This window comes from Halichoerus grypus, chromosome 5 (assembly GCF_964656455.1).
Source record: "Halichoerus grypus chromosome 5, mHalGry1.hap1.1, whole genome shotgun sequence".
Taxonomy (NCBI): Eukaryota; Metazoa; Chordata; class Mammalia; order Carnivora; family Phocidae; genus Halichoerus; species Halichoerus grypus.
This window is the reverse complement of record NC_135716.1, coordinates 6,962,313-7,250,670: the sequence shown is the minus strand read 5'-3', so window position 1 is coordinate 7,250,670 and position 288,358 is coordinate 6,962,313. Positions and strand designations below refer to the sequence as shown.

At 43.7% G+C, this 288,358-nt stretch overlaps 1 protein-coding gene, 1 long non-coding RNA gene and 1 other non-coding gene across 4 annotated transcripts; 2 read left to right on the top strand and 1 right to left on the bottom strand.

The window, feature by feature from the left end:
* Positions 1-56,365: 56,365 nt before the first annotated feature.
* Positions 56,366-240,232, top strand: KHDRBS3 (KH RNA binding domain containing, signal transduction associated 3). Of its 2 annotated transcripts, none has more exons than XM_036067876.2 (9): positions 56,366-56,532; positions 126,195-126,313; positions 146,156-146,272; positions 152,381-152,527; positions 164,328-164,467; positions 180,491-180,686; positions 205,502-205,584; positions 238,200-238,258; positions 240,130-240,232. In XM_036067876.2, exons 1-9 carry the CDS (start codon positions 56,445-56,447, stop codon positions 240,219-240,221), a joined length of 1,041 nt encoding a protein of 346 aa, XP_035923769.1. In that variant the 5' UTR covers positions 56,366-56,444; the 3' UTR covers positions 240,222-240,232. The 2 variants fall into 2 exon arrangements, with proteins under 2 accessions (XP_035923769.1, XP_035923770.1); XM_036067877.2 differs by lacking the exon at positions 56,366-56,532 and adding an exon at positions 57,528-57,549.
* Positions 57,553-60,805, top strand: LOC144381812 (uncharacterized). Its single transcript, XR_013447652.1, has 2 exons — positions 57,553-57,680; positions 60,640-60,805. It is a non-coding gene; the product is annotated as an uncharacterized LOC144381812 (long non-coding RNA).
* Positions 178,168-178,272, bottom strand: LOC118520140 (U6 spliceosomal RNA). The gene has a single exon (XR_004909559.1). It is a non-coding gene; the product is annotated as a U6 spliceosomal RNA (small nuclear RNA).
* Positions 240,233-288,358: the final 48,126 nt, after the last annotated feature.

The following is a 288,358-nucleotide window of genomic DNA, read 5'->3' as shown; positions in this document are numbered from 1 at the left end:
CTGTAAGACCCAGTTCTCTGGAGGCTGTGGGAACCCAGAGGAAGAAATGTTCTTGGAAGGCTGCCTTGTGGAAAGGACCTTTGAGCTAATTCATGAAAAGGGCCAGAATTCATCCAGGTGAAATTGGGCAGATATTCTCCAGACAAAGGGGAAAGCACATGCAAGGACCTAGGGTATGTGAGGGAATAAATATGTGCAGGGTACTATGAAATATTTGATGAGGCAGAGTCAGGACTGAAAGAGGGAACATGCAATCCATCCATTTCAAAATTCTTGCTCTATTTTTTTTTAATGAGGCAGCACAATATAGTTTAGTTGCTCTAAGTGCCCATGTTTTAGACCCAAGGAATGTTTGTGTTTAAATCTCAACCCCAAAGCTTCTTAGCTTTGGATCTCATGGCATCTCATTTCCTCACCTATAACACGGGGATAACGAAGTTCCTGCCTCAGAGTTGGGGTAAGAATTGAATGAATTAATACAGAACTCTTAGAACGAGGTGGTCTTTGTCATCCTCATCACCACCATCATTTGGCTCATTCATTTGTTTGGCATACTTGTCATGTCCCAGGGTCATGTGATGCCGGATGGAGTTGTGGGGGCAAGTCCTGCTCTTCCCACTCAAAAGTAAAGCCAAGGCTAGTGAGGGGAGGGAGCACTTTCAGCCTGTCACTTGGAGTAATGCAAAACGGCCCCACATGTCCTTTTCTGATGACAGCAAACAAGGCCACTGCTGAAAGACAAGGACTTCCATTAACAAGGAGCACAAAGGAGCTGGGCATATTAACGTTTGACTTTGCAGAAGGAGAGACAAGGGCACGGAGTGGGTCTCCGAGGCAGATACGGCTCAGTGGAGAGTGGCTCCCCAGGGGCCTCCCACAGCAGGTGACCCTGGAGCCGGCAGGAAGGACCCAAATAGTAATGATCTCAACATTATCAGCATTGCTATTTTTTTTATTTTATTTTTTTTAAAGATTTTATTTATTTACTTAACAGAGAGAGAGACAACAAGAGAGAAAACACAAGAAGGGGGAATGGGAGAAGGAGAAGCAGGCTCTCTGCGGAGCAGGGAGCCCGATGCGGGACTCGATCCCAGGACACTGGGATCATGACCTGAGCCGAAGGCAGATGCTTAACGACTAAGCCACCCAGGCGCCCCAGCATTGCTATTTTTAACAATCGGGTCCTAACTTACATTTCTAGGAGGTTTTACTTTCTTTTTTTTTTTTTTTTTTTATTTTATTTTTTTTTTTATTAAATTTTTTTATTGTTATGTTAATCCCCATACATTACATCATTAGTTTTAGATATAGTGTTCCATGATTCATTGTTTGTGCATAACACCCAGTGCTCCATGCAGAACGTGCCCTCCTCAATACCCATCACCAGGCTAACCCATCCTCCCAACCCCCTCCCCTCTAGAACCCTCAGTTTGTTTTTCAGAGTCCATCGTCTCTCATGGTTCTTCTCCCCCTCCGATTTCCCCCCCTTCATTCTTCCCCTCCTGCTACATTCTTCTTCTTCTTTTTTTCTTTCTTAACATATATTGCATTATTTGTTTCAGAGGTACAGATCTGAGATTCAACAGTCCTGCACAATTCACAGCGCTTACCAGAACACATACCCTCCCCAGTGTCCATCACCCAGTCACCCCATCCCTCCCACCCCACCCCCCACTCCAGCAACCCTCAGTTTGTTTCCTGAGATTAAGAATTCCTCATATCAGTGAGGTCATATGATACATGTCTTTCTCTGTTTGACTTATTTCGCTCAGCATAATACCCTCCAGTTCCATCCACGTCGTTGCAAATGGCAAGATCTCATTCCTTTTGATGGCTGCATAATATTCCATTGTATATATATACCACATCTTCTTTATCCATTCATCTGTTGATGGTCATCGTGGCTCTTTCCACAGTTTGGCTATTGTGGACATTGCTGCTATAAACATCGGGGTGCACGTAGCCTTTCGGGTCCCTACTTTTGTATCTTTGGGGTAAATACCCAGGAGTGCAATTGCTGGATCATATGGTAGCTCTATTTTCAACTTTTTGAGGAACCTCCATACTGTTTTCCAGAGTGGCTGCACCAGCTTGCATTCCCACCAACAGTGTAGGAGGGTTCCCCTTTCTCCGCATCCCCGCCAACATCTGTCCTTTCCTGACTTGTTAATTTTAGCCATTCTGACTGGTGTGAGGTGGTATCTCATTGAGGTTTTGATTTGGATTTCCCTGATGCCGAGCGATATTGAACACTTTTTCATGTGTCTGTTGGCCATTTGGATGTCTTCTTTGGAAAAATGTCTGTTCATGTCTTCTGCCCATTTCTTGATTGGATTCTTTGTTCTTTTGGTGTTGAGTTTGATGAGTTCTTTATAGATTTTGGATACTAGCCCTTTATCTGATATGTCATTTGCAAATATCTTCTCCCATTCTGTCAGTTGTCTTTTGGTTTTGTTGACTGTTTCCTTTGCTTTGCAAAAGCTTTTTATCTTGATGAAGTCCCAATAGTTCATTTTTGCCCTTGCTTCCCTTGCCTTTGGCGATGTTTCTAGGAAGAAGTTGCTGCGGCTGAGGTCGAAGAGGTTGCTGCCTGTGTTCTCCTTTAGGATTTTGATGGACTCCTGTCTCACATTGAGGTCTTTCAACCATTTGGAGTCTATTTTTGTGTGTGGTGTAAGGAAATGGTCCAGTTTCATTCTTCTGCATGTGGCTGTCCAATTTTCCCAACACCATTTGTTGAAGAGACTGTCTTTTTTCCATTGGACATTCTTTCCTGCTTTGTCAAAGATTAGTTGACCATAGAGTTGAGGGTCCATTTCTGGGCTCTCTATTCTGTTCCATTGATCTATGTGTCTGTTTTTGTGCCAGTACCATACTGTCTTGATGATGACAGCTTTGTAGTAGAGCTGGAAGTCTGGAATTGTGATGCCGCCAGCTTTGCTTTTCTTTTTCAACATTCCTCTGGCTATGCGGGGTCTTTTCTGGTTCCATACAAATTTTAGGATTATTTGTTCCATTTCTTTGAAGAAAGTGGATGGTATTTTGATGGGGATTGCATTAAATGTGTAGATTGCTCTAGGTAGGATTGACATCTTCACAATATTTGTTCTTCCAATCCATGAGCATGGAACGTTTTTCCATTTCTTTGTGTCTTCCTCAATTTCTTTCATGAGTATTTTATAGTTTTCTGAGTACAGATCCTTTGCCTCTTTGGTTAGATTTATTCCTAGGTATCTTATGGTTTTGGGTGCAATTGTAAATGGGATCGACTCCTTAATTTCTCTCTCTTCTGACTTGTTGTTGGTGTATAGGAATGCCACTGACTTCTGTGCATTGATTTTATATCCTGCCACTTGACTGAATTCCTGTATGAGTTCTAGCAGTTTTGGGGTGGAGTCTTTGGGATTTTCCACATAAAGTATCATATCATCTGCAAAGAGTGAGAGTTTGACTTCTTCTTTGCCAATTTGGATGCCTTTGATTTCTTTTTGTTGTCTGATTGCTGTGGCTAGGACTTCCAATACTATGTTGAATAGCAGTGGTGATAGTGGACATCCCTGCCGCGTTCCTGACCTTAAGGGGAAAGCTCTCAGTTTTTCCCCATTGAGAATGATATTCGCTGTAGGTTTTTCATAGATGGCTTTTATGATATTGAGGTATGTACCCTCTATGCCTATACTCTGAAGAGTTTTGATCAAGAAAGGATGCTGTACTTTGTCAAATGCTTTTTCTGCATCTATTGAGAGGATCATGTGATTCTTGTTTTTTCTTTTGTTAATGTATTGTATCACGTTAATTGATTTGCGGATGTTGAACCAACCTTGCAGCCCAGGGATAAATCCGACTTGGTTGTGGTGAATAATCCTTTTAATGTACTGTTGGATCCTATTGGCTAGTATTTTGGTGAGAATTTTTGCATCCATGTTCATCAGGGATATTGGTCTGTAATTCTCCTTTTTGATGGGGTCTTTGTCTGGTTTTGGGATCAAGGTAATGCTGGCCTCATAAAATGAGTTTGGAAGTTTTCCTTCCATTTCTATTTTTTGGAACAGTTTCAGAAGGATAGGTATTAATTCTTCTTGAAATGTTTGGTAGAATTCCCCTGGGAAGCCATCTGGCCCTGGGCTTTTGTGTTTTGGGAGATTTTTGATGACTGCTTCTATTTCCTTAGTGGTTATAGGTCTGTTCAGGTGTTCTATTTCTTCCTGGTTCAGTTTTGGTAGTTGATACATCTCTAGGAATGCATCCATTACTTCCAGGTTATCTAATTTGTTGGCATAGAGTTGCTCATAATATGTTCTTATAATTGTTTGTATTTCTTTGGTGTTGGTTGTGCTTTCTCCTCTTTCATTCATGATTTTGTTGATTTGGGTCATTTCTCTTTTCTTTTTGATAAGTCTGGCCAGGGGCTTATCAATCTTGTTAATTCTTTCAAAGAACCAGCTCCTAGTTTTGTTGATCTGTTCTACTGTTCTTTTGGTTTCTATTTCATTGATTTCTGCTCTGATCTTTATTATTTCTCTTCTCCTGCTGGGTTTAGGCTTTATTTGCTGTTCTTTCTCCAGCTCCTTTAGGTGTAGGGTTAGGTTGTGTACTTGAGACCTTTCTTGTTTCTTGAGAAAGGCTTGTATTGCTATATACTTTCCTCTTAGGACTGCCTTTGCTGTATCCCAAAGATTTTGAATAGTTGTGTTTTCATTTTCATTGGTTTCCATGAATTTTTTTAATTCTTCTTTAATTTCCTGGTTGACCCATTCATTCTTCAGTAGGATGCTCTTTAGCCTCCATGTATTTGAGTTCTTTCTGACTTTCCTCTTGTGATTGAGTTCTAGTTTCAAAGCATTGTGGTCTGAAAATAGGCAGGGGATGATCCCAATCTTCTGGTACCGGTTGAGACCTGATTTATGACCTAGGATGTGATCTATTCTGGAGAATGTTCCATGGGCACTAGAGAAGAATGTGTATTTCGTTGCTTTGGGATGGAATGTTCTGAATATGTCTGTGAAGTCCATTTGGTCCAGTGTGTCATTTAAAGTCTTTATTTCCTTGTTGATCTTTTGCTTAGACGATCTGTCCATTTCAGTGAGGGGGGTGTTAAAGTCCCCCACTATTATTGTATTGTTGTCGATGTGTTTCTTTGCTTTTGTTATTAATTGCCTTATATAATTGGCTGCTCCCATGTTAGGGGCATAGATATTTACAATTGTTAGATCTTCTTGTTGGATAGACCCTTTAAGTAGGATATAGTGTCCTTCCTCATCTCTTATTACAGTCTTTGGTTTAAAATCTAATTTGTCTGATATAAGGATTGCCACCCCAGCTTTCTTTTGGTGTCCATTAGCATGGTAAATGGTTTTCCACCCCTTCACTTTCAATCTGGGGGTGTCTTTGGGTCTAAAATGAGTCTCTTGCAGACAGCATATCGATGGGTCTTGTTTTTGTATCCAATCTGATAGCCTGTGTCTTTTGATTGCGTCATGTAGCCCATTTACATTCAGGGTTACTATTGAAAGATAGGAATTTAGTGCCATTGTATTGCCTGTAAGGTGACTGTTACTGTATATTGTCTGTGTTCCTTTCTGGTCTATGTTGCTTTTAGGCTCTCTCTTTGCTTAGAGGACCCCTTTCAATATTTCTTGTAGGGCTGGTTTCGTGTTTACAAATTCCTTTAGTTTTTGTTTGTCCTGGAAGCTTTTTATCTGTCCTTCCATTTTCAATGACAGCGTAGCTGGATATAGTATTCTTGGCTGCATATTTTTCTCATTTAGTGCTCTGAATATATCATGCCAGTCCTCTCTGGCCTTCCAGGTCTCTGTGGATAAGTTTGTTGCCAGTCTAGTTTCTACCATTGTAGGTTACAGATCTCTTCTCCCGAGCTGGTTTCAGGACTTTCTTTGTCTCTGAGACTCGTAAGTTTTACTATTAGATGTCAGGGTGTTGACCTATTTTTATTGATTTTGAGAGGGGTTCTCTGTGCCTCCTGGATTTTGATGCCTGTTTCCTTCCCCAAATTAGGGAAGTTCTCGCTATAATTTGTTCCAATATACCTTCTGCCCCTCTTTCTCTTTCTTCTTCTTCCTGGATCCCAATTATTCTAATGTTGTTTCATCTTATGCTATCGCTTATCTCTCACATTCTGCCCTCGTGATCCAGTAGTTGTTTATCTCTCTTTTTCTCAGCGTCTTTATTTTCCATCATTTGGTCTTCTGTATCACTGATTCTCTCTTCTGCCTCATTTATCCTAGCAGTTAGCGCCCCCATATTTGATTGCACCTCATTAATAGCCTTTTTGATTTCTACTTGGTTCGATTTTAGTTCTTTTACTTCTCCAGAAAGGGTTTCTCTAATAACTTCCATGTTTTTTTCAAGCCCAGCTAGTATCTTTAAAGTGATGATTCTGAACTCTAGATCTGACATCGTACTAATGTCCGTATTGAGTAGGTCCCTGGCAGTCGGTACTACCTCTTGTTCTTTTTGTTGAGGTGATTTTTTCCGTCTTGTCATTTTGTGCAGAGGAGAATAGATTAATGAGAGAACAAAATGCTAGCAGGGTAACAACGTCCCCAGAAAATATACTCTAAACAAATCAGAAAAGACCTGAAGCAGTGGGAAAAGAAAGGGAAAGAGAGAAAAAGAAAAGGAAAGAAAAAAAGAAAAAAGAAAAAGATAAAGATAAAAACAAACAAAAGCAGAACAAAACAAAACAAAACAAAAACAGAATGTGATCAAATATGATCAGGCTGGATTATAGATCAGTGCCACACACTAGATTTTGGGTGTATTTTGGTCTGTTAAAAGAAAGTCCCTCCCAAAATTTTAAAGAAAGAAAAACTTATATATGTACAAAAATAAGGGTTGATATGATGAAGGGATGGAATATGACTGTAAAGATGGAAATTATAAAAAATTTTAAAAAAGGATTTGATAAGTTGTTTGAAAAAAGAAAGAAGAGGATTAAAAAAAAAAAAAAGAAAGAAAAAAGGGAGAGAATGTGATCAGGCAGGGGAGTAGAAAAAAACCATACACTAGAGATTTAGAGTATATTTTGATCTGTTAGAAGAAACTATCTCAAGATTTTAAAGAGAGAACAACTTATATATATATGCCCAAAATATGGGTAACTACTATGAAGGGATAGAATATGACTTTAAAAATGAAAAATAAAAATGTTTTTTTTTAAAAAAGGGATTGATAAGATGTTGGTTGAAAAAGGGAAAAAGAAAAATTCAAAAAAAAAGAAAAAAGGAAAAAAGAAAAAAAGACAGTTAAAAAAAATAATTAACTTTGAAAGACTAAAGAATCATGGTAAAAAAGCCATGAATTCTATGTGCAGTATTCCCCTAGCGCTGGAGTTCTGCCGTTCTCATTGATCGGTAAACTTGGTCTTGGCTGGCTGTTCTCGCTGATCTTCTGGGGGAGGGGCCTGTTGCCGTGGTTCCCAAATGTCTTTGCCGGAGGCAAAATTGCCCCGCCCTTGCCCGTCCCGGCTGAGTAATCTGCTCGGGTTTGCTCTCTGGAGCTTTTGTTCCCTGCAAGCTTTCCGTACAGCTTTGGGGGCGGAGAGTGAAAATGGCAGCCTCCCAGTCTCCGCCCCGGCGGAGCCGAGAACTCGGGATCCCGCTCCTCAGTGCGCCCCCAGAGAAAAGCAGTCAGTCACTCCCGTCTCCCCGGTCTCCGGCCACACTCCGCGCTCACCCGGCCTGTGACCGCGCCTTTCTATCCAGCACCCGACCCCGGGTGGAGTCTCCAAACCCAGCAGATCCCCGCGGTGCGCTCCCGCACCTCTCCTCCCGGGGGAAGAAGGTGAGTCTCCCCGGATCTGCCGCTTGTTGGGTCCCTGCTGGAGGAGCTGTGGCCCGACTGTGCCGCGGATCACGGTTTATGGCAACCCCGAGCTGAGAGCCCGCGCCTGGGCTCCGTCTCTGCAGCCGGCTTCCCCGCTCCGATACCTGGGAGCTCTGCCGCACTCAGGCACCCCCGGTCTCTCTGTGACCCCGAGGGTCCTGAGACCACACTGTCCCGCGAGGGTTCCACCCCCCACTTCGCCACCAGAGTGACGTCCCTCAGCGGAGCTGACTTCTAAAAGTTCCGATTTTGTGCTTCGTGGCTCTATCACTTGCCAGAAGCGGCCGTCGGAGGCCCCTCCCCCGCCGTCTATCCTCCCGAATATCGCCTCGGATTCACTTCTCCGCACGTCCTACCTTCCAGAAAGTGGTCGCTTTTCTGTTCAGAGAGTTGTTACTATTCTTTTCTTCGATCTCCTGTTGAGTTTGTAGGTGTTCAGAATGGTTTGATCCCTATCCAGCTGAATTCCTGAGAGGAGACGAAATCCAGGTCTCCTACTCCTCCGCCATCTTGCTCCGCCCCCTAGGAGGTTTTACTTTCAATGGGCACTTATGTTCATTAGTTTCTTTAAAGCTCACCATACCCTTGTGAGTGAGTAGAAGCTGGGCTTATTTCTCCTATCTTGATTTGCAAACTGAGGACCAGTTACATGACCTACTAAGTGCTAGGGCTAGAATCATAATCCAGACTCCACACGTCAGGTAAAGATCCTTTTACTAGAAATATATCCCTGCCGCATGATTGCTCTTGAAGTACAGATAAGAACCAGACTGTTTCCTGTTCCACTTAAGGAGGAGACTTCACAGTCCAGACTTCTATAGCCTAAGCACCCTCCACTAGGGGAGCTGTGGAGCGGGGGGGGGGGGGGGAAGAAGTCCCATATCCCACCCATTGGTTCCCAGAATTTGGAATTTGATGTATCAGTAAAATTTTGGAGAATATTTTGAAGACAGAGATAGGGTGGCCAATTTTGTGTTTTGTAAATTGAGAACATAAAAAAAAAGTTAAAAAATTCTTCCATAAAGTATCACAGAGAGAGGATATTTCAGCATTCCCTCAAAAGCCGCCCAAAGTGGAAAGAACTTAACATCAGATGAAGGACATTCCCTGCAAAACACACAAGGGGAGGGCCTTAGAAAAATGCACAGCCCATTCAGGACAGCTGTGAACGACTGTACGGGTTGTGCACTGCACAACTTCAGGGTTGGCATTACCATTCACAAGAACTATTCTGATGTGGCCCTTATTCTCATTTCCCTACAGACTAGCAGAAATTTTTGCAGGAGGTAAAATGGCAGATAAGAGTCCCTTCCAGCATGTCGTTTCTGTAATTCTCAATGTTCAAAAAGGACATATAAAAACTATCTGGTCCAGATACTTCAAGGTGTGCTTTGAGGATCAAATGGAATCCACTAAGTCTTCTCAAGGACCACTTAAGCTACGCAGAACAATGTTTTAATTCCCTTTTATGTAGTAGTCTTCCATGCAAACATTTGTCAAAGAAAGTGTTTTGCAGGGAACAAAAGTTGGGAAGCCTCTGGTCTATTCCATGTACCTAATTTTACAGAGTAAAACAAAGTCCCTGAGAGATCCTGTGACTTCTTAAAGAACATGTGGTCTGTTAATGGTAAAACCTGTTTGGCAAGTGGCTGGAAAGATGGGGACCACCTTTGGGCTTGGAAGCTGACAGATCAGTCTCTACCCTCCCTACACCCATCTCAACTCCACAGACACTCAGGGAGTCGACGTGTACTCCTGGATGCTTCTTTACACATCTTTTCAAGTTAAAAAAAAAAATAATAATTTTGACCCCAAAACAGACCCTATTTAGACTCAGCCTTAAGTTCAAGTCACAAACATTTATCTATTCCTTACTCTGTAGCCTGCCCTGTGCTAGGTAGTAGGGCCTCACTCACTTAGAGTTTCCAGGTAATCAGAGATGGACTTGTTCCTCAGGATTATCTCTTGAATCCTTAGGAGAAGTTCCCTGGAATCCTATGTTACCATAGCATTGAAGGCCTATGTAATGACCTCCCTGTATCTATGACCTTTGCCCTATAACTTGTGGCTCCCTCCCGTTCTCAAGATGGGCACATCCATGTGACTTACTCTGACCATTGGGATGTTGGAAAACTATGCAAGCGAAGGCTGGCTTTCTGGAGGGATGTGAGAAAAATGAAGAGAGTTGGATCATTTTATTTGAGGACCTTCTAGATCAGGTTGCACAGGACAAGTAATTGCTTGGAACATAACATACTAAAAGATGATTGTTGTTTATCTGAAACTCAAATATAAGTGAGTGGCCAGTAGTTTTATTTTCTAAAACTGGCTACTCTATCCTAAATCAACAGCTTCCAGAGATGTGTCAGCTGACTGCAGACACATGAGTGAGCCCAGCCAAGATGAGCCAAACCTGGCTGGATTAGCAGAACTGATCCAAGCTGATCCACAGGCTCGTGAGAAACATAAATGTCCGTTGTTTTAAGCCACAGAGTTGTGGGGTGGGGTGGGATTATTTTGCAGCATTAGGATGGATACACCCGCATAGCACCTTAGAAAAAGTCCTCTGCTGATACAATCAGCTGCAACGGAAGAGAACCATCAAAAAATCCTGTGTGGGCAGAAACAAAACTTGCCTTATAAACAGCCTCTTGATAATTGTGGATTTTCTGAAAATCTTACAGTCTACTGTAGTTCGTGTTACCGTTGCTAGCACACTGAGATGTGTGATCAACAGGAGGTGTGTTAATAGTTCACATGTCTTATGGGGGGGGTATAGCTCAGTGGTAGAGCATTTGACTGCACATGGCTTGTGGGCTCATGAATGTGTGTGTGAGCTCCCACAGATACACATATCCAGACCTTGAGAGGCGCTGGCTGTTTACGTGAGTGGTCACTATTGGTCTCTGAGATACACTTTTGAGAGCTGAATGGCCAACCATTCCAGTAAGCCATGATAACAAAGGTAGGGCTATGCTTTAGACCTTGATGGTTTCTGAAACCTGGGGCAGGGGGGCTGATGGACTAGGAGAGGCTCCCAGGTAACTTCAGACAGAATGAAGTCACCATGATCTGGTCTGTCTACCTTTCGTCTTTCTCTTCTTTTTTTTTTTTGTTTGACTTTTTTCTTAGTATCACAAGAAACATGAGTACGTTTTCATTGGGAAAATTTCCAGTAATTCTAAAATACATAGCAAAGGGCAAGAAAGTCCTTCAAAGCCTGTCCCCTCCCCGATGGGACAGATTTAACCTAGCATTGCATGTGCTTGCCATCCTTCTCCTAGCCCTCAAACTTGCACAGGAGATAACAACATAATCGTGGTTCTGCAAATTGCTGTTTTCTCTTAAAATAAGTCTTAGCCATAGTTCGGTGCAGTGCCTGATTGCACAGATGCAGGGTCCCCCCGCCCCAACCCCACACAGGCCACGGATTGTAGAACCACTTCCCTTTTAATGGGCAGTTAGGTTGTTTCCACTTTTCAATGTTAAAAATAAATTCTAGTTAATATCCCAGAATTCACGTACTTGTGCCCAAGAATGATTCTCTATCGAGAATGTTTTCAGAGAAGCAGACCTTGAGCCAAGGGTACATTTTAAAGTTTGATGGCTATTGTCAAATTTTCTTCTAAAAAGTCTTAACCAATTCTTCCCCCATCAACAGTGCCTGAATATGTGTATCTCCATACGTCTTTCCAGCCCAAGATTATCAATCTTTAATCTTTGCCGAACTGAGAGGTGAAAAATGTTAACTTATTTCCATTTGAGTGTCTTTAGTAATTAGAGAAGTTGAGTATTTTTCCATGTGTTTCTGGCTGTATGTGTTTCTTTTATGACTCTGCCTATTTTTCTATTGTACCTCTTGGTTTTCTAAATGATTAAATAAAAGATATTTCTATATTCTGAATGTTCATGAAAATATTTACAGTAATCTATTGAAGCAATTTAATTGTCTTCAACTTTATTCATTGTGGAATTTGTCAAATATAAGTTATCTTTTACTTTTTAAAAACAATTTTAAATTTAAAATAGTTTTATATTTACAGAAAAATTGTGAAGATAATACAGAAAGTTCCCATATACCCTACATTCAATTTCCCTACTACTAATGCATTACATTTAGTAATAGTACATTTGTTGTAATTAAACCAATGTTGTTACATACATTATCATTAACTGGAGTCTGTGCTTTATTTAGATTTCCTTAGTTTTTTTTGCAACTGTATCAATAATAATTTTATCTGTGTGTGTGTTTATTTTTTTTAAGTTTTTATTTTAATTCCAGTTAGTTAACATACAGTGTTATATTAGTTTCAGGTGTATGATATAGTGATTCAACAACTCCACACATCACTCAGTGCTCACCATGGACAAGTGCATTCCTTAATCCCCATTGCCTATTTAACCCATCCCCCACCAACCATTGTCTGTTGTCTATATTTAAGAGTCTGTTTCTTGAATTGTCTCTCTCTCATTTTTTTCCTTTACTTGTTTGTTTCTTAAATTCCACATATGAGTGAAATCATATGGTATTTTTCTTTCTCTGACTGACTTATTTCACTTATCATAATATTCTCTAGCTCCATCCATGTCGTTACAAATGGCAAGATTTCATTCTTTTTGATGGCTGAGTAATATTCCATTGTGTATATATACCACATCTTCTTTATCCATTCTTCTGTTGATGGACACTTGAGCTGCTTCTATAATATGGTTGTTGTAAATAATGTTGCTATAAACGTAGGGGTGCACGAATCCTTTTGAATTAGTGTTCCTGTATTCTTTAGGTAAAGACCCAGTAGTGTGATTGCTGGATCATAAGGTAGCTCTATTTTCAACTTTTTGAGGACCCTTCACACTGTTTTCCATAGTGGCTTCATGAGTTTGCATTCCCACCAACAGTGCATGAGGGTTCCTTTTGCTCCACATCCTTGCCAACTCCTGTTGTTTCTTGTGTTGTTGATGTTAGCCATTCTGAGAGGTGTGAGGTGGTATTGCATTGTAGCTTTGATTTGCATTTCCCTGATGACTAGTGATGTTGAGCATTTTTCCATGTGTCTGTTGGCCATTTTGATGTCTTCTTTGGAGAAATGTCCATTCATCTCTTCTGCTCATTTTTTAATTGGATTATTTGTTTTTTGGGTGTTGAGTTTTATAAGTTCTTTATATAGTTTAGATACTAACCCTTTATCAAATATGTCATTTGCAAATATTTTCTCCCATTCAACAGGTTGCCTTTTAGTTTTTCTGGTTGTTTCCTTTGTTGTGAAGAAGCTTTTCATTTTGATGATGTCCCAATGGTTTATTTTTGCCTTTGTGTTCCTTGCCTCAGGAGACATATCTAGAAAGAAGTTAGTTGCTATGGCCTATGTCAAAGAAGTTACTGCCTGTATTCTCTTCTAGGATTTGTATGGTTTCAGGTCTCACATTTAGGTCTTTCATCCATTTTGAATTTATTTTTGTGTATGGTATAAGGAAGTGGTCCAGTTTCATTCTTTTGCATGTTGCTGTCCAGTTTTCTCCACACCATTTGTTGAAGAGACTGTCTTTTTCCCATTGGATATTCCTTCCTGCTTTGTCAAAGATTAATTGACCATATAATTGTGGTTTTGACCTAATGAAATTTTACTCTTCTAGGATCCCACCCAGGATACAGTGAGTCATCATGTCTCCTTAGGCTCCTCTCGGCTGTGACAGCTTCTTGGATGATCCTTGTTTTTAATGACCATGACAGTTTTTGTTTTTTGTGTTTTTTTAAAGATTTATTTATTTATTTATTTATTTCACAGAGAGAGACACAGTGAGAGAGGGAACACAAGCAGGGGCAGAGGGAGAGGGAGAAGCAGGCTTCCCGCAGAGCAGGGAGCCCGATGCGGGGCTCGATCCCAGGAGCCTGGGATCATGACCTGAGCTGAAGGCAGCCGCTTAACCGACTGAGCCACCCAGGTGCCGCTGACCATGACAGTTTTGATGAATACTGATCAGGTATTTTGTAGGATGTCCTTTGACTTGATTTTCCCCATGATTAGATTTTGGTTATGGGTTTCTTGAAAGAAATACTACAGAGGAAAAGTGCCATTTTTATCATATTATATCAAGGGTACATACTATCAACATGACATCACTTTTAATGTTAACCTTGATCTTCTGGCTGATATACTGTTTGTCAGGTTTCTCCACTGTGAAGTTACTCTTTTCCCCACCTTTCCATATTGTACTTTTAAGAAGAAAGTCACTTAAGGAGTGATGCACTGTGCTCTATTTCCTGGAGGGCAGAGTATCTATGTAAGTTATTTAGAATTCTTCTGCACTGAAGGATTGTCTATTCTCCCCCACTTATTTATTTATTCAACAATGTCTTTTTATCAGTATGACCCATGAATATTTATTTTACAATTTGGGTTATAATCCAAGGGTACTTTAATTTTTTGCTTGAATTGTCCCAGCTTTGGCCATTGGGAGTTCTTTCAGTTGGCTCCTGTGTCCTTTTGATAGATTTCCCTCCATCATTGTGACTTTAAAAAAAAATACTTTATAGTATTATAGGGTTTGTCTGGTATGTTTCATGCTCCAGTCTTAGAATCAACTATTTCTAGAAGGAATCTTGGTTCCTTTTATTGGACAATGGTATTACCAACCAACATTGGGATAGTAGGTATGCTTGTTGGTATTGTCCATTTTTTTGGGATTTTAACCACTCTAATAGGTTCATAGTAGTATCTGACTATTGATTGAATTTGTAATTCTCTAATGATAAATGATATCCACTATTTTTCCACACGTTTATTTGCCTTCAGTTTATCTTCTTTACTGAAGTGTACCCAGGTCTTTTGCCCTTTTAAAAAATTGTGGTAAAATATATGTAACATAAAATTTACCATTTTAACCATTTTTAAGTGAATATTCACATTCTTGTGCAACTGTTACCAATAGCCATCTCCAAAACCTTTTTCATCTTCCAAACTAAAACTCTATACCCGTTTAAAAATAATTCCCCAATCCCCCCTTCCCACAGCCTCTGGTAGCCATCAATCTACTTTCTGTCTCTATGAATTTGACTATTTTAGAACCTCATATAAGTGGAACCATAAAATATCTGTCCTTTTATGTCTAGCTTTTTTCACTTAGCATAATTTCTTTAAGGTTAATACGTATTGTAATGTATGTCAGAATTTCCTTCCTTTTAAAGGTTGAAATATTTCATTGCAGGGCGCCTGGGTGGCTCAGTTGGTTAAGCGACTGCCTTCAGCTCAGGTCATGATCCTGGAGTCCCGGGATCGAGTCCCGCATCGGGCTCCCTGCTCGGCAGGGAGTCTGCTTCTCCCTCTGACCCTCCCCCCTCTCATGCTCTCTCTCTATCGCATTCTCTCTCAAATGAATAAATAAAATCTTTAAAAAAAAAAAAAAAGAAATATTTCATTGCATGTATATATTAGTTTTTTTGTTCGTTTGTTTTAATCTACTTATCCATTAATGGGCATTTGGATTGCTTCCACCTTTTGGCTATTGCAGATAATGCTGCTATAAACATGGGTGTGTAAATATCTCTTTAAGTCTCTGCTTTCAATATTTTGGGGTATACACACAGAAGTGGAATTGCTGGATCATATAGTAATTCTAGGTTTAATATTTTGAGGAGCCACCATACTGTTTTTCATAGTGGCTGTACCATTTTACATGCTCACCACAGTGCACAGGGGTTCTAATGGCTCCAACATCCTCTCTGATACTTGGTATTTTCCATTTGTTAATGGTACCCCCCCTAACAGGTGTGAGATGGCATATCATTATGGTTTTGATTTACATGTCTCTAATGATTAATGATGTGTATCATCATTTTATGTGCTTGTTGGCCATTTGTATACCTTCTTTGGAGGAATGTCTTCTCGAGTCCTTTGCTCATTTTTTAATTGGGTTGTTTGTTCTTTAGATTTTGAGTTATTTGTTCATTTATTAAGTTGTTTGTTTTTGTATTGTTGAGCTAGGATTTTTTGTATGTTTTGGTTATAAGTCTTTTATAGATATGTGTTTTATAAGTATTTTCTTTCAGTCTGTGGTTTGGCTTTTCAAAATCTTAACAGTATCTTTCAGAGTGAAGTAAATGTAGATTCTCTCCCATACTTTATTCTAGAAGTTTTATAGTTTTTTATTTACATTTAGATCCATTTTGAGTTCATTTTTATGAAAGATATAAGGCCTGTATTTATGTTGTTGTTGTTATTATTATTATTTTGCATATAAATATCCATTTTTTCCCAGCACCATTTTTTGGAAAAATTATACCCTCTCCATTGAATTTCCTTTGCTCCTTTGTCAAAGATCATTAACTATATTTGTGCTGGTCCATTTCTGGATTCTATTCTGCTCTGTTGACTAACGTGTCTATCCTTTCACCAATACCCTGCTGTTTGATTACTGTAGCTTAGGAGTTTGTCTTGAAATTGGATATTGTTAGTCCTCCATCTTTGTTCTTTTTCTTCAGTATTGTGTTGACTAGTTTGGTCTTTTGCTTTTCCATGTAAACTTTAGAATCATTTTGTTGATATCTACAAAATATCTTACTGAGATTTGTATTATTTTGCATTGATCTACAGAACAAGTTGTAAAGAATTGACATCTTAACATTGAGTTAACATATTAATATTGACCCTTCCAACCTGCAAACATGGACTAGCTCTCCATTTATTTAGATCTTTGATTTCTTTCATCACTGTTCTGTAGTTCTCCACATACAGATCTTATACATACAGATCTTATACATAAGTAATTCATTCTCTGGTTGCTACTACAAATACTAATTTTTCAATTATAAATTCCCATTGTTCAATGTCAGTTTATAGGAAAACAATTCACTCTTTATATTCATCTGTATCCTGCAACCTTGCTATAATCACGTATTATTTCCAGAATAAGGAATTTTTTGGCTATTTTTAAGATTTTCAACATCAGGGTTGCCTGGGTGGCTCAGTCAGTTAAGCATCTGCCTTTGGCTCAGGTCATGATCTCAGAGTCCTGGGATTGAGCCCTGTGCCAGGTTCCCTGCTCAGTGGGGAGTCAGCTTCTCCCTCTCCTTCTGCCCCTCCCCCCCAACATGTGCTCTCCCTCTCTTTCTCAAATAAATAAAGTTTTTTTTTTAAAGATTTTCTACATCAACAAACATGTCATCTGTGAACAAAGTCAGTTTTATTTCTTCCTTCTCAATCTGTATACCTTTTATTTCCTTTTTTCCCCTGTTTTTTGTCTTATTATACTAGCCAGGACTTCCAGTGTGATGCTGAATAGGAATGGTAAGAGAGGCCATCTTGCCTTGTTCCTGATCTGGAGAAAAAGCACCTAGTTTCACACTATGAAGTAGGATTTTAGCTGTAGGGTATTTTACAGCTGCTCACTATCAAGTTGAGGAAGTTCCCTTTTATTCCTAGATTGCTGAGAGTTTTTATCATGAATCGGTATTGTCAAAAGCTTTTCTGCATAAGTTAACATAGTCATATGGGCTTTCATCTATAACCTGTTGATATGGTGGTTTACACTGATTGTTTTTGAAATGTAAAACCAGCCTTATATCCCTGAAAGAAATCCCACTTGGTCATGGTGTATAATTCTGTTTATACATGATTGGATTTGATTTGCTAATATGTTGTTGAAGATTTTTATGTCTATGTTCATGGGAGGTATTGAGCTATAACTTCCTTTTGTTATAATGTCTTAAACTGTTTTTGGTGTTAGGATAATTTTGGCCTCATAGAATGAATTACGAGTGTTCTCTCTGCTTCTATTTTCTGAAAGAGATTATGGACAACTGCTATCATTTGTTCCTTAAATGTTTGTAGAATTCACGAGTGAAACCAGAGAAATGAATGATCTCACAGCACTATTTTCACTACATCAAACAATTTTTTTATAAGTTTGATTCTCAATTTGATTTAGTTCAAAATATTTTTAAATTTCCCTTCCGATTTAGAGGAGAACTCAAGGTGAAGGCATTCTGGGTCAAGGACACAGCAAGGAGGAGTGAGAGAACATGCCAAGTTTGTGGGATGAAGATTAATTCTGTATGACAGTTACAGAATATAGAAGGAGTGCCCAACAACAGAAAAGACAAGAGGTAAGAAAGTCAGATCATGAACACCCTCACATGTCATGCTAAAGAGTTCAGATTTTATCTTAGAAGTAATGGAGTAAAATGCTCTACTTATTAGTGCTGAGCCCAGATACTGTACTTTAATCAAAATGCTTTGTTTTTATCTGGAATTTTTGCTACCCAGCATCTATCTAATCAGTATGGCTTACAAGAGCCAATCTCCACAATAACCTCATGTCAGGAAAATGTGGAATGCTAGTCCCTCCCCTGCACTGCAGCCTGAACAAAGGAAATAAGAGGAGTCTATTCTTCATTTCCCAGATTAGAGTAGGTTACTTAGCAGTACACTCTCAGGGTACTCCAGAATGTATTCCTTATATAGCATGAATTGTAATTTTAAATAAATAAATACAATTGCAATTTACTGTCTGTCTCCCCCTCTGAGGGTTTGGATGAGGGTGCAGTGGATTCCCTGACCTTTCCTCCCTAGCACTTCCAATGACTGAGCAAGATTCTAATCACCTGTATTAAATCCCTTCCTGCTTAGAACACCTGAAAGGCTTTATCTTTTTCTGAAACACACCCCAACTGCTTCAGTATGTGCCACAAGGATGGATCCAAGGAACAGGACATCTGATATGGGTTATATCTGAAGGTAGTAATGGCCTCATCTTGGGTGGAAAATCGAATGTTGGGAGTGCTTGGCAAATATTGGCTGTTTGACAAGGCATTACAAAAACAAGATGTACTCAGGGGACCATTAGCTGGTTTATAAGCAAAAATAAAAGAGAATAGAGAGAGTCCAGATATGTGGGACCTTGCAGGATCAGAAAAACCTGACTGATTCTAGATTCCAGATGGTAGAAAATAAGATTTAGAAAGCCTTTTACACTAAAGAAGCAAGCAAGTAAACAAACAAAGCTTGCAACAAAGATAAGATTAAGAATGTGGTTTTCTCACTTAATCCCAACAGTCTCATGTACCATGAAGTTAAGAGAGAAAGGCATAGGGGTGAAGAAACAACAACAACAATAAAATGAAGTAGATTTGAAAAATATGTTCAGGAGAGATTTTTGGGTATTGTTATTGGCTCATGGAACTGACAGGAAGCAAAAAGATCAGAAGTCTACTAAGATTTTGGGAGGATTGTATTACCAAGGAAACCACAATTTCAGACTAAAAAGATCCCTGACAATTTGAGACTTAAAACAACTCTCACTTCTCCAGCCTTCCATAAGCAAACAGCAATCTCCAAAAACTGCACAGCCCCCAAGGAGATCTTCTACTCAGCACCTACTTCAGGTGTGCTCACAGAGGAAAATGACCAAGGAAGGATTCCCACATAAGGTTAAAGCTGGGGCCATTGAGGAAAATGGACATGTTGGTTCTACCCAAAGCGCAGAACAAGAGTCTTGGGAACCTCTCTCTCTGCTAGTGCAAGGAAACTTCATAATCTCTACACTACAGGATTTCCACTTTGGTATGGATAAGCAACTATTATGTGCCTTCTTTCCTCTCCTTTTTTGAATGGGAGATTTTACTGTGGAATTTCTGTCCCTATTCCACCATTGTACATCAGGAGAAAGAGATAATTTGTAATTTTAGTTCATAAGTCCCTAGATCCCTAATATCCCATGTGGTCCTCCATGTCCTTTCTTGCCCAACTGCGTTTGGAGATTAATACTTAGGATGACCTTGAGAATCATGTACTAAAAATAGTATGCCCACTAGCCTGGGTCCCTGAGTGATGGTAGAGAGAAAGTCTTTTGCTGACCCATGTTGCATGGTGATGTCGGAGAAACAAACATTTAATGTGTTAGGGAGCCAAGATTATGCAATTGTTTGTGTTATAGCATCTAGAGTTAAGTATCCTGACTAATATGTTGAGAGATTATTTCAAGCCACATAGTAACTCAGAAAAAAAACACACCCAGTGGGCACCTGGGTGGCTCAGTTGGTTAAGCAGCTGCCTTCAGCTCAGGTCATGATCTCTGGGTACTGGGATCAAGCCCCACATTGGGTTTCCTGCTCAGCAGGGAGTCTGCTTCTCTCTCTCTCTCTGTCTCCCCCTCTGCTCCTCCCCACCGCTTGTTCTCTCTCTCTCTCAATCTCTCTCTAATAAACAAATAAAACTATTAAAAAACAAACAAACACCCAGAACCCCGGTCTCTTGACCCCAGTCCAGTAAGTTTTCCACTGGTGGAATATGTCTTGGGCTGACTCTAAAATGACAGGTCACTCCCCCGAAGGCCCACCTTCATTCACTAGAATGATGACATGGTCCTGATGTTTCTTAGCGTACGGATCTTGTCTAGGTCAGCAAGCATGAAGGAGGCATCGTCTGCTGTCCCAGTTTCCCTCCCTCTATTTGTTGAAGGGTTTTATGAAGGTCTGTAACTAGGTAATCACCCTCGTCCTTTTTGAGCTCTGACAACCTTCCCCCCCTTTTATTACATTTACTGTCCTTGCTTGCCCAAGTGCTTTTATGACTGGGAGAACAACTGCCTCGCTCTTGAGAAACTCAGGATTATTCCTCAGTGCTTTGTATAACTTGTCACAGTATTTTTCACGGCTATTCTTCTCAAGTTTGCTGTGAGAGCCTCGCACTGGCATCCCTCCTAATGGAGCTGTGAGGCTGGAGGGCTCTGGCAGTGAGGTCATCCCCTTGCAGAGACAACAGCTACTTCTCAGGCCCCAACCAGCCTGTCTGTTCTTTAAACCCACCACCCATGGTCTCCTCATGAATTCAAAGGCCTGAGGCCAAAGGCTGAAGTTTAAGGGCTTGCTTTGCATGGGAGGAGAAAAGAAAGGAACACTAAACACTTTCACATGTAACCTGTTTGCACCCGTACAACAGTTTGTGGTGGGGAATGGAGTATTATCTTTTGGTACATAGTCTTTGAGGTTTTGGCCACCCTGGGAAGATCCTACTACTCCGAACGCCGTCACCTTATCTTATTTAGATGACTTTGTCTTTCCTTTGTTCTTCCATAATATCCTAAATTTATCTCTCTTGTAATATTTATCTGTTTTGAGAATAAAACAGCCATTCATCTCTGAGTTGCAGACAGCTTAACCAGTGCCTGGCACATAGTGAGCAATCAATATTCATCAAGCCAACATTGATTAAGCACATACTATACACCAGGACCCGTACTAGGCTCTCCAACACAAGGGTGACCGATACACACAAAGCACCTGATCTCAGAGAGGTTGAATTCATGGGAGATAGACAAGAACCAAGGTCACAAGGAGGAGAGTGTTGAAGCCACTGTTGCCATGGAGACAATAAGGTGCTGGTGGTCCAAAGTTGACCAGAGGCAGAGGGGAAATGGTATGGTCAGGGAGCCCTGTTGAGGAAGACCTGGGAATTGCAACCCGACAGAAGGGAGAGGGAGAGATCTGGGTGAAGAAAAGTCCAGGGAGAGGGAACAGTCCAGTCCTCAGTGTGGTAGTGGAACAGCAAGGACAGCAATGTTGCCAGATGGAAACAAGCAGATGGTATGAGGCTGGATGGGCAGCCAGGGACCAGGCTGGTGTGGGGACCATGGCTTCATTCTGAGGACAGTGAGAAGCTACTGGAGGGTTCAAGCAGGGGAGCAACATGATTCACTGCATATTTTTAGAAAGATCCTTCTGGACTGCTGGGCAGGGAATGGCTGGCAATGTTGAATGGCCACAGGGATGGGAGGGAGGTGTTTGCTACTCCCAGCAGGGCTGAGGGTTTGGGCAGAGGCACAGCAGTGAGGCTGGGTTGTGCTTTCAAGATAGAGCTGAGGGAATCACAGTTCCCTATTTAGAAGGGGCTAATCCAGCCCCCAAACACGATATGACATATACTCCATTCCAAGTGCTTTACATTTGTTACCTCATCCCTGCATTCATAGAACATTTATGGCTCATCCTACAGGCCAGGCACTAGGAGGTAGAAAGTATCATCCCCATTTCAGTACTTGAGAAGCTCGATGACAGAAAGATAAAGGGCTCTAACCAAGGTCTCAGAACTGGGAGCAGGATAAAAGTCTCACTCCAACGTCCCTGTCATTTCTATTACAGCAAACTTATTTCCTCCCACGGTTCTCAGGGAGGCAAGAACCCCCATGGCTTGATCTCCTTCTTAAAAATACTGTAACCACAAATAATAATCACACCTGCCATTTCTTGAGCACTTACTATGTCCTGGGCACCGTGCCTAGCGAACGATGTATATTATCTCATTTAACTCTTGACACCCCCAGGAGGTAGATGATGGAACAGGCTGAGGGAACTAATTAGCCCACATTAATACAATTAATATAGAACACTAGCAAGAATTAGTAAATAGTGAAACCAGGTTTCAGAACTTGGCTCTGCATGAAGGACTTGACCAACATGGTTTTCTGTCTCCAGTGATACACATAAAAGATTGGTATTGTCCTTTACAGTTTATGGAGTTCCCCCCCCCCCCCCCCCGCCCCGCAAGAAGCCACATCACCTCCTGTAGGGTTTGGACTGTGGACCAGCACGGGCTTAGGAAAAAGAATGACACAGAGATGCAAGGAGGCCGTGTGGACACAATGTCTGCCGAGACTCCCCCCTGTTGTGCCAACTTGTTCCAGAAGGAAAGCAGTAGCCCAACCCTGCATTTACCCATGTGGGTCAGCTTCCAAGAAGCACATCAAAGCACCTGAAATATACCCCAGACAGATCTTTTGGACTGACACAGGAGAACCACCCCAGAATGTTACTGAAAACATTGCCAATAAAAGTGATGAACCACTTCTGCAAGTGACCCAAGACTAAAACTTTTTTTTTTCTTTGCCTAGAATGGCATCCCCTTCATCTGTCTTATACTGTAATCAGATACAACCTTGATAGAATGAAAGCAGAGGTCACACTGAACAAACTGGCACTTTACGTGCTCAGAAAAAGGCTCCTTTGTAACAGGGAAATTATAGCATTTCTATAGAGGGATTTTTCTTAAAAGGACAGGTTGCTTTGTTCAAATGGTGCTGATTTCAGTGCTCTGAGGAGAGGGCCCTTTCAGAGTGTCGACCGGCTGAAATTTGTGGGGTTCCTTTTGTTTGTAAAAAGCTGAATATATTACAGGGGGGTGTATTAAAATAGAAATGATAAGCCATTTGACTAGGCAATGTTTTGATTGTCCAAAAACATCAGGCCATTTTACATTTCGCTTATACAGAGTCAAATATCCTAGGAGCACCGTGTGAAACATGGTTTAACAGATCTCTGTGGGTCCTGAGTTACACTTGCTGTCCATAGCATGTTGATTCTCTTGGGAAGAGAGCTGATATTTTTTAACAATGGGAATCCAGATCACAGTATTAGACGTACATTTGAAAGGACAAACAACAACAAAGCAAAACTCCTGAGTTTAGGTGATGTACAGGAAGAAAGGAAATAAAACTTGGACCTGTGGTACTCTACCATCAGCTGGAGCCAGGCCAAGCTTCAGGAAATCACATTGCAGAGCAGAGTGTGAACACAGGAAATGTGTTTGAGCTAAAAAAAAACACGGTTTTGTGTCAATCGAAATGCCAGGCATGTCATGTCTCAACATGTAACGTTATCAAAAATTAAGCAAAGTGTTTCATTTTCCCGGTGTCAATTTTAACACTTAACGATATTTTTGGCATGGCAATTACTGTTTTCATTCCATTAGGCCTTCTGTGAGTGGGAATGTTTTGTCTGCAATCCTAATAATCATACTTTTTATGAGCAGATGTAGTGCTTCATTAAACCTGATTGTTTATAATAATAAAAGTTTTACCAAACCTACTAAACCCCATATTTGTGCTGCAAGTGCTTGCTTCTCACCCCCTAAGATCTGCCAAGCAGACAAAATCAGTACCGCCATTTTTCATGAAACAGCTGTCCCTGGGGTGGGGTGACGCAATGAGAGTTCTAATCTCCTCTCCCAGGTAAGGAAAATAAGGAATTGCAGTGTGATACTCTTTAATTTCATTCACAGCATACAATGCATTATAATTTAAATCTGGACAGGAAGAGGTGCTTCCCCCTACAATCATAAAGCCACTGCATTATTTCCCAAGAAATAGGGTACGAGTTTCATTAATAGGAAAGCTATGAATGTTTTGTGCCTCCTAGCCAGTAAAGAAGGAGGAATGAATCTACCCAGAGGCAGCAAGATGGGCTTGATTTTAGACTGGGTAAGAGCGAACTAGCTACAGCCCAGAGAAAGAACTCGGTACTGGGGAGCTGGGCAATACAGCTCCCCAGTACCGAGTTCGAGTACCATGCCCCCCGACTCAGGCATCCATTTTGCAACCCGGGGCTGGATCTGCACGACCCATACGCTTTCTCTGCGTGAAGCCGCTGAGCTGTTAAAGTTCATGCATTACTGCAGCAGAGCCCTGCCTACTTTAACTAATAGGTATTTGCCTCTCCGGGCGGTGGCGAGGTTCGCGTGAGAGGTGTTCGCAGAGCACCTGGGGTAGACTGTGCCTGACTCTCGCACATGCGCAATGAACGGTAGCCCCTGCGGCACCCATCCTACACGGACACCTGAACCGGGTCATCCGCACACAGGAGGAGAGGAAGGCTCAAGAAGCGGGTTGTTCCTGCCTCACCTCTCTGAATGTCATGACAACCTAGAAAATGTTATAAAGCCCATATGGGCATAAGCAAATGAAGTGTGTGACTGCCAGATTTATAGAAAGTTGGTAACAGAGCTCTTGGGCAAACAAAGGCAGCTCTGGAGTAAAAGGTTGGAGAGCATTTTGATGCAAATGTATGAAGAGGTATTTTTCTCTACCTGTCAAATCTTCCTTGGCTGAGATAATAAACAATTGAAGCATCCTGGTCCTGTCCCAGGGAGGTTAATCAGATGTGGCACCCGATGGAGATGAGGTGGCAGGTCAGCCCTGGCGCTGGCTGTGAGCAGAGAAGCCAGTGGGGTCCTACCGGGCCACTTGCTCTGACTCAGGAAACACCTCCATTGCTACAGTGAAGCCAACATATTCGGACTGGAATGGGCTTATCCTCTTTGTTCCTTTCTGGACACTAAGGCAGGTGCCAGCTTCGCATCTCTTTTTTGCCTCCAACCAGCTGTGTGCTTGGGAGGGCTGTATTCTCTCTAGGAATTCCTTCCCTCCTCTGCACACAGGTGGATGGGAACAGAGCAGGGCTCCGTGCATTTCATGCAGCAACAACAGAACCCCCGTTTCAAGCAAAATCTTATGCAGAGAGGCAACATAAAGCATGAAACAGTAGAAATGTTTCAGTTGAAAACGGAACAGGGGTTGAGAGACACTCCACAGCCCCCTCACCGGGCAGCTCCCCAGCATCCCTTGCTCTGCAGGCTTTGGTTTGAAAACTTCAGGCGTGGATCATCTTGCTGGTCCTTTTGAACTCTGAAATTTTGCGACTTCTATCCTTTCATTAATGCACGGTTTCCCCTTCTCCAGCGGGACCCTGAGCTGCCTGCTCACTGAGCTCCTGCTTTCCAACACTCAGTTTTGTCTCTCGCTTTTCTGAAACCTAAAGATGGGATTCTTTCTTTGAACGGACTAGAAAGAAATTCTTTAACAACTTGGAACCAGCATCTGTTCCTGAGGACCCACCTCTCTTTTTTCCCCTTTGGAGAAACAAGAAGATACTGATAGGAACTCTTTCCCATGTTTTCATAGTACTCATAGTTTGCATGAGTAACTTTATTTTTTTTTTTAAGATTTTATTTATTTATTTATTTGAGAGAGAGAGAGAGAGAGCTTGCGGGGGCTGGGGGGGCAGAGGGACAAGCTGACTCCCCACTGAACACAGAGCCCAATGGGGGCTCGATCCCATGACCCTGAGATCAAGACCTGAGCCGAGATCAAGACCTGAGTCGAAATCAAGAGTCAGGCACTTAACCAACTGAGCCACCCAGGCGCCCCACATGAGTCATTTTAAAGCCTTCTCTCAGTTTAAGAATATGGAAAAGGGCGAGAGAAGGTGAGACCATCCCCCTTCACCTATTAGATGGTTCCCAGATACCACTCAAAGAAAGATCCTGGGGCTCAGTGAGGTGCCTTACAGAGGCTGTAACAGAGCGGGGAGAATGGCGCCACCCAGCTCCTACCCCCGGAACTACACACAGCATCCTAGCATCCACCCCGAGCTTTGAACTGTGTCTGTGAGCATCTGTGCTTTATCTCCGTTTATTTTGTGCATCTTGGCAAGATGTGTCCTTAGGTATAAGAAAAGACTAAGGAGGTTATTTTTTGGTCTGTGAATGCTCAAAATATTTTCCATATGAATGAATGGTACTTGCTTCTCTGCTTTACATCATTTTGGCTTACAGACGTTTTTGTAGGAACGCTCTACTTTCAAATGGTAGAGAACCTTGTACTGGGGAAACAGAGTGTCCCTGAGTGCCTGGACAGTATCCAGGAAGATGAATGGAAAGGGAACAGTAAAGAGGGGAGGAACAGTTCTGAGAGAGAGTAGACCTAGAATGGAGGGAGTATATTCCCAAGAGACTGAATGTACCCGACGGGGCTGTTTTAGATGGGAAGAAACCGAGTTTATATTCTCCCCACCACCCATTACCCATTACTGTCTCCAACAGCTGGAACGAGGAAGGCTCTGGGGCAAGATGAGATCACCTACAGAGAAGAAATTAAGTTATCATTTTTGTGCTTCTGAGTTGGTGTGTAAATTCCAATTCCGCTACATAAACAACAGCAAGAACAAGATATAAAGAGGGAATTTTACAAAAGGGAGGTGAACGGTGGACATTCTTAGCTGGCATGGTCAGGGCGGGTCTTACTGATATGGTGACATTTTAGCGATGACCTAAAGGATAAGAAGGAGTCAGACACACAAAGAACCTAGAAAAAAAGACTCCTGGCAAAGAGAACAACATGCAGAATGGCCCTGGGGTGGGGAGGTGCTTGGCATGAGCAGTGGGAGATGGAGAAGAAGGACATGGATGAGATTAGAGGTGGAAGGAAGGAGCGGATCATTTCAGTACCCATAACTACGGTGGAAAGTCATTGCGGGCTTTCAGTGGGGCAATGATAGAATCCAATTCATATTGTTTGAAAAGATCACTCTAGTGATGTGTAGATAATACTGTAGAGGAACAAGAGTAGAGCAGAGGGTCTGCAGGAAGCTCTGGGCATACCCCATGTATGAGATGTTGGGGGCTCTGACTAGGGCAGGAGAGAGAGGGAGAGACATGGATGGATTTGCAAATACTTTGGAGGGAGACTCACCCAGATTTGCTGATTGCTGGTGGATTGGATTTAGAGGGGAAGAAGAGGAAGGGATGAAGAATGAGTCCCAGGTTTTTGGCTTGAGCAGCTGGGTAGAAGCTATTGTCATTTATTGAGATGACGAATACTGGTTGTAGAGATATTAAAAATATGGCTGCAAATTGTTACCTTCCTGCCCCAAGAGGTGGGTTCTGTGTCGTCTCCTCTTGAATGTCATGACTGCATGGGCCAATAATGTACAGAAGTGACTGTGATCCAAGGCCAGGCCATAAAAGACTAGGAAGTCTTCCTCTTCTTAACTGGTGCATGTACTCTTGGGTCCCTGGGATGTCACTATTCCAGTTACTATCACTGCAAAACAAGCTACACAGAATTTTCCTGATGTCTAGCAACCATTTATTATGCTCATGGATTTTGAAGACCAGTGAAGAATGCCCAGATTGCTCGTCTCCACTTGGCCACACTGGTGACTTGAAGGTGGGGGGCTGGACTGATCTGAAGCTTCTCTCACAGGGCTGGCACCTGGGCTGGGAAGACTTGAACGGCTGAGGACTGCAGCAGCTGGAGGCCTTTGGGCATCTTTAACTGTCTGTAGCGTCTCTGCCTATTCTCTCCAGCTTGGCAGCTTCAGGGTCACCAGGCTTGCATGTTTCAGCCCAGGACTCCAAGGCTGGGAGAGTGAGCCAGGTGGAAACGGTACCACCTTTTCTAACCTAGCCCCAGATGTCACACTGCATCACTTCCATTCATTGGAAGCAAAGTACTAAAGCTAGTAGCCCATATCAAGGGGAGGGAATTAGACTTGACCTTTTGTGCAGTTTATGCAAGAGGTATGGCCGTGGGAGGAGTTTGCCTACCTTAAGACCACCATGCTGGACAGGCCATGTCGGGACACTCCGTCAACAACAGCCCAGTGGAACCCAGCCTTCCAGCGATCCCCACACAGCCCGGGCATGCGAGTGGATCCCCCAGAAGAGCCCATCTGCCAAGCGAACGTCACCTAGTGACCACCATCGAAGCCACATGGAAGAGAAGAGTCACTCAGCTGAGTCCCGCGGGAACTCCTGAGCCATGAAATTATAAGGTCTGGTCAAAGGATAGCTGTTTTCACTCTTAAGTTTGTGCGTAGTTTGGGACACAGCAGTGGATAGCCGTAGCACTCAGGAGGAGAATCTATTTTTGGACTCCGAGGATGGTGGGGGAGAGAGAATCAAGAGTCTGCTAGGAAATCTCAAGGAGGTGGTTAGAGAAGTCAGCCGGAGCCGAGGGAGAGGCTGCCAGGAGCCGCGGCATCGTCAGTTGACCGTGTCAGGGCAGCCGCCTTGGAGGCGCTGACTTAACACACCCAGGAGAACATGCTTCTGGTTCCGCCGCCCCGTCTTCGCCGTGCATGCCCAGCACGTACTCAGCCGCTCTGCGCGGGCGGCGGGGTGTCCTGCGCCCGTGGGAACCGATTTTGGCCAGCACGAGGGCATTCGGCAGAGCCTCTCCCCACACCTTCCCTCTAAGGCTAAAGTAACCTTATGAAGGAGGCCCAGTGTGAGGCTGGAACCCCCGCCCCACTTCAGTATGATCTTCATGAAGTAGAGAAGATGACTATTTACATTGTGAGTGTTACATTCAAGGTATTATGGGATAATACCTTGAAAAGAACAATGTTCTAAAATAACACGTAATTTCTAAACAATAGTTAAAAACTCCAGGATTCAGGTGACCTCCCCAGCCCCCCACCTCTCCCCTTACATAAACAATCAGGAAGCCTGGGTTTGTTTATTTGTTTTTAACTCAAAACATCCAGAAAAAAAATCCTTTTCTTTTTTTTGACTCCTGAATGGTATCCACATCCCTCCCTACTCTCTGTCAGAAGTTTTTTTTTTTTTCAGTTGTGATTGACAAATCTGAAAAGATCCCCCTTGCACCAGAGACCCTGTTTAGGAATGAGAAGGAATGAAGGCCCTGCTGGGTCCTTCTGTCTGTCTTCTTGTCTTTCACGCAGTCAACCCAGAAAGAGAGGAAGGAAAATTAAAGATTGGGAAAGGCCACGAATGCAAAACAGCAAACAGACATGCTGAAATAAAAATCCAGGGTCACTGACCTTTCCAAGTTGGGTCCTCAATGGCGAGGGAACACGGAGGGCACTGCTTTGTTGAAATTTGGCCTCTGGGGAGTAACCTGCCATCATCTGCCTTCACCACCAGACCCTCCCTCCCCGCCCCCCACGAAAGAATTTGTCTTACCCAAAAACAAGATAATAAGGCCATAATCGTTATTTTTCCAGAGCTAAGGAAAACATCTTAAAGCTATTATTGGTATTTGGGGGGAAAGAGATTTGGCTGGGGCCTCAAAGAGTGGAGATGTATGCTAATTACATGTTTTCAGTTCAGTTCTCCAGATCCTAAACACAGCCTGCTCCCTGGCAGAAACATCACAGAGGTCTACAGAGGCTGCTTTGAGGCTTTCAGAGGCTCAGAGAGAGCCCTTCGGAGCCCAGGTACGATGATCACTGACTTTTGTCCTGGCCCCACGGTAATGGAGCCACTCAGAGCCTTTCTTCTACAGAAGTGAGAGGTGGGGACGGCAGACAGCAGGACAAGGACAGCCTAGCAGGCTGACGGGAAGCCACGGGAGGCTCTGACTGGTGCTGGGCGAGCCAGATCTGAACCTCAGAGAGGGCTGCTCACAAATGAGCTCATCCCTAGCGTGGTGCCTTTCACCCAATGGCCACTGAGTGTTTGGGCTGTTTTGAAGTAAGACAAATATATCTCCCAGCGGCTTGGAATAGAGGAGCTCATGGTACAAAGACCAGAGTGACAAACCACAAAGTTGAAAGCTGCTCCTGCTGATTTGGCAAAAGGGAGGGTGGGGAGGTCCAGGGGAAAAGAAGACCCTGAGCTTTAAAGATGCTGTCAGGGAGCGTGACCTTCCTACACCACTGATCACCAAGGCCAGGAGCTGGAGTTAGAAGCCACCTTGGAGGCAGGCGGGGCAAGGTGGCTGCAGGGCGAGTGCAAGTCTTCTCAGGGCTGGAGATGCTGGACTCCCATCCTGCCTGTCTCCGCTGGACGTCTCTTACAAAAGACAACGTCGCCCCCCAGGCAGGCACTCTGCCCCATATTTCCAGAGTTCCGAAGGAATTTTATTCTCATCCTGCTGCCCTTCAGACAGGTCAAGTGCCTGCAACCTCCTCACTCCCCCTCCCCACGTTCTCTTTAGATAATCACTATGCTGTAGCTCCAAGGTTGGCTTGGAAGCTTGAGCTGCTGACCTTGTTTGCACTGCCTTCATGTGCAAACGCCCTCGGGTCCTTCAGGAGACTGCGCTAGCCCACTTCCCCTCGGGCTCTGCACTTTAGGCAAGTATGATCCCCCTCTTTTTAACACTTAGCCACTCATCTGTCAAATGAAGGATGGACTGGCTGGCCCTTGAAAGGGTTCAGGACAGCCCCCCACATGTGCCCATTTGGCATGCAAATTATTCTGAGCTGAAGGCAATCAAGAGCCTGTGGACCCAAGAGAAGCTTTGGCCCTCCCTTAACTATGTAGAAGAATCTAAACTAGAGGTATGTGTGTGTGTGTGTGGGGGGGGTCTTTCCCAGAATGAGGGTTATTAGCAGAGATAAATGTTATCTGTGTGACCCTTCTCATCTCATTACCAAACATCTGCTCTTCTTCATGTCACCCATGAAGTGCATTCCTTTCCTTTGAAGTCCCAGACCACTGCCCCCTTTTCCTTAGTTCAGGACGACATACCTACCTCATGTTGCCTAATCTCCGTGTCTGTGTGGATTATGCTATTAAATTTTATTTTCTCCTATTAAAGTCTGTCTCGTGTCAATTTGATTCTTAGTCCAGGTAGAAGGACCCTTGAGGGGACAGGAATTCTTGTTCCCGATACCCTCTGGTGCCTTGCATCTCCCATGCCCCAGGGACAGCCCATCTGGGCGCCACCATCAGAAACTGGATATTGGGCTGATGGCTCCCAGACCATGTGGCTCCTCTGATGCCAATAGGGTTGGTGTGAAGCAAATTAAACTGATTCTTCTAGAAGGGCTCAGAGCAAATGAAGGCACGTTGTAGAGGAGATGGGAACTCATCCCTCAGGAGCCAAAGGCTCCAGATGCAGAGAGAGCTGGATCTGTATGAGTTTCCCCTCGCTGCTAGAGCAAATTACCACAGACTTAGGGGCTTAAAATAACACTTATCATCTTCTAGTTCTGGAGGGCTCGAGGTCTGACAGGGGTCTCGCTGGGCTGAGATCAAGGCATTGGCAGGCCACCTTCCTTCTCAAGGCTCACGGGAGAGTTGTGTTCTTGCCTCTCCGGTTGCTGCTTCCTTTCTTGCTCCCCTTGGCTTACAGCTTCTTCTTCACATTCAAAGCCAGCAGCGTAGCCTCACCCAGTCTCCTTCTGACCCTGACCATCCCTCCTGGGCCTCCCTCTCCCACTCTCAAGGACCCTTGGGATTGCATGGAGCCCACACAGATAATCCAGGATACTTTCCTTCCTTGAAGGTATGCTGGTTAGCAATCTTAACTATCTGCAATCTTAATTCCCCTTGCTGAGTAATGTGTCCATTTACAGATTCTGGGGGATTTGGACATCAGCATGTTTGAGAGGCCATTATTATTTTTTTATATTTATTTATTTATTTGAGAGAGAGAGAGTGGTGGGGGGAGGGGCAGAGTGAGAGGGAAAGAGAATCTCAAGCAGATTCCCCACTGAGCACAGAGCCCAACACAGGGCTCCATCCCAGGACCCTGAGATCATGACATGAGCCAATATCAAGAGTTGGACGCTTAATGACTGAGCCACCCAGGTGCTCTAGGAGGCCATTATTTTACCGATCATGAGATCGATACTATGGCTCTTAGATGAGACAAGAAAAGGCCCAGGCCTGTGGCCTCCTCTGTGGCCACTGACCCCATAAGTGGGATGAGGTCTCCTGCTATTAGCTCCATAGCTCCTCCCTTGCCCATCATGGAGCCCTGAAGAGTTTAACTACTTGTTGAATAGCTGTTCTCTTTCTTACATTGTAACTTCTGTGAGGCAGGAAATAGTGTCTGCCCTCTTCAATCTGCCACACCCTAAACAGTGTATTAGTCAGCATTTCCTGTCAACAAACACCTCCCCACCACCAAACCTCAGTGAGTTACAATGTTTTATTCAATGCTGCAGACTGAATTCAGGTCTGTTCCAAGCGTTTTCACATTCAAAGACCCAGGCAATGGTGAGGATGTGTAATTCTCTTACGGGGAAAAAGCAAATAATAGAGAATAATAGTACATTCTGTCCTACTTGGAATCTATCAAAAGTATTACTTACCAAATAGATGAATAGATGAGCTACATCGGTAAAAAAAAAAGGCAAGAATCAAGAATGACTAGGAAGTTCCTATATATTACCACCTCTTTTAATCTTTTTTTTTTTTTTTTTTAAAGATTTTATTTATTTATTTGACAGAGACACAGCAAGAGAGGGGACACAAGCAGGGGGAGTGGGAGAGGGAGAAGCAGGCTTCCTACTGAGCAGGGAGCCCGATGCGGGGCTCGATCCTAGGACCCTGGGATCATGACCTGAGCCGAAGGCAGACGCTTAACGACTGAGCCACCCAGGCGCCCCTCTTTTAATCTTTATAACAAGTTTGCCAGAAGGTCTTATAATTTCTATCTTCAGATGAAGCATCTATTGGTTGAGAACCTCCTCTGGAGCTTTGTGAGTGTGATCTGAAACCTGCCCCCATATGTAGAGGACAGGGAGAGACAGAAGAAAGACATGGGCCATTCTAGTTGGGGAGGCAGTGGGTCAAATAAGCAAGAGAACTTACTTATGAGGCTTGTCTTGGGCACCACAAGATGAGTAGATCTCTGCATCAGCTGGCCAATTCTTAAAAGTTTATATAGAGGCTTGGGTTGTCACATAGACCATCCAGAAGGTCTCAACACCGCATCACTATCTCAAGGCTGTGTCCTTGGGGCAGCTTCTGGGAGTGGGGGAGGCAGGTGGAAATGTACATTCCAAGGACAAGGGAAGGGGTGAGGAGCCTCCCATTGTTGGGGTCCAACTTATGGGTCAACTGGTGGACATGTGCTTTTAGTGATCTCCCCCAACAGCACCTTTGTGCTGGAGTAAGAATTAAATCTGGTTCTCTCTGGTCCTATCACCCTGCCCTTCATCTGACCTATTTCCCTTGAATAATTATTTGGAGAATAGGGCATGCTAAAATGTCATCTTAAAGGATTGACATTTAGTATATGAGCATAAATTATTATTAGTGGGGGAAGTTTGATTAATATGAATATGTACTGTGAAGACAATAAGGATCTGATACATAGAAGCTTTACATCCTGTCTTACAAACATGAAGCTGTGTTTGTAGCAGGAGCTTGAATCCAGCTTTCTCATCCGTTCAGATCCTTTTCCACTCTGTCTCTCTGGGCCAAAGCTTCTTTTCCCTATAGCAACATGGAGTAGTTGACAGGTAACTGGTGAAAATTGCATTTGCTTTTTACTGTCTACCAGGATATAAGAGTCAACGATGCAGTAATCCAATTGTCGGGTGCCAATTTCATTTGAAATAATTGCTGATAAAATCGAAAAGAAAACTTCAGCAAATCTGAAAACAGATTATGGCAGAACTCAGTGGCACAATGGGCTGATATTAAATATTGTTTCAGTACTTAGGATCAGACTTCATATTGAATCTAGATGAACACTGGGTCATGGGATTTGGATAAAAGCCAGGCAAAGTCAAGCTTCCCATCATTCATGGTACTTGGATTCTGAGTGGGAGCTGATTTCCTAAAGCCACTGCCCTCACCTAAGTCCACAGTGATGACAGATTTGAATTCAAGAATAGCATTGTCTGAAATTAGAGTAATCTTAACGAATATTCCTCCTATATACCCATGCCATCCCACATAAGCCTCACATCCCAGGAAGAGGGTATTTCTTCCCTAATATAACAGAGGAAGAATTTGATTCTGGCCCAACTTCACACAGATACTGAGGGACAGAGCGAGGATTGAAACCTAGGTGGTTTGTCCAAGGGCTGTGATCATCCCACTGGACCACATTGCCTCTTAATCTGTCCAGAACGGTGGTAGCCATATCATATAATTGAGGGTCAAAATCTACCTTGGATAATCCTATTTAGCTTTCTATGCTGATTAGTTTAATTATATTACTGCCACAGTCCACTTCATAAATGCTGCACAGAAAAAGCTGAATGTAATTAAAATAACCAACTATTCAAACAGATGTGCATCTGCAAAGCTGAGTACAAATTGAATTTTTAAGCAACATATTGTGTTTTATATGCAAAAACATCTCCATTAATTTGTTCATTCAACAAACATTTATTAGTGCCTTGATGCCAGCGGGCACTATAATAGACCCTGGAAACAGAGATGAATGTGACCCAGCATCTGTTTCGAGAAGCAGAGACCCCAGTGAGGAGTGACAGACCAAGGAAATCAATTAAGATGAGGCTCTCCCGCTGCCTAGACCATCCCTCTCCAGGGGTTCCCGTCTCTGAGCCACCTGCAGCCCTCTCCCCATCTCTGTCATTATCCCATCAGTCTGAGCTGTCCCAGGATGGTGCTGTGTTCTCTTCCCCACTACGAGGGTCCAGGCTGACTGTGCGTTAGAACTGGCTTCCCTCCTCGTGTAACTCACGTGTCAGCCACTGTCTCCTGCCCCTGACACACACACACACATACGGTAGTGTCAGCCACATTCTGATCCTTCCCCGGCCCATGGAGATCCCACACTTGCCTGTGTGATTTCTGCGAAGTCCAAGAGCCTCCCTTCCGTGGAGCTTCTTCAGCCTCTTAGGTCTCTTGCTGTGTGTGCTGTTTCTGTCCTATGCCATGCTGAGCCCAATGTGACAGCAAGCTCGTTCCGCATTTCTATGAGGCATCCACACCCACACGCACGCGCGTTCCTCTCACAATAGGCATTTATGAGTTTGATAAACCTTAATGAAGATTTGGCAGCTGCAGGAAGGGATGGGCTCACACATCACATGGCTTCCTGTGGACTAAGGTCAACACACAGAGGGAGCTCCCCATCCCTTCTCTTCCCATCCTCAGGCTCAAGTTCAAGTTCAGTTTAGAAACGTCTCCCAAACAGCGGCCACCCCCTTGGCCTCGGAGTTCCCGTAGTGTTGTCTGCCCTCAGGAGAACAGACCAGGGAAGAACCCTAGAGGCCCAGCAGGTGGATGGGTTAGCGGCTGCATGGGCCCGGAATTCCAGAGTCCCATGCACCCCAAACCCAGTCTGGCAGGGGGTGCGGAGGATTCCAGTGGGATGTGGCCCAGACTGCTCTCGGCTAGGGCAGTACTATTGCTATCATTGTCTTGTCTCCATCCTCATGGGTGAGGAAACTCATGGCACAGGTTACGTAACTCGCCCAAGGTCAAAGGGCTAAAAAGAGGCAGAGGCAGCATTGGAACTCAGGCAGCGTGGCTCCTAAGATTCTTAGCCATTATGCTGTACTGACTCCCAAAGACAGAGTCCCTTGCCTCCTGAAGCTCAAGGCTCAAGATAATCATGTGTGTGTGTGTGTGTGTGTGTGTGTGAGTGTGTGTGTGTGTGTGTTAAGTAATTACTGTTCTGAGTTCTGCGGGCACCATACGCGAGGAGAGATGAAAGCCCAAGGACTGGGGTTGCCCAGAGGAAATACTCCCTGACCTGACTGCCCTTGGGGGAGACAGGCTGGGCAGGAGGAGGTCAGAGAATGCTTCCCTGGGGACATGACGTGGAGACTGAGCTCTGGGTGATGAAGAATAACACATGCAAAGGCTCAGAGGCATGAGAGCATAATGCTGTTTTCCGAGAATATAATAAAAACCATTATTTATATTTATTGAGCTAATTACAATTCAGCCTTCACTACAGCCTGTCAAGCAAGTGCTGCCGCTAACCCCAGACTGAGGAAAGATGAAACCAAAGCTGAGGATCAGAGCTGTCAGACCAGCTAGTAATAGGGTCACCCTAGGTCACCCAGCTAGTGAAGGGAGAAGCTCTGTTTGTAACCCCTTCGCAGTGCTGCCTCCAACGAGTTGAGAAATGTTTGTTGAACTGGGTTAGTTGACTGAGGGGGAGCAGCAGCTAGGGACCCACCCACTAAGGGAGGCCCCTTCCAAACGTGCCCCCCCAAATCCCTCTTAAGGGTAGTCTTCTGGCTCAGGACCAGGCCACCCACCAAAGTGGGGAATGTCTTTGAAATGTCAGCTTCCATCTGAACAATTCAAAGTTTGCATACTAGACCAAGGTATCTCGCTGTTTTTTTTTAAGTTAATAATATTGTTAGATTGGTTACTGTTAAACACAATCCTACCCGGGCAGGACACAGATGTGTTTTGCTGTGTCCTGCCCAGCACACTGTTGAGTACCCCAGTTGGGAGCACCAGTATGAGTGATGGAGGCCACTGAGGATATGGGGCTGCTTGATCAGATTTCCCTTCTAATTAACTCTCATTTTTTGGTCTTAGATTATCTACACTGATCAGATTAGCATACTTCCTTTGCTTTGCGGGGTGTATGCTGACTGGATGCCACTGGCAGAAGCTCTTTTATTCTTCAGCCCTGTATGAGCCACCCTAATGATCTGTGTGGGATGAACATTTCAGAATCAAGCTTTTGTTGGAGCTCCTTGTGTTTTTTTGGATCTATCCCTTATCACTTTACCAACAGATGGGAAAGAAGCCTAAGGCAGCTGGACTGGGGGCCTAGGAGCCTGAGTCCCCTCCTGTCTCCTGATGTGCCCAGTACCTTCAACTCCAGGCCACGTCCCCCGTGCCCTATTTTGATCCACTGCCTTCACCTGGAGGCTGAGATGTTTTCACTTAAAAACTTGGCTCTCCAGGGACACCTGGGTGGCTCAGTCGGTTAAGCGTCTACCTTCGGCTCAGGTCATGATCCCAGAGTCCTGGTATCGAGCCCCGCATGGGACTCCCTGCTCAGCAGGGAGTCTGCTTCTCCCTCTGCTCCTCCCCCTGCTCATGCTCTCTCTCTTTCTTTTTTCCTCTCTCTCTCAAATAGATAAATAAAATCTTTAAAAAAATAAAACCTTGAATCTCCAATGTTGTTTCTCCTCCTGTGTCTTAGCATCCATTCTGTCCCCTTGGTTCCTATGCAAGGACACCCTGCCTGCTTTCTTTGATCCTTCCAGGAAGAGCATCTGGGGCAAATGGTTTCAAAGATGGCCCCCACCCATCCCTCCCCTCCCTGTATGTGCACACATCTTCCCACATCAAGAGGTGCAGTTTACCACCCATCTTCTTGAATCTGCTTGGCCTGAGTGACTTGTTTGGGTAATAGGATGCAGCACAAGTGATATTCTGGAACTTCTGTGGCTAGATTCTAAGAAGCCTTTAAGCTCCACTTGGAGCTCTTTAGGAAGCTCATTCTTGGCACGCTCACTGTTGAAATGAGCCACTCTGATGGAGAGGCTGAAGCCAAGTGGAGAAGGCACGTGTCAATGCTCCACTTGTCAGCCCCAGATGAGATGCCGGCCAACAGCCGCCATCGACTGACAGTCACATGAGTGAGCTGTCCTGGACGTCCAGCCTTCAGGGGACTTCCGCCCCAGCTGACATCTGACTATGCCCACAGGAGAGACCCCTAGCCAGACCTGTACAGCAGAGCCTGGCCCATCCACAGAGTCATGAAATAAAATGATAAGTCTGGGGTCGTTTTCTATATAGCAAAGCTTCTGGAACAGCGTTGTAACCAGCCACCTTGTCTGAGGCAGCTAGACTAAAGTTCATGTGTTATCTGACGCTACTCACGCAATCCCAGGCAGAGGGGCTGGAAAGGAACTAAGTCTTGTGTTAGCACAATTGTTTTGCATGCAGTCCTTCCACAGGGCTGGGGGACATCTGGGGCATCTGGGGGGCCATGCTGCACACTGCAGTAGTGTAGTAACTCAGGAAAATGCTTATAGATCCATCGAGTGTAAAAAAGCAACAAAGATTGTGTGCATACAGCCTGGCGTCCAAGACGTGATGAAGGGCAGGGTACTCTGATGTGCGCCGTCCTCTATCAAGGAGGAGGCCATACTAATTGGAGTGGTCAGATTCCAGGCTGCTGATTTAGTGCACCCCAAAGTCAGGGCATGGGTGTCACCCTCTCCCCCACTCCCTTCCTTACTGATTGGGATTTTGTTGCCCTCTCTCTTACACCCACAGCAGACGTACTAAGAGGCTCTCTTTCTTTGACTTCTAGGTGATGGTCAAAGAGCGATAAGACTGGAAATCTGGCTTGGGGATGAAGTGGTAGAAGACCTCTTAGGCCCCCACTTGAGGCCACTGGCCTAGCTCTGCTTTCCAGAGTGCTCCTTTGGGGGTTGGTGTCCAGGTCAGCTGGCAATAAAATATTATACTAATTTCTGCCTTACACTATTTCTTATGTACGTATCTTCCTATGGCCCTCACTGGTAAAGAAGCCTATGGCTGGCCTAGATTCAGATGTCCCTGCATTCCTTGGCCATTATGTCATCTTGATGCCACTGAATAACACCCAAATCCAACCTTTATTCCTTTATTCAATGTGTGTTTATTGAGCACCTACTATGTGACTGGCACTGGGAATAATACATCAGAGAACCAAAAAGATTGCTGACCTCATTCTGGAGGGAGAAGAAAGGCACTCAAGGGCAAAACAGAAACGTAAACCATATACCATAGGGTGAAAAGTCCTGGCAGGTGTGAATGACTTCTGCCTGTGGAAATGCCAGGGGGCAGGAGAGCGCTGACTCCAGAGATCATGGCCGCCTGCAGTGAGCCGGGGTGAGAGCCGCCAGAGCAGTCTGGAGACCCACAGCAACCCACCTATAGTCCAGAGATGGGTCGTGAGAAGTGGTCCATTCTGGATTTATTTTGAAGGTAAAAGGAGCTTGAGTTTTTGTTGGCTTGGGTGTGGCATAGGAGAGAAAAAGCCTTTCAGCCTTGCAAGAGGCTGAAATGAAATGAAATGCGGAAAATCACAGGAGGTACAGTTTTGGAAGGCAATTCCCTTGAGCCTCTTAGTAAATATGGTAATAATTACTTACATGAGTACTGTTTGGAATTGGAACTGGACTCTGCCCCTTACTAATGGAAGAAGCACAATTAAATCATTTCACCCCTTGACCCTCAGTTTCCTCATCTGTACAATGGGAATCATAGTAACCACCTTACAGGTTTGGTATATGGATCTGCCATAATGGGGTTAAGTACCTTGCATGGTGCCTGACGCATAGCAGGTGCTCGATTGATGTTAGCTGAATGTGTGCTTGAATGGGTGATACGGGTGCACATGGTTAGTAGCAAAGCCCAGAATTATGTATACTACATGTTCACTCATTTATTTATTTTTTTTAGTATGCATTCAAAAACATAGGGGATTTGTAGTAAGCTTTGATTCCTAGTTCATCCAATATTCCACCCAAAGGTGCAGAACTTTGATGGTAGATTTTAAACCTATAAGGAAATGGAAAGCTGGTTGGTGAATTTCTTGCCCTGTCTCATTTGGCAACAGGCCATGAAGACAAGGCAATAATTGTTCTTATTTCTTCTCTAGTGCTCCAGACAGACAAAGCAGGTAGTTGGAATAAACTATTTAAACTCCTCTTTCCATTGGCATCCAAGGGAATTTGCAGCTGGCCTGGTTTGTTACCGAGTAATGAGATGGATTAAATGATCTATTCAAACATAATAGTTACTTCCTTGATGGCTAGAGCCCTGTCTTAGCTTTTTCCTGTATCTTACACAGCAGCAAACCTGTGTAGGTAAAGCAGGCGCTTAACACCTAAGCTGGTGGAATTTTGATTATTCAGCAAACGTGTGTCAGAGAACAGCACCAAGCCTCAAGTCATGGCTCACAACACCACCTTCCAGGTGGTAGAAGTGATGATGCTTTTGCTGATTGTGAACATGAAGTGGGCACCTACTGTGTGTCAGACCCCACAGGAGACCTGATGAGCTTACCTCTGATCTGCCCAGCAATCCAATGGAGTATGATTATCCCTATTTTAAGATGAAGACCCTGAGGCCATGGGAGCGAAATGATTTATCCAAGGTCCCACCACTGCTATGAAGAAAAGTTCGGATTTGAACCCGTATCTGCCCAGGACTTTTTATCACACCATGAAAAGGAAAGCCTATTCCCACTTGAATAAATATTTCTCTATCAGCTACCTGAGCACAGTGGAACCAGATTCAAATTCCATGATTCTCAACCAGCAAGTCTAGATTTAACTCAGCTCAATTGACTTCACTGTTTGAGCAGCCAGAGGGCATCAGGTGCTGTTCTCTGTGCTGTGCCGAGTGAGGAAGACCTCCCCTCCCCACCATGGCTGTTCTGTTGTCTAGATGAGTGGGGACCCTAGAGTGGCCCTGAGTCTGTGGGTGCTTTGTTGGCTCCAGGCAAGGGTGCCAGCAGTGCCCCAGGCTCCACATCACCAGAATGTTGAGATGTTTTGATATTTGGGGGATATGGAGACGGGGTGGAAAAATGAGAGGATCAAAGGAAGGGAAGAAGGGAGGAAAATGTGAGTTACCTCTACCAGGAAATTTCTGCTCAATTTAAAACAAAGTCTTAGAAAGAATGGAACCAGCATGGTGAAATCTCAGAGAACAGTTAGTGGGGAGGTGGAGAAGACAGTATTTGGGGATTTGAGACATATTCCAGAGACAACTAAACTTCTCTAATGAGGACTCTGCCTATTTTAAGAATTTCTTTGCAATCAAGCATTATAAAGGGAAAAAAGAGGGGTCAGGTGCATTATGGGAAAAGCACTTTGTATTAGAAAAATAATGGTGTTGATATCCTTTCAACAGATCTTTAAGTATAATTTGTCCCTTTGCTTAATTAATTGCAGACTGAAGAGAACTTATTCTGTGAAGAGACTTTGTTCTATTGACACTACCATCTGATGAAATATAAATTATTTTAGACTATTTCAGAAAATGTCTTGCATATAGATTCTGATTACACAGACATTAAAATAAGCATGGATGATCTGGCTATATCTTTCCTTCCCCCAAATTTCACCTATTTCAACTATGGATCTTCGATCAATTGTTTTGTGTCTGTACCTGTTAGCACAAAATTCCATTTCAGAGTAAAATTATGTTGTGTGAGAAAAAAGCAGTTTTTAGATATTATGAGAAAACATTTAAAAAAGGAGCATGGGTATGAAAATAATTCCCCCAATGGAATCACCATGATTGGTTTTCGTCAATGATTCATAATGAGATCAGAAAAAAAGAGAAATATTCAAAGGCATCTATTTGAGTGGATTTAATCAAATAAGATCACAGACTGCTGGAAGTAGAAAGATCTCAGAAATAACCTAGCTTTATTCTGTGCTTGTGAAGATGAACCAATTAAGCAAGGCTATGACTAGTGGGGAAATCTCGGGCTTTGGAAGAGAAGATCTTTGTCTACCTCATCTCTGTCCCTGGTCTTCTCTAAGAGTCAAAATGCTCAGGCCTCCATCTCCCCATCTGTAGAATGAGGACACAGGACAAAGTGACCCCCCTCTAGCTGTCACTTCCCTGACCACCTGATCTCAGTGGGTCACCCACTGTTCTTCATTCAGAGCACTTATCACATGTGTAATTTCCATCTTGGTGTGTGAGCTTATTGGTGTAAGATGTGTCTTCCCCAGACGAGGAGCAGAGACCATAGCTCCCTGAGGCTGAGGCCATGCCCCTGGTGCTCCGCGGTGCCCGGCAAAGGGACCCAATGATTTGCTGAATGGATGAAACATACTCTGATCATCATGGAGGTAGACACTATCACCTGAATTTCCTGAATATCAGTTATAGGAGAAAAAACAAAAACAGAAACAAGATTTGGGCTCATACGGATTTCAGTTTTATTAAAATGGATGTAGATTTCATTTTTTTTTTTAATTATTGGCTTTCTAGACCTGACATGTAACAAACTGTTAAGTAATTTAACACACTTTCAAACTTTTAGCTGATAAAACCCAGAAATTTGATGCTTCTCATGAGTACAGGAAATGAATGCCCTGTATTTGAAGCTTTCCCCACCTCCACTTCCTTAAAATCATCTAGATAATAGCTATAGGCATTTTTTTTACCTAAATGCTAAAACTAATTATCCACAAGCAGTTTCCCTGAAACTACCACTTCTCAGAACACATCTGTCCAGTATAATATGTGGGATATAATGTATGCAGATGGCTTACATGGCGCATGTTAAACCCAATATTGTTTAACTGATTACGTGGAAAGACTTGCCACAAACTCATGGCGACAACAATGATGGGTCATTTGTTCATCTACTCACCTAACATTTATTGAGCACCTATTGTCCCTGGGCTCTGAGAAAACACAGTCTGGTAGGGGCAATGGATGAGTGTTTGAAGGAGGCCGCCATACACTTGGAGGAGGAAGTCCGAGCTCTGGGAGCCCAGAGGAGGGGCACCTCAACTAGGATGGGCATGCTGTCAAGGTGAGTTCTCCAGTATGAATGGGAGGATCCGGGGAGGGAGGAGGAGGAGGCTGTGGTGAGGGTTGGGGAAGAGGAAAAGTGATCCTTTGGAATATAGAACAAGAGCAGGAGAACGCAGCTGTCCCAGATGCTGGAGCACAAACATGAAACAGATAAGCTGTCATGCAGCCCATTCTCCAGCATGCTTCGGACAGGTAGATGATTTCATCATCAGATGGACGCCTTGACAGGGGAGGTCAGAGTGGGCTCTGAAATGTGATGAGAAGTCATGGCTTATGGAGACCGAAGCTCAAACGATTAATTATATGGACCACAGAAGGCTTACACTGGACCTGGCAAGACCAGGTGTGAACACACACAGTGATGATTCTCAGGGAGAAAGAGTTTCACCGTTTTATTCAATGCCTCCAGTGGCTTAGAAACTGAATGAGCTTTGGCTTCAATTTCTTTATCTGTGAAATGGTAATGACAGTAGCCTTCGGTAGATACTGCCGGAAACACTAATTCCAACGATGCCCCCCAACCCAATCCTAACAGCCCAACATTGTGGCCTCTTCACACCTCCCTTGTCAGAAATGAGTCCCAACTCTTATTTCAGAAAATGTGGCTTCCTCAGAAAAGGTGCTGTTATAACTGAGTGATTATTCAACACTACTTCCAGCTATGAAGAAATAGTGCCTTTCGCTCCTTCAGAATCACGGGGATCAATCTTCTCTCCTTGCTCTCCCTCCCCTCTCGTCCAGTGTTGTCAGGACTTGACGATTGAGCAGGTCCCCAGACGTCTGCAGTAGACTACAGGAGATGCAGGCAAAGAAGAGAGGGAGGCAAGCACAATTTCAGGCCTTTGAAGAGGTAAATCTGTCACACACAAACAAGAAGACATCTACAACTAAACATGGCCAAGGCCCTGATTTTTCCAGCTCAGTTCAGATCACCATAGCCCCAAGCAAACTAGAACCTTCCTGAAAGAAGGGAACACTAATCAAGAGTAGGATTCAGCCTGACAAATGGAGGGAGCCTGAGAACTCAAGAGAACACCCCCTCTCCCTGCCGGCGCCCAGAAGGAAGTCGGTGCATGGGGCAGGAGCATGGCAAACAGGCTGAAGACACTCTGGACAGCCTACTGCTGGACAAAGCTGGGCAAGCTGCCACATCCTCAGGGCCCCTCATCCCTGTAAGATGGGGAGAAAGCATAGAATCTTCTTTACTGAGACATCGTGAGGAGTAAAGGGAGAATTCATGAAAAAGGCCTGAGTTAGAATCGGTGTTCCAGCCATGTGTTAGCTATTGCAATGGTCTGAGCTTTGACAGAGTGGTGAAGGGGGAAAGACCCAGGGTCTAGAGTTAGATTGGCATGGCTTCCAAGCCTGACTTACTGGTTATGCAAATGGTCCCAAGAAGGCAGTCGTTAATTTTGGAGGATGCTTGGCATGGGGAGCAGATGCAACCCAGCATTTATTAAATGCCTACCATGTGTAAGGCTGTCTGCTTGGTGATTTACATGAGTTCTGTTATTTAAATTCTACCACACTGACATAATTTTCTTCATTACTATTACCTTCATGATGTTGTCATTAAAACTGAGTCTCAAAGAGGTGATGAGGGTCGCCTGAGGACACACCCTGAGGAGCTAAAGAGAAGACATTTGAACCAGATCTGTGTGCCTAGGACACCCATATTTGTTCTGCTACATCCCAGACCCGAGTCCTCTGGCTCCATGATTCTCACAGCTGACTCCTTCATGTCTTAACCATAACCTCTGTAGAGGGGCCTTCCCTGATTATTCCTCCTACGTAAGTTGCCCCTGTCATTCTTCCTCAGGGCCCCAACTCCCTTCCTTCAGAGAACTGGTACAATCGGCAATCGGCAGTCCTACATGTCTTCCTTCACATAACAATAACAACACAAAACTGTTATTTATTGGAGACATTATCCTGATGCTATCCTGAGCACTTTTCTTGTACGATGTCATCATAGCTCACATCAACCTTATGAAGGCAGCAGTTGACATATGCTACTTTATTTCATTGCGTAACAGTGCTGTGAGGGTGACATCCGTATTTTCAGTTTATAGGTAAACTGGAACTGGGACACAGGGAGGTTAAGTGACTTACTTAAGGTCATAAAGCCAGGAAGTAGCATGTCTGTCTCCTGCACCAGACTCTATACTTTATGAGGGCAGCGTCCCTGTTCCAAAGCCTGAAGCAGTAACTGACACATGATTATATACACTGAGTAAACGCCAATCAATACAGAGATGAACACTAAGGAAAACGAACACAAAAGCATTTTGAACTGGTGAGAAGATGTGCCCTTTGTTCTCAGAAACAGCTGTTCTATCTCTGGCCACACTGATTTACCTAGTGCTTGTCACGTGTCCAGGCTCTGCTGGGCTGTGATAGTCTGGGGAGCATTGTGTGTGCGTGTGTGTATGTGTGCATGTGATGCTCTGATGGACTGAGGCTATGGGAGGTTGGTTGAATCTGTCCTAGTTCTCCCCCAGGATGTTCTGGTGGACCAGCGAACCATACTTCTTTTGCAGCCCCCACTGGGAGAGGTCAGCCACAGAAGAGCTTTGGGCTTTGAGTGCAAAGAAGGGGAGAGGGAATGAAGGAACATGGGTCAACTGTCAGATCCAGAGGGGAGGATGGAACATGGGTTAACAGAGTCAGAGTCAGAGGGATGCTTGGAGCAAAAGGAAGCCATTGTAGGTTATGGAGCATCTATTCAATGAATTCATGGTACATTCCCCCAAACCCACAGATCTTTGTGACTGGAATGAGAAGAGACTTGAAAAGTAGGCAGGGCCAAATCACGCAGGCCTTTCTTGGCTGAATAAAAGGTTTTAGTCTTCATCAGAACCAACAGCAATGGAGACCACTGCCAGGTTTTCGGAGAAGGAAATGACCAGACTTGCATTGATAAAGATCAGCCTGGGTGCAACACAGATGAGGGACACATTCAAGGCCAGAGGGCGGGAGGCTTCTGTGGAGTAGGTAGAGCAGGGACAGAGAAGGGGGGAGATTTGGGGATATTTGGGAGAGGAGATCAACAGGCACTGCTAACAGAGTCACTGTGGGGCTGAAGGAGAGGGCAGTGGCTTCCAGGTTTCTGGAATGATGGAGAGGACCCTCGATGAGAGAGAACACTGAAAGAGAACAAGATTTGGGGGGCTGGGGGAGAAGAGTAAAATAAAAGCTATTTTTAAAAGATAAGTAACTATTTTATGAAAGGCAAAGAAGCAAATGCAAAATAAGACCACATTAATCTTTTAATCAGAGGCTCGTTTGTTATAAGGGCTCTTAGGCTAATTTTAGGGGCCTGTTATAAGAGCCAACTTGACGTCTTGCAGAAACTATTCAGTGACTTAACTGCTCTGCACACAGCCTCAGATCCTCAGCCAATTTTAAAGATCTGCTTGGAAGCAACTTCCCCAGCATTAAGCACCTACTTGGACCTTACTTGAAGTAAATTGTCCTCATGCCATTAAAACCTGATGGCTTATTCAGTGGAGGTGGCATGATTTCTTTAGAGTGTAATGTTCTATTCCATTCTGTATTTCAGGAAATCTAGAAAATAAATCATTAGCGAAAGAAGTAATTTCTGTAGATTTTTTTTCTTTATCCACTTTACAGAGGAGCCTGTTTGATTTGACGAGAAGCCGAATTTTCTATCAAGGGGGACATGCACTTACTGTAACAATTACCATTCACCAAGCCCCCAATTTATGTGCTGGGGAATTTTTTTTTTTAAGATTTTATTTATTTTTTGACAGAGATAGAGACAGCGAGAGAGGGAACACAAGCAGGGGGAGTGGGAGAGGGAGAAGCAGGCTTCCCGCTGAGCAAGGAGCCCGATGGGGACTCGATCCCAGGACCCTGGGATCATGACCTGAGCTGAAGGCAGATGCTTAATGACTGAACCACCCAGGCGCCCCTATGTGATGGGGAATTTATGAACATAATATTAGTTAATTACCCTCAATATTTCCGTAAGGTAGACGCTTACAGTTAAGGAAACCGAGGCTTAGAGAAGTTAAGTCCGTGGTCTTGATTTTTCAGAAGCGAAAGACCCTTTAATGCTAAAAGAGAAAGAAAAGAAAAGTTGTCACTTGTCAGAGGAGTTGACAGGTTGAGCTCCAAAGTCTGTGCTCTTCCCCCTATGCCTCTGAGGTACGACCCCAAAGCAAAAGACTCAGAGCAAAACCACGGAGCCTTCTGATGCACACAAGCAAGAAGCGTCCCTTGCACGTGGCTTAGTTAAACAAACCCTGCTGCACACTTGGCTCCAAATTTGTTAACGCTTAAGTCACTGAGCCCGTCTGTGAAATTCAGTCTCCCAGACTAGTTCTTTCCCAAACTTCCTCCTGGCTTACAGACTTTCAAACACAAAAGATTGGAGGACACCACTTGCATTCACTGAGAAACTGATGTGTGCCTGGAGAAATGTTTGATGCCGGAATTAGTCATCCCATTTCACAGATGAGACAATGAAGGCTCAGAGAAAGGCAGCATATCTTGGCCAAGTCACACATTCAAGCTGGGCAGGGAAGAGGTAGGATTTCATTTCCAGTCTGCTAAATCCTTTGCTGGTGGTCGAGAAGTATTGGCAGAGCTTTGTTTTGTCCATAAGACAAAAAAAAAAAAAAAAAAAATCAAAGCCTTTTCAGGCTATAGAATGCCGAACAATGGATCTCAGTGACTTATGTCAGTGAATGGACCTCTTGATTTTGCTGACTTCATCATTTTCTATCTTTTATCCCTGGACAGACACAGTTTTGCTTTGCTCTCAGCCCCCGAGGGAGAACAGTGTCTCAGACCAATACTGAACACCGAGGAAATCGATGAGCCAAAATTTGCTTACAGAGCTGAGATTATTCTATTTAAGAAACGTTTATAAAGCACATACTATGTGCCTGGCCCTGTTTTAAGCACATTCAAATATTAGAGCTAACTTCATGCTCATAATAATCTGATGAGGTAGGCGCCACTGTAATCCCCTTTCTCCGAGTGAGAAAACAAGCACAGAGACGTCAAGTAGTTCAAGGTCACACAGCTAGAGAGAAGCTGGCTCTGTAGACGATGATCTTAACCACTATACCAAGCAGCCCTCTGCTTGAACTGGGCCCAGGTATTTCTTGGCAGAAGCATGGGGCAGTGGCTTCTGTTCTACCCTTCCTTTTCCCGAGGACAGGGAGCCACCCCTCATGAGCCCTGTCCTATACTTAGTTCACGCTCAGATGCTCAAAACATTGGCTTCTACCGTATCTACCCAAACAGGGTAAAGGAAGAGACATTCCTACCCCCCTCTTATTATTTTATGCCTTTAAACATTCTTGGTGAAGGTTGGTAATATTAGTAATGATAACTGTGGGTACCACCTCTGACAGGGGCTACCAAATGTCCATCGGCCCCTATTTCTTCCTGAGGAACTCCGTGTCTGTAGGGGTATCAACATGTCCAGGTAAAACACTATATTTACCAGCTCTGTCTTGGGCAGATAAGGGTGGTTGTGTGTGATACAATTCTGGCTAATGATACTTAAACAAGAGCCATGACGTGGGGCTTCTAATAAAACTTAGCGGAGCATGAGAGATGATGGACTCTGAAAAACAAACTGAGGGTTCTAGAGGGGAGGGGGGTGGGGGGATGGGTTAGCCTGGTGATGGGTATTAAAGAGGGCACGTTCTGCATGGAGCACTGGGTGTTATGCACAAACAATGAATCATGGAACACTACATCAAAAACTAATGATGTAATGTATGGTGATTAACATAACATAATAATAAAAAAAACAAAAACAAAAACAAAAAACTTAGCGGAGCAGACTCAACGGGTAAGGATCATTTTCCTGTTAGCCCTCCCCCTCCCCACTTTTTCCTGCCTGGAATGAGGTCAGATGCCCAGGGAGGGGTGGAGACATCCCATCCTGACACCCTAACGTGGGTGAAGCAGAAAGATTGAAGGACCCTGGCACACTGAGGACATCTTGGAGCCACCCCACCAGTGCTGGGCAGCCGACTTTGGACTCCACGTGGGGTGAGACCGGGACACATCTTAGTTGGTTGAGTGCTAACAGCTGGGGTTTCTATTCCATGCCCTTGAACCTCTTCTTCTGATCTGCACTGCCTAATACCACAGCCACTAGCCACATGTGGCTAATGAGCACTTGATTTGGGGCTAGTATTTGTGAAGAACTGGTGCTCATGGTATTTAATTTTAAATGAATTTGAATTTTAAAATGGAAGCTGTATAAGGTATTCTTTCATTAAATGCATCTTTATAGGGACGCCTGGGTGGCTCAGTAGGTTAAGCATCTGCCTTCAGCTCAAGTCATGATCCCAAGATCCTGGGATAGAGCCCCATGTCAGGCTTCTCTCGCTGTCAAACAAATAAATAAATAAATAAATCTTAAAAAAATGCATCTTTATAGTATTGATAGGACAACATTTTACTTTAACCATTCGCATCTGGATTGAGAAGTGCTGTAGGTGCAAAGTACACACCAGATTTCAAAAACTTAACATAAAAAAAGATTGTAAAATATCTCAATATTATAAAGGCATTGATTACATGCTGAAATATTATTTTGGACATAAGGGGTTAAATAAACTATCTTATTAAAATGAACTTTACCTGTCTCTTTTCACATTGTTTTTTTTTTTTTTTTAAAGATTTATTTATTTATTTATTTGAGAGAGAGAGTGAGAGATAGTGATAGAGTATGAGGGAGAGGGAGAATCAGGCTTCCTGCTGAGCAGGGAGCCTGATGCAGGACTTGATCCCAGGGCCCTGGAATCATGACCTGAGCCGAAGGCAGACACTTAGCTGACTGAGTCACCGAGGAAAAAAGGTTTTCACCTTGTTAATGTGGCTGCTAGAAAATTTAAAATTGCACATGCGGCTCCCATCATATTTCTGTGTACTTTACATATACGCCACCCATTCTGCGCTCGCTAAGTGTCAGACTCTGTGCAGAGCACTTTACATAACATTTACCTCATGGAGAACTTAAAGGAACTATTTGTGGGGAGCGATACTGTCTTCATTTCGTAAGTGGGCAGAGAGAGGCCAGAAGAGGCTGCTTTACACAGAGCACTCAGTTGATTAGGGGTAGACGCATGGCTGGGTTTGGTTCCTCAGCTGGTGGCTGCAACCATTACGTGCTCAAGGGCAACTTACTGTGTAGAACTGTGCCCAGATCACTGCGGTTGGTACAGCTAAGCTGCCGTAGCTTTGCGGGGCTGCTACCAGTGAGTGTGGCCAGAAAACCTCGAGAGAATCGATTTTCAGGCTACGATTTACCAGAGGAAGCTGGAACTTCCCCCACGTACCCCACGTACCAGCTGCCATCCCAGGCTGGATCGAGTGAATCAAGATTGCGTGAGTATATCTGGTATCTTACCCTCCTCCCCCATTAACAGCAAGCAAAGGATTTCGAGGTGTATATCCAGCCGGTAGAAATCCAGACAGGGTAGTGATGAAGGTTGTGTATGGGGAAGCTAGTGCAATGTTATCCTGAACCCAAAGAACAAAGTCCATAGAGACACTTGGGAAGCCCACGGGTTACTGACAACAGTCCACTTCTGTTTTGAGATGTTTTCTCATGCACTTCAGTGGATGTGAGTAGAGAACCTCAACTTCATGTCCCTTCTTCCTCCACAGACATTTTTGTTAAGATTAGCTCTTCATTTTTTAACTACAGAAAAGCACAAGCAAACACTGGCGTTTTTTATGTGACCTAGATGTGTTTGCTTTGCAGTGGACTCTACGAAATGTCATCACCCCCTTGAGGGTTGATTGGACACTAACTTGACACCTCCCAAAATGCTTTGTTTGATCATTGTGCCGAACTCAGACACGTGCAGGTTTATTGTAACGTATTCCGCTACTGTGGCTGGAAGTGTTTTGTGGGCATCTCTCTGCACACTGACAAGAAAGAGTGGTTTAGGAGATGGCCATGGATCTTTTTACTACTGTGGTAATAATATTTTACATTTCAACAGCGACTTTCAAATCACAACATCTCACAAAGCACCGGAGGTTGTGATAATTTGAAGCATTGTTGAAATACAGCAAGTGCGCTGACAGTCCAACATCACGTGTCACCTTTGAGTCCAGGAAGCAGGGGATAGAAGACTGCTGCTGTAAGAGGGAAATAATAAAACACACTTCTATGATGGTTAGACCTGGGAACTCAGAACACTTTTCAGGGTTTTCTCTGCAAATCTTTATTGTTCTCATCAGATCTCAATAAAATAGGATGAGAACAACAACTAGTAGCTACTCCTTTACAAGCTCAGAAATAGAGACAGAGAAAGAGTTGGATTTTGGAAAGATTACCAAGTCAGGCCGTGATGGGGTCAATCAGCGGATGACCTGGCTCATCCGTACCCACCTGACTGGTCATGACACGCTGACCCTGGACACGTCAATTCTTGTTATTTTCCATTACATCAAGTGCCTGTCCTTGAAACAGAGAGAGGCTTAGCAGAGAGAAACATCCCTCCTGTAATCTTTCCTATTCCCTCGTGCTCTCCTGCTATCTATCCTGTGTTCTTCCTTCCTCTTTCTTCCTCTCCTGTCTTCTTCTCTCTCCCTCACATTTTCCCCTTTCCTCTTTTTCTTTACCTTCCATGTTTCACTCTTTCACCTAAGAAAATGCTTCACTCTCCTCTTTCCTGGGAAGGAGTTAAATCCTATTTGTGATTCCCTTTTGGTGGCTACCAGGTCCAACCCAAGTGGTTATCAACCTGACTCAACAGGAACTTTTGGGGGTATGCCCTTCCACATTTGGCCACTAGGGGGCGTGTGCGCAATACTGTGGTTTTTATCAGCGGCTGTAAGACAGAACCCAGAGGGCTCTCTTCCTGTTGAAAGAAGAGTCGGCTAGAGGCCTGGAGTTTCCATCTACCAAACAGCGAGGGGAGGGACTTGACTTTTGGGGAACATGGGTATAGAGACAGATAGGTATCTTCAGTATGTGAAAGCCTGAGCTGAAAGGTCCCATTCCATCTATCCTTAGACGTGGGTGGAGAGAGAGAGAGAGAGAGAGAGAGAGTGTGTGTGTGTGTCCAGTTCCCCACTTACTACCTTCGAGTCACTTAAATGTTCTGGGTAACAGTTTCTTCACCTCTAAAAACGAGTGACTTGTGAGCTAGCTGATCTCTGTGGCTCCTTCCAGCTGTATTTCTATACATTGAACACAGGAGGTTTGGGGACGTTGACTGAGTAAAATAGGACAGAGCCCCTAACAGACCAACTAGTCCTCAGTGAAGGCATTCCTGAATTATGGCTGGGCTTTGAACTTTGGAAGGCTCCGGACTTTGAGGAGTTCCTCCATGTCCTCCTCCTCATGTGTTAAGCCTTTTTAGTCTACTCAAGGTTTGAAAATGCATTTCCTGTAACTGTCTGGAGCCAGGGATCGGAGCGAACATTCTTGGTGCCTTTCTGCCTGACACATAAATGACTGATTTCTAGGTAAGGCTGTGCCATCTTTTGGTGCTTGTCTTACATGACAAACTCATTTGTCTCAGGTAGCTGGAAAGTGGTGCTGTCAGAGGCTGTGTTTGAGGACAATGGACTTGAACGGGTGTCAAGGGCTTGCTGCGAACTGACCGCCCAGCCAGAAGCTAGGGCTGCGGAGGCAGAGGGGTCTGCAGACGACTGGCCCCCGGGGCGATGTGTGCTGTGTGCTCAGGAGCAGGAACGATGCTTGTGGGGGATGGGGAGGACAGAGAGAGAGTCAAAAGCTTTCAGCACGGTCACTTGGTGTCCATGATGAGCCTTACGGATCCACTTCGCCACCATCGTGGGAGATACGGATTTCCTCTCCCTGCCCAGAGACATCAAGTACCTGACTCAAGATCACACAGCTAGTAGGCAGGAGATCCAGGGGTCAAACCGAGGCCTCTCGGGCTCTTGGTCCAGATTTCAACTTCACCACCCATGGCACTGCAGGGTTTTGGGGAATCTGAGATAGGGCTCACCTTTCTTAAACCAAAGGAATAGGACACTTGTGTGGACAGCAATCTGGCAACAAACATGATAACTCAGAAACACGCTGCCCGCTTTTGTGTATTCTCTGAGGCATGCGGTTGCTGTGGCAATGTCTGAGAGGCTGGCAGGTACTTGTCCACACCAATACGTGGGTGTGGTAGGTGGGAGCTGGGTGAGGATTCTGACAGACAGCCATGGTGGTGGTTGGCTGGAATAACGGGGCAGCTCCTGAGATGGCATGGGGACGGCGACACTTGATGAGGCTGGTTTTAGACGTGCCCCTCTATCTCTGGGGCCGGGAGGTGAACCCCTGACATATAAGAGCCGGGAGAAGAGCTTCTTACTACAGCTGAGGGCCTCCACTCCAGGCCAGATGCAAAGTATGCAGATGGGACAGTGGCCCCAGTGGCCCAGCCTGAGGTGGCTTTGCGGAAGTCTGTTTGGTTCATGGCTGGTCACTTGTACCCAGGGCAGTCCCTGCCCTTGGCATGTGCTCAGGAAGTACTGGTAGGTGCCTGGAGAGACCCCTGGCCTGAAAGTCAGAAGACCCGAGTTTGAGTACCATCTGCAACGGCTTGCAAAATAATCGGAACTGTTCCCAACATCAGATTTCCTCATCATCAGAGGGATCCGAGGGTTAGTGCCCTCAGGAGCGGTCCAGATGCAGAGGGGCCCCACAGCCAGCAGCTCAGCCAGGTTGGTGGGTGGGGACGATTTCCTGAGCGTTTCACAGAGACATTCGTCTCCTTCCTCCCTGGAGGACCCCATGTGGGTACTCATGGTGCTGGGCACCTGCCCTCTTGGAAGGTTCAGAGAGAAGGAGGGTCCGGAGCAGAAGATTCAGTGCCTCTGCTGTCAGCTTCCTGGTATACAGCCTTCCTCCCCAGCTGCCAGCAAGACTCCTCTGCCAACCTTGCCGATGGAGGAGGGCTGGACTCTCACAGACTGACACCTGGGAGGGAAGAATGGGGAAGGGAGGGAGGCCTGAGGGTCCATGAGTCTAGGATCCCTTACTGACAGCCGTGGGACTTAAGCAAAGTATCAAATTGCTGTAAGCCTCGGTTTCCTCATTTGTAAGTGGTGACAAATAGTATGTTCCCTACCGGTTCTTGGGAAAACTGAAAATAGTGAATGAAAGAGCCTGCCCCTTAGTAAGTGCTTAATGAAAACAGCGATTACTCAAAGTGTGGACTGTTACTGGGGTAGAGGGCCTGAATGGAAAGGAGACTGTAAGGCCAAGTGATGACGGGGCTGCTGAGTGTCCAACATCTGGTCCCCCTTCTCCTCCCCTGGGGCTCACCGACATCCCAGAACTCCCCTTCTGCCTTCCTCCTTTTAAATGTGGCCGTCAGGGACTCACACCCTAGCATGTAGGTCCTGTGATGCAGGGGCATGAGCCGGAGGTATGTGCATTCCATTCCAATGCTGTAGGAGAAAACATTGCCCCATGAACCTTTCCAACTGCCCTCTAGGGCTGTGGGCATAACCCTGGATTTGGAGATGTGGTCTCCGAAGCTCACACAGGTGAATGAGCCAAGGTCCCACAGAGAGTCAGGGAGGGGCTGGGGCTGCAACCATCCATGTTGCTGTCCCAGAAGCCCCATTCTGGGCCCCGGGTGAGAAACAGAGCCCTGGAGTCCCAGGTCCTTCACTCAGTCTGCCCTGGGGCAATGCACGGTGTCCTGCAGTGAGGATCCCACGGGGTAGTGTTTGCTAAGTGCTCCTGGGAGCTACAGTTGAGGGGAAGGAGAGATTTGGGAGACCAGGAGGAGAGCCATGCAGGAAGAACCCCAACAAAGCACAGCTAAGCACTTACTAGGTGCTGGAGACTGTTTTGGGGATTTCATTATGAGTTGCCTTGTTTTATCTTCATGGCTCTGTTATGAAATAGATTGTATTCTCATCTCTACTTTACAGATGAGGAGACTGAGGCACACACAGGTCACAGCTAGTGAGCACAGAGCCATAATCGCAAATCCAGGCTGTGGGGTCCCAGAGGCCACATATTTAACCTATCATTTGACTGCCTCTTGAGAGTTCAGACCAAAGAGAGACATGAAGAAGATTCTTACTGGGAACTCTGAAACGACACTTCTGCAGGGAGCCACTGCAGTCTAGGGGTGGAAAAGGGGATGGGGTGCTTGTGCCTGAGGACAGTGGGTACTGGGGGCTGGGACTCAGAGCAGCTTAGCGCTCCTTGGTTTCCACTCTCAGCCTCTCTGGCTGTGGAGGCCTTCATGTGCATGGGAGGAAGATTCTGCTCCAGGCAGCTGGCCACAGGAGTGGCACTCCACTGGTCTGTTCCTTCAACAAACATTTCTGGTGCCCCCACACCTGTCCCAAAGGCACCAGGTGTTGGGGACCCTCCCTGCAAAACAAAATTCTTGCTCTGCCCCAAGATGCTCATGGTCTCAGGGTAACAGAATTACCAGCTGTGAGCCAGGGCTGACCAGAGCAGGGGAGGGGAGGGGAGTGAGGGGGCCTTGACTGCTTTGCAGAGGAAGTCTTGGAAAAGCTGTCCAGGGAAGGTGACACTGCGGCCAGGACTTGGGATGGGGTTTGGAGGGGGAAAGGCAGCACAGACTCAGGAGTCTTTGGTCGGCTGGGGGACATTTTACTCCACATGCTGAGGAAACCTGAAAACGTCCTGAGGGAGGGCTTGTTGGGAAGGGGACGGAAAGGGACGGAGGACATCAGCACCCACGTGCGTCAGGGGACTCTCCCCACGAGGGACAGGCTCCTGCAAGGCTCCCTCTTCCTCCTCCAGGCACAGCCGGTTTATGGGAGATCTGAAAGACAAGCCGGTGGCAGTCGGGATGACAAAGACGCCCTGAAGGGCACGCGTTTTTATGTAATCGACCTCAGCACCTAGGGTCCCGCGTTAGGCGCCGACGAAGGACGGCGCGCCCGCGTAATTTCCTTGCAAATAGGAGGGGACAGCAAAGCGAAATAAGTTAGGGAAGTCCCGAGAGCCTTAGAGAGCAGGGCGGCTCGCCCGCCCCGTTGCCTCTCCCCAGAGCCCGCTGGGGCAAGCCCGGGCTCCCCCGCTGACCTCCCTCCCGGCCGGGCCCCTGACTCCCCTCCCGGGCACGCTCGCCGCGTGACCTTGGGCGAGCCGCACGACCTCTCCGGGCCTCAGTTTCCCGGCCTTCGCAACCGGCAGCGCCGTGACCGCACAGCGGGATTCCCCCGCGCCCCCGGGGCTGGAGCAGAGCGCGCGGCGGGCGGGAAGCGCCGGGACCCCCTTCCCCGCGGACAACCGCGCGGCGAGGGGCGGCCCCCCGAGGCGGCGGGCGGGGCGGGGCGGGGCGGGGCGGACGGCGGGGGCGGGGCGGGGGGGCGCGGGAGCGGCGCGCAGGCGCAGGCGCGGCGGGCGGGGCGGCGGGCCGGGCGCTCGGCGCGGCCGCTCGGAGAGCGCGGGGCGGCGGGCGGCGTGCGGGTCGCGGCTGAGCTGGGCTGGGCGCCGGCTGGCGGGGCTCACCCGGGACTACCTCAGGCTCGCCGAGCTCGCCGCCGGCCCGGCCCGAGGGCCCGCCTCACCGCGCCGGCCCACGCCCGCTCCTGCCCGACCGGCTGTGGGGCTGCGGGGGCCGCGTCCCGGAGGCAGCGGCCGCCAGCGCGGGGCACTCAGCGGCCACCCCCGGGGACCGGGGCCGCGCGGCCGGCGCCCGCCCCGTGCCGCCGCCGCCGGGCCGACCGCCCGGCTTGGCTCCGCCGCGCCCCGGCCGCGGCGCCTGGCCCGGGTTGCGCGCCGCTGGGGCGCGGGCGGGGTCGGGGGTTGTGGGGCGGCCGCTGCTCGCCTGCCGCGCGTCGGCGTCCCGGGCCCGGCGGCCGGCGAGCATGGAGGAGAAGTACCTGCCGGAGCTGATGGCGGAGAAGGACTCCCTGGACCCCTCCTTCACGCACGCTCTGCGGCTGGTGAACCAAGGTGAGAGCGCACGCCGGCCGGCCGTTAACCGTCGCCAGCGGCCGTTGGGGCTGGGGGACAGGGGAGGGTCGGGAGCGGATAGAAATGCGGGGCGCCTGGGAGGCGGACCTGTGGGGTTGACTGGAAATAGACCTGGGGAGGCGGGCGGGGACCCAGGTAGCAATCTGGGGGCATTTGGGTGGGGACCTGGGAGAACGTGGGATACCGGGGGGTGGGGGGTGGGAGGAGATATGCCTTTGGGAGGCTTGGCAGGGGGGCAGAAGGCTGGATGTGACTTGAAGATCTTTGGGGACTCGAGGATACCCGAGGGAAACTTGTGGGTGGGGGACGGCGAACATCTGGGGGATATGGCGGGGCGGGGGTTGAATGATCTCATTGGAGGGGAGTTTGTGAGGGACTCAGGGATCCTAGTGTGTTTGGTTTGTCCAGGGAACTGGAGAAAGAGCTGGAGCAAAATGGAAGGATCTGAGGAGATGAAATGCACACGAGGTGAAGGGAACAGGTGCTTGCATTGTTAGTAAAGTTTGAGGACCTTGGGGGAGGTTTGGGGTCAGACCCTGAGCATTTCAGAGGAGAGGGACCTGGCGGTCCTAGTGGCAGAGCCCAGTTCCTCTTCTTTCCCTCTTGTTCTTCCATGCCAAGCCTATAGCCACCCTTGTAGGGTGGTATGCCCTCCCTGGGGGTGGGCAGCTCCAGCCAAGGCTTGCAAGCTGGCCCTTGGAGGGCTTGGTAGGGGAGAAGAGGCCCACGCAATTGCGCCGTTCTTGGCTTGCCTGTCTTCTCTTTGGGAAGCTCTGGGTGGGTCACTCTCACTGGGGGCTGGCTAGGGGTTGGGAAGACTGGGCAAGGAGTCTTTGCTGCCTATGCCTTTCAGCACTGCTTCAGCCAGTTCAGGGTGTGAACAGTCCTGGGAAGTGCAGGGCACCGGGATACAGGGACATATGGAGGCGTGCCTACCTAGGACAGTATTTCCTGGCTTGTTCTTCCTCCAGCTTCTTGAGTAATCTGGGATGGATGGTAAATCAAGCCTGCCTTCCCAGGAGCAGTCCTCAGTTGCTTCTGTATCTGTTAATCCGTGTTTCAGATAAAGATGGGTTTGGGGGCCACTGGTCTGCTTTTTCTTTGGGTGATGGCAGAAACATTATCTGGTCAGATCTGTTACCTTTTGCATGAATCACTCCGTGCAGTGACAGTTTGTGGTCCCCGAGTTAAATCGGGTCTGCTGATCTTAATGCTGGCCCTGGCTCTTTTATTGTTGGAAGTGAAAGATGAGGCAGACATATTCTATTTGTATATAGATGTCTATATTTTAAAATAGCAACCTCCAGCATTTGCCTATTTCAACCAGTTCTTCAGAGTAGGGTGTTGTCGACTGATGGTGGTCGTGGAGAGACTCAGTATCTCCAAGAATTTAAGCATGAATGCTGTTTGAATGGTTGAACAGAAATCGGTTTACAGAGCTTTCCCATTTTAATTGCAAGCCTATTTTTATTTCTTTAATTAAGTGAGCTTGTGAAAAAGTGATGGGCTTACATTCTTAAATTAGAGAAAAAGAATTTTCAGCTTTATTCCCATGCTCTTCTGAACTGTTCTGCAGTTAGGCTTGTACTCCTTGCTCTTTATGATTTACATATATTTTTTGTTGCCTGCTGGGCTGTCATTTCTGTGAAAGAAATTTCTTTGTACATTGTGTGAGATCAGTGGCATTAGAAATATCCTAGATTGTGGAATCAAGTGCATTTTTTTTTTTAAATAAAGCTGACAAAGTTATGTTGTACTCAGTTAAGGAAACAGATTAACTAAAAGTGTAATGAGTTATCTTATTTTGAAAGTTATTTTTTTTCTCTGTGCCATGTTGTTGCAGTACCGTGTTGCTAATACATTCAGAATTCTCTCGGTTTCTGTTTCTACTGGTGTTAATGGCCTCTAGTTACTTGAAACAGATATTGGACAATATTGCCATTTAGTATTTTTTTTAGATGTTAAATCTGATTACCTTACTTTCCCATAAAAAGTGTAATTTGGGTAAGAAGTACATTTGAACAATTATGTGAAAGAAGGAAAGGGTGCTACTGAGGTGCTCTTATTACTGTTAATTTAGATTACTTCAGACAGACATATTTCCCCTTAAGTCATAAGCTGATATCCAGAAAGCAAAGCCCTATCATTTAAAATATTAATCATGCTCATTTATGTAACGCCAGAATTACAAGTGCATTTCTAAAATAGTATCTTAAATCTGAATTTGAATGGTTATTAGAAAACTTTGATTTTGAATCTGACAAGTGTCTTGTTATTGGCTACAGAAAAGTATTTTTATTCTTATTTAGCTACGTTTTTGACTCTTTGCCTTGAAAAAAACCTATTTTTTTCGGAGTTTATTCTGAATTTCAATACTGGCGTTAGTGTTCCGACAGTAACTTGTGCAGTGACAATGGTCAGCAGTGAACGCGATACCTCATGTTTGTGTGGAGTGTGTTCAAGTTTCCAAGGCTCTTAACGGTACATGATGTCCAGTTCCTGTCTCACTCTTGCACTCTTGTGAGGTCGACACTGATGTCTCCATTTTTCTGGGGAGGCAGCTGAGGAACCCAGTTATGCAAGCTTGTGGGCAGCTGAGATTTAATTTGAACTCAGGTCTTCGGTCTCCTAAAGCCATTATTCTTGCCACTTATGCCTTCCCGCAAAGATAGAATAAAATACTTCGCACGTGCTAATTTAAAACCTTTCAGAAATCAATATCATTAATACGCTTGTTTCTGGTTGACTTATCTTGATTTTCTAAAAAAGTGTCTTTCTATTCTTATCTAGTGGTCTTTTTGAAGAAACAAACATTGGTAGCAGATTTATCCTACAGGATTTTAATGCTCCGGCCAAGAGGCATTTTTGAATTAAAGCCCTCCTGTGACCAGTTTATTACTTTCATAATCAACACATTATGATAATGAAACAGTTTATAAATGAGGTGTTGCCGTTTTTTAAAAATTCAGTAGTTGTAAACATTGATCAGCCTCCTAGCTGAATTATTTTTTTTTCTAATAATCTTTGGTAAGAACTTGAGGTGGGATGACATCAAGATATATGCTCCTGTGCTCATATAGTTCGGCTTTTATACTTTCCCCAGGCTTGTGTTTCATGATGGGCATTAGTTGCTGACTTTTTATTTTCTAAGGCTAACTGGCTCCCCTCCCCCCTAAATACTGAGTACTTTTGTTTCTCTACCAAATGCAACGGTTAATGTTTACTTAATGTTCAACCTGAATCAAAGAAAATAGGCTTTGGTATCACCCCCCTCGCTCACTTCCATGCCTGTAGAGAATTGACATTGCCGTTTCCTGCCAAGGAGGTTTAATTGGAGATGAAAGTAGCGTCCCATGTTTTGTATTATATTTGCTAGTAGGGGATGCGCTGACTCTCATGAAAAACATCTTTAGAAATGTCTTATGCATTATAATTTAATCCAGCTCTCTGCTACTGCTTTGGATGGTTTTCAGTCCAAGCCAAGTAACCATTAAATAAGATTACATAACCCTGTATTTTTAATTATCTGATATAATATATGGATTGGTGGCTGGTTCACTGCCAAGGTATATTTAGTGGTTGGTTACAAGAGGAAGTGGAGCAAAGGATTCAAGATTAACGTGGTCTATTTGTGTCCAGATTGATAAAGTTCTCTGATGGTATTTCAGAATAATAATTTTTCATCTTACATCAATTTCTCTAATATCAGTACTCTTAGCATTACTTAGGATATATGTGAGGGGTAAAAATGTATAAAGGGAGGATCAGTACTTAGCCCGATGTGCCGTGTCTCTTTTTCAACAAAACCTGATGGCTTAACATTTCATTTTTGGTGACCCCCTTTTGGAAAATGTTTGTGATTTGCTTGACTGTTGTCAGACATGTGGAGTAAGAGAGACGAATGAGAATGGAAATTACAGAATTATATTTAGATGTAGAGTGTGATTCTCTGTTTCATCCAAAGGAGGCTGTGGTTTTTTAGTTTTCAGTTGTTTTTCTTAGGGTTTTCCGAATTTTTGGTTGTTTTTTGTAAGAAAATGGATGGGATGCCATTTCTGAGTTTCCTGTAGCGTACTGTGATTCCAGGTGATCCAGTGATTGTGAGTCACAGTGTTTTGGTATCTGGTCATTACTGACATGTTGCTTGAGAAGCTGCCGTGCCAGGCCCTGGGGCTGAGTCCTGGAGGTGGCCAGGGAAGAACACAGACTCCGCTCCTGAGAAATGAGTGTTCTCACATGTGTGAATTTGAGAGTGAGTGTCAAGTTTGTAGATGCCCTCTTCTTTCCTAAGGAAGGTCCTCAACTATCCTTCAACTGTCCTTTTGAAGTGCTGAGTGACTAGATGGTTTAACTTGGTCAGCCTAGGGACATTTTTGAGGTTCTTCTCTGTGCCGAGTCATGTCTGTAATCTGAATACTGTAACAGCCCAGAAATGTAGAGGTTATTAGCCCAATTTTTCAGTTGTAGAAACTGAGACTCCAACAACTAAAGTGACTTACCCAGGGTGACTTACTTGCAAAATCTCCCAGTGAGGGTGCAAGCTTTGTTCTTCTTTCCTGAACCACACTGGCCTGCAGAGGGAGAAGGTCCAGCTGGGCTGGCAGTTCATGGCTGGGCTGCGCTTGAAAGGCAAGTTATATGGCATCCCTTTTTATACCTCACCCTTGGAATTTCTGTTCTAAGGGATCTCCTGTGATCACTTCCTTCCCCCCAAATGGATTTAGGTGGCCCATTTTTTCCCAAAGCAGCCGGTGCTTACTTCTCTGATGGTGTGGTTGTCCTTACACTACGTTATTTGGACCTCTGTCTTCCATGGGAGAATGTCAGCTTCTGGGCGGCCGGCCTGGGCTTCCATGGCTTGGTCTTGAGCACCTCGTGGAGCTCTTGCAGCCTTCCACTCCTATCTTCATTTCAGTGTTGTGTTGTAATTTTCACGGGGGTGGAAGACTCAGAGTGTTGTCGCCATAGGGCAGCTGATGGGGGCACAGACACAAAAGAAAGAGGCTCTGAGTGAGATGCAGCGTGAGGCCAGCAGCAGAAGGCCCAGGAGACAACGAGATGTTAGCAGGTCTGCTTTGCATCGGATGTTTATTTACTTTTCTTCTTCTTAAGGAACTTATTAATTAAGCCAGTATGCGCTAATTCAGTTAGCTCTCCTTCCCTAAATTCCTAATGACAGACTAAAACCAGAAATTTGAAGCCCTTGTTACATGGCAAATAAGCCTTCTTACCTGAAGGAGTTAATCTGCGATCTCAGATGGCAAACAGACACCCCAAACCAGAGGAGCAACTGGGCTTGCACACTGAATGCCCGCAGCGGCTTTGAGAGCACAAGACCCTTTTGCTTGTTGTCATCATTCCCACTGAGTGAAGATAGAATGGTTTATATTTTTTACCAAAAAGTAGAAGCTTTCTTAGCACTGGGGATAATGATTATGATAAAAGCTGCCAAATTAAGGGCTTCTTTGTGCCAGGTGCTTCCTATGCATTAGCTCTAATCCTCACAAAGATCTTGCAAGGTAGGTGGTTTTATCCCCTGCCTGCCTCTTTTGTTTTTTCAAATGACTCATCTGAGTTTCAAAATGTAAAGCAACTTGCCCAGTCAAGGTGCACAACTTTAAATATTCAGGCTGAAATTTTGAGTATGCAGTGTTTTGATAGGTTACTTTAAGAAAACAGATAAAAGGACAGAAGTCGAGATTGTTTTTAAATGAAATTTTTATTATAGTAGAAGCCAGTTAGGAATTTCCACTGGTGATGATGAATTTTTAAAAGAGGTCCCCCTAAAATGTGTTTTACCAAAAAGGCAAGTTCACTTTTTCCCTGTGTTCTCCGGCAGCACTTCTCAGTCTTAGGTAGGCATTCAAGGTAAGGATTTTTAATTATGTGTATTTCAATGGACAGGGAGAAAACAGGGAAACTTTGACTGTGGAAAGTCACTAAGACAAAGGCTCTGTGTGTCTTGAAGGAACCTCTCCGAGGCACAGAGGTCTTTATATTTTAATACTGTATTTATCACAGAAACAGTTGGTCAAAAGGATGATATCAGGGATTTTTAGTCAGTTTATTGTATGTTTAGAAATGCTCCATTTTCTAAAAATAGGCTCAAAAAGTTGGGGGAAAAGAGTGCCAAGAACATAAAAGAACATATTCTCACAGACAATGGTTTTGGCTCTCTGATGGCAGTGGGCTGGGGGTGGGGAGGATGTTTCAATATCCTTGCCTTGCAATGCTAATAGTAATAGTTAACATTTATCAAGAACTTTTCCTGGGTTAGATGCTTTATGTGCATTATTGCACTTAATTTTTCTCACAGTGTTAAAAGAGTAAATCGTTTTACCTTATTTTACACATGAGAAAAGTGAGGGCATGAGGAACAAATTATTTGACTAAGGTCAGAAAGTTAAGTGGTAAACCAGGGTTCAAATCCTTACCTGCCTACCTCCCAGACAATAGACAGTTCACCTGTGAGCACCAAGTACAGGTGGAAGCTTTCACCGCGGCTGGATTTTCATCTTTGACTTCCATGGGAAATTCTCTGCCATGCAGCTCTTCAAATTAATTGCTCGGTATGGGAGGGGTGGTCTGTGAGTGGGCGGACTGTGTACTGTGCAGAGGGGCTCACAGTGGCCTGACCAAAGGGGGCAGGAACTCTGACCAGGGGAAGCATGGAATGGGTGCTGGATGGCATTTACATGGGGAATAGTGTTACTTAACAAGGGAAGAGCTGCTGCAGGAGGCAGCCTGTGATTATGGGAGGTGAAGACTTTCTAGTTGGAGCCTATCCAAGTTACTTATTTCTGGGAGCCTTGGTTTCCCATCTTTAAAATGGGAGTGCTTTTTTACCTCCTCTGCAGGGCTGTAGTTTCAGGCATGAGATGAGTGCAGTGTCTCACACATGAGAGGTGCTTAGTAAACATTACCTGCTCTTTTTACATGATGACCTGAGACCGATGTGTGTGTTGGCGTCACTTTCCAGACATAAAATGTAAAATAACGTAATCCCCTAGTTTCAGCTCTCAGGGTGATTTTTTGTTATTAGAATGAGTTTAGTTTTCCAGCGCAGGAAAGACTGAAGAACAGACTCATTCTTGGGAAGCTTAGTGATACCCCGGGGGAGTTAGCAGCACTGGTTGGCTGTCCCCTGCTGCTCGAGGCGCAGTAGCCCCAGAAGCTTCAGTTCCACCCTGGAGCTTCCATAAACAGCTTTGTGACTGCACCTCTTAAAACATAGCTGGACCCTCAGCAGCTCCTCTCCACAAGCACAAAATTTCTTGCTCTGGATTGGTAAGCTGTACATTGCCATCATTTTTTACATTTCCGTAATTTTTCACCAATCAGCCCCTGCTGCTATTTTAAGGACTTTAAATGATGCTTCTGGCGTCTCACTGATGTTGTTCGTTGGTATGATAAAGAGCATGAGCTGGATGTGAGAGCACCCTGTTTGATATACATCTTACACGGGGCGTCACTGTTGGTCCGAGCTCGCCTGGAGAGGAAAGCCGGCGGGAGCAGGGGCGGTTTGCCTGCTCGGCCTTCTCCCTCGATCGGCACCTGTGCTCCGCTCCCGCTCCACGAGATGGCGCTGCGCACAGCTGGTTGCCCTCCGTCCGCCCCGCAGCTGCTTCGAGCTGTGCTGGCTCGTCCACAGGCCGGCGTTGCTTTTGATTTTCCTGTGTCCGTCTTCCACATTGCTGATTTTAAGAGGCGTCCTCGGTAGCTCTCTTCAGTATTCGCAGAGAAGCATGACTTCCGTCCCGTGGGCAGCGTCTGGAGGGCTTCAGGTGTCCCAGGCCCTGCTCACACGTGGCTGCCTTAATCCGGGGAGCCCCGGGGAGTTAGGTCCCTTCTCGCCCTGGGTAGTCGGGGGAGTTAGAGGGTAGCTCGCCTGTGCAAGGTCACGGTGGGGGCTTACCGTCCCTAGAGGAAAAATGCCCCCAAAGCGTGAACTGAGAACTGTATTCAAGGTGTTAGGGCAGTCTGATGGATGGCTGCTGGCCACAAAGTTGTTCGTTTTGTGCGGGAAAATTATAGTCCTGTTGTTTACATTGGAGCAGAGGAGTCAAAATCTGTGATTTGCGTGAGGAAGCAAACAATAGTAACCAAAGCTTTGTCAGCTGCTGTAGAAGTTCCTGCTTCCCCGGGGGTCAGCGGCTTGATCCATACCAGGGCCAAAACCTGGGAGAAGTTCTGGACAAAGCCACGATGACATTCTCTGTAATTTTAGCAGAGCTGTATACTGGATAGAGTACATAAGCCTTCCAGAATGTATACTGAGCTTTCTTTCATTTTACTCATTTATTCAGCTGATATTTGTGAAGGACCCGCACCGCTCGGTGTAGCTGTGTGTTCTGGGCCAGGCGTTTCTCCCGCCTGTGTTCCTTATCTGCGCAAGGCAGTGATGCCTGCCTCGTGGCTCGTTGGGGTGGAATGACAGTGATGTTACTTAGTTTTACTTCAAGATTTTAACATACAGGACATACTTGTTACATCTAGTATGAGTTCACTACACATTTATGTATTTCTCTTCCTCACATGGTATCTTTTGTATCTGAATTTCCTACCTCAGCTCTTGCTTATCTCCTGGGAGTAGATTATCTGCCGGCAGTTTTCTTAGGGCCGGCTTTCTCCTCCCTCCTGTGCCTCCTCTGCTCCTTGCTTTGAGTTTGGGTATGCTCGCAAACAGGAGCAGAGCAGAGCACTTAGAGAAGTCCTTCTCACCTTTTTTTTTGCCTCTCAAGTGCAAGCCGCTGCTAACTACAAATACTGGGATGAGGAGCGTGCTGTTCGGTAGGAAGGAGAGGTGAGGGACGGTTTTCAGTCAGGTTGGAGTTCTGTCTCAACTCTGCCACTTCGTGTAGTGACCTTGGGTATGCGATCCCTGCTCAGCCTCAGTTTCCATGACTGTAAATGGTCATTTAAAAAAAAAAAAGTGAAGCCAGTCGGACTCTTTGAGCAGTTTACACGCGCTGCGTGGGGAGCTGGGTAGTGTCATGTGGGATGTGTAGTAAGTGTCGGGTAGGTGATTACTGCCGCCTTCGTCGTCGTCGTCGTCATCATCATCATCATTTCACATTTTTTATCCAGCAATCCGTAATTCAGGGAGGGAGATAAACATGTAGAGGGAACGATTCTGAGGGTGAGTTAGCGCTGCGGTGGGAGGAGTTGGGGGGGTTTCTGGGGCTCAGAGAATGACCGGCCAATCCAGGGCCAGGAGGAGTGCTCTTCCGAGAGGACTCGGCTGGACGCAGCACTCCCCACAGGCGGGAAAAGCACTTGGGCAGGGACACTGACCTTTCCTGACTCCCCCAACTAATTACTGACTCCAGTCTGCCCTGTGTTCGCATCACACCCTCGTACCCCTCCTCCTCCCCCTGGCGCATTGTGGTTCTGTGCATCTCTCTTCTCTTTCCTTCCCCCTCCCATTGTTAACACCTTTAGTTCTTATTCCTGACATTAACAGCTTTTATTTGGAAACAGTTTTAAAACAAAAGAGTTGAAAGAGTAGTGCTGAGACCCCACAGGCCCGTTTGTCTGGATTCACCAATTGTGAACATCTTCCCATGCTGGCTTTACCGTCCTGTCCGTGTATTTACTTACGTTCCTGATGCCCTGGAGGGGAAGGTGCCTGTGTCACCTGCCCGGACCCCGACGAACATAAGTACGTTGGTGTGTGTTTTCTAAGATTAAGGGCCTTCTCTTAGGTAACTGCAGTCATAGAGAACAGGGATCAGATTTAGGAAGTTAATCACTGCTTCGTACGACGGTCTCCTCTCCGGTCCACGTGCCGATCTTGCTCTTTGCTCCCGTTTGTCCTTTAGAAGATGCAGTTGAGGATCACGCAGTGCCATCGGCTGTCAGGCGTCTTTAGTCTCTTGGTTTGGAAGAGCTCCTCTGTCTTCCTTTACCGTTCATGACGTGCATTTTTGATCACTACACACACTAGTGTTTTTTTGGTAGAATGCCCCTCAGTTCAGGTTGTCTGTTTCCTTAATATTGGATTCACGTGTGTACACTTTTGGCGGACATTCACGGAGGTGTGGTGTGTCCTCCTCAGTACTCAGATGAGGAGGCGCACGGTGTCACTGTCACTCTGTCCCGTTACCTGTGAGGTTACGTTTGGTTACTTGGTGAAGGGGTTGCCAGTTGCCTCCGCTGGGAAGATACTGTTTTCCTTGTGTAAGTCATTTGTACTTTGTGGGAGCTACTTTGAGACTCTGTCAGTATTCTCTTCCTCATTCTACACTCTTCCTCGCAGATTTTAGCATCCACCAGTGTTTCTTAGCCGAAGTATTGCTGTGCTAGCTGTGAAATGGGGTCTTGTTCACTCACTCTTTCTACACTGATTGCCCGACATTCTGCTGGAGGGGACGTGTCCATTGTTTCTGTCCCTCCTTCCTCCTCCCTCTCCCCTCCCTCCAGCGGTCATCTGTCTGAGTAAGTTCTTGATTCAACTGGTTATAATCCTTTACTGTCGCTGTATAAATTGACCATTAAATTGCCCCAGATTTGGCCATCGGGGAGCCCTTTATCTGGCTCCTGGGTCCTATTGACAGGAGCATCCCGTACGTCTTTTGAGTATTTTTTTACTTCCTAACAGCGTTTTGTTCCAGGCACATCTTGTCGTTGCTGTGCTGTGGCTCTTAAATCAGCCATTTCTTCCAAGGAGCCTGGTTTCTCGTAGTGTGGGATGGTCGTTCAGCATCAGGACCTGGGCTGCCAGGGTGTCACTGCTTCTGGGCCCTTCTGGACAGCGGGAGGTGGCTGTGTGTCTGCAGGGGATCACACGGGAAGCTGCGTGTAGGCCCGCGGACTTGCTGTAGGAGGCCAGGAGGGGGTGTTCTGTAGGCTGTACATTCTGCTCAACTCACTGTTGTAGCAGAAAAGCAGCCAGAGAAGTGTGGAAACGGATGTGTGTGATCGTGTCCTGACAACACTGAGAGAAACCGGCACTGGGCCGTAGTCTGCCTGCCCTTCCCTGCTCTCAGCTGCTAGGGAGCAGGGACCAGGCCTCGCCTCTCTTTTCCGATGCCATCCACACGGAGGGCACGTCAGAGTTGTGCCCTTTGGATGAGGGAATTCATGATTCATTAATTGTTGTTTCTGTTGCAGACCACTCATTCCTCTCAGATGGATATTTTGGATATCCATTTCTTATGACACATTGGACATGTTGATTTGTTGGGGATTTAATTTGCAAGATGTGAGTCTTTTAAGAACATAGTATGTGCAATATGCAAAGTAATAAGAAAAAATAATTTCATAAAACTCCCGAGGGTGTTTATCTCCCCATGATAAAATGATTACTTTTTCTTTTTTTTTTTATAATCAAAACTCAATAAGTTTAATAGGGAGTTTTGTATACCCTGTTTATTTTTAAATTAGATACATGAGATTCACACTTATATTTTAGCTTATTATCCACACCGATGTCTTTTTTTAAATTTTTTATTGTTATGTTAATCACCATACATCATTAGTTTTTGATGTACTGTTCCATGATTCATTGTTTGTGCACAACACCCAGTGCTCCATGCAGAACGTGCCCTCTTTAATACCCATCACCAGGCTAACCCATCCTCCCACCCCCCCTCCCCTCTAGAGCCCTCAGTTTGTTTTTCAGAGTCCATCATCTCTCATGGTTCGTCTCCTCCTCCAATTCCCGCCCCTTCATTCTTCCTCTCCTGCTGTCTTCTTAAAAAAATTTTTTTTCTTAACATATATTGCATTATTTGTTTCAGAGGTACAGATCTGTGATTCAACAGTCTTGCACAGTTCACAGCGCTCACCATAGCACATATCCTCCCCAGTGTCTATCACCCACCACCCCATCCCTCCCACCCCACCCCCCTACTCCAGCAACCCTCGGTTTGTTTCCTGAGATTAAGAATTCCTCATATCAGGGCGCCTGGGTGGCTCAGTTGTTAAGCATCTGCCTTCGGCTCAGGTCATGATCCCAGGGTCCTGGGATCAAGGCCCGCATCAGGCTCTCTGCTCCGCGGGAGGCCTGCTTCTCCCTCTCCAACTCCCCCTGCTTGTGTTCCCTCTCTTACTGTATCTCTCTCTGTCAAATAAATAAATAAAATCTTTAAAAAAAAAAAAAATTCCTCATATCAGTGAGGTCATATGATACATGTCTTTCTCTGATTGACTTATTTCGCTCAGCATAACACCCTCCAGTTCCATCCACGTCATTGCAAATGGCAAGATCTCATTCCTTTTGATGGCTGCATAATATTCCATTGTATATATATACCACCTCTTCTTTATCCATTCATCTGTTGATGGACATCTTGCCTCTTTCCACAGTTTGGCTATTGTGGACATTGCTGCTATAAACATTGGGGTGCATGTACCCCTTTGGATCCCTACGTTTGTATCTTTGGGGTAAATACCCAGTAGTGCAATTGCTGGATCATATGGTAGCTCTATTTTCAACTTTTTGAGGAACCTCCATACTGTTTTCCAGAGTGGTTGCACCAGCTTGCATTCCCACCAACAGTGTAGGAGGGTTCCCCTTTCTCCACATCCCCACCAACATCTGTCGTTTCCTGACTTGTTCATTTTAGCCATTCTGACTGGTGTGAGGTGGTATCCCATTGAGGTTTTGATTTGGATTTCCCTGATGCCGAGCGATGTTGAGCACTTTTTCATGTGTCTGTTGGCCATTTGGATGTCTTCTTTGGAAAAATGTCTGTTCATGTCTTCTGCCCATTTCTTGATTGGATCATTTGTTCTTTGGGTGTTGAGTTTGATAAGTTCTTTATAGATTTTGGATACTAGCCCTTTATCTGATATGTCATTTGCAAATATCTTCTCCCATTCTGTCGGTTGTCTTTTGGTTTTGTTGACTGTTTCTTTTGCTGTGCAAAAGCTTTTTATCTTGATGAAGTCCCAATAGTTCATTTTTGCCCTTGCTTCCCTTGCCTTTGGCGATGTTTCTAGGAAGAAGTTGGCTGTGGCTGAGGTCGAAGAGGTTGCTGCCTGTATTTTCCTTTAGGATTTTGATGGACTCCTGTCTCACATTGAGGTCTTTCAACCATTTGGAGTCTATTTTTGTGTGTGGTGTAAGGAACTGGTCCAGTTTCATTCTTCTGCATGTGGCTGTCCGATTTTCCCGACACCATTTGTTGAAGAGACTGTCTTTTTTCCATTGGACATTCTTTCCTGCTTGTCGAAGATGAGTTGACCATAGAGTTGAGGGTCCATTTCTGGGCTCTCTATTCTGTTCCATTGATCTATGTGTCTGTTTTTGTGCCAGTACCATACTGTCTTGATGATGACAGCTTTGTAATAGAGCTGGAAGTCCGGAATTGTGATGCCGCCAGCTTTGCTTTTCTTTTTCAACATTCCTCTGGCTATTCGGGGTCTTTTCTGGTTCCATACAAATTTTAGGATTATTTGCTCCATTTCTTTGAAAAAAGTGGATGGTATTTTGATGGGGATTGCATTGAATGTGTAGATTGCTCTAGGTAGGATTGACATCTTCACAATATTTGTTCTTCCAATCCATGAGCATGGAACGTTTTCCATTTCTTTGTGTCTTCCTCCATTTCTTTCATGAGTATTTTATAGTTTTCTGAGTACAGATCCTTTGCCTCTTTGGTTAGATTTATTCCTAGGTATCTTATGGTTTTGGGTGCAGTTGTAAATGGGATCGACTCCTTAATTTCTCTTTCTTCTGTCTTGTTGTTGGTGTATAGGAATGCCACTGACTTCTGTGCACTGATTCTATATCCTGCCACTTTACTGAATTCCTGTATGAGTTCTAGCAGTTTTGGGGTGGAGTCTTTTGGGTTTTGCACATAAAGTATCATATCATCTGCAAAGAGTGAGAGTTTGACTTCTTCTTTGCCAGTTTGGATGCCTTTTATTTCTTTTTGTTGTCTGATTGTTGTGGCTAGGACTTCTAATACTATGTTGAATAGCAGTGGTGATAGTGGACATCCCTGCCGCGTTCCTGACCTTAGGGGGAAAGCTCTCAGTTTTTCCCCGCTGAGAATGATATTCGCTGTAGGTTTTTCATAGATGGCTTTTATGATATTAAGGTATGTACCCTCTATCCCTATACTCTGAAGAGTTTTGATCAAGGAAGATGCTGTACTTTGTCAAATGCTTTTTCTGCATCTATTGAGAGGATCATATGATTCTTGTTCTTTCTTTTGTTAATGTATTGTATCACGTTGATTGACTTGCGGATGTTGAACCAACCTTGCAGCCCAGGGATAAATCCCACTTGGTCGTGATGAATAATCCTTTTAATGTACTGTTGGATCTTATTGGCTAGTATTTTGGTGAGAATCTTTGCATCCATGTTCATCAAGGATATTGGTCTGTAATTCTTCTTTTTGATGGGGTCTTTGTCTGGTTTTGGGATCAAGGTAATGGTGGCCTCATAAAATGAGTTTGGAAGTTTTCCTTCCATTTCTATTTTTTTGGAACAGTTTCAGAAGAATAGGTATTAATTCTGCTTTAAAGGTTTGGTAGAATTCCCCTGGGAAGCCATCTGGCCCTGGGCTTTTGTTGGGAGATTTTTGATGACTGCTTCAATTTCCTTAGTGGTTATAGGTCTGTTCAGGTTTTCTATTTCTTCCTGCTTCAGTTTTGGTAGTTGATACATCTCTAGGAATGCATCCATTTCTTGCAGGTTATCTAATTTGTTGGCATAGAGTTGCTCATAATATGTTCTTATAATTGTTTGTATTTCTTTGGTGTTGGTTGTGATTTCTCCTCTTTCATTCATGATTTTGTTGATTTGGGTCATTTCTCTTTTCTTTTTGATAAGTCTGGCCAGGGGTTTATCAATCGTATTAATTCTTTCAGAGAACTGGCTCCTAGTTTCATTGATCTGTTCTACTGTTCTTTTGGTTTCTATTTCATTGATTTCTGCTCTGATCTTTATTATTTCTCTTCTCCTGCTGGGTTTAGGCTTTATTTGCTGTTCTTTCTCCAACTCCTTTAGGTGTAGGGTTAGGTTGTGTATTTGAGACCTTTCTTGTTTCTTGAGAAAGCCTTGTATTGCTATATATGTGCCTCTTAGGACTGCCTTTGCTGCATCCCAAAGATTTTGAACAGTTGTGTTTTCATTTTCATTGGTTTCCATGAATTTTTTTAATTCTTCTTTAATTTCCTGGTTGACCCATTCATTCTTTTGTAGGATGCTCTTTAGCCTCCATGTATTTGAGTTCTTTCCGACTTTCCTCTTGTGATTGAGTTCTAGTTTCAAAGCATTGTGGTCTGAAAATAGGCAGGGAATGATCCCAATCTTTTGGTACCAGTTGAGACCTGATTTATGACCTAGGATATGATCGATTCTGGAGAATGTTCCATGAGCACTAGAGAAGAATGTGTATTCTGTTGCTTTGGGATGGAATGTTCTGAATATGTCTGTGAAGTCCATTTGGTCCAGTGTGTCATTTAAAGTCTTTATTTCCTTGTTGATCTTTTGCTTCGATGATGTGTCCATTTCAGTGAGGGGGGTGTTAAAGTCCCCCACTATTATTGTATTGTTGTCAGTGTGTTTCTTTGCTTTTGTTATTAATTGCCTTATATAATTGGCTGCTCCCATGTTAGGGCCATAGATATTTACAATTGTTAGATCTTCTTGTTGGATAGACCCTTTAAGTAGGATATAGTGTCCATCCTCGTCTCTTATTACAGTCTTTGTTTTAAAATCTAATTTGTCTAATATAAGGATTGCCACCCCAGCTTTCTTTTGGTGTCCATTAGCATGGTAAATGGTTTTCCACCCCCTCACTTTCAATCTGGGGGTGTCTTTGGGTCTAAAATGAGTCTCTTGCAGACAGCATATCGATGGGTCTTGTTTTTTAATACAATCTGATAGCCTGTGATTTTGATTGGGGTATTTAGCCCATTTACATTCAGGGTAACTATTGAAAGATATGAATTTAGTGCCTTTGTATTGCCTGTAAGGTGACTGTTACTGTATATTGTCTGTGTTCCTTTCTGGCCTATGTTGCTTTTAGGCTCTCTCTCTGCTTAGAGGACCCCTTTCAATATTTTTTGTAGGGCTGGTTTCGTCTTTGCAAATTCCTTTAGTTTTTGTTTGTCCTGGAAGCTTTTTATCTCTCCTTCTATTTTCAATGACAGCCTAGCTGGATATAGTATTCTTGGCTGCATATTTTTCTCATTTAGCACTCTGAATATATCCTGCCAGTCCTTTCTGGCCTGCCAGGTCTCTGTGGATAGGTCTGTTGCCAATCTAATGTTTCTACCATTTTAGGTTACAGATCTCTTCTCCCGAGCTGCTTTCAGGATTTTCTCTTTGTCTCTGAGACTCGTAAGTTTTACTATTAGATGTCAGGGTGTTGACCTATTTTTATTGATTTTGAGAGGGGTTCTCTGTGCTTCCTGGATTTTGATGCCTGTTTCCTTCCCCAAATTAGGGAAGTTCTCTGCTTTAATTTGCTCCAATATACCTTCTGCCCCCCTCTCTCTCTCTTCTTCTTCTGGGATCCTAATTATTCTAATGTTGTTTCGTCTTATGGTATCGCTTATCTCTCGAATTCTGCTCTCGTGATCCAGTAGTTGTTTATCTCTCTTTTTCTCAGCTTCTTTATTTTCCATCATGTGGTCTTCTATCTCACTGATTCTTTCTTCTGCCTCATTTATCCTAGCAGTTAGTGCCCCCATTTTTGATTGCACCTCATTAATAGCCTTTTTGATTTCAACTTGGTTAGATTTTAGTTCTTTTACTTCTCCAGAAAGGGTTTCTCTAATAACTTCCATGCTTTTCTCAAGCCCAGCTGGTATCTTTAAAGTGATGATTCTGAACTCTAGATCCGACATAGTACTAATGTCCGTATTGAGTAGGTCCTTGGCAGTCGGTACTACCTCTTGTTCTTTTTGTTGGGGTGATTTTTTCTGTCTTGTCATTTTGTCCAGAGGAGAATAGATTGATGAGGGAACAAAATGCTAACAGGATAACAATGTCCTCAGAAAATATACTCTAAACAAATCAGAAAAGACCTGAAGCCGGGGGAAAAGAAAGGGAAAGAAAGAAAAAGAAAAAGAAAAAAAAAGAAAAAGAAAAAGATAAAAACAAACAAAAACAGAACAAAACAAAAAAACAACAGAATATGATCAAATATGATCAGGCTGGTGTATAGATCAGTGCCACACACTAGATTTTGGGTGTATTTTGGTCTGTTAGAAGAAAGTGCCTCCCAAAATTTTAAAGAAAGAAAAACTTATCTATGTACAAAAATAAGAGTTGATATGATGAAGGGATGGAATATGACTATAAAGATGAAAATTATAAAAAAGTTTATAAAAGGAATTGATAAGTTGTTTGAAAAAAGAAAGAAGAGGATAAAAAAAAAAAGAAAAGGGAGAGAATGTGATCAGGCAGGAGAATAGAAAAAAAACATACACTAGAGATTTAGGGTATATTTTGGTCTGTTAGAAGAAACCGTATCCCAAAATTTTAAAGAGAGAACAACTTATATATATACCAAAAATATGTTTAACTATAATGAAGGGATAGAATATGACTCTAAAAATGAAAAATAAAAAACATTTTTAAAAAAGGGATTGATAAGATGTTGGTTGAAAAAGGGAAAAAGAAAAATCCAAAAAAAAAAAAAAGTTAAAAAAAAATTAACTTTGAAAGACTAAAGAATCATGGTAAAAAAGCCATGAATTCTATGTGCAGTATTCCCCTAGCGCTGGAGTTCTGCCGTTCTTTTTTTTTTTAAAGATTTTATTTATTTATTTGACAGAGAGAGACACAGCGAGAGAGTGAACACAAGCAAGGGGGAGTGGGAGAGGGAGAAGCAGGCTTCTTGCCAAGCAGGGAGCCCAATGCGGGGCTCCATCCCAGGATCCTGGGACCATGACCTGAGCTGAAGGCAGACGCTTAACCGAATGAGCCACCCAGGCGCCCCTGGAGTTCTGCCGTTCTCACTGATCGGTAAACTTGGTCTTGACTGGCTGTTCTTGCTGATCTTCTGGGGGAGGGGCCTGTTGCCGTGGTTCCCAAATGTCTTTGCCGGAGGCGGAATTGCCCCGCCCTTGCCGGTCCGGGCTAAGTCATCTGCTCGGGTTTGCTCTCCGGAGCTTTTGTTCCCTGCAAGCTTTCCGTACAGCTTTGGAGGCGGAGAGTGAAAATGGCGGCCTCCCAGTCTCCGCCCCGGAGGAGCCGAGAACTCGGGATCCCGCTCCTCAGCGAGCCCCCAGAGAAAAGCAGTCAGTCACTCCCGTCTCCCCGGTCTCCGGCCGCACTCCGTGCTCACCCGGCCTGTGAACGCGCCTTTCTATCGGGCACCCGACCCCGGGTGGAGTCTCCAAACCCAGCAGATCCCTGCGGTGCGCTCTCGCACCTCTCCTCCCGGGGGAAGAAGGTGAGTCTCCCCGGATCTGCCGCTTGTTGGGTCCCTGCTGGAGGAGCAGTGGCCCGACTGTGCCGCGGATCACGGTTTATAGCAACCCCGAGCTGAGAGCCCGCGCCTGGGCTCCGTCTCTGCAGCCGGCTTCCCCGCTCCGATCCCTGGGAGCTCTGCCGCACTCAGGCACCCCCGGTCTTCCTGTGACCCCGAGGGTCCTGAGACCACACTGTCCCGTGAGGGTTCCACCCCCCACTTCGCCACCAGAGTGACGTCCCTCAGCGGAGCAGACTTCTAAAAGTTCCGATTTTGTGCTCCGTGGCTCTATCACTTGCCAGAAGCGGCCGACGGAGGCCCCTCCCCCGCCGTCTATCCTCCCGAATATCGCCTCGGATTCACTTCTCCGCACGTCCTACCTTCCAGAAAGTGGTCGCTTTTCTGTTCAGAGAGTTGTTGCTATTCTCTTCTTCGATCTCCTGTTGAGTTTGTAGGCGTTCAGTATGGTTTGATCCCTATCCAGCTGAATTCCTGGGACCAGACGAAATCCAGGTCTCCTACTCCTCCGCCATCTTGCTCCGCCCAAAATGATTAGTTTTTCTTAATGAAGGCATATCTCAAGACAGAGCCGTGAGGTGTGGGCATTACACGTGGCCCCTGCTCTGGTCTAGCATAGCTCCTGTTCTGTGTAGTCTTCAGCTGAAAGGCAGAACTCGAGCACCAGTTGCCAGTGTGAGAAATCTCAAAGTTATGCTCCTTTTATTGTCTCAGAATAGGTTTGTTTCTTCACAGTTTTTTTTATGTAGTTTATTGCTCTAATTTATTCAAAAAAGGACTTCATTATAGCAGTGACGAATGGGTTTTATCAGGGACTGAACCCATTCTCAGAGAAAAATATGTCATTAGGCAGGACCACCTGTTGTTGATGCACACTGACAACGACCCAGGTAACGTGGGACACCGAAAACACCCAAGCACCCGCATACTGCAGATAGCAATAGCAGGAGCATGAAGATGCAAATTAAATTCATTTAAAGTGTCTCTGATGCCTCTGAAATAAATCAGACTTTTAGTTATTGCTTACATTTTTTTTTTTAATTCCCCAAATTCAAAAGTCGATTGTCAGCGTGTTGGTGAGCAGTTGTTCTGTTTGTCTGCAGGCTGTCTGTTGATCAGAAAAGCATGACGTTGCTTTCAGTCCTTTCTCAAGACTCCAGAAAGGTGGTTTTAAAGTTCTGTGTCCCAGAGCAGCTCATGGCTCTTTGGAGAGTCCTGATCTGGAGGGAATGGGGAAGCTGCGCAAGCCTCCTGCCCCCACCTGGCTTTTGACTCCCAGGTCCTGAGATGCCTTATAAGATTTTGATTTGTTTAATGAGTTTTACTGCTTTTTACTGTCTTGTTGTTTTTAAGTACGGGAAGTCGTGAGGAAGTTCTGCCTCAGTGTCTGTGTGTCTCTCACCTACTCAGAGACACATACTAAGAGAGCACTGTCTGCACTTTGGACGCATCGCCCATCACATAGGGTACCGTCAGTTCAGAACAGACTCCCCGCCCTGCATTTGTACCATCTACAAGGACTTAGAAGAACACAGACACACACACACACAAGTCATGTGTCTTAACAGTCAATTGACCGTATTCTGTATTGTACATTCTTTTAGTTTCCTTTTGACTGTCAGGGTTTTGTTCGTAAATGGTAAATGGGGTGCTACTTTTGGTAATAAGCTCTGTGAGCCTCAGTTTCTCCATCTATAAAATGGCCACCAGAGAATCGGTAAAGTGCCTGGCGTCTTGTGGGCACCCCTCCTCCAGCAGTGCACCTGTGCCCTCTTCACAGAGCCCTGCACGGGCACGGGGCAGACCCGACACCCGTCGTGTGCTTCTCGAAGCGTTCCTCTAGAAGGCGGCACCGGAGTTCATAGCTCCCCGGCGTCTGCTCCGCCATGTGACTTCCAGGAAAGGAGTCACAGCAGAACATACCGTTTGGGCTTGGACAGTCAGCAGGACATGGCGCAGGAACAGCCAGATCCGCTAGTGAGACTTCAGACTTTCACTCTTCCCGGGAATCACTGTCCCATTTCCAGGGACACTTTGGGAGAGCCCTGGCAGGCTGGGTGTTTCTCCACTGCCTTCCCCCCTGGACTGGAGGGTGTTCAGTTCTTCTTCAGAAAGGATCATGCTCCTCAGCGGGGCTAAGTGCTGGGACACAGAGCTGCGTGGTACTTGGTTCCTGCTGAAGGCATTTTCAGCTCAGTGGGGAAGCAGCCAAATTAAAGACATACATACTGCAGGGTGGTAAGCGCCGCAGGAAAGACAAGTGCAGGGTCCTTTGGCACTACCTGGGTGTGGTGCATTATCCCGACCCACGTGTGACTGCTGGGGGAGCTGCACAGGGTGACATACCTGTGACACGAGTCACTTCTCGGAGTCTGTTTCTTCAGCATTGACCGTGGGCATCTGTGTAGCCGCGGGACCCCTGTCGGGCAGGCAGTGTGCTCAGAGGGGGCTCCTGCTCTCCTCCCCCCACCCCCCGTGTGTCTCCAGCACGTGCAGTGCGGCCCTTCTTTCTCTTTGCAGCCATCCTTGTATTTATCACACTCCGGATGATAATGACTTGTTGGGAGTTATTTCTCCCATGAGAATCCAGGTTCCTTCAGGCAGGAAATGTGACTTACTGTCTTTGATTCCTGCCCGGTGCCCAGCACGGTGCCTGGGAAATAGTGGGTTCTCAGTAATGTTTGTAGAATGAAGAGCCAGTCAGTCTCACATTTCTTCTTCTATGCATTAGGACAGTGAATTCATTATCTCAGGGTGCTTTGTTGAAGAAACATGGAGAGTGTTTCCATTTTATTTGAGTTTCCAGCTACAGATTGTGAGAGACCTACCATTTCTCAGGCCATTGTGGCAGGTGGGTGCACCCTGGCAATATGGGTACGGGCCTTCAGTCTGGGACCCAGACTTTGTCTTCTAAGAATTACTGAATCTGGGCACGTACCTTCACCTCTCCAAACTCAGTTCCTTAGTTTGTTCAAGCAGGCATGGTACTGCCTACGTCCCAGACTTCTTGTGAGGATTTAGTGACATACCTCAACGCTGTATAGACTCCAGGCTGCTTGGATCTCCAGTGCTCAGAATAGCGTTAGCACACGGCAGGCACTCAGTGTTTTTTGAATGACTAATACATGTGAAAGCACCTTCTATTAGTTTGTCTGGAGTGTAAAGTAAAAGCAGGAATGTATTGAGAAGTGGCGTGGGGAATAGGCAGGGACTAGAACGTGTAGGACCTTTAAGCAGCTAAGGAGTATGAATGCATTTTAAAATTTGGAGCACGATTGACAGATCGAATGTGGGAGAAGGACATGGTCAGTCAGCTACATGTTTTAGAAAGATCATTTGGGATGTTGAACAATACAGGTGAAAAGTGTTTGAAGTATGTGAGTTCAGAATTATATGTGGCATTCCTAGACGTCTGATTGCGCTAAGAATGCATTGCTGTGTATCTGAAGCTGTGGTGGAGGAGGACGTTCCCTGGGGAGAGTGTGCAGAATCAAAAGAGGAAAGGACAAAGAGACCCTTGTGGCCGCATCAACACTGGGGTTTTGGGCAAAGGAGAAGAAACCCTCTGTTGTTTCCTTTTCTTACTTCATAAAGGGTGTGTGAGTCCATCGGTGTAAATTACACTTGAAACTGTGTATTTTAAAAGCTTTTTTTGTGTGCATGTGTGATACATTTCTTTTCAAGTAGGAATCTTAAAATTTGTCACTGCCGGTGATGCTTAAGTAAAACAGGATCTGTGTAAGCTTCTTGAACCCTGAGCTGATAACAGTTTGAATTGACTGGTGGACCAGTCAGGTTATCACAGGCTTATCTGTCTGCAGAGCTTCTTGGCTCCTCATCGCTGCTCGTGTTCATGACCACACGTCTTCCAGATTGACTGTTGAGTTGGTTCACACTTTCCCAGTAGAGCTTAAATTTGAGTGAAATGCTTTGTGGCTTTTAATTCTCACCAGCAAATGAATGTTGAAATTGCCACTTTCTTTGTGAATGTTTTGGTTAGTGTTGCTACGGTCAGCAGTAAGGGTGGGTCCACAGACCATCCTAAAGGTGAATCCTGCTGCCCAAACAAGAGCCGAAGAGCCGTGCCTCAGAGGTTCCCTGGGGATGTGTGCAGAGGGCGGAGACACTGCTCTAGGCCAACATACGCTCTCGCCGTTAGAGAACTGGGGCCACAGACCTTTGACAGAGGAACTGCGACAGTTTGATTTGTCCCACCTCCTTTCCTTTAGGGCTTAGGGAAGGAGAGACTTGTCGTCGGCTTCATGCCACCTCCCCTGGTTCTTGTTTGGTCTCTGGCATGGGTGGCAGGGGTAGAGCTGTGTGGCTTTCTTACTGCAACAGCCGGGTGGTAAAAATGGGCCCAAAATGGCGAGTTCCAGGAGAAAAGCCTGGTAAGGTCCCCTCATCCAATGATATTTTTATTCTCTTGTCTACTTGCCCTGGAGGTGTCACCTTCTAGTGCTTGGACCCACTGTGGTGGCCCAGGCGAGTCTATAGGACTGCAGTTCTTTCTCACTGGTGCTGATGTCACAACTTCGGGGGGCCAGCGAGGATCCTTGTATCCTCCAGAGATTTGGGTGTGTCAGTGACACTGTATTTTAGCTCCTTTACCGCAGACCATACTAGGAATTAATGAAGCACCAGGTCCTAATTAACAGTCTCAAGTTGTCACTTTCTACTTGAGTAACGTTTCAAAACCCTTTTCTGTAATAGTTTTGCCATCAGTTTGAAAAATATCAGTAATAAACTTTTCTGAGTTCCTAGATTTGGGGTCCTTGTCTAGAGTGAATATTGGCCTCCACTATTATTACATCTAAGTCAAAGAAGCAGTTTTCCTTTGATTAAACAAAAATCACAGCATGCGGAATAGGTTTCACGCCATAAACTTTGCCTCGAAACTTAACATACAGTATACTTGAAGCTAGGATGCCCAAGGGAAATATGTACCATGTCTTGCTTAGTTTTGGATAATAAAGACTTCTCTTGAGTTGACTGCTTCTTTTAACACCAGGTACTTCTATGCAGTGGGTTGTATCTTAATTAAATTATTAACACCATTGTTCCGAAATGATAATGAGTCCATCTGTATTGTTTAATATCTTAAGTTCTTTGTGACAACGGCCAAGAATCAAGCACTGTTCAGGTCACTCATCAATATAGTTCAGTAAGAAGTGATTTTCTTAAGAGATTTCATTTAAGGTGAGGTTCATTTGCATAGAGAAAACAAAAATAATTTGCTTTTTTCCTTTTTCAATTTTCAGATTCAGATGTTATTTGTGACTTATTTATAATAAAACCAAAAAACTGGATGGGAGAGTGTATCAGTGTTCTACAGCTGCTATAACAAATTGCCAGGAATTTGGTGGCTTTATTATCTTCCATTTCTGAGGGCAGGAGTCTGGAATGGTTCTCACTGGACTAAAGTCAGGCTGTCAGCAGAGCTGCGTCCCTTTCTGGAGACTCAAGGGGAGGAATCGCTCCCTATCTCTTCCTGCTGCTGAAGACTGCCCACGGCCTTGGGCACCTAACCCCTTCCCCCATCCTTGAAGCCAGCAATGTCAGGATGGGTTCTTCCCACACTGCTGTCCCTGTAGGCCTCTCTCTCCTGCTTTTCTCATCTGTTTGTAAGATTCTTTGTAATTACCTTGGGTTTACCTGGATAATCCAAGATAATCTCCCCATTTTAAGACTAGCTGATTAACAACCTTAGTTATGTCTGCAACATGCAGCTTTCCTTCGCCATGAAACTTGACATTCACAGGTTCTGGAGATGAGGATGTGTGGATTTCTCTGAGGGAGACATTGGTTTTCTTCTACCACAGATGGATTAAGGGAGGCTGAAGAACGCTGATGTTTACCAGTTACTAAGGACATCTTCAGCCTCGTTTTAGGGATTTTCATGTGTTAGGATATTATCTCTAATTATACATCAGGGGTTCCAGAGATATTAAATAACTTGTTGGTGTCACATAATTGTTAATAATAATGAGCTATTATTTGTTGAGTTCTTGCTAAGTGCCAGCAGATGTACAGACAGTATTTTTCTCAATTCTTCGTACAGGTCTCTGAGATAGAAGACGTAGATTCCACTTGATAGGGGAGAAAACAGGCTTTTGTGGACGTTGTGCGTGGCCTCATGTCACATGGCCAGCTTGTAACTGGGTGCTTTGGATTTTTTCAATCTGCTTCCCTATTCCAGTGGATTAAGATGTAAGGGCCGTACAGAACTCATTATCATACTGACGTTGTTATCTGGATAATATTCAGAGTACTGTCAAAGTATTTGCCAAAGATTGTTTGGTTCATGTGTCAGAATGACCAGGTAGTTAATTGATTGACTTGACAGCTGCTTTCCTTCCCTCTGCCCTTCTAATTCTTATCTGTCTGTAGACCATTTCAGTCTTAGCGAGTGTTTATTAAGCACCTCCTTAGTCACTGCTTCCCATCTATTTTCCATATTGTTTCATGCATCACTTTATTTAATCTCTACAACAGCCTTATACAGATAGATATTAATGCCCCCATTTTATAACGAAACTTGGTCTGACAAAGGTGAAGGGCAAGATTAAAACCAAGCTCTGTTTCTACTCAAAACCTGTGCTCTTTTTTTGCTATGCTATAAAAGGTGTATCTTATTTACAGATTATTGCTTCAGTCCTACATATTCATCATGATCACTTGAAATAATTCCATAAAATATGAGGAAAATATAGAGAAAAGAAACTAAACATGGCTGATGTAGTAATTAAACTGATAAAGAATGTCCAAAGAACATAAGTTTATATATTCAAACGTAGGGTTAAAAGGTGCTTGGTTTATACTGACCCTGGTGAGCTCAGTGATATGGAACAAACTAGAACTTGATTCAACAGTTTGTGTCAAATTTGATTCAATAATTTGTTTCAATTAATGTTTGTGGTGAGTGAAAGGTGTTCCCCAAATATATCTACATCTTAAGCCCTAGAAGTTGTGAATACTACCTTATGTGGCAAAAGGGACTTTGCAGATATTATTAAGGATCTGGAGGTAGAGAGATTGTCATGATCATCTGGGCAGGCCCAGTGTAATCTCACTGGTCCTTGTAAGAGGGATGTGGAGGAGCAGTCTGAGTCAGACAGAAGGCAGGTGACAGTGGAAGCAGTGATTGTAGTGATGTGGCCCCAAGCGGTAGGACATGCTTCCTTACATACCTATTTAGACTTTTAAGTTCCAGAACTATAAGGTAATATGTTCATGTTGTTGTTTCAAGCCACTAAATTTGTGGTAATTTGTTACAGTGGCAATAGGAAACTAATACAATGTCCTTAAATAATTATGACTTCCTTAACAATAATAGTTGGAGACTTCAATAAAATTTTACAGTAATGGATACAACAACTAGGTAGAAGATCAGTAAGGAAACAGAAGACTTAAACAGCATTATAAGCTGACTAGATTTAGCAGACATCTGTAGAACATGTTCTCTTGAAAACAGCAGAAAAAATTTTCTTAAGTCACATGGAATATTCTCCAGGACAGATTATATGCTAGTCCATAAAACAAGCCTCAATAAATTCTAAAGGATTGAAATTATGCAAAGGATGTTCTCTGGCCACAATGAAATGAGATTAGAAATCAATAACAGAAAGAAACTTGGAGAATTCACAAATATGTGGAAATTAGTAGACACTTTAATAACTGATAAGCCAAACGAGAAATCACAAGGAGAATTAGGAAATACTTTGAGATGAATGAAAATGAAAATACAACATAGCAAAATTTATGGGATGCAGCTAAAGCAGCACTTAGAGGCAAACTTATAGCTGTAAAATACCTATATTAAAAATGAAGATAAATGTCAAATCAGTTACCTAATTTTCCATCTTAACATTGAAAAGAAACAAATTACATGTAAAATAAGCAGAATGAAGGAAATAATACAGATCTGTCCTTGAGAATGTTCCACATGGCTTAAGAAAAATTAGTTTCTGCTACTGTCAAGGGAACATGTTCTATGGATGTCTGCTAATAATACATATTAGAATGGAAATTATCAAAAAGAGAATAGAAAAACAATAGAGAAAATCAACAAACCAGAAGTTGTTTTTTTGAAAACATCACCAAAATTTAACTTTAACTAAATTGACTAAGAGAAGAGGGAGAAAATTCAAATGACTAAAATCAGGAATGAAAAAGGGGACATTCTGCTGACTTTACGGAAATCAAAGGGATTGTAAGGAAATACTGTGAATAATTGTATGTTCATGAATTAGATGACTTCGTTGAAATGGGCAGATTCCTAGAAGGACATGAACAACCAACACTGACTCAAGAAGAAATAGAAAATTTGAATAGAATGGTGAAGAGATTAATTGGTAAATAAAAAATACTGAAAAAAGCCCAGGTCCAGATGGCTTTACTGGTGAATCCTACCAAACATTTAAAAAAAAATTAATACAAATTCTTGACAAACTCTTCCAAAAAAAATAGATACTTCCCAACTCATTCTATGAGAACAGTTTTGCCCTTATTCCAAAATCAGATAAAGATATCACATATACAAAAAAAACCAAAAAACAAAAAACCTCAGACCAATCTCTGTTATGAATATAGAAATAAAAATCCTTAAAATACTAGCAAACCAAATCTAGCAACATATAAAAAGGATTACACACCATAATCACATAGGATTTATCTTAGGAATTCAAGGTTGGTTTAGCATTGAAAAATCAGTTAATATACCATCAATGGAATACAGTACAAAAAACACATAATCATTTCAATAGACACAGGAAAAGCATTTGATAAATTCTAACCATTTCATGATAAAAACACTCAACAAACTAGGAATAGAAGGGAACTTCCACACCTGATAATGAAGGATGTCTATGAAAAACCCACAGGTGACATCATAATTGTGAGAGACTTTTCCCTTAAGATCAGGAAGAAGCAAAGATGTCTGCTTTCACCTGTTACTATTCAGTGTTGTTCTGGAGGTTCTAGCCAGGGTAGCAATGCAAGAAAAAGGCATTGGCATCCAGATTGGGAAGAAAGAAGTATGATTAACTGTATTCTATAGATGATGTGATCTTTTATAGAAAATCATAAGGAATCTACTAAAAGTCTATTAAAACTAATAAATGAGTTCAGGACATTCCTTTCTTCCTCCGCTTTTGGATTTAAATTTAAAATTAATATATTTCTGATAAATACAGTCTGTATAGGACTCTAAGTTTCATGAAGCCAGGGTTCATGTCTGTTTTGTAGACCACTGCATACCTAGCTCCAGCACACAGGCCTGGTGCATCGAAAGCCCTCCTGATGCATCTGATAAATGATTGCTTATTTTGGATAAAAATAGAAAGTATAAAATTTTTTTTTTAAAAGTTGCACTCCCCAGAAAGCAATCATTTGGGGATAGTCATTGTCAATATTTTAGTTTCCTTCTCCGTATAGAATTTTAGATTTTAGTGTTTAGTTTAATGTTCTACCATAATCATTTTCTTAGGTAGTTGCAAAGTTGGAAACTGTTTTTCATGGCTGTGTAGTACTCCATGTTACGTATGTCATCATATTCTTGAGCTGATTCTTCACGAATGAGCATTTCCAGTTTTTGGAATTATAATTCAGCATTGTCTGTCCCATTGCTTTGCAGTGTGTCCATTTCTGCTCTTGCCTAGATTGCTGTGACAGCCTGAATCTGCTTCCTCACCACCAGAGCTCTTCTCCTCTCTGTTAAGGTTTCCATTTTAAAAGGCAGCAGTGCAAATGGTGGGTATTCATCCTTTCTGATGGCTGAGTAATATTCCACTAGGGATTATGCTAAGTGAAATAAGTCAAGCCGAGAAAGACAATTATCATATGGTTTCACTCATATGTGGAACATAAGGAATAGCACAGAGAACCACAGGGGAAGGGAGGGAAAACTGAAGGGGGAGAAATCAGAGAAGGAGACAAACTGAGAGAGATTCTGAACTCCAGGAAACCATTTGAAGGTTTCAGAGCGAGGGGTTAGGGGGATGGAGTAGCCGGGTGATGGGTATTAAGGAGCGCATGTGTTATAATGAGCACTGGGTGTTATATGCAACTAATGAATCGTTGAACACTACATCAGAAACTAATGATATACTGTATGGTGGCTAATTGAACATAATAAAAATAAATAAATAAAAAATAAAAGGAAGCAATGCAAAATGCAAATCTTTTTAAACAGTCATTCCCGTGTTTAAAAGTTTTCACTGGTTCAGGGCGCCTTGGTGGCTCAGATGGTTAAGCATCTGCCTTCAGCTCAGGTCATGATCTGCAGGTCCTGGGATTGAGCCCCGCATCAGGCTCCCAGCTCAGCGGGGAGTCTGCATCTCCCTTTCCCTCTGCCTCTCCCCTTGCTTGTGCTCTCTCTGTCTGTCTGTCTCTCAAATGAATAAAGTCTTTAAAAAAATAAAAAAAAAATGTTTTCAGTGGTTCTTCATATCTTAACAGTAAAATCTTAATTTCTCAGGACGGCGTTCACCCTTACTTTGGTCTCCAGTCTCATTTCAGTCACCCCGCTCTAGGGTCCTGAGGTTATTAGCACACTGGATTTCTTGTCTGATTCGTGAAAGCCCTATGCTCTTTCGAAGGCCTTCTGTGTGCTGTGTTTTGTTTGTTTTTTGTTTTGTTTTTTTTTAATAACAGAAATGCCCTTTCCCCTCTTATGTGCTTACTAACTCATTTATATTCTTAGGGATTCAGCTGGAGTATCCCCACCTAGAGGAAACCTGCTTGCCACCCACTCTCACCTCTGGCTTGGGTTTCCTTGCTGCCCTTTTCTGCCTCCCTCTGTCATAGTCTTTCACACTGGATTGGGGTTTCCTTCCTACGTATGTCTTCCCTTTACAGGGTAAGCTCCTTGAAGGCAGGGACTGTGTATCCACCGTGACTGGAACACAGTAGGTCTTTAGTGAGTGCCTCAGTGCACCTCTTTGCACATAAGTCTGCAGTGGGCATTCAGATAATTTCTTGAGGACAGTTTCCCAGAAGTTGGGATGAGTAGGTCAGAGTTTATCAATATTGTAAAGCTTCTTGACCCACATTGTCAAATTGATTTATAGATGAGTTGTACCAGTTAAAACTTTCTGCCAGTCATTATGTACATATATTTGATGAGGCCCTCTGAATCATGTTTTTAAAAATTTTTCATTTCTAATGGATTTCTTTTTTACAAAATAATGAATTTTTCAATTCTAGTATAATTAACATACAGTACTGTATTAGTTTCAGGTGTACAATATAGTGATTCAACTGCCAGGATAATTTATATTGTCTGCCTAGGACATGGTTATTTAGGGAAATGCTAAGTAGAGAGCGTTTATGGAGGCTCTCAGCCTGTCACCTTTTATGTTTACCTGCTCATGGGAGCATATTTTACTAAACTAAAACACTGAATATTTACATGGTATTACATGTTATTGGGTGTTATGTTAATGTATAAGTTCAGAGTTACTTGTTGGGCAGATGAACTTATAGTAGCTAAAGTTGTCCACAAGACAGAGAGAAAAATAATTAGCAGTGATGTATCTAGTGTTTGGATTTGCATCTGATAAAACCTGCCGTGGAATTATAACGTAATTTACAGTGCTTCCCTGGGAAATATGAAGTGGTTCAATTTATAAGGCTTAATACTAATGAAGAGGGAAAGCAGAACTGAGCTCTCGCTTCCCAGACTGGTTTCTAGGAGAAACCTTGTGTTCCTCTGAGATAGTTCTCTATCCACTGTATGCCCAGTTGTCCTTCTGCCTCCATGGTGTGCCATCCTTTCTCCCGATCTCTCTTTCTTTGTGTGTGTGTGTGTGTGTGTGTGTGTGTGTGTGTGTGTGTGTGTGGTGTTTTGGGATAGGTGAGGAGTAGCATTAGAAGCTGGGAAAAGCTTGCTATCTGAGATTCTGATTGCATTGTTTGGGCAAGTGTTAGTCTGGGAGAGAAGATAATCGACTGTGCTCTGGTCCAGTTGTAGCTGTGAGGACTCGTGCAAGTTAATCCACACCTGCTGAGGAGGAGAGCACTGCTAGTGGTGCTGTTGGGAGGTGAGAAGGTCGGGGCGGGAAAGGAAATATTTGTCAAGAGTCAGACTAGTGCCTGGCATGTAGCAGGTGCCCAGCCAGTGTTTATACTTTCTTTTTCATAAAGCTCATTTAGATCATTTAGAAAAGAAAGTGCATTAAATCATAGGGGCTTGTTACTGTTCTTTTGCTGGTTCCTGGGACAAGATAGTTTTTTTCTCTTCCCCTAGCATTTCCAGACATTGTCTCCCTCCTCCCTGCCTCTCTCTCTACCCCTTTCCCATTGAAAAGAAAGGTCAGAACTGATGGTTTTCTCTACTAAAATGTCGTATTTACTAATTCAGTCCTCTTTGCACCTAGCTTACGTTTGAAAGTTGCTGATCATATTTTATGGACCCTTTTCTTTCTTTTAAACATGTGGCACAGGGGCGCCTGGGTGGCTCAGTTGGTTGAGCGTCTTCAGGTCATGATCCCAGGGTCCTGGGATCGAGCCCCGCATCGGGCTCCCTGCTCCGCGGGAAGCCTGCTTCACCCTCTGCCTGCCACTCTGCCTATCTGCGCTCTCTCTCTATCTCTCTGTCAAATAAATAAAATCTTAAAAAAAAATAAACACGTGGCACAATGGTCAGACCTGTCGGAAACATCTCAGACCGGTCGTTATTACAGTTGCATCGTTGTCCGGCACCAGACCCGGAGCGTGATGGGTTGTGGAGATGAACGCCCTCGGCTGCCTGGGCGCGCTGGCTGGGCCTTGCAGCCGCCCGCACTGGCCTGTGACGGCTGCGGGAACGCGGGTACGAGGGCGCTGACATGGCGGCTGTGGCGGAGGGCGGAGCGCCTTTTCTGAGCTTTAAGAATCTTTGAAGCTAATGAGTTTTTGGAACTAAATAGTATACCGTACACAAATCAGATTCATACTCTGAATTCAGACGATTTCCTGAGTGTGCTGCGCTATAAAGGAATCAGGCCCAGGTGCTGGTTGTGCCCTTGCGGGCTTCCTGCCCCGCGCGTGCTGCGGAGCTGAGCTGCTGTCTGCCTCCCCGAGCTGCTGTCTGCATCCCCGAGGGCTTGGCGTGTGTGGATGCAGTCGTGACCGGCTCATTCTCGCTCCCCGTCCAGGGCTGTGAGACTCCGTTTGGGGGCCAGTACAAGCCATTTCTAGACGTGTAGGAGAGCACAAATGCACAATTCCAGTTTGGCTTGCTGTAAGATGCCTTCGAATGTCCCGTATTTGGAAAGACAGTACTGGGTTGTGACTAGGAATGAGGCCTCTGGAGTCAGATTGCTTGGGTTCAAATCTGCCTTGTCACTCCTGCTTGCTGACCGTGTGTCCTGGACAAGTAGCGTAGGCCCTCCCTGCCCGGACCCCTCCCTCCCTCCCCAGGTGGGTCCCATGTGGCACGTAGCTCCGCGGGTCCGGCGGCGGCGAAGCCCGCGGACGCGGGAGCTCCCCTGGCCCGGGGGCGGGAGCTGTCCATGGTAGCCGCGGCTTCTCCTGTCGCGTTTGCGGAGGGCTGTGCGGACGCAGGCCGCTGCGGTCTGTGGGCCCGCGGACCGCGGCACCGTGTGCAGCGTGGTGGATGCACTGACCGCGCCTGCTCCCTCCTCGCTCCGTCCCGTTTTCAGAGCACCCCGTTACCGTCTGACATGTGGCCCGTTTGTCGTCCGCCCCTCCCTGTTGGAATCGAGACCGCATGTGAACAGCATGCGCTCCAGCACCTCTGGCAGTGACAGGCACGTAGTAGGTGTTCAGTAAGAGACACCGAACCAACAAATGCTGACGAGAAAACCCGGAATCAGCTGGATGGGACGAGGAAAGCCACAGAGGTGGTGCTTTTTACGTTGGACCTTGAAGGATGAGGAAGAGTTTGCCAGCCGTGTGCAGGGTTGGAGGAGAGCAGGCCAGCCAGAAGAGCAGAGGTTTGGAGGTTTGCAGAGGTGGTGTGAATGAGGGGAGCGGGTCACACCCGGTGCCGCATCGCCCGGTGGCCAGTTTGCCTGGAGATTGTCAGGGTTTGTTTTCTGTTTGGTCACTTGCTTAGTTGTCGGTACCATTTCCACGCAAACTCTTGCTCTGCTCCTTGCAGGAAGGGTTTTCATGTAAGGGTCCATATGGTAGCTTAATCTTTTTGGTGGAAGTTAATTTTTAGAATATCAGCCATTGCTCAGTGCTATAATCACACACCAATGGGACCAAATGATGATGGTGACGACGATGATGATGGCATTTGAAAGCGTTTTACAGGGCTTTTACCAAAGATTTTCACCTGTTACTTCACTGGAGACTCTTAATAGCGCTGAAAGATGTACAGGATTGGTGGGCATCCCTGGTTTCTATATTTTTTTTTTATATGCCTAGGCACTCAAAGTGGATAGCTTACAAAGAGACACCAGGATCCTTGTATCACTACCAGAGGCCTGAGCTCCTGGGTTCTACCTGGTGTCTTTGTTACTGACCTGTGCCAGACAGTAGGACCACCCTGGACCCTGGGCCCAGAGAGTAAAGAGCAACATGCCTGAGCAGTGTGGTTCATGCATTCCATTTTGGAACCTACACAACTTTCTCACTGTCCACAGGCAGTCCTGGCTCAGGGTCAGCATGCCGACCTCATGGTTTGAGAAGCAAATGAAGAGGTCAGTGAGACTCAAGTCCCTGTCCTGTACCATGTATAATGCTTTATTTTTCTCTCTAAAGGCATCACCCCTTTGCAGGTCATAAGCTCCATGAGGGCAGGTCTTTATATTATTTACTGCTGATGCCACATGGTCAAAACAGGGCTTGGCACATAGAAGATGTTGAGTGAACATTTTGGATGAAGGATTGTTAAAGGGGCAGTAGGCTCTTTTGTCTATGAGAAGCCTACTTGCCCTAGATTCTTCTCTGAGCTCCTGTTTGTGGTGATGGGGAGGTCATAGGGGTGGACTCCTCCCAGAAAGTAGAGGTTTGCTCCTAGGCAGGGAGCATGTCCTCTCTGTTTCCTAAGTGAGAAGAGTTAAGTGATCAGAGCACAATTGAATGACTTTCTCAGCTCCCTCAGAAAGGCATGTTAATAGTTGTTTATATGTAATCTGTGCATATTTAGGGATGGATGTGTTGTGTTTTGTCTCCCAGGTGTTTTCAGTATATGAACATAGTTTGAATAATAACAGTGATGTTTACCTATGTAGCAAAACTCATTCTTATATGGTGTGTATTTGTTATAAATTGACATGATTAATTGTGACAGAAATAGATTTGCGGAAATACTTTTATCAGACCTGATCAAACGTGAATCAGCTGCACACAAATACTTATTTTCAGAAGCATCTCTGATGAAAGAAAAGCAAGTTAGTTCTTCTCTTTTATTCTGTCTCTTTTTTTGGAAGAGGATGGTTTGAGCTAATTTGTATAAAAAGATTTTTCTCTTCTATCTGGTATTTTGATCTTGAACCTTTAGATCTATGTAAAACAAATTTTCTTCCTGTATTCTTTCCTTTATGTTTGTCTTTATTTTTTTCAACATTTTAAATCATTCAAATATCTTACACGTAATGTCTAAGGATAGTTCTCATTTGACATCTTTTGTCAGTGGTTGTTAATATACTTAACTCTTTAAGGTCTGAGAGGACAAGTGTGGTGTCTCTGCTCAGTGTTGATTTCTTAGCACATAGTGGGCTGCAAATATTTGTGGAATCAGTGAATTTATTAAATACCTGTTGTATTAGACCCTGCAGGAGCTGGATGGAGGAGGGAGGGGGTGTCCTGAAGGAAGTGTGGCCCAGCTGCTGGAGCAGCACTTGGGGCCTGTAACTCACGGGTATGTTTGGAAGGGGACTTCACCGACTGAATTTAAAGCTTACATGGGATTGAAGGAGAAGAGGGGGGAATGGATAACGGCACGAACTCATGGAACCCGGAGAGAGCACAGTAGGTTCTGGTTGATTGCCGTAAAGAAGGGAGAGAAGGGTCAGCTTGCCTGAATTCCATTTCAGTATCTGTGCTAACAGATAGAACATGGACATTGCCCTAAAAGTAATTGGAGGAGTCTTTATAATTCTTAGGCTTAAAGGATTGTTTTAATGTTGTTGACCCTTGTCCCGTAGAAGTGCTTCAAAAGTGATACCTTTTTAAAAAATCAGTGCTAAATATTTCAGAAATGGTTGCTCTGTGTGCTAGCTGTGCATGTGTATATGGGTATTTACGTACGTGTATGTATGTTGGATACTAATCTTGAGAAAAATAAATACATATAGTATATAAATACATTTATAGAAAATAACATATATAGTTCTACATAAAGTTGTGTATTTAGTTTTATGTATTTAATTTTAACTTGTACACTTGCTCATACTGATCATGCTTTTTGCTAAGTGGAGATTATTACTATATTGATCTCAGAAAAGAACTAAGAGGGAAGTGCATTTATAGGTCTTTTCATTGTTATTGCCAAACTATTGAATAATCAGCTTTATTAGGTATACATGATGGGTTTCAGGAGAGATCGTGTTTCTTTCATTCATTAAGCTGTGAAAATACCCTTCTTATTGTGACTTGATCCTGCAGCCTGGCAGAGATAAGGAGTCCAGAGACCTACTCTAAATTCAGCTTATTAATAAAGACACTTTAAACAAAGATTAAATTATGCCCCCCCCCTTTTTTTTACTGCTATTTAGATTCAGTATCCAGAGATTAGAGAAAGTTAAGGATAGCAGGAGTCAGCCTAGTGCTCAGCATCTTTTTGAAAAATTATGCCATCTTCAACAATAGAGAGGGTTGAGGGGTACCTGGGTGGCTCAGTCGGTTAAGCAGGTACCTTCGGCTCGGGTCATGATCCTGGGGTCCTGGGATTGAGCCCCATATTGGGAAGTCTGCTTTTCTCTCTCAAATAAATAAAAATCTTAAAAGCAAAACAAAACAAAACAATAGAGAGGGTTGAGAAACAGAGCAAGATGAAGATGCAGGGCTACTGGTTTTCATGGCGTGAATTTCATATCTGATTGGGAGTCTGGCTATGATCAGAAGCCTGGAAAAGAGCCCGTGTTCAGTGAGAGGCTCCTAAACATCATGATTTGAATTGCATATGGAAAGAGGACATGTTTTGATTATTACTGTGGACTAAGTGTATGGTTAGTTCCTGCTTATACTTGATGCTTAATGAATGTTTCCGAGTGGAGGTTGTTGAGCGTTTGTGCTTAGCTAATCTTGAGTTCAGGTACCAGCAATGCTGATTATTATCTGTGCATTAGATAAGTTACATTTTATGAGTGTTGTCTATTCTGAAAATGAGAGATGTCATGTGTAGAGGCCCGATAAAGTACCTGCAGGTGGTGGATGACCAGCCAGAATACAGAAGCAGCTATTTTAACTTATTATCATCATCACATTATAGCTGGTAATATATTTACAGGACTTCTTATTTTCTTAGGTAATTCTGTCCAACCCCTTTCCTCCTTCTCCCTTACAAAGTCTGCCTCCCTTAGCAGGCCATAGTCCCCCACAAGATCAGGGCCTGTTTCTGTTTCATTCCCTTCTGTCTCTCATGCTAGACAGAGAGCAGGATTCCAGTCCACTTGGTGACCGATGGATACACTGCGTATCAATCATGGTGCCCTGTTGCTTTGGTGTGTGATATTGACATGTGTGCCTTTCCTCTCTCGTTCCATGCTGCCCTATATAAGACCTCAGCTGTAATCTGATATAGATGCAGAAGTAGTTTAACATTTCACAGTTGCAGGGCACTTAGCACGGTTCCAAGCTCTCTGTGCATCAGAACTTGTATTTGTGTCTGTGGAGGACTGGGGTTCTTATTTGGGAGAGAGAAGCTGACGACTTGTTTCTGCATCTAGAGAAGCGCCTTACAGTTCAGTGCCAGTCACTGTTGGTTTTGATGACCTCTCCAGCTCTGAAAAGGAACATGTCCACCCAGTGTCCCTTAGTTTAGACATGTTTGTAGCTTTTTGCTGGAGGAAATTGACTAGTCTTTGTTAAGTGCAGTGTTCTGGTTCTGGAAATGTTACCTGCAAGAAAGTACCTGCCCTTCCTGCCTCCGGGCCTGCACACTTCTGGTAGTATAGAGCCCACCTTTGAACCTTGTGACTCAGGTAACTTACTTCTCTGCTCTGCTCTTCTTCCTCCTCACCTCTAACATGGAGATAATGGTTGATAAGATGGAAGAATGAGAAAGACTCTCAGTTTATCAGGTGTAACACAAAGTCAAAGTGCTTGGGTATCACCATGGGTATCTTCAGGGCTGTTGATACACAGGTGTGGTATTCAACGTATTTTATAATCAGCTTTGAAAAGTTGAATAATATGAAAGTGAGTGACTGATACAAGGTATTGTGTAATCAGGTGTTAAGAGGAAAGCCAGGGAGCAGACTGAGGGCATGTTACTGAGAGAACCAGGTGTCACTGGGGTAGGAATCCTGAACCTCAGTGTCAGCCAACATTAACAGTGAATAATGGAGAAATGTTCTCTGTGTTTGTTTGTTTGTTTTGTGTTGGAATTTTTTAAACTACTTCTTTGGGTAATACCTTTAGATTTAAACACAAATCATTAAAATAGGTGATGAAAGTAATGGTATTGGAAATAAATGGCACTTAGCATTTGATTTTATCTGTGTATCTAATATTTATGTAATATATGCCATGTGCCACTTGGTGGGTGTACTTATTGTGAATGATGTTTTAGAATGAAATAAATAATTTTTAACATTTTATTTTCCATCAGTTCCCAAAGAGTCCCCAAAGTGTACAGTAGTGCCACTTTCAAAGTTGAGGAATGTAGGCAGGGGGACAACGGAAGCGAGTCAAGTGGGGACATCCGGCGGCTGGGCAGGGCAGCTTGGCTGTGGACCCCTGTCTTCTGGTGGGAATATCAAAACTTCCCTCTTTGGGTTGTTGCAAAGGTTAAAGAATTATTGTCAAGTGCCTTAGGCATAGGAAGTACTCAGTCCGTGTTGGCTGGTGAGACCACACTTACCTAGGTCTGGTGTGCATGAAGAGGTCCGACCCAGTGAAGATGGTGCGGGCTCGCCAGCACCGAAGTGCGGGTGAAGTTGGGAGAGCAGATGGAATCCAGAAGCCAGCCATAGAGACCCACGTGAGAAGGCAACTGCTGACCCCAGAAGCAGAAGGGCCACATATACACTTGTAATAAAACAGTATAAATATGATTGAAGTAAAGTAATTGAGAAAACTACACAGAATGTGATGATAATTTGCATGGGCCACCATGTCTTGTTATTTTCTCAAGCTTCATTCAAATTAAAAAAGAATTGTTTAAAATAAGATTTTTTCCTAGCAGCCTGGTGGGTGGCTTGTATGGAAGGTGACATGCTGACCAGTATGGAAAGGTCCTTAAATACCATGTTTTAGAACCTTGTGTGTGCTTGTGAAGTGTTCAGGGTTTGAAAATGTCAGGTATGACAATACTTTGTTATCAGAAAGGAAGACAGTTTGGGGATGCCCATTTATTCACGTCACCTGCATTTCTTGTCTTCCATATACTGGCCTCATTCTTGGCACGAGGGCCACACTCATGAGCAGTGTGTCCAGGACCCTCCTCTGGCAGAACTAGAGTTATAGTGGGAGGATGGGCACATACAAGGAAACCCAAAGTGGATATCCAGCAACAGTCAGTTCTCTCAGGTCCAGACTAGGGCATTTCAGTTAGTGGGGTCAAAGGGACTGTCCCCTGTAGATGGAACTACAGTAGAGGGCCTCAGAGGAGCCCAGAGACATACACGTAACCCAGACCGGGGTGTAAGAAACGGCTTTCCAGTAGAAGGTGATGCCTGAGTCGAGTCTTCCAGGTTGAGAATAAGCTAGGTACGGTACGCAGGCTGGGGCTGGAGATGAAGAAGGCCTCAGCTGCTCTTGCCTTCACTGCTGTGGGATTGCCTGGTAGCAGGGGCAGGAGAGAAAGGATAAACAACCTAAAGAACTAGACTTACCTGGAGGATTTTCCCAGCCTTCTCTGATCCTTAGAGCTCCCTTTCCTGCTCCTCAGACCGGAAAGAGAAGGCTGTTCTTGGTGCTTTTTCTGTCGATCACTGGTACGGAATTCTAGATTTGGGGCTGCGTTTAAGTCCAGGATGGGAGAAATGGAAGGAAAACAAAAGAGGCACTCATCACTGGGTGGATTTTACTTCAGTTTCTGGTTTCTTTCCCCAGTTCTCCTGCTGCCATTTCTTTTAAAGCCCTTTAGATGACTGCTCTCTGCACTCTATCCAGGCTTTGCTCGCATTCCTGGGAGATACCTGGTGGAACGGGCTTAATTCCACTTTCACTGAAGCCAGAATCAGAACCTTGTTTTAAAATGTAAAATTTTGATTTTTTTCTGAATTAAAAAAAGTCCTATAATTCATTTTGTAGATACTTAGTATTTTACTGAATGATTTTCATTTTACAGAAACGATTTCCAGTGTTCCCTGTTTTTATAAATAGCACTGCAGTGAACTTCTTTGTGCATTAAAAAAAATTGAACCTAGTTCAAGTTATTCCTTTAGAATATTGACTTTGTTTTTGCTATTTTGTAAGCACGGTATCGGATAATATTCATTAAATATATGCTGTGTGGTAGTATGTGCTTACTGCATTAGCTCATGTGATTCTTCTAATAACTCAGTGGAGTAAATATTCCCCTTGGTTTTTAAAGAGTTTTTGATCAGGAGGTTCTTCAACCAAGTGGCTAAAAAGTTGGCATCTCAAAACTGAAGAATGGATTGTGTGTTTTTCCAATATTTCAGAAAATATGTTCAATTGTTTCTTTTTTTAAATATAAACATTTACTGTAAGTGTTCTCCTGAGCAGAAACTGATCACAAGAGTGAATAGAGTTAATACAAAAGTATCTTCTTGTTGAGTAAGTCATTATCACAACTAGAAATAAAGTTCCTTTATTCTGGCTTCTGATACTTTTATATCTATCATTAGCTTAAAATGTGAGGAAAGCTAAAAAAGTGTTTTGAAGATACGAAGAATGTGTAAGTAATATACTTGAATTTTATAAAATACTTAACAGCAGTCTCCAGCCTGTATGTTCTAAATCAGGATTCACAGTCTTTGGCCTGTCAGCCAAATCTGGCTTTTTTTTAAGACTTGCAAGCTAAGAATGGTTGAAAAAAAAATTTCTTGACATGTGAAAGTTCCTTGAAATTCAAATATCAGTGTCCATAAATAAAGTCTTGGTAGAAAAGCGACACATTCATGTGTTTAGCTGTTGCCTGTAATTTCACCGTAGGTTTTGTGCTACGACAGAATTAAAGCTCTAACAGACTTATGACTTGCAAAGCCTAAAATATCTACCATCTGACCTTTCACACAAAGTTTTCTAACCCTGTTCTAAATCAAATTGTTACTGGGAATTTGACACGTCTTTCAATACAAAAATCACATTACTAAAGGTGTGAGTCACCGTGGGCTTTGGAGTTGGCATATGCGGTTGTGTTTGACCAGCCTGTGACTCACTAGCTTTGTGAAATACAAGGGGTTGTGAGCTTTAAATGCCATCAGTAAGTTTTCAGTACATGGTAACGTATTAATAGATGTTGATTTTCTTTCTTACTTTCCCTTAGTTTCCAAGCTGACCCTTAGATTTCTAGTTAACCCAGTAATGTAAATGAACTAATTACCCTCATAGACTTACCTTGCCTCCCCTCCCTCTTTGGAATAGAGCCCCTTCCTTTCCAAGTTGCCCTCAGAGTGAGAAGTCCTTTCTCAACACAGCTCTTGGTGAGTCTGAGAGCCTCCCTACCTTCTCCCTGGCAGGGACAGGCTCATTATGTTGCCTCCAACCACTGTTACTTAGCTAGAGAGAATTCTTTGGGTTTTAGAAAAAATGAGAATGTTTCCCTTTCCAAGAAAAAAAAAAAGCAAGATGAAGAAAATGAACTGGAATTCATGCATTCAGTTAGCTAAGCTTTATTTTCATGCAGGTAAATATTTAGTCTGGGTAAAGGTACACATTGTGTATGTGTATGTATGTTTCATTTTTAACTTACGATGGAAGAAAATTGGTATGCTTATAAAGCTAAGAACCAGAGAGCCCCAAAAGATAAGAGTCAGTTATCCTATTGGTTGAAGACCCATGGGAGAGTTGACTTAGTTTCATCAATAGGTTAATGCAGTAGTTCTCAAAAGTGTGGTCCATGAATCCCTGAAGGGGGTCTGTGAGGTCAAAACAATTTTTTCCAAGAAGGTGATGTTTTTGGCTTTTTTATTGTGTAAACATTTTTACTGGTAATGCAAAAGTAATGCAGAGAAAATTCCTGGCCCCTCAGCACAAATATCAAGACAGTGGCACCAAACTGTACTTGATAGTAATTTTATTCTTCACCAATACCAGGTGCTGCAGGGAAAAACAACACAAAACAAACAAAAACAAACCAGTTTCACTTAAGAATGTTCTTGTTGGAGCGGTAGAAACTGTTAATGCTATTGAGTGTCCCCCTTTGGATACATTTCTTTTTAATATTCTTTGTGACAAAAAGGGAAACCTGTGTACAGTACTTCTCATGGATACCCTAGTAGTAAATAGTTGTCTAAAGGAAAAAACATTTGTGTGGTTGTTTGAGTTGTTAGCTGAACTAGCCACTTTTTTTTCCATAAAAATCCATTTTTACTCAAAAGAAAGATTGACATTGACAGATAAGTAAGGATTATTCAGATTTGAGTATTTTACAGACTTTTTCTCAAAAATGAGCCTAAGTAGCTCATAGTTTTTGTTGTCAATGATAAAATTTGAGCTTTCAAATGAAAATTAGATTTTTGGAAATTCTAAGTACATGCTTAACTGCTTCCTAATAATAGATTCTGAGGAGAGTAATGATATAAACAAATGTGCTTTTTTATATTGTAAATGTTTTTTTTTGCATTTGGAAGATCTACATAAAAAGGCAGTATTTTTTAAATGATCATGTGTGATGTTACAAAGTTACGCATGAGTATAGATTCATTCTAGTACAAGATAGACCAAATAGGTTATAGTTTAACAGAGTATGAAAAGTTCACTGATACAGTTTCTTATTGCAACTCACCTTTAAGAAATTAGTGCTTATTGAGTTGTGGTGTACAAAGAATATCCACAGTTGTCTGGAAAGACACCTCCTTTTTACAGATGCATGCCTGTGTGGATTTTTTTTCTTATGCTCTCATAACAACATTTTTGCAGTAGTTGAAACACAGAAGAGATAAGAGAATTCAGCTGTCTTTTTTTTAAGACAGTCATTAAAGAAGTGTGCAGAATTGAAATAGTGCCATTCTTCTTGATTTTTTTCTTTTTCTTCTTTTTCTGGAAACTGCAGTTATTTCCATGAAAATATGCTTTTATTTTAAAATGTAATCATTTATTTTTGTTATTTTTAAATTAATGTTTTTAAGTTTCTCAGTTTTAATTTAGAATATGGTAAATATTAATAGATTATGACATGCAAATTAAAAGCTCTCTGAGGTTCTTAAATATTTCTATGAGTCTAAGTCTAAAGGGGTCCTACGATCGAAAAGATGGGAAACGGTTGGATTTGTGAGACCATGTTCTGCATCTAGGATAATGCTTAGTACATTTGCAGGGACTCTAGAAAGTCTTGTTCCCTGAATAAATTAAATTTCATGGCCAATAGCTACTCACACATTGCTAGATGTTGTTCTGGTTGTCTACTTAGTAATTGCTTACTCTGTATGAACTACTGTCATAATGCAATAAAGTAGGCTATTTTATAATTAACTCTTTTGTACATTTAAGAATATTTTGGTAACTCTTTTGTACATTTAAGAATATTTTGGTAACAGGAAAAGTCACACTAATTTTATAAGGATAGGTTTTGATATCTACTGTATATTTTCCCTACCCACAATCACCCTTCTGTGATTATTTGACAAACATATAGATCGGTAACCCGATAAATCTCAAGACTGGAAGTACCAAATGGAATGCTGATAACCATTTGTTGAAAACCAGGGATGCTATGATGCATTAATATGACATAGTGGATACAGAGACCTTTTGAGTAGTGGGTTCTGCTGAACAAATATACAGGATTATTAGCATAAGATCTGTGAGTTGCAGTACTTTGCCCTATATTATACTTTTCAGCTGAACTTTGTATATGTTAAATTAAAAAAAATGCATTTTTCATTTACTTTCTGACAGTAATTAAAAGTACTTGTATATCTATTGAACTAATCCACTTAGAGAAAGCTCTGTGTATGAAGAGTTAAGATGTATCAAAGGAAATGGCAAGCAGAAATGGAATATATAGGTTTGTGTTCTATTACAAGTTATTTTTTGTATAGAGCAAGCTTGAGATTAATTGGTTTGCTTATGTATATCTAATTGTTCTAGCACAATTTGTTGAAATGACTGTCTTTCTCTACTGAATTACCTTTGAATCTTTGTCAAAAATCATGCATAAATACATTTTTAAGTTAGCTTACCAATTCTATAGAAAAACTCCTGGGCTTTTGATAGGGAATTGTATTAAATTAATAAATCAAATTTGGGAGAATTGGCATCCTAACAATGTGAGTCTTCTGACCCATGGATGTGATATATATTTTCATTTATTTGGAACTTTTAAAATTTCTACTAACAACATTTTGTAGCTTTTAATATATCAGTCTTACATATGTTTTGTTAAAAATCCCTATTTCATATTTTTGATGCTATTGAAATGTTATTTAAGTTGTGTGTGTGTGTGTGTGTACGCACACTTGTACCTAGAATTATAGCTGATTGTAACATAGTGCCCTATATCCAGCATTGTAGGTAAACTCACTTAGTACTTCTAGTGGCTTTGTTGTAGAATCCTTGGGATTTTCTAGATCATTTTGTCTGTGAATAAAGGCAGTTTTACTTTTCCCTTTCCAGTCTGAATTATTTTTATTCTTTTTCTTGTCTTACTGCACTGGCTAGGATCCCCTCCCCCTCTTGTCCCACCACCCCTAAATCAGTGAACGGATGTGATGAAGGAGGACATTCTTTCCTTGTTCCTGATCTTGAGGGGGAATTAGTCTTGCACCATCATTGTGATGTTATCTGTAAGTATTTAATAGATGCTATTTATCAGATTGAGGAAGTTTTCTTTTATTCCCATTTTACAGATAATTTTTCTCATAATGGAGTTTTAATATTTTAAAATACTTTTTCTAGGGGCACCTGGGTGGCTCCTTTGGTTAATTTCCAACTGTTGATCTCAGCTTGGGTCTTAGTCTCAGGTTCGTGAGTTCAAGCCCTGGGTTGGGCTCCATGCTGGGTAAAAAAATAAATTTAAAAAAAATACTTCTTCTAAATCTATTCACATAGAATATAATAATAATAACAGAATATTTCTTTTTTCAGTTTGTTGATATAATGAAAAACATTGAATTATTTTCCATTGTTAAGCCTTTATCTTCTCGGGATGATCTACACTTGGTGATCATGTATTCTTCTATTTAGATACTGCTAAATTCAATCTGTTAATATTCTGTTAAGGACTTTTTCATTCTTGTTCATGAAGGGATATTGATATGTAGTTTTCTTCTAAAATCTTTGTCTGATTTTTGTATTAACCTAATGAAATGAGTTTGGAAGTGTTCACTCTTCCTGTCTATTTTGGAAGAGTTTGTGTACCGTTGGTATTATTTTTGCCTTATGTGTTTAGTAGAATTCACCAGTGAAACTATTTGGGCCTAGGGTTTTCTCTGAGAGAAGTTTTTAAATGATTAATTCAGTTTCTTTAATAGATAGAGGCTTATTCATGTTACCTTTTTCTTCTTGAGTGGTCTTTGGTAATTTGTGTCTTAGGAAATTGTCCATTTCACTGAACTTATCAAATGTATTGATGCAAAACTGTTGATAATATTTTCTTATCCTTTCAATGAATGTAACATTTCTGGTGATGTCACTCTTATTCCTGATATTGGTAATTATGTCATCATTTTTTTTTTCTTGATCAGTCTGGCTGCTTATTATTTTTATTGTGATAAATTATGATTTATTATATCACTATTGAGCTTTTTAAATAATTAGCTTTTGGTTTCATTGATTTAGTTTTGTAATTTCATTGATATCTGCTCTTTATTATTTCCTTTCTTTGCTTGCTTAGGCTTAGTTTGCTCTTCATTTTCTGGTTTCTTCAAGTGGAAGCTTACATCATTAAATTGAAACTTTCTTCTTTCAAATCTAAACATTAATAGCCTTGTTTCAGTGAAGTATCCTGAGCAGTCTGGTTTCCTGCCCTTCCTCTGGTAGCAGATGCATTTTTGCCTGCTGTCAATATAGTACATGTGTTGGGGCCGATTTTTGTTTGTTCACTTGCTTTGTTTTGTTTGTTTTTATTTTTTTTATTTTTTTAAAGATTTATTTATTTATTTATTTATTTATTTGACAGAGAGAGATGCAGCGAGAGAGGGAACACAAGCAGGGGGAGTGGGAGAGGGAGAAGCAGGCCTCCTGCCGAGCAGGGAGCCCGATACGGGGCTCGATCCCAGGATCCCGGGATCATGACCTGAGCTGAAGGCAGATGCTTAACGACTGAGCCACCCAGGCGCCCCTGTTTTGTTTGTTTTTAAACAGATTTTTAAAATCTTCCCCAATGGGTTCTGCTCACCCCCTACCCTCTTCAGTGAGCTATGACTTTGCTTCTTAACCCTTTGACTGCAGGTGGAAGAAGGCATTGTGAGGGTTATGTACCCTGCCTCAGTGGCGGATGCCTTTGCTCTTTGTGAGAGAAGGATCTGGGATGCAGAAGGGCTTTTTTGTTTTGTCTGCCTCCCAGTGGCATCTCCTCACCGCTTGTCCCATCCAGAAACGGTCCTTGAAGTCTCCTGCTCTGCCCTGGTCTTGAGCACCTGGTAGAGGCCTGTGGGGATAGTTGGTGAGTGGGTGTATTTTCCCAGGCATTTTAAACTATCATACTGGCTCACAGTCGGCCTCTTAAGAATTTGTTAAAATTCCAGGTGTTTTCTTCATACTTTTATTTATGGCTGCCACTTTCGTGCTTTGCCAAGGGTAAATCATTTCTTGGGTCCCATCTGTCCTTGGAGGAGCTTGCCACCCTTTAGGATTCAGTTCACCTAATTTCATATCAGCTTTCTAACTGGCTCAAAAATTATTTTGTAGATCTTCCAACTTCTGTCAGTGTTAAGTAGCGAGCCATGTTGTCCTGCTGTCTACACCCTGGGTGGAAGATGTAGAAGATGTACCTCAGCCTGCTAGGCTCTGAAGTGTAAGCAGTGAATTCCTTCCGGACCCCAGGAAATGGCTGAATTACAACTAGAAGAAGTACAGCATGAGTTTAGTCGGGATCAGTGTGCTGCATCAGTCAGAAAGGTGATCATGCCTCCTTACTGAATGCAGTTACACCACCCTAGTGTTTGTGGGTCCGTTGTGGTTTCATATTCCTTTACTGGGTTGTATCCTGATTTTGTCTTTTTGTCTGTTTGTTCTAACCAAGGCTGAGTGCCTTCAGGTCGGAGGCTGGTTCTTCAGTGTGGTTTCCCTGGTGGAGGCACAATCCGTGGCACATGGGCGGGAAGAATGATGCATAACCAGATGAGTGAGTGTTGGGACAAGAGCCGTGTGTGAACAGCCTGTTTTTGCCTCAGGGACATGATTAGAGAACTTCAGAATTGAATCACTGAACTATATAGACATTGCATTTTAAGCATAGATGTGTGGTATTTTAAATATTTTACAAAGCATAGTTTAAGCGAGTAAATATTCCTTTTGAAATGTAAATATGAGCTACAGAGAAAGTGTTCCTTTCCAGGGAACTCAGGGTAGACCATGCAGATGAGCTAAGGGCACATTAACTGTAGAGTCGGACAGATAGATAGGATCAAGGACGCTGAAATGGGAGGAAAACTGCAGGGGGCAGGAAGGTCATGCAAACAGAGAGAAAGCTTATCCAGGAGATAGATCAGTGAATTGAAGAAAACTCTCCAGAAGCAGTTGTTGTTGTTTTGTTTTCCAACAAGTACTAGGGTTTTTTTTGTTTGTTTTGTTTTGTTTTTAATCTGCCAAATTGAACATGGGGGAGGCTAGTTAATACTTAGGCAAGTGGCTGCCTTGGTGTAATAATCCTTAACTTGAAATCCGCATGACCCGGTATATTCATGCTGTTTATTGCTGTGTAATAAACCACCCAGACTTAAAGTGGTGCAAGACAGTGTGGTGTGAGCGCACAGTTCTGTGGGTTGACGGGATTCAGCTGAGTGGCTCTCACTCGGGAGCTCCCCCGAGGTGGCAGTGAGACTGTGGCCCGGCTTGCAGCATCTGAAGGCCTGACGGGGCCAGCGTCTAGGCTGCTCCCTCCAGCACCAGGAGGTGCTGCTGGCTCCGGGTGGCTGGGAGCGTGGCCGTGGTGGGTGGGTGACCACCCCGTCTGCCCATCACCCCCTCATGGCCCAGATTCTTAGTGCCCGGGGAGCAGGGTTCCCAGGGGGAGTGTACCAAGAGTGCGTATTTCCAGAGGCTCAGGCACCACCTGAAATGCTGCTTACGACCTCGCCCTGGAAGTCCCAGCGTGCCACCTCTGCTGCTGCTTTTCATTTGGTTAAGTGAGGCCAGATGTAAGGGGAACTTAGACTCTCCTGTCTCTGTGGGGGACTAGCACAGAAATTGCCACCTTCTGTGGATTTGACGTGTGATGAGTACAAGCACGGTTTCCTGCTAGTCTTAGGAGCACAGCGGCACGGTTATCCCTCCTTCACTCCCAGGCTGCTGTTTCGGGGCCACAGGAGACCCACCACGCTCACTAGTGGGCATGCCGGAAATGCTCCGTGTGTCCGAATGGTAGGTTTATAAGGGTATTTCTGAGAAGAAGGTGTGCTCTCAGGACCAGAGCAGCCTGCTCTGTGTGCCCCTCTTTCTTCTTTATGCTTCGTTTGAATGGCTGTTTTGAAAGCTTTCAAAGTTTGTAAATTTTTCCTTTCTGCGTGAATTCAACCTTATTACCTTTAACATCGGCGTCTCTTGTGGTCTGTTACTAATACAGACAGCGGACCTGAAAGCTCCTTTCTTAGGCTGGGACTGGGAGTGGAAGGTGGGTGATTTGTAAGGGCATCAGGCCACGTCTGTACAAGTGAAGAAATTGTCAATATGCTTTAATGTGAATGTATCTAAAAACAGCATTTATTAAAAAGTACTGTGGTGAGTAGGTTTTCTTTATGCACTAAACTTATGTTTTTCAGTAACCCATGAAAAGTAAGTAGTATTTTCCTCACTTTTACAAGCGAGGAGCATGTAACCAAGTGGATAAGTAACTTACCTGATATCATAAGGCTAGAAATTAGCCATTTTTTGGGTACTCTTCCATCTAACTTCTCAAAAATATATGATTGTTCTGTGACTAATTGGGTCACTATCCGATAATTTGTATGTGATGGTAAAACAGGAAGCAGCCCTGTCCTTTGGCACTAAATCGCCATGGCACAGAACACCCTTTTCTTTATGCTGCCCTGTGGTTTGTGGTCCAATTCTTATGCTCATGTGTTCATTTAAGGATATTGCATGGCTGTCTATGAACAGAATGAATGGGCTTCAAGATGTTCACAAACCCAAAGATGAAAAAAAACTGGTTATAGTCATCCATATTGCATTGCTTGGTGGGATTGAAGCCGTAGTACATAAAATACACTTTCTTTGGGGATTTTGGGGTTGATGAGTACTAGTGCTTTTGGTCATAATTAAGAAATGTCTCTGCAGCAGTGTCCTAAGTGGATCACCTGCCTTGCTGGCTTGTTCCTCACCTGGCAGGTGAGAGCCAAATTGATCTTGTAACAGTCAGAGCAGAGCACATAATTCTTGTGTTGAAAATCTTTCAACAAGTCTTAGCCTCCGTGTGCCTTCTTTGACCCTGAGGTAGACTGGATTGAGCTCTTCTGCTAATGTCTTTCTTAGCCTGTGCACTCACCTGTCAGGACACCCAGCACCCTTTGCTATAATTATCTCCCTAATGTCTGCCTTCCTCGCTCTTTAAGTTTTTTGATCACTGGAACTCTGTCTTGTTTCTGAAAGAGCTCTGCAGCCAGTGTGACCCCTGGCATGTGAAAGGCATCCAATAAATAGATGAATGAAATGATTTTGAACCGATGAGTGAAAATTGGTTTTCTTGTTCTTTTTGAGTAACTCAGCACACATATGTTAACCACTGATTCATTTAGTTATCTGAAACATATTGAGCATTTACTCTGAAATATAAAGGCTACAGAAGAATGAAAGGTATTAAGGCATCCCCCCCCCCCCATCCCCTCCCATCCCCCCGCCCAGGCTCACCGTCTGGTCTGGAGTGAGGAGGGAGGGTGCACTGGTTCCTGTGGTGGCCACTTTGGCGCACTCTTACCTACCTGTCTCCCTCTGTCCTGTTCAGTACTGGGCATTGGGTATTGTCCTTTGAAAGAATCCTCATGACTGTAAATGCGGGTTAGATCTAGGTCTTACTCTAGGTCTTACTCCTACTCATTGCGCTTACTCTTAGAATTGACTTGCTGTTCATATTTCTCTTAACCCTACTACAGCCACAGGTCAGTTTTGATGCCCGTTCTAGGTGAATGATGTGGAGGAAAGCAAAGAACGTTGCAGATTTCAGTTGGGAAAAGTAGGTATTTTCAGTGTGTGTGTGTGTGTGTGTGTGTGTGGCCTGGGGGAGGGTCACTTAAAAGTACATAAAGATAACAATATTAATAGGTAATAAAAGTATCGACTGCCTGCCAGGCATTATTTGTATTTGTCTTCTGTTTTAGTTGCTTATGGCAGTCCTACATAGTGGGATCAGTGTCTACATTTGGCCAATAAAGAGAGTGTCAAAGATTAAGCAGTTTGACTAAAGTCACACAGCTTCAAGGTGTCGGAGATGTCATTTAAGTCCACTTCCACCTATTTTTAACTCCTGTCTTCCCACAAATGTACCTTGATGCCTTTAAAACTCCTAATGCGGGGCGCCTGGGTGGCTCAGTCGGTTAAGCGTCTGCCTTCGGCTCAGGTCATGATCCCAGGGTCCTGGGATCGAGTCCCGCATTGGGCTCCCTGCTCGGCGGGAGCCTGCTTCTCCCTCTGCCTCTGCCTCTCTCTCTTTCTGTCTCTCATGAATAAATAAATAAAATCTTTAAAAAAAAAATAAAAAATAAAAAAATAAAACTCCTAATGCACTCAGCTATGTGTGTGTGTGTGTCCCGTTACACAAAATGGAAATTGCAACTCTTATCTGTAACTTTGTCTTTCATTATAATCTCCTCTTTTTGAAGATCTAAAATCCTAGATACAGAATGTAGCCAGCAGGGCATGTTTTTGTTGAGGCACAGGATCTGCACATCTTAGTTTTTATTTTGATTGCACTTTTAAAAACTATTAATTTTTACTCTAGAAACACATCAGAGTGTCTTAAGCTCATTTATCTTACTTCTGCTTCTTGAGTTTTTATCTTTCCCTGGAGGAGGAAATTTACTTAGATTTTTACTTGATCAAAGACACTTTTTGTATTAGATGGCAATAAAAAATTTTTTTAAGCAGTTTCCTTTTATCCGGCCTCCTTCCTTGCTAGAGCTCTTACCCCACTTACACTTCCACAAAGTTAAAATGAAATAGAAAATATTTGTTACATTTACAGTAAAGTTTACTTTTGTTAGTTCCAAGATGGAGTTAAACTGTTATATATTGGCTACAATTACCTTCAGAATTTTTCCATAGAAAATCATGTTGTCATATTTAATGATACTGCATCTCTTAATTGAAGATAATTTATCACTGATCTCAGAAAATCACTGCAACTGCTAAGGGTTGGTCAGGCTTAGCCCTAAAAACCCGAACAAAAGGATTTCAAGAAGAGACAAAAGTAGTGCAGTGGTCAGCGAGAGAAATGCAGTTCATTGTGAGGTCTGATAAGCCAGGAGCCTGTAGAAGTTTGGTTTCAATCTTTTTTTTTTTTTTTAATAAAGTGATTAGATGAGGTGATATTATTGGAGGCTGTTCTATGTGGAGGAGACCAAACAGAACTTGAACATCAGAGCTGATAGGGCCAGTGGAGGATGATAGGAGTAGGTTTTGAAATGGACAGGAACAAGGGCCCCTCAGAGGAGGGATTGCCTGGAAAGGAAGCAGATATCACACGCCCCTTGTCTCAGGGGCTGTTGGTCCCAGTTAGAGGTAGCGGCTGGCTGCACTGGGGTGGGCAGAGGGAGAGAGCTCAGAAAATATTTCCTGGAAGAAATGGAAAATAAAACTCAGAACACTTGTAGTTTGCTAAAGGTCACTTAACTACTTCATGGTAAAAATCAGCAGAGAATTCGTATCTTATGATTGTTGAAGACAAATGCATTCATTTATTCATCCAGTACTGGATACATCCACAGCACCGTCCTGAGTGGTGGAGATTAGCCATGATTAAGACAGAGCTCAGCAGTTGTGGTAAATGCTGCAGAGTAGCATGGCATGAGTGCTTTGGGAAGATGAGTAAAATGATTGACCAGGAGTCGGTGGAAGTTTATATTAAGTATATTGAACTTGAATTAAATATTCTCATTGAAGAATGTAATGCTATCGCTATAGTCAAAAACATGGACTTTCAATCACTTATGGATACACTGCCTATTACTTCCATTTATTGCCTTGAGAGGCAAGAAAAGACCCTCCTGTGTTTGTTACCTCCCTCAGAGATTAATTAGGACATATTTAAAAGTGTCTAAAATATACTTGTCTGATATTCAGGAGCCTCTCAATAAATGCTGACCTCCATCTCTTTTTCTGCTTATATCATATGCAATATAGTGCATGGCTGAACAAACAATTTATAAAATAGACATAAACAGCATTGGCTGATTTTTGGAGCCCTGTTCCCTTTATTTTGTAATATTTTCTTTCTTAGAGTTTAGGGCCTTTGAATATATCTGATTGGTGACTCATGAACATACATAAAGGTGTGATGTCCTGGCATTAAGACTTTTAAAAGTCCACATAAAATATCAGTCATGATGTGATTCTTGTTTCAGGCAAAAATATCCCCTGTTAACATATTATTTCTATGAGTTGTAAAGGTCATTTTGAGAAGAATCACATGTAGCTGTTGAGCAAGAAACTGAAACGGTATCAGAGAATGTTTAAGAGATCTAAATGCATTTGAGGGGGAGGTAGGAATGAATTCAAGAGATTTAAGCTACAAGTAGATTAGAGGAAAAGAAATTTGAAATCCTACTTTTCTACCCATCCTTCAGTAAGATTTATATCTGTTTACCAGATGCCCCAACATGTAGCTTGTCAGTCTTTTTCATCCTGTCTTGTAGAAAAGTGGTAATGTAGGGATTTCTTTGGTTGTTTCTTCTTTCATAGGTATTGTATAACAGAATTTTCTTTCACATTTTAGTCTCAGAATAAGATGACTTTGTTGTCACAAGAAGACATTTTGGGGTGCTGTTCTTTGGGGATTCTCACTTTCTGCAGTCTTCAGCCTCTGGCCCTAGGTTTAACATATAATATGTGAGTTTTTTCATTAAAGTTTATACCAGCACATCTTGTACTTTTTGCATGAATTGTTGAGGTTTTTAACTTGCTTCCCTCTTCTGATGTGGGTAGCTACCATAGAGAGGCCTATAGAGGTCTCAAAACCCACTTTTTCTTTATCATATCTTTTCAATCCTGTACAGCCTTTTTGTAGCTTCTTTGTTTATTAAAGTAGTTTAGCCTTAACACAAATAGCCATGGACATGGAATCATCAGTTAGAACAGAATAGCCGTTGGGCACTGCTGTGGGATGCAGTTTCTCTCCTTCCAATGTACGTGCCCCAGGCTTCCCAGCTGTCCTGAAGGAGCTGCTATTTAGCACAGCATTCATTGCAAGCCCTTCCTGACTTGCCTGCGGTCTGCCTGCCTGCCTCTTCAGCCCTGTCACCAGACAACCCCCCCTTTGTACCTTATGCTTCTGCCACTCTGTTACTTTGTAGTCTTTGCAGACATTACCATAGATCCATCTACAAAGCTCTGATCATGCTGTTCCCCATGCATAGGATGTCCCTGCACAGATCCAGGCCTGCTCGTTTAGGCTCTGCTAACATACTGCTTATGGTCAAGTTCCTCTTGATCTTGGGCCTAGAAATGTTTACTGCCTCCTTTAAATTTTGTAATATTTCATCTGTACTTTTCTTAAAGTGATTAAAATGTATACGTTGTGCTGTGAGTATCCACATGTATGTACTTCTTGAGGAGTCAGCATCATGACACGATTCAGTAACATAACCACCATTTATTGAGTCCAGGGCTGCCTGACCCCAGAGTCCATGTGGACTTGTCCGTCCCATCCAGGTGTTTTCTGGGGAGCATTGGTAGCATGTTGTAAGGGCTCAGTAAATTGTCACTGAACTTCATGACATCTCTTTCTGCCGATCAGATACCTTTTCACTTCCTTTTTAGTTTTTAGCTGTATTCTGGATCTGTGCTGTGGTAACTACTAGCCCTTGAAGCTATTAAAGTTTTATTTATTTTTTATTTTTTTAAGATTTATTTATTTATTTATTTGACAGAGTGAGAGAGAAAGGGCGCACACAAGCAGGGGGAGCGGCAGGCAGAGGGAGAGGGAGAAGCAGACTCCCTGCTGAGCAGGGAGCCCGATGCGGGGCTCGATCCCAGGACCCTGAGATCATGACCTGAGCCGAAGGCAGATGCTAAACCGACTGAGCCACCCAGGTGCCCTGAAGCTATTCAAGTTTTAATTAATTAAAATGAAATAAAATGAAAAATTCAGTCATACCAGCCCCATTTCAGGTGCTCAGTATCCACATGTGGCCTGTGACCACTGTGTTGGACTGCGTAGATACACATTTCCATCTTCACAGAAAGTTCTCTTGGGCAGTGCTGGTCTGTGTGGTTTTGATTGCCTTCTAGAGAGTCCCTGTGTACATGTGGTGTGTGTGTGAGACATACTTCTAGGATAGGAATGATGCAGTGGACAAACTGTCGTGTGGAAATACACCTGTGTATACTGTTAGAGAACACTTTCCAATTTGATATTATTTCCTTGTTTGATCATCCCAGAGGCCCAGTTTTCTGTAGATACTCTACCTGTGCCCGGTCTCTTCACTGTTCTCGGGAACTGTTCCTTCGCCCAGCATACCATCTTCACTGCTCTTTGGAGGGAAGCAGACGTGTTTTTCCTCAGGTCTGAGCTTAGAGAGCTGGCCGAGCTGGAAATGGGAAATAGAAGGCTAACCTGGCAGGCCTCGTGGAAAGGCTCCCCCTGATGAATTGTGGTCTGCAGCTTCCTTGTGCTGCTTAGAGGTAGCCTCCCAGATGGGGCTTGCCTCGGCCCTTGCTGCCGGTCGCATGATGCTCGAGTAGCTCTTGCAGGTTGTTGAGTGGAGTCTTCTACATGGTCTCATTTAATTTCCACCTTGACAAAGTGAGATAGTAGGTGACCCCCGTTTTACAGGTAAGGAAATGGAGTCTCAGGGAGGGTGAGGCACTCACTGCCCCGGGTGAGTCAGGACAGAAGTGTTAAGCATCTCTAGCTTCATGCTCACGCTACCCTGCTGTGAGCCTGCCCGGGTGCTTCCCGGCGGTGGTACCGCTGCCACTGCTCAGATTGCTAACCGCGGGAGACCAGGAATCTCTCTGCAAGGCTTTTTCTCTAGTGCTAATTATATTAATATTTCCACTTTTCATTGAAGTTTCATCAGCCTTCTCTTCGTATAGACCTCTGCTCACATTAATGTGCAGAAATATGGAATACGTGGGAGGTTAGAGTTTGCTATGCGCAGTGTCGAGGCACGCGATGTACATGATTCGTCCTCCCGGCTGCAGAAGTAGGTGTCCGTGTCCCTGATTGATAGTCAAGGGGACTGAGAGCCGTCTGACGTGCCTTTTTTTTTTTTTTTTTTTTCCCTTTTTTTCCAGTGTCCTACTGGATGTAAGTACTGGTCTGTGATTTGAACCCATGTTTTTACTAGTTTTTATCACTTCAGGTCTCACTAAATTAAGCTCTTCTTTCGATATTGTCATTAATTTATACTCTTAATGCAGGTGTCAAAAAGCTAGACAGTTGTGCTTGTCTGGAGGCTGTGGGTTAATATGCTGTTCTGAGAGTGCCATAAGCAAAAACAGGTGACAAATAACTCGATTAAGCATTCAGTTAGGGCTATTTTTGAATTTTCCTCTAAGCAACTTAATTTTACATTTGTTTTATGCTCGTGTTTTGGCTTCATTTGTTCGCAAACTTGAGATCATGGAATTTAAAGGACTTGGCTGGTTGTAGCATTTGTATGTAATACCCGTGATACAGTTTTCTTTGTCAGAGCATAATTAACAATATGATTTGTACGTCTACTGCCTTCTGGTATTCACAACACAGTTTGTAAACTTAATTAGTTCTTGGAATAGCAAATGTTTTGAAGATGATAAACACTTTCCCTCTGAATAATGTGTTGAATGGTTATATATTCATAGGAATTTACTCTGTGTTACTCAAATTAGAATGCTGATAGGTATGCTTCTCAAGGTAAACATCACCTGCAGTTGCATATTCCCAGATTATATTGTTTTTATGCTTTTCACAGGGGAAATCAGAAATTTAGCTCAGATAATTCAGCCTGCAGGATATTCATTATGGTTCCATTGTATAGAGAACATCTATGCTAATATCATTACAGAGATGCCGTTTTTCCCAACTCTGATGTGATCATTATGGTATAGACGGGGGCTGGAGTGGGGAAGGAGCACACCACCACAGCCCTGCTTCCCTCGCCTCTGCTCTCCGCTGTCTCAGACCTCATTGAGGCCAAGGAAGTAAGACTGCACTCTCAGCAAGTAGAAGAGATGCCGCACAAGTGTGCTGTGTACCCAGGAAGGGCCTTATTACCATTAATAAATCACCGGTCTACAATTTAATTGAGTTTCCAAGCAATATGGAACTAGAAGAATCAAATGAGAAGAGGCTCAGTGCCATTAGATTAGTGACTCCCAACCCCAGGTGTCGGGGACAGGTCCCAAAAGCCTGGGTTTCTCCCCATTTATATTTGTGAAGAAATGAGGGCACAGTGAGGCTAAGGGACTTGCCAAAGATGCTCTGGTGGTGAAGCTCAGGCTGCCGCTCCAGGCCCTGTGCTCCCTGCCACTTTTCTGCCTGGTTTGTGCTCAGTTGGGTCCTCCTGAAGGCCCAGCATGACACCTGGCACATAGTACTTAGGACCCCGAGCCTTCTGATTTGCAGGTACTTTCCGCTGTACTTCCAGGAACTTGTCAGGAGTGTATATCAATCAGGTGAACAGAAATCACACCGGGTATTTTTATAGAGAGGATTTACTATGAAGAATTGGTTAGATAGGTGCCGGGTGGCTGGAAAAGCAAGTGCGGACACAGAAGTGACACAGACTAGTCACACTGGTCGTCAGACCCTTAGGGCATGGGGAACCAAGGAAGAGACTTGGAGGAAGCACTGCATGGGGGCTGGGGCCAAGGCCCAGTCAGTGTGGTTACTCAGGGAGCTTGAAGAGGGAGCTCAGGGGGCAGGACTCAGGCCTCTGAGCCAAGGGTCCTGGCTTGCTGAGGAAGTACAGTGAGTGTGGCTCTGCGATGGCCGGGGAATCGCTGTCACTGCTCGAACTGGAAACCGCATGTGGCATGCTGCCAGCAACTGGAAGCCAAATGGGGAGAAATGGGGAGGGTCAGTCCCCCCCCCCACCCCGCCCTGGTCTCTCCTCCTCCAGCACTTCCGAGTACAGATGGAGAGACCACAGCTTAGGAAGTGGCAGAGACGGTTTGTTTATAGAAGTGAGAGATAGACAGGTGCCTTTCTTTTTGGTTAATTAAACCTGTGGGGATTCTTAAAAGTTCATCAAGTCTTACTGTGCTCTCCATGGAGAATACCATCATTCTCAGTCATTCGCTCAATAAATATATTTTGAATGCATGTTGTATTTTTGGTGCAAAACTAGGTACTGGGGATATGATGATGAAGAACACAGTTTTGTTTGTGTAAGAGCTAGTCAGGGAGACAGATGATAAGGACGTGTGTAAATCTCAGGGTTGAAAACAACCTCCCTGAGTTCAACTTGCCATCAGATGATTGAATCCTGTCTGACGTTCCTGTCAAGTGGGACCCGTCTGTGTCGGTCAGGGCTCTGTAGGTGAACTTAAACTCTCCTGAAGATCGCTCTTTCCATCTTGGAAGCATGCTGTCATTAGAATCTTCATCTCTCTGATTTCTACCTTTCTGTCCTAACTGTACCACTGGCCTTCTTACTGACCAAATCTAACTTCTCTTATATGATATACAGAAATGTTTATATGCATGTTTTATTTTCTCATGAATCATTTATCCTTTAGGATAAGCGTTTTCAGTTATTTCGGCTATTTTTCCCAGGCAGCACTTTTCAGCTTTTCCCCATTATTTCCTGCCTCACAGAGTCTTTTTAGACTTTTTTCCCCCTAATCATTCCTTCTCCCTCTCCCATGAGTTAGTGATACTTCAGATCCACTGTCTGTTTATGTGCTGTGGCCCACAGTTGCCACACAAATTGGTGGATTCTTGAAACTGGTCTAGGGGAGCACTTCTCTGGATTTCTGGCCATGCTGTTCACCTTAGTCTTCTCATCTTAGTTTGTTAACTCATTTGTAGACCAGAACAACAAATTATCCCAACTCCAGTGCTGAAGACAAGAGAATAGAAGACTGGCAGACATCAACCTAAGATAGTAATTGCTAGTTTTAGTCGGAGTAAGCCCCATATCCATCCCTGATTCTGTCTCCTTTGCCCCGACAGGCCATGTGGGGCAGTTCTGGAAAGTAACAAGTATTCTGTATATTCAGCCTTAAAATAAATCAGTCAGTTGTCAGGAGACTTGAGCAGGGGAACCCACTAGCCTGCATAATTGCATAACTAAATTTTTTATGGTTGAAAGACAAAATGAAAACAAACGAATGCAATTGACTGGCCTTAGCCGGTTGATTTTTTGTAAGATCCCTAGAGGATTTTAATGTACATATTGGTTTAGAATGTGAAGATCTATACCCAACTTGACAAATACCTTTCAGAAAATTCCCAGTGGGAATGTCCACTGTGAAGAGACGGCATCCGACTCCTAAGGAGAAGCTGTGGACAAAATGTAGCCGGAGAATGACTTCATGTGGGTAACTCTTCCCAGCCTTCTGCTGGCATGGGAAGCTTGTCCTCATTTCCAGCAAACTGTGTGTCTGTGTTGGCATGTTCCTGTCCTCAGAAGCTGGGACTGTTAAAGTGTTTCCAAACTGATTTTTTTTATCAATGTCTTAGCTTCTATGATGATGAAATTTGAGTGACAAAATTTTTGTCTCTGCTATTATTGTATTTTGCTTTTAAAAAGTGTTTTATGCCTATTTGGCAATTTTCAGGTAGCTTAGAAGTACATTGAGTTATGAGGGAAATATAGTATTTTTAGGCATCTTGTATGTTTTGTATTAATATTAAGCTGTGTTTTTTGTTTTTGTTTTTTTTAGCCATGTTCATTATTCTAGTATATCTCATGATTTTGTTGATACACCTTTTAAATAGTATCGGAGTAGATGTGTTCTTTGGGATCTAGTTGCAATCCTTGATCATGTTATTTATTTTTTTGTATTCTTCTTTATAAAAGTGACCCTGTATCAGCTTATGAAAAATGTGATTTAATATCTTAAGCATCATTTTCCCCCAATTACTCTGACTTTTTGCTGTATAAATAGGGACTGATTATGATTATGAAACTGGCCTAAAAATGTCTATCTAGACATCGCATGATTATATCCTACTTTGAATTTATTTTGAATAGTCCGTCATAGCCGTAGAGTCTGCATTTTGTATATCTAACCAATAGAAAATATTCGTTAGTAATCTTTTTAGATATGAAAGTAATAGAGAGCAAAATGCTTGCATTATATGGTTGTTATAGGATATCATTAGTCCAGTCATATTTCTATCTCCAAGTATGGTAATGCCAGCAGGATGAATGAGAAAGACACTGAATCTTCACACAAAGGAAATGGGTTTTATAATGAGTACAGTCGGAACAGAACTAATCTCTTTCTTGGATCATTACTTCACCTAATCATAAAACCTTTTTTAATTCAAATCCTTGCAGGGTTCTAATTGGTGACCTCTGGAGCCTGATAATTGTTTAAGATAGCTGGTCTTTTGCAGTATGCTTAATGATGTTTGCAATTAAAAGTGAGAGATGTGGTGTAACCCTCAGGCAGGTATAACTAAAATGTAGATTTTCCTTTTTTCAGTCTTTAGTAGTTATTCCCATCTCTCCTTTCAGTAGTAACCAACTTAAATCATTGTTAACTTGAATTAGCCTCATACAGTGTTTTCTGCATTCGATCTGTGGGTTTACCGGATCTTCATTGGACAAATGTGTTGGGCTCTCTCCAGAACAGTCCTGAAGCATTTGGAACAGCCATGGGACTGGTCTGTGTGGGGAGGCAAGAACTCCTAGCCTCTTTCTCTCATCCCCTTCTCGGTCCGTCTTCCTGCCTCCCTTGTTGGGGTGATTTCAGTAGAAGCTGAACCATTCTTGGCAGCCGATGCCAATAAATACTTCTGAACTTTCTTTACTACCAGATGAAAATGGGTCAGTAGAAGAGAAATTTGCCAACATTCACCTTTAGAACTGGTAAGACCATGGATGAACCTGAGCCCTGGTCATTTGTTGTCTTCATCACTCTGCATAGCGTCATGCTGGGAATGAGTTTGCCCTGTGGTACATTTATTGTGTTTTTAACTCCCTCTCTGCTTCTGTCCTATTTCTCAGTAAATAGTGGGCATTCCATAAATGCAGTCGGTGGACTGTTCCTATGAAATTCTGTTGATTTATTGGTGGTGGAATTTAATCTGTTGTGCTCACCTGTTGGCTTGGAAGGTTTTGTTTGGTTTTTGAAGCCAAAGTCGTATGGTAATTTGGAGAAGCAGCACAACCTCTGAGAGTCCATAATGCTGCAGTCCAGCCTCAGCTCTGCTGCTGATCAGGTATAAGAAAAAGGGGACGATAATTTCCGCCCCATCACTCTGAGAGGTTGTGAGGACTAAATGGAGGTAAAGCCTCCAGTGTAGTGTCCCCCATATAGGAACTGTTTAACTTGTTAGATACCGTCTACCAGTTCTAGGGAGTGTCTCAGCTCTGATTTACATGCTTTGGTCTTTATTGTTTTAAAATTATAGGGGGGAAAAAACCTTTTGCAATTAGAAGTTTATTTTGAAAATTGTTAGAATTTAGAACCAAAATCCAGTAACCTACTTATTTCTGAAGGTCTTTGAGTCTTTCCCCTTGAGGCACCGAATGATCATGCTGTATCTTTGTATTGCTCTTTTTTCTGCCATTATGCCCTTTGTTTGGTGAATGCATATATTTCAGGGGAAATTAAGGTGCCAGTACACTAGAAGCATTTTTCTTCCCTTAAAAAGAATTTGACAGAATGTTCATAATAATTCTGAGTAGTGCTCAGAATTTTTTAGTTATCTGGATTTGATTCTTTAGAATTATATAGCTTTTCTTTAGAATCATATAGCTTTCACAAATTCTTTTTGAAATCCATTCTGTAATGAGATACTTGTAAATAAATCACTGCAAATTAAACACTGTATTAAGTGAGCAATACTAGCCTATATTTGTTCTGTATTTTTAAAGCACTGTGATAAACATTATTTCTTTTGATACTTTGAATAGCTTGGTGACTTTCTGCAAAAATGAAATAATCCAAAGCATTTTTTTCTCACTCAAAATCAAGATCCCTGTACTACAGGAATACCAGAAACTGGAGGGAGCATAGCTTTAGGAAGAGGTGAACTGTGGTTGGGGTCCTGGATCGGGGCTGGCTGTGGGACCTCAGCTGTGTCCCTGGATGCCTCCAAGCAGCTATTCCCTTTCTATACAATGAAGATTATAGCTACTTTGCTGCAGCATTACAAGGATTAAATACCTGGAAGATAGTAAATAAATTCCGGCTGCCTATATTATTGCTATATTTTTGTTAATTATCCATGATGGGTAGAATTAATTCCTCCCTTCCTCTTTATTAACCTTTCTTCCCTCCTGGAGTGGTTTGACTTTCCTTTCTTTCTATATATGTTTTAATCTTATGTGTTGTATGTATATTTAAGGATATTTGTGCCTAAATATTTGCTCTGTCTTTATAAAAATAGTTTACTTCCAAGCCTTCTTAATATTGAGAGTATTGACTGTGTCCAGCTTCCTGGATGGTATATATGTGTGTGTGTTTATGATGAGTCTGTTCATCCTTATTAGACAGTGATATGCATCTCTACTCTGCTGTGCCATTTATTTCTGTTTATGGAAGATTATTTGCAAGATCATAAGCTGTATGAATCAATCTAGTCTGGGCAGGTTTTAGCGTATTCAACTCTGGTTTGAATCTAATAGGTATTCAGTTAGGTTGCTTAAATAAAATAATTCCTTAGTGAAAACATTTGTCATGTTGCAAGTTAAAAAAATATATTTTCAGACCAGCAGCCACAGTAACATTTTAGTAATCTGTCAAATAGAATTTACAGTGGCTTTGAACGCTATATATATATATCTTTTAAGATCAATTTAAATCCTCCAGCTGGACTGTTGTATTATTTTGAAATAGGTTTCTGAATGTTGAGCATGTAGTTGTTCTCCTCCTTGTGTGGGCTTCTTGTTAGCATAGATCCGGGCTAAGTCCTGTCCTCTCTGATCAGTTCATACAGCGTGTGGCCCTTGGCAAGGGGGTCCTCTGACTGTGTTTCCGTCCCCACTCGGACTTTATCGTGCAGGCTAGTTAGTGCTATTTACCTACACTTTTATGACCCTTTTAAATGTTTTTTTACTAAGTTGCTTTTATTATTTGTTTATTTTTAGAGAGAGAGTGCACGTGCATCAGTGGGGGGAGGGGCAGAGAGAAGGAGAGGGAGAATCTCAAGCAGGCTCCGCATTCAGCACAGAGCCCAAGGTGAGGCTCAGTCCAACAACCCTGAGATCATGACCCTGAGCCAAAATCAGGAGTCGGACACCTAACCAACTGAGCCACCCAGGCGCCCCCTAAGTAGCTTTTAAACAACTAGTAAGATGGGCTTTGACATTAGATATACCTTGATGTCAATCCTGAATCAACTCCTTATTACCTAACTTTTGTCAAACTTGTTAACCATTTGAATCCTCTGGGTCTTATTCTGTAAAATGGACGTGATACATCATAGATTCGATAGAATAAAAAGAGACTGTAAGTCAAACACAGAGCCCTGCACCTGGTGACTCATTGTCAACAGAGTAATGACAATAATTACCTCGTTAGTACCGGTGTAAGTGACCTCTGAAACAACTGTCATGACTTCTCAGCATTTGCTGTGTGATATTCCATGTGGTAAGCTCACGTGGAAAGGAGACATCAGAAATTCTTTAACGACTCCTTTGGTTTTTACCGAAGATGTAGGGGTGGAGAGCTGCTCTCTGCCTTACCACGTCCTCTTCCCACCCTCTCCACTCTGCTCTGTGCCAGGAGGCCAATGTGGACGGCACGGGGGCGGCCTCAGCAGACACTCCTGGCCTCTGGCTTGTAGCTGGGTCAGTACCTGCCCGGCGGACGGCACCAGCAGCCAGCTGTCGGGAGGGAGAGGTGAGATCAGAGTGCTTGTTCTCTTCGGCTTCTTCCCTGTCAGGCTCCCAGGAGTTGTCCGCTTCCCTCTGTGGGAGTCTGTGACCCCTGTCAGGCTGCTCTGGCCATACGGCCTCTTTCTTTGCTTTGCTTTGCCCCTTCGTGCTTCATGTCTTGGGGCAGGAATACCTCCCCTGCTAGCTAACCCCGGAGTGCTACACCATTCTTTCTTGCTATTATTGTAGGTTCTTTGCACCTTTAATATATAGGCCCTTAATTAAACTCTGCTCGGATTACCCAGTTTGAATGCCACACGTTTCCTTCTGGAATCCTGTTTCTTGGATCATTCACCCGGGGAAAGAACAGAAGCTCCAGGAGTAGGCAGAGTTGCAGAGTATCAGGGTTTCTAGCTAACGGTTTCTGACCTAAAAGATAAATTCCATATGGGCTCAGCACAGGAATGTGTTGGTTCGTTAATGCATTCTTTCATTGACCTGTTTTGTAAAGAGTGCATTTTTTTTCCTTTATAGAAACACTGTGTGCTAAAACCCTGATTGGGCTGTTAGCTTGACAAATTATTTTAATGACCTGTGGATGGAATATGTTGGGAAAGTGTCCTGCATTCAGAGCCCTCAGTTTGAGTCTCAGTAATGTTGCTCGCAAACTGTGTGACTTTAAGAAACACATTTTCAAACTTTTCTCATGTGTAAAATGTGAATAATGCTCACCGATCCTGGAATATTGTCAGGATGATGTGAGATAAAGAAGCAAAAAGACTGAATAAAAGGTAAGGTTATAAGCATGTGTGTTTGTAATGATGAGTTCTTTTCACCATCCAGTCTCATCCAGTCTCACAGCTTGTACCTGGGAGCCCTCACCACGTTCCAGGCTCCATGAAAGGGATTGAAAGGGGGTAGCTGGCAGGGTATTGCATGAAGTAGGAGGTTAGACCTGTGGTAAACATCATGATAGAGTACTGTGTTTTTTGGTTAACTGGTCTGGGAATTCAAGGGCACCTCTTCTAGGAAGTAGAATTTAGTTGGAGACACCAAAGGGAAGACACCTCAAGGCAAAAAGCCCACAGAATGTTCTAGTCTTAGAGAGCAAGTTCAAAGCCTACATACGACATGGTGGACGTGGTGCTTAAGAACCTGTGGACAGAGGTGGGTGTTGTGGGATAGACAATACAGCATGGGGACAGGAGCACAGGTGTGTCCCTGTGTGTTTTCTCTGATTGGATATTCAGTAGACCTGACGCTTTCTCTAAATATGAGGGCTTTGCCTCTGACAGCTTTCTCATTTGTCTTCTGTCCACGTCAACTATAAATAAACTGTCTGGTGTCGTCCCACAGTGGTTGTTCATCCCGACAGACTGTTTTATTATCTAGCTGTGTTTTAACCTGCCTCTTTCTCTCTCTCTCTCTCTCTCTGCATCCCGTCCATGTCACTTGCTCCTAAGCTGCCAGGTTGCCCTTCCTTAAGGCTGTCTCCCATCACGACAGTCCCCACCTAACAGCTTGTAGTAGCTCCCTGTTGTTACTGATCTGTTAGGATCTCAGTTTTGACCTTAGGAGCCTGGCCTGCCCTTTTATGCTTTTGTCCTCACTTCTTCTCTGTGCTGACCCCTCCTCTCACCCTGAAGCTGTTCTGTCTTTCTGCAGGAACCCAGGACGTGGGGTCAGGAAATTGAGCTCATGCCTAAGCTTGTCCCTGATGGGCTCTGTGATGGCAGGATCTTGTCATCCTTACCTGTCTGATCTATTCCATTTTGTACTGTTTGAAGAGAAAAGGGAAAAATAGGTTTTGCTATCTTAGTAAAACTCCACCTATCAACTGTACGGTCTGACTGATGGAGTGAGCGACTGAACTAGTTTACACAGGGCTACTTACCTTCAGTGAAGAATTCGTCATTCCCTTGCCTGACAAACTCCATTCCTTACCCTGTAGCACATACTTGCTAGCTTTTCAAATAATTGTCCAAATCCCAAAGCTGCTAGTCCCTTTCCTGCAGCACTGTGTGCATTATATTAAATTTGTCTATTTCCGTGCCACACATTCTCAGTATTCTGTTCCCAGCACCTAGGACATTTCCTCAATGTATCAGAACCCAGTCATTGCTTTTGGGTAGGTGCCAGTCTTCACTGCTCACCCAAGTGAACCTCATGGCATTGAAAATATTACCGGATTCTCAAAATAAAATGTTTTACATGTAATTTTCGCAAATCTGTCTGTTGCTTCAAGTGAGATAAGCAGCTCAGGTAGATGCCCCTACGGTCTCAGTAAAATAACAGAGGAATGACGAACTTAAAATGAATGATCAGGAGAGAGTAAAGCTCTGGGTTACTAGCCAAGATGCAAAATATAGGCATGGCCACTTCCGTATAAATTTTTATTCTATTCTGTTTTCAATGTTTATAAAAATTTTATAAAATGTCTAAAAGTTTACTTTTATGTAATTTAAATGGTGAAATATTCGTTTCAAAAATTTAAAACAACATAAAAGATAAAGTTCTGTTGATTGTCCACTGATTCCCTCATGTCCACTAGTTACAACTGTTGCTAGTTTCTTATCTGTAAGTAGACATTTTCTGTGGAGATGCAAGTGAATATGAACATACATCGTTAAACCATTTCACACTGTGTGTGTCTGTGTGTGTCCTCAACCGTGTATCTGGTGGAGGCTTTTTTCTATCAGAACATAGAGTTCTTGATCTTACAGAGTAGCTGTCTGCTCTTCCATAGTGCACATGTGCCCCAGCTTCTGTAACCGGGTTCCTGTTGCTAGACATTTAGATGGTTTTCAGTGTTTTGCTATTAAAGACAATGCTATAAGCTTTGTACATAATATTTTACATTAAAGTATGTCCGTAGGGTGAACTCGTAGAAATGGAGTTGCTCGGAAAAAGGAAAATATCAATTTAAATGTGCTTGATTCTTTGAGAGAATTTAAGCATTTTTAAAACAGATTTATTTGAGAGAGAGAGAGAGCAGGGGGAGGGGAGAGGGAGAGAACTCCTCAAGTGGACTCCCCACTGAGCATGGAGCCTGATGTGAGGCTCAATTCCAGGACCATGAGATCATGACCTGAGCTGAAATCAAGAGTCAGATGCTTAACCGACTGAGCCACCCAGGTGCCCTGAACTTAAGCATTTTTAATGAAAATTTACAGTTCTCAAATTATTTAATATTTTAAATAAATACTGAAAATTTAATTCATGTAAATCCAAAGATGATTTGGCTGTTTTTTAGAGGATTAGTGGATTTTACTATATTTGATGGGCTAAAATAAAAAGGTAAGTGGCCATTGCTTAGGAAGCTCTGTAGTCACCCAAGGCAAAACCAAAAAAGAACAAATAAGAAAGACATTGTAACTGACACTAGGTTTCTGGGCTGACAGAAATATGATGTCCATGGTTTGCAAACATAACATTTTAATCCCCTACATTATCTAAAACCTAATCACACATTTGCTTATTATTTCTGAGCTGGGAGATGGCATTGGTACATTGAACTGTGTGGTAACAAATGTAATCTGGGGATTAGTAAAAGTGAAATCCCTCATGCATTTGACCTCAGAAACCAGACTGGATTTTCTCTATGGTTGGCCTTCACTGGCTACAGTTAACTAAGAGGTTCTATCCACCTTGGTCGTGTCAAAGTACCTTCCCTTCTCAAGAGAAGATCAGAGAGGTGGTCACAGGGGCTTTGGAAAATGAAACTACCAGTAAGGGAGAGGCATAAATACCAGAAAGCTGTTTCATGATTTCATACATCATGTTGTACAGTCCCCACCCCCCCCCACTTTTTTTTGCATTGTATTTTATGGGACTTCATGAAAACATCAAACTACTTACAATGCTCAATCAAGTGGAAATACAAAATTGGTGATTGAATGAATAGTCCCTAAAAGAACCACAAAAGTTTTGACCGGTTTTGGATTTGGTAGCTGGAGGGTCTGGGGCAAGTACAATAGTCATGATTTAAGCCAGGTGCATTGGACCCTAGGGATTGGGGCTCCTTCTGCTCCTGTGTGGTGTGTTAGGTCCAGTCCTTGCAAACCAACACGCTTGTAGCGTGGCATCAGGCCTTCACAATTTTCAAATAAATCTTAAACAGTGAAATATTATATTTTAACATAATTCAAAGCTTACTTAAGGTGACAAGATATTTTAGCAACATAAGATTTTCAAAGTTGACGGTCTAGAGAGGAAGTTAAATATTTTATATATTTTTTTAAATTTTTATTTACCCTTCCAAAATCATATCTCAAACTTTAATGTAATATATTGTAAAATACATATTTTTTTCTAATTTTTTAATCTTTATGATTTTATGTTGCTTAAAATGTTTACTGTCACTGATGCAAGGAATAACATTTGAATGCTGACTCTGGAGTTACATGTCGTGCCTATGTTGTAAGTGCTCAAAATCACAAAAATGCAGTGTTATCTGAAAATAAGTAATTACACCTATTTTAACATTTATGTACATTAAAAGTTCTTTTTTTTCTTTCTACAAAGTTTCAATATAATTTTGTTGAATCTTCTATGCCAAAGGCATTTCCAATTATAGCATAAATGCATAAATAAATACGTGGAATTAATTTTCTTCTCATTAAAGCTGAAGTCATGAATTATTATACTTGATGGAGCAGATGACATGTGACTTATTGTTCTTTACTGAGGAAAACAAAGCTAGTTTAGCTCATCTACACCATTAGTTCTACAGTTTTAAAGCCTGTGTGTGTGCGTGTGCTCGTGTGAGTGTGCTTGTGCATTCATGGAAAACTTCTGAAAGAGTATATGATATTGTTATAGTCATTACCTCTGGAGTATGGGTGTAGGAGGAAACTTTTCTTTTGATTTTGCATCCTGTTATACTGTTTTAACTTTTTTTAATAGGAAAAAGTCAAAATTAAAAGTACTCTTAAAGGTGTTTTCAACAATAACAAGAATTATCTAAGTAAATCTTTGCATTTCATATCCTTCTATTTTAATGTACATTGTTCCCATACAGATTCTGTTTAGAATCCGTTTTCTCGATTAAAGCCTAGGATAATACAAGAAAGCAAACAAAATAATCCGTTTATTTGGAAGTTTAGTATTATCTTCAGGGCCTTCCCTGCTCTCCTCCGTCCCTGCCCAGCACTCTGAATCCCTTCGGTGTAGTGTCTGCTGACACAGCTAGGTCTCCAGCGCCAGCTGGGTGTGCGGCAGCTCGACCAGCTCAGTGCTGACACTCACTGCTGGAGTTAGGGGCGACCCCACGGGAGGAGGCTGCGTCCCACAAGACTGCCCTCGCTTCAGACATCAGCTGCAGGTGGAGCGCCCGGGCTGCCCACAGCCTGATGAGCTGCAAGTGTGGGGCTTCCACGGCTCCTCCTCAGGTTGGGTAATGTGCCAGAGTGACTCCCAGGACTCAGAGAAGCACTCTATTTACTATTATGGTTCATGCTGATGACTGAACGCCTTCTAGCGCCTCATCTCTCTGCACAGGTGGGAGTGCTGAACATACCAGCTCCACACTTGCTTGGTTTTTCACACAGGCGGGCGGCTTTCCTGGCAGCCAGCTCCCTCTTCCTCCAAGAGTCATCTCATTAGCATAAAGGCCTCTATGCTTGAAAGGGGCTTGTTAGGAATGATAAAGTGCAGTCCTATCACTCAGGAAATTCGTAGCGTTCTAGGAAATCTGTGCCAGGAACCTGGGACAAAGACCAAATAGATATTTTTCATTATACCCCACATGCATGCTGACTTTTTACCATGCACTGTTAAAGAAAAAAATCATTCTGACACTTGTGAAAATAGTAAGGAAGACTTTATTCAGGACTATCATGATGGGTGTCAAGACTGTCACTGTGGAGAAGAGAGATCAGGTTCAACTCTGAATACAAGCAAGACAATTGGGGGGTTAGCGCTCGAGCGTGAAGGGGTAGGTGGGTGGAGGAGGGGAGGCATCAGTACCCCTGGGTTCTTTAGTGGTAACTGAAGCCTCCAGCTGTCAACAGAGCCTCCATTATCCTAAGGTGCCATGAAAATCTTATTTTCTGTCTTATATGACATAGAAAATGGTGGGAGAGACTGCAGTGGCACACTGTCTTTATAGTCAGACAAACCTGGAGGGAAGTCCTACCTTTGCTGTTATTAGCAGAGTAACCTTTCTGAACTTCCTGTCTGCCATCTCTTGTGAAGACTGAATTATGTCATGAATGTGGCACATATTAAATTCTCAAGTATTCCTAGCCCAGTAACCAAAACAAGTGAATACGTGTACCCCTTTCTACACCTGATGCCAGGTTTGGGCCTGCTCCATGCTGTGGTTCCCTTCCTTGAACCTGCGTATCTTGTGGTGCGTCTGGAAGGAGCAGTGCATGTACACAATCATTCAGCACTCATTGAAGCACCTGCTTGTGTACCTCTTACACAGCCAAATGCTATAGGCAACAACGTGAGGAAACAGCATCTGAAATTTTCCAAGATCTGGGAGGTACACGTGGTGTGTGCTTAGTGATGTTTGTTGGATGAAGAAACAGATTTTTACCTAAGAGAAATTTATGTTCTGGTGGGAGAGTATCTTGGTCCACTTGGGCTGCAATTGCAGAATACCATAGACTGGGGAGCTTATGAACAACAGAAATATATTTCTTACTGTTCTGGAGGCTGGAAGTCCAAGATTAACATGCCTACAGATTTTGGTGTCACGTGAGGGCCCACTTCCTGGCTCATAGACGACCGTTTTCTTGCTGTGTCCTCTTGTGGCAGGAGGGGTGAAAGAGCTCCATGCATAGGGTCTCTTTCATAAGGCACTGATCCTTTTCGTGAGGGCTCCGCCCTTATGACCCAGTCACCTCCTTAGATCCCCCACCTCCTAAGACCATCACATCCGGGATTAGGATTTCAACATGTGAATGGGAGGTTCCAAACATTGTCTATAACGGAGATACAGTATGGAGATACCACATTCTCTCCAATAGGAGTCATCATAGAATTGAATGTAAAGTGTTCTCTGAGGATCAAGGTGGAAGTGATTGATTCTTTCCTTCCTGCCTCATTGGTGAAAGGGATAGTCACACATAAAAAATAGTATTTGGTGTGGTTGAATCTTGAAGGAGATGTATGACGTTGAAATAATAACATTACAGGCAGAAAAAAGAATGTTAATGACATGAGTGTGTAGTTGATCCGTGTCACTTGTGAGGAGGGTAGATTTGGTTGGGGAGGTCAACTGACAGGAGGTTGTCTAGGACTTTTCATGCCATCTTAAAGAATCAATTCCTGTGATGTAAGCCTCGGGGAGCCAGGCAGAGCTGGTGGACAGGGATTGTCAGTACTTTGTAACACTGAATAGAGGTTGTTTTCTGGCTTTTCTTAGCTGTTTGAGCAGCCTCTCTCTAGGATTCCAGAAGGCCCCAAGAAACTTATTTTTGTTTGTGTCTGTTTTTTAGTTAGTTCATTGTTCCCTCCATTAGCATGGGCTGTTGAGATTTGACTTTGCAGAGCCATGGTACATGCCTTTTTTCTACAGTACTGGTGAAGAACGATTGATAAAATGGGAAATACGTCATTACTTGGAAAATCCCTATTGATCTGATAGTCCGTATTTCTGTATTTGATTTCATGCCACAGCAGAGCTAGCAAGAACTCCCATCCTCTGGGGTCCTAAGTCATACACTTCATGGTTATCTTTTTTCCTCCACAGAAATAGAAAAGTTTCAAAAAGGAGAAGGCAAGGATGAAGAAAAGTACATCGATGTGGTGATTAATAAGAACATGAAGCTGGGACAGAAAGTGTTAATCCCTGTAAAGCAGTTCCCTAAGGTAAGACAGTGAGGTTTGCAGGTGTGGCAAATCTAATCACAAGGGAGCAGATGTTCAATTTGTATTGTTTGATATTTTATTGAGGTGTTTTCCCTTAGCGTAGCCCTCCCCCACCTCACACCAACACAGATACACTTTTAAAGTTAGTTAAAAATTAAAAACTTACTGAGTGATCCTATCTTTTCTGTTCGACTTTAGTGTGAGTTGGGGAGCCCTAAAGAATTATGCTTCTGAATCATCCTAGTGATGTGACTTTGGACAACCTACGTAACTTCTTTCTACTTTAATTTCTTCATTTGTAAGATGAGGTTGGATTATTAAGAATTAAATAAGATTATCCATGTTAAATGCTTAGCATAGGGTGTAAGCACATAAATGTTCACAGTATTATCTATTCTACTTCTCTGTTCCAGAAAAATGTTCTATTTTTTCATTTATTGCAAGTGTTATGTCCTTGAACATGATTACAATAGGTGCTTTAAAGTTTCTGTCTGATTCTAAAATCTTGGTCATTTTAGATTTGGCATGACTTGATACATTGATACTCTTTTTATCTTGGTTTTTTTCTTCTGAGTGCTCATGTACGTGATTTATGCATACTGTTGTATACGTTGGTAGTTCATTTCTCTTGATTGCTCACTAGTAGTCCATTAGTTGAATATGCCACAGTTTGTTTATTCATTCACTAGGGCGTTTTCAGTTTGGGGTTATTATAGATTAAATTGCCGTGAACATTTTCATACATTTTGTGATGATATGTTTTTATTTCTTTTGAGTAAATACTTAAGATTTAACTAGCTATGTATCTAATTTTACGAGAAATTGCCATACTTCTTCCCAAAGTGATTGTTCCTTGTTGTGTTTCCAGGAGCAGTGCAAACCAGGCTCTGTGTCCTCATCGGTGTCAGTGTGCTCTGTCTGTTGAATTTTTAACCATTCGAATAGTATGTTGGTATTTTCCTGTGGTGTTTATTAGCATTTCCCTGATTAGTAATGATGTGATCACTTCATGTACTTACTGGCCGCTCCTCTATCTTCTGTTTTGAAGTGTCTTTTTGGGTCCTTTGCCTATTTGTGAATGGGCTGTATGTCTTCTCATCATTGAGTTGTAGGAGCTTTTTTAAATATCCCAGATATAAGTCCTTTGTTAGATGTGTTCTGTGAATATTTGGTTCAGTCTGTGGCTTTCCTGATATTTTCTTCATAGTGTCTTGTGATCTGCAGAAGTTTTTAATTTCATGATGTCTGTCTAATATATCAGGTTTTTCTTTCCTTTTATGATTATTACCTTCTGTCAACTAACAAATCTTTGCCAGTTTTAAAGCAATGCTAGAGTTGTTGATAAGTTACAGAGCTAGTCTCCTGTGTTTCTCTAAAAGCTTTACCATTATAGCTTTTACTTTTAGGTTTTTGATGCATCTCAAATTGCTTTTAGTGTATGTTGTGATGCAGGGGGTTCAAAATTTATTTTCTCTCCATGTGGATATCCAGTTTTCCCAGTACCATTTGTTGAAAGATGTTTTCCTCCCACTGATGGTGTTGGCACCTTTGATGAAAATTACATGGCTATGTAAGTGAGGGTCTGTTTTTTGCACGTCCTTTGTTTCATTCATCTGTCTATGGATCCTTATGCCACTACCATTCTGTCTTCATTACGGTAGCTTTTCATAATAAGACATGAAGTTAAGTGATGCAGTCCCTTCAACTTTGTCCTTCTTTTTCAAGATTGCTTGGATAGAGGTCCTTTTCAATTCCATGTAAATTTAAGAATTATTTTATTAACTTTCACAAAACATTTTGCTTGGATAATGATTGTAGTTGCACTGTATTGATTAATTTATGGAGATAATTTCATCTTAACAACATCGAATCTTCTCTTCCTTGACATGGTGTGTCTTTCCATTTATACATTTTTAATTTCTATCAGCAGCATTTTATGCTTTTCAGGGTAAAAGTCTTACTTGCCTTTTGTGAAATTCATTCTTAAATATTTTATGTTTTTTAATATTATTGGACAGTGGATATTTTAAAGTTTTATTTTCTCATTTTTTTACTTCTAATAGAAAATTTTGTATATTGACCTTATATTCTGCTACCTTGCTAAATTCACTTGTTTTCATAAGTTGTTTTATAGATTACTTAGGATATGCTGTGTACACAATCTTATCACCTACATAAATAGTTTACTTCTTTCTCTCCAATTTTTATGCTTTTTATTTATTTAGCTTGCATTATTGTATTGTGTAATGCTTGAGTACAAGTAGTGAGATTAGGCCTTCTTTCCTTGTTACCAGAGTGGAAAAATTTAAGAGTGTTAACAGCCAGGGGGTTTTGTAGATGCCCTTTGTTAGGTGGAGGAAGTTCCCTCCTATCTCAGTTTTGCTGAGAGATTTGATCCTGACTCGGTGGTGAATTCCGTTGAATGCCTTTTCTGCATCTATTGAAATGAACACAGAAGGTTACTTCTTTACACTGTTAATATAGTGAATTTTATTGATTGATTTGTCTAAATTAAACCAGCTTTGCATTTCTGGGTTAAACCCTACTAATTATCATCTCTTTATATATTGTTGGGTTCAAATGCTTCTATGTTCATGGACGATACTGGCCTATAATTTTTTTTCATATATAACATCTTTGTCAGATTTTGATATTAGTGTTATGCTGGTTTCATAAAGTGAGGAGTGTTCCTTTCCTTTTTTTTTTTTTTAACCCCAAAGAATGTATGTCAGTTTGATGCTGTTTCATCCTCAGTATTTGATAGAATTAACCAATGAAGACCTTTGTGCCTTAAGTTTGGTGATGAGTTCAAAGTCTTTAACTGACAGGGCACTAATCAGATTTCCTATTTCATCTTTTGTGGTCTCCTCCCCCCGCCAAGAGATTTGTCCATTTCATCGTAATATTTTAGCTATTACTTTTTCAAATACTTTTTATGACCCTTTCTCTCCACCTTTAGAGAGACCAGTTACACATATGTTCAACGTTTTGATATTCTCAAAATAGTTCCTGTGTCTCTTTTCTCTTTTCTCCGCTCCCTGCCCCGTTCTTCAGATCAGACTTCTACTTCTGTATCTTCAATTCATGAATTATCTCTAACGTTATCTTTATTTTTCTGTTAAGCCCATTAGATAAATTTTTTATATCAGGTATTGTAATGATCTGTTTCAGAATTTATTATTTGATTCGTATATAAATATGTGTATGTGAAAAAAATTTTTTCTCTGCTGGGATTTTCTGCTTTTTATTCATTACAGGTATCATATTATTTTGTGTCATTGAGTGCAGATAAAATAGGTGCTTTAAAGTCTCTAATTCTAAAATCCTAGTCATCTTGGATTTGACCTGAATTGATAAACTTTTATCTTGATAGTGAGTCATAGTGTTCCAATTTTTTGTGTGTTGAGTAATTTTGGACTGTATCCTGGGCATAGTGAATGTTGTGTTGACAAGACTCTGGATTCTGTTCTGTTTGAGAAATGTTGATGATTTTGGATTCAGACCGCAGACTTGTTGAGTAGAGTGCAGATCTCAGTTCAGTTTTTTTTTTTTTTTTAATTAGTTATGTTAATCACCGTACATTACATCATTAGTTTTTGATGTAGTGTTCCATGATTGATTGATCTTTTCTTAGTTTGACTTCTGCATTTGTTTTTGGCATACAGGGTCCTGGGGTCAGCCAGGGATTTGGGCGGATTGTTACACAAACTTGGAGGCGCCCCGTCTCTGACTCTGCCTTTCCTTGTACCCCTACCTCACGTGTTGGCACTGTGGTGGTCTCAGGCTCTGCCACTCAGGCTGAAAATTCTAAAACCAGTAAGTTTGCCCAGGCCCAGTCTTCCAAGTCTTGACTCCTTTCCAGAACCCCCTTGTTTTTGATCATTCTCCAAAGGCTTCAGACAATTGATTTTTTTTGTTTTGTTTAGAGTTTAAGAATTTATAGTTGTTATCTATAGATGGTCATCCTGTTAGGAGCTTACACAGCCGTACCTGCAGAACTGAAGATATACGTTTTTAGTAAAGAGAAAACTATGTTGCAAACATTTCATAGACAGACTCGTTACTAAACAAAGCGTGGCTTACGGAAAGCTTTATACATCGATCACTCTGCTCGATACACTATATGCACAATGGGCAGTAGATAGAAAGATGAACACTCTCCCTGTCCTGAAATAGTTCATGGTCTAGTAGATGATTAATCTGGAATTAATACTTTGTGAATATGAGTGAGTATATGAAATACAGTATGTGTACAAAAGTACCTGAAATAAAATCTCAAATACTGTTTTTCACTGTCAGCTTTGATGAGAGTGGGGGAAGACAAATTATAATTTCTGTGTCTAATGGAGAGCAGAGTCTATTTCAAGTACTCATAATATCTGAAGTAGGCTGCTTAGACATCCACTGCTTTCAGAATGCTGAAAAAAAGATATTTCTGCTTAGCCTAATTGAGCCTGGGAGTTTCAGGCCAGACTTTTGTGAAGGCTAATCTGGTACTTGCGACAGTTCTAAGGAAAAAGCTTTTGTGCCGGTGTCAGTGAGTAGATGGAGCTGGAGGAAGCTGGCGATCGGCCCTCCAGAGTGCAGGGCAGAGAGCAGCTGGATGCACAGTTTACCCGAGAGTGTATACCTTCAGCTGCTGCGGCAAGAGAGCAGGGCTGTTTGTGAAGATCCATCCAATAAAAGGATTTCCATTAATTGAATATTTTCTCTCTTTTTTTTTAAAGATTTTATTTATTTATTTGACAGAGAGAGACACAGCGAGAGAGGGAACACAGGCAGGGGGAGTGGGAGAGGGAGAAGCAGGCCTCCCGCCGAGCAGGGAGCCCGATGCGGGGCTTGATCCCAGGACCCTGGGATCATGACCTGAGCCGAAGGCAGACGCTTAACGACTGAGCCACCCAGGCACCTCTTGAATATTTTCTCTTAATGAACCACTTCCAACACTCTTTCGGTGGGTAGCACGGAACATGAGTCTTTGAGTATTCAGAGCTAAGACACATTCACTCTCTTGAGTTATATGTCAGAGCTTGTAAAGTGTGAAACTCAAAGTAAACACTGTTTTATGGGGTGTTTTTTAAGACTTCAAGCTGTAGAAATTGCTATCCGGAGTCTTCCTGTGGAGAAACCCTTACCCTTGATTCTGAGCAGTGGCTAGATACAGCATAAGGGCCAAATCAACATTGGAACCCGTAGATCCTTTGTGGTTTAGATTTTACATTCTTTTGTTGTTGTTGTTGTTTCATACATCATTGAATCCATCCATCCATTAGTATACCTAGTATTTACTGGGAAAACAGAAGTGATCAAGACATGTTCCTTTGTTACAGGAAGATCTGTTTTGTGGGGAGAGCAGATGAACAACCTAACGTCTATAATATAGCATGAGAAGTTCAAGGTTAGGGTGCTCTAGGAAGACAGAGCGGAGGATCATATTGACACTCTGAGAGAAGCCTTCCCGAAGGCGGCTGTCTCTGAAGGAGCTAGCTGGGCTTGGGTCTGAAGTCAGACAGGGTGAAGTTAAGGGGTGGCCACGATAGGGAAACACAGGGTAGATGGCAGTTGTGAAATTACAAGCCATTTTATTTGGCTAAACAGGTTAATTTCAATAAGGTGTGCAGATTTTTATAGAGTAGTAATAGATAAAGTGGTAGGAGAGCGGAGTGTGGGGTCGGGCTGGCCATTGCGGGCTGCAGAGGTCGAGCAGGAAGTGACGTGTGGGCTGTCCTGGAGGATGAGGCGGGCTTCTCCAGGTGTGTCAGTGTTGGGAACTGTTCAAGAGCAGGGCACACTACATGCAGAGTTGTGCTGGGGCGGAAGACTCCTGTGCACCATTTGGAAAAGCAGGCTCTAAGATGAAAGGAAGGCATTACATCTCTGTGGAGCCTTACGCACACTGCACGCTCTACTGCTGTGGTAAGATGTCTGCTACAATGTTAAGTAAACAAAGAAAAACAACATGTAAAGCAGATAGTACCCCAGTTGGACAATTATTTAGGAAAAAAAAACCCAACAACTTGACTCTTAAGAGCAGTTACTCTCTAGAGGGTAGGATCATGTGCGGCTTTCTGCTTTACCTATTTCTGTGCTTTAATGTTCAGCAGTTTGGTGCAAATTTTATAACTGGGATAAAAAAAGATTTCCATTTTGGGGAAAAAATGGTCCTGAGATTGTTAATTTGAGAGAGACCTTTGTACTATGATTGTTAAGATTTAGTGTACTGAGTTAAATTCTGTCATTTTCAGTTATAAGTTTAAGTTGGATTTATTAATTTTCTTAATTTGCTAGTTGTTTAATCCCTAAGCATTATAATACATGCATACTATTTTCAAGTAACATTATATTAATACATGTGGTTTGTTACAGTGAATGTTTTCCTATTATGTGCATATTTTAAATTTGATATATTTGCTGTTTCATAGAAGCTCTTAGGTTAAGGGTCTTGAGAGAGAGAAGAGAGAAGTACTTACAGAAACATGTTCCCTCCTGGAGTTTGAATTAAAGCTCAGGGAAACGTTCTTTTTAAAAATTGGTTTGCATTTTTCCCTTGTAGCATGTTGCAGACAAGTAAAAATCCATAAATTTACTACGGGGCAGAAACCTATTCCATAAAATCTTGATGGGTTTAAAAATTTCCCACAGTAGTAAATATTTTGACAGTTATGTTGGTATGTAAACACTTGCCTTTTCTGTGACTCCTAATTGATTTTCAGAGGCATATAATGTTTTTCAAGAGGCTTTATATGAAAATAAGGTGTATTTTTGGTGTCCAGTTGATAGTTTACCTGTAGAAATAAAGGGATAATATACTTGTATGTTAGTTCTTGATGTATAGGTGCCATTACCAAATTGATGTTGGTGGCCAGTGGGGATTTTGAAACTTGTTGACATCAAGGAAGCCTGATACTAAAAATAATCACTTTAAGACACATGTATTTGTGGTAAGTTGCTATTAGTGTCCCTCCTGGTATGCATTAACTTTTGGGACCCCATGATAAAGTAAGAAGGCCCCTCTGGACTCCAGCACCTCAGGGAAGGTAGTGACGTATAAGGCCGCTGTTTGACCATGAACCATCCAGGTCAGCCTCCCACCATCTCAACAGCCCACACCTCCCAGGGAACCGAGAGCTGTGCGGTTTTAGGTAGAGATGGAAGGATGCATCTGCAGCGGCTGTTTTCCCTCTGTTGTGATCTTGTGACGCATGCTGGTGTCACGACAATTAGAAAGTTATTTAAATTGGTATTCGTAAATATGATAGCATTCAAAAAATATTATGAAAGAACTTCAAATCTTATGCTGTGACTTTTCCTTTATTCTCTTTAAAATTCTTGATTTTTGACCTGGAAAGTAGCAACTTAAACCTAGATTTAGATTTGTTAAGTGAACTCCAAAACCAGCCAGGCATAAATTGAGGGGTTCCTAAAAGAATTTATGTTCCTGGAGAATTTATTTATGTTCCTGAAACATAGACATAACCAAATTTTGTGACTTTCGTTCCTCCTCTTCTTGGCAAACCTACACCTTTTTCTGTGTTCCTTATTTCACCGAATGACAGACACCACATATACCTAAGTGCCCATGCCTGAAATCAGTGTGTGATTTTTGTCTACTGGTTTCTCCTTCATTTACTTCCTCTCCCTCCATTCTTGAAGCACCTTGACTTAGACATTTATTATTTGTGCTTCCTCAATTAATAACTATCCATCTCTGTGTTCCTGAAACAACTTATGTTGTTTTAGGGGGTTATTATTATTATTAATTATTATTATTCCTACTCTTTTATTGAGCCAAATGAATAATCATAAAATTTAGTTATATATAGACCCCCCCCCAAATTGCGTTGCATTCAAAAGACTGGAAATGCTACCATATATGTACTTGGGTCACAACACAGTACGATTTAGAAATTAAAGTCTGTGATAAATATTGTTATATGTAAATTTTGTATCATATCACTGCTTACTTTCTAAAGGGTGATAGAAGATAGATCTGTGTGTTGCTGAGCCAAAAGGTAAAATCATTTTTAGTGCTTAACAATGTGTTACCACTGACTTAGATACCTTAAATATTATTGTAGTGACTATTTTGGCTCTGGGCCCCCAGAGAACCACCAAGTTGGAGCAGTTGAAAATCACATGACTGTGGTATTGCACACAGGACATCTGGTCCCTCACTTCTAGGATTCCCTGCCCAGTCAGTAAAATGGGAGAAATTCATACCACAGACCAAACTATGAACTTTTATCAAGACAAATAATTGGCACATAATTACATGAAGCAAAAGGACACATTGATTCTGAGAAGCAGTTAGAGAGGGGAAAGAAGCCAGGTTTAGGAACCAGTCCCTCTGTGTTATGCCCAGCTCTGTCATTTACTAGCTTTCTGACATCTGATGTGTCTCCTCTATGTGGGTCTCTCTCTCTCCCCATCCTCTTTACCTCCTTCCCATCCCCGTCAGACCAAGCACCTACTGGACACCTCCACTTGGATGTCCCACAGACCTCTTACATTTGGCGTGCCCAAAAGTGACCTTCATTCCTCGCCTTTTTGGCAAACCTAGAGCTTTTTCTGTGTTCCTTATTTCACTGAATGACAACACATATACCTAAGTGCCCATGCCTGAAATCAGTGTGTGATTTTTGTCTACTAGCTTCTATTTGATTTACCTCCTCCCCCTCCATTCTTGAAATACCATGACTTACACATTTATTATTTCCACTTCCTCAATTAATTACGATTCATCTCTATGTTTGCATTCCATTATACTCCTTAATTTATACTGTCGTCCCTCACCCATCTTATATAACAGGCTCTTGTCCAGATCAGTTTATTGCCTTTAGTTTCATACCCTCGAAGCCAGACTGTTGAAGTCTGGGAGTTTCTAATTAACAATTTCAAACTCACTATTGGATAGTTTTCTTTTTTTATTTGTTTTGTCATCTAGACACTCAAAGAATAGAATCCAGCCTTGAGCAAATAGAGATAGAAAGTATGTAGATTATTTCACATTGTACATTATTTGTGTATGCCTGTGTGTATGGATTTTGCCTATATCACCTCCTGGAGAAGTTCTTTGTATACTTTGTTGATTTTTAGAGTTGCTGATGTCTAAATAAGTTGAGCTGTTTGCCATTTAGAAGTAGATACTATGTTAAAATTACAATCAGTGTAGAAACACCAAATAATCTCCACTACTACCAATAATACTTAGTGATTGTGGTTGGCAAAGTAATAAATTTAAATAATTATTTTTATCCATAGCTTTAATAGGTCACAATAATTTCTGCAAGCAAAGAAAATCAATAAAATCTGTGTTGACTAGTGCCATTTGATTTGGGATAAAATAAACTTTAATTCCACAAGTATTTCTTGAGAAACTATTATGTAGGAAAAATGATGAATCAGCTGTTGGTCCCAGTTACTCCCAAGGATTGATACTCTAACAGGAGAAACAGAGTACATTTCGCTAAATAATATAGGGTAAATACTAAGTCAGCAGACTCTACAAGAATTTAAAGATGTAAGAGAGAGCTATTTTTGGAGAAAGAATTACAGATGGAATTAAATTTAGTCCTTAAGTGTAAGTTCAGGATGTTAATAAGTAGAGATCAGAGGGGAGAGCAGAGTAACTATTGAGCCAGAATGATTTAATTATGGAGAATAGTAGGTTGTAGCCATCACTGGAATGGTGACAGCTAGTCTGGAAAGCCTTCAGTGCTATACTTGGGCATCAGAATTTTATGTAGCCAGGAGGAAGCCCTGGAAGGCTGATGACACAGAGACAAACAGACAACTAGAATGTATAGGGGAAGGTGTTCTGTATTATAAAAGAATTTACTCTTTTTTTTTAATTCCTCTTAAAATTTAGGAATGATTGATTTAAATACAAGTTTGGAATGTTTAAACAAGTTTGGAATAACTTTTATTCTTAGGAAATTCATCTATGTAGAGGTGATTATCAGAATCATGGAAGTTATTGTCAGTAATCCGAAGCTTGACTTAGTTACTGGCTCTGCTAAGAAACAAGCATGTTATTTCTAAAGCACCCACTCCACTTCATGTGGATGCTATGGTCCCGAATCTGTTATTAGGTTTACTATTGTTTGGAGCTTGGCATTTATGACATTGGTTTAATTCAAATAAGATCAATATTCTGAATGTCAACTAAAATGTGGATTTATTTAACTAACCATTGGGTTAGCAGTTACATCATTGGAAACTAAAATGGCCCATAGACCTAATAAAAGTGGTGATCTGGTCTTTCCTTTCAAGTGAAGGCAGGTAAGACAGATCTCATTTACTCTTTTTTTTTTTTTTTTTTTTATTTTACAGAGAGAGATAGTGAGAGCAGGAACACAAGCAGGGGGAGTGGGAGAGGGAGAAGCAGGCTTCCCGCTGAGCAGGGAGCCCGATGCGGGACTCGATCCCAGGACCCCGGGATCATGACCTGAGCCGAAGGCAGACGCTTAACGACTGAGCCACCCAGGCGCCCCTCTCATTTACTCTTTACTTTCAGTTCTTGCCCTTGGGCAGGAATCAGAGGAATGTGGAGATTATGAACAAAATGTGTTTCTTGAGGGTTTAATTCTCTTTCCCCAGTAAGGTGAAAGCAAATGCTTAGGTGATGTTTTCCAAAGAGGGCTGTATGCACAACAATATACTTGGTGCTAGAAGCACTTGCTAGAACTTCTGTTTTAATGTGTGTGTGTGTGTGTGTGTGTGTGTGTGTGTGTATATATATATATATATATATATATATATAAATAGGCTGTGGTTTTCTGTGTGTCAGACACTGTTCCAGCATCTTACATATATTAACTTATTTAATCCTTACAACTTTAGGAGGGAATGATTATCTCCTCTTCACATATGAAAAAACTAAAGAATAGAGAAGTAATTTGCTAAGGGTTACACAGTTACTAAGTAACAGGCATTTGAATCCCGGAAATCTGGCTCCAGAGCTCATGCTCTTATTCAAGAAACTAAACTTCATGTTAGTATTTAGTACCTAGATTAATGCAGGATTCATGTGAGTGCCTACAGTTCCGTGCACGCCGAGACCATATCTTCCGGTAAAGGGGGGCGGGGGAGGGGGAGTTCCACAGTGCAGAAGGTCTCACCAAGTCTTACTTTGCTTTCAGGATGTTAGGCCATATAGCTGTGATATATGCCTCATTATGGATTCATGGGCTACGTTACCTGGTTTTAGTTAAACTTCCCTTTAAATGGGCACGGGTTATTGCAAAAGAAACTGTGAATTAAAGGTCTAAAATACATTCTAAATGAGCAAGAAAAATGGCCGCGCTGATCTTTCCCCCATGCCTAGTTCCAAGCCCAGCCTTATGACAGAGTGAAAGCACCTGTGATCTAGTTGGATGTGACAAAACGAATCTTCTCAAACTGGAACTGTTTCTCTGTGTCCAGTGTCATTAATGATGAATCTTTTGCCCTAAGTATTACAATATTAATCAATGATAGAAGAGATACAGAATTTTAAAGTAAATGAGTGCCTACATACATACGCAGATACACATGTGTACACACATACATACACTTTACGTGTGTGTGTGTGTGTGTGTGTGTGTGTCTCTGTGAGAGGTGTGCGGACCAGTGGTAGGGGTGATTCTTTGCTGCCTATGATCTTGGCCTACTTGAGGCAATGGCCCAAGGGTGCATTTGCATTTGCCATCACTGGTGACCTGCTCCCTTTGGCCTCCTTCCTCTGTTACATCTTCTTAGCTCTTAAATTAATGAGATGTATACTTCATTCTGTATCCAAGCATTTAAAAAAAACTTCTTTTTATATCCTCTCTTTTGTTTTGCAGTCCTACTTCAGACCCATCTCTGTATTACTAAACTACATTGTCTATCTGATATGTACCCTATTATTTTGTAGTCTTTCTCAGATGTCTTTTTAAGCATTTTAATGAACATTTAGATTTTATATGACACTCAATTACAAGATGCTATTGGCCAGTTAGGACCCATCCACCAGAAATCTGCTGCCTTCCATCTGTGCTTATGTGGCATACTCTAGGTTTTCTTTAAGTTAATTAAACTGTGTTAAACTCTTGGGTAGTGATTGGTATACTCTGGACATTAATTTTGATTGACATTCATCATTCTCTTTGAATGCATGAGACACTGCTTGCCTGTTAGAAGCTAGGTGCTGTTTTACGCAGTTGTTGAGTTGTTGCACAGATGAATGAGACAGGGTCTCTGCCCTTAGAAGGTCACAACCTCTGCGCTCCTTAGGGAAAATAATAGGTGGGCAGGTACATTGCTAGGCCTAGAAAAGACTGTGATGTTTGAGGCTATGAAAACTTAACTTTTTGATAAATGACTGCTTTGTCATTGTTCTCTGTGCTGGTGCTCTGCCCTCAGCGATCACTGCCTGCCCTTCCCTTACATCTCTCCTGACCTTGCAGCTCCCTTCCAGTGAGAACTTGCCTCAGAGCTGACGTGGTACCGGCTTCCGGGCATGTGCTTTAAGGGAACAGGTAGCTTCTGCTTTTCTGATCTTGGAAGTCATACGCCAGGAAAAAGCTCTGCCACCTTGAGGCCACCATGATAAGTGGGAGCCCAGGATACCTAGGTGGGGTCGAATCGGTGCAAACAAGGAAAACTGAGGACATCAGCTGACGGCCACCGTCAGCGGTAACAGGCATCGAACGAGCCATCTTGAGAGCGGGTCTTCCGCCCCAGCTGATCTGGCCGTTGCCACATGGAACTCCCCCCAGGGTTCAGATTGCTGAATTGTGAGCAGATAAATCAGTGGTCATTGTTTAGAGCCATTAAGTTTTGGGTTAGTTGGTTACATCGCTGTAGATAACCAAGATAACATTAAAGCGTGCTTTTCTCGCTGCCGGGTCAGGCCGGGCGTGTGAAATGACCGACATGTGCACATGCTGACTGCAGGCCAGGGTTTCAGGGTTGGAGTGGCAGGGCTGTGCTGGGGGGTGGGGGGGGCGGCATCGTGGACCGAAGGGGTGGCTTTTACCAAGTGTCAGGTTTATCCCAGGATTTCATTTTGGCAGTGAAATAGTAAAGTGCATTTAAGAAAAGCAGTGGAGGTGGAGGGAGCATTAGAAAGTTCAGTTACATTCAGGGAAGGTCCTGTAACCCGTGCATGCACTTCATCCCCTGGAGCTCACTCTCCCTTCAGTGTAAAGTTGTGCCATCGTTAAAGGAGTGAGTTCTTATCAAGAGGGAACAGTTAAGCAGTGACCAAAATACAAAGGGAAAGTGAAACCATCCAGATTGCCATCTGTATTTTAAACTCAGAATTAAATCCGGATTCTTGACAATGGCCTATGAGACCTGCTGGATGTCTGTCTTTGACCCTCTTCCTTCCAGCCCCGACTTGCTCTGCTCCCCTCAGGCTGCTGGCTTCTTGGTTCTCAGAAGCTCCTTTGTGCCCAAGGGCTTTCGCACTGGCTGATTACATTGCAGGAAACGCTGTTCCCCACACCCTTGCACAGGACACAGCTCATGCTCGGCTGTCACAGGCCAGCCCTCCGTGAACACCCAGACGCTCTGTAGGTGCTTTCGTCCACCTCTGTGGATGCCCACTGCCAGTTAGTCAGCATGGCTGTCTTCGTGTAAGCTGTACTTGTCACCGGGCTCTTACTGCTGGAACGTGAAACTCTGTGTGAGCAGGGTCATCATCTCTTTCCCTTTTCCACTCGGCCCCTAGAACGAGCTTGCCACTTCACCAATGTTGTAGTAGTCATAACACGTACTGAGGGCTAGAAGCTGATCTACTACATGCTTTGTTGACTTTGTCAATATTTTAAAAAAGCAAAGCAGAGTGGTCTTGTCCTTGATTCTGCAGATTAAGCTTTTGTGCAGGGGCGTGATGAGGGCATGAGTCTGAGCTGATCTCAGTAGTGGCTGCTTCCTTCTTCCACACGGCACCCAGGGAAGTGGCCTCGGGAGTCTTCCCCGCTCGCTGATCTTCCCTGTGAGCACGTGGAGGTTGGGGCAGGAGTGTTGAATTCCTGCACAAAAGACCCTTAAGGGAGTGTTGACTCCTCTAATTCTGTGGCTTTTAGGGCTTCGTGCTCTCAGGTGAGCCCACCCCAGGTAAGCAAAGAAGCAAATGCTGGAGGCTCATTTCTCCCTGCAGGCGCCTGAACTCTGCCCCATGGGTGGTTGGTGTTTGCCCTGGGACTTGGGCGTTAACTTTCATTCTGTCCAGCTTTCTTCTTGTCTTAAAGGGCAAGAGTGACGTTCATCTGAGCTGAAATGGGTAGTTCTCGGAACGGGGTAGTTCTGAGAAATGGCAATGGCTAAAGTCAAAAGCAGGAGAGCAGTGGAGCCTGAGAGGCGGGCATGAGCCGGGTCAGGAAGGGCCTCTCTCAGCAGTGTCAGGACACGGGGACTAGATTCTGAAGACTGTTGGGAGTTGTGTTTGAATCAGAGATGTACCCGAGTGAACTTTGTGTGACACTCTGTGCTGCCCGAGGAGCTAGAGGTTGATTCAGTGAAAGGATGCTGAGGCGGGCAAGGCGAGCAAGGATGGTGGCCGGGGGTGGGGGCTCGTGGTGTGACTGCAGGCAAGTAGACTGTGAGAGGCATCGAGGTGAAATCGGTGCGATATAATGAGGTGTTGGAGCGGTGAGCACAAAAAGAGCGGTGAGCCCTCATGGCGTGAATGTCCGGTTCCTGGCTCGAGTCAGGGCACTGCGGCAGGCCCGCTGGCTGGGCTGAGGAGCTCTGACGGGGTGCTGGCACAGGCCACGAGTTCAGTGTTAGGGTGGAGTTGGAGGTCAGTAAAGCATCCCTTTGTTGGACTAACCAACTCTTTGGTGAGCACCCAATTAAGGGGACCTTTTAATGGAGACAGTGACATGTTCTTGAGACTTAGTTGTTTATGAAATGACAGCTTAAGTGTAATTGTTCCCTGAGGAACAGTGTCACGTCACAAATATAGTTGAAACCAATTAAAGCCAGTTCAGAAAAGCATTTGGTCTTTACCAACGAAGAACATAATTATGGGATCTTATACATTATGCAGTGAAACCTCTGTGTTGGTTTATCGTCTTTGAAAAGTTTCCTGTTTACAATTGTAACACTTGTAATATGATAATATATTTGTAATGTAATAATTCACATCTGGAAAAATTTCATTCATCTTGGAAATAACACTTTCACCTTTTATTCAAATCTAGGCACAAATGAATTTATTAATAAAAATGAAAGTTAAAATATATTACATTCTCAGAATACAGTTATCAAAAACCAGATCCTGACTTTGGTTAAGGAAAGAGTTTATTTGAAAGTATTACAAAAAGTATTACAAGAGCAGGGAGGGGGCCTTGTAATAGGGAGAAGATCTGCGCCTCATGAGATCAGTCAGACAGCCAAGGCTTTGCTTTATGAGGAGAGGGCATGAGGCCAGCAAGGTGGGGGAAGTGGGAGGAGTGGGTGGAAGCGGCATGAAGGGACAGTAGGTCAGAAAATGTTCACCCTGAGGCTGGGCCTGACGTGGAAGGGTCTCTCGGGGGTTGTGTGCTGGCCCAGCTTGCTGGTGGGTCACATTCAGGGGCCTGAAGAAAGAGAGAACCTCCCTGAAGTTTGATCAGGTCAGGTTAGTGGACATTTTCTGATTGATCAGTGGGGACAGCAGGTCAGCTAATCTTGTGTGGGGCAAAGAATGTGCATTTAGAGGGTCTGTGTCTGGCCTTGTCGCAGGTGAACAGCGGGTCATCCACAGGTCTTATCTAAATCATGTGCGGAGGAGTAGTTCTTAGCAATGAGCCATTCCCAGGAATGGAAAAGGGCCTGGGCTTGTCCTCATCATACTGTTTTTCAGGAGCACAGGGTTGGGTTAAATTCAGCATCCTTCCAGTGCTCAGCACTTACCTGATTGATGCGCCTTAATCTTCATGATAACCCTTCAGTGTGAGGACTCTCACAAGCCGTGACTTGGCTTCCTGAGGACCGGGAAGGCTAAGGAACTGCCAAGGTCACGCTGCCAGTAAGGGGCGCCGTGCTGCTTCGGAAGGCTGTGGCCTGGGAGCACCAGTGGGCGGTCCTAGTACTCAGAGCAAGTGAGACGGCCATGCTGCCTGACTTGTGTATCGTCATGTTGTCTGAAGAATCCCTGTCACTCAGGCCTTTTCTTGTTGCAAGTAGCAACCTGGGCTAGCTTAAGATTTGTTTTGTTTTGTTTTGTTTTTTGAAGTATGTAGGGTACCTTACAGAATCCGTGGAGACATTGAACTTGTAATCTGCAAGAAGGCCTGAAGCAAGGACTTAAAGCCTAAGAAAGAGAGAGGAACCAGAGTCAGTGACTCCTCTCCCTAGCGGTGTTTCTCAACAGGGACACAAATGACATTGTACACAGGGCACTTCTTCGTTGTGAAGGGCAGTCCCACCATTTCCGATGTGTAATATTCTTGGCCTTTGCCCACTAAATGCCAGTAGTGACCTACATCATTGTGACAACCAAACAGACGTGCTAAGTATTTCCAGATTCCCTGGGAGGTGATGCAATCAGGGGTTGAGAACCCGACCAAGCAGCCGAGCGCAGTGCCATTGTTGTGACTCAGCATTAAGGACATGAGTGTCCACACTCTTAGTTACAAACCTCAGACTCCATGACTTCCAGTCAGAGGCCAACTCCATGACCCGCCTGGGTGACCTGGGCACAGTCCTGCCGTTTCAGTGTGCTGGCTCCCTTGGTAGCCTCGTGGATGGAGGGGAGTCAGTTTTCAGTAATCAGTGGATATTGTTCATATAGATTTATGTATGTCCATAATAGTTGAATTCATCAATTTATTACTTACTAATTTGGCCTGGAGTATGCACAGTCTGTTGGTTGCTCTCTTAGGTGATTTTTTATACCTTTCTGTATTTAATTCATATTTATTGTTCATCATTCAGTGGGTTGTATAATCCCTGTGTTGTAGATGAAGTCTGGGACTCATGAGGCTGACTTGACATAGAACATGTAACTCCTGCACAATACGTGCTTGAACAGAGAAGGGAGTGAAAGTGTTTCTGACTGTCAAAACACTCATTTATGTCCTTTTTGTGAGTGAAAGACTAATAGAAGTTAAATGGAGAAGGAAATCCTAAAGGCATATAAAATCATAAAAATACTTTTCCTTCTTATGTAGAGTTCTACAAGTGACCTTGAATAAATCATATCATTCTGTGGACTTCAGTTTCCTCAGTATAAAATTAGATGTTTGGACTGGATGATTTCTAAGGTGTGTTAGTTTTTGTTAATGGGGAAATATAAGATGTGATGTAAATATGGCTGCTTGACCACAAATTTAGTCTCATGCCATCTTTGAAACCTTCCAAAATGAATATAAATGAAGGAAAAAGGCACAGATACTCAAAGACAAGAATGGAAGGGTGAAGCAATAATAGGCCAACGATGGGAGTGAAGTTTTGGTGGCTGCAAAATAGATGGACAAATGGTAATGACTTAGGCGTCAAGAGAAAGCAGAATTCAGGCTTACAGGGCAAGAGCAAGTGTCCCAGAAACATGGGCGTTAGTACGGAAATAGCTCGAGGAGGCTCAGGAATCAAGGACACCAGTTATTGAGAAGGTGGATTGGTGGGCAGAACTGAAGAAGAGGAGACTTGGTTCAAAGTTTGTGTGAGAAGTGGTTAGACCACTAGATGCTCTGCCTGGCTGATAAAACCAGGCATCTGCCTTCTTAACCTACAGCAGGCTAGAGATTTCCTGCAGGGATTGAATAAAGAAGCCTTGGGCTCTCAGACCCAGATAGATACAACTGAGGGCTAGAGATGCCACACTGAAAATGAGGGTATTTATTTCCCTTACATAAAGGTGTGCACCTACTAGTGGGAATCCCAGCATTCCAACAGCCAAGCTGATACCTCCTCCTGGGAGATTGGGGAATTCCTATTCAGGGTAATGCTTACCTAGGGCAAGAGAAGAGAAACACAGATACTGATATTTGAGTAACGTTTGATGAAAAAACTAGCCTACCATCTTAAAGTGAATTGTCAAGTCCAGTTGTCAAATCCTGTGGATGAAAGCAGGACTTCAGGTAGTGTTTTGGAACCTCAGCCTTACATTTTTAAGAATAGGCAGCAGAGGATTACTGGTCACTTGAGGAAAGCCCATAATGTACAAAGAGACCAATTCACAAAATGTGAATCTGTTGGAAGAAGCAGATACTATAAGCTCCAAGTCGGGGTGGGGGTGGGGGGCACTGCCATTCATATCCTCAGAAATATAAGAATTTATATCACTTCCATAAAATATTTTTAAAATGCTGTAAAAAAAGAACAAATATAAGAAAATACTATTAATATTTAAACATTTGATAGCAGAAATGAAAAAAATCAATAGATATGTAGGAAATGTACTTAAATTCCCCAGAAAGTAAAACAGAGAAGGTGAAAGGGAAAGAGGAAAAATAAGAGAGAAATTTAGAGTTCCAACTCAGGAGATCCTAATAGCCAAATAATAGAATTTCCAGAAAGATAAGGCAGAGAAAATGGGGAACCAAGAATAAGATAGAGATGAGTGGATGGAGACACTGATTTTTTTTTTTCTATGTTGTATTATTTGATATTTTTAACTCTATCATTTCTATATTTTTAGAGAGTAATCAACTTAAAATTAAATTTAAAAAACAAAACATACTTACATGTGAAGGTTAAAAATACTGTAGATATTTGAGTTTTCATTGAAGACCAATAAAATTAAAAGTAGGCAAGGAAAAAATACCATTTTGATTTTTTAAAAGTATATATTTTAAGAAAATTACTTCAATCACCATAGAGAAATTGAAGAACAGTTTTCTCTTAAAAACAGCAACAGCACAGCAGTGGCACAGATCGTGGAGGAGCTGATGCCAAAACAGCGGCTGCATGAGTTTGTAATCAGAAGTCTTGCCAAAGAGAACAGTTTCCCTCCGGTCAATAGGGCTGACTTTCTGGGAACAAGAATTATTCATGACTTACCTTAATTATGGGAAAGCTTTTAAAAGTTGTGTGAAATTCCTAATTACAGTCCTTTCATTCAAGATATATTTATTGTCTTTTCTATGCTAAGCATTGTTCTGATTCATTTATATGGACCCATTTAATCTTCCTAACAGCCTTACGGGAGTAGGTTCTGTTGTATTTCACTGTTCTCATTTTACAGACGAGGAACCCACGGTACAGAGAGGTCAGGTGACCCAGTTAACTAGCTGGGTTACTCAGCTGGTAAATGGAAAAGCCGGGTTTTAAAACCATGGCAATGTAGCCTCAGAGTCCATATCATTAATGAATTCACTTCTGCTGTGCTTGTTAAATTAAGAACCCTAAGAATCAAGACTCATTAATTTGTCAACATTTTCATAGCTAGTTATTTTAGAAGAGATAGATGGATTTTGTCATAAAGCTTTGTGAGCCACCAAATGCTTGAGAACTCATCTAGGCCAGCGCAATCCCTGGTTGACTAACCAGGGCTCAAGTGCTGAGGTTAGGTGGGAGGACCCAGACACTCCGTAGTGACCCGCCTGGAGCACCGTACATCTTCCCCACCTGCATCCTCATCTGATTAGCACTGTGCATGGTTGAAGTCAAATGTGCGTTAAAATTGTCAGGATAGCAACCTAGGATTTCTGGGAATTAGCTTAATTTATAATTTGTGAAATCTAACCATCATTGAAATGATTGGTTTTTACTTTACGACTTTTAGCCCCGTTATATGTGGTTTGTGGAGAGGCATATAGCAGGAACTTAAATATTTGGCATTAATTAGTGATTTGTAGCATACTGTAGTGTTTACTGACATTCAAGATTAATAAATTACTTTCAGATATGAATGTTACAATTTTGGTTTGTTTGTTTTTTCCCTAGTTCAACTTTGTGGGGAAACTTTTGGGTCCCCGTGGCAATTCTCTGAAGCGTTTACAAGAAGAAACCTTGACAAAAATGTCCATCCTTGGGAAAGGTTCCATGCGAGACAAGGCAAAGGTAACATTCATCACAGACAATGGCTACTTTGGAGACAAGTTGCATAATGTACTTTTAGATTATCCATTGTATTAATACAAATTATATTAGAGCTAGCTAGGATTGCGAATGAAATTATATGAAAATGTTGTATAAGGCGATGAGTTTGTGGTACTGTGTAGAAAACTGAGTCGCTCGGACCAGTTTCAGAATATATGGTGTCCTCCGTGTACATCTGTAACTATTACCTTCATTTGTAAAGTGCAGTAGCAGAGCCTGTGGTTTCGGCTGTGGAAGCAAGTCCTCGTAGGAAGGACAGTGATACTGAAATTACCACGAAGAGAAAAGCTATCTGCAGTCTTAACTGCCGCTGTTTGCATCTTCGAGGAGTTCCTGGGGGCCTTTTTTCTATGCCTGTATTTGAAATAGTTGAGTTTTTAAAGTATACACTTGGATTTGCTCTTTTTGCCCTTCATTTGATACCCTGTACATTTTATCAAGTTAAAATTGATTTTAAATGTTTTACTAGTGGCTTCGTATTCTCACACACAGTAGCTCTACTTGGCTCTAGTCCTTCTAACTGCCTCTTTTTTTTTTTCTGTGATAAGCTAAAATTACTGAGTTTTTTTATTGATCACTTTCTTAAATACACCACTTCTGAAAGAAGTTTTCACGTTTCATAGTGTGCTGTCATCACTTATATTATTCTCCGTTACCATTTTGTTGCTCTGTCACTGTGAAGAGATTGATGTCACTGAAAACCAAACCCACATTCCGTGGCCACTTTCCATGAAATGTTGAACAATGATTGTGTCAGACAAGAAAGTTATTTAGACAAAATGCAGCCTCTTCGCACACACAAAAAAGTCCATCTAAACAAAGGCTTTTATAATAAAAAATGGCTGCCATTTGTTTATCGAACAGCCACTGTGAGTACATTACTCTGTGTTATCCCTAGAAAAATGATGGAAGATACATAACATTTTCCTTACTTTACATGTAAAAAAACTGAGATTTAGAGAACCTGAGTATATTATCTGTGTTAATCAGGGAAGTTAAATTATTTGATTAAAACAGGGCTGTTATCATACTCACATGGAGTGCTGTTTAAAAATAAGATTCCCATACAACCTTTTTAGGGTAGAACCTCAAAATGAATTTTCAGTGGGTGTTTGAAATGATTCTAATGTGTGGCCAGGTTAGGTTAACTATTCACTAAGCCTACCTGTCTCAAATGATGTTACTTTGATTCCCTGACTCATCTGTTCTGGCAGCTGGAGGAAATGGAACCATATATTGGTCAGTTGGTCAGAAATTTTGTATAACTTGTAGGAAACTAACCCATCCTTGCTGATCTTAATTAGGTCTTCAATAAAGCCGTCTGGTCATGAAGTACATGAAATGACCAGTGAAATTCATCAACATACTGCTTTTTTTGTTTGTTGTTAAGGGAGGTTTTTTTTTGTTTTGTTTTGTTTTGTTTTGTTTTTTGTCAGAAGCGACATTTTGTGGCATACGGTGGCAGTGATCAGGGCATCCACAGATAGTTTCACAGGTACAAAGGAAGGAGGGAAGGCAAGTCTTTAGCTGGATTATATGTCCAAGTAATAACAAGTGCCTGGCTATCCATTTAATGAAAAGGATTCTAAATATGGTCACTTTGCTATCAGGGCTTAGTGGTTTTTCCAGATTGTGCTGTCATTTTAAGGGCTCTCTCTGCTGTTGGCATATTGGGCATTCAGCAGTGCAGTAGCTAAGAATCCTTTTTGAGGGGAGTCTGTGTTGTGAAGTAATATGTAACCTCTCTCTCTATCGCCACAGACACTTTGTTCAAGTCCCTTGAGTAGCACTGAGGTGGCTGGGCAAGGAGGTGCTTTGACATCTACTAAAATGAGTCCCTTTGTCTCCCCGGTCGCTGAGTGCTTGCTCTGCATTGCATGGGGCACCCTGTTCTCTTACACACTCAGTGGGTCTAGGCTGCTTTCCTAGACTACTTTCCAGCCCTTCACTAATCCTCTCATTTCTATGTCCTTGACCACATGGGTCTGAGAATCATTATAGAGATTCTGTAAGTGGCTGATCATTTCCATTCCATCAAGACACCCAGGAACTGGGGAAGTAGCATACATTTGGGGTTTACAGTCCATTGAGCTGCTATCAAGGGACAGGATCAGAAGTCCTTTATTCTCTTGACCCTGTAGATCCCACGGTCATCAGTGGCCCTCAGTGGAGAAGCATTTGCTCAGAGTCAAGTTTGTTAATCCTCAGGCTTTCTGCGTATTTATCTTATCAGTGCATAGTTGCTCTAGGAAAAGGCCCCAGATCCTTGGTGGGAAGACAAGGAGGAAGTGTCACATGTACACAGGGAGGTATTCACAGTTATTATTAGCTTTCTTATTCTCTGCATCCCCGGGGCAAACAAGGATCTGATCCTGGGCCAGGAGGTCATACCGAGAAACAGTAATAAAGCGTGACACCTGGGTGGCTCAGTCAGTTAAGTGTCTACCTTCCGCTCAGGTCGTAGTCCCAGGGTTCTGAACTCGAGCCCAGTGTCAGGCCCCCTGTTCTATGGGGAGCCTGCTTCTCTGTCTCCCTCTGCCCCTCCCCCCGACTTGTGTGCGCACCCTCTCTCTCTCTGTCTCTGTCTGTCCTCTTGCTCTCTCTCTCAAATAAATAAATAAAATCTTAAAAAAAAATAAAATAAAGCCAGAGAATTTTCATCTCCTTTCAAGGAACTACCTTGGCTATTCAAAACAAGGTAGGAAAAGTTTCACCAGACAGGCTTCTGCCTGTGTGGAAGGCTCAGTGGGGCTTCAACATTTGAATACTAAGGGTTGTTTGAATCCTCCCAAATGTTGCCAATCCAGTTCTCAGATCTTCACTGTTCTCCAGACATTTTCCTAAACCTCACAGAAGAGGTGGCTGGGCAGAATACTAAGGGTTGTTTGAATCCTCCCAAATGTTGCCAGTCCAGTTCTCAGATCTTCACTGTTCTCCAGACATTTTCCTAAACCTCACAGAAGAGGTGGCTGGGCAGTCTTCAACTCTGCTTCTGCCTGTTGGCTCCATAAGCCTGTGGCCATAAGCAGTAAACCTCCTAGCCTGCTTCTGGCTCTTTGAGACTTGAACTCGTAATGTCAAGTCTTGAGTCTGTCATTTTCTTTTTAGAACTCTTCGGTACAGTTTGACCCCACTCCCCCTGCCTTGTTTTCCTCTTGTGCATCATACTGTGGCCGGCCTCTGCCACACGTGGCCATCAGTCTTCAGAAGCATGTCAGTGGTGTCACCACAGGTGATAATTCAAGTAACAGGTTTGCTGTAGAAGGGGAGACCACTGGTACCCTGTGTCCTGTGCGGCAGTCAGGTCCTCGCGGCCTGAACTCTGGAATGCTCCTCTCTGGTGATCCTGTTAGTCTGCAGAAATTCTCGGTTAATAATGTTTATTGCTAAAGAGATTTCCATTACTATTAAAATCTCATCTTTTAGCTTTTCATAGTGTTCACTATCTAAATTCTAATGAGACCATAATTCATTTTATTCTTGTATTTTCTTTTTTTTTTTTTTAAAGATTTTATTTATTTATTTGACAGAGAGAGACACAGCGAGAGAGGGAACACAGCAGGGGGAGTGGGAGAGGGAGAAGCAGGCTTCCTGCCGAGCAGGGAGCCCGATGTGGGGCTCGATCCCAGGACCCCGGGATCATGACCTGAGCCGAAGGCAGACGCTTAACGACTGAGCCACCCAGGCGCCCTCTTGTATTTTCTACATTGACGAAATTACGGGAGTCATTACTGACTTGTATCAGTTGGTTATGTAGCATAATAATCACCGTAATGCTATGGTCTTTCGAGCCTTCGGTTTGTGCCAAGCATGCTGGCTGTTTTGCCCTTATCGTCTATATTATAGAATAATAGAATAATTAATACTGTAGTCATCATTTATTGAGTGTTTATTATGTACTAAGCACAGTTCTAAAGATTTTTTTGTGTCTTTAAACATGAAACTCCTTTTTTACTACAACTTCTTTATATTACTAATAACTCCTAATCACTGTCCTGGTAACTCCTTTATTACTACTCATTGAGCAGTAGATACTGTACTGTTACTCTGCACTTAAAATCACCTCTTCAAGATGATAAAGTAACCTGTCCAAAATTATACAGTACATGTTGAATTTGGGATTTGAACGCAGAACTCCAAGCGAAGTCTGTGTTCTTCCCCAAACACCATGTTGCCTGTCCCCGCTAACCCGGGACAGAAGCTGATAAAGCTCCTCACTCCGTGGCGATGAGTGACAGCAGGCTGGGCTAAGAAAGCCTCTCTCCCCGTTTCCATCTGGGTAGCAACGGCAGAGTGCTGCACTGTGCATCACAGTTACTCTCATTAATATCAGTAGTGTGATGCTGTATTCTAATAGGGAAGCAGTGTTGAGGTCGGTAGTTTATACTTTCAGAAGTGAACTGTTGAACATAAAATTCGACTTTATGAAGTTTAAAACTTCAGCTCTGAAAGGCAGAGTATCAGATCAAGTGATGGAGAGTGTTCTGATTAGAACAAATAGTCTACAGTTGGCCTAAAAGAATCGTGCTTTTTATACGTGACCAACTTTGAAGGAAATGCAGAGGATATTATGGTAGCTTATATTTGTTCTCCTTGCTTCAAATATTTCTCCTTCTTTTCCTTCGGTTTCTGACCTTCTTTCTGTAAATGCGAAGAAAACTGGCACTTATCGAGTCCTGGCACGTGTAAGGCAGTGTGCTGGGCAGTATGCACGTGATCTCCTTTGCCAGGCATTTACGGAAAGTTGGTCCTTTTACTCTTCTCAACAGTCCTGTATTAATATACTTAACACCAACTTGATTTTTCAAATTAAGAGTTCATCTGTCTAAACAGACACACCTGGTGTCTGGCATGGCTACGATTTGGGTATATCTGACTCAAAACCCCACGTCCTGTCATGCTTTATATGCAGATCTCTTTGTTCTCTAAAAGAAATCAAATGAGTGAAGTAACACAAGTTGACGTCTTAAACGATGAAGTCGGGGGTGCTTGGGCCTCTCTGACCTCTTGGCCTGCGGTGGAATTAAAAGGTGGTGTTGTCAGGAGTTCTAGGGTTCTCCTTCTCATGGGGTTGGTATTTTAGAGAGGCTAGGAAGGTTTCCCCCCATTTTGGAAATCACTGTAGGTGTAGGTACCTGCTCTTCTTAATCTGTCTGTCTGATTTGAATGTTGGAAACAAAGACTTTTAAAAGATCCAGATTCTGTCATTTGCCACTATAATGAATGCTAGTTAGGAGAAGATCATGGACCAAAACCATTTGTCTCTTGCTGACTGATCTAGGTTTTTCCCTCCTCTTTTTTCCCCCCTGAATTTCATTATGTAAACAAAAAAACTTTAATGTGTATCATAATTATGTAAAATCATGTAATAAAATCTTTCATTTATTTTACTCACTGTTTTATCTTCAGATACAGTGCCAGGCATGTAGAAATGTTTTTTGAATGAATATATGAATGAGCAAATGAACATAGAAATGAGTAAATAATATTTACCTGTTCATTCAAATGTATTTGCTGAGTGTCAGCTATATGCCAGGCACTTTTCTAGACAAGGAAAATGAGCACCAGAGAAGACCATCATGGTTTTGTTCTGTTGCTATCACCTCCAGTGAGGAAAATTAGATAATAGTTAAGTAAACAATAGGTATTTTAGGTAATTTGACAGTGGAAATGGTTTGTGGCAGCATCACAGATACTTCGTGTAACCCATGTAGAGGGAGCCTGGGAGATCAGCCGGTCTGACCAGGGATCTGAGCAGCACCTGGAGGGCGTCGGGCTGGGGGGACAGGAGGAGACAAAGCAACCAGAGCACACAGTGTGGCAGAGGGTCTCCCCCTAGGCCAGAGGCAGGGGTTGAGACTTATTCCAGTAGCAGCACGAAGCCTTCAGTGTTTTCATAGAAGGTGGGAATGGCAGGATCAGATGTGTATCTTAATCCTTCATCCTTAGGGCGGTGCTTGCCATTGAGTGAAGCTTCTGTGACAGCTGCATGCCGGATCAGCTCTGTGTAGCGTTCCTGATCCTTTTCTTATAAAGATGCCCTTTTAAGCATGGTTTTTCTTTCTTCAGGAAGAAGAGTTGAGGAAAAGTGGAGAAGCAAAGTACTTTCACCTCAACGATGACCTGCATGTTCTCATTGAAGTCTTCGCCCCACCAGCAGAAGCATATGCCCGGATGGGACACGCACTGGAAGAAATCAAGAAGTTCCTCATTCCTGTTAGTACAGTTTTCCTTGATAGTTAATTTGCACTTCAAAGTCCTTCTTTTATTTTAATCCTTGGTAATTTTTAGCAGTAAGTATTATTTGCACAGCACTTTGTTAAAAGTGTCCCTGTGAATTGGCATTTTTCTTTCTTTATAAATGAGGCAAGGGATTTTTAAAGAGATCAGATAGGACTGGTAAGGCTAGCCGGCCAAGAAAGTTGAAGAGCATAATCACTAGTTCAAGTTTTGGGACTCATAAGTCCTAAGCCTTTTTCTGACACTAAAATCACCTACAGATCCATTGTTCTCCAATATAAACACATCAGTGCCTTCCATGCAGCAAGCACTGTGGGTGGTGTTGGACCAGCAGCCATAAATAAAAGTAGTCCCTACCCTCGAGGACTATGTAGTGTAGGGGAAGGGAGAAGCGTAAACCAATGATTTCAGTATAGCATGGTAAATACAATGACAGACCTAAGCATAAGGAGCACAGAGAAGAAAGGCACTGTGCTGATAGTTACCTGGTTTCTGCCAGGTGTTTTATGCTTTGGTTTTTTGTTTGTTTGTTTTTTGGGTTTTTTTTTAAGATTTTTATTTATTTATTTGAGAGACAGAGAGAGATCACAGTGGGAGAGGGAGAAGCAGGCTCCCTGGGATCATGACCTGAGCCGAAGGCATACGCTTCACCGACTGAGCCACCCAGGCGCCTCTTATGCTTTGTTAATGTAACAGTTGCTATTCTGTTTTAACCCTTCCCAGACACTTTGACATTGCTAAGAATGTGGTAATTTAAACAGAATGTGTCCCTACCTCCATTATGAAAGTTAATTTAAGTTTTTTATATAATTTACATGTACTAGATTTAAAAAAAAAAATGAAACATTGAACACTTTGGCTCTTTAGACAATTTATTTAGAAAAGCTGTCATATCTGCCAGACAGCAGCCTGAGGTAAGACTGTCTTCAGCAATCCCAGGTTGGTCTAGTAGATTGACTTACCTGCCACAGCGTATGTGTCATGACTATATTACCTGTGAGGAAAACTGTTGAGTTTATAGGGAAAGGATATCTTAAGTCATGATTGCCTTAGCTGAGACATGGGATTGTATTAAGTCATTTTACTTGGGAGCTGAAAATGGTTCAACTTCCTTAATTCCCTCACGATGATCCCAATATGATGCCAATATGATGATCCATTTATTCACTTATTTTTTTGTTTTGTTTGGTTTTTAGAGAGGAGGGAGAGAGAGGTGGGGGGCCAGAGGGAGAAGGAGATAATGTTAAGCAGGCTCCACACTCAGTGCAGAGCCTGATGCGGGGCTTGATCTCACAACACTGAGATCATGACCTGAGCCGAAATCAAGAGTCAGAAGCTTCACCAACTCTGCCACCCAGGTGCCTCTACTCATTTAATTTAGAAACAAAGTTTTTTAGTACTTTCTATGTGATAGATACATGGGAACTAATAAAAGACATTCTTTTATCTGACCCTGTGGAGTCTATATAATGGAAGAGACAGATAAGAATCAGATAGTCATACAAACAATTATAAAATTGTTACTCTGACAAGACTAAGGAGAGGTTTAATGTCTTAGTGGTCATTCAGTGTGGACTGGGGAGTGCTGACCTAGCCACGTAGGCTGCCACAGGACCTCCCACCCCATCCCCTTTACACTCCTCCACCAGGACATGGATCTGACTTCTGTCCCCTTGAGTCTGGGCTGACCAGGAGAACTCTTTGCTGAACCGAGGGTCACAAAGATTTTTTGCTGTTTTCTTAATTTTTTATAGTATCAGCTCTGTCATTTTAAGTCTATGATCAATTTTAGGTTAATTTTTGTGTATGGTATGAAGTTAGGATCTAGGTTTATCTTTTCCTATGTAGATATCCAGCCAGTTGTCCCAGCACCATATGTTGAAAAGGTAATCCTTTTCCTATTGAACTGCAACACCACTGTTGAAAATCCACTGAACATAAATGTATGGATTTGTTTCTGCATTCTCGGTTCTGTTCCATTGATTTATATGCCTGTCCTTATGCCAGTGTCATGCTCTTAATTACTTTAGCCTTCTAGCAATTTGGTGTGAAATCCAGGTTGTTGATTCTTTTTTTAAAGAAAAAGTTCTATTTCAAAATTGTTTTGGCTATTCTGGTTCCTATGCATTTCTACGTATATTTCAGATTAGCTTGTCAGTTTCTACAAAAAAGCCTCCAAGGGTTTTGACAGAGGATTGAATCTGTAGCTCAGTTTGGGGATAATTTCCATCTTAATAATACTTAGTTTTCTAGTCCATGACTACGAAGTGTCTCTACTTAACAGATATTTTTTTTTGTTTCTTTCAGCAGTGTTTTATAGTCTTCAGGGTGCCAGTCTTAGACTTCTTTTGTTTAATTTATTTCTAAGTATTGTACATTTTTTGATGCTATTGTGAATGGAACTTTTAAAATTTCATTTTCAGGGTGCCTGGGTGGTGCAGTGGTTGAGCATCTGACTCTTGGTTTCGGCTCAGGTCCTGGGATCGAGCCCCACATTGGGCTCCGTGCTCACTGGGGAGTCTGCTTGAGATTCTCTCTCCCTCTCCCTCTGCCCTTCCTGTTCATGCTCTCTTTATCTCTCTCTCTCAGATAAATAAATAAATCTTTAAAAAATTTTTCATTTTCAGATGGTTACCAGGATATCAAGATGCAGATGATTTTTATACACTGATCTTGTATCTTATGACCGTGTTGGACCATTAGTTCTAGTGTGTTGTTTTGGTTTTTATGGAATCATTAGGATTTTCTACATATAGAATTATGTTATCTGTGAATAAAGTATGTTTTATTTCTTCCTTTCAAATTTTAATGTCTTTATTTTTTTATTTTATTTTCCCTTATCACATTGACTGGAACTTCGAACGCATTGTTGAGCAGGAGTGGTGAAGATGGAATATCTTTGCTTGTTGCTTTTCGTCTTTCACCATTAAGTATGATGTCAGCTGTAAGGTTTTCCTTGCTGCCCTTGACCTTGTGGAAGAAGTTCTCTTCTGTTCCTGGGTGTTGAGAGTTTTATCATGAATGAGTATTGGATTTTGCCAGGTTTTTTTTTCTGCCCATTGAAATGCTCATGTGATTTATCTTCTTTTTTTTGTGAATAATAGTATATTGCATTAGTTGATTTTCAGATGTTAAGCCAGCCTTGCATTCCTAGGTGAAATCCCACTTGGTCATATTACATTTTGCTACACTTGATTTACTAGTAGTTTGTTGAGAATCCTTACATCTATAATCATGAGGGATGTTGGCTTGTAGTACAGTATTTTTATAATCTTTGCATTAACCCTTACATTTACCATTTCTGGTGCCCTTCATTTCTTTCTGCGGATAGAGTTGCCATATGGTGCCACCTCTTTTCAGCCCAAAGGACTTGCTTTAGTCTTTCTTATAACCTTGATCTGCTACCCCCAAAAATTGTTCTGTTTTTTTCAGAATGTCTTTATTTCCCCTATATTCTAAAAGATAGTTTATGTAATTCCTGGCTGACAGTTTTTTGTTTCAGGTGGTAGAAAGAAGGCCAGTCTGCTGCTTTCTGGCCTTCATTATTTTTGATGAGAGGAGTCCTTAAGGATTTTGTTGTTTTGTGCATGATCTGTTGCTTTTCTCTTGCTGCTGCCACGATTTTGTCTTTCTTTCATTTTCATTAATTTGACTGTGATTATGTATGCTTATCCTTCTTACTCATTAAGCTTTGTGGATCCATATGTATACATTTTTCTTCAAATGTGGGACGTTTTCAGCTATTGTTTCTTTAATATTTTTTGCCTTTTTCTTTCTCCTCTGCTCCCATCAGTCCTGGATTCCCATGATTCGTATGTTGATACACTTGACGATGTCCCACACGTCTCTGCGGCTCCTTTCTCTTCATCCTTTCTTCTCTGTGTTCCTGATCGGGTAATTTTAATTGGTTTATCTTCAAGTTTGCAGACTCATTCTTTTGCCATCTCAAATCTGTTCTTGAACTCCTTTGGTTAAATTTCATTGTCGTTGCTGTACTTTCTCTTCTTTTTTTTCTTTTTCTCTAAAATCTCTCTCTTTTTTTTTTTTTCCCCTGACATCTGGTCCTCTCCAAGACAGTTTCTTCCTACTGCTCACTTGCTTGCTTGCTTTCTCTCTCTCTCTTTCTTTCTCTGTGTATGGGTCGCATTTTCTTGTTTCTTTGCATGTCTCTTAGCTTTTTTTTTTTTTTTTTTGAAAACTCCACATTTCAGATAACATAGCGCATTTGCATTCTGATTCATTTTAGTCTCCAAGGGTGGTGGTTGTTACAGGTTTTTCTTTTCTTCGTTTCTTTAGTCATTTAGTTGGACTAAATCTGCAGTCTGTCTACTTCATGATTTACGCTTTGTTCATTTTTTTCCTTCTCACTTTTATTTTAAGCCTGCCCTGCAGGGCACCTCTTCTGTGTCAGCATTGCTCAGACATCACCAGTGATTAGTCAGAGGCTGCGCTCACGCACCTAGGTTAATAAGGCTTCTGCCCTCTGCTGATGGAATTATGGGGGAGCACCCATAGACTAGTCAGTTGTCACATCTTCCCTGGCCTTTACTGTACTTGTGACCGAAGCTTAATCCCTGCATCTCCTTTGCACATGCCCAGAGTCACTGTCAGGGAAGGATGTGTGGGGAGCTGTAAGCTCTCTCCAGTCTTGGCTGTACGTGTGCGTAGTCTTCCATTCAGCAGAGATGTGCCAGATGTCAAGGCTCTCCATGGCTGTTAAGTTTCTGGCTAGTCTGCCAGTCTGTTGCTTGCCCCACACAAAACCTGAATATTAGGATTGCCTGTTCACTGGACTTCTATGTATTTGCTACCTAAATTGTTACTGATATTGACAGTGCTGTTGGATATGGGGTTTTTCACACTTTCTTCCAAATTAAGTGAACTTCCTCTTGCAGCAAACTGTTGGTTTTCGTGTCTTTCCCCAGCAGTAGAGCTGACACAACATCTGAGCTGGGGAGGAGGGATGGCTGTGTCCATCTCCCACTTGTCGTACCTGACATGAATAAATTTACCATGTTTTCAATTTGATATGTAACTTCAGTCAGTTCCCAGAGTTCTGAAATGGTTGTTTTTAACTGTTTAACTGTGTGGTCAGCTTTTATTGTTGCTTTTTATGGAAAGGCTTTGCTCAGCTCCTTGTTTAGCTAAACTACAAGTCCCGTATTCTCTCATTACATTTATTTTTTTACATCTTAGATTATTTTGGACCTCTGACTATATGAGGATGTGTAAAATTTCCCTTCATTCTTTTTAGTGTCTGCATAATATTCCATCATATGCATGTTCTAGAATTTATGTAATCAGTCTTCAAATAATGAACATTTGTTATTTCTTATAGATTATAATACAGACATTGATCCCAGGATTAATCTTTGACATAATCGTTGGCATATTTGGGCAAATATATCTGAAGAGAACATTCTTGGCAGAGAATCCACTAAATTTCAATGAATTATTTTCAATGATTTCAATAAAATAAAATTAAAAAAAAATAACTTTTTTTCCCATTCTCTAGGCTAACACATTTAAATATGTTCTAAATTTACTGGATAGTAAAATCCCATGTATACCTGTGTAATTAGAATTCTGATCACTTTTCCACTCTTCACAGTTGATGACATGTTAGAATTAGTGTGATAATATGCTCACTTTTCTGATAGGAAGTTAAAATGGTAATTTACTAATGACTAGTTTAAAATGTAGAATTATCATTTAGTCTGTGTGCTAGCATATGTCACTTGGTTTCCCTCCTGATTTCAAATTGTCATATTAAAGACCAAGAAAATTGTAACTACAATGATTTTATCTATAGTGCTGACAGAAACCGTCACCTAAAGTTTCAAAAAGTTGTCTAACATCACGAAGTCGGTGAGTCCAGTTGGTTAAATTCAGGCTTAACCCAAGATGTGTTGACTCAGATTCCGTAATTGGTTTCTAACTACATGGTTTGTCTTCTTGAAAATGTAGTTTTACAAAGATAATGTTTAGCTTTCATTCTAATTTTTTGACACCATTGTAATCACTTTACTTAGAGCAATTTCTTTTTCCTTTTTAAATTTTTAATAGTACTTTTGGAAGCTATGTTCTTTTCCTATGAATCTATTTTTGAACCACGTTCAGTTTTGTGTCACACCTCCTAGCACTTTTCAACAGGGCAAATATTTAGCATTTATGTAGCACATTTTATTTAGCATGTGCTTTACAAATAATTTATTAATCTTCACACGTTTTTAGTAAAATGGTAAGGAACATATTAATAGGCTTGTTTTAGAGAGGTTGAAGTAATGATAGATTCAAATGACTCTTTTGAATTCGTAATACCCTAAATAAGTTAGAGAAAGAACCTCTATCTGCAGGAAAACCTAGAGTCCTGGTCCTTTGCCTCTCCCACTAAATCATAGCAGGTTGAATTTGTCTTCGTTTCCCTCTCCTTCCCCCTCCTCTGCAAGTTTTTGCTTATTATGGTTTCAGCTTCCTCTTGACTTCCTTTTCGACTGGTGTTCATGCTACTTTTCCTATTCCACAGTGCCTTCCATATAGGTTTCAAGTCATTTTTTACACTCTGCTTTTGAAAACTAAGGAAGAGATAGCAGATTTTTTTTTTTATAAATGTACTAAGTCTATTTCATATTTTAAACTCTAAATAATTCAGGAAACTGTTGCCCCTGAGTCTTTTATTCACACTCAGAAAGTTTGTTTCTTCTATCATAAGAGCCTCCCTTCCTCGCTCAAGCAGCTGTCCCTCCTGTTCCTCTTCGTAGAGCCACACAGCTGGAAAACCCGCCTGCCCACACTCCCTTTTCCTTCCCCTGAGATGGATTCCGGCTCCACCCTTCCCAAAATCACCGTTGCTGAAGTCAGTATTGGCTTTACTGTTGAATCCCATGGGATGAGTACCTGGCTGCTTGACAGAATGTGAATGCAGCACTGACTTGCTGTGGCTTTCACACTAGCACGACCTCCGTGTCCTTCTCAGGCGCTTGTTTCCCCTTTTCCGTCTCCCCCACTCAGCTCTTCTTCTGTTACTCTACGTTGATGTCCAGAGCCCTTCTCTTGCTCCAGGAACGTGCCCCAAGCAATCCTGCCTATTGCTGACATTTGTATACAGATGAGTTCTTGCTAGAGAACCACCTTCAAGCTCAATAATTCTCTAGAAGGACCCGCAGGACTCAGAAAATCGGTTAAACACTGTGATTATGGATCATTTCAACAAAAGAATACAGGTCAAAAGCAGCAAGAAAAGGAGCACAAGGCAAAGACCAGGCAAAGTCTGGGCTAGGCTTCCAGGTGTCCCTTCCCAGGAGAATTACACAAGGATGCATTTACTTCTTCCAGCAATGATGTGTGACAACACACGGGAGGGGTTGCTAACCAGTAAGGCTCCCCTGCACCACAGTGTGCACGGTTTTTATTGGGGACCAGTCACGTATGCATACAGCACCCCTGCACCTAACCTCAGCTACTCCCAGTCCAGCACCACCACCCCGCTTCCTGAGCCAAAACAAAGGTTCCCCACTAATCCCATTGCTAGGGCAGACTTACCTGGCCACAGTGGGGCAGCATGGGCTCAAGCCTACGCATACAGAAACTCTCTTAGCAGGCAGCCTCCTCCGTGGGCTTAGAGGTTATCTTCTGGGGGCTGGCCACACGCCCGCCTTGATGACGGGCCCTGCTCGGTGCTGTGTAGGGCCTGAGTAACCCTTCCTTGTCCACTTCTGTATCCATATCTTTAACTTCTAAATTTCCAGTTTTTATGTCTGATTGCTATGGGACATCTCAATATTAATATGTCATAGGCCATTGCATATTCAACCTGTACCAAACTGATTACAACATGGTACCACTGTTATTTATCCTTCTTATTTTCCAGCTGCCCACTGACATTCTTGACTTTGCTAATATACTTCCCCCCTCTAGGATATTACCATTTCTAATAAAATTAAACATAAATAACACCAAATCTACCTTTCCTCATCCTTCCTGCCACTTCCCTACTCCAGGTTGTCTTTATCACGTACTAGAATTATGAGTTTCCATCTGGAATTTCTGCCTCTAGTGTGCTTTTTTCCATTTAATATCTTTATGGAAATATAAATCACATAGCATAAAATTCACTCCTATAAAGTATACAATTCAGTGACTTTTCGTGTATTCATAGAGTTCCACAGCTGTCACAATAACCTAAGACCATTTTTATTACCCCCCAAGTAAACCTCGTAATGAACAGTGACTTCCCATTCTTCTTCCTCCCTAGTCAACCACTAATTTACTTTTTTGCTTTTTACACAGCCTTTATGGAGATGTAACTCACATACCCTACAATTCACCCGTTTAAGGCATACGGTTCGCTGGATGATTGTGCGTTCACAGTTATGCAGCCATCAACACATTCTTTTTAGATCTTCATCATCCCTCAGAGCAGCCCCATACCTGTGGGCAAGCACTCCCCATTCCAGTCCCCTACTGTCCCACTTCTCTGTCTCATGCCACCAGTAATCTGTCTCTATGGATTTGCCTGTTTTTGACATTTTGTGTAAAACGGAATAGTATGTGTAGTCTTTCGTCCTACCTTCTTTCACTTAGCATACTGTTTTCAAGGTTCATTCAAGCTGCTTTTCATTGCTGGATGATATTTGATTGTATGGATATGCCATGTTTTATTTGTCCATTTTTTATTAGTTGAAGCCTTTGGTTGGGGTTATTTCTATTTTTTAATAATATTTCTGTTATTTTTTTGGCTATTATCAAGAATGCTGCTGTGAACATTCATGTACAGATTTTTGGGTGGATGTATGTTCTCACTTTCTTGGGTATGGCCTAGGAATGGAATTATTAGGTCACATGGTAGCACTGTGCTTAACATTTTTGAGGCAGTGCTAAGTGGTTTTCCCAAGTGGCTGGACCAGTTTTCATTGCCTCCAGCAAGGTATAAGGCTTCCATTATCTTCAGTGTTCTCCTTGTTATTATAGTACCACTTGCTAAAGAGACTTTTTGAATATCAATCTATAGTAACTTATGTCTAGGCTCCCAATTCTATTTCATTGATCTTTATGTCTACCCTTTAAGCCAGTACTACACAGTCTTTGTTACTATGGCTTTGTAGTAAGTTTTGAAGTGGGAATATATTAGTCTTCCAACTTTGTTCTTTTTTCTTAAAATTGTTCTGGATATACGAGGTCCCTTGGATTTTCATATAAATTTTAGCAAAGAAGCCAGCTGGGATTTTGATGGGGATTTCCTTGACTCTGTAGATCAATCTGGGAGGTGGGAGAGCAGGGCAGGGATATTGTCATCATAACAGTATTAGGTCCTCCTATCCATGAATATTGGGTATCTTTCCATTTACTTAGGTTTTAAAAAATTTCTTCCAACAGTATTTTGTAGTTTTCAGTGTACAAATCTTGCTCTTATTTTAATTTATTGCTAAATATGCTGTTCTTTATGATACTGCTGTAGTGCAGTTCTTTTTTTTTTTTTTTTTTTAATTTTTTTATTTATTTGACAGAGACACAGCGAGAGAGAGAACAGAAGCAGGGAGAGTGGGAGGGGGAGAAACAGGCCTCCCGCGGAGCAGGGAGCCTGATGCGGGGCTCGATCCCAGGACCCTGGGATCATGACCTGAGCCGAAGGCAGACGCTTAACGACTGAGCCACCCAGGCGCCCCTGTAGTGCAGTTATTTTCTTAATTTTATTTTTGTATTGTTCATTATTATTGTAAAGAAATAAAATTGATTTTGGTATATTGATCTCATTATATCCTGCTACTTTGTGTAATCTGATTATTTAATAATGTTTTTGTGGATTCTTTGTGATTTTCTATATACAGGATTATGCCATCTATGAATAAAGGTTGTTTTAGTTCTTCCCTTCCAATCTGAACACCATTTATTTCTTTTTCTTACATTATTGTCCTGACTAGAACCTCAAGTATGATGTTGGTTAGAAGGGGTGAGAGTAGACATCCTTGTCTTGTTCCTTATCTTAGGATGATTCTTCTACTTTTTTACTATTAAATATTTTGACTGTGGGTTTTCCTAGTTTGTTGAGTGTTTCCATCATTAAAGTACTGGATTCTTCTCTCAAATGGTTTGGTTTTTTTGTATTAAAATGACCATTTTTTTGTTCTTTATGGTATTACATAAATTGTTTTTGTATGTTAAACCAACCTAGCAATTCTGGTATAAGTTTTACTTGGCTCTTGTGTATATTTCCCCCTTTTATTTTGTTTATGCTGTTGGATTTGGCTTCCTAATTTTCTTCGAGAACCTTTGTATCTTAAATTCATAAAGATATTCGTCTATAGGTTTCTTTTCTTGTAATGTCTTTGTCTGTTGTGGTACCCAGACAGTACTGGTTTTATAGAAACAGTAAGTACTCCTTCCTCTTTCATTTTTCTGGAAGTTTGTGAAGGATTAGCATTAATTCTTAATTAATTATTTGTAGAATTCAACATTAAAGTCTTGTGGGCCTAGGATTTTCTTTGCAGGACATTTATTGAGAATTTAGTCTCGGCTTATCTGTCAAATTTTCTGTTTCTTCTTAGGTCCGTTTTGGTAGTTTGTGTCTTTGTAGGAATTCATCCTTGTCATTCTGTCATCTTAGCTACCTAATTTGATGGCATACAATTGTTCATAATATTTCTAAAACATAAACTTGGATACGCAACCCTACTCCTTAAAACTATTAAGTGCTTTTTAGTACCTTTAATTTTAAACCTTTAAAGTTATATTTAAAATGACTTAAGGCTTTGTTTAATTTGGTTTCTGCTTTTCTCTCCACTTTGAGACCATGCCCCCCCCCCACATACACACCCCAAGTCATTCTTATAATTCAGCCATAGAGCACTTCTTCCTGTTCACTAGACACCATTTCTTTAGGTCTTAAACTATGCTTTTACCTCCAACTAGAGTACTTTATTGCCGCTTTTCTGGTATTTAGTTCATACTCATCCTTAGATGACACTTCTTATAGAGAAACCTGCTCTTATTGCCCACAGCTGAGTTAGAGGACTTTCCTTTTTGACCATTTAGACCTGAATTTTCCTTTTATTGTGAAACAGATCACACTTTTATTTATTTATTACATGTCTTTCTTGATGACTCTTGAATGGGGTTAGAGATATTCAGGAAAGGAGAAATCAAGGATGACTCTCAGGGTTTCTTGGTTCAATATTTAAACAATAAGATAACGAAGAGCAAGTTTCCAAGAATAAGATGTTTTGGAAATGGTGCATTTTTGGAAATGGTGCATTTTTCTAGTATAATATTCAAATGGAAGTGTACAAGAAGAATGTGTACATGTGGTTCTTAATTTCAGTAAAGCTATCCTGTGGTATGTATGTCTTCCTGCTTTGTCAGGTTGTGTGCTCCTTGGCTGCAGGGACCTGGGCTTGCTCCTCGGGCTCTGTTGGTGGCCTTTCACAGATCTCAGTAACTACTCGTTGAATTGAGTTGTAAATAACAATGCCATGTGTCTGTATATCATATTTTAATTTTATTGTAAATATCTTACTTGGAAAGTAGGCCCAGTGGAAGGAGTAATGGCTGATTGTAGAAAATTTTAGTTTGGGAAAAATCCTGTTTTGTTTTTTTTTTTTTTTTCCTTTTTACAACAATTTATTGATGCATTTTCATTTCAACAATCTCAAATCTTATTTTATGAATTCAACTATTTCCCTTGCCCTTTTTTTCTTTTAAAAATTGTTTTATTCTTGTCCTAAATACTTTTGTATTTTTCACATGAGGTGAATTATGCTCTCTTCTGTCTTCTGTGTAGGACTATAATGACGAAATCAGGCAAGCACAGCTCCAAGAATTAACATACTTGAACGGTGGTTCAGAAAATGCGGATGTACCAGTTGTTCGAGGGAAACCCACCTTGCGTACAAGAGGTGTACCAACCCCAGCAATAACCAGGTAGGTGTAATTAATTGACTTAACATTTTGTTGTTAGAATAGGGTACCATGGCAACAGTTTTAATGTCTGCTTTATTAATAGTCAAGCAGCTCTATCAGTGTATCAGTACAAAGCCTGCAAGAATATATTCAGACATTATGATGTCGTAATTAAGGGGATTCACTATGCTTGGACTGAGATCTTCCTGGGTTTAAATAGAACCTGTACCACTTAACTGGCTGATGACTATAGACAAGTTTATTTATCTCTCTAACATTAATTTTTTAATTTTTTAAAATGAAACTTGTTTTAAAGTAATAGCATTGATATGCAAATTGAGGTCCTGGAAGCATGTGCCTTCCCCATTGAGTGTAGGATTAGGCCAGTTCTTTGCCACATCTCCAGTGTTGAGCACAGTGTCAGGCACCAAGTGAGTATCTAAAGCCTGTTGTCATTTTATTCACTGAGAATGCTCTGTGGTATCTGAAAACTCCTCAGCTGGTCCAGGTACACAGAATTTTTTTTCTGTCTTTGGATTGATGACTACTTTTAATATGAAAAGTGTTTTAATGAATTCATAAGACTGTTTAAGCAAAACCCGTATATTGAGATATGACTATCTCAGATTTATTTGAAAAATTTTAATTTTTTAATCTTTGCATCCAAAAGAACTCTGTAGAAAGAAGTAACACAGATTTTTCATTGGTGACTGTATATATTTTTTCAGATAGAATTTTGCATGAAATAATTTAAAATAGCATTCTTTTATATCTCCATTTGGGGGGAATAAAAAGTCAGTTTTCTTATTGAGTGTTGCTGATCAGTGTATGGTCAAAGAGAGCAATTACAAATAGGTGTTATTGCAATGTAAAATAAACAGATCTGCTCTGTACCAAGTGGATTTTCTCTATAAAAAAGGCTAATAATAATGGGATTGCTGTTGATGGTTTAATGATACTATTTAGGTGTTCAGTAAATGGTAAATCCCTTTCATTTTCATTTCTTCTACCATTAAATTTACTTTAAATCATAAGAAATTACAGTTGAACCTTGATCATTGTGGGGGATAGGGGTACTGACCCCTTGCATAGTCAAAAATCTGTGTATAACTTTTGACTCCCCAAAAACTTAACTAATAGACTACTGTTGACTGGAAGCCTTCCGATAACGTAGTCGATGAACACGTATTTTGTATGTTATATGTGTTAAATACTCTATTATTGCAATAAGATAAGTTTGATAAAAGAAAATGTTACTAAGGAATTCATGAGGAGGAGAAGATGCATTTACACTATGTATTTATTGAAAAAAACCTGTGTGAAAATGGAGCCGTGCAGTTCAAACCTGTGTTGTTCCAGGGTCGTCAACTGTACTTGCTTCCTTAGTTTCCTGTGGCTGCTGGGATGAATTACCACAAAGTTGCCAGCTTTAAACAATAGAGATTTATCACTTCTGGGGGCTAGATGTCCAAAATCAGTATTGGCCAGACCACAGTCAAGGTGTTGGTGGTGCTCCCCCCTCTAGAAGAGAGTCCTTTCCTCGCCCCTTGCAGCTCCGGGTGCTGCCAACAAGCCTTGACTTGTGGCCACATCACTCTGGTCTCTGTCTGCATGTCAATTTCTGTCATGTCTGTCTTTCATCTGCATTTGCTTCCCTCTTCCACATGATAGCATTTAGGACCCACCTGGATGATTCAGAGTATTCTCCCATCTCAAGATGCTTCCGATAATCACATCTGCAAAGGCTCTTTTTCTAAAGAAGGCAACATTCACAGAATGAATCTCCTGAACAGAGGGCATAGAGAAGAGAGCACACTCGGTGCCACTGTTGAGGGCACTTTTTAGGGGATGCTGTGTTCCTTAAACCAGAGCTGTCATTTTGACTAAGATAATTTCTAATTTCCCTGTCAGTTTTTTTGTGTTTGTTTTAAGATTTTATTTATTTGTTTGTCAGAGAACGAGAGGGAGCACAAGCAGGGGGAGCTGCAGGCAGAGGGAGAAGCAGGCTCCCCACGGAGCAGGGAGCCCGATGCGGGGCTCGATCCCAGAACCCTGGGATCATGACGTGAGCCGAAGGCAGACGCTTAACGACTGAGCCACCCGGGCGCCCCTCGCTGTCAGGTTTTAAATTAAGTTGAAAATGTTATGTTATGAACAGGTGAGGAAGGCAGAAGCTTTTTGGTTTTTAGATTATAGTATCTGGAGAAACACCTCTGTCTGCCCAGATGAAAAATTATTCCTCTTGATGATGCGTATACATTGCTTGCCATTGAAAGCCTTTCCATTGTCTTGACAGTGAATGTTGTCTTTGTGGTGGAGTATGGCTGGTTAGTGCTCGGCACTGGGCAGAGCACTTTACACACACCCTGCCTTCTTTCCTCCATTTGATTATGGGCCTCCTCAGTACCAGATCTTTCAAATACTCTGCTTTTTTACAGCGTAATATTCCTCTTCATAGAAGAGGTACTCAGAGCCCTCCTGTATTCTTTCTTAAGGCCTCACTCCGTTTAGTCTTTATTGATTACTTTGCCATATTTCCTGTGTGTTCCACCCCTGGCTGGAAACTGCTTATTTCATGAAGTTGGTGCTCACGTCCTCCCAATACGTTTGTTCTCATTATTCCTCTGCCCACAGTTCTGTAACCCCTCTCAGCCCCTCACCTGTTTACATCCTACTTCTCTTTGTGTCTCACACCAAAGCTTATTTTAACACTTCTACTGTTTCTACTATTGATTACTTTTCTAAGCATTTACAGATATTAACTAGGTTACACCTCATATCAACCCTGTGAGGGGGGCACTGGTGTGTTAAGTCACCATTTTACAAGTGAGGGAGGTGATGACTTGTCCAAGATTTGTAGACCCTGGTTCCACAGTCTGTGCCTGTCCCCTGTCTTTGATCCTCCCCTTGGATTTCATCCAGAGTCGGGCTTTCTTCCATCCATTCTGGCACTGCATTTCTTCCATAGAGTTTTGACTCTGTCATGTTTACTGCATTTTTATTGCAGCCCATGATGGCACCTTTAATACAAGCTATGGTGAAAATACTTTTATGTTTTTTACTACTTTTTCTCATTAAATCACATATAGTAACTTGCGAAACTAATATGCACATCTCACAGAATAAAAATAAATGGATGTGGAAATTAGGACAGAAAGTTACAAAACCCTAAGGGTGAGGTTAGTACACAAGAGTACAGTCACAGAGTTGGTCTTCGAATTATGCTTTGAGCTTCCTTGTAACTCAAGCCGAGGAAAACATGGGCATCAATTCACATTGTCTCAAGGTCTAAAAAAGTAATAAAACAGAAGACAGATGTACTCATCGAAGCCCAGGGCCTTCTGGTCCTCAGACCTGTGACAAATCTCTCCAGTGTGCAGTCATCAGTAGATCTTTGCCATATCCAGTCCCTCAGTACACCATTTTGATTTTACCTCTGAAATAAACCTTAAGTCTGGTTTTCATTAATCACCTCTTCCATCCCCCCTAATCTAGCCACACTGCTCTTCCACTTTTAATTTGCAGTCTTTAATGACCTGTTAAAATTAGCTTTTGTCTGCTCCCTGCCTCAGTTTCTCTGGTGGCTCCCTTTGCAGCTACAAGAATACCCAGACTTCCTGCTGTGCTCGACAATACCCTCCTCTTCATCTGGCGATCTCCCTGCCCTTTCTGACCTTGTGGTTTTCTGCACTGTGGCCAGGCTGGTCTCCTAACTGTCTGGTAAACTGACCAAGCTTATTTCCCTCCCAGGCCCTTTGCATTCACTGCCCCCGCTGCCCCCACCTCGGGACGCTTTGTCTGGGGCATCACGTTGTAGGGAGACCTAGGCACGTGTCTGGGAAGCCGTACTGATCGCCTTGCTGAGAGTCATCGTCCCCCAGTCCCACAGCTGGGGTACAGCATCCTGTCTCGGTCCCTTAGTAGCATTTATTACGCTGAATTCTGCCTTTTTTATTTGTTCACATTTTCATTGGCTTCTCCTCATTATAATGTAAACCCGTAAAGGCTCTTGTGTCCCTAGGACCTGGTATAAAGGATTCAGGCAGTAAATAATTGTTAAGTGAATATGGTACAATAGCAAATCCTTCAGGCTCTTTTTGATCAAGTGTCGATCATTTACAATATTTTGTGTTAATGTGGTTCGCTGTCCCATGACTGAATGTACTAGGGGAATAACTTTGTGGGAATGGTCACACAGTTGTCACCACTTTGGAATTTTAGACTGGAACAAGTTACTGCTGGAGTCTTCGTCAATGTTCCGCACTGTTACCACTTCAAGATACTTTTCAGCTGAAAGGTGTAAATGACCTAAAATTAAATCCTGCAGTGGGAAGTAGTACGTGTTTTAATAAAGCCTTTGTTTCAGTTCAAATGGGAGAACTAAACATCCCCTTTGTTAACTCAGGAGGTAGGGCGGTGTCCTTACTTCCGGTCTGTCCTGTGCATGTCTCCAGAAACACTGCTGTGAAATGTGGCATCCCCCGCTCTTCGCGCAGACCCCACAGAGAAGGAGGCTGTGGAGGTGGGGCCACTCCAGGCAGCACGCTTTGGGCAGGTCCTCCCCGCCACCCTGACCTGCTGCCCAGCGGTCTGGCTAGGCAGTCTCGAACCCACGGGGGTGCTCCCTCCACCCTTTCCTCAAAACAGCTGCCTTGTTCTGTGTTGCTTTTCTCCCAACCTTTACTCTGGCCATCTGGCCCTTCCTCCCAAGTAGCTGGCAGTCTTACCTTCCTTGCATTTGAGACCAGAAGCAGTAGGAAGAAGAGTGGACCAAGCAGGTGAAGCCTGCCTTTCTGAGGAGTGAGTACATGTTCATCAGTTCTGGCTGCTGAATGTGGTGGTTTTGACCCAGGACATGAAGCTGACACAGTGCTCAAGGCTTTTTATAAGCTTTCATTAAATTGGGGAAATTTTCAGCTCTGGTTTCTGTACATTTTTTCCCTGCCCTTTCCTGTCTTCTCTCATGGAGTTCCACATTAAATCTTTTGGCTGCATTTCCCAAACTATATGCCAAGGTGCTGGGGTTCTGCAGTGTTTCCCGGGACCCCCGCAGTCCTCAGCATCTCTTACATACTGCTTGAGCTCTCAGCTTAAGGTAATTGTTTATACTTTCAACATTAGATTGTGCCCCACTGACATCTTATCTTTGTAAAACCGGCATTTTGGCAGTTTCTGTGTTAAACAACAAGTGGCCACAATTCCTTTGCCTCTAGGGCACTACATAACTTCTCAAACATGAGGTCGGATAGGACAGTCACTCGCGGGTCCTCATCTACACTGATTTCCATGTGATTTCACTTTTTGTTAAAATCGATCGTGAATATCATAGATGCTAACGGTTGTTTTAGTGATTGAAAATGAGGTATTTTCCCCCATAATGTATGAAGTTATGAGAATGTTATCAGGAAAACTGAATAGTTAATATAAGAGTCATAATTTATATTTCACCAGTATATGATATGATTTGTGTTAATCTACCCATCTATATTAAAAATCCTTGTTTTTTTTTTTTTAACTAAAGACACAGGAAAATGACAATATATTTCTTTTTCTACTAGCCCACATTATAGGTAGGCATTTTCTATTAAAAAATAGCAACACTTTCTTGGGATGTAATTTAAATTATTTGATTCCCTTTGTTGGACTTACCTTCTCAGGACATTCTACCACCAAACTGTCAGAACAGAAGTCACCCTCCTCTCCTTCCTTCTGATCTAATAAAAACCTAGGCATTGGTACGTGACACGTGTGCCCCACTTCCCAGGCAGAGAGTAGTAGACAACTTTCCTGGGAAATGAGTTTCTCTTCTTTTCTTGCCATAAGGTTCACGGATTTCTCCTACTGAGCTGCTCCCTCGTTCCTCAGTATCCACTTGCTTTCTGTTCCAATGGTCCCTGAGGGCGTATTAGTGAGTGGCCATACTGGAGTGGATTAAGGGGAAACAAAAGGAGAAAATGGAAAATGTGTGGTTTCTTTTAAAATCATTTTAATAGGCTTTGGGAAGACAAAAACCAAGGCAAATAGTGTTATAAGTAGTGTGAGAACTTTGTACAAAAGCTTGTAATTCCGAAGCCAGCCAGGGGCCCGCAGGTAAGAACGGCAGCTAAGCGCGGTTCTCCTGGTCACAGCTTGGTGGACCACGTACGTGCCAAGTGCAGCATACGGCCAGATAAATGTTCTCGGCCCCCCTGCAGGCGTCAGTGCCAACTGGAGGAAGGTTTTTGACATCCAGTTTGCCAACTGAGTTTTCCCTACGATAATATTAAACAAGATCTGATAAACTGAGACAGTTTGGGGCGGATGGAATCAAGTGTGTTCACGTGCCAGTGGGACTATCCTCCCACCACACCCTGGTTTTTCAGAAGCTTTTTTTTTTTTTTTTAAGATTTTATTTATTTATTTGACAGAGAGAGAGACAGTGAGGAGGGAACACAATCAGGGAGAGTGGGAGAGGGAGAAGCAGGCTTCCCGCCGAGCAGGGAGCCCAATGCAGGGCTTGATCCCAGGACCCCGGGATCATGACCTGAGCCGAAGGCAGACGCTTAACGACTGAGCCACCCAGGCGCCCCTCAGAAGCTTTAATGTATTTCTTCTTCTTTGAAAATCAGTCTATTCCTGCTGTTAGGTCATTTAATGTCACAGAGTATCTTCGAGCTCTTTCTGTGACAGGGATTGAAGTTACAGAGATGGCTAAGTCATTATTTTGACTTCAGGGAGTTTAAGAAGCAAAAGTCAGAGAAACAAGTAATTATGGCAGACTGGTGTAAAAAGGGGATGGGAGATATGAAAACAAGTGGAATGGAAATAGAAATGAGGGGCAGATAATTTTTTAAAGTATTGTATCTACTCATTTGAAAGAGAGCACATGAGCGGAGGGGTGGGGGCGAGGGAGAGGGAGAAGCAGATTCCCTGCTGAGCAGGGAGCCCAGTGACCAGAGCCTAAGGCAGATGCTTAATCAACTGAGCCATCCAGGCACCCCATAAGGTGCAAATGACTTTGAATGGGGAGCATGGGTATAAGGCAAGACAGTGCCAGAGGGAAGTCAGCCCAAGCAGGGGACAGAGACGGGAAAGTAGAAAAGATGGGGACTGTTGGCTTGGCATTTGGGTGTGACTCTGTGGGAAAATCAGTCCCCTGGCTCTTTCGAGCTGTAGGTCCTCAGGGGATTTCTCCCCAAGCTAAGCCCTGGTTTCCTTGGCTGTAAAATGGAGCTAGAACACTGAGCCCACACTAATCCAAACCCTGCTTAATTTTTATCATGTCCATGGGCTTAATTTATTCAACTGTGCCATGATTCCTTTTCCGATTACGCAAAATGATCCCACATCACAACTTGAATTCTTATGGAGGACCTTGGGCAAAGTACACATCTCTCTTAAACTCCTTTACTATTAATTCACTGTTATCAGAGAGGAAGAAGACTTGTCCTGCATAGTTGCAAAGGCAGAAATAGGGCCGTTAGAAATGATGAAGACTTTTGCAATTTTTATTTTATTTATTTTATTTTTATTTTTATTTTTAAATAAAGAAGAAAAGTAAAAGCATGCTAACAGAATTGGAAGATAGTGACAGGCTTCAAAGTAAGGAATGAGCTCCCTGTCTTCAGGGAGGATACATCACTGGCGGGAAAGAGAAGATAAATGCATTTCTTGCACTTTATAAGAGGTTGTGCTTCTCACACTGTTTTACTAAGAACTAGTTGGTAACTTCTTGAAGAAGAAACAAGTTGCCTTAGATTTATTTTATACCCTGTACAATGTATAATAATGAAACAGTTGCTCATGAATTTTTCTTTAATTGTGTTGGAGATGGGATGGATCCCAGAATGAAGAACAGGTCTGTAAGTTCTGGGTCCAAACCAGGAGCAGCATCACCCAAGAGCTTGTTGGAAATGAAACCCCAGACCTCCTGGCTCCCAACTCTGCCCCGACACGGGTCCTCGCTGGTGATGAGGACGCACAAGAAGTGTGGACATGCTGCCCTAGAACCACATTTCAGATCATCTCTAAAGGTGCTAAGAGTAAGGGCTGCCAGAGGATCTGGAAGCTTTGGTCGTCACTGGCTTTGACGATTTCTTTTGCACGTTCTGAGGGATTATAACCGCAGGCTACGTTCCCTGTTTGCTTTTATCTAGCCTCTCATTCACTTGTCATCTCTGGCAAGAAAGGAAAGTCCCAGAATGATTAAGTTTCCCTCTCAGAAAACCACAGAGATGAAGACAGGTTGTCCATGAGTTTGTTAGGGGGTGTGTGGGAGAAATAAACTGCCCCTTGGGTGGTTAGTGCATCAGGGCACGGGCCTCAGGTGGCCGTCTGGGCAGGTGCGCTTCCTGCTGTGGTACTGGTGGTGCCCAGCGAAGACCCTGCCGTCGGCTCCCTCGGGCACAGCCTGTGACCCGCTGTGGGCCCGGCCCAGTTAGGAATGCTGGGGCTGGGCGCCCGGGGGCTCAGTCGTTGGGCGTCTGCCTTCGGCTCAGGTCGTGGTCCTGGGGTCCTGGGGTCGAGCCCCGCATTGGGCTCCCCGCTCGGCGGGAAGCCTGCTTCTCCCTCTCCCACTCCCCCTGCTTGCGTTCCCTCTCTCGCTGTGTCTCTCTCTGTCAAGTAAATAAATAAATAAATAAATCTTAAAAAAAAAAAAATGCCGGGGTTGGCTTGAGCCTTCAGGGCTTCTGCCACCAAAGTCATTGTTTTACCCAATACTTTTTGTTCCTCATAAAATTTATAGACAAAAGCCAAACACTGTAGTAGTGTATGTTTATACTCTTTCTCTACCAGTCTGCATTCTTGCTCTGAAATGTATAGAGTGTGCATAAAGGTGCTGTTGCTAACTGATGTGATCTATACCTTCTACCTGTTCTCTCCTCATCCTCCGGTAAGCAGCCCAAGGAAGGTGTCAGGACAGATTCCAAGTGGAAGACTGTGTAATAATTACCACTTACTAAGTGCCTGAGTTAGGTTAGGCACTTTATACATCCTGTGTGTAACCCTCACGACTGTCTGCAAGAGCTAGGTATTATTGAGGCCATTTTACAGGTAGAAAACTGAGGCTTGGCAACCAAATGACAGAGCAGATTTGAGTATGGGAATGTTGGAACTCAGAGCATGTACTTTTTCAACACATCCTAAAACCTCTGCCAATCTATAAATAATTAGTTCCTGATGAATCAGTCATTCAGAGCATTGTTCCCATGAAAGTACCTGTTCACAGACCTTTCTGGATTATTTCCCTATCTGCGTTTCAAACCAGGAACCAGGGTCTCGCTGCTGAAGAATGCAAACAGAAAGAACCATGACCATCACAACGATTCGTCTGCTTCCAAGCTTTCTGTTCAGATGGGTGATCCTTCTTTCCCGTTAGCCTCATTCTGAACAGTGTGGCAACCTAATTTTATCACTTTGAATCAATTTTTCAAGTAAAAAAAAATAAATTCCCATTGATTATCATTATTTCATCTAACAGACATTTTTTTCTCTTCTTGTCCCCATGTTATCAGTCCAGCTGTTAAACTTTACACTGAACTTCATTTGTAGCATTCAGTGGATACTTTGGAGATTGATGGGATTTTTATGTTAGCCTGCTACTTTCCCCCATTTCTTCCTCTCATCAGAGTATCCTCTGAAGCAACTGTGCTGCTTCACACAGTTCTCATGGAATTTCAAACACTTAAGAATGACTCTTCAAAGGATCTTTCATAGATAAGTATCCAGAGCTACATATATCAAATGACTTGTCTGAAATTCTGTAATAGATAGTTTAGTATGAGTCCATATACCCAGAGGGCACATAACCAAACAGGGTAGATGATGCTGGGAAAGAATTGTGAGCTTCTTGAATATATAAATTTATGTCTTTCAATTTGATGGAACACTTAAATTTATAGATTCAGAAAACATGCTGAATGTTTTCTGGTCCATGTAGTACCTTGGATGGCAGGGATGGGGTATTAGATAAGGAAGCAGGGGCCTTAGTTTGAATAAACACAGATTAACTGAAATATCACATAGGAATTAGATCTTCTCTAATCATATTGAAGATGGTTCTAGATATATCCTGGAGATAAAAAGATGAGTAAGACTAGAAAGTATCGTGTCTGTCATTGCAATTGAGAGTGATTGAAATCTACATAAATTGTTGATTTTGATTGAGTAGGAGATGTGCTAGGTACTTTCTGTGTCCTGTGTCATTTTTCCTACATAGTACCACTAAGAAATGGGTTGTGTAACTCACTTCACTCTGGAGGAACTGGCTTGGAAAGTTCAGATTTGATTAGTTTGAATATTAACTAGAAAGCAGAACTTAAGACAATAGGTATAATCAATAATTGAATTCAGGTCTGACTCCAGTGTCCTTTCTCTTGACCACTGCTTTTACTATGCCAATTTTTATAGTCTCGGATGAACAAAAACAGACCGAATTTACAATACTTACAAAAGGAATAATACAAGTTACCTAAGGGTGAAAGTCTTAGATTTTGCATCTTTTTGATGGCTTTAAAGTTTTTAGAAGTACTGGTCAGGTTCTTTGAGGATGTCCCTCATCTTGGATCGGTCTGATGTTTTTCTCAAGATTAGCCTGGGGTTATGGGTTTGGGGAACAAAAAACACAAAGGTGAAGTGTCATTTTCATCCCATGTGTCCGGGGTGCCTACTGTCCACGTGACTTTGTGCTGCTGATATTGCCTCGGTAACTGGGCTGAGGTCATGTTTGTTGGGTTTCCCCACTTAAAGTTACTTTTTTCCCCCATGAAGAGTAGAATATCTACATAAATTATTGGAAGATTTTTCTCTTTTCTCCTGTTTATTATTTCAATCATTTGTTTACATTTGTGGACTTATGGATATTTATATGTTTTATACATTGGTTTAAAATCCAATACTGCTTTATTCTTTTTACTCACACTGTTTTAGCTTTGGCCATTGGGTGTTCTTTCAGTTGGCTCCTCTGCTCCTTTCATATACCCTCATAATTTTTTTATTGGTCATTCATTCATTCGTTCATTCATTTTTGAGTACATCCTTACTTTGTGTTCTACAAGTAGCTCGAGCATCATCTTGCATACTTCCTGCTCTAGTCCTGGAATCGGCCATGTCTCCAAGGAGCCCCAGTTCCTTTTATTGGAGAATGGTGTGAGAGACCAAGATCTGGGTGCTGGTTCTGCTTCTTGCGGCTGGTGTATCCTTGCTTCCAGGCCCTGTCAGCTGACAGAGCATGGAAGCATGTATACTAGTAGCCCATGTATGTATACACATCTGTGCATCTTTCCGTGTGTGACCGCCTGTACCTATAGTAAATGAATCAAGAGTTGATACTCATGTCTCTGATTCCAATCCATTACCATAGTGTTCATTCTAGCCTCTTCCCCTTGCTTATCTGTAACCTTCAACACAAGAAGGGTGGCTTCCATCATCCACCATCCATTTAATTGCTCGAGTTCAGTGTATGTGTAGAGTGTATCAGAATCATTACCTATCCCTGCACCCCTCCTCATGGGAAATAAGCCTGTCCCCTAGACCAGTGCTTATGTGCACTTTCTTTTGCCTTTAGTCTTACAAGCTTCACTCATTTCTATATTTATTTTATTTTAATTTATTTTAAAGATTTTATTTATTTATTTGACAGAGAGAGACACAGCGAGAGAGGGAACACAAGCAGGGAGAGTGGCAGAGGGAGAAGCAGGCTTCCCACTGAGCAGGGAGCCTGATGCGGGGCTTGATCCCAGGACCCTGGGATCCAGACCTGAGCTGAAGGCAGACGCTTAATGACTGAACCACTCAGGCGCCCCTCTAAATTTATTTTACCTCTCAACTTCATAAAGGTATTTTATATGTTTTTAATGCAGTTAAAATATTTTGTCACATTTAGCATTCTTAGAAACCTTTAATTTCCTAAATAATATATATATTTTTAGTTTACATACATTAAAGTTCACTCTTTGTGCTATAAAGTTCTGTGGGTGTTGACAAATGATTTGTGTCACATATCCACCATTTCAGCATCCTTCGGAATAGTTTCGGCCCCCTAAAGTGTTCTACTGCTTCACCTGTTCAACCTTCCCTCCTCCCCTCAATCTGTGTCTACCACTGGTTCTTTTTTTTTTTTTTAACTCATCATTAGTTTTTTTTTTTTCTTTCCCAGTATGTCCTATAATTGGAGTCCTATAGTACATAGCCTTTGAGATTGGCTTCATTCACTTAGAAACATACGTTTTAGGTTCATCCATAGCTTTTTCTGGTTTGTGAGGTCATTTCTTTTCATGGCCAAATAATATTCCTTTGTATGTGTACACCCCAGCTTGCTTATCCATTCACCCCTTATAGGGCATCTTGGTTGTTTTAGCCACTATGCATAAAGCTTCAATGAACATTCATGTGCAGGTTTGGGTGGGTAAATACCTAGGAATACAGTTGCTGGGTTGTATGGTAATACCGTGTTTAGCTTTGTAAGAAAGTGCCAAACTGTCCTCCTAAGTAACTGTACTCTTTTGCATGCCCACTGGCAATGAATGAGAGAGCACCTTGTCCTTCACATCCTCACCATCAATTGGTATATTGTTTCTTTTGATTTTAGTTATTCTAATAGATATGTTTTAATTTGCAATTCCCTAATGACAAATGATATAGAACATTTTTTTCCTTTGGTTATTTGCCATCTTTATAACTTCTTCTGCCCATTTTTTAATTGGATTTTCTTATTGTTGAGTTTTAAAAGTTCTTTGTATATTTTGGACACAGGTGTTTTTTATCAGATATATGTTTTACAGATATTCTCTCCTTTTCTGTGATTTGTCTCTTCCTCTCTGAACAGTGTCCTTTTCAGAGGAGAAGTCTTTAATTTTAAGAAAGTTCAGCTTACCAATTTTTATTTCATGGATTATGCTTTTCATATTGTATCTAAAAACTCATCATCAAACCCAAGTCACACTGATTTCTTGATTTCTTCTGAATTTTCTTCTATAAGTTTTATATTTTATGTTAGGTCTAAAATCCATTTTGAGTTAATTTTTGTGAAAGATGTGTCTAGTTCTTTTCTCTTTTTTTTCTTTTGTGGCATATGAATATCTATTTGTTTGAGCACTATTTGTTTAAAAGACTTCACTGAATTGTCTTTGCTCCTTTGTCAGTAGTCACTTGACTATAGTTCTGTGGATCACTTTCAGGTCTGTTTCTTTTCTTCCACTGTTCTGTGTGTCTATTTTTTCCATCAGTACTTACTACCTTGATTATTGTAGCTTTATAATAAGTCTTGAAATCAGGTACTGTGAGACATCCAAAATTTAGTTCTTCAGTATTGTGTTATCTGTTCTGGGTCTTCTGTGCCTTTCTCTATATTCTCCAGAATATGTTTGTCAGTCTACAAAGTAGCTCTTGGGGATTTTGATTGGGATTATATTGAGTATAAATGTCAAGATGGGAAGAATTGGCAACTGAACAGTATTGACTGCAACAATCATTAAGCATGAGGTATTTCTCCTTTGATTTATTTCATCAGAGTTTTATGGTTTTCTACAGAGAATAGTTGTACATATTTTGTTAGATTTGTACCAAAACATTTCATTTCTTTTGTTGCTTTAATAGATGTTATTATTTTGTATTTTTTAAAAAATTTTTATTATGTATTTTTTTAAAGACTTTATTTTTTTAGAGCAATTTTAGGTACACAGCAAAATTGAGAGGAAGGTACAGAGTTTTCCCAGAGGCTCCTTGCCCCCACACATGCGTAGGAAAATATGAAACACTTCATAAATTGGTATGTCATCCTTGAGCAAAGACTATACGAATCTTCTCGGTATTGTTCCAATTTTAGTATATATCTTGCCCAAACAAATACTGTTAAATTATGTTTTAATTTCAAATTTTAGTTGTTCATTGCTGGTATATGGTATATATTGTTGAGTTATTAACTTTGTATTCTGAGACCTTGTTTTTGTGCAGTAAGCTCTAGGAGTTTTTGTTTGCTTGTTTGCCTGCTTTGTTTTATTTTGTGATGATTCGGAATTTTTATATAGAAATGATGTCACGTAAATAAAATTTTATTTCTTCTTCCACAATCTTCCACAATCTTATTCCCTTTTCTTACTGAATTAGGACTTCCAGTAAAATTTGAGTAGGAGTAGTAAGAGTGGCCATCCTTGCCTTATTCCCAATCATAAGGGAAAAGCATTCAGTTTCCCTCACCATTCAGTATGATAGCAATTACAGGTTTTTGTAGATTTTTGTTTCAACTTGAGGAAATTTTCCTCTATTCCTACTTTGCTGAGAATTTTTATCATGAATGATGTTGCATTTTGTTAGATGATTTTTTTTTTAAGCCTTGTTGATATGGTAGATCACATTGATATGCTAGTGTTGAATCAGCCTTACATACCTGGAATAAATCCCACTTGTTCATGGTATATAACTTTTTAATATATCGTTGGATTTAATTTGCTACTATTTTTGAGGAATTGTGCACCTTTGTTCTTGAAAAGATATGGATTTATAGTTTTTGTTTTTTTCATTTCATAATGTCTTTAATGGTTTTGGTTATTAGGAGGCCTCATCCTTTTTCCCCATTGGATGACATGTCTCTTCATGGGGAGGTCAGATATCAGCTAGGCCAGTCCCTTGGCATCTCCCCTAGACTAATATATGGAAGAATTCAGCAGTGAAATCATCTGGGCTTGGTGCTTTTTGTTTTTTGTTTTGTTTTGTTTAAATAGAGGGATGGGGACGGGCAGAGCGAGAGGGAGAACCTTAAGCAGGCTCCACACCCAGTGCAGAGCCTGACGTGGAGCTTGATCTCAAAACCCTGAGATCATAACCTGAGCCAGAATCAAGAGTCGGGTACTTAACTGACTGAGCCACCCAGGTACCCTGGTGCTTTCTTTTTTGAAAGGTTATTACTTTTTCATTGAAGTTCTTTAAGAGACATAACTTTTTTCAGATTACTTAATTCCCCATTTGTGGGATTTGGTCATTTGTATATTTCAAGGAATTAGTACAGTTCATCTAAGTTAACAAATCTGTGGGCCTAGAGTTGTACATAATCTTCCTTTACTATGCTTTAATGCCCTTGAGGTCAGTAGTGATGACCTCAATTTCATTTCTGATATTTTTTTTTGTATTTAGCATATCTAGAAGTTTATCAATTTTATTGATCCTTTCAAAGAAACAGCTTTTGGTTTTGTTAATTTTCTCTGTTAAGTTTTTAGCTATGTATTTGCTATCCCAATCAAACTAAAGAAGGAGATAGGAGATATGTAGGCAGCCACATTATCTGTGACAGTTCTCCTTATTTGGGGGACGTTGTCTGTGGGAGGTGGATCAGGCCAAATCTTTATTCTGTGGCGTAGCCTCATTTTTCTGTCTTCATTTTTTCATAGGCCTTGCACGTTTTTTCAAGATTTTGCTTATGTTGAGCTATTCTTTATACAGTTTCCTTCTTCCTTCCTCTCTGACTTGAAATCTCATATTTTAGAAATACATAAATATGTTGAGTTCTACTTCAGAAAATACCTGTCTTTATTTAACTTAAGAATGGTATTTTAAACTACTATGTGTTCAGTACATTATTTGGGAAGGTACGTTTTATTTTCTCTTTCACGGAACTCTGATGTATACTTTGGTCTTTGCTGGCGGTGTGTTCTCAGTTTGAAGATCTCTCTAGCCTCAGTTTCCTTGTCCATAGACAAGCAGAATATAGCCCACTTCATAGTGTAGGCATGAAGGTTGGATGTGACCCTGGCCTGGCATCACAGAGAAATCCTCAGTAGATGCAGCCTTCCCACATGTCAAAGCTTCCTACTCTGTATCTTAGCCAGAAATTGAGTCTTGGGGTTTCTTTGATGTTACAATATCTATCACTGCTGGATAAGCTGCTTAAATGAGTTAACTTCCTTTTGGTATGAGTTGTTTCTCATTTGCTTTAGTTTTCACTTTGCATGATTTCCTTATTTCTTTTTACAGTAATATGGAACGTTGATTTTCCTGAGGTATAAATGCATGTGAACCATGGAATGGTAGAGAATATGGTGACTATTGCTAACTTGCCCCTCTTGCTTGCAGGGGAAGGGGAGGAGTCACAGCCCGGCCAGTTGGAGTTGGTGTACCACGAGGGACGCCAGCTTCCAGGGGAGTCCTTTCCACCCGAGGGCCAGTGAGTCGGGGAAGAGGACTTCTCACTCCCAGAGCAAGAGGAGTTCCCCCAACTGGGTACAGACCTCCGCCACCACCCCCAACACAAGAGACGTATGGAGATTATGTAAGTTAAGGGGTCAAACGGCCACTATGCTGATCTAATTGAGCCAGTCCACACATAGCATTGGATGTTATAACCCACCCTTACTTGCTGTAGTTCTCGAATATTCTACCTTAGTTCAGCAAACATTTATTGAGTGCTAAATAAGACGTGATACTGGAAGTATAAAAAATGAGAAAGAAATAGCCTCTTTTGTCAAGTAGCATACATCTATGATAGGGAAGGTGAAGTTGGGTGGTGGGGAGGTTCGAGCCCAGGATCAAGGAGACATGTTATCAAACTCTTATAGGTTTTAATGTAACATTCATTCATGTTCCACTCCAGGCTGCCTCTGAGTAATTCAGTCATTTAAAAAAGAATCACCTACATATACCAAGTTGTTTTTTACCCTGAAGTATTTCCTCTTAAGTGCTGTTGTTGAATATGGATTCTTAGTTGAAATTTTTTTCAGTGAAGAAAAACGAAAGTTCCCAATTTTTTATATTAATGCAAATCAGTCAGTGTTTCCATTTACCATTCAATAATTCTTTGATATGGTTCATAGAGTTACCGAACATAAGAGAAAGAAAATATATCCATGGAAACTGAGTAGAGGGGAAGGGCAGAGGAGTTCTTCAACAAGAATACAAGCCCCCTGGGATTCTTCCTGTGACTTCCAAGTTTAACATAAATAAAGAAAATAAGTGGTGGATAGATGTTTCATGTTAGTGATTGAAAGTCTTAAAGAAACAGTACATGAACTATTGTCAAAGAGAAGCAGTGACGGGTGATGGGGCTGAAACAAGAACGGATGGGCTTTCATGTCTTTGTCAGGGAGATCTCTTGCTGGGTGCTGGGTGCCTCTCTGCATAGTGTCTGGAAGGCTGAATTCATTCTCTGGGCCACAGACAACATCTTCAGCTTCATCAGCAGCCACTGGAAAGATGAAAGTCTTTGTCCTGGACGTAGTGAACTTTGTGTCATTCCCTGGGTATGCTGTGTCCTCTCAGACTTCCAGACCTTTATTCGTGCTGCTCTCTCAGCTTGGAATCTCATACTTCCCGTTTGTCCTTGTACACCTAGGTCAGCTATCCCTAGGGAAAGTCAGAGGTGGTAGGAGCTGCTGTATCGAGCATTACTGCTGAGTCACATGTCTCTCTCCCACCTACACTGGGACTTCTGGAGGGGCCAAGATGGTTAGCTTCTGTCTCTCTGTGACTGGCGGAGAATGGGTCCTGAGAACTCAGTGAATTTAACAGATCAGTCCCACAATACTTTCACCATTTTGCTATTCAGCTGGGGAAGGATGTGACCTCTATCTCTTCTCCTTGTTTTTCTCACAGTTTGACATGTTCCTATGTCCTAATATTCCTACCAAACGGACAATAATAATCATGCCTCAAGCTCTTCCACAAATGCGGAGTCTCTTGAACATAACAGACAGTGTCTGTGGTTTTCCACCTGGGCTTATGTGGAGTTCTCTCAGGTTTGGATTAATGTAGGTCTGGTTAGATGGCGTTGCCGTAACCATCAGGCAGAGGGTGTGGAAAACCTGGATCCTCGGCTCCACTGCACCATGAGTATGGTATGAGTCAGGCAAAGTGCTTGTCCGGCTTCACAGTCACATTTCAGAAAGACCTGTTGCCTTTTCTCCATACATTAATTCACCTTTCCACTCAGATGGATTGAATTCCCACTGTGTGAACAAGACACACGTGTCCTCTGTCTCTAGGTGTATACTCTAGTGAATCTAGAATGAAATTAGATGAATACAAATAAACATTTCTTGAAAGGTTCAAGTCCAGGGGAGAAAAGGCATTAAAACAATTGATTTGAAAAGTATTCTGTTCAGTTAATTTACTCCCCTTTCCACTGACTACCATGGATAATGCGACAGTGGCCATGTGGAAGAGTATGTGTGTCCTTTCAGGAGCAGACAGGGTTCGAGGGCTTCAAGGACAAAGGGAGCCTTCACACTCACCTGGTGCTCCTCCAGGCACTAACGGTCACTACGGCCAGAGTTCAGGCATGGCGGCCTCTTCCTGCCACACCAGTGTAGCCTTCAAGTAACCGACGGCCATGTTTGCCGTCCTCGTTTGAATTTATCTGGAGTGCAGCATTGGTAATTTTGTCACGTTCATACAACTCTTGCACATGTGACTGCTTTCTGAGTGTGGTCTGTGCGGTAGAGGTGGACCCACACACACAAAGGAAAGATGGCTGACTCTTGAACAACATGGGTTCCAACTGCATGGGCCCGCCCATATGTGGATTTTTCTGATAATAACTGTATAGTACTATAAATGTATTTTGTGTTCCTTATGATTTTCTTAATATTTTTTCTCTGGGTTTCTTTATTATAAGAGTACAGTATGTAATACATACAACATACGAAACATGGGTTAATCAACTATTTATGTTACTGGTAAGGCTTCTGGTCAGCAACAGCCTATTTACTGGTAGTTAGGTTTTTGGGGTAGTCAAATGTTATACGCAGATTTTCACCTGCACGGGAATCAGTGTTCCTAACCCTGCATTGTTCAAGGGTCAACTGTACTGTCATGAGTACACCCTCTTCCCCAAGTTGAATTACTGTCATGAAGAGTTTGGATTATGTGCTCTGCCTTTCCCTTTGATTTGTATCTGTTACTCCTGGAAACACTTATGGAAGTTAATAGCCAAGAAGAAGGATTTTCCCCATTTCGTCTAGCATTTTGCAAGCCTTCTATACTGTTACAGTGAAAGCTTCAGTAGCTGAACGCTGTACGTAGCAAACAATGTTGGGAGCTGGTGTGAGGAGGAGACACAGTCCCCTCACCTCTGCGGCTCGCCTCAGTAGCTCTGCCCCTCAGGTGTGCTCTTTTCACCTCTTCTTTGTTTCCTGACCCAACTTGAATTTATTTTTTTACTTCTAGCCCTTCTAAACATAGCTTTGCTGTGTCTGGCATATTCCCAGACATTGGCCATTGGTCCTAACTGTTTGAAATCCTGAAGATTATTCACACAACGTGCTTAGCTTTGGAGCATGGGAAGGAGAAAACACCCAAACTTAAAAGAAAATTAAAAAATGTGTTTGTAGGACTTTAGAAGAGGTGGGTATACTAAATGGTATCCAACTTAGAAAGCCTGAGATCCTATAACCCCCCAAAATAGTTATTCATTCATGTGGCAAGTGGGAAAGTTGAAGTTGATCTTTAAAATAATTATCCCATTGAACTGGAATGATCATAAAGTAGCGTCTAAACTCCTTGAGAGTATGGATCCCTCACTTGACATTCACTTTTATATTCCCAGTGCCTAGTATAGTATCTGGTACATAGGAGGTCTTTAATAAATATTTGCTGAATGAGTGAATGAATGAATGAATGTTCTCAAGACTGAGTTTTAAGGGATGCCTGGGTGGCCTTGGTTAAGCGTCTGCCTTTGGCTCAGGTCATGGTCCCAGGGTCCTGGGATTGAGTCCTGCATTAGTCTCCTTGCTCAGCCGGGAGCCTGCTTCTCCCTCTGCCTACCACTCCCCCTGCTTGTGCTCTCTCTCTCTCTCTGACAAATAAATGAAATAAAATAAAAAGACTGAGTTTTTAAAAAAATTTACATGTGTGGAGAACCCACCCCAGATGCCTCTTGTGTGGTTTTCATTTTTAGTCATTTAGCAATTTATATATAACTTCATTATTAGCATATAGCTGTATAGTGCAATCATTAGTATACATCTATTTCAGCAGATTATAAACTTCTAGGGAAAAACACTGTGTCTCTAGCCCGTAGCATAGTGTCTGGCACATTATATCCACTTAGTAAATCTTCACTGGATTGGGGACCCAATAAGTTTTCCTAATGAAGGTTACCATTGATCTTTTCTAAGTCATTACTGTAACCATCCGGTGGGAAGCAGTGTGACAGTTGGCATTTGAAAAAACATGTTGCCTTAGTTATCCTTGTCTTCTGGTGCTCAAAGGGCAGTTACAGGTTACAAAGAGATAAGACTAATTCTGTGTAGCTCCTGAAAGTAGTAGACTAACATAAACCTCATCTCAGTATAAGAATGAACTTTCCAGAACGATGTAATATTTAATGAGAAACTACTCTCTACAAGGCACTTTCATATATGTTATGTCATGTTCTTCTCAGAGCCACTCAGTGAGATGTTATGAGCCTATTGTACAAATGAGAATTTAAGGTTGGGGAAGTTAAGTGTCTTGCCTAAAGTCACATGGCTGATAAAGAAGGAGCAGATGCGGAGTTCAGTGTTCAGGGCCTATATTCTATCTCGAACAGTCAGTGCTTTATTAAAAACCGTGCTCTAGTAGCTGAGATTATAGGCTCTTCTCCTCTTTGGAGAAAAACGCAGCAGGTACCTTATCTTGCCTCCTCAGGACCGTGGGCAGGGTGACAGGAGATTGTGTTAGATGACCCCTGTGGCCTGGCCATGTAATTAGCTGCTCGTGTTAAGCTACCTTAAGTAGATAAATGGAAATAGAGAAAAATTAGGAAAAACAAGATGGGGTTAGGATTTTTTAAAATAATAAATGACAATATTGTATTTATTAGCAAAAAGAGAAAGAGCTTTTTCTTTAAGAGTTTCAGAGCATCTGTAACTCTTAAAAAAGACTTGTCATTCCTTTGGAACTCAGAAATGTGATTTTTAAAGATCCACCTTGAAATGCATTCATAGTATAAATGTTTTATTTCTATGAACTTGTTTGCTTCTATCGAACCAATTCAATTTGCTTTTCATTTTAAGTTCCATTTAACATTTATTATCTGAGGACATTATTTCCAGAATAAAAGACAAAAATCGTATGAGTTGCTTATTTAAACAAAAAAGGGGGTAACATCCTACTCCTTCAGATCCTGCCACAGCTGCTGCTTTTTTGAGAAAGTACACATTTCAGTCCTTAAAATACTCCGCATTCTTCAGAGTATGTGCACGAGCACGAGGGGATTCCAGCATAGTGTAAGCCTCAAAAGCTCAGTGAGTGGTGTGCGTTACAGTTGTTGGCACGCAGTTACAGTATGCCCGTTATAAGAATATGTTTGATTAGCCCCGGTGAGAAAGCCTGATAATTTGAAGGTATTTCCTTGTCAAAATGTGCCTATTGAAATTGGACTGATTTTTCTCAGGGTGTGTGTGTGAAGATACTTGATCATTTCTAATGTCACCTGAGCCAACTGTTCTTCATCACACTCACTGTCACAAAATACTCCCTGAGCATGTGTCCTTGAGAAGAACATCTGTCAGCAAATAAATCTGTTGGTCTGTGAGGAGATGAGTGTTAGGAAAGGGCAGGTGACACACAGTGGCCGTGTGCAAGGAACAGACTCACTGTCGGGGAGACCAGATCCTCCCGTCAGTGAATGCTTGTCTTTTAAGAATAACTCTAAGGAAACAAGACAGTTCACATGATTAGCTTTTTTTCCAGGAGAGAAGAAAACAGATAATGGATATGTTTTCAACCATTTGGGAATAAATTGGGACCTTCTGCTCCACTTTTAACTTAGTAAAATTAGACATAATTACTGTAACTTCTCATCTCTTTTTTGAGAACAAGAAGTACCTCTTCCCCAAAATAACATTGATTCATTACTTGTGTCCAAATAATTAAATAACTGAGTAATTAGCATAACCCGGAATACATTCAATGAGAGCACTTTAACAATGCAAAATGTTGGTGTAATTACACAGAAAGACATGTTTGATGCTTCCTGGCAGAGCCCAATTTACATATGAATTTCTAAAATGAAACCATTTTTGATAAATCACTTTAGGCTCCGCATGCAGAGAAAACACACAATCAAAATAGATGCATGTTCTCCAAGCACTCAGTATCTTTTACTGTCTCTGAAAAATGTTAGCCATTTCCATGATTTCACCTAACACTACATGTTCCTAACTACTAGATCTAAGTCTCTAACTCCCACCTCTCCCTTGCGTGCCCTCCAGTATCCACTTCCTGTGTCCTTCTGTCCCTGAGTGCCCCAGAGCACTGTCAAAGCTGTGGTCTGGGCCAGCCCCTCGGGCTCACAGAGACCGGTGAGTGTGGACGGCACCACCGTATCCCCAGGCTGCAAGGGCTCACCTGCGCCTCTTCTCATTCCCCGTAATCAGGGAGCAAACCAAGTCTTTTCACGTCTTTTCATGTCTGCGTAGCTGTTGGGTCTCCAGCTCCTCACATCACCCTAGCTTTAGTTAAGGTGCTTGCCCTCCTCGGGAGACACCCCTCCCTCGCAGCATCCAGCTCACATGCTGTGACCATGTCCTCCCGGAGCACCTGCACTTCTCCCAGTCTGCACCTGTCTGTAATGCTTGTCCCCATGTCTCACCTGTCACCAGCTTTCCATCTGTGTTCACGCTTCTGTTCCTACCACCCAACACACAGTAGTCTTTCAGTAAATACTGGTTGTTTAGATGGGCAGATGGATGGGTGTGCAGACAGACATGTGGATGATTGCTGTCACCTCCTTAGTCACACCCTTGCTCATAGCCTTGTCCTCGCTCTGGGTCCTTCCCTTCAGTAACGTATTATTCACACTACTTCTAGAGCCCTTTCTAGTGTCTAAGTCTGAGAGTGCTGCTGCCTCCCCAGCACCAGAATAGAAGAACTAGTTTAGAATTCTAGAAGGATAAATTTGAGATTTTTCTGAGTGACATCTGAAGGCCTTCTTGAGTATCCTGTCTGACTGTTCAGCCTTCTAGCCTTCTGCCATCCCCACATGATCATATTACATTCTGTTGACCTGTCCTAGTTCTTTAAACACAACAGGGACCTGAATGCCATGTCGCCTTGCATGTGTAATCGGTTGTCTTGGAATGCCCTTCTTGTTTTGTCCATGCCAGCTCTTTTTCCCTCTTCCCACTTCCCGCTTCCCTCTCCCCCTTCCCCCTCCCCCTTCCCTCTTCCCTCTTCCCTCTTCCCTCTTCCCTCTTCTCTCTTCTCTTCCCTCTTCCCTCTTCCCTCTTCCCTCTTCCCTCTTCCCTCTTCCCTCTTCCCTCTTCCCTCTTCCCTCTTCCCTCTTCCCTCTTCCCTCTTCTCTTCTCTTCTCTTCTCTTCTCTTCTCTTCTCTTCTCTTCTCTTCTCTTCTCTTCTCTTCTCTTCTGTTTGCCCAGAGCCTGTCACAGGGCCTGACAGTTTAGAGATCATACATAAACATGTGGAGGGTGGCCTTTATTACTGCCAACTAATTGTGTCATTCCATGTGTCATGTGCACTGTTAAATATACTTAGTGAAGTAAAATTAAATATCTGGCACCAATTTTAGTAACATAACATGGCTCATTTAGTGAACTAATAAATGTGAAAGACAATACAATTTAATAAAGAGAATGTTATTCTGAGAGGTGAAATACCTGGCTTCTTATCTCCCTTCTTATCAGTATCACCATTGTTTCTTACACAAATTGTTTAACCCTTTTGGGCTTTGGTTTCTGTGACTACAAAGTGCCCATCATGGTACTTCACCTGAGGAACCAGCAGGTTAGGCCAGACACTGTCCTAACTTTTTTCCAACTTGAAAATTCTATAATTGATTGTTTTTTGAAGCTTACTTGGTTCTCACTATCACCGTAGAAATGTTTTTACTAATAAGGAACTGTATTTTCATCAGATAGAAATCTTGGTACTGAGAAGAAAGTCACAGAATAAACAAAGCAAACTAAATTTTAATGAGAGTAATAAGCTAAAAGTGAAAGTGAGTGAGTGGCTCTGAGTCTCTTGAATTCTAGAACAGAAGTTCTGAAAAATGTTTTAAAAATGAGACTTCTTTTCAAATGCATGTTCACAAGATGTACAAACTCAAATCATCTTAGAAACTTTAATCATATTCTTTTCTTTTCTTTTTTTTTTTTTTTTTTAAAGATTTTATTTATTTATTTGACACAGAGAGAGAGAGAGAGGAATCACAAGCAGGCAGAGTGGCAGGGAGCGGCAGAGGGAGAAGCAGGCTTCCCGCGGAGCGGGGTACCCGATGTGGGACTCGATCCCAGGACCCCGGGATTGTGACCTGAGCCGAAGGCAGACGCTTAACGACTGAGCCACCCAGGCGCCCCGATCATATTCTTTTCTAACTCATTTAATTATGCCCGTGTCATCCATCTGTTTCTTCATAGGAAGTACGTGCCAGTCAGGGATGTCCCCGGTAGCGTCCGGGTAATCGTTGTAAGCTTTTGAGGCTGAGCTGATGGGTTGTGACCCCTTTCAACATAAGTATGTCAGGGCATTCTAGAAGTCCTACAACTTTGTCAGAATGTGGAAGCCCTGCAGGTACTTGATACGCTCTGATGATCCCACTGCGATGCCTCACCCACGTGGGCGGTAGTGCCCACTTGCAGAGGCTCCAGACATCCTGGAGCCTGTGCTCTGCGCCTGCTACATGTTTTCAGATGCGGAGATGGGGCTCTCGAGACTGTCTTAGTGCAGCTCCTGAGGGGTGTTTCCTCACAGGACAGCTGCCATTTGTTAACTTAATCCAGGTTTAAAAAGTCAGAGTTTTGAATGAGAGCAGCAGTCTAAACCGTGGGTTTAGGGAACAGGGTTCTGCCTGTTCTCCAGCATCGTGGCTCATTGATGCTGCAGAAGATGAAACTTGCTTTAAGATCCACCCTGCTCCTGCCATACTCGATGCCCTCCTCTGAAACATGGCCGTACGGGGACTGCCACTGACTCCTTTGCCAGAAGAGTAAACTCTTCCAAATTTTTGGTGACTGGAAACATCTGCAAAGGCCTTTAGGGAAAACCAAATATAGTTTTTAAATGTACGTGTAATTCTGTAATGTAGATTTTGTTTTGAAGACTCAGTGAAGCCATCGTTGTCTTTTTTTTGTGAGCTCACCTGAAGTTTTGATTACATGACTAGTTTGGGGACTTTAGTTACAGAAGAGGGTTGTACCGATGGCAAATTTTCCCAGTGCAGTGACTACTGGCATAGTTTTTTGACAGTTAACTAATCTCTAAATTGTTTCAATTATCTTGTTTTCCATAGTGAGAAATTTAATTAAAACAGAGTACAGATTGTGAAAAGGTTATTTATGAAAATGCGTTTTAAATGTGAATTGAAAAGCCTAGGGACACCTTTTTATTTTAGATTAAAAGATGAAGATTCTGTAATTTTTTACATCCATTTTACCAGAAGCAAGAGTAAGAGCCACATGCAATTTACTTGAAATGTCTATCAGGACCTTCCTAAGTCAATCTCTTTCCTAAATTGTTGAAAGGTTGACCTATTTTGGAAAGGTAAAACTTTAAGAAATGATTTTAGATTTTAAATTTATGTATTTAGAGGTGGTTTTTTCTTCTCTGTACTTTAAACAAAACAACCAGAAAAGCGTTTTAAGAGCATGGAGGACTCTGGAATGACAGTGTCTCTAGGGCATGGAGAACACATTTAGCCTCTGTAATGAGGCTTGACCACTGAAGTGAGCGAGCAAGCAGTGGTGGTTGTCTGAGCTACCGTGATGGAGGTGTCAGGTCCCTCAGGTGAATTAGGGCTGAGGCAGGGAGGGGACTTGAGAACCATTGGAATAGTCCTCTGTCATAATGGATCCCCTACAAGAACCTGCCATCTTAGTTTTATGATTTTCCTTACGCATTAACCAGCGTTCATCGAACTCACTCCTTGCCATCAGGCAGATCAGGATCTAGGAGGAAACGCTGTTATCAGCCCCACTCTGAATCCTCCCATAGTCCCCTGTCTGTTTCAGGTGGTTGTTCTCTGTTGGATCCATGTGTATACATCCTACTTAAGATACTTCTTAGAACAATGTGATCACTCCCTTTATTTGTATAATTATTTCCCTTACATTTTAAGTTATTGATGATAGGTGCTATGCCTTCTTATCCACAGGGTCTAGCATGTAGTAAGTAATATTTGATTTGTTGATACAGGAAAAAAAAAACAAAACACATCCAGACTATTTCAGGAGGACTGATGGAGGAAGACTATCTGCTTGATGGAATGTGGAAAGACTTCTAGAGGAGACAGCAAACCAAACAGGGAAGGGTGATGGCAGCATTCAGGGAGGAAAAGCTGGGAAGCTGTCCGTGAGGACTCCACGTGCTGTTCACAGGCAGAGACCTGCGGGAGGTGTTGGTGGGTTTGAGGGCAGCCAGCAGAGGTGTGGTGGTACTCTCTTACTGATGAGGTTTATTATCATCTTTATCTTTATGCTTTTGCTTTTATACAGTTTGTTAGCAGAGTGTAAGGTACATAACAGGACATGGAACCTTGAAAGATATTCCAGGGCTAAAGCAGTTTAAAATAAAACCACATTGTCAGGTGGGATGACACATGCGGGAGGCCCACTGGCCATCCAGATGTGTCATCGGAGTGCAGCATTATCCCAAGGAGTTGATTACAGTATAGGGTCTGATCCTCTGTTTTATGGGGATGAGCAATATACTTATCACCATAGTTACAAGCAAAGGCAGGAGTCAAACTGACTAGATTCAAATCTTTGCTGTGTCTTTAATTGCTGTGTAATTTTGGGTGAATTGCTTATCTGCTCTATGCCTCAGCCCCTGATTCTTAAATGGAAATATTAGTACTTACTTAACACATAGTGTTATGAAGATTAGACGAATTAACATATGGAAAGTATTTAGGGGCACTGGGTGGCTCAGTTGTTTAAACAGCTGGCTCTTGGTTTCCGCTTAGGTCATGATCTCCTGGTTGTGGGATGGAGCCTGGATAGAGCCCCCCCTACTCCCAGTTGGGCTCCATGCTCAGTGGGGAGTCTGCTTGAGGATTCTTTCTCCCTCTGCCCCTCTCCCTGCTCCTGCTTGCTCTCTCTCTCTCTCTCTCTGTCAAATAAATAAATCCTTTAAAAAAAGGAAGTATTTAAAATAGTGCCTGGCACATAAAAAGTGGTATATAAGTAATTTTATTTTTGGCTCAGAAATCTAACTCTTCAGGGGTCACCTGGGGGGCTCAGTCATTAAGCATCTGCCTTCGGCTCAGGTCATGATCCCAGGGTCCTGGGATCGAGCCCCGCATCGGGCTCCCTGCTCGGTGGGAAGCCTGGTTCTCCCTCTCCCACTCCCCCTGCTTGTGTTCCCTCTCTCGCTGTGTCTCTCTCCATCAAATAAATAAATGAAATCTTAAAAAAAAAGAAATCTAATTCTTCAGTGTACCAAGTAGCTCTGTCTTTCATGGCAGACCATTGCTAACTGTGCCCCAGACATTAATACAGTGGTCCTTCTTGAACTGTGGAGGATATGTTCCAAGACCCCTGGGGCATGCCTGAAACAGCAGGTAATAGTCAACAATACGGTCACTGTTTTTTCCTATACATGCATACCCATGATAGAGTCTAATGCATGAATGAGGCACACTAAGAGATTAACAGTAATAATAAAATAGAACAGTTATTGCAATATACTGTAATAAAAGCTATGTGAGTGTTGTCTCTCCAAATATCTTACTGTGCTGTTCAGCCTTCTTCTTGGGAGGATGTGAGGCGGTGAAAGGCCCACATGACCAGACGGAGCGAGGGTGATGACGCAGGCATGTGACGTAGCGGGAGGCTACTGTTGACCTTCTGACGAGGGGTCACAAGGAGGACCATCTGCTTCTGGCCAGCGGTGGGCTGTAGGAAACTATAACCACAGAAAACGAAATCTTGGATAAGTGGGGATTACTGTATATGATAATATTCAGTGCTGTTCACACCCATGAAAATAGTTAAAATCAAAAAAGATCATTTCCAGTTTTAACTGGAATAGGGTGCAATAGGAATTCTCCTCTGCTGCTGTAGAAACGTAGACTGATGTAACTACTTCGGAAAAATATTTGACACCCCCTGTTAAAGCTGAACACATGCTTCCCTAAGACCAAGTGATGCTATTCCTGGGTACTACTCAACAGAGGTGCATACAAGGATGCACCACAAGACTTGTGCAAGAGCTGAGTAGGCAAAAACTAGAAAGAAGCAAAATCTCTATCAAAACAAGAGTGGACAAACAAGTCACAGTGTGATGATACGGACCAGTATTTTCAGGCAGCAAAAAAGGAACCAGCTGTTGAAGCTACATACGACAAGGCGGGCGGATCTCACAAGCACTCTGTTGGGTGCGAGAAAGCTGGTACGGAGTAGGAGTCACCTTGATTCTGTTGATATAAAGCTCAAACCGCAAGCTGAGCTCACTTGATGGTACTGAAAGTCAGGACAGTGGTTACTGCTGGGGGGAGGTAGTAACTGAGGACAGGTGCCAGGGCTGCCTCTGGGGCTGCAGGGGTGGGGTTTGGTGTTCTGGTTCTTGATCTGAGCACTGGTTACATAGCTGTGCTTACTCGGTGAACATTCACTGAGCCATGCACTTAGGGTTTGTACCTTTTTATGCCTTTTTTTATACTTGGATAAAGGGGTTTAAAATATGACCAATTTGTGTTTGAAGAATGCTGTACTAGACAGACCCAATACTCTTGTTCATCACACAGCAGTACGTCTTCCTGCAAGTGCATCTGCCCTTAGACCAGGTGATAATCCGAAGGTTTCTCAATCTGAAAGCTAAGCAAGGAGCAATCTTAGTGCTAACAGTATAAAACTCTGAACCTCTGAGGCTTCTATTTTCCTTGTAGAGAAACCTCTGCACTGTGCAGTAGGTGTGCGTTTTTGTGGGCCAGGAGGCCCTTCTTCCTGGTGACACTAGAGTCCCTTGGTGCCTCACTCCTAGCCAGCTGTCCATTCACACAGGGGCTGTCTCCACACTGGGAAGAGTGAGTGAATGAATCTACATCTGTTGGTCATTCATTATTGATCCACTCATTCAGAAAGGATTTACCGAATGCTTCCTCCTGCCGGGCCCTGGAGCCATGGTAACCCAAAAGGCAGGGGAAGCCCCTGTTCTCAGGGATACCCCATTCATGAGAGTCTGCTCCAGACCTTCTTGCTGAGAGCCACTGGGAAAGGTGAAACGAAAACACCAAACAAAGCATCTTTGAAGGTGTAAGAGATAGTAAAGTACAAACAAAACAAATACTGGCCAGCACCTTGAAGAGAACGAGAGCCAAAAAGATGAGTTCAGCATTTCTGAACGATTTTTCCCTTGGGGCAGCCTTTCTCAGCTGGGCTTCCTCATCTGAATCACAGAATATAGCAAATGATGCTGTGAAAGTACTGTCTTTCTAGACGCGTAGGAGAGAAGTGAATTCACTTTGTACACAGTGGGCGTGGGGCATTGGGCTTCGTTCTCTGGTAGAACCCTGTTTGAGAACCCCTGGGAGGGCTTCTGCCGGTTCCTGAAGAGGTAGCTGAGAGGGCAGTTGAGCTTTAAAGAAATCTGGAGTTTGGAAAGATTAAAAAAAAAATTTAAAAAGTTGGAGTTTATGGCCCACCAGGTTTGGGTGCAGAGGGTTGGTAACCCCATAGGGTTTGCACTGGAGCTCAGAAAAGCACTCACACAGGAAGGCTATCTGGTGGTCCCAGTCCCTTGTGGGCTCAGGCTAAGCTGGAATTGCTAATTCTCCTATCCTCCCACCCAAAGCAAATATAAATTCTCTCTGGAGAAATATGTAGTGTAGACTTTCAAATTTTTTCTGTAATTTTATTTATAAATACAAGTTGAAGCCACCATAATAAAAAAGAAAAAATAGAGATAGATTCAGATAGCAGATACAAACTTTAAAATAACTGTTCTTTATCATCAAGGAATTAAAAGATGAGATTGATGGTTTAAGCAGAGAACTGGAAAATATAGAAATACAGAAAGCAGATATTCTAGAACTGTAAAATACAAAAAAGAACTAAGTAAATGGTTTTCAGCAGATTAGATGCAGATGAAGGAAGAAACAGTGTCGAGGAAGTCGTCAAATGAAGCAGAAAGATAAATCCCGGACAACATAGAAACTCTCATGAGGCACAGAAGCTTCTGGTGGTCACCTCCTTCACATCAAGCCCTACAGGCCCCGGAGGACCTGGCTCCTGTCCTCCCTCTGGCTCACTCCACCTGGCTGTCTGTACCTCAGGACCTGTGCTTGCTGTTCATTCTGCCTGAAATCCCTCCCGCCCCCTTAAATCTGCATAAGCAGCTCCTCAGTCCCTTCACATTTGTATGTAGAGTCCTTGCTTAAGGCTCCTCTGGCTGCCTCCCCCACCTCTTACTGTGTCCACATACTATCTTTGGGATGCTTGGTTTTGTCTGTCTGCCCCCCCCACCCCGCCCACACCGGAATGTAAGCTCCACGGGGACAAGGACGCAGTTGGTTTTGTTTGTTCAGTATTCACATCCCCAGTGCTTAGAGTAGCGCCTGGCAAGTAGAGTAGCAGGCAGTCAACAAATGCCCACCTCCCTTGGAGAGTGGAAAAATTGATGAAAAATCTTTCGCCTGATGTGCTAATGTGGCCGTAATGCAATTTAGTAATTCTGCTTTCTTCCATCCTCATGGGATTTCTGGTTTAATTTGGTTTTCTTTAATTTTCCGTATACAGTTTTCCCTTCCCTTGTTTGTGGAATTGCTCGGTTAACCTCTTTGTTATCTAATTTTCCTTTATTGTACTTTTGAGCACCTTGTCAAATCCAAACAAATCTAATTGTGTCTGTTAGGTACCAACTGAGAGAGAAATCATTCTGTGAATAACTGGCATAGCTCTGTTTTCACAAGCTGTGGGCAGCCACTTCTTCCTCCCAAACCATGGCAGTTCATACTAACATTTGCTGAATGGACATGCAGACATTGCGGTTTTAGACCAAGTTTTAAGAATTTATCGTGGTCTATAAAAGACAAATACATGGATAGCTCCGCTGTTTCTCTGGCTTAAGAGTTTGAGAGTGCTAAAAGGGATACATCCTTAAATAAATCTACCTTTATTGGGCAGGTACTGTGTCAGGCAGCTTTCATATATACTTTTTGGTTAATCCATCTACAACCACTGGAAATAACCGTAACATGGATTACGATTCCCATTTGGCAAAGTATAAAACGGCGGTTTGAGGGGGTTAGGTGATCTTCCCGAAGCTGCACAGCTAGTAGGAGGCAGAGCTAGAACTTGAACACAGGCATCCGACTCCAGAGACGGATGGGAAGAATTGGTGTGAGTCTAGGAGATGCATAGTACGTTCCTCACAGCCGTAAACAGTACCTACGGATGTGATTTGATTGTTGAATTCATGATATTTAAATGATTATGGAAAGGATTCTTATTTAGAATTATTATTAATATTGTGATTTTTGTCCTTAATTATAAAACAACTTGGTTATGTGATATGTTCATGGTCGTTGGTGATACTTGACAGGGATATTATTACTCAGAACCCAGGGAAAATGCATTTCTGAAAAGACTGTTTTCAGCTTAATGTTTGCTTTATAAACTCAAGATAATCATTATAAGACTATAGATGTTTTTAAGATTTTATTGAGAGAGAACGCGTGAGCACGAGTTGGGGGGGGGACAGAAGGAGAGGGAGAAGCAGACTCCCCGCTGAGCAGGGAGCTTGATCCCCAGGATCATGACCTGAGCCGAAGGCAGACGTTTACCTGACTGAGCCACCCAGACACCCCAAGAGTATAGATTTTAATAGGTTTTAGTGCTGTATTATAAATGAAAACTTCTTGCATTTCAAAATGACCAGATATCACCCTAATTAAAGTGAGGTGTTATATAGGGTAATTGTTTCCTTTTAAAAGGACTTAAAACTGAAACATTATTTTTTAAAATCACTGTCTTTTGTAAATTCTTCTGTTTAAAATGGCTTTTCCCAGCTTAAATGTTATGCTTGATTTTACTTGTGACAGAAATAGAATTAAAAATAGGTCATGCTGTTTCCTTTATCCCGGAAAATCTCTTCTTTTCAAAGCAAAATTTCTTTGGTATTTGGCCATGTGTCGGTTGGAGTTTTCTAGGTCGGGAATGGCAAACACAGAATGTCTACCTGCGTGAGAACATGTTTCTCCTCATGTAGCCCTGGTGTCTACCAAGTATCCAGGTCACCGTCTCAGTTAAATTCCACATAGGCGTCTTCAGTGTCAAAGATAAAAACTCAGAGGTGTAGCCTGTTGAATTAGTAACTCTTTGTTAATGAGGCAAGACTTTATATTAATATACTTTTATTTCTTGACCATGTTTGTTCGCTGTTTCTTATAATGTTCTGACTTTCAGAAATAGCATACAGAGTTTTAAAAGGGAATTTTTGCTGAGGACAGGCAATGTAAGACTGGTAGGTAATGTTTGACAGAAGAATTCAGGTGAGGTCTCATTACCAACATTTACTGTATTTTATAATAAATATTGCATTTGATCCTATAATATCTCCTTAATTTGCATTCATCTTAAAGAAGTTATTGCTATATTTCCTGCCACTTGGTCTGTACTTAGTTCTTGTCATTCGTTTATTCAGCAAGGTCACTGTGAGCCTCCAACGTGCCAGATGTTGAGCATATAAGAGAACAAGTAAGGCTTGGGCCTTACCCTTGAGGACCTTGCAGACCCGGGGGAAAGAAGGGAGACAGAGGGATAATTCCAGGTCCCTTGTATAAGCAAGTTATCAGTTATTGTGGAGGCACAAAGGAGGGTGTGAAATTTCAGCCTGAGGTCTTCTGGTGGAAAACCTAAAAAGTGGTAGCAGAGGGAGCAGCAGGTACAGAGAACTTAAGCATGAAACGGCGAAGCTTCTAGAGGGTCTCGGCGAGGTGCTGCAGCGTGCCCTGCACTGTCTCTGGGTAGGATGCTGAGGCAAGCCTGCAAGAGGCTTGGCAATGTGTGCTTTATTTTGTAGGAACAGGAAGGGTGGGGAGTGGAGATTTGTAAGCGGGGAAGCAATAAGCTCAGACTCACATTTTAGTGGCTAATTCTGGAGGAAGGTTTAGATAAGGGAGCTCTTCCAGGGAGATGAGTTAGAATATTGTACGAGTCCAGCTGAGAATTTCTGGACGATGGTACCATAGTCACCATGGGAATGTAGAGATCGCAAGGATGTAACTCAAGACTTCCTGCCAGGTGGGATGGTGGTGGGAGGGGGAAGCTGGACACACTGACTCTGCCCAGATGAGGGTGCCTTCAGAGCTTCTGGAGACCAGTGGATTTTTAGCATTTTATTAGGGATGTGTGTCTCCTGTACTCCCCCGCTCACAGGTACAGGACCCTATTTTAAAAGTGCAGCGAAGGAGATAAAACATCTTTGCACTGCATTTTAATAATGTCAGGGAGCTCTCTTAAGCTTCTTCCAGAGAAATTCAGTAGGTTCTTAGAATAAACAAGTTCATAAGGCCCACGCTCAGGGCAGGAGGCAGAACCAGGTTGGGGGAGGAGGGTGGATCGCATGCTTTTTCCTCTGCAGGCACTCAGTCCAGCAATGGAATGAGGATGGATGTATCGAGCAGCCCTTCCTAGGCTCCAGGCACTGTTCCTACTCTGTGTGAAAGAATAAACAAGACACGATCCATGTTCGCAACGGTGGGGGAGGCCAAGGCCCACTCGTTTCCGCACAGTAATGGAGATGTGTATCTGATACATTGCTGGAATCACACGGGTATGATAGACTCCGGTTTCATGGGGCTGAGAAGATACAGCAGGAGAGGAGGGTCCTTTGAGCCCCACAGTGAGAACTTCCCCTGGCAGAGGGGTGGGCGCAGAGGCTTGTCGGGAGCAGCACATGGACTGGAAGTAATTATTGCCTTTGAGGCTCAGGACACATGGCAAAAAATGAGGCTGACATGTTGACTGGGCCATGTCACAGAGGAGAATGTTCTCTTGGAGAAAATAAAGAAATGTGAGAAATTACCCAAAGATTTCAAGTGTAAAGAAAATGGTTCAGCATGTCTGAGCACTGCCAACAGGGACATATGTGTCCCCCACCCCAGGTTCTTAGAGTAGATTCTCAGCTTAGCGTGTGTGATTGAACCACATCCGTGACATCCCCTCTCTACTAGATTTATGATTTCTGCTCAATTATATGTTAACTTGTAATAATAATGCATTCACTATTTGTTAAAATTCCTGCTCTGGCCTCAGAAAAATCCAAAGAGGAATTTCTTAATATCAAATTAAATAAATAAGAAAACAAGCAACCAGTAGTTGGGAACATTAAGAGCATTCAAAAAAAAAAAAGAAGAGACAGAGCTGCTGATGCCCAGATTAGTCCTCATCAAAGAAGCCTAATGCTGAGGGCCTCTTACCCACTCTGCCCCCTGCCCTTCCTCATGGTAACTGACCCTTGAGTCCTTTCTGATTAAACCTCCAAATGTTGTCTGATAATGACCTCCTTTCCTGCTTTGCAGGAAGGTGGCAGATGATTATCAAGAATTACCTCTACTCCCTCATAGAAACTTACAAATGTGTTTGCACCTACACTCAGCTTTTCCTCCTCTCCCATCCCATTGTTCTTCACATTTCCCTGTATTTTTCAAGTGTCGTCCATTGAACAGACAATTTTTGTCATGGGAGGAGCAGTGCCCCCATGGCCAAATCCACCTGTGAAATTATGTGAGAATTGCAATTTTAATCAAAATCTTCAGTGTAAAAACATGGAAGTCACTAATTCAATGACCTAAACAATTTGAAAATTCAAGTAAATTTCTAGCGTTGTAATATCTGACAGAATAGTCGAACAAGGAATGAATGACATAACTGTAGAGTTAAAATAGTATAGCACTTAACATTTTAGTTATTTAAGAAAGTTCCACTCATTTACAATCTTGATCCTTTAAATAAGCATAGAAGTAGAATTCTTGACTTGGTGAAGCCATACTCTTTCCAGGCTACTAACAAATTCCTGAAGAACCATGAGCTCCACATTGCCACATTGCGCAGTGCCATGACCTACTTACAAGTCCAGCCCTCCAGATTCACCCTTGCTCTTCTGTGCCCACACCCTGTTCCCTGGGAGAGAGTTCTAAAGCACGAGGTGGATCATGTCACTCAGAATCCAAATCCATGCTCCTTAATGTGGCCATCATGATCTGGTTTATGGGTTTCTCCATTTCATTGCTCTCTGCTCTACCACAGTGTGCCCACAAGCTGCTTGCTTTCCTGGATGAAGAGGGTTCTCAGATATCTATACCTCTGCTGTTTTGCACCTGCTGTTCATTCTGCCTGGCTTTTATTTTTAATGAATTTCAACAGCTGCTTTTGCTTTTCTCAGCATTTGAAACTTAAGTGCTAGCATTGGCACTTGGGGAGTCTTCCTCTCCATTCCCATTCCCCTTTGGGCAATTTTGTGGTGCCTCAGTGCTCACCTTTGCCACACCACTTGACATACTGCGTCATCATTATCTCATCAGTCTGTCTGTCCTCCTGTTCCACACCAGAGTAGACGATGATGCTCCTCTTCATTCATCGTGTCTGAGTGCCAGGAACAGGGTAGGCGTCAAGTGGAAGGGTTTTGTTTTTTTTAATTTAACTTAATATTACTCTTTCCATTAAGAATACCAGCTTCTTTTAATTTATTAATTCACCAGAATTATCAGTAATACCTGCATTATATGACTTACTGCATTATTAAAATCCCACCAATTTTGTTGTTGTTTTGCTTGTATCTTGTCTGATAGCTTTCTCCTTCTTACATTGGTCATTGGAAGATCACCAAATTAGTAATCTGCCTTTAGTGACTGTGAGGAACATTGTGGTTTATATATTGTGTGCTAACTGTATTCTTCACTTTTATTTTTCCCCTGCCCCTATTTATTGAGAATTCGTTTTATATTTTATTCTGTCTTGTGCCCAAAGTACTGGACATGTAGCTCTTCAACAAATACTAAGTTCCTCCTTTGTGAAAAAAACATTTAAAAAAATTAGGGGATCACGTACAAAATGTATAAGGCTTATTCCTACAGAGACCATACTGTCTCTTAGTATTGATATTTGTTTTACAAAATGCAAATCATTATAATGTAACTTCCTATTTAAATATTTGTGTTTACCTAAGCCAAATAGATTGAGGTCTAATATTTAATGGATGCTTTTTAAGAAAGAAGAAACTAAGGTAATCACTTTAAAACCAGTTATTTGGCTCATACCCTTGTATGTAGTGGCTTCTGATGTTCTTTATCTGTTAGTTGTATTATTTTAGAAATCCAGGAGAGAGGTCTTTATGGGTAATGCTTTAATATAATAATTAATTATATAAGCTGTCCTTCATGAAGTTCTTAATACATGCCACACATTTTGCTGGAATATGTACACATGTGTGTATATATAATTTCCCATCCCTTCAGAATACTTAAGGGATCACAATTTACAGGTAAAGAAACAGATTCTGATATGGGAATGAGCCTGACTAAAATCATTGATAGTAAATTATGGAAGCTCATTTAACTCCAGATCCTTTCACTTACCCCTTGACCATATTTCTCTACTTCAAGAGATCTGGTGGTAATCACTAAACTGATTAACATTGGTAAGACCAATGTTCCAAAATAGTTAGATTTTTTTTTTTCAGGCTCATTTAAATATTAAGTAAATAGCAAGTAATCCAAAGTCAGTACATAATTGACTAACACCAGAAACTTGGTAATCAGTTCATTTAAATATTAAGTAAATAGCAAGCAATCCAAAGTCACTATAGAATTGACTAACACCAGAAACTTGGTAATCAGTTTCAGGGTAGGATTCATACTTTCATGGACATAAATGTCATTGTAATATATCTAATTTGATTTTATAAAATGGTCATTTCTCTGAATCTTTTTGAATTCCACAGTGCTTTTAAAATAACCGTAGTGTGCTTGTTATTACATCTGCAGAATGTCCTCAGTTTGAAGCTTGTCTCCAGTAGCACTAGGAGGATGGCTTTTGCTCTTGTTGTTGTTGTTTATTGTTGAGTTGTAAGAGCTCTTTTTATACTGAATATTAGACCGTTATCAGATATGTGATTTGGAAATATTTTCTTCCATCCTGTGGATAGTCTTTTCACTGTCTTGCTAATGTCCTTTGATGCATACATTTTTAATTTTGATGAAGTCTAATTTGTCTATATTTTCATTGGCTGTTTGTGCTTTTGTTGTCATATCTAAGAAACTAATGACTATTCCAAAATTAAAAAGATTTACACCTATGATGTCTTCCAGGAGTTGTATAATTTAAGCTTGTATACTTAGATGTATGATGCATTTTGTGTTAGTTTTTGTGTACGGTGTGAGGTAACAGTACAGCTTTATTCTTTTGGATGTGGGTATTCAGTTGTTCCCACACCATATACTGAAAAGACTATTCTGTTCACCACTGAATTGTCTTGGCACCCTGTTGAAAATGAATTGACCATAGCTGGAAGGGTTTATTTCTGTCCTCTCAGTTCCGTTCTGTTGATCTGCATCTCTACCAGTACCTCACTGTTTTGACTACTTAGCTTTGTAGTGAATTTTGAATTGGGAGAATGTATGGTCTACCCTGGAGAATGTTCCATGTGTAATTGAGAAGAATGTGTATTTCACCCTTACTGGGTAGAGTGTTCTATAGATGTCTGTTAGGTATAATTAGTTTGTATTGTTCAAATCTTCTATTTCTTTTTTGATCTTTTTTTGTAGGTGTTCTTTTTATTATTTAAAGTGTGATGTTTAAGTTCCCAGCTATTATTGTTGGATTATCTCTTTCTTCCTGTAATTTTGTCAGTTTTTGCTTCATTTCTTTTGAGCTCTGCTGTTATATACATGTATATATATGCATACATTTTTATAATTATCATCTTGATTGACTCTTTTATCATTATAAGTAAATGTGATTTTACTCTGATAACAATTCTTGTCTTAAAGTCTATTTTGTCTGATATTAGTGCAGCTATGGTAGTTCTCTTTTGATATGTATTTCCATGGTGTACCTTCTTCCATCCTTTTTCTTTCAATGTATTTTTATCTTTGAATCTAAAGTGTATCTCTTATAGACAGCATGTGGTTGGATCTCTTTTATTTATTTGTTTATTTTAAAGATTTTATTTATTTATTTGACAGAGAGAGACACAGTGAGAGAGGGAACACAAGCAGGGGGAATGGGAGAGGGAGAAGCAGGCCTCCCGCCAAGCAGGGAGCCCGATGCGGGGCTCGATCCCAGGACCCCGGGATCATGACCTGAGCCGAAGGCAGATGCTTAACAACTGAGCCACCCAGGTTCCCCGGTTGGATCTCTTTTAAACATGATGCCAATTTCTGTTTTGTTTTTTTTTTTAATTCCATTTTATTTAGTCCATTTACATTTAGTGTAATTACTGATAAGGTAGGATTTATATCTGCCATTTTGCTATGTTTTCCCTCTGTCTTAAGTCTTTTTTGTACCTTACTATCTCCTTTTGTTGTTAGATATTTTTAACTGCATCACTTTAACTGCATTGTCATTTTTTTCTTGTTATTTTTTTTTAAAGATTTTATTGATTTACTTTTAGAGAAAGTGCACATGCATGTGAGTCAGATGCTCAAACAACTGAGCCACCTCTCTTTTCTTGTTTTTTGTTTGTTTGTTTTTTATTAGTCTGCCCTAGAGATTGCAGTTTACTTTTTAACTTATGTCAGTCTTTTTCAAAATTACATCAGCTTAATTTTAACAGTAAACAAAAACTTTGCTCCTTCTTTAGCTCTGTCCTTACCTGCCCACTTTTATGTTGTTTCTGTCATATAAGTTGCAGCTTCATACATTGTGTGCCCATCAACACAGAATTGCAATTAGTTCTTCATGCAATTGTTTTTTAAATCAAACGAGGAAAAAGGAATTACAACAAAAACACGTTTATAGTTTTATCTTTCCCTAAGTAGCTACCTGTATTAGTGTTATTTATTTTTTCATGTGGATTCAAGTTACTTTTTAATGACCTTTCACTTTACCTTAAGGACTCCTTTTAACATTTCGTGTAGAACTTATCTGCTATTGATGAATTCTCTGTTTTTGTTTACCCAAGAATACATTAATATTTCCATTTTTGAAGGATAGCTTTGCTGGTTATAGAATTCTTAGTTGACAGTCTTTTTCTTTTAGTACTTGGAATGTGGAATCCCATCGTCTTCTGGCCTCCATGGTCTTTCTTGAGAAATCAGCTCTTGCTCTTATTGAGAATCTCTTTCACATGATGAGCGGCTTCTCTCTTGCTGCTTTAAGATCCTCTCTTTGTCTTTGTCTTTCAACATTTTGATGATGATGTACCTAGGTGTGGGTCTCTGAGCTTACCCTACTTTGAATTTTTTGAGCTTCTTGGATGGTAGATTAAAGTTTTTCATCAAATTTGGGAAGATTTTAGCCATTATTTTTCTATATAATCTTTTTGCTCCTTACTTTCCTCTCCTCTGGGTATCACATTATTCATATGTTCATGTTTGATGGTGTCCCACAGGTCTCTGAGACCCTGTTCATTTTTCCTTATCTTTTTGTATCTTCTTCCTCAAACTGGATAATCTCAATTGATCTACCTTCAGGTTCACTTATTCTCTCTTCTGCCTAGTTATATCTGCTGTTGAACCTCTCTGGTGAATTTTTCATTTTACTTATACTTTACAACTCAAAAATTTATTTGGATTCGTTATTGTTTTCTATAGCTATATTAATATTCTCTATTTGGTGAGGCATCATTCTCATACTTCAGTTCTTCAGACACAGAGTATCCTTTAGTTTCTTGAATATATTTCAAATAACTTATTTAAAGTCTTTGTCTAGTAAGTCTAGTGTCTCATCTTCCTCAGGGTCAGTTTCTGTTGATTACTTTTTTCTTATGTATGAACCATACTTTCATGTTTCTTTGCATATCACCTAATTTCTTTTTAAAACTAGAAATTTAGGGGTGCCTGGATGGCTCAGTCGGTTAAGTGTCTGCCTTCGGCCGAGGTCATGATCCCAGGGTGCTGGGATCAAGTCCCGCATTGGGCTCCTTGCTCAGCGGAGAGTCTGCTTCTCTCTCTCTTGCTACCTCTCTCTTAAATAAATAAACAAATAAAATCTTTAAAAAATAAAACTAGAGATTTAACTTAATGTATCAACTGTGGAAATTAAATGCTCCTTCCTTCCAGTATTTTTTGTTTTCTTTTTTTATTTAGTGACTTTTCCAAACTAATACTGTAAAGTTTATTATGTGTTGTCACTGAAGTGTCTCCTGTTACCTTAGTGGTCAGCTAATGATTAGAGATTTTATTTCCTTGGCCTTGCCTTTCCTTCTTGTGCTGAACCTGCAGGTCATCCTGAGGAGAGAGCTTAGGGTCTTCCCAGGGCTTTCCTGGGCTTCTGCATGGTACTGTGCAGGCGTGTAGCCTTCTAGATTCCCAGGAGTGTGTCAGAGCTATTCAAAGGGCAAATGGATATCTCATCCTCCCACTTCTCTTGCTGGGTTTTGGTTAGACTGTTACTTGCTCCATCACCTCAAGCAACTAAAATCTTATATAATTGCCTCTAATTATTTTCTTTGAATACCCCCAGGGAAAAGGCATTTTGTACTGGATGAGCTCCAAGTCAGGTCAAATAAAATCCTCTGGGAATGAGGTTTTGAAAGAACTCCACCCTTTTCTGCTTCCTCCAGTGGCCCCCAGACTGCTGGTGTCCACTGTGGTTACAGCTGTTGGTTTTCAAGGCTCCTGCAGAGCTGGGAGTGGTGTCTTGGAAAAGGATGCATTAAAACATCACAGAGCTCACTGCTTGTACCAAGATTCAGCCAAGTTTTTAAAAATAAATGCTCCTTAGATCTCTGCAAACCTTTTGTTAATTTTCAGACTTTTGAAAATGTTGATTCTGACAATTTTTGCCAGTTTCTTTTTGCTTTTGTAGAGAAAATATTTGGAGGTTCTTACTCATCATTTTCACTGATGTCACTCTTATATTTTTCTTTACACAATACCTAGATATATATTTAAATGTTAGCTGAATTCATAAAGAGTCACTAAAAGCAGAGTGGTTCTTTTTTTCCAGAAACTTTTCTGACCTTTTTTGTACTTCTCCTGTTTTATTTTAGGACTATGATGATGGATATGGCACTGCTTATGATGAACAGAGTTATGATTCCTATGATAACAGCTATAGCACCCCTGCCCAAAGGTAAGAGTCGATTTCTGATTAGACCCCGTTAACAGACACTTTTGCCTGTCCACATATATACACTCTGGGAAGCGGGGATGATCAGACAGTGAGGGTACTGTGACTTGGCTTGCTTTGTTTCTTGTTTGTTTTAGTTGGAGACACACGCTCTGTCCTACCAACTAGCATGTATTACTCCTCCCATTTTTATCGTAGTGTTAAAGCAATGAGGCTTGAAAAATAAAAATTGAAATTTTTTTTTTACTCTAAAAATTTAACTCAGTGTTCAATATATTCTGAGGAGGAACAGTGTCTACAAAGTCTGTGGCTATGCAAGTCTTAAGGCTTAGAATCACATCAGCAATGTGTAAATATCCTACATTGTCAGTGCCTGAGGTGGAAAGGCCCCAGGAGTTTTGTTTGGCATTCAGATAATGTTTCTGTTTCTTAGCAGCAGTGATCCTTTTTTCTAACAACTTCAAATTCCTATTTGTGAATAATGAGGTAGCTCTAATTCATTTTCTAAAGAGGTATTTACCCAGAAATAAGTAAGTGCTATCAGAGGCAAAACAGAGCTTTATAGTTACCTCTCGTGACAATATACCTTGATGTTCATTGATATATGAAATCAGTGTTTATTCCTGTTCAGAATGTTTCCTTAAATACCTAGAAACCTCTTGCTTTATGTTTAAAATTCTAAGTGGAGGACAAAGATAGACATGTATACAAAACAACATTTTGCTTTACGAAGCGTACAGAAATCAGGACTGGGTGGTGGTTTTGATGAACTCATACAGTGCCGGGCAGCTTTGAACAAGTAGCTGCTGTTACTCCTGATCTCTGGTACTGAGGTTGACACGGATATAAAGTTCTTCTTCCTTTTGGCTCATGTCAGATTTTTTTCTCATATAACTTGTAACAGTTAAGAACCTTCAAACTTGGGGCACCTGGGTGGCTCAGACGGTTGAGCGTCTGCCTTCGGCTCAGGTCATGATCCCAGGGTCCTAGGATCGAGTCCCGCATCGGGCTCCCTGCTCCTTGGGGGCCTGCTTCTCCCTCTGCTTCTCTCTCTCTCTCTCTCTCATGAATAAATAAATAAACTCTTTAAAAAAAAAAAAAAAAAAAAAAAGAACCTTCAAACTTGGACTCTGACTGGTCTTTCTGAGTGGGAGCCTGGTGCACTGTACTCCTGTCCTTGAGAGTGTTGGCACAGCCTAGGGGACTAGCACTGGTGGGTGCCAGCCAAGACTTTACATACAGTAGTATCTCGTGTAAGGGTCCCGGCAACTGCCTCAAGTGTGTGGAACCATTCCCACTGTAGGGACGAAGGACTGAGGAATGTGCCCAAACTCCCAGGTGGCTTGGAGCATAAGTGGTGTCTGGAGCTGCACTTGATCTGTAGAGCTGGGAGGTGAGCTGCACGGGAGGGAGATGAGGTGGGAGGCCGCACACTCCCTGCGGGGTGCTGAGGCTTGGTGCTACTGGCAGCACGCAGTAGGGAGCCCCGAAGAGTTACACGCCAGGGATGGTGCGTTTCGACTTGGATTCAGAGTGTCATTCCAAGGCAGTGGAGGGGCTTGACTGACAGGTGGTGAGCCTAGAGGCAGAGACCAGTTAGGAGGCTGGTACATTATAAGGCCTTTAAATGTCAGGGAAGACTCACTTAAAGAGACATCTTGCCTGACAGCCAGTCTGCTTCTTTGAAGTGATCTTTTCAGTGTTGCAACTCATCACACCTGAAGGAGGACAGAGAATTGTATGAGAATTGCCCACGTTGACAAATGTAGAAGCCACTCTTTGTTAGGTATTCTGAGTATTCATTTAATCCTCATGACCTGTGACATAAACATCAGTCCTTTTACAGAAGAAGGGAACTCTGATTTCCAGGAATGAGGGAACTTGCCTGGGATCACGCAGCTTACAAGGAGAGGAGCAGGCTTTGCACCAGGGTCCGTGGCCTCACGTGTCCTCCCCGCAGCATCTCAGGCACGACGGAGGGGCTGCTCGACTGTAAACCCAAGGGAAGCAGCTGTACTGTGGGGTAGGATAGAGATGGTTTTATGCACTGTATGAGTTTGCTAGAGTCACTTTAACAACCACAGTCCAGGTGGCTTAAGCAAAAAACTTTATTTCCTCACAGTTAAGAGAAGCTAGAAGTCCAAGGTCCAGGTGTTGGGGGATTTGGTGTTTTCTGAGGCTTCTTCCCTTGGCACACACCTCCTCGCTGTGGCCTCGCATGGTCTTCCTCCTGTGCACGCGCATCCCTGATGTGTACGTGTGTGTCCACATTTCTCCTCTTCTGATGGTACCAGTCACATTGGATTAGGAACTCTTTGAGGGCCCTGTCTCCAACTACAGTGCCATTCGGAGGTACTGGGGGTGGGGGCTTCAACATATGCTCCAAGCAGGGGACACGATCCAGCCCGTAACATGCACATATCATAACACTGGTTTAAGCACAACACTCTGTGTCTCAGAATTAGAATAGCAAACTTGCAAATCCTCCCCAGGATCAGATAGTGAGTATTAACAAGGAAATCACCACCACCACCGTCTTCAGCTGCTGTACGTTTACCCTGTGCCTGGTCCTCTCTGTCCTCTCTCCCCTCTCAGCACACCCTAAATATTGCAGAATTCAAGTCTAAACATGCCATCCCCTTACATACAGGTTCAGAGAGATGAAGTGGCTCATCCACACTCAACAGGCTGAGTGGTGATCCAGACCCAGCTTGGCCCCACGGCATCCTCTTTGTCCTTTGTCCCATTGCCTCTCCATTCTCCTCTCGTCATGGCTTTGATTTCAGTGGCTGGAATGAATTCCTGTTAGTATTGCCCATATACAGTATTCAATAATCTAATACTTTGTGATGCTTTAGAATCCCATAGGAATTAGGCCTCCATCTGAACTCGAAGTGTTGCCTTATCAGACTTGGGCTACCTTAATCAAACCTGAAATTTCATTTATGCTGTGTATTAATGTTGTAGGCCGGGACTAATGAAATTAAGAGTCTTATTTTTCCAGTTTTACATTAGATCCTTTCAGCAAAAAGCATTCACTGCCACTACTCTCAAGGAGCATACAGTTTTAATGTTCACTAATAGATAATACCATGTAACACTCAATGATCTGTAGTCTACAATTCCTTGATTTTGACACTTCACGTACTGTAAAAATAATTTCGTACTTCAATAATTTTCTCAATCAGAATTTGAAAGCCCATTCTGTGCCATAGTTGTAAGGTTCAGTATAACTGCAGAATTCTTTACCTGGTCTGCTTTGAGATGACAGAGCTATTCTGAAAATGTCCTTTGACACATCATGGTGAGTCACCTGCTCTGTCCAGCACGGTAGCCACTAGCTCATGTGGCTGTTGAACCTTGAAATGTGGCTAGTGCAGATTGGGATGCGCTGGAAGCATAGGACACACACCAGAGTCCTAAACGTAGCATGAAATAAAGAATACAAAATAGGGGCGCCTGGGTGGCTCAGTCGTTAAGCGCCTGCCTTCGGCTCAGTTTCATGATCCCGGGGTCCTGGGATCGAGCCCCGCATCCGGCTCCCTGCTCAGCAGGAAGCCTGGTTCTCTCTCTCCCACTCCCCCTGCTTGTGTTTGCTCCTCGCTGTGTCTCTTTCTGTCAAATAAATAAATAAATAAATAAATAAATAAATAAATAAATCTAAAAAAAAAAAAAAACAAAATAAATATATTATTAAAATTAATTTTACCCATTTCTTTTTCTTTTCTTCTTTTTTTTAATGTGACTACTAGAGAAATTCAAATTACAAATTTCTCTTGGATAACAAAGAGTTAAAGACTCTGGTTCACTCTCTCTCTGGCACAACAGGCAGGTTGTAGTGTCTCCAGATTGGGGCCCACACATTGGGGGAAGCAAGTCAATTCACCAGGTGCAGAAAGAAAATGAGAGAGGGTCAACTCCTGTCCATCCTTTTAAAATTTCTATTTTGATGTTTTGTGTTATGTGTAAATCTACTTACTAATACTCTAGTGCACATGTTACCCAAAAACAATTACAATTACAAGATGAAAAATGGTTTTCTTTCTGATACAGATGTGTTCTAAAAAACTTTTGTTGGAGATCTGGGCCATAGTGGTTAAGAGTCTGGCTGACCTGTATTTAGACCCCACTTCAGTATTTGCTGGTTATATGGCTTTGGGCAAGTTACTTGACCTCTCTAAGCCTCAGCTTGTAATGTGTATAACTCTGTTTCTTCTGTAGATGGTCAGCCTGAAAATTGAATGAGACAGGAAATCCCACAGTCTGTGGGAATTGTTGGGGGGTAGGGAGAAGGCATGTCATCCAGTGTCTTTTCTTTGAGAGGGTGAATGAGGTAATCTGTGTAAGGCAGTTAAGGCAGGCTGTAAGGCAGTTAGCACATTGTGCTGAGTAAATTCTAGTTCCTGCCCTCCTTCCCCAGTTCTGAATTATTCTGCATCTCATTTCACATAGGGAAGCTCAGAGAAAATCCAGAAGGGTTGTGTGAATAAATGATTTACAGGGAAAATGAGAAGAGGGAGGGGACCTTGTGGAGGCTACTCCCCCCTGGGATGGTCAGTATCAGTATTTAACATAAACTGGGATTAGCAAACTGAGCAGCTGTAACCCACTTGAAAACAAAAAGGAGCAGGACAGCAGGCTCACTCACGTGGCTGGTCGTTGGGTATCGTTACCCGCTGTGCAGAAGGGTCCCTTTTGGTAATGACGTTTAAACTTTATAAGCGGTAATCATTTTATGACACTGTTTTGTTGTAGAAACAGCAGTTTCTCTCAGGAGGTTTTACAAATTAGGAATTTTTTCTCCCGATTTTCAAATACCTTGTATTAAAATTAGAGTACAAATGAGAATCCCTGCAGAGTGATAGAAAATTCAGTATAGTTCAGCTACATTTCCCCATTGATTTTTGTAATGACCTTGATAGTGCTAATACTGTAGTGTAAAACAAAGCATTGTTTCTCTAACTTCACACATTTAATGAGTAACAAGCTGTCAACACAATTACTGTGAAGAGAAATATGAACTATTCTTTATAATATTGGAATTGTTCTGACATAGATTGGCTCAAAAATAGTTATTGATTGATTTCTTTAGACACCCCTCCTGAATAGCAGTGATGAATAAAAAGAGCAGGTGATAAATGGCCTCAGCCCTCAGACACCTGCCCCTCCCTTGACATGACTTGAGACTTCACAAAAGTCCTAATTTCGACTCTCAGAAACCACTTGTAAATATATCCATTTCATTCTAGATTAAACAGAATTCATTCTTTATTGGATGTTTTATTTATAATCCTAAAATAGTTGCAGTTGTATAACACGATGTCCATAGTATTTAATAACACTGTACTGAATTTGGGAAGTTTGCCGGGAGAGTAGATTGCAGGTGGTCTTACACACAAGAAGGTAACTATGTGAGGAGAAAATATGTTAAGAGCTTTAATGTAATAATCATCTTGCTGTATATTTGTAAATCAAGTCATCACATTTATAACCTTTTATATAATTTTTATTAAAAATATCACAATATCAGTTTGTGTGCCTAGTAATTGTAAATTCTCAAAGGAATATTTGATTCCTATTGTGATCATAAAGAAAGTAGAACAAAAAGGGTATCAGAAAAGTGTTAATACCGGTGATGGGTATTAAGGAGGGCACGTACTGCATGGAGCACTGGGTGTTACACGAAAATAATGGATCGTGGATCACTACATCAAAAACTAATGATGTATTGTATGGTGACTAACATAACATAATAAAATTTAAAAAAAAAAAAAAGTGTTAATACCCCTGAGCATAAGTGGATGGCTGTGTGGTAAGAATAGTGAGTTTCTGGATGAGTTTAATACAATATTCCAGTTTCCCAAGAGCTTTGTGGTTTGACCATACTTTCAAGTACATATTTCATCCCATCCTCCAAAATCTCTGAAAGCACTTAAAATTTCTGAAAAAAGGAATTAGGAATAATAGCTCCCAGTTTTGGAGGATCTGTTGAGTCTAGCACTCAGCATTTATGTTCTTTATATGCAGTATCTCCGATTTTTACAGTGGCCCTACATATTGAGTGTCCCACGCACAGAAGTTGAGGATAGCAATGTTTAGCAACTTTCGCAAGAATACACAGCTGAGAAGTACTGGAGCCTAGGTTTTTGTCTGATGCCAAGAACCATTACCCAGCTAAGAAAAAAATTTTTTTAATGTAAAATCATATTGACTTGTTTTTGTAAAACAACACCTAAGCCCCTTTATCCAGATAGGCAGGGTGACAGAAGCTGCCAGAAGCTATGAGTACTCTTGGTTTGTTTTCAAATACCAATTCCAAGGAAAGCAACGAGACAAAAACTGACGTTGCCATGTGCCTGCCGCCTACTTGCTGTCGCTTCTGCTGGCAGCTTTAGGATTATATGTCCAGCAACGCCTTCTCAAGAGCCGACTGTGGAGGTCGGAAAAGGATTTGGAATTTTCACTTTGGAAACGATGACCTGTTGTTTAATTTAAGTTGTAAGCGTTTAAAATCAGTAAAACTGTTTTTCAGGAGATAATCGCCATGTGTGTGGTGTCACGGTTGCTTGTCTCAGACTTGTAAAAGCACTAATGGTTTGGCGTGGATTAAGAGTTTGTTAACTCGCCTTGTAAAATTTCTGTCAAGTCTCCTTTCACCTAGCCTGCCCCTCGGAGTTGTCTGCCTGCTGCGTGACTACTGACCATGGCTCTTGGCACAAACTAAGCCGTGTAAGCTGTTGACAAACAAATACATCCAGCCTGTATTACGTAGATGTTGGCGAAAAGCAGAGATACCAGCCCAGATTATACAGTAAACCCATAAAGTCCTTAATTCTCAGCCAACGACTCTGTAGTAAGAAAGAAAGGAAGGAGGGCTATCGTGAAAAGGTGAAGCCAGCACCTAGAAGGGAAAAGGGGAGGAAGGACGGGCTGAAGTGTTGGCAGGAGTGAGAATTGCACTGATGATCATCATTACGCGCTGACCACCCACTGCGGAGTATTGATTACACCCCGATAGATACGTGTGCGTGTGTGTGTGTGTGTGCGTGTGTGTGATGTCTCTCTGTCTCTGATATTAACTTTAACCTTAACAGGTGGAAATGATCATCCCCATTTTATTCTTGAGAACACTGAGACCCAGAGAAAGATTAAATAAGTGGTCCATGTTACCCACTTGATGACTGTTGATTTCAGTCTATTTTATTTTTATTATAGGAGTGTTTTTCCAAGGGTAGTACACATACCACTGATGTTTCACAACATGATTTCAGATGGCACACAGGCAGACCTTTTTTTACAGTTGTAATGATGGATTTTAAAGTTATTGGGAAAATATACTTAGCATGTCAAGCACATGATTTTATGAATATTGCTATAATTTAATTATGATACATTGAGGTGAAAACAAAGTCAATACAAAGAGTAATGTTAAGTCACTGGTAGGATGAGTGGGCACATGGGTGACAGAAGTCCTGCCAGCCGTCCAGGAGGGACTCTAGTGTGGCCAGCACCGCACTCTGCGTTTGTTTACTGGGTAATGGCCCACTGGGGTGTGCCACTGCTGAGAAAGGAGGGGCGGTCAGTGAACCAGAGCCATGATCGGGCCTCCCTTGGGGTTACTAACTCGATAGCCTGACTCTATTGAAAGCAAGCCAAAAAGTTTTATAGCTTCAGCAGGAAATTCCTTAGAATTAAATTAGTAAAAAATAAAGGAAAAATTTCCAGATTCATTAAGTTAGCACACTTTGAAGAAATCAAGTATCAATTGAGTACTTAGGAAGTGTTCATTACTATATCAGATGCTCTTATGCCTGCCATTTCGTTTTATCCCCAAGAACCTCTGTAAGATCGTTACAGGCCTTGCTTTTATGAATAAGGAAGCTGATGCTCAGAGAACGTGAGCTTGACCAAAGTCACGTGGCTGACAAGTGAGGCCTCACACCCAGCTCTCTTAAAGCTCAAGCCCCTGTTCTTCTGCTCACCTCGGAGGCAACAAGTAAAAAAACCTGTCCCTGTGCATGTGGAGAGTACCCACCTCCTGTGCTGACCATGTGGAATCTTCATGCGTGGTCTTGACGAGTCCACGGGAACACAGGACTGGGGCAGACGCAGGCTCGTGGTAATCAATCAGTTGCCACTGTCAGTTCACTCTCTCATGTTCTTGAGAATACGGGAGATTTACCACTGAGGAATTGCAGAATAATGGCAGTATGTGAAAACAAAGTCCACCAGGGAGATGTACTACATCATTTGGATTTAGCGCTGCCATCTGCTTAATAGTGTTGAGAAGACTAAAGCGGTGCTTGTGATCAGCCATTCAGAGCAGCGACAGATGCTGCAGAGCACACGGGGAAATGTAGAGGATGCGACAGGGTTTCCAAAAAGTTGGGGTGTTGCTTATCAAACCCCAATTTTAAACCTTCACTATAAAATTTTAAGGTCTGTTAGATAAAGCAATCCACTCTGACTCTCCCCATGTTTCCTTTCGTCATGTTTCACACATCCTTAAAATGTATTTTTGTTGATTTTTAGAAGAATTTTCCTGACAAATCCTGTATAGATTTAAATTATGATGTGATTTAGTTTAAAAGACTGCGGGCTATAAAACCAGGCACACCTGGATTTGAACCCCAGCTCCATCACATCCTTAGCTGCGTGATCTTGGCCACGTTATTCAGTTTGTTCCAGTCTGTTCTCATCTGTGAAATGATGACAATATCTGACTTACAAGACTGTAGTTAGATGGACTGGCAGCTGCGATGTAAAGAGCAGAAGGTCAGCCAGCTCACTAACGTCACACACACTGAGCGCCGCACGCTGCGCTTCACAGCCTTATGGCAGGAGGGTGCTGTTATTATCCCATTTTATAGATGAGGAAATTGAGTCACAGACTTTGTGGGACGTGGGAAGTAAGTGCTGGAGCCGGCGTGTGAGGCCAGACGGTCTGAGCACTCTGCTCTCCTGCCTCTCTGTGCACCTGTGGTGGTTAGGAGCGTAGTCACTGCGTCTAGAAACTGGTACAGTCTTTTTCTGAGGGAGACTCCTGTCAGTAAAATCCCAGCAAATAAACAATCTGAATAAAATTGTATATTATATAATTTATATATATATATATTTATAAATATATATAATATATATATATAAATATATATATATATATATAATATATATATATATATATATAAATGATTCCCCATTTGTGAAATAGAGAGGTATTGAAGGCTTCATTTAATTTAGATTGTTTAGAATCATAACATGTTTGGAAGCACAGACTTGAGGTCAAAGCTTGAAGTTACTTGTGAAGAATGATTTATAATAGAGAACGTCAGGGTGCTTGAATTTCTCAGAATCTAGTCAAACCTCATTTACTGGACTCATGACTTTAGAGGCTGAAATAATTCAGACCTGGTATAGATTGTATTTTCCACCTCTATTTGTCATCATGAAGGGATATGTTCCTTTTGGAAAGTAATTTACAAGTGTTCATCAGGAACCTCAGAAGTGCTTGCAGTCTTTGACTCAATATTTGCACAGTACATGCCTGAACTTACTATACAGTGAGTGAGTGACAGTGTAAGTAAGTGTGTTTAACAGCTCTTTAAAAGGGGCGCCTGGGTGGCTCAGTTGGTTAAGCAAATGCCTTCAGCTCAGGTCATGATCCTGGAGTCCCAGGATCTAGTCCCGCATCGGGCTCCCTGCTCAGCAGGGGAGTCTGCCTCTCCCTCTGACCCTCCCCCGCTCTCATGCTCTCTCTCTCTCTCTGTCTCTCATTCTCTCTCTCTTAAATAAATAAATAACAAATTAAAAAAAGCTTTTTAGAAAGAATAAACCATTTTGGCGAAGTTCAGGGAAAGAGATACGACATTTTAGATATGGGAAAGAAACCTATCTGTATCACCTTGGCCAAAGTAACAGAGCTAAAGCAGCGCCTTACTGAAGGCCGAGTCAGGCCTTGGTCAGTGAGGGTGGAGGGCCAGTCTCCTGGATTTGAATCACGGTTCGGCGCTGGCCAGCCGTGCAGCTGAGGTCCCGTTACTGAACCTGCCCTTCAGGTTCCGCATCTGGAAACCGCGGGTGATGGTAACAGTAAGCACCTCATAGGATTGTTGCAGAGTTAAATGAGTTAATATACAGAAAGCTCTTTGAACAGTTCTGGCACATTGTAAATGCTGTCATTAGCCATCATTACTGTAATTATCTAAAATCCTTGGGGCTAAGAGTCTTAGATTCAGAATTTTTGAATTTGGGAAGACAGTATGGTTACATACCGTATGTTACACAACTCCAGTAGGTCTGCTTGTGCTTCCCCAGCATAGTGACTACTCCTTGGATTATTTGAAGTTTATGATCAAGGAAAATGTGATTACAGAGAGATGAAAAGCATGTATGGCAATTGAAAAGGAGATTTCTGAAGAGGGGCATGATGTTCAGCCTTGGCAGTTTGTGATCTTACCAATAGAACAATATTGTTAGTGCTAGCAATTAATTTTTAAACAGGATGGACTAAAGGATTGGGAGAGGACCTTCCCATCCAGTAGGAGCCATTATGGCAGCCAGGTCACTCTTGATTCTGATTTTTGTTTGTAGCCTCATGTCGGGTCACCCACAGATGGTCTAACCTTATATTGAATTGTGGGTAATTCGCTCGATTACTCATGAAGTAGATGTCAAAGCGTAGTATGAGAGTATATTTAATTCTTTCGTGGCTCCTTCCATTATTTCTTCACACATACCTTTTAAAGACATTGTGGTTATATATTTCTGTAAAAATTACACATGCATGTTTCTTTTTTAGACTTTTCCAAGATGGAACAAACAGGATGATTTGCTTTTCTTTACATTTTCTTCCTTGACAAATTGCTTGCAGTGGAGCGGCAGTTCCCTGAATCAGTGGTTTTGCCATCCAGCAAGCTTCCCTGACCCGCTCTTCACGGCACGTTCCCTTCCTTCCATGTGCTGTCAAGCACTGAGCTGGTCTTCTGTGTTTTCAAAATACTCTCATTGCCTCCATTCTCTAGTAGTACCTACTAGACTACTGAGACTGTCTCCTTTTTTTACAGAGAGCCTCTCAGTAGCAGGGACCCTTTGTTTTCGTCTTTCTGTCCCATATCTCGTGGTCAGAGAAGTGATCTATCTGTGGTTTTCAGTTAAATGGATAACATTTAAGAAGTCTGTATCTGTTTTAAAAGTTTCTTTCCTGGAAACACAGTAGAAAGTCTGATCGCATTGGAAGTCTCCTATGAAAATGCATGTCGTCCGCACTCTGGCTGTGTAGAAATATCACTGATACAGCCTTAAAAAATAACACAAAGCAGGTGCCCAAACCAATCTTCTGTTTATTATTTTTAATCTGGATTTTGGTGTAGCACAGCTATCTTAAAAGTTTTTAAACTCTACAGATAATTTCGTTGGGCAGCCAACATTGAGAGCTATCCTTCTTGACTAGCAAGCATTCTATAATGGGGTGTTATATATAAAGCACTTTTCGCAGTGCCTAGCAGATGTTGCTAAGTAAATGTTTCCCAAAGAAATACAGTATTGGAATTTCTGTAATGGCTTCCATTCATTTGTTCAGCAAACAACTATTGAGTACCTACTGTGTTCCTAGAACTATCCCGGGTGCTTGATAAGTATCTATGAACAAAAAAAGGTAAAGATGGTGCCCTTGTAGAGCTTAAATTCTAGTGCTACTCATGTTTACACATGGCAGTCATGCTCAGCTTCATGGAGGAGATGATCAAAGACTTGAAGGAGGTAACAGAGTTTGCCCGAGGGGCCATCTGTGGGAGCAGCAGTCTGTGCAAAAGACCTCTGATGGGGTCTGTCTCGTATCTTCTGGTATCTTTAAAGTCCGTCGGCTTCCATTCCAGTCTGTAATTTTAACTTTTTTAATAGGAAACTTCAAATTTCCCTTTGGAATAAGATATTTTTGAATAATTTGGAACAAAGTGTTTTAACTGTCCAAGAATATGTTGTAATAATTCTTCCTGTTAGTCTCAGTATGATTGAAGGAGCTTGCGGACTTAAAACTATGAAGATACAGGAGACTGTTAACCCTAGCCGGTGACAGCTTTGGTTTACAGGATAATGGCTCTCAGAAATACCCACACCCTCGTCCCCAGGGCCTATGGTTATGTTACCCTACATGGCAGAAGGGACTTTGCAGATGTGATTAAGGATCTTGAGATGGGGAGATTATCCCTCATGATCATAATTGCAAATGCCTTTACCAAAATATATTAGCAAATCAAAAATCAGTTACCTTATCATGACCAAATAGAGTTTCTCTCAGCAATGCAAGATTTATATAATACATGAAAGTAAATCCGTGTAATTCACCACATTAACTAAATGGAGAAGAATCATGTGATCATTTCCATAAATGCAGGAAAAATGTTTGACAGAATTTAACATATATTGATGATTAATAATAAATAGAGGTCTGAGCAAACTGGAAGTAATGGGACAGTTTTCCCCTACTTGACAGAAGACATCTGCAAGAACACACACACACACCCTTAAGCTAACATCGTTCTTCACTGAAACATTCCATGCTTTCCTGCTAAGACGGGGGACAAAGCCGGTTTGCCCACACTCTGCTTGCACTCAGTGTTGTACTGAGAGGCCTGATCTGTGCAGGAAGGTGAGTGAAAAAGAACAATAGGCATACAGATTGAAAGTAAACTGTCTTTATTCACTGATAACATGATCAGGTAGTTGAAAATCCTAAGGGCCCCACTAAAAAACTACTCAAACTAATCAGGCAGTTTGTCAGTTGTGATGCATTCAGTATACAAGTCCTGTATTTCCACGGACTAGCAGTTAGCAAGTGGAAGACCACTCCGCCAGAGAGACCATGTGCAATAGTGTCAAAAAACGTAAAATACTTAGGGATCATTTTAAAATAAACAGTCTTCTTGACATATATTTTACATGCTGTAAAATTCACCATATAAGTTAAAAATTTATTACTTTTAGTAAATTTACAAAGTTATGTGACTCTCACCATAGTCCTATTTGGGAACTTTTTTTTTGTTTTTCATCACTGTAATAAATTCCCTCATCTCTGTTACAGTTAATCCTTTTCCTAGCCCCAACCCCAGCCCACCATTAATCTCATTTTTGTTTTTACAGATTTCCCATTTTCTGAGCATTTCATTTGGATGTGATCAAAATATATGATTTTTTACATCGGTATTTTTCACTTAGCATTATGTTTTTGAGGTCCATCCCCATCATAGCATTTATCGGTATTTTATTCCTGTTTTATTACCAAATGGTATTCCATTTATGGATATATGGCATTTTGTTTATGCTTTTACTAGGTGACTGACTGTTGTTTTCACTTCTTAGCTCTTACGAATGATGCTACTGTGAACATTTATGTGCAAGTCTGTGGAGCTTGTGTTTTCATCTCCCTTGAGTAGAGATCTAGGAGTGGAATTGCTGACTCAAGTGGTAATTTTATGTTTGACTTTTTAAGAAACTGCCCAACTGCTTTTTCAAGGTGATTCTACCATTTTAAATTTCCACCAGCGATGTGTGAGGATTCTTAAGGATAATTATAACAAAAATGTGCAAGATCTCTATACTGACAACTGTTACTAAAACACTGCTTATAGAAAGTAACGAAGGCCAAACTAAATGGCGATACATACCCCATGTTTTTGCATTGGAAGACTCAATACTGAGAAAGACGTTGATTCCCTGAAATTATCTGTAAGTTCGGTATAATTCCAATCAAAACCCCTACTGTTTTTTTTTTGTTTTGGTCAGGTTTGGTTTGGGTTTTTTTGTTTGTTTGTTTTGGGGATTTTTGTTTGTTTCTTTCTTTTTGATACCAAATGATAAGGTGGTTCTAAAATATATGAAATTCAGAGGACCTAGGATAGCCAGAGTAGTCTTAATAATGGAGAACAAGTTTGGAATACTAACTTTTCCGATGTCTAAAACCCAGTAGTGAAGCCAGTGAAGTAGATGTGAAGTAGATGAGACTGTCTCCTTTTTTTACAGAGAGCCTTTGGTTTGGTTTGGTGCTTCCAGGGGCACTAAAGCAATTCAGAGGGTAGAGAGTTGTCTTTTCAGTAAGTAATGCTATCACAATTAGATATTTGTGTAGGTGGGGATAGCTTTGATTTCACACACACACACACACACACACCTCATACCACTTATAAATGTCAATTTGAGACAGTTCGAGATTTCAGGTTAAAGTTAAATTTATAAAGCTTGTAGAAGAAAATATTGAAACAATAGAAATCAAGAAAAGATTTAGAAATTTTACTTTATCAAAATTTCAAACATCTTCTAATCAGAGGACATCATTAGAAAATAAATAAATAAGCCACAGTCAGGGAAAACATCTTTGCAACACATACATCTGACAAAGGACTTTTGTCTATATGATAGAAAGAAACTTTACAACTCATCAAGAACAACATAACCCAATTTTTATAATAGGCGTAAACCTAGACCAGAAATTTCACAAAAGTATATATTCAAATGGCCATGAAAAATATGGAGAAGTGCTCAGAGTCATGAGTCAGCAAGAAAATGCAAATGCAGATTAAAACCTCAGTGGGATACCACTGCACTCCTACACTCACACTAGAATGGCTAAAATAAAAATCATTGACAGCATCCCATGTTGACAACGTTATAGGGCAACTAGAACTCATACATGTATAAAACAGCATAACAATGAGAAGTTTGGCAGTTTCTTTAAAAATGTTGAACGTATATGTACCCTATATACCAGTAATTCTACTCCTAATAATTTTATCCCAGCAAAATAAGAATATGTATCCAGAAAAAGCTTTAGGTAACAATGTTCGAAGTGACTTTATTTTTGAGAGCCAGAACCTGGAAACAGCCCAGATGTCCTTCCACGGAGGAATAAACTGTCTTTAGACCGTGGAACGCTGCTCAGCAGTGAAAATGAATGGAATCATGGTGGCTGCAGTAACATCAATGAAAACTAAGAAAACTTGTAAAAAGTACTTGCTACAAAGCTGCCAGTCTGAGTTGGTGTTTAGTCGTCATCTACTTAACTGTTGCTGATCATAGATGGCCGTTTTACTAGGCACCTGGCAAACCAGAACAGAGAGAAGGGGGCAGGCCAGTCGAACAGTCTGGTGAAGGGCACTGACTTGGTGTGTGCTGGTAATAAGTAGTCCTCGGCGAGGCTCAGGCCTCGAGTGCCTCAGGAGGGTGCAGGAAGTGTCCCGAGAAAGATCAGTAGAGGCCAGTTTGTGGCGAACCTGAATACCAGGCTCGAGGATTTGACACGATTTTTGGACTCTTTTAGACCAAGGTGTTCTGCGTGCCCACCACCACTGTGCTGGTCCAAGCTCACTTCGTCTTCCTTGCTTCTAGAATACCAGTAGCCTTTTTAAAACAGAATAGGTATTTGATTTGAATTTTTTAATGTTGGATTTGAATTTAAATACAATTTATGCATGGGTAGTGTACTTGAAATGATCTTAATTCTACATATTTGTAGAATGAGACTGAATAATTTGATATGCACATTGATTCAAGTTAGTGTCTACCAGATTGTCCAGAAACACTGAAAACCATTTGCTGGTCCTACTTGTCTCACAAGGATGCTGACAATCCCATAAAAAGTCAGTGAGGTTCCTTCCACACTGACATAATATTTCACAGCATAGATATTGCTAATCACAATCAAATTTCTTTAAAAGTAATAGACAATGACTTTGATATCCCACTATCAAATGTATCGGAAATCTCTTCCAAAAGATACCTCCATAGAGCAGATGACGGCACTGGCTGCAAAAACAAATTCAAGATCCCATGAACACTTCCATTAACAAATGACGCCATGAAATACTGTAAACTGCTCATAAAATGTTGATAGACCATTTTGAATGCGATGGAAAGAGCCAGAGGAACCAGTACTGAAAGATTATGTGCCTTGGCACACAACGTAGTTGGACATGGGTCTTCACAGATACAAGTAAATAGGCTCATAAACCCAACCTTCATTTTGTTCTCTGTCCAAAAAATCTTCTTATATTTTTTAAACTTGTAGGTACTTACTTCATTCTTTGGAAATTACTTCTCAGCAACCTTCCCAACCTCGTTGTCACTTGGGGACCCATCCCTGACCCTTTGCCTTCACAGGGCTCCCCCCAAAACTCCATCTGCCATGACAGTTATGTTCCGTTACATTCTAATACACAGTCTTGATGCTTCGTACAGAGAATTCTCATTAAAATTTCTTGGGGTGTCTAGTGCTGATGTGTGTACATAATTGATAACAATTTTTATATCCTCTTTTGCCAGAAAAATGTTATAAAAAACAGATGTTTCCTTGTGTTTTTTTCATAAGAAATCTTAGTTCTAAATGTTAGTGTTTCTGTGAAATTAATTCATTGTTGCGGTTAACAGCTATAGTACAAATACTGAAGTGTGAGTCAAAAGACAGGTCTAACTTGGAATCCCAGCTCTGTCATCTGTTGTGTGAATTGAGCAAGCCAACAGTAAGCTTTATGAAACCTTATATTTAATTAATAAAGTGAGTGGACAAAATAGTACTTACCTTCTGGAAAGTTAAATAAGGTTATGAGATTGTGGAGTACTGTGCAAACAGAGGGAAACTATTAGCTGTTGGGTTATTTTTGTTGTCGTTAGATTTCTGTCACTGAAGGTGAGGTCCTGTCTTTCTAAGCAGAAATAAATTATGTAACATCAAAATAAGAACTCTGAGAAAAATAATACTTGTTTAGAAAGAACCTCTGCTTTGATAATATTAATAACAACTGTCCTTGAGTTAATGTATGTACTATATTATTTTATATGAACTTCACGACCATCTTAAGATTAGTTTTGGGTTGTTTTTTTTTTTTAAGATTTTTATTTATTTATTAGAGAGAGAGAAAGCACAAACAGGGGAGGGACAGAGGGAGAGGAAGAAGGAGACTCACTGCTGAGCAGGGAGCCCGACATGGGGCTCCTTCCCAGGACTCTGGGATCATGACCTGAGCCAAAGTCAGATGCTTAACCGGCCGAGCCACCCAAGTGCCCCTTGAATGATTTAGTTTTAAAACTTGTCTCCAGATGAGAAAATTGGATTAACTTTGCCTGAGTTTATACACACGTAAATGCTGGACCCTGGCTTCTGATAATACCTTTGGACTCCAAAGCCTAGTTTGTAAGTATTAATTCTCGGCCGTCTTCCAGAATGACAGTAAGATGAGAAAGCTGCTTATAAATCAGAGTGTGAGTCTCTAACGAAAGTCTTAGTAGCAGTGCGTGGACATCGCAGCCCCAGCATCAGTGTTTGGGGGGCTGTGAAACAGGCCCACGGCATCGCTAAGACTTGCTTGCATGCACGACTGCATTGGAGGAAGAAAAAAGACACAATGTGAACTAAAGATACTCTTGTAAACAAATTCTTTCCTTTTTACTCTTTCCTTTTTCTTGGAATCTAATCAAAATTCATAGTTTTTTTGTTTTTTTTTTAATTATAGAGAACCATCTGCAACCTTTTAAGCAGGGTTTTGATAGGAAGAAGTAGCACAACAGAGGGGTTTCATGTTCAAATAAGAAAGCATAGTTGGATATTTCTGCATCAGAAAAAGATACTCAACATCCCTTATTTCAGAATGCAGTGCTCTCTATCTTTTAAGACTGGGATGAGCTCTGAATTACCCATAAACTCAAACAAATGAGAGGTTTCTTTTCTCTCATGTAAGAACCTAAACAGCTGCAGGCTTTTGGGATACGTCTTTATAGCTACCAAGTACCCAGGCCTCCTCCTTCCTTGTTCCCCACCCTGTGTCCTGAGGCTCCTCCCGGTCTCGAGATGGCTGTGGAGGTTCCAACTATCACATTGGGGTTTGGGCAGAAAGGAGAGGGAGGAAGAGGAGAATGCCCATACCTCCTGGCTGGGGCAGCCTTCTGTTAGGAAACTTCCCAGAAGCTTCATTCACTCTGGGAGTTTGCTTCTATGTCACCTGCAGAAGTGCCTGAGAAAGGGAGTTTCGGGGACTGTTGCCTTATCACTAGCACCTCACCCCCGGTCTCACAAGGAGGCTTTTGGTAAGAAAGAAAGGAAAAGTATATGCTAAACAGACAACAAATGCCTGTTGACCCTTAGCTTTTAGCAAATAAATTAAGGTTTTTTGTTCTCTAAGACTTTTTTCTTTCTTCTGAGACATATATATACAGCAAAGCACGTAAATTCACACCTATCTGAAGTATATGGTTCTGCGACTGCTTACCTGTGTGTGTTCCCGTGCAACCAGGAGAACATCTCCAGCACCCCAGAGGCTCTCTGCCTTCTGCTTTTGGCTCTGGGATAGCTAATCGCCATCATCTCTTGGTCTCCCAGAATGACATGGCTTTTTAAAAAAAAAGTACCCAAACATATTTCCTGTTTTTCCGAAAATATGGTAAGACAGTTGTTAGATAGTGGTGAAAAGCAAGTGGTGTGGAAAGAATCTATCTGGGAGGTGACAGTAACTAGACTTACCCCTGACTCCATGGCACTGTAGACACGTGACTTTAGAGAAGTCACTTCCTGTCTCTGACTGGCTACTTTCTCATTACCAAGCCGGATAGAATGTTGTTCTGCTTGGAATGCCTTTCTTCTCCTTGTCTGGCTCTTCTCTCAGGTGTCAACTTAGACCTTTCTTCCTCCAGGAAGCATGTTCATGTCCCCCAAGACTGATTCAGGCACCCCGCCTCTGAGTTCCTTTAGAGCTATGGGTATCTCATTTATCACATTATTCCCTTTGCCCACTTACACTGTCTGATTTGCACACCAGACTAAACGGGTTTTATCACAAAAACCAGATCGTGGGGCGCCTGGGTGTCTCACTTGGTTAAGCGTCTGCCTTCGGCTCAGCTCATGATCCTGGGTCCTGGGATCGAGCCCCGAGTTGGGCTCTCTGCTCAGTGGGGAGTCTGTTTCTCCCTCTCCTTCTGTCCCTCCCTCTGTTCCTTCTCTTTCTCGCTCACTCACACTCTCTCTCTCTCAAATAAATAAATAAATAAATAAAATCTTTAAAAAAAAAAAAACAACAAAAAACAAAGACCAAATCTTTTTCACTGAAGCTCCCCAATGTCTGGGACATTGTTGATGTTCCATAAATATCTGAACAAATGTTCAATGAAGGTGGTATCTGAATCTCATGAATTTCTACTAAGATCATCTTTCTCAAGAGATAGTGTAACAAGTAAGAGTTTCTTCTTAAATGGTGGGTAAGTGTTACTGTTTTTAACCTAAACTTTTAAAACAAGTAATACCCAATTGTAAATTTGTTCTAAAGATGAAAGATCATTTGTGGGGAGTACCTAGCACAATAATGGCTCACTGTAGGCATCTGGTAAGTGTTGTCTGTTATTACTGTTACGCTGAATCTTTGCAGGTCTGTCCACCCAAAGGCGAGCATCAGCTAGTCCTGGTTGAAGTAGGTCCTCCTTAACTCAGGCTTGCCAAGCACTTCGAGGGCACGGGCTTCCTGGCCCCTTTGTCTGTGCAAATCTGTCCTCCTGAGCCACCTTATACAGAAGGTGGTACTCTCCAGCTCTGTGGAGAACAGAGGGAAAGAAAAAGGATTCTGAGTGTCTCACGAGAGATTAAGGTTAAACATAAAACAAGTACTTTCTGTCAGGCCTGTTCAAGTGTATTACTGTGGCAAGTTATTCAGGCTTCATTTCTGGGAAGTCTTTGAAAGTGGAGAGAGAATCATTTCTCTCAGATGATTAAGACAATTTAGCCTGAAGGCAGGGGATGGGCCACATGATCTCTCAAGGTCGGTTTCTTCCCTTTGATTCAGCAAAGTACCTGTAAGTTCCTGTACTTTGTAGTGAGGGCAAATTTAGAAGTTTCACAGTGGAGAAGTGGAACATCAGCTATAAATGGCGAACTCAGTCTCTCATTCTGTGGCGAACCTGTGATAACATTTAAAATCTTTTTATTTGACAAAGTAATTGTTACGTCTGAAATGAGGCTTTGCAAACGTAATTACAACAATAGGGTTAAGAATAATAGTCACCATTTATTTTGTACTGACGAAGTGGCAAGCCAGTGAAAAGTGTTTTGTGGACATGAACTCACTTAATTATTACTCATCCATTACCACCCTCTCCTCAGAGACCCAGCTGCTCAGTCCCTTCCTGAGCAGCGGCTGCGAGCCAGACACTTCACTCATTCCTTCCTTCAGTGTTTTTATTGAGCACCTTTAATTTTCAGACACTTTTGCAGCTGAAACTCAGTAAGCTACCTGCCCAAGGTGATGCTCCTTCTAAATGCAAGGACAGGATTCAAAACCCAGGGAACCTTTTTAATCCAAAATCAGCACTCCCTGCATTTGCATGTAGTCCCTAAGTGATCTCTTCATCTCAGGGTTTTAAGTACCTTTTATGTGGTGATGACTCCAGATTTCTGTCTCCCCTGCAGCCTTGTCTCCTGACCTGTGGCTTCCCTTCCCAGAGGTCAAGGAGGCCTCTCAAACCTGGCGAGTCCCAGGCCTGCCTCCTGATCACACCTGCCCTATCTGGTTAATGGAACTTTCCATCTCACCCGAGGTATAAAACAGAAACGGAAGGCCTTACCTGCGTGTATGACTCGGCATGGTCGGCCTTCCTCCTGACTGTTGCACCCCCTCCCCCTTCCTCCTGACTCTTGCACCCCCTCCCCCTTCCTCCTGACTCTTGCACCCCCTCCCCCTCCCTCCTGACTCTTGCACCCCCTCCCCCTCCCTCCTGACTCTTGCACCCCCTCCACCTCCCTCCTGACTCTTGCACCCCCTCCCCCTCCCTCCTGACTCTTGCACCCCCTCCCCCTTCCTCCTGACTCTTGCACCCCCTCCCCCTTCCTCCTGACTGTTGCACCCCTTCCTCCTGACTCTTGCACCCCCTCCCCCTTCCTCCTGACTCTTGCACCCCCTCCCCTTCCTCCTGACTGTTGCACCCCTTCCTCCTGACTGTTGCACCCCCTCCCCCTTCCTCCTGACTGTTGCACCCCCTCCCCCTTCCTCCTGACTCTTGCACCCCTCCCCCTTCCTCCTGACTCTTGCACCCCCTCCCCCTTCCTCCTGACTCTTGCACCCCCTCCCCCTTCCTCCTGACTCTTGCACCCCCTCCCCCACTCAGGCCCTCTGTGCCAACCACACTGCCCTTCTGGCCCCCAAATGGACCAAGAACGTGCCCACCTTCTACACCTGACAGCCCCCCTGCCTGGGATCCTGTCCCCTCAGGTGGTGGCTGCACCTCCTTCATTGCCTTCAAGACGCTACTCCCAGAACACCGTGTTAAAGAGGTTCTCGGAATAGGCTGTGAAGTAACAGCTCTAGTCCAGGCCTTTCTTACTGTTCTTATTCTCGCCGTGTTTACATACAAACTGTTTATTGCCTGTCCCTCCCATTATAATATAAACTTTATGAAGGTAGTGATTTTTTTTAATTGAGTCCGTGAGTGAATGAAGGAGTGCATGCCTGAAGCGCTTGGCTCACAGCATTTGCTTCAGTAAATGGCTCCACGGCTGCACGTGGCAGGACCCGAGAGCCGGAAGTCGAGAACCGGAAGTCGCCTGCCAGGCTGTGGTTGTGTGCAGCGCTGGCCCGCCCTCCCTGCCTGTGCGCTTGCGCACTTCACCGGGTGGGCTTCAGAGCGGAGCAGCAAGACTTGCGCTAAGTGAGGTGAATGTGTTCTTACAGAATCATAAACTATTATTAATGTCACAGTAAAATTCAGATTGTAATAGCCTCAGTTTCACAAAATAAGATGACTAACGCATATTTAAATATAACCAGTTTTGTTGATTTTTTTAAAAATTATTATTAGTAAAGAAGAAAAGGCTCTGTTTTCTCATCTGTCATTTTAAAATCCTGTTTTGTCTCTGAGGGGCGCCTGGGTGGCTCAGTCGGTTGAACATCTGACTTTTGGTTTTGGCTCAGGTCAGGATCTCAGGGTCGGGGGATGGAGTCTCCTGTTGGGCTACACGCTCTCAATGTCTCTCTCTGTCTCCCTCCCTCCCTCTCTCCCTCTGCCCGCTGGCTCGCTCTCAAATAAATAAATCTTTAAAATCCTATCTTGTCTCTGAAAACAATAGGAGATAAATTTTCAGTTACAATTTTTAAAATATGTTTATGGTACATCTATTTGGTATCAACCGATTTTTAAAATGGGATTCCATTGTAAACTGAAATTTGTGTTAACTCTTAATTGTTTGAATAGGGAGCAGGAATAATTCCCCACATTGTTTTAAGCTCCATTTTCCACTTACTCTTTTTACCAAATCTTATTTCTGAGCTTAAGAAACATGGTAAAATTATTTTTAAAGATTTTTTAATTTATTCGAGAGAGAACACCCACACGGGCAAATCGGAGGAGGGGCTGAGGGAGAGGGAGAAAAGCAGACTCCATGCTGAGCATGGAGCCCGAGGCAGGGCTCGATCTCGCGACCCTGAGATCATGAGCTGAAACCAAGATTCCAGCGCTTAACCGACTGAGCCACCCAGGTGTCTGGCAAAATCATTTTTTATATTTGCCTTTGTTTTCCCTCCCCTGTCAGTCTTGTGATGGGTCTTCTCCTGAGCAATGGAATGTCTGACAGGTTAACGATGTCAACTCTGAAAGGTCTAGAATTCCAAAAATCAGACCTTAAATTTTTGTGCTAATAGAATTACTGAACCTTCTCAGAGAAAGAAGGATTCTCTGATTAAACTATAAATTACATCTGGCCATTTAAATTGAATATTTAAGTATTCCAATTACTAGCAAATGTGTGTGATTTTTAATTCCTAAAGAGAATTATTTATTTCAAACCTCAGTGTCTGTTTCTGTTTTCTTACATTCTAGGCACTAGAAAGTGACATGTACCAGTGAGGGGATTGAAACTGCCCTCTTGTTAAAACTGTGCCTGATGGGTCTAGAGGCATCTACACATCTGCCTTGCTTATAAGTCCCCTGACTCTTGCCTATCTGCCCCGGAAGACCTAGGTTTTTAATCCTGGTGTATGTTAGATCTGGGGCCAGGCACTTGTGACACTGAGCTCTGTCCACCTGGCTAGCCCCGTGAGTGAGCCCTTCCTCCCCCATCATCACCTGGACAGTGAGACGTTCTTCCAGATAAAAGAATCATTCTTCAGGCAAGCGTAGGATAGTAACTCTGCCTTCCTCAAACTTCCTGCCGACAAACATCCTATGCCTCAAAACTCCTTTATACTTTATAATCTCAAAAATTAGTAAGAGCCACACAGTGGGTAGGTATGTATGGCTTGTATCTGTGTTAACATGTAGCATATTTGAAATTAAAACAGAAACATTTAAAAATGGTTATTAATCATGAAATACATAACAGTAGTCAACCCATTGCATGTTAACATTAAATAATCTATTTTTATGGAAAATCACTATTTTCCAAGACAAAAATATTTAGTGAGAATTGTGGCATTGTTTTATATTTTTGCAAATCTCTTTAATGTCTGGCTTAACAGAAGCTAACTAGATTCTTATATCTGCCTCTGTATTCAGTCTGATGTGATACGTTGTTTTGTTTGAAGTAGTTGGAACAACAAATACGTAGTTGGAAAAGAGAAAAGTATTTTGACAGCTTTTCACATAACTGTGGATATTCTTTGATACTCCACCAAAACTTGGCAGGTGGTAGTTTCTTAAAGGTTAGTTGTAATGTGGATTCTGAAACCATGTAAATAAACTTTTCATACTCAGTTACATTAAAATACCTTGGTCTGTTTTCCACTTGGTGGATTTGGAAACATCATGCATGGGTCATTTAAAAAATACTGGTTCACTGAGTTGTGCGTATTTTCACAATACTATGACCCATTTCCTTGTGCAATATCAAAAAATCATATTTGTTATTACCACCACCAGTCTCAACAGAGAAGTCGTTAAGTACTGGCTTGCTATCAATTTACGGGGGTAAATACTAATTTTTCAAATTTGTAGTTTATACCTGCAAGCTCGAATTTTATCATTGGTAACAAATACTGTCATTTTTTTTCTTGAAGTGACAGGCTCACTTCATTCATTTTTGAGAACACATCGGCCACATATGTAAGTGCATAACCGTGGTCTGTCTGCGCTTCATTCCTGTGAGTAGAAAGGGCTGTGTGAGCCGAGCCTGAGCTCAGCCCACACTGCGGCCAGCAGCGGAGCTCCCATAGCACACTTCCGTGTCATCACGCAGAATCGTGAAAAGGCGTGGACTTAACGGTTGAGATTTATTAAAATTAGTAATCCTTACTGCTTCATCATGACATTTTTAAATGAAAGTACTTTTCTTAATGTAACTGCTAGTAGAGTTCGGTGCCACTGCTTGGTTCTGCCAAAGCACTGAGTTTTACCTACCACATTGCCTGCAATGTGAGCACAGTGAAAAAGATGAATAGCGTCAGCTTATTTTCGCAAAAATAGTTTGACTTGGTGGGCCTCCTATAGGATGCCAGGGGCTCTTAGGAGTCCACCACTGCTCTAGGCCATTTTGTAGATGCAGATTGTATTAATGCTCTAGGAAAGCACTGAGTTAGAGAGGGATCCAATAGCAAGAGAAGAATTGAGCAAGTTCTCTAAAGCAGTTTAACCCTTGTGCAGCCTTCCCATCCAAAGAATTGTCCTCACACCACAAGCTTCCTGAGGGCAGAGATAATCATCACTGCATGCCTGTCCCACAGTGGGATGCTGTGAGCGCCAAGTGTGCCTAGGAAGAGCGGCTGGCTCTTGCCTCCCTCCCACATCAAACCTACCTTGTCCAAATTTGCAATCCTCGGGGAAAGAGGGACAAAAGATTAACAGCCTTGCATTTAGATCCGCAGCACACTTAGCAGAACACAGAAGACGGGAGTAGTGTCATGCTACCACCATCTCTCCCATCTGAGAGGGCAGTGGTTCAGTTCAGAGAGCAGCCCCAGTAGGAGTCGGAGTGACGAAGCACCAGGAGAAGGTCCAAATGTAGCAGAGCGGCGGGCAGATGACTAGACTTCTTCTATCCGACCCGTGCAGCCCAGTTCAAAACGTATTTATTCAGCATCTTCCTGGGAAAATATTATTAAGTGTTATGAAAGGACTATTCGAGAAGTAGGGCTCTTGCAGAGAGCAGGTTGGAATTTTTTTAGCCACTTACCCTGAAGGAATTTCAGATCTTTCAGTTATCTGTGATAATAGGAAAACAAGAGTAGTCCCAAAATTCATTTTAAATATACTTTTCATTTATTCTGCTTTATCTATAAAAATTCTTAGTGGTTATCCAGGCTCCAAGCAGAATGGAAGCACTGGTCTGGGGGCCACCGGGCTGGAGCTGTTACCTGGGCCACGTGTGCTCGGTCCTGCAGTTTTTCCTGTCAGATAATGAACATTCACTAAATGTCTGCTAAAATACTAATTTTTATCAAAATGATTATAGATAAAATTTTATCTCAAAGGAATAGGCCAAAATAATCCAGAAAAACATCAGCCCTTTTATGTTAAATTTGAACAGCACAGAATTTACTAATTTAACTTTGATGATGAATTCTGGGATGAATTCCAGATTCACGTCCCACCCCCAAAAATTGCCACAACCATCGCAACAAAATATCCTTATTACAGATTCTTAATTGAGGCATGGGCAGAGTTCAGTCCTAGTGTTGATATCAGTCTTCCTCTGATCTCTGATTTGGGGATGCTGCCGCATGCTAGGAATCAGCACTACAGAGGACAGTTATGAGTTAGACATGGTTCCCATCTTCTGACCTCATTTTTCTCACCTGTAAAATTAAATAATATGTCTGCTTCAGACAGGGGTTTTGAGGATTAAGAGATAATCTATAATGCATTATAAAACTAAAAAAGGATTTTAAGAGACAGGAGGATTGAATCAAGAGGATGGACTAAGAACACATACCTGCTCTACCCACCCTCCCCTTTCAGAATCCCACGAAGTGACAGAAACAAGATTTGAAAGATTCCTGAGGAAGGAAAAGCAAATGCAAGGAGATCTATGAGAAAGGAAAATGAAACAAAGCCCCAGCCGTGGAAGGAAGTGTGCTGTTGTGGTGGGGAGGTTTAGGGAAGACGTAACCCCACACCAGTGCTGTGAACAAGGGACACCAAGAGAACTGATTGGAGAGCTGCATTTGGAGCAGCCAGGCTAGTCTGGGCCTGCCCTGAGGGGTGCTCAGCAGTGCAGAGTAGTGTTGTTTCTTCCCAGTTGACAGCTGTAGCCATGCAAAGCCAAACGTCAGTGCCACCCGGTAGGGCAACCAGGAGCCCCAGACACAGGAGACAAATTACTTGCATGTCCCTCCCAATAGTATATTCTATCCCCTTTCCACAACCACCAGAAGAAAGCTATTTTAAACAAGAGGTAACATCCCCAGACAAGCAAACTGAGAATCTCAAATCAAAAAATGAACATATATCCAACATGTCGTAAGCATTTAAATAAAAAACAGACTCAGCAAACTGAAAAACTAACACTTGGACAGAACAGAGCTCAAAGAATAGAAGGTGATTCTAAAATAAGTAGTTAAATATTCATATGGTAAGAAGACGTGGAAGCCACAAAGGCTAAACCAGTTAGGAAGCCCGGGATACAAAGTCAACAGAAGGCTGTTGAGTATCACCAAAGGATAAAGAGCTAGCAAGTAGGATAGAAAAATTGAGATGGATGCTAGAACCCAATATTTCAAAAGTAACCTAACTGGGGTTACCAGGATGGAGAAACTAAGAAGATTAAGGGGAAGAGAGAATTTTATAAAAGAAAAAATTGAGAAGTTGAAGACATAAGTTATTATTTACCTTGAAGGGCGTACCGAGTGCACGGAGAGCTGTGAATAACACAGGAATGAGGATGAAGAAAGAGGGCCAGGAATAAACAGACTGTCCTAACTTTCCTGTTGAAAGGATTAACTCCAAACTCCTTAGCATTATAGAGGAGGAGAGAGCAGATCCTCACAGATAAACATCGGATGTGGTACCAGACAGACCTGACTTAAAGCTCTGGGCCTTATGTGTTCGTGTTCGTCCTTGGATAGTTAGGTAACTTCCAGAGCTTCAAATTTTATTGTATGTAAAGGGAAAGAATAATATCTACTCCATCAATCTGTCGTGAGGTTGAATGAGAGAAAATACACAGGCACGCACACTGTCTGTGCCCCTCTGTATACCATCTGACCTAGTAGAGTAATTCCTCTTTTTTTAGAGTTCATGAACTTCTTTGTAGTCTGACCCCCACTCACCTGTTGCTTCTTCCCTCCTCATTCAGTCCCTCAGCCGATCCGTGTTACCTTCCTACTTTCCTCTCACCTCCCAATGTTATGAGACTCTGATCCCAAGGTATTTTGGACACACTTCTGTGCTCATACACACCGTATTCTGTGGAAATGTACTTGTTCATCTTTGTTAGCTTCTTGAGAGTAGAGATCACACCTTATTTATTTCTGTATCTCCATTTTTCAGAATGGTGTCTTTCACATAGTAAGTGCCCAGAAGTCTTTCCTAAATATATCACCACACTTGGGCTTAGTGCTTCCTTTTAATTGTATTTTTCAAGTCTATTCAGCAGCCAAAAAATATTAAGTCCTTTGACTCCTTCCCTTTTGCACCTTTAGAAGTGAGGTGAGAGTAGTGTCTCGTTCACCTTTATTCACTAATAACACTTTGTCCTTCTTGCATTGCCTTGGCACATAATTTTTCAATAATTTTTGTTGTAATTAAGGCAATGTATTTAACAAATTTTACTGAGTGTCTGCCTTGTACTAGGTATTGTTCTAAAGGAGCTTGAGGTATGTCATTGAATAAAACAGCCCCAAGTCCCTCCCTGTAGAGCATATATTCTCAGTCTACTGAGAGGAAATAGTAAGTATAATAAATACGTATATAATATGTTAGAAAGTGACAAATGCTGTAGAAGAAAATAGAGCAGAGTACTGTGGATGAGGGTTGTCAGAGCAGGGGATTGCAATCATAATCTGAGTGGACCTTGTTGAGATGGCGTCATTTGAGCAAAACCTTGAGAAAGATGAAGTTAGTCATGCAGTTATCTGGAGCTAAGAGCATTCTAGGCAACGGGAATGGCTGCGAAAAGAATGACAGCACAACTTTTTTTGCCCTGAACAAACTGGAAACTCTGACTATATCAGGGTTTTTGCCAATTGTGGGCCATAAATTCCAGGGGCACAATGAAAGATTTGTGGAGTTGGGTAGGAGATGAGGATGGACGGCAGCAAGTGGGAAGGACTTTATGAGTCCTGGGGGTTAGAGCAACCTAGTGGTGTAGAGCTTGCTGAGCTGACATAAATACAAGGAAGGGGCCTAATGAGAGTGGTTTCAGTGACTTTAAAGTAGAAATTAGTGGAGAGTCTTAAAGAGGTTGAAAGGGCAGGGGACAGATAAATGTCAGGATTGCCTTCTTGATCCCACAGGGACAGGGTGATACGGGGACTCAGAGTTTCTGTCCTCCTCCTGGACGCCTGTCAGTGGAGAGAAGAAGGTCTAGCGAGTGGTAGACTTGGTCCCAGGGCTACAGTTTGCTCCCTGACCCCTGTGTTGTCTCTCGGTGTGGGGGTCTATTTCTTGACTCTGGTTGATGGAACCAAGAACCTCCAGGAAAGCCAGGAGTTAGGCTGCATCTTTGTACTTCCTTCGACCACAGAGATGGGGTGGAATGTGGAGGAATAAAAGGTCCGGGCAGACGTCGCCTTAGTACCAGCCCGAGCAGCCCACTCTTGATCCGTTCAGGGACCAGCTTCCCTGGATCCCTTTTGATGAAGCTGAGGCCTATTTGGCCTAACGTGTTTTCTTACCTATTGTTAATATTATAATGTATGCATAAGTGAAGATTTTTTGTGTCTTTTCCCTTTTGTCATATGTTGGGTTTTTAGTTTATCCTTGGGAAATAGGACACCTCTTTGGTTAATAGACATTTGAGGGGCATGAGCCGAAGTGCTGGCAGAGCAATTCAGTGGAACTGACAGGTCTGAGAACGGGGCTCAGCTGCTCCCGGCTTCCTGGCTCGATGACAGTCTTGCAATAAATAATCAGAAACTGGGTGAAATGATAGCAAATGTCAGCTTAAAGTTTTCACTTGTCAAAACCGAGATTGTCTTATCACCAAACCGTTGCTGGACCAAATTATGCTCCCTCTTATCCTCCTGTTCATTGGAAACATTCTTCACCCCTGATTTTTTTTTTTTTTTATGCTGAATGGTTTTAGGGCACTTCACAGACAAATGTCCAGTCTATACTGATGTGCATTACTGTTCAGTCTGTTTAATAAAGACTTGGTTGGGTCAAAAGCAATTGTTCGACCTCTCTGTTGGTCAGCTTCAGTGCCTGCCATTTACAGCTTCGAGTTACACAGTGGGGACCTGTCTCTGTAAAGGAAATTCTTTTAGGCCTATGAAGACGTAACTCACTTTGTGCAACAGATAAAATTCTCAAGAACATCAGGGTTTTATTTGTCTGAGGAACCATTATGCTGTAACTTCTGACCTTTGGAAAGAGGACTGAGGTTCATTTAGTTTAGTGCTGAGTTTCTATGAAACATTAGCCAATTTATTGTCAACAAAATGAGAAGTTGTTTTGACTACTTTGTGGCCAAATGCCGTGCGTGAGCCATCGAGAATGTCAGACCTGCCCATGGTTTGATGGACGGAGCACGAAGACAGCTGGCGGGTCGGTTCTCCCAGCGAGCCCGGCAGGGGGACGCCCCAGTTCAGACTCAGGTGTCTTGACCAGTGTTTAACACTGACATTTCATCAAGAGGTTAGTTTCTGAATTTCTGTCCTCAAGATGAAAAAAAAAAAAAAAATTCTACTTTAAAGGCAATTCTCATATTTAAAGCTATAAAACCTTAAGAGGTAGGAAAGCAATATTACTTTTTATATCACTTGTTGCTGGATTTTTGTTTTTTAATATGAATGTTTCTTTGATCCTTTTTTCGCTAGTCCCTCCCGTTTCCTTCTCACCATAGATAAATTTGCTGCCTCAAGAGAAAATTAAGGCTATTGAAAGGGAGAGAGGGAATTTGAGACCAGACAGAGAAGTAAGGCAGTGATAATTAACCATGATCACATGGCAGTGAGTTCCATGTGGATCCGTACATTTCTGAGCACGAGGAGGGATCCTGGAAGCCCCAGGGTTGGGGGGGGGGCAAGTCAGACATTCCAGAAGAGTGACAGAGCAGGGCAGAGTGAACAGGGAACCGCCCCCCCCCCCCACGCCCCTGTAAGGCTGCCCCACGGTGAGCAGAGTCCACCGCTGGTATAGTGGTGATGGTGGCATCCTGCGCTTTGAGCGTGGGTGCTGTCCCTTCTGAGCTGTGTGACTCTGGGCAGGTGGCTCAGCCTCCCTGAGCCTCGGCTGCTCCATCTTCAAGGATAGTGATTTGAGGGAGGTTAAGTGTGATCATGCGCCTGGAGACTCCGTGAGTGAGGGGGTCTCACTGAGCAGAGTGCCCTTGCTCTCACACTGCCTGCCTTTCTCCCACATCCTCTAGGAGTGTCAGCGCTCAGTCTGAAGACCTTTTTATAAAACTCTATAGCTCCATGTGCCTCCTTAGAAAAATTGCACGTTGCCACTTGGTATAATAGGTCAGCTGTAGGAGTGACTGTTCTGTTCCTGGGCAACATTTAAAAAGCCGTGGAGCTTAACACGGCACATTCCAGAGAGCTTCTGTTCTGTCTCCATGCCGGAGAGCTCCCATCATGACCAGTATGTTACGCTGTGTTTAATTAACTAATGAGGATGTGATTAAACCACGATAACAAGATCTGACCTATATTTTCACATGGAGGAAGCATTTTATGCTGAGGAATATTCTGGCCTCGGCATTTTATCAGTGCTTATTAACTCTGTGTGATGGAGGTACTCGTAGACACTCAAATTGTTCAGGCTGTTCCGTGCATCTGCGCCTTACGTGTGCCGTTTGCTCTGCCTGCAAGGCCCCTGCCGCCGTCCCCCTGTCCGCCCCTTCTCCGCACCCCTTCCTCAGCTTCACCCTCCTGGTTGGTGGCTCAGAACTGCTCTAGCATTACCTTCTCAGGAAGCCATGGGATGCAGCCAGTGGTGGAGGCAGGCGTCCTCTGTGGACTCACTCCATCCATGTAGAGTGAGGTCTTGGGAGCCGGGGGAGGGGGGCGGGGGGACAAGGAAAGCGGCCTGGGGAGCCAGCCTAACTCTGGGAAATCAGGAAGCTTCTCTGAGGAGGTAGTGTTTTGGCTACAGACTGAGTAGCAGGTAGCTTCGAAGGAGAGGAGAGAACACTTTTGGCAGAAGGAGGAGCAGGTGTGAAGAGCTACCCGCACATGCTTGAGGCAAAAAGGAACCTACTCCCCTTGCTTACCACTTCCTCCTTGCATCGCGGTGCTGTGCTGCAGCCGTCAAGAGTGATGAGTCTCTGGTACCGCTCACCTGGCAGAGGAAGCATGGGAGGAGAGCCCGGCGTGGGTTTGACCGACGAGTGTGTCACCTGTCTGTTCTCTGTGAGATTTTAGGCTGGTGTCCTGGCCTTCTGATCTGCCGCAGCATCCTTATCTCTAAAATGGGTATGACAGTTCCACTTCCCTCAGGGGGCTGCTGTGAGGACTCCGTGGGATCTCGGCAGTTGGCACTCAGCAACACTTACACCATGGATTTTATTATTCATCTTGCAGCTTCCTAAGGTGTTAAGCAGCTGAGCTGGATCATTTTCCATTTTGATTAGAACTTCTTACTTGATTGCATGAGGTTGGAATAATGAGAATGTTTATTTCGATGACAATCCAAGATAACAAATTCAGGACGATTGTTTCCCTACAAAATTAAGTAGAGTGGGAAAGTGCAAAGCCTGAGAGGATGAGTGGAAGCCCTTCCTTGGATACCAAAATAGCATCATAAACTAATTGTATCTGCCATGGTTTAGTAATCTAGATTTTGCATAGGTTTGTTCCTATAAAAAATTATGCCTGTTCAAATATGCAAATATGCAATATCTGCAGAATGGCCATGGTAACAGGCTCCCTCCGGCCCCCCCCATCTCAAGGATGCTGTACATTAGAACAGAGACGTGCCTGTGCTTTGCAAAGATGCTCAGCCTCCATCCTCACGGACATTGCGAGAGTGCTGTGACCGGCTGGCGGGGAGCCTCCCTGCTGTCCTGTTGCGACGCAGTCATCACACCGACTTCCTAACAGTAATGCCCTAGTGCTGACGAAATGGAACACTGGGTCTAGTCCCTGTTATCAGATCACACGGCGTCGGGTTCTCTGGTAGGCAGGAGCTAAAGAAGAAGGAACGTCCTTGCCTTCCTTCTGTTGGACGGACCTGTGGTTCTCTGTCCTGTCCATGGCCGCAGTGCCTGCCCTTGCAGGACACATGGACACACTCACGCTCTGCTCATTGGCCAGTGGCTGTGGCTAAAGTGACAGACAGGTTTATTAAATATCGCAGCTGGAAATCTTTGATATTCCCAGGGTCTAAAGTTTCTGTGCTAGATCTCTGCTGTCTTGGTGGGAATTCTTCCTTTCAGTGTGTAGCCCTGCCCTTGATTGGTTATCTTTAGGTTTTAGAATACTTCACTGAATATGTTTTAAGCTCACAGTTAAGTTATTTTGTCCTGTTTTCATCTTTTTTTTTTCCTTTGTGCCTTTTGTTCAATGCAGTGGTGCTGATTACTATGATTATGGACATGGACTCAGTGAAGAGACATACGATTCCTACGGTAAGTAACTAGCCAGCATGAACCAGAAATAGAGCAGGGGGCGTGGTCATAGAAGCACCTTCAAGACCGGAATTGAGGAGAAATCCATAAAGACATTTGGACTGAAAAAGCAACTTCCCTTTCAGTTCTTCTGTGCATATCTAGCTATTTTCAGAAGCTCCTTTATGATTTAAATTTAATATTTAAAGAGGACTAAAAACTCACAGAAAATTGTGTAGGTTCACATTCTCAACTTAGATTTTCTGTTTGGGTTGATTGCCATGTGCTGATTTTCTTATTTATAGAGTCCTTTGCCAGACTGCAGACACTTAATAGCTCAGGTCTTTTTGAAGTGTCTTTGCTTCTCGACAGTGAAGGAAAATGAAGCCGTTGAGACTGCAGCTCTCAAAGGATTGTCCCACCCCCATCTTCATATTTTAATTCATCTCCAATCCCAAACCCTCTTAAAAACATTACAGTGGGAGTCATTCCATAAAGGTTACAAAAGCACTGAGCCAGGGAGGGGATGTAAGGCTCTCTCTGGCTTACGGGGAGACAGCTAAACCCCACTTAATTCAGTGGGAACTGGTAGAGATGTTGGGGAATCCATGTCCGAAGTCTCAATATGCAGAAGGAGGACAGGTTTAATTAAAAGAATTGGCAGCGGCAACATAATGATAGTAAGAAGCTCCTTTGCTGGAGGGCAAAGAGATCAGAGAACAGGAAGCTTCAATCAGTTGCAAAGCTCTGATAAATGCCTAGTACCCAGTGCAAGTGAATCAGGATTCTGGTTAATGGATGTTCTGACATTTCTCTGAACATGAGTGAAAAACCATTTTCCGGTGTTCCTTTTGAAGTGCATTTTGTTATATCACCTGCCCCAAGCTGTGATGACCTCACCTTGGATATTTTTTTGTTTTGTTTTTTGTAACAAACACTTAAGAGAAATACCTTGGTTTGCTGAATGCTGTCTAGTTAAATGGATGCAAGTTAGCTTGAGGGAATGACGTTGATTGCATGTTTGTATCAAAAGAAGAGGTCATTTTAAGTATTTTTCCTTCACAGCCTTTTTAAATTGGTCTTAGTGGACACACGGCTTTTAAATTGCTGTGGGTTGCAGCAGAAATGTTAACTGTTGTTGTCGGAGACTTGTAGATTACTCATTGGAAGTGCTGAGATGGAACAGGTGTTTAATTTCAGGAGATCTGAATGGATGATGGAAGGTCTTTTGTTATTCTTACACTTGTCTGATATGGATTTAGTATTATGATGAGTGAAATTTGACATTCTGTCATTAAGTTTATTTCGTATTCAGGAAGTATTGTTGAGGCTACATTTCCCCTGAACACGACTTCCATTCACTCTGTCTGGGGAAGGACCTAGGAGACGCGGTGACCAGGTCTCTCCCACCCTGCCCATCCCCACGTTGCTCGTTATGTTTGTCTGCTTTTGCCTGCACAGATCTTTATCTGTGTGGTGTTTGTTTTTGCTGTCAAAAGAAATCTGAGCGATCCTCTTCCCATTCTCTTTCCCATTCATAAATGTCTTAACATTTAGCAAAAAGCAGTTCAGTTTGCTGTTTGAGCGTGTGAGCTTTTGTTAAAATGAGTGACCAAGAGGAAAGTTCTTGCAAGTTGGTTGCCATTTAAGATACAAAAATCATTTTTCTTCCCATACTGATAGTTTTTGTTAGTGGGGTGACCATTTCCCATTGTGTTTGTAATTTTTCTCTAAGTAAATACCTTTGTTTGTTTGTTTTTTCCTGGTACATCAGGGATATATGTCTTCAGTACGACATCTACCACTGGTTCAGGGTTAAATTAGATTCTGAAAAATGAAGCCAGCGGGATCAATGGCAATGATCTGATTGTGATTCATCTTACTGATTTTAGGGCAAGAGGACTGGACTAACTCGAGACACAAGGCACCTGCAGCGAGGACCGCGAAGGGCGTCTACAGGGACCAGCCCTATGGCAGATACTGATTGTACTGTCTGGTGTTGTGAAATAGCCAGTCTCCACCAGTCCTGTGTACTGTTCAAAGTAATGTTTTTCTATGAACAATCCCTTTTTAAATAAATCAAAATGCTTAAAATCTGAATGGATGGAACTTTAAAACTACTTTGTGGAAACATCAACCTGGGCAGAAAAAAAAAAAAAAAGACATGTAAAATTTTGTTATTTCCAGTCTGTATATGAAAAAATAGGTCATCAAAAGGAAAAAAAAATAACTTTGATTAACTAGTGTTAAACAAAAAACTAGGTTTACTAAATATGTTAATCCATCCTTTTAACATAAGCCTCACCTTTCATTTTAAAGGTTTCCATAGCAATTTAGTTATTTTATCTTTCAGCCATATGCTAGTTTTTTTTCTCTTGCCAACATGCGTAAAAAGGGAAGCCAATTACAAGTGCAAATAATGTGGTATTCTTTTGTAACTCAAGTCTTGAAATGTTCTGTAGTGTTGAGCAAAGTCTCCTCTTGCTTGATACTAAATAAACTTTTGAAAGAAATTCCGTGTGTGTGAGCTAACAATTTCATGTTTCTCTTATTTAAAAAGGCCTTCATAAATAGTTGTAAACAGGGAAAGAGTTCATTTAACAACGCTTGTCATAAAAGGGTCACACTAAACGTTGTACAGCTGACTTAAAAAATGGTATAAAATTAAATGTACCATTCTATACTCACCGTAGATTTAAATGCTGTTTAAAGAGTCCACATGGTGTTAAGCTGCGTGAGTAGCACGTTAAAACGACGCAAAACCAAATCTTGTTTAAAAACTGGTTTTAAAATAACTACTGATTTTCTGAAAAAGATGTGATCAGTTTTCATCTTGTTGAGCGTTTTTTCACTAGTGCAACTTTGGATTTTTTATGAGAATTTTGGTACCTTAATGAACACCTCGCTCCATGCTGGAAGCAATAAGCACAAAGCTTTTAAAGACATTCTGACTTGACTAATTGAGGTCGCACTCGCCAAGGCTGAGGATGTGTAACCCTTAAACGGTCTTCATTGTCAAAGGTAAATAAATCAAATAAGATTTTAATCTCACTTAATTTATCTTAATATAACTAATAAAACCAGGGAGATTACAACTTAGCAAGTTTCATTATCCATTTTAGAGAGGTTTTAAGATCACCTAAATTCTCATTTTAAAAAGTTTAATTTGTTTTAGTAATCTAAAAAGCCTTAGTTCAGTCAGTTTAATTGGGGCCAATTTTTCCCTATTAAACAAATGTAAAACCTCATAACTAGTTGTTTGTAATACACTCTTTGGTTAGTAATTGAGGGCACTTCTTAAAACTGACAAATATTTAATAAAGTTATTCTTTAATCATTTGGCTTAAGTTTTTTTTTTTTAATTGTAGATTATGTAAAATGTTTAATTTTTGTTTCTTAAGAGATTTCCTTCTCTTTGAGTAAAAAGGTCTTTTCTTTTGTTAGGAAATGTCAGCCATCTTGGGAAGTCGGAGGAACTGGTTGTGCCCGAGGAGCAAACAAAGGTGAGTGCCTTTTGTTCCGATTATTGTGACGTGTTACGGAAGATGAAGACAATTTAATGCTTATCTGAAGTCACATGGAAAATATCCCACACTGGTTCCTATTACCAGCACTAGTGATTATGGCAAATTAACTCCTCCAGTCAGAGCAGAAGCTCCCTGAATACAAACAAGTCAGACCCAGCCGGCCCTGTTGGTGCCACGGACGATGTCACAGCAGTTAATGCTTGGATTGCCTTCTTCAGCAAAAATAGAAGCCCCGTCAATCACGTGAAAAAAATGTCCAAACTATTAAGGGATAAAAAGCAGTTTATCAAGCCTAATGTATAATATGACCCCAATTTTATTTTTTAAAAACTGTGTATACTCTCTCTATATTTATAGGTAAAAAAATTACACTGGTATGCTGCAGATTTTTGACGATAATTATCTTAGGCTTGTGAAAGTATGATTTTGTGTGTGCACTTTTCTGTCCTTTCTGAATTTTGCAAAACAAGTTACTACTTTTATAAGACAAGTACTAGAACCTGTGTTTTATGAAATTATTTCATAAATTTAAAAAAAAAAATTAGGGATCTGTAAAGGAAACGTATCATTAGTTTGGTCTCAAGGTATTCTTGTTTTTTTTTTCTAAACCATCAGAAACGCTACTTAGGCCCTGATATTCCAGAGAGTCTTCCTTTTTAAAAGTAGTTTTATTTGAGGGCGCCTGGGTGGCTCAGTTGGTTAAGCGACTGCCTTCGGCTCAGGTCATGATCCTGGAGTCCCGGGATCGAGTCCCGCATCGGGCTCCCTGCTCAGCAGGGAGTCTGCTTCTCCCTCTGACCCTCCCCCATCTCATGCTCTCTCTCTGTCTCATTCTCTCTCTCAAATAAATAAATAAAATCTTTAAAAAAAATAAAAATAAATAAATAAATAAAAGTAGTTTTATTTGAGCTCTGCCCCTGACACGTATCTTTGGACATCAGCACGAGGAGAATGATGCTTAGCTCCTGTAGTTGTTACTAAGAACTGAGTGAGCTAATATTTTGAGTGCTTTGTAACCTGAAAAGTGATACAGTAAATGTGAAGTTGAATAGTCAAGTTGAATACCCATATTTAATATGTATGGGTAGTAGCTGAGCTTTTTTCCCCCTCCAGTAGCCAAAAGTAACCTGAAATAATTAACTTACTATTAGGAAGAAAATAGTTCTCTTTATTCTCATGGACCAAAATAAGATTTTTGGTTTTGAGGGGTTTTTTTTTTTTTTTCTGTTTTTTTTTTTTGGCAGGGGGAGCTTTTCTTGCACAGAAAGAGAATGTGACACATCACGCATTTTTTCAATGTGTTACATTGAGATTTTTCACTATTTTCCTCCTTCTTAAGTAATTTTGGAGGGGGGATTAGCATATTGAATAATAATGTAGGTTTCTTAAGTGAGAGATTATAGATAGGTCCCTAGAGAGTAAACCCCCAAAGGGTCTTCAAGCTTAATTCATAGGAATTATTGTTCAGTGTTATGTTTATTTTCATTTTTTAAAGAACCCATAGCTCCATGGAATTATAAAAAGGGATTATGATTCAGAAAGGTCAGGAACCACCAGGAATACTATTGGACAAGAATCCTCCTGTTTGGCTTCCAAGGGCTTCCCATTTTTGGCACGTAGGCTGCCCAGCCTCATTGCTTGCCGTTTCAACGTGAAGACTCCGCTGTAGACAAGCAGTCTTCTCCCGCCCCTCAGAGCACATTGCATAGTTCCCAGATCTTTCCCCTGACCTTTGTCTACCCCCTTGGGATTAATAGTATCTTTTCTCATTTTACAATATGTACTGAGCATGAGTTCTGTATTAGACACAGAGGAGGCGCTGCGAATGCAAAGATCTTTAAGACGTGGGCCTTACTTAGACTGCAGTAATTCAGGATGGAATGGAAGTGTGCTCGCCCCAGTTCCCCCACCCACAGAAATCGTGCCCACTCCTCAGGACTTGGCCCAGTGCCCTCTCTGAAGTAACATGCTTAGTTTATACTTAACTCATTTTAGTGACTTAGGTTGGTTACAAGTTGCTGCTTTGACCAAGCATGAGCTCATCACTCTCAATAAATGATTTCATTGAATCCTCACAATCACAAGAAGGTAAGTGTGGTCTCCATTTTACAAAGGAAGACACTTCAGCTTCAAAACGTGAAATCACTTAGGTAGAAAACTCTCACACCCTGCAACTGGTAGAGCCAATTTTAAACCATCCGCTTTAATCCCGAGGCTTTGTTGTTAGCCGAGCTCTGGACTAGCACTGACTCCCCCATCAGATTAAAGGCTCTTTGAGAGCAGGGGCTAATCTTCATGTTACCTGTATCCCTGAAAGTGACTCCCACGGCCCTGAGCATTATCAACACATTGCGATTGATAAGTATTTCCCTCTCTGTCTGTTCCACCCCTGCACCAGATTCCTTCCTGGAGAGATTCTTTGACGGTATTTAGGTTCTGAATCATCTTATATTCATGATACTCCGGCTTGAATCAGTATCAGTATCTATGCAGATACGTTGACTTAATGTCTGCCGTGCTACAGACACTGGAAATTCAGTGCCGATGACATAGTCCTGTTGCTGAAGACGCAACAGCCTGCTGGGGAGAGGGGCAAGGAGGGAGTCTGTAGGACAGGTGCGGGCGCATGGAAGAGAGACCTGTCTGCCAGGCGGGTGGCTGGAGGTGGGACAGGTGCCCGCAGAGACATGAGGGCCAGGAGGAGATCACCTAACCACATAGGGGAAGGTATTCCGGGAAGCATTCGTATCCCAGCTCTGTCATTTACCGGCTTGATAACCTTGGTTAAGTTACTTAACCTCTCTGAACTACAGTCGAGATGACAGTTTCCCCACCCGTAATATGGCACAGTAATGCTAGCGACCTCAGTATTGCTATGAAGGATTAGAAACATGTCCGGCACTGATGTAGGTATTTGCTCCTGTTTGTTACTTAATGTAAATACTTGGAATTATAAGAAAGAACGATTATCTAGGAGACATCAGTTATATTAGGTAATCAGAGAAAGCAACAGATGATGCTATCTGGGAGGCATGGGGCACATAATGAAGGGTCTCGCAGGTCCCGCTGAGAAGCTTGGACACAGTGACCCCATTTTCCATTGTAACATCCTCCTCACCTCTTAGCTTGCCCTACTCCATCCCCTCAGGCAGAGAAAGTGCCTTGTCAGTCTCCACTCCAACAAGAACTTTGTAGGAACCTCTGTTTGCACTGGCTATTGATCCGAAATCCAGACACAGGGTGTCTTAAAAAATAGGGCCCTAACCTTTTATCCTCTTAGTCTTCTCTCAGCAGAGTAAGTGTTCAGCAAGTCAATGAATATGAGAGAGTGACACTCAGTGGATCAATAGGATTCCTAACAGACAGTGTTAGGGGTTGTTAGGAATAGTTAGCAGAGACCAAAAAACAACAACAAAAACCCCACTTGTGTCAATAGGATTACAATTCAGAAGGTCTAGCTCCATTGGTTTAACTCAAAATTGGATAGTAGCTCTGGTCATTGTGTACAGAGAAATGAATCCCAGAGTCTAAAACTAATAATTTGGAGAAAAAAATAAAAACGTAATCAAAAGTCTAACCAAAATAGAAGCCACTTTATAGGGTTTAGGTAATGAATGTAAATAATAAAGTTTGTTATTTTCTATGCAAATAAGATCTATTTACATTGATACTCAGTGTCTTGTACAGATAGAAAGGAAAAAAACCTATGATTATATTGAAAATAACAAAATCTACTTTGTCTTGATTGTGTCCATCTTTCAGAAAGACTGTAGAACATTTTCAGATCTGAACTGCATCCTCCTCTTATCTAATGGAAAATCCCATCCAATTGAAGTTGATTCTCAATGGGATTCGATTTCAGTGATTAGCACTTAGCGCTGAAATTGTTTCAGACCTTAGTGTGATGAGCCCCTCAGTGGCCCCCATGTTGTGCAGGGTCGAGCTCAGGCTCTTGGCTCTGCACACAAAGCCCGACGTGATCTTGGTCCCACCTCACGGCTGCTCCAGCCTTGGTACTAAACATCCTTCTCAGTGCTTTCCTGTCCGGGTCGTCCCCTGCCTAGAACCACGCTTCCCTACCCCTCTCAGCCAGCTCTCGTACAGCTAGTCATCATGGTCTGTCCAGCCTCGAAGTGAACCCGGAAGCTTCCCTGTGTCCTGCGGAAGCCTTCCTTGGCACACTGTCTCCGCATCAGGCGTCGGGTTCGAGTCCCTGCTGAGAACCCTTAGAGCTGCCTGAATTCTGCAAAAACAGGGTCCCTCAACGGACTTTTCATGCTCCTTTCCACCCACCCCCACCAGCATAGAAGCATGTCTTATGCCCCAGAAGGGGTCCGTGAACAAGCAGTCGAATACACGAGTGAATAAAATGAATGAGGACACTCGGTGTCTCCACAGTAGAGGAAAGTGGATTAGGACATCCTTGGCTTTACCAGATGGAGTTAGAGTCATCCTTGAACTCGGAGAGAAATTGACAGGTTCTTAAATGGGGTCATTCAGATGTAGCTGGAGGTATCTAAGAGTCTCCTTTGACCACCACTACTGGCGAGATGCAGGCCTCACTCATGTCTCCGTGTGCTGCCTCGCACAGCCCCGTACCTGACAGACCCGCACTGAAAATGGGGGGAGAGAAGAAATTCGCAGGGCTGGAGGCGTTATCTCCGAGCTAGATCTCTGCTCTACTCGTTGATGTGTCTTTCTCACCAACTGCAAGACGAGGTTCTTTAAACACGGAACCATGTCTTACTTGACTTGCCCACCCAGATGCCAGCATCGTGCCTGGCGCACAGCGGGGGCTGATGAGGTGTTCGGTGTGGAGCACGTGAGCGGGGAATGAATGAGCCAGCCACCCTGTAACTTTTAAAATCCTAGCCCAGAGCACTTCGCACTATTAGTTTGGTTTCTCAGTGGAAATGAGATAGTTACTTCTGCAACCATTGGCTTTTTTAGTGGGAGGAAATGTGAAGTTGGAAAGCAAAATATGTCCTTTATTTAATAGGTAATACGTGTGCTTGGTACAAAATCCAAAAGTCCAAGAGTACACAGTGAAAAGTTGGTCTTCATCCCCCCCCCCACACCACCCCCCTGCCCCAAACCCCCAAGGCAGCTGTTTGCATTGGTTTTTTTGTATATTTTTCCCGAGATAGTCTGTGCATAGGCAAAAGCACATGTTTCCTTTTTACATACAAAACAGTACACTGTTTTCTACCCCCTTGTTTCACTTTAGAGTACATCTTAGAGTTCATTTTCTATCATTTTATACGCTAAAGCTACCTTTTTCTTTTTATTGGCTGAATAATAGTTACATGATTTATAATTTAAACAAGTATTGACGGACATGTAGTTCACTTCCAGCATTTTATACCCATGAATAAGAGTGCTGGAAAGCATAGCCCTACATCTCTGTTATTGTACACGTTTGTATACATCTTAACACATTTCTGAAGTAGGTTCATTGAGCCTTTCCATGTTTTATGAATATTACTGTATTGTTCCTGTGATACGCTTTTCTGAGAAACTTGAACCCTGCGTGCCGCATGCATTCCTTACCCTCAGCGGTTGGCACCTGCGCCACACACAACACTCTTCTACTCCAAGTGGGTGCGCGGCGTGGCGCAGGGTGGGGCAGGTTCCGGTGCGGAGGAGCGAGGCGTGCGGGGGCGCCGGACCCCGTCAGAGCAGCTGCCGGGGCGTGTCTTAGGCGACAGGGACAGCTGACAGTTGCAGGTCCTGGAACCCTGAGCGGGTTTGCTCCGGGGGCGTCCTCGCCCAGCTTTTCCTGTGCTCTGCTTTCCCAGATCCTGCCCGTGCTTCGAGATCTCGCCTCTCTTCTGTTGCCAGAAGAACCCTTTCTTCTGTTCACTCAGAGTACCGGCTGCTGGCTCTCGATTGGCAGACACCTGGTTTGGAGCTGCCGGCCAGTGTCCCTCAGGGTCCAGAATGAGTCCGCACTGGAACAGTCATCAAGCTGTTGAGGAAGTACTCACTGATTAACTAAACAATACCCCAATTAATAGATTTACTACATTCGATGTTTACCTTTTACGGTATTAGCCTTTCCAGTTCAGGTTGCGTCGATGGGGCCCAGCCCCCCCAAAGCACACGCAGGTGCCGCCGCGTGGCTCCCTGTCTCGGGCCGTGTGCAGCGATCAGGGGCTAAGTGAAGGCAGAGGTGGTGCAGCCAGAGGGAAGGGGGTGAACTCCGGGGGGGGGGGGGGAGGAAAAGGTTTCACAGAGAATGGCGGGCGTTGACAGGCTGGTGCAGGTGAGCGAGGCGGTGCTGACCAGGGCAGGAAGCTGCGCCACGTGGGGGGACGTGAGCAGGGGCCCGTGCTGGGAGAGGATGGGGGGTGCTGGGGAGCTAGGAAGGGCTAGGTCATAGGGCACCATGGACAAACGGTGTGGTGTTGACGGGTCTCCTGGGGCCGGGCGCGTGTGACCGGAGCCGTGAGGAGTAAGCATAGTGACGGCCACTTCTCCATTGTGATTGGGTTTGCTTTTCTTCCCTCTTGATTACCACTGGGTTTTTGAAATAACAGTTGTGTTCTGTGTAGCACATCAAAATATATGCTTTGGTGTTAGTTAACAAAAACTTGTAAATATATCTGAGAGTTGGTTCTCAGATGACAGGAAGTCAAGGACTGTCCGGTGTGTACCCATAGGGACCCGTTTCACATTTTGATATTAGAGGTTCCATGTCAAACAAGGCCATTCTGAAATCCTACCCATAAAGGTTGTAATGGAGAGTATTTTGATCCTCCTCTACTAATTAACCATTCATCTACCTTACTGAACACAAATATTTTATGTCCTTAAATTTCTATAATTCTGTTTTGCCTTGTTTTCCATAAATAACCTTATTTCTGTTAAGTTTCTGCTTCCTTCCTTCCTCTGCCTAAATCCTGCCATCCGCAACAGAGCATAAATAATTATTAGTTTCTTGATGTATACAAATATATTTGATTTTCCTCTCTTTCAGGGGCTTTCCTTCGAATTATGGACTGCTTATGAATCGTCAACTCACCAACGTGCCTAGTCAGTAAATGAATTCACTTGGGAGCTTGAAAATCATCTGAATTTCTTTTCACAATTTTATGTCCTGTGAAATGTTTTATAAAATGGTACGCTTTTTAATTTGGAAAGCCTGTTTAAAAAAAGGAAAGAAAATCAATCTTATTTTGTGGTCTCCTAACAACAACAAACAAATGATTTGTGTGATACTTAATAAAGACTGCCCATTTCAATCTCCTGCACTTTGCTATAAACCTAGAAAAACAAAGTCTTGTGATTTCAGCAGGCTCTGAATTTTGCACACTTGACAACCGTCTGTGGTTTCAGCTCACTGCAAGAAGTCCGATTCTATACATTGTCCAGATTTGAAAATGATTTATCTGTCTCAGTTACGGACCAATAAATACGGACGTGTCCCACCAAAAGTATTCTGTCACGTAAAAGGTTAATTACGAGGCTTCTGCAGGAAGCAGAGCGGTACTGCCAGGAAAGAAAGCTGATTTTCATGCCTCTCTGTAATTTGTTATGGAACATAAAGGTCATAATCCCCGTGGACAGTATTATTCTGTTCGTTCTCTTTTCTTCATTTACTGGTGCATTGTGATTTTAATTCAATATGCCCCAGGAGAATGTTTTATTCCTTCTGCTAGAAACTCACACAACATGTTTCCTAGTCTTGGAATTTCAGGAACAGTCTTGTGCATTGTTGAATTGTCACTCTCCTACCTCAAAGACACATTTCCTCTAAGGCATTCACTTTGACAGCGTACCACGTTAGGAGCATTGTGTTAACCACAGAATAACTTCTAATAAGCTTGCTTTTCCATATCCTCTCATGATGCATCCGAAAAACATTCTCCAGGCCCGCAGTCATGCCTTTGCGTTTGTCACATACACAGTTGGGCATCTCAGAAGTGCAAGGACAGACAGCCCAGTGTCGGAGAGGGTGCGGCACACGCCGCGGGGGCAGCAGGTGGGCACCACGGCCCTGCGGCTGTGAGCGCCCCTCAGCGCACGCTCGGGAAGGCGGTGCGCAGTGACAGTCAGCTCCAGGGACCCTTTTGTTTGTTTAAGAGTTTTTTATTTATTTGAGAGAGAGAGAGAGAGAGACAAAGATAGCGACAGCATGAGCGAGAAGAGCGAGCACGCGTGGGGAGGAGAGGGAGAAGCAGGCTCCCCGCTGAGCAAGGAGCCCAGGACCCTGGGATCATGACCTGAGCCAAAGGCAGACGCTTAACTGACTGAGCCACCCAGGCGCCCCAAGGGACCCTTTTGTTTGAAATTAATTGAACAACCAAGAACTTTAGAACATAAGCCAGATTGTTATAAATGGAAAAAAATTTGAGCTCCCTTGTTGCTTGCAAACTTTCCACCCACCGAGTCAGGGACACTAGTCATAAACCTACAAATAGAATCCCAGGGACTCGAACTCTCCAACTCCTCTCCCGTCTGTCCCCTTCTCGCTCCCACTCTTGCTGCCATAACTTTGGCCTCTTATTGTACTGCCTCCGTTACTTAGTTCATTAAACGCATACTTGTCAAGAATCTCTTCTGTGCTGGGCACTGCCCTACACGTTAGAGTGGGCAGATCAGCGAGCCCGTCCTCGGGGAGCTTACTTTCTAGCGGGAGGGGACAGGCCGTGGGCTACAAACCCGGAGAAGGCCAGGTGGTGAGAGTGCTGTTGAGGAACTTGAGAGCATCGCCACGGGAGGCGGGGGTTAGACTTTAATCTGTGTGGCAGAAGACTAACAAGGTCACAGGTTAGCAGGGACCCAGAAAAAGGAAGAAAATGAGCCACATCAAGACCCCAGCAAGTGCAAAGATGCTGAAGTGGGAACATGCTTGGCAGCTTGAGGAGCCGCAAGGCTGCCGGTGTTGAAGCGATGGAACGAGCAAGGGGCAAAGAAGACCACAGTGAAATCGGGGTGGTAGGGGGACGGGGGCATGTAGGACCACTTTTGAGCTTTACTTAAAAGGGACCTTTGTGCGGGAGGGGTTTGCGCAGAAGATTGGCATGGCCCAGTGTGTATTCTAAGAGTCGCTTTGGCAGCCCTGTTGAGAATAGGCTGTCGTGGGGCCAGGAGGAGACGCCCCCAGAGGCCGCTGCAGTGGAGGGAAGAGGGAATGCTAGCCTGGCCCTCGGGCAGCTGTGCAAGCGTTGAGGACTGGCCAAGCTCCAGACGTGCCTACAAAGTAGAGCTGCTAAGCCTGTCCATAGGCTGATGTGGAGCGCAGGACAGTGGCACTGGACGGTGCAGAGAATCTGGTGTAGGGCCACTGAGAAAATAAATCCCCTCCCTGTGACGGGAAGACGTAGAAGGAACGGGATACATTAGGGACTGACGGTACGGACAGACTCACAGAGGCCTTTGTGACCACGGATGACTTCGCAGAGTGAGAGCAGGGAGCAGATTCGAGAATGAGTATCATCAGCTCCTTCAAGGAGCTTCTGTAAGGAGTTGCTGGAGAGGACGTGTGGTTGAGATGAGGAGGTGGGAGGCGGGGAGAGAGATGCAGGGGAGCGGTCCGCAGGGGAGGCTGGGTGCCTCGAGAGCGGGGTGGGGAGTGGGGGGCCAGCATGGGCTCCTCGGGCACAGGTCTCCTTGCTCTGGGGGGTCCGGCCCCGGGACAGACTTCCTCTTAGGGAACTTTTCCCAGCTCGGCCCAGGGTCCGATCTGGCCAGGGCTCTTCGGGCATCCCCACGGGTCACACCTCGGGGGTGGGGAAAAGCCTAAGAGTGAGTCGCTCAGCACAGGAGCACAACTGAACAAAGGAAGCCTTTAGATGTGAAATGCGACTTGACGTCTCTCCAGCTGAGTTCCTTTTGGTCCGTCTCAGACAGCTGGGGTCCCTCGATGTCTTCTCTCCTGCTCCCGGCAGCTCTCCAGGCATGGCAGGCTAAAATAACCATTCTAGTGTTTGCTTGTAAAGGATCCCAGCGACTTCCTATGGTCTTAAAAATAATAGTGGATGGCTTTTTCAACACATTTATATGAGATCCTGAAGCTAGCTTTTTAAAGTGATACCTTCATGGAGTTGTCCACATGATGGTTGCTGCCACGCCAAAATACCTCCTTTTTCTGGTACATCTGAGGATTTTCTGCAGAGCGCCCTGGGCCAGGTGCTGCTGCATTGACCCACCGGAAGCTCTGAGAAAAAAGGGGCTTTTGTGTGAAGCCCACAGCCCCTCCTCCGTGTCCCTGCTCAGCAGTGGCCTCTAGGGTTTGCATTCACTTCACTGAACGCCGAGCTCTGACCTCTCTCCCGATGGCCCGTGTCCCACCCGACTGCCTGTACACACACCGAAACGTAGGCGTCGGCACTTCCCAGGCAGCCTGCCCCACACGGCTCATTCTCATTGCTCTGCCCTTGACCCAAGATGCCCTTCCTCCAAAGCGTTCCTCGTTCGGGCTCATGGCAAGACGGCAGCCCAGCGCGTCAGAGTGCGGCCTCCGGAGTCCGGTCGGTACTAACCAGAGTGGATACCCTGGCGTCTCGGTTATCAATTCCTGTAGAACGAACTAGCCCAGACTTTAGAGATTTAAAAGAGCAAACATTTACGATGTCCTGTGTTTTCCGAGGGTCAGGGGTCTGGGACACATTCTGGCTCAGAGTTTCTCATGGGATTGCAAACCCCCCGCTGGGGCTGCCCGAGCCACTCAGAGAGCTGCTCGCGGGCGGTGGACCAGGGGTCCCCACGGGCCTCGCCACGCCGGCCTCTCCGCACGCTGCCTCAGTGTCCTCACAACACGGCGGCTGGCTTCCCCAGGGCAAGTGGTCCGAGAGGGAGAGTCCACGAGAGAGAGAACACAGAAGACAGCCGCAGGTTTTATACCCGAATCCCAGAAGTAACACAGCGTCACTTCCCCCACAGGCTACTGGGCAAACACCAGCCCCGCTACAGCTCCCGGCGCCCACACACACCGGGCGGTGAACGCCAGGGGGCGGGGATCTCAGGGCCCCCGGAAGCCAGCTGCCCCTCCCCCGGGGAGGTTACTTTCTCTGTGCCTCATGTCCTCACCCACACAATGGGGAAGGTAGCGCCTCCCTCCGAGGCGTTGTCAGAGAGGCCTGGCACCTCGTGAGCACTTGATACAAATTAGCTGTTAACTACTGTGGGAACACCCCGACGCACACACGCGCACGTGCCCACACACACACGCATGCACACGTATGCACTTCCAATGTAGGTGCCACCCTCCCCATCCTGCTGGTGTGGAAACCCTCAGCCGTCACATCCATGCCTGCCAGGGGAAGGACGCGTCCTCAGGGAGCCGCGGCAGCCCCTTGCCCCCCAACCAGCCAGTGGAGCCTCGAATCCACCAGCCACCACACACTTGGTGTGCGGGGTTCGGCCTTTGCCGCCCGCCCAGCCCTGACTCAACACACAGCCTTCCCCTTCACCCCCGCGGCCCCTCAGGGGGGCTTTGGCCTCAGTTTCCCTGCTCATCCTCCATCTCCCACCTGCGATGGTTCCAGAGCCATCGCCCCTCCCCTGCCCCCAAGCCCTTGCTCTCCTCTTGGCTCTCTTCTGTCCGGGGCCCCCCACCCTGGAGCTGCTTGCTGGGCCCTGCCTCCAACCATCGACCCACTGGAAGCAAGAGGTTAAGCGAGCAGCTCTTCTGCCTGTTTCTTCGAGATCAGTCCCCCCGGGTTTCAGGCAGGGGTGCCGTGCTCCCCGCCTGTCTCGGGTAGCCCCTGATGTCCTCTCACCAGATTGGTCCTCCAGAGCCAAGCTTGTGTTTTCAGGCTTCTCTCCTTCCCCATCGGCTGAGTGATGCGGAAGACCTGTTTCTGAGTCTTCGTGCTTTCATCTGTAAAATGGACATTCTTCAGGATGGCCCTGGAATGTTGGTGAGAGACTCAGATCCTTGGTGTTGTGAAGCTAGAGCTGGGCCACGGGCAGGATGGAGGGAAAGTGTAAGTGTGGCCCGCTTATTCATTCGTCCAGCGCGGGCTGAGCACCTGCCAGTCTGGCAGTGGTGTTGGGTCCAGAAGCTCTAGGGAGGGAGGATGTGCTTGCCTGCTTGCCCCCGAGTAGCTCACGGACTGAGGGGAGGACAGAAGGTGGCTGGAGGGTCACACACACATTTTGTAAAAACCAGAACCCAGGGAAGAGTTCAGATCCCTGGCCTAATGTGGTGTTTCTGGTGAAAAAAATGCAGGACAATGTCCCCCAACAAAGTGCTGGGATGTGCTAATTCACTCTCCCAAGCCGTGCCCCTGGGGCAGCCGGCTGCAGCAGCTGAGGGGACATCAGGGTGACACCCAGAGAGAAAGCATCCCTGTAACACAAGAGTGCAGACAAGGGAATCGGATCTGCTTCCCTGTCTGGGCAGGAGATTCACGATTTCCAGAATGCCAGAAGATGATCACAGAGGCCAGATCCAAACTCTTCACAAGAGGGAAGCCAAGGCCCGTAAAGCTGGGGCAGCTGAGTCCAAAACTGCGCGTCTGGCCCCTGTGGCCACATCGCTGTCTGGGAAGCATCCGTGGGGGAGGTTTAAATCCAGAAAATTCTAGGAGTGAGGGGCGGTGGAGGCCTCTCGGCCTGAGCTCTCTAGATTGGGAGGGATCCAAAGCTCCTAATGGGCCACCCGAAGTTATTTCCATAGTGAAAAACACATGTTGCATTAATCATCCCGAAGACTACACAGGCTTGATTGAGGTGAGCTGTTCCTGCCACGACTTAATGTCTCCATCTTAAACCAAACGGTGCAATCGTATTACAGAATATTTATTTCCCTCAGACCTTTTTTCCTGCAAATCTATAATACTGAATAACTGAGGTCAAAGAGTAGATGCTGTAGAGAAATTTTTCTTTTCATTAAACAATATTAAATGAGATGCCCGTCCCTCTGCTTCTGCACAGCCAACAAGCTTCCCTTGGCTCTCACAGTCCTTCAGCTGATTTCATCTCTTACCAACCAACTCTCCACAAATACCCAAATGCCTGGCTTTTCATAAGAAAGCAGAGGATCTACAGCCTTGGCCTGCTTTCCGCACAGCCCCCGGTCCGCCGGGCACGGAGACCTGTGTGGCCCCAGTCCCCCTTCCCTGTTAGCTCGCACGCAGCCTGCTGCAGGAGGTTGCTAGTAACTATTTGGCCTCCTTTGCATTTGGCATCGATGGACACCCACGATGAGGCATCTTCCCTGGTGTGAGGGAGTCAAATTAGCCAGAAAAAATGGCAACTCAGTCCTCTACCTGTACCACGTGATGGTTACACGCCTTCCTTGTGCCTGTGTCCTGGGTCCCTGGCAGCTCAGGACTCGGGAAGGGAGCGATGCCTGTCCCTATTCCCCGGGGAATGCCGCCCCCCTCCTCACTGACCGCCTGATGGCCCCTAAGCCTGGAAGCCTGTCAGGGGCACCTGGCCTAAGCAGCCCTTGCAGGGGAGAAAGGAGGGGCCCTGCCACACGGGCTTCCGATCAGGGACAGAAGAGATACTGCCACCAAAGTAAGAGCCAAATCTGACCCGCCCCCCCACGCCAGGGCTGCCGACCCTGCTTGCCCCACATCCAGCCACTCTGGCCCCAGGGGCCTTCTGTCAAGCGGGCAGGTTCTCATTCCTATACTTGCTTTACGGCTGTCCTGCCCAGTGATTCCATGGAGGCAGGACCTCCCGGGGCTGGGACCCCCTATGCCCTTGCCCATCAGTGCCTACGGCTTTCTACACGGCTTCATTCTCGGAAGGCACCAGGGACACCCCCATCCGAGAGAGCCGGCCTCTCGACCCACTGCTGAAGGGTTCTACCCTGGCCCCCGGCAGGAGCTCATAGCACGCTTGGCTGGGAGGGGGGCTGGAATCCAGAACGGAGAGGCTCATCATGGAGAGAGGTTGGACCTCAGATCCCCACACAGCCTGGAGTCCTGAAGGAGTGGCAGCCAGAATGTAGAGTCAGAGACTCCCTTAGACCAGCCACTGCCCAGTGTCCTCGTCAGTAAGGCCTAGAGGCGCAGTGGGATGTTTCCAGAACTCAGTAGGTGCTCAGGACCTGGGAAGGAGGGCAAGAGACTGGGAGGAGCAAGAACTGTGGAGGGAGGGCTCAGCATGCTTCCGATCCCACACGGGCTGTGCTGGGCCCATTGCACACACGTGCGCTGGGGACGGCTGTCCTCCCTGTAAGGGCCAAGGCCACGGCTGCCAGAGCGCAGGAAGGCTGGTGCCCATGAAACCAGCAGTGTTGAGCAGGCTTCGGGGAGGGGGCTGCTCAGAGCTCTGAGCTCAGCTTGGGAGCAACCTGGGCCCATGCTGCCCTGGACCTGGCTCCCCAGGAAAGGGACCCCACCCTTCCCGGTGTCTCTTCAAGATGCCAGGGCACATGGCACTTGTCTCCACACATGATGCCCGGGTGGACATGATGTGGTGTGTGTGGTGGGAGGGACACTCCCCCCCAGACACACCCACCACCCCTCTCGGCTCTACGGCCTCCTGGCTTCCTGATCTGGGGACAGTCCCATACCCTCTGAGATGCGGTTTCCCCAGCTGACAAACCGAGTGATGGCCCCAGCCTCACGGGGTTGGTTGAGAGAATCAAAGTGAAACCTGGGTACAGCTGGCCCCGGTCCCCAGCCGTGGGTGGGTGGGCCAAGAAGGAGCGGGGCAGGGCAGGGAAGCCGAAAGGGGCAGAGATGGAAAACAGAAGCTGTCCCAGCTCTCCCAGCACAAGCACAGACACTTGTCTGCTCATAATGACTTTCTATTTTTAGATAGCCACGCTCTCTGTGACCTGCTTTGTAAACAGATGCTCCACAGAACAGATCGGGCTGGGGGGGGGGAGGGGGAGGGGGGAGGGGCAGCGCGGGCAGGGGCACCAGGGCCCAGCTCCCTCTGTCTCCAAGATGAACGCCCACCGGCAGTGAAGAGCTGGGGGTCACAAGCGTAGCCCAAGCTCCGCCCCCTTCTCTGGGGCCATTTCAAGAACACTGGAGCCATTCTGAGGGCATTCACCGGACAGAAGTTGCTTGCCAAGTTGTATTAGACTGGTAGTGAGGGCAAAAAGCCAGGAAGAGGGGTCAGCTGGTCTCAGCAGAAGCGAGAACAGGCAAGGAAAGGGCTTCGCCGCTGGAGAACTTCATCCGGGACTGGGCCACTGATTTTAGCCCGGGGAGACCTGGCGAGAACGTCTAACCACAGAGCTTTCAGGTAGTAAGTCTGCATGGTGTTAAGTCACTGCGTTTGTGGTGATTAGTTACGACAGCTGTGGGACGCGAACACACATGGCTAAGAGCATCTCGGTGACCCCGGAGAGTGCTCGCACATGCTCAGGTTTGGGAGTGGGGCCAACCTGCCGGGGATGTCCTGGCTCCCCAGCAAGCAGGGAGGTGTGGGGTGACTTAGGCGACCTCTTAATTCTGACTTTCTGACAGATTTCTAAGGTTGCTTAAGAGAAGGCTCAGCAGGAGGTGGGTTACTGGAAGGAGCTGGGGGCAATTTATTTTTCATGTCCCTTAAATACCACCAACATTGTACATTCTGCGAGGAGAAGACACACCATCTCCTTGCCTCTCAGGAGAAATGTATTCCTCCTATTAGTTATGTAATTGGATTCGTAGAAGTCGGTGGATTTTTGTAATTTCTATGACCTTGTTTAGGCGCCGGTGTCATTCCACATAGAAGGACCAGGGGATGGTTTCCTGCATGTGTGCTGTACCAGAGGAGAAAAGGAAAAGATGAGAAAATGGGCGGCGGGGAGCAAGTGGGCTTGAGATAATGAGATACAGCCAGAGGAAGGTGAGACTGGAGAGGAACATGCACCCCATCAAGCCTGAGATGGGCTCCTGAGCATCCCAGCAGCCAAAGCAAAAAGGAAGTGAGGCTAACTGCAAGGCTCAAGTGACCACAAGGTATGACCTTCAGGGAGAACACACAGGAGCATCCCATCAGCCTGCGGACAGGGGCAGCGGAGAGTGTCAGGTGCAGAAGGCAACAAGGTGGGACCAGGACGCCTTCCTGGAAGAGGCAATGCTTGAGCTTCATCTTGTAGGTTGGGAAAGAGTGAAGGGCAAGGCAAAGAGCAGCATGAGCAGAGCATGATGGGGAGAAATGGAGAGAGTGTGCCGCAGATGCAAGCAGGTCTGGCGCTGGAGGTGGTGGTGAGGCTGGGAGGTGGGGCAGGGCCTATTGAGAAGTCCAGGAACACCTTGCTGCCTCGCCAGGGAGCTAGAACTTGACTCTGAAGCAGTGAAGTGCCCCTGGGGGAGTAGCATCTGAGGTCCACATTTTAGGAGTAGCTAACTGCCTTGTGGAAGGGGATGAGGGTCCGCCAGGAGGCCGCCCAGGGCTCCAGCAAGAATCCTGGGAGAGGTAACACCTGTTTGAATCCAAAGCTTGCTCTCTGCCCCTCCCCCACTCCAGGCTGCATGGTAAATCGTCTAAACTGGCATGCAGGAAGGAGAGAGAACAACGACTCACATATACCCCTGAAGCCAAGGTTCCCCACCCCCATCCCCATTCTTCAGCCCTCCTGGCTCAGCCTGGTTCTTGGAGACTCAGGCAGCAGATGGAGCCCAGGACGTTCCCCGCAGTGTGGAGGGACACTTGGGCCAGCAGTGGCCACTTCAGAAAGCCTGGGCTGCCCAGAGACCCCCAGTCCCAGACCCTGCTGCCACCTGGTGCCTGGGAGGCTCTGTCCATAGGAGCAGGTCTCCCTGTGGCTAAAGGAGCATCTCCCCCCTCCCCGACTTGGTCTCTACAGGTGGCCAGAGGTGTTTCTCTAAGACAGGCCAACGCATTTGTGTGCTCCCAAACTGGCACCACTCATGGGGCTCCTTCCCCTGCCCCTGCACACAGGGCAGCCAGGAGGAATCACCATCCCTAACCTACCAGCCCCTCTGCCTTCTCCGCATGCACCAAATGTTGCCAATCCAGGGAAGACGGACTTTCAGGTCCCTAAAGGGGAGATGAGCACACAGAGGTGAGGAGAGGGGGGCAGGCTGTCCTTTCTAGAGCTGAGAAGGCTGGGGCCAGGATCTGACCCTCCCCTAGGATTTCCAGAGCAGTGCTTTGTCCACCCTCCTAGCTGGCGGCTTCTGTTACTGCTCGAGATGCCCGGTCAAGGCCACGTGTCCTTGTGGCGAGGAGCACAGGTTCCAGAACTGGACCACCCAGGGAAACCCCATCTTCACCTCAGGTCTATCCATGTTGCCAGGGGCAGGCGAGGTCGCGTCTGTGAACCTCTGTCTCCTCCTCTGTGGAGCAGGATGTACACAGTACTCAATTCAGAGTTGGTGTGCGGATTCGATGTCAGCAGCTGCTATTGATACTATTTCTCTGATTAACTGCAGTACAAATCTCTCAGGGAGCTGTGATGGGGCTAAGTGGGAGCACCCTGGGAACCCCATAAAGGGTAAGGGATCCAAATCCTTTGAACGGCAGCAATGTACCAACATTTTGCATACGGAGATGGGACAGGTGCTCTGGATTCTCACTTAACGTCGATTTTTGAGTTTTTTATCAGGGGCCTTTTATTTGCGTGTGTCAGGAAAATCCAGAACTCGCTGGCTTTTAGCCAAAAAGGAATTACTGATTCCAGTAAGCAGAAACGCCCAGCAGGTAGAACTAGCTTGTCTCTTGGAGCTGGTTCTGGACTGACCGGTCCTCAGGTCTCAGGGTGCTCAGTGTCCTTCCAGGGGAGATGCGAGCCACCCTGATCCAGCCAAAACTCTGGGATCTCTCTGCTGGGACAGACTTGGGTCACATGTTGCCAGCCCCCCACCAATCTCTGTAGCCAGGAGAATGAAGAATCTGATCGGCTCTACAGCCCTGAGTCTGGCTGATCTCGGGGGTGGGGGGTGGGAGGAGGCAAAATTGGGATACTTGCCACAAATGGGGGGTGGCTGGGGGTGACCGTCCACAGTGGGCTTGGTGTGGGCTACAGTGGACAGGGAAGGCTCCGATTTCCGAGCAAGGCAGGGTTTGCATCAGCCCGGAGACCGTGGGCAGGGGGGCAGGACAGCAGCTCAGGTGGGCGTCACCGATAAGCTGCCTCTGCATTTTTCTTCACATGACATCCTTTCTCTGACACTGGAGCGCGCCCATCTGAGTGTCTGGAAATTGGGTGCCTCTAGGCTAGGGCCGCCCGATTTAGCAAATAAAAATACAGGATGCCCTGTACCATTTGAATTTCCGATAGGCAACAAATAAGTCTTTAAGTATAAGCATGACCTTGGCAATATTTGGGACATAATTTACCAAAAAAAAAAAAAATTCATTGTTTATCTGAAACTCAGATTTACCTGGATGCCCTATAGTTTATCTGACGATGCTACGGTGTAGGTTCTCCGTCTGTTCCGAAGCATCCCCAGACTCTTCCAAGAGAGATTACGCTTGTCTGTGTGGATGAGGGCAGAGCTTATCCCCAGCAGGCATCACCCCCTCCAGAATGATTTCCCAGCTCAGTATGATAAGGAAACTTCCAGCGGTCAGTCGTCCAGTGGCAGAATGACTCGGTTTCCCAAGAGGAAGGGAGGGGTGTCTCCCAGTGGAACATGCGTCCCTCCTTATATCCCCATGAGAAGGAGGTCCCTTGTACTTTCTCAGCTGGGGGCTCATCTGTTAGAATCCTGTGCACACTGGGATATTCTCTCTTTTCTTCCATCTACAGGCAGGACGAGAGGGAGACAGTGATCTGAGAGAATATGCCATCAACGTAAAACCAGACTTTCCCTTGCGAGAGACGGGGACCCTCTCAAGTCTAGACTTGGATCATCAGGGAGGCAAAAGTGTTGACAAGTCCATTTAGCCACATGCTCCTTTAATCAAGCTTACTCACGGGGAACCAGTATTTAGTTGTATATAATAGAAAACCCCAAATAACTGATTTAAGCATGATAGAAGTTTCTTTCTTTCTCATAAAAGATGTCCTCAAATAAGCGAGGTAACATAGGGCTGGTATGATGACTACAGGGCCATCACTCTCCTGACCTTCTTCTCCTCCACCCTCAGTACAGACTTCCCATTTTAAGAGTCACCTCATAGGCCAATATGGCTGCTGGAGTTCTAGCCATTTCCTCCACATTCCATGCTGGCCTCAGAGCTGGCGGCCGTGAGCTCCACTTACACAACCGTCTTGGAAATCTGACACAGCATTTTGCTTCCTATCTTCTTGTCCAGTACTTAGCAATTTCGTCACTCCTGGCTGAAAGGGAGGCTGGACAATGTAGTTTTTAACAGAACGCATGAAATAATGCCACGAAGGAAGAAGGAGAGAAAGAACAGTGCGTGATGACCTCCAGCCTCTGCTACAAGTAATAGCAGGTGCTCTGACTTACGAGTTCTCAGTTGGCTCTGGAGATGGGCTAGATGGGCTAGATGGGGGTTTCACATCAGCCTGGACTACGCAGGAGTTCAGAGAGCTGCTGGATGCTTCCGCTAGTCAGGGAAGGGACTCCTACATTTGTCCAAGCAGATTCTTATCCACGTGAACAAACACTGAAACAGGAGTTACGCTGGTTAAGGCCCTGCCCTGGGGCCCATTGGGCTGCTCTCCTGCTCACCCTCAGTAAGCCCAGGCTGCATGAACAGTGCTGGGAAACCACGGGATCAGACCACCTCAGAGGCCCCTTCCTCCATGGGCCCAGTGACCCTAAGGGTTGGTCACCATAGGATTTTCTTTCTCGAGAGTGACTTCAGATAGAGGCCTCCTAGCTTTCTGGAAGGTTCTATCATGGGGTACCCTGATTACAGTTAGAGGATCTCTCAGGGGCTCAGGTTTGCATTTGGGAATTCACTATTGCCACTCTGAATGTCCTTAAGGGGTAAGACTCCAGGGGGAGCTCAGGACTCCCCCCGGACCTAGAGGCTAGGTCAAGACCAAGGACATAGCGAGCAGAGCACTGGGGTTGCGTGGTCTCGGAGGTGCTATGTCTCCTTCCCACAAGAAGGTAAGGGTTTCAAGCCACAGCCCCCACCATCCCCTGCTGGCCCTTGCTGGCATTAAGGTTCTCAGCCCTGTCTGCACAGCCCCTCCAGCTTGAGAGGGGCAGCCTCCCCATCCTGCCCCATTCACTTGAAAACCAATTAGGAAGAAGGGCAAAGCCTTAATATGGCCTCTGTGTCTGCCCTTCAGGCTCTACCTAATGGAGTCCGGCTCACAGGCTTAGTGTTCAGCCCTGGGGTGAGAGGCCGGAGCCCCAGTTGTGTCTGTCTTCATCTGGTTTCTCTTGGCCTTCGGCAACTTGACGGGTTGGTGGAGGAGGTTTGTGGAACACAGGTTTGGGCATCTCGGCTTCCCAGACATCCCTAATCTTTTCACCAGAGGGTCAGTTAGGAACAACTCGCCCGCATACCCACACGTGCGCACGCTCCAGGGGGTAGTCGATGATTCATGGGAGCTGCTTCCTTCCCGGGCCCAGACAGCGAGCTCTGCAGGCACCCTCTCCCCTCATCTGTGTACCCCCAGGGCCCAGCACACGCCAGCATGTGGTAGGCACCGCGTATCTGCCGGGTGGGCAGAGGCCAGCAAGGGGTAAATGGCCAGGGCCCAGGAGCCCTGAATGGCAAACACCCACGAAGGAATGAAAAACTGGTTTGGAAAAGACATTTGTGTCCTCTTTACTTATTTATGTGTTTATGCATTTATCATTTATATTCTGTCTACTCCTTGGAAAGGATTTACAATATTAAAACACATATAAAAAAACAAAAAACAACCAACCTGCACAAAATAAAGATAATTTAAAAGCAGCAGAGAAAAATATATGTAGCAGGTACTTGGGCTGAAGTTGCTCCTGTCTCTGAACTGTTCCTTTAGCTCGCAGGTGCGAGGTGTGTGTGGGGGGGACATCGCCTTTCCCGACGACACAGATGGACCCCGGAAGCTCTTATGCTGAGGGAGCGGAGTCAGACAGAGACAGACAAATACCGTACGATTTCACTCATATGTGGAATCTAGAAACAAAACAAATGAACAAACAATAAAATAGAGACACTAGAGACACTCATAAATACAGAGAACAAATTGGGCGTTGCCATAGGCTGGGGGGCGGGGGGGGTGTGTGTAAAATAGGGGCAGGGGATGAAGAGGTACAAACTTCCAGTTATAGAATAAATATGTCACAGGGATGAAAAGTATAGCATAGGGAATAGAGTCAATAATATTGTAATAACCCCGCATGGTGACAGATGGAGGCCACACTTACCACGGTGAGCAGGTTGTCACGTACAGAATTGTGTAATTGCTGACGTTGTACACCTGAAACTAATATATGTAAACTACGTCTCAATTACAAATATCATCCCACTGTACAACCTGAAAAGGAAAAAAGAAAAAGCAGAGGGCGGGGACTGACATACATGTAGCGCCCCGCTGCTTGGCTCCCGGAGCCAAGCGGGGAGGGCACACAGTCCTCTCCCGGCCGTCACCCTGCCCGTCACCGCTCGCGCATGCAGCCACTTCCGCACGGAGGACGAGGGAGGATCGTAACCCTGCCCACCTGTGCTTGTGTTTTTTTCCTCGTGAAAATAACTGAGAGTGGCTTGGGGAGCATTGCCGAAGCTGGTTACCAGAGGGAGGTGGAGGGCTGTTAGCTGGAGCCGGTGGTGGCCTCCGTCGGAGCGGGTCTGCAGGTTAGAGATGAGCCCCGCGGACGGCCCCTTCGATGGGCACGGATAGCCCCGCAGGAGGGGTGGAAAGGGTCTTCTGAGGCCTGGCAAAGCCGTTCCTCTGTGTCCCTGGGTGCTGGTTACCGGGGAGCTGTCACAATGGCCCGTTCCCAGATGCACAGCTCTGGGCCCCCAGCATCTGGGACGGGGAGGGGACGGGAAGGGACCGGGAGGGGACGAGGAGAGAGGGACGGTGAGTAATGGTCTCTGAGCGCTGCAGGAATGACTCCTCGCGCCGGGGGGACTGAGCCACACAGCTGAAGGGAAAGTGTGGGACCATTAGGAATCCATAAGATGGGATAAAGGGTCCTATAGTGAGGAGTGGCGAGGAGCTCCCGGGGTCTGGGGTGGGGGGGCAGGACGCCTCGCTGGTCAGCAGCCCTGGCCACAATGGGGACATGTGAAGGTACAGGGAATGTCACCCCCCTTTGACCAAAGCCCTTCACCCTCGGGAGTGATCATCCTGCCCAAACTTCACCGTAAGACTACCACCCTTCTCTTACCCCTCCTCTGAAAACAGCACTGACAAACTGTTCTGCCTTGGCTTGCACACCCCCACTGACAGGGAACTCACTATCTACCAAGGCAGCTTGTTCCTTGTCACACAGCTCTGGCAAGATAGTGTGAGAAGTGTCAGGACAGAAGCTGGTACAAGAGCGAGGGGAACCCGGGGTGGGGGTGGGGGGGGCTCTGTTGTCCTCGGCCAGACAGTGGGCTTCTGGAGTGTAGGGAGTGTATCTCATCATTATTTACATGATCCAGCCATCAGTACTGCGCTTGGCACGCAATACGCACTCATCCCACATGTGTGGATGGAAGTAAGGCTCTCCTTCCTTTACCTAAGGAGAGCAAAGAGGCAGGAAAGGGGGGAAATTAGTACTTCCTTATATTGACCTAAAACTCGCTTTCTTGTTGCTTCTACCCATCGACCTTTAGGCCATAAAAAACCCATCAACCTCTTCTCCGCCTGAAAACCTTTCTAGAATGTGAGGGTGACAATCATGTTGCAGGGGAACTATCCTAGGCCTTCGATCGCCCCTCCTTGCTGGACTCCACGCTGCACATCCTGGGCAAGGGGAGGGCAGGGCAGGGCAGGAGCCATCCCCCCAGGCCAGGCCCTTAGCTTATTCCTTCAACAGTGTCTGGAGCCTCCTGACACCTGTGGGGGAGCTGGAACCCCGCATTTGGAAGGAGAGGACTAGAAGGTCAAGGGCCAAAGAACTTCCCAAGCCCCCGAGACAGCAGCTTCGTGACAGATCAGGGACGCCTGCCCTCCTGGCCCAGGTCATGGCCAGGGTTAAGCCACAGAACTCCCATCTGAGCCTCCAGCCTGGGGTCCTCAGTCCTGGCACCCCAGCAGGACTGACAGTGTAGACTGTTCCAGTGCACACACCTGGGCTCCACCTTGAAGGTTCTGATTCGTAGGGCTGGGGTATTTCCCCAAATTTCCCTAAGTGACTCTGACTCACTGTCAGGCTGAGAATCGCTCCAGCCCGTGCTGAGAATCCCTGGGTGGTAACTCTGGTGTGTCTGTCCAGTCAGCACATCGCCTGATTCCTGAGCAGAGACAATAGGGAGACAGTGAAGTGGCCGTATTCACCACAGGCCTCTCACCTACGTGGGTACCGAATCTGGTTTTTCTTTCTTAGATAAACTTGTTCAGCCCGGGCTATAAGCCAAGCACTGGGCCAAGAGCTTTCCTTGAGTTATCTCAGTTAATCCCGACGATTCTATGAGTTACTATAACCATCACCTTCCTTTGACCTGTGAGAGACTGAGGGACCAGAGCTAGCAAGTGGGGGAAGTGGACCCACCCCCAGGTCCCCGTGCCCCACGCGATGCCCCATGGTCCTGCCCTCTCTGGCCTGTCATGTACTGAGGGAGATGGGGGACACCTGACTTGTCCCATGTGCCCCTCGCCCAGGGCCCAGCTGACCTCCCAGCATGGACTGAGCCCTGGTCTCTCTGCGGCCACTGCCCCATCCCAGGTTACGAAGGGGCACGGGCCAGATAAGTCATCCACACACCTTGCATCTTACAAGGGCGAGCTTGGTGTCATGCAGCCTTTTTCCGATGAGAAGGAACAGCCAGGGCCTTAGGATCAATCCAGAAATCCAGAGTCGGCCTCCTTTCAGAAGCCTCCAGGTCAGGGTTTCCACCGGCAGGACAAGCAGGCTATCATGATGAAGGCTGACTCCGGGCAGTGGCACTGAGCTGGAGGCACTTTCCAGGGTCCGGAGTGTCCCGCTGGCTGCAGAGCTCGTCACATGGCGTCTGGCACTAGGGCAGTGTCCCCAGAGTGGAGGGAGCAGATGCTGGGCTCTAGGTGCCTGGGGAGGAATCCTGAATCCTCCCAGATGGCCGCTGTCCTGGTCCCAGAGGTGGTCATGATGTGGTCCCTTGGCGAGAGGAGAAGTCTCAGGCTCCAGCACGCGGTGGCAGATGGATGTGATGAACGGGTGTCTCTGCTCCGCACTCCCGCTTAGGCCTTGCTCACATGGCCAATCCTACCTGTCCTCGGGGACAGTGAGCCTGTATGGACTCTTTGAACCTCCTAGCTCATTTTCCCGCACGGTGATTCCCGGAGGTAAGTTAGGTTCCAGTCCATCGTACAGCCGTGGTGGAAACAGAGACGGCGCGTGGCCCCGGTTACCCAGCTGGTGAGTGGCTCACAGGGTTTGAGCCCAAGCGGCCAGTTCCAGCACCCATGCTCCTCAGCCCCTGGCTCCCCGGGGTTGGCCTGGGCCCTGCCTGTTCCGGAGGACCTCTCACACCTCCATGGAGCGGCCGCATCCTCAATGATGGTCACTGTGATGACGTGAGCTCCTCCCGTTTCTGTTTCTCCCACTAGCCTGGGAGCCTCTCCGGGGGAAGAACCGTGTTTCTCTCCCTTCCCTGTTTTCTCAGCCCTGAAGACGGCCTCAGTTACTGTTTATTCCAGCTGTGGGCCAGCTGCTCAACCTCAGATCTGACCCGCAGGGGGACAGGCTAGTTTCTGAGGGCCGCGGGAGGTCATTCTGGCAGCTCCCCACACACTGCGGGCCCCTCAGCCACGGGAGGCCAGCCCGGAGGTGACCATTTGCGTGTGTGCACCTGCGCACGCACGTGTGTATCTCCTCCTTGCTTTACTTCATACACAGTTTATATAACTTATTTTTATATCCACAACAACCTATTACTTAATGTCATAGTTTTAAAAACTTTACATAAATGTGATAGTACCTGATAATATTCTTCTGTAACTTCTTCAAACATTTTCAACGAGATTCATCTGTGTTGATGTGTTCAGCTATCATGCCATCATTTTCTTTTCTGAATATTCAACTATATGAATAAATTATAATGTGGTAATGTTTTTATCTAAGAAAAAAAGTTAAAGTAGCCTTGGCTTCCATAACCTCCGTGCTGAGCTCTCTGGGGGATCTGGGGCGAGTGACCCTGGGCGCCGTCAGGGGTTGGTCAAGCTCGAGAGTCACTTCCCTTGCCATTTCTTGCTCAATGGCATCAGTCCCATCAGAGGCACACCGAACGAGGAGAAAGGACGTGGTCATTAAAAAAGAAGAAGAAATAAAAGCCAACTTGAATCAATGAAAGCCCAGGAAGACCATTGGTAGAGGCATGAGCTGGTTTCCTTACCTCCTATACGTATTATGAAGTCTGTCCTGAGACCCAGTCATGCTGTGTAAGAATCTAATGTCTAGGACAGATCAACGATGTGTGTGACGTGGGATGGCCCAGATGAACTGGACACCTTTTGTTCTGAGCTCCCTATCCCGGAGGGTATTTGTGCAAATACTTGGAAAGGGCTCACAGAGCAGGCTGCAGGACAGCTAACTAGAAGAGGAAAGGCCATCCCCTGGCAAATTCTGCAGGAGATTAGCTGGGATCATCATTCTGCCCCACCCTTCCCCATCTGCCCTCTTCCATCCCATCATCCCATCCCAGGCTGTGGTTGCACAAATCTTGCTCCTCCCTCTGAGAATACCCGTGGGGGTCTCCTGGCTTCCCACCCAGGCGTGCCCAGGGCTGTGGCTGAGGAGCTGCCCTCTGAGACCTTCACAGTTGCTCATCTCTGCTGGAAATTTACTTTGGAACTGGAGTGGCCGCCATGGAGTCCCACTTGCTTATGTCAGCAATGGTTTCAATATATCATCATTAAATTGGCTGACGGTGGGCTGGGAGGGGAGGGGAGGGAGAAACCCATCAAATGCTGGTTGTCAGTAAATGTCAGGGAAAAGGTACATCAGCAGAAATAGCCAGGGCACATTTAGGGACTTATTTATTTATTTTCTTTTGCTTAGCTTTGGTTTGAATTTCCAAACTCACCTTTTCGATTTCAATCTCAATGCTAGTTGCAACATGCAGGATATAAGGAAACAAGAGGAGAGAAAGTCGATGTTAAATCAGGTTTTTGTGTGTGCATGCACTTTTATTTTTAAAAATTACAAGTGCACAAATGGAGGGGAAAAAAACCCAGACAAACAGGTAGGATTTTTGGTTTGAGCTTTGGGCAAATCTGTTGATAATGAATAGAAGGATTCCCAGTATTGGGTTATCACACATGCTGGAAAAGTAAGACATGGGGCTTTATAAATCTAAAATTTAGGTTGAACCATATGAAAGTACTGGCCTTATAAGTGAAAATGCCCTGATGTTGGTATTTTCATTGGATTCAAACTAATTGTTGGAGGAGGTCATCGAGAGGATGGGACAGCTGGTTGACCTGTGAGCTGGACCCGGGCAATCAGACACTCCTCACCCCCTCCCCATCTTTGGAATGTGCACTCTGCCTCCGGTTTCCATAGTGGAAGCTGTTCCAAGAATTCAGCCTTGAGAGAATAAGGTGTTGTTGAGACCATTTGGACTGAACCCCATTGAGGCCTCTCTATAAACACTTAAGATTCTGGAGGGCAGGTGCAGAGATCTCCTCATGTTACATCTACCCAAGACAAGCCTTGGGAGTAAGTCCCTTTTATTAAAATGCCACCTACCCGTCTGGAGTGGGCCACCTCTTTTTTCTGTCTCTCCTAAACTCCATGTACAAGGGCCCCTTTCAGATTCCACCCAGGGCACTCCCGAGGCTTTGAACCAGTGCTGAGACATTGATTTGTGTGATTACTTGGTGAATATCTGTTTCCTGCACTAATATGAGAGTTCCACAGGAACAGGACCCATGTTTGTTTGTTTTTTGTTTGTTTTCTGAGACTAGCATGTTGTCTGGTAAATGGGAAGTGCATGTTAAATATATCCAAAAAATGACAAAAGGAAACAAAAAAAAGGGGGAGTTACAGGCCTGTGGGAATATTACCCACCTAGCTGTAATATGCGGGGAGCCCAAGATCAGGAGGCCAGGATTAATGTGAAAATAGCCTTGAGATAATCAGCATGTTAGGCAGATATGTTCTTGGTGTCAGCATCTCAGAGGCACAAAGGGGGGGAGTTTCATATCCTGTGACCTCTGTCACCAGAAGCAGACAGTCTCATTGCATTCCTGAAAACTCCTGGGTCCAGTGGGCTTCCCAGCCCTAGAAGAAGGACTAGGGCCTGTGGAGTCCCTGAGGATGGAGTGGAGGTGGTGATAGCTGGTTTCCAGGGGAACTGGGGGTGTCCTGGTATAGAGTACCACAAATCCCACTGTTCCACCATGGAGCCTGGGGACCTAGGCTGGGGGTTCCTGAGAGCTAGGGGGCAGAGGTGAGACCTCTCAAAGACAGAGAGACACACACAGACAGACAGACACAGAGACAGACAAACACACACGGAGACATACAGAGAGAGAGAGAGAGAGAGAGAGATTGGGAGCACCAAAGGTCTGACCTGGAGAAGCCAAACCTGTTATTAGTCCAAAGAGCAATCCCAAGGTTAGGCTCAAAAGACATAGACAGTAATTTGGGGGCTGAGTAAATGTTGCAATGAGCCAGGGGTGAGTGTGAGCACCACGTGAGGGGTCCCTGACTTCTTCTGTGCTGGAAGGCAGCCCGCGTATTGGCATGGTCTGGGGTGGTCTGACTCAGACTACCTGCTGTGGCGAGGCTGGAGGGGAGGGACTGGTGAGTCCTCCCTGAGAAGCCAGGGAAGGCTTCCTGGAGGAGGTGAGACTTCTTCCATAATCCTCATTGTTTCCCTGAGTTGAGTTGGCTCAGCTTTCCTCTCTGAACTCATCGGCCCCCATTTTGTTCTTCATCAGTGCCGCTTCTAAGGTCAGAAGATGGTGTCACTGTGGGAGGTGCCGCCCTCCCTGGGCTCTCACGGTAACGATCAATTTCCACATGACTTAACACTCCCAGTACTTTATGATACTTGTATTATTAAAGCCATTTTATGGAAGAGAAAACTGAGGCTCAGACAGAATAAGAACTTGCCCAGGGCTATGCAGCCAGTAAGTGTCATGACAACAATTCAAAAGTAGGCCCTCCCGACCCGCAAGCTTGTACCTGGACTTCCTCGCTGTGCTGCCAGGGCCGGCGGAGGGTGGGCTGGGGTGGGGGCCATGCGACTGGCATCCATGTAACCACGCAGATCACTGTCTTGGGGACAGAATCTCGCCTTTCCCTCCAGGGACTAGCAAACTGCTATTATTGCTACAGGTAGTAATGGTGTTTCTTAACCCTTGTCAAGAAGATCAATTAGCCAATCTCCATAGTTCCAGCTCTCTGCAAACTTTAATCATTTGGCAATTATCAAGTCTTTCAGCCCCGTAATTATTTTCCTTGCTGATCTCTTTAATTTCTCCTGTTCCCCTGGTGACCTTGTATGCGGTGGTGATGAGGTGACCCACAGTAATATTAAATTCTGTGTCGCAGGGGCTTTGGAGACGCAGACTGGAACATGAAGGGAGCACAGCTGAGCTTCGTGTGCACTCCGTCGAGTAGGAAGGGCGGGCCAAGGTGTGCCAGAGGCTCGTGGGGGCCAGGCAGGGGACCAGGTCTGAGTCCCTGCTCTGCTTCAGTCTCGGGGTACATTTCCTCATTTGGAAAACGGTGATGACAGGCCTCTGCTCAGGAAGTTGGGAAGATCCTACGAGGTGACAGCTGGGAACAGCTGGGGAAGCAGCGGCAGCTTCTCCAACTTCCGTGTCCGAGAACACGCCCATCAGCAGCGATCCTGTTAAAGTGAGGCTTCTGAGGCAACAGGACTAGGGCGGGGCCTGAGACTCTGCATTTCTGACAGGTCCCCTGGTGATGCTGTTGCTGTTCTGTAGACCACGCTTGGGGTAGTGACGGTGTGAAGCGCTGTCCAGCTGGGCAGGGATGAGGATGGTTACTAGGTGAGACGAGGAGCCCCAAAGCACAGAAAAGGTTTACCAACAGAAAGCAAAAGCACAGAGTGGGGCTCAATGTGGTAAAGGAGAGAGAGAGAGAGAGAGAGAGAGAGAATAGACAGATACACAGGTTTGGGCTGGTGCTTGCACTTTCTAAGCTTCTACCATGTTCCAGGGGTTAGTCGGGGTATACATAGCACACCAGGGAGGCAGATACTTTGAGTCCTGTTTACCATTAACCCAAGTGGTATGAGAAAGACTCAGTGCCTTGCCCAGGGTCACCCAGGAATAGGGTTAAGCTGGGACAGAGCCTGGGTTGTCAGGCCCTGAGCTGATGGTATTTCTCAGTTTGGAGAGGGGAAAGGGGTTTTATGTGACAGGGGGCACTGACACTCCCTGGGAAACTGGTGATGGGAACCACTGTTCTTGAGATAACACACCCACTGGGTATTCTCTTCTCACTCCACAAGCCCCGGGGACGCTGCCCGGTTTCCCTGCCTAATCACTGACCCACCTCTCTGTCCGCCCTCTGGGCCTGCAGGCCTGGTGACAGGCTAGCATGGACTCCCTAGCAGGGCCAAAGGTCTGAGTCAATGTAACCCTCTTACTGCCTCTGTCTGGAAACAACCAGCACCTGGACTCACAGAACAGGTGTGGGGCCTGGAGGATGCTGCTAATCACCCCCCATCCTGCACCTCATTTCCTATGGGCCAAGTTCCAGCCACTGGGTGAGAATGGAAGTGACTTGTACAACCTCTGGGCCCCGTGTATTAAAAGGAAGTTGTTTGCCTCCCCCCACTTAAGCCCCCCTTTCCTCCAGCTAGAACTCAGCTGTGGGAGGTGGCCAGCTTCAAGCAGGCAGGGGAGGGCAGGCCCCCGGCCCTGAAATTCCCTGTGGAACCAAGCAGCGCACTGCCCGACCCACCGTGCCCCGGACTGAGATGGAAACAGTGTCTCCCTTGATGTCTGTGGCCGTGAGCCTCTTTGTTACAGCAGCTCAGGCTGCCTGCCTAACCCACGTCTGCCTAGGAGTGCAGAATCTCAGCACAGAATCTTCCTTCAGTCATTCTCTTCTGTCCTTCCGCAGGGATTGTTTTACCCTTCCTGACCCAGTCAGTTCTCTCTCTGATGTGCTGATTTCCACATGCCTCGCCGTTAAGCACTTACAATTTTGCATTTATTATTGTCATTCCATCATCAGTATCTCTGAGCCCTGAAGGCAGAGAATTCATCTTTCTTCTTTTTTGCTTACCATTACTCATCACTCAATACCGTGCTGGCGTGACTATTTTGTGAGCGAATGAATGAGTGAGTGAATCAATGATGAGTGAGTGAATCAAAGACGAGTGACTGAAGGGTGAGAGGGAGGATGGGAAGAAGGAAGCCGCAGTTCAGTCACCCCCTCCCTGACTCTGCCACAACCTTCCTACAATCCCTCAGCATGGCCCCACTCATGCACTTTTCCTTATTTATTTTTATATCAGAAATTGCAAAGTGAGAGAAGGTTGGAAGTATGGGGCACATTTCTGGAACCACTTAGAGTCTGTCCCTGACTTGCTATTGTCATCTGTGAGTAGTGCAGTGTGTTTTTCCTGAAACAAGGCCAAAAATCCATGCATCAGCCCCGATGCCTCACTTCCACCCCCTCCTTGGACTCTCCCGGATTTCCTGAGTTGTCCCAATAATGTCCCATAGAGCAAAAGGACTTCCTGTTGTTTTGGTCGTCAGGTGCCTTTGGAATTCTTCTTTCCCTGTGTTTGGTGGCCTTGACACTTTTGAAAACCACAGGCCATCTCTCTTGTAAATATCCCTCCCGCTGGGCTGGTGTTTCCTCCAGCAGATCCAGGGCGTGTACCTTTGGTGACAGTATTACAGAAGTGACGTGTACCTGGCTTCGACTTGTCCTGTCACTTTAACATTTGAGTAAGATGGGATGTCCCAAGCTTCTCCTATAAATGACTTCCCCTTTGCAAGTGATAAGCGTTTTGTGAGGTGGTTACAGTCAAAATATGTGGGTATTCCCTTCCTCAAGAAATTTTCAATGTATTTGTTTATGCATTTTTATCAGTATGGGTTTGCGGCTTCCTAGGTTACTCTATGGGTTATATTCTGTTACTCTGATTTCCATGTATTGTTCTCTCTGACTGGCCAGTGGGGGTACCTTCAAGCTGGCTTCTTTATTCTTTGGGCATGTTTCCATCATTCTTTTTAGAGAGAGAGAGCTCATGTATGTGTGCGAGCGGGGAGGGGAAGGGCAGAGGGAGAGAGAGAATCTTAAGCAGGCTCCATGCTCAGTGTGGAGCCAATGCGGGACTTGATCTCACAACCCTGAGATCATGACCTGAGCCAGAATCAAGAGTCGGAGGCTTAATCGACTGAGCCACCCAGGCGCCCCTCCATCATTCTTTTAACACTACCTTGATTTCTGGCACAGGATGTTGTAGGCTCATCTCGTACATCCCCTGCCTTGGCCGTGGAAATAGCCGTTTCTCAAGAAGCCCTGGTTCCCTTTAGAAGCGAATGGTGTCTAGAAGCCAAGATGTGGGTAAGAGGTGTGGCTGGTGTGAGAGGTATTAATAGTGTGGCGGCTAGCAGGCGTTCTCACTGGACACTTACATTTAGCTCTAGATCTAGCTGTACATATCGAAAACCATTTTACGGTGATATGTCCAATTCTGATCCAACAGCAGGGAGTTTATTCTAGCTTTTACTCTTATCGGTATTTATAAGTCCTTCTCTGACAGAGAGAAACCTCGCTTCCATCCTCCTGTATGTAAAACCTCTCCTGCCCACTACCACCACCTCCCCCACATATGTCCTCCTATTCTTGCCAACCCATGTGTGAGTGCCTTCCTCACCCCTCCTGAGGCTCCAACACCTCACCCAGGGCTCCCCTCCCCGGCACACTGCTTTTAATGATCTTTTTATGTATTTCTCTTCCCCACTGGGTTCAGTAACTCTTCAAAGCTTGGAATTGGTTTACTTCTTTATATACTACCACCTGCTGTTGTTCCAGGTATACAGAAAGCACTCCATAAATGCTTGTTGTGTATATCAAGGAAGGACAACTTGGATAAAGGAGGGCAGAAGCGAGTGGGCTGGTGCTGACGATGGAGCAGCTCCAGTAACAGGCAGTGGGGGAAGCTGGAAGGGAGGCCAAGTCAGACCACAGAGAGCTCAGGACTCCGTGGAAGGGAGATCTTCCAGTTCTCAGGACAGCGGAGAGCCCACAGCGCTTTCAGCCTGAGAGGGACAGGCCAGCCCTGTGCTTCTGAAGCAGCCCTTGGGCTGCCCCCTGGAGGATGCGCGGATGGAGAAGTGGGGAGCCAGGCCGTGGGCTCCTTGTGGCCAAGGGGCAGTGCCGTCACCACCCTCCAGCTGACTTTCAGTCCTGTAGTTACTTCTGCAAATGGAAATGCAGCCTCTCTCAGATGCGCTGTTTGATGTTCTCATGTATAAATGCATAAAAAAGAGAGCTTCTTTTCATACTTCATCTACTTTCTTGTCAGTCCCAGCTTCATTTTCAATTCCCCACTTGGGTGTCCTCATTTCCTCCTTGATGGATGGCTGGATTCCAGCCTTGCCCGCTGAAGGAAAGCACTTCAGGCTGGGCTTCTGTTTTTCCTCTTACAGCCTAGAAGCAGCCCGCGCACGTGCGAGGAGGGGGGACGGCAGGACCCGGCGGCCGGGATGCGCTTCTGAGCCCGCACGGTGTCTGGCCGGCCCGGCGGGGCTGCCTGCGGACCCCTGCGAAGACTGGGGGCCGGGGCGGCGGAAGGAAGGGCGCTGAGCGCACGGACACCGTCTCCACCCGGAAGAACCCACGCGCTTCCTCGGATCGAGAAGCAGTCACAGCTCCCCGGGCGGTTTTCCATTTCCGCCTTCACGTCCAGGGGGCTCGACCCACGACTCGTGCGTTCACAGCCACACTCGTCCTTTCACAGGCCAGGACACGGCTTCACGAGGCCATCGAGGACTCAGGGTCACTCGTTCTGTCCACTGTCTCCTCCGGCTGCCGTGATGTCTCGTCCGCACGCCACACAGTGACAACCACAGCCACACACACACTCTCTCTCTCTCCCGGACTTCCGGCCTATGCCCCCCGCAACTTCGGAGCCGAGAAAACAATGTCCCTCGGAAGTGTCGCGTGGGGTTTCCCCTTCACGCTCATTGGCTGGGATCGGGTCACGTGACTGTCCTCAGGCGGGGAGTCTGAGCATGCGCAGACCGGCCTTCCTGGCCTCTGTCCCTGGGAGGCGCAGGTGCAGGCCAGTCGGCTTCCGCCTGTCTCAGGAGCAGGGTGTCCAGGGAGACAGGCTCCTTGGGGCCCTGGGCTGGGGGGGGGGGGGCGCTGGTGGAAAGTGTGGGTGATGAACAGGCCTCTCTTGCCTCGGCTTCCTCTCTTCTTGCCAAAACGTACGAGGCACACCATTGCCTCCCCAGTGCTGAGGGCATTCCCTGACCTACGGTAGGTGCTCAGTACTATTTATGAAACGAGCACAATCAGGGCCGAAAATGACTGCTCTCTGGGAAGAACCCTTTTCGTGTCAGGGCCAGGAAAATTACCCTTTGCAACTGACCTTGTTCTGAGGGAAAATTTGCCGGGAGGTCCAGTTCAGCTCAGCAAATCCAGGAAAGAGCTGGATCGGGGCCTTATCGGACCTTCCCTGGAACCCCAAGGAAGCAGGGCGCTGGTGGCGGGCAGGTCCGGCTGAGAGCAGTGGAGGCGCTCCTCACTTGAGAGCACGAGGAGGGGTGTCAGCCTTGAGAATTGTGTCTATTTTATGTGATGTAGTGGGGAACATGCAGCATTGGGTTCACACGTGGCCCGCTATCTACCTGGACAGCCCTGGACGAGACTCCTGAGCATCCTGATCAGCAAGAGAAGCGTGGGGTAGAAACAGCCTGCCTTTCGGGGCTATTTAAGAATGTACAGGAGAGAGCTGTAGAAGGTTCCCAGTGCGTGGTAGGCATTCAATAGGCAATAGTCAATAATAATAATTATCCCTTGTTCTTAGAAAGCTACCTTGTATTTAACAGGTGTTCAATAAATTATTGATTGGTTTAATTTTCTTCTGATTCTCAAAAACACAGGAATGTCCTGACTACAGACAGGAAAAAAGTCTTATTCAATGAACTCCATATTCTGAAGTACCAATAGGGGGGCAGGGAAAAGGCATTTCTTTGCTCCACATTTTTATGGTCTCATCATGTGCTATGGTTTTTATTCATTTATTTATTTTTTAAAAGATTTTATTTATTTATTTGACAGAGAGAGAGAAAACAAGCAGGAGGAACAACAGAGGGAGAGGGAGAAGCAGGCTCCCCATCCGAGCAGGGAGCCCGATGCGGGGCTCCATCCCAGGACCCTGGGATCATGACCTGAGCCAAAGGCAGACACTTAACCGACTGAGCCACCCAGGAGCCCCATCATGTGCTATGGTTTTTAGATGGGAAAATGTGATTGTCAGTTAAGAATCTGAAAAAGGGCCCCCTTTATTAAAGCACATACACACAACGTAAGCACTGTATTTCACACTGAATCGGAGCTGCCGACTAGCTGAAATTTACCGCCTCGTGTCCCAGCAGAGAATTTGCAGCTGGATTAATGCCCCTTTCTCCGGTAGTAAATCAATTTCATACATATGGCCATATTTCCACCCAAGTGACAGGCAGCAATGACTGCTGTTTTGTAGTCACCATAGGAAAACCTGGGGTAAGTCCCAAATTACTTGGAACCTTCTCTGTGAATAATGTAGAATTATGAATTTTTCCTGGAGAGAGGCATTTTAGGACACTCAGCCTGGTCATTCCAAAGATGGGATAACAGGTTGGGGCTTCAGGTAAGCACACTTCATCTTTCCATCCAGCAAATTCCTTGCCAGGACCTCTGAGGCTACGTAGGACCATCTAGAGAGTCTTCTGGGGCCACCGTATTTGGAGTGGAAGGTTCTAGTGGTGAGAGGGTAAAGATGAGTCTGGAGGGGTGGGTGGGAGGGCTGAGCAGAAGGCCATGTCTTTCAGGGAGACACGCCGTGGTTGGGTGTGAGCACAGTGCCTCTCGAATCTTGTACATGGGAAGCCCCAGTCTGTAGGTCAGGGGCGGAGCCAGGGGGTTGACATTTCTAATAAGCTCCCAGGAAGGCCACTGCTGCTGGACCACAGTTCTAGAACCCTCACTCCTGGCAGTTGGTGGAGGATGGCCTGGAGGGCGAGGGAGCCTGAGGCAGGGATACCTGAAGCAGGGAGACAGTTGAGATGGTTCAGAGCCAAGGAGATGAGGGCCAGCCTGAGGCAGAGCAGTAGGGACAGAAGGAGGGTCTTAGCTCCAAGGCATGGAAGAGGGCGAGCCAGCAGGACTTGTGATTAGCTTATTTTAAAATGGAAGGGACTAAAATATATTTTTAAAAGATTTAAAAATGAAAAAAGCAAAATTTGAAGAACTCCATTTTATTGAAAATAATGGATTATAAATCCATGCTGCTCTCCTTACCGTGGCACCTGAACTCAGAGCTCAGGCTTCCCCAACCCTGTACTGGGCGGAAGATTGGAGCCGGTCCTGGTTCCTGACTGGACTAAATCCTAGCTAGGAGGCTGGAGCCCTGGCCCTGAACCCAGCTCCCCTGTTTGGCACCTGGACCCCTCCCCCTTGGCCTGAATGCTGTCTTCTTGCTCTACACTGGGTGTAGAGATTACTTAAAAATAAATTTAAAAAATTAAAAAAAAAAAAACCCAAACTCTCATTTTGTTAGTGGGAACAATGACCTGCTGAGAAATTACATTTCTTCCCAAACCTGCGGTTGGCTTTGACCATGTGACTGAGTTCAGTTAATAAGATATGTGAAAGCTGTTGGATAGGCTTTTAGAAGTGCTCCTGCCTTCACCCATTTTTCATCCTGCTCCCTGGAATGAGGATGTAGTGGCTGGAACCTGAGCATCCACGTTGCATGTGGCAAATAAGTGATTTATGACCCACGACCAGTTGCAAAGATTTTTATTTTTTGGCATCATGGGCTGCCCATGTGGGTCTCTTACATTCAGTCTGGCAACTTGTTACCTTTCTGGGGCTTTGTTCCATGACAACACCTCGTGTCTCTTTCCGGAGGATCCTTGGCTGGTTCCAAGCCTGCTTGAGAAACTTTGGCACTTTCAATTCCCTGCTCATCCTTTGGTCTGAGAACCCCCAGCCCCAGCTCCCCGCTGCCCACAGATGTCTGCCTCCTGTCTCAGCCGGCAGGAAGAGCAAGCCCACTGTGTTAGGGGTTTTCACACTTTTTGGGCCAATCATTAAGCAACTCCTGCAGATAACAAGCCTATTAGTTGCATTTCCTTATAGATGAGAAAGTGGACCCTCAGATTATATAACTGCCCCAGGATCCTTCTTGTGTTCACTCACTCAATAATTATTTGTTGAGCTTCTATTATGTGTCAGACACTGTTTTCATTGTTGGTGACACCCGCCGTGGTGTGCTGCTTTCTCAGTTGGAGGAGATGGTAGACAGGCTTGGCCGAGCTATGTCGGAGTCATATTAGCGTACCCAAGGGGGATGCTTACCATGCCACCAGATACAGGAGTCACCCAGTGAAGCAGGGAGAGCACCAGAGCAGAGCCCAGCTCTCCCCGCCGCGGAGCTGCTTTGGAATCAGACTGGGTTATAGGGAAGACAGGTGAAGACACCCCCACTCCTCCAGGTTTGGCTTCATTTGAAAATAAATAAGTTTCCAAAGGGGATAAAAGGCAAAAACTTTGCAACCATCTATGATGAAAGAACCTAATCTAATTTTGTACCCTCCCGACAGCTATGGTTACAGCTTCATCGGTGACCACACTGTCCGACTTTAAAAGTTTTCTGTTCTTTTTTCAGAAAATGAAGGTGCCTCGGGCATTGCGAGTTTTTTGTGTGGCGCTGGGGCTGTTTCCACTGAGTGCTCTGTGCCTTAATGGCTTGGCATCGATCGGAGCTATCGACCTCTTGGTTTCAAATAACTGACACGGTTTCCAGTGGACCCAGATAATTAAGACTTCTCAAATGGCAACTAATAATTTGCATTTGCAGTGTAGGAAAGCCATGCTGGTGGGACATCAAAGGAAAAGCTCATCCTGGTGGTCGTCTGATCCTTGCTAATGGAGTCTTAGAAAAATCATTTCACCCTCCTGACCTACCTCGCAGAAGCTATTGAGTGACCTAGGGGAGGTGTTTTCATTTATCGGAAAACACTTGGGACTGGCTCACAGCATTAGGGAGTATGAGCTGCTTCTCGAATTCATCCCTGCTCTTCATCCCTCTATCACTCACGAGGGTCAGGCTGGGAGTTGCCAGAGGGTGGACTGCAAGAGGTCTTTCTGCTTCCAGACCCTCCCTCCTGCAATCCCTCCTTTACAATGTAACCAGCATGATCTCTATTCCTCTGCTTCCACACCTCTACTATGTCCAGAAATAATTAAAGTCCAGATTCCCGTAGGAGATCAGTGCCAATTCTTGATACCCCCATATTCTACATCCATACCCTGGCCTAGACCTAAGTGGATGCAGCGAGCGTACTTCCCTACACCTTGACTTTGGGCTCTGCTGGGTGCCTTTCTTTAATGGATCAGATGTTAGTGGCTGATCTGTGAGCAGAGGCTTGAGGTGTGCTTGCGCGGCTGGGCTCGCATCTTGTATTGGTGGGTGATTTGCCGTGGAGAAGAGCCTGCCCTGGCCAGCTGCTGGTCCAAGGAGGATGGGAATAGTGTGGAGCAGACTGGGACCTGATCTGCAGCCCGGAGCCAAGCCCAGCCAAGCCCAGTGTAGGCCAGCTACACCGTGGTCCACCCACAAAACGGTAGAGTGTGAGAGCAAATGTTTACTTGCTGCTGGGTTTGGGTGGCTTGTTATGCAGCCGTATAAGAACAGTAGGCGAGAGACAATGACCGCATTGTATCAGAGTTCCTTAGGACTTTGTGTCTCCCCTAAGAATGAGATAGCAAGGGCAAAGACCATCCTCTTCCCCATCTAAAATAGGGCTGAGTCAGCTCTACAGTAGGACTCAGAAACTGTTTGTAGAGGTGAAACCTATGAGAAGCCACCAAAGACAGGAGGGCAGATTTGGGGAGTGGTGCAGTGTTTGCATCACATGTGTGACAATGACCACAGCACTGGATCAGCACTCACTGTGGGCCTGGCAAGATTCTCGTTCTTTCCATCCTTCTTCTTTGCCCACCCTCACAGCCTCCTGGGAAAGCTGCCATTAGTGAGGGAACTGAGGCTTGGTGAGGCTAAGGGGCTGGCCCGAGGTGAGTGGCCACTAAGGGGAATGAAGGTGCCTTCCAGCCCCACGCCTGCTGTGTGGCCCCTCCTTTTACACATGGAGGGGGCTGGGCTGCCCCACCCGCCAGGATAAAGCCGCTAGTCCCGCTGGTGCCATAGAGGACCAACTAGAACATGGTGGAACCAGGATTTGAGCTGGTTTCTCTTTGCTTCCCAAACTGCGCTGAGATCGGGGTGGGCGGGGGGAGGTAAGCCATCCAGGAGCAGGAGGAGGGAGAAAGGGGGCCAAGGAGAGGAGGGGCAGAGAGTGGGAACAGCAAGCAGCTAGCTTGTGCTGGGCCTGGGCCATGGAGGAGCAGGGGGCTGGGGGGGGGAGAGGCTCCATGGGCCCAAGTCGGGAGGTCGTGGAACCTCAGCTCCATCCTGAGGCCCTGGCTCCTGGGCCCACCTGAGTGCCTGGACTTGCATCACAGCTTCCGTGGTGAGCTGAGATCCATCTTGTTTATGAGCCTGCCTCCTGGGACACACATTCTCCCTCCCGTTAACTCATGGAAGCCTCACCCCGACAGGGAGGAGCTGTTCTCATCTCACTTTAAAGAAAGGGAAACTGAGTCACAGAGGTCAGTACCTGCAAGGTCATTTAGTAGGTGGTGGAGCCAGGATTTGGCCCTGGGCAGTCTGACCACAGAGCCTGGGCTCTTACTCACCAAGCCGTGCTTGTCAAGTGAATACTGGATTCCCCTTCACCTCCCCTCTTCTCCTCTTCCCTCCCAGCTACCCCTAGGATGCCTTTTTGTGATTTAGAAGAAGGTGCCCTTTCTGTGGGGCAGACCCAGCCCCTCACAATGGTGCATGGCCTGGTGAGCAGAGCATGGCTGGGGCTCAGCTCTCCTCAAACTCTTGTTTATAACACAACCTGCCACACCTCCTCTGTGTTATCAACTGATGACCCTCTGGTTGCATTTCACACATGACTGTCCGCCACACTCCACCCAAGTGGCTCCTGTTGTTTCCCCCATCCAGGTTGGGGTGGTGGGCAGGGAGTACCCAGACCTTTCTCCCTAGTCCCAGCAATCCAGGCTGCTATGCAAGGACAGCCTTATCTGGGGATGGCACGGGTGGGGGGAGGGAAGTGAGGAAAGAAGAGAGGGACAGGGAGGGCTTTGGTCTGTTTTAAGTTTTTGAGAATCCATATCGTTTAGTTTGGGAAAAGATCACACTTTCTTTTTCAGATTTCAAATCCACGGGAAGAACATGCATTTTTGGGTCAGACGGAATTAAATTTAACTCCTAACCAGCCCCTCTGCTGCATCTTTTTGATAATAACAAAATGCTGCCTGTTCCTCAAGACTTCTCACTGCCCTCTGCTGAAAAAGTGTCCCAAACTGCCATGATGATTAATGTAAATGGCACCCTTAGAGCTGTGTAGTGCACAACTTGTGCAACTGTGTATGGCGGCCCCAATCCTGACAAGTCATAATATTTATGAACCTTGTTATCTTTACCCATAAAATGAAGTTTTATATTCTTTAGAGAAATGGGTTAGTAAATGTTAACAGCTATTACATTATTATTATTATTGCTCTTATCAGATTTCAATTCTGATAAAAACGATTATGACACTGATGAAGACACTTGGTATTTATAGAGGATTTACACTTTTCTACGGGGTTTCAAATTTATTTTCCAACTGTCTGGTACAGTCACAAAGCAGTCATTCTTGTCCCCCCTTTACAGGTCAGAAAGTGGACTTGTGTATTGTCCCAGGGCTTGGACAGAATAAGATGATCAGAAAAATCAAGACTAACATTCCAACCGCCCTAATTCTCATCCCGCTTTTCATCGTACCCCTCTGCCCTTCTGCAATGGCGGTGCTGGTGTGCTGAGGATAGAGGGCAGCGGGCCACGGTGATGCGTGTGTGCGCCTTTGTTCAGAATGTACCTTTGTTGGAAAGTCTTATTAAGTTGCCTTCTGTCATTGTTCCAGATTTATTGCTTTAATTTGTTTTGGCTTTTTATATACAGGAGCTGCATTTTCCTTTGTTCTACCTCAGTTTCAACCTGCCTGTAGGGTATAAAAATATACTTTTATATTTTACCCTCTACAGTTTCCTTCTCTGGTGACCATTGTTAAGCAAGAAAATGATTTACTTTGGACTTGAGGGTCAGCAAAATGTGAAGTCATTTGTATCTGTAGTACTCTTGTATTTATGAATAAAAGCTCAGAGACGTGAGCCTGGCCCACTGAAGACCAGTGGAAGCTGCTAGAATAGCCAGGATTTTCGGGGGACTCTCTCAGCCTACCTGCTTCACTGCTGTCTCACTGCAGATCAGCGAGCATGGGCGGGGGGTTCTCCCCAGTGCGGCGCCCACTCCCTCGGTGGGTCTCCCGGACCTCCGCAGACCCCTCTTGTCTCTGCATCCTGTGCACGCTGTGCTGGGCCCCACGGGAGCTGGCTGTGCAGGGCGAAGTCTGAGCGTCTGTCTGTCCTTCCTCACACACCTTCACGGAGGCTGCCCATCCATCGGCCCCGTAGTCTCCAGAAAAATGAACACAGTGCTGTGGCACAGCATGCCATTCACAACTTTTATAAAACACACGAGTACCGATTCGCTATGGCGGAGCCACTGAAGGGAGGGAAGACAAGGAAGAAGGGAAAGGGGGCGGGGGAGGGAAAGACTAGACCAAGGATCTGAGCTGTCAGAGACAAAAGTCCTGCATTCCAGTTCTTCCTTTTAATCTCCTTTTCATCCTCTATGCAGATTTATCCCCTTCTCCACCCTCTCCCCTTCCCTCTCTCTGTCTCTCACACGCGATGCCCCATAGTCTGGCTCATGTCCCCCGCAGCCACCCTCCCACCCTGTGATTCTCCTGCCATTTCTTCCCTGTCCATCCCCTTCAGACATGCCCCACCCACCCCTTCCTCAGGCACCTGTTCCCTGACCCCCAGCTGGGTGGGGCGCCCCATCAGTCGTTCTCTCTCACTGCCTCCCATCTTTGCCTGCAGAGCACCTGCCGTGACTCAAGCCCATGTCACAACTTCCCCAGTGTCCGTGCGCCTCTGAGTTCAGGGGCAGCCTGGCAGACAGCTCGGGGAATCAGTGCCCCGTGGTGACAGCCACATCAGGGTCCCTCCCCTCTCCTCCAGGCTCAGCAAAGAGCGGGCACACCAGGGAAGTGTAGTGGACTTCACAGTGTGGGTATCCATGCTGTGGGGGTGCCATGTGGAAGATGCTCAGTCTCCCATCTGTTAGCCGTGGCCGACTTTTCAGGAGGATGCTAGCCACTTCTCCCATGTCCCAGCAGTGTCACGCTGCTCCTCTGCGGTGCCCTCCCAGAGGCATCCCTATGTTACCCTGTCCTTGCCTTCCCTGCCCCTGTCCTCTTTCTGCTTCTTGGGAACACTTCCCAAATTAAATTTGCACGCCCAAGTCCTTGTCTCTGGTTTACTTTTGGGGGAATTGAAACTCTGATGACAATATTCTCAGGTTGTGGTTTTATGGGTAGGGGCTGCCTTATTAAATGTTTGTTTCCCTCATGAGTCCATGAGCTCCATGGGCTCTCTGTGTGTCCTATTTGCCCATCACTGGATCCTGAACACAGTTCCTGGCACATAATAGGTTCTCAATAAATACATATAAAATGAATGAATGAACGATCACTGTATCATGAGGTCATGTTGCCTCAAGGTGATGCCATCATCCCACTTCCTTCTGAGCAAAGCAGTCGCTGGTGTAAGACACCCATTCTTTGTGCCAGTGTGACCTGTCTATTCTGGGTGTCATGGATTGGATCTGACCTTAATTCAGCCACCCATGAGCTGACCAAAGGGAACCAGTGTCCTAGGAGGTGACCTGGCCAACAGGTGCGCCCCATCCTAGAGAACTTCAGGTCCTAGGGGGAGTCAGCAACATTGGTGGAGGAGGTGGGAGGAGAGACAGAGGCACAGAGAAGGGAACTTGAGAGAGGAAGACACACCTGAGCTGCTGGGCACCGGGCTGATGTCTACCCAGCCTGGGTTTCTAGCAACTGAGGCCATTTTCTGAGACCTCTCTTCCAGGGTGACGCTCTACACAGCATCCACTCCTGCGGTCTCTGGTTACTTCCAGACTTTTTACTTGATGATGAAGTACCTCCTGGTGGACTGGGTTCTTTCTGCAAGAGGGAGCCTAGCCTGAGTTTTCTGATCTTTCGGGAGCAGGTCATGAGAAAATTTGCATCTTGGAGCAAAGTGGGCTGTGTCCCTTGGCCACTCCTGCACCCCAGTGAGGGAGGACGTTTGTGCTTGGACACAGGACAGCAGCCCTCCCCACGAGAACACAATTCCGCCTCTGTCTTGGCACCTGATATCTCCTGTCACCTTGGCTTGGTTTCAGACCGAATAGCCTCCAGGGAACACCCCCTCCCCCCAGCTCCAAGGGCTCATGATCTGCATTAAGTAGCCCAACTCCTATACTCTCTGCCCCTCTAGCTCAGTCTTTAGACAAAGGAGAGCCAGAGTCAGGGAGCCAGAAAGGAGAGCTGGAGTGTTTGAAGGGTGGTTCAGGGCTGGGACCAATGATCCAAGTCAAGGCAGTGGCCGATTGGCCATGACTTTGCCCGTGGTCTGCCTTCTTCTTTCTTCCCTATCCCCTCAATGGTCCTCCTCACTACTGTCTTTTCGAAACCTTGTTCCCATCCTTTGCTAACTTCCATCTCAAGGGGCCATGGCATATTAGTCAGAGTTCTCCAGAGAAACAACCAACAGGCAACACACACACACACACACACACACACACACACACACACACAGATTTATCATGAAGAATTGGCTCCCTTGATTTTGGAGGCTGAGAAATCCCATGATCTGCCACCTGCAAGCTGGGGACCCAGTTAGTGGGTGGTATAATCCGGTTTCAGTCTGAAGTTCTGAGATTCAGGACGCTGATAGGATAGATCTCAGTCTAAGACCTGGAGAAGATGAGAGGAGATGTCCCAGCTCCAGCAGTGAGGCAGAAAAGAGGGGTGAATTCCTCCTTCCTCTGCGTTCTGTTCGATGCACGCCCTCCGGGGACTGGAAGATGCCGGACCACACTGCTGAAGGGGAGCAACAGCCTCTACGGATTCAAATGCTACTCTCCTCTGGAAACACCCTCACAGACTTAGAAATAATGTTTAATCTGGGCGCAGGTGGACCGTCAAGTTGGCCCAGAAAATTAACCATCATGCGTAGGGAGTAGCAGGTGCAAGGGCCTGAGGGCGTGAGAGTAGCTTGGTGTTGCCCAAACCTTTCCAAGGAAGGGTAGAGCCCAGCTCCCCATCAGCCCTTGGGGATACCAGCGCGCTGTGCCAAGTCCTGGCAAGGGGTGTCCAAACAGGCCAGAGAAACAAGCAACCAAAATGCAGAACAAAACCAACTAGCAGCCTCCACCGGAGGGGGCGCAGCACGTCTTGCCTCATGCTGGAGAGAACAAAGTAACAAAGTACACACGGAGGGCTGCCTTCATCCACCTCCTGGGCTGGAACACCCCCAAGGAACCTGGAGGGCGAGCCCGGCTGGAGGCGGAAGGAATGAATGGGAGAGGTGTTCGCTCTTACCCTAAACAGGTTTGCAAACCGTTTTCTGTAAAGGGCCAGGCAGTAAATACTTCAGGCTCTGGGGCCCAGGGCATAAGATCTCCGCTGCAACTCCTCGTTTCAGCCGCTGGAGCAGGAAAGCAGCCAGAGACAACATGTAAGTGAGTGTGTCTGGCTGTGTCCCAATAAAACTTTATTTACAAGTGAGCAGATTTGGGCCACTGGCCTTAATTCGCCACCCTTAGCTGTAAGGTGACCTACGGGCTCCCACCCCCAGGCTTCCGACAGGTGCGGGGGGATGAGTGTTACCTGCTACCCTGAGACCACTCACCCCAGCCAGCGGGAGGCCCGGACCCCTCCGCCGAGTGGCCCGAAACTTGCCCGCGCACTCTTGCCTGCCACCTCCTCCTGCCCCGCGGAGCGTGGGAGCGCTGTGGGGGCGGAGCCCGGGCCTGGGCGGAGCATTGTGGTCTCTGCCCGCGCCTCTGCCCCTGGGCCTCCAGCCCAGCCAGTGGGCCTCGCTGAGCGGAGCTCCTCTGCCAACAGCGAGCGGTGAGAAGTGCCCCAGAAGCGATGGCGCGCGTGGGGAAAAGCAGGCGGTGGCTGAGCGGCACGCTGAAGGGCCGTGGGCCTCGGGGGACTACGGAGAAAGGGCGCCCCAGGCACAGGGAGCTGAGCGAAAGCACCTTCTCTTTATGGAACATGGAAAACAAACAAATCAAAGAGCATCTTCCACTGATTGTGGGTCGATGATTGCTTGCCCACCTCTCAAGGTGCTGATGAGGGGCCAAGAGGTAGGGCCTGTGTCGCTGGGACCCACGATGGGCAGATGCTGAGATTCAGTGTCTGCACACGTTTGTTAGATCCAGGAGCTCTTTACCCATCGGGCATTTGATTTGCTGAAGCTAATTGGCCTGGGGAAGTGGTGGTTGGGGGGTGGGGGGTTTGCCCTGAAGCCTGAGCTGGGATCCAAGCCCCCCGGGGTGTCTCCTCCCAGCTGTGCACCACAGCTGAGTCCTGCGGGGAGCGGGCACCCTGGAACTTCCCTCATGGACTCCAGAGGGGCCTGCACAGACCTGGAGGGAGGCTTGCAGCTGGGCGGCAGGGGAGGCTGAGTGGCCAGGGTCAGCTCTCTCAACCTCAGCAAGGCCTGGCCCAGCCTGGCTGTTTGCCAGCAGCAACTGGGACCCGGAGTGGGGGGCAGAGGTGGCAGGGCCGGCCCCCTGCACGTAAGAGGGAGACGGGGGTGCTGAGCCCGCAGTTATGAGGTGCAGCCACCGAGCAGTGGCATTTACTCCGAAAGGATCAACCAGCCTCTGGCTGTGAGGGAACCGGGGAGTCAGCTGTGACAGAGGTGGCATCCTCGTGGCTCTGGCCCTTGGGTGTGTGTACGGGTTTCCCGTGGCTGACGTAACAAACCACCACAAACTCGGAGGCTCCCAACAACAGAAATTCATTCTCTCACAGTCTGGAAGCCAGCAGTCCAGGATGAAGATGTCAGTGGGTTCGTTCCTTCTGGAGGCCCTGAGGGACCACCGTGAATGCCTCTCTGACTTCCGGTGGCTGCTGGCGATGCTCAGCCTTCTTCAGCGTGTTAGATGCGAGGCCTGGGTCTCTGCCTCCAACTCACACGGCCTCCCCGCGGTGTCTCCTGGGGTCTCAGATCCCTCTCCTTTCTCCCTGAGGACAAGTCATGGGACCCAGTGCACACCCTAAACCCAGGAGGATCTCATCTCAAGATCCTTAACTCAAGTACATCTACAAAGATTTTATTTCCCAATAAGGTGACTGCACAGTTACCTGGGGTCAGGATGAGGACATACATCTTCTGGGGACACAGTTCAACCTATCAGAGTGGGTATGGGCACCATGAGGGTGCCCTCCAGCCTCCACATCTCCCCTTGCCCCTCTCTCCAGCTGGCACCCCAGTCCTGATCCAAATCCTTCATTACTTCTTTTGGGGTCTTCCTATGGGGGTTTCCACCAGGAAAGACATCTTGTTAGCCTGGTGGCCACGGCACATGTCCTGGGGGCTGGGCCGGGAAACATTTGTATGAAGGCTGAAAGGATGAGAGGCCATAGGTGAGACCAGCCTGGGAAGCTGATGAGCTCAGAATCCATTACCGTCCCACAATTTTCTTGCTCCGAAGAAAGACTTCTCTCTCTGAGTGAGTTTTCCCAGAAAAGATTGCTAAAACAATGGCCTAAAAGCTCTTCTCAAAAACCACACCTAAAAACAGAAGCCTTCCCTGTAGCCATCTTGACTCCTTGGCGAAGAAAAAAATGAAAAAGGCAAAGGAAAGTAGAGTGAGTCGAGAAGGAAGGAGCTAAGAGAGAGGATCCTAGCTGCGGGTTTGTGGGGCCAGGGCTCTCTTGTGGGGGGCAGGCTTCTCCCCTTCTCTATTTTTTTTTTTGGTCTGGACTGGTTTGATTTTCTCCTCTTCTTATTTTTCATTTCTTAAAATTTAATTTGAGAGAGAGAGAGAGAGTAAGTGGGGGGATGGGCAGAGGGAGAGAGAGAATCTCAAGCAGACTCCACGCTGAACATGAGCGCTACTTGAGACTCCATCTCAGGACCCTGAGATCATGACCTGAGCTGAAATCAAGAGTCGGATGCTTAACTGACCGAGGCACGCAGGAGCCCCTCTCCTCTACTTTTTTAAAGAGAGTGAGCATGTTAATATTAGGGTCTAGATGCCAGTCCGCTAGCTTCGGGCAAGTGGCTGTAGCCACTCAGGGCCTTACTCTCCTTGTCTGGAAAATGGGTACAATAAAGTCTGCTTTGAAGGATGGTCCAGAGGGTAAGTAAATAAGATTGGAAAAGGGTCCTGTTCGATCATGAGAAGTGCTCAGTTGTATTTGCAACTGTATTTGTAACTTCACTTAAGTCCATGAACATCTGATGAA

Bases quoted from the DNA above. Each gene is read 5' to 3' on its own strand.
- KHDRBS3 (XM_036067876.2), top strand. From the start codon at position 56,445: ATGGAGGAGAAGTACCTGCCGGAGCTGATGGCGGAGAAGGACTCCCTG. The intron at 56,533-126,194 runs GTGAGAGCGCAC...TTTCCTCCACAG, and splicing joins TCTGCGGCTGGTGAACCAAG to AAATAGAAAAGTTTCAAAAA. The intron at 180,687-205,501 runs GTAAGTTAAGGG...GTTTTATTTTAG, and splicing joins AAGAGACGTATGGAGATTAT to GACTATGATGATGGATATGG.